Source organism: Toxotes jaculatrix, chromosome 1, assembly GCF_017976425.1.
Source record: "Toxotes jaculatrix isolate fToxJac2 chromosome 1, fToxJac2.pri, whole genome shotgun sequence".
Taxonomy (NCBI): domain Eukaryota; kingdom Metazoa; phylum Chordata; class Actinopteri; family Toxotidae; genus Toxotes; species Toxotes jaculatrix.
This window is the reverse complement of record NC_054394.1, coordinates 16,936,490-17,150,396: the sequence shown is the minus strand read 5'-3', so window position 1 is coordinate 17,150,396 and position 213,907 is coordinate 16,936,490. Positions and strand designations below refer to the sequence as shown.

At 38.7% G+C, this 213,907-nt stretch overlaps 19 protein-coding genes and 1 long non-coding RNA gene across 27 annotated transcripts; 14 read left to right on the top strand and 6 right to left on the bottom strand.

Moving 5' to 3' along the window:
• Nucleotides 1-2,903: 2,903 nt before the first annotated feature.
• Nucleotides 2,904-32,299, top strand: prtga (protogenin homolog a (Gallus gallus)). Its single transcript, XM_041037073.1, has 19 exons — nt 2,904-2,970; nt 6,077-6,379; nt 14,294-14,438; nt 14,602-14,735; nt 15,020-15,316; nt 15,433-15,592; nt 16,014-16,261; nt 17,824-17,988; nt 18,997-19,302; nt 20,270-20,458; nt 26,232-26,327; nt 26,452-26,638; nt 27,348-27,475; nt 27,756-27,926; nt 29,558-29,731; nt 29,870-29,993; nt 30,079-30,220; nt 30,604-30,717; nt 31,456-32,299. Exons 1-19 carry the CDS (start codon nt 2,904-2,906, stop codon nt 31,858-31,860), a joined length of 3,555 nt encoding a protein of 1,184 aa, XP_040893007.1. The 3' UTR covers nt 31,861-32,299.
• Nucleotides 32,300-37,256: 4,957 nt separating this feature from the next.
• ccpg1 (cell cycle progression 1) lies at nt 37,257-46,682 on the top strand. Of its 5 annotated transcripts, none has more exons than XM_041034554.1 (11): nt 37,257-37,388; nt 38,970-39,064; nt 39,711-39,825; nt 40,679-40,764; nt 41,032-41,221; nt 41,372-41,464; nt 42,462-42,812; nt 42,938-43,053; nt 43,485-43,604; nt 43,860-45,169; nt 45,699-46,682. In XM_041034554.1, the coding sequence occupies exons 2-11, from the start codon at nt 39,005-39,007 to the stop codon at nt 45,889-45,891; spliced, it is 2,634 nt and encodes an 877-aa protein (XP_040890488.1). In that variant the 5' UTR covers nt 37,257-37,388; nt 38,970-39,004; the 3' UTR covers nt 45,892-46,682. The 5 variants fall into 5 exon arrangements, with proteins under 5 accessions (XP_040890488.1, XP_040890480.1, XP_040890471.1 ...); XM_041034546.1 differs by having other exon boundaries at nt 41,369-41,464; XM_041034537.1 differs by having other exon boundaries at nt 39,711-39,828.
• pigb (phosphatidylinositol glycan anchor biosynthesis, class B) lies at nt 46,615-50,725 on the bottom strand. 2 transcript variants are annotated; one of them, XM_041034579.1, is made up of 13 exons: nt 50,576-50,725; nt 50,283-50,448; nt 49,795-49,924; nt 49,398-49,515; nt 49,214-49,318; nt 48,803-48,933; nt 48,558-48,698; nt 48,412-48,463; nt 48,120-48,331; nt 47,602-47,666; nt 47,285-47,504; nt 46,848-47,025; nt 46,615-46,756 (listed from the first exon to the last, which is right to left on the bottom strand). In XM_041034579.1, exons 2-13 carry the CDS (start codon nt 50,392-50,394, stop codon nt 46,643-46,645), a joined length of 1,578 nt encoding a protein of 525 aa, XP_040890513.1. In that variant the 5' UTR covers nt 50,395-50,448; nt 50,576-50,725; the 3' UTR covers nt 46,615-46,642. The 2 variants fall into 2 exon arrangements, with proteins under 2 accessions (XP_040890513.1, XP_040890506.1); XM_041034572.1 differs by having other exon boundaries at nt 50,283-50,723.
• A 600-nt stretch (nt 50,726-51,325) lies between these two features.
• Nucleotides 51,326-52,413, top strand: LOC121183146 (protein PIGBOS1). The gene is made up of 2 exons (XM_041040048.1): nt 51,326-51,454; nt 51,899-52,413. The coding sequence occupies exon 2, from the start codon at nt 51,944-51,946 to the stop codon at nt 52,100-52,102; it is 159 nt and encodes a 52-aa protein (XP_040895982.1). The 5' UTR covers nt 51,326-51,454; nt 51,899-51,943; the 3' UTR covers nt 52,103-52,413.
• Nucleotides 52,414-53,675: 1,262 nt separating this feature from the next.
• Nucleotides 53,676-63,837, top strand: rab27a (RAB27A, member RAS oncogene family). Its single transcript, XM_041041161.1, has 6 exons — nt 53,676-53,884; nt 59,533-59,701; nt 60,989-61,074; nt 61,202-61,305; nt 61,548-61,671; nt 62,520-63,837. The coding sequence occupies exons 2-6, from the start codon at nt 59,549-59,551 to the stop codon at nt 62,713-62,715; spliced, it is 663 nt and encodes a 220-aa protein (XP_040897095.1). The 5' UTR covers nt 53,676-53,884; nt 59,533-59,548; the 3' UTR covers nt 62,716-63,837.
• A 1,532-nt stretch (nt 63,838-65,369) lies between these two features.
• vrk3 (VRK serine/threonine kinase 3) lies at nt 65,370-71,894 on the top strand. The gene is made up of 16 exons (XM_041036220.1): nt 65,370-65,423; nt 66,223-66,434; nt 66,528-66,686; nt 66,979-67,098; nt 67,232-67,393; nt 67,651-67,797; nt 68,053-68,108; nt 68,327-68,393; nt 68,890-68,974; nt 69,076-69,178; nt 69,287-69,379; nt 69,463-69,595; nt 69,979-70,096; nt 70,275-70,333; nt 70,443-70,579; nt 71,070-71,894. Exons 2-15 carry the CDS (start codon nt 66,224-66,226, stop codon nt 70,577-70,579), a joined length of 1,650 nt encoding a protein of 549 aa, XP_040892154.1. The 5' UTR covers nt 65,370-65,423; nt 66,223; the 3' UTR covers nt 71,070-71,894.
• Nucleotides 71,890-115,921, bottom strand: LOC121180642 (rho family-interacting cell polarization regulator 1-like; the record flags this gene model as incomplete). Its single annotated transcript, XM_041036232.1, has 16 exons — nt 71,890-73,317; nt 73,423-73,522; nt 73,622-73,718; nt 74,352-74,596; nt 74,687-75,325; nt 77,541-77,649; nt 77,790-77,938; nt 110,771-110,896; nt 110,987-111,030; nt 111,127-111,190; nt 111,591-111,740; nt 112,245-112,298; nt 112,443-112,466; nt 112,612-112,690; nt 112,789-112,922; nt 115,841-115,921. Coding segments are annotated over 16 exons (2,166 nt in total), but the record flags the coding sequence as incomplete, so codon positions are not given.
• A 3,995-nt stretch (nt 115,922-119,916) lies between these two features.
• On the bottom strand, nt 119,917-127,475 carry LOC121183428 (transcriptional repressor CTCF-like). Its single transcript, XM_041040497.1, has 13 exons — nt 127,313-127,475; nt 125,652-125,930; nt 125,350-125,532; nt 123,996-124,371; nt 123,691-123,861; nt 123,367-123,500; nt 123,156-123,276; nt 122,912-123,061; nt 122,398-122,558; nt 122,123-122,305; nt 121,907-122,039; nt 121,537-121,683; nt 119,917-121,325 (listed from the first exon to the last, which is right to left on the bottom strand). The coding sequence occupies exons 2-13, from the start codon at nt 125,907-125,909 to the stop codon at nt 121,072-121,074; spliced, it is 2,271 nt and encodes a 756-aa protein (XP_040896431.1). The 5' UTR covers nt 125,910-125,930; nt 127,313-127,475; the 3' UTR covers nt 119,917-121,071.
• LOC121182532 (mucin-5AC-like) lies at nt 127,127-133,842 on the top strand. Its single transcript, XM_041039096.1, has 9 exons — nt 127,127-127,225; nt 129,088-129,366; nt 130,270-130,373; nt 130,520-130,985; nt 131,077-131,169; nt 131,254-131,290; nt 131,568-131,639; nt 131,740-133,152; nt 133,273-133,842. The coding sequence occupies exons 1-9, from the start codon at nt 127,127-127,129 to the stop codon at nt 133,533-133,535; spliced, it is 2,826 nt and encodes a 941-aa protein (XP_040895030.1). The 3' UTR covers nt 133,536-133,842.
• Nucleotides 133,843-135,117: 1,275 nt separating this feature from the next.
• nudt21 (nudix hydrolase 21) lies at nt 135,118-138,518 on the top strand. Its single transcript, XM_041047103.1, has 7 exons — nt 135,118-135,399; nt 136,088-136,288; nt 136,380-136,443; nt 136,529-136,618; nt 137,165-137,240; nt 137,397-137,511; nt 138,089-138,518. The coding sequence occupies exons 1-7, from the start codon at nt 135,278-135,280 to the stop codon at nt 138,108-138,110; spliced, it is 690 nt and encodes a 229-aa protein (XP_040903037.1). The 5' UTR covers nt 135,118-135,277; the 3' UTR covers nt 138,111-138,518.
• Nucleotides 138,519-139,867: 1,349 nt separating this feature from the next.
• On the top strand, nt 139,868-146,212 carry ogfod1 (2-oxoglutarate and iron-dependent oxygenase domain containing 1). 2 transcript variants are annotated; one of them, XM_041061212.1, is made up of 13 exons: nt 139,868-140,115; nt 140,806-140,951; nt 141,044-141,090; nt 143,692-143,789; nt 143,897-144,013; nt 144,111-144,202; nt 144,539-144,673; nt 144,907-145,020; nt 145,103-145,182; nt 145,303-145,559; nt 145,645-145,773; nt 145,871-145,929; nt 146,033-146,212. In XM_041061212.1, the coding sequence occupies exons 1-13, from the start codon at nt 139,956-139,958 to the stop codon at nt 146,192-146,194; spliced, it is 1,596 nt and encodes a 531-aa protein (XP_040917146.1). In that variant the 5' UTR covers nt 139,868-139,955; the 3' UTR covers nt 146,195-146,212. The 2 variants fall into 2 exon arrangements, with proteins under 2 accessions (XP_040917146.1, XP_040916326.1); XM_041060392.1 differs by having other exon boundaries at nt 145,871-145,938.
• Nucleotides 146,213-147,239: 1,027 nt separating this feature from the next.
• Nucleotides 147,240-154,551, top strand: tradd (tnfrsf1a-associated via death domain). The gene is made up of 5 exons (XM_041035164.1): nt 147,240-147,369; nt 150,951-151,104; nt 151,242-151,522; nt 152,066-152,213; nt 153,667-154,551. The coding sequence occupies exons 2-5, from the start codon at nt 150,954-150,956 to the stop codon at nt 153,963-153,965; spliced, it is 879 nt and encodes a 292-aa protein (XP_040891098.1). The 5' UTR covers nt 147,240-147,369; nt 150,951-150,953; the 3' UTR covers nt 153,966-154,551.
• A 1,698-nt stretch (nt 154,552-156,249) lies between these two features.
• On the top strand, nt 156,250-162,049 carry gnao1b (guanine nucleotide binding protein (G protein), alpha activating activity polypeptide O, b). The gene is made up of 8 exons (XM_041054017.1): nt 156,250-156,716; nt 156,871-156,913; nt 159,844-159,985; nt 160,295-160,455; nt 160,554-160,682; nt 160,813-160,942; nt 161,302-161,455; nt 161,574-162,049. The coding sequence occupies exons 1-8, from the start codon at nt 156,599-156,601 to the stop codon at nt 161,759-161,761; spliced, it is 1,065 nt and encodes a 354-aa protein (XP_040909951.1). The 5' UTR covers nt 156,250-156,598; the 3' UTR covers nt 161,762-162,049.
• A 1,231-nt stretch (nt 162,050-163,280) lies between these two features.
• Nucleotides 163,281-172,539, bottom strand: cog4 (component of oligomeric golgi complex 4). The gene is made up of 19 exons (XM_041053891.1): nt 172,342-172,539; nt 171,509-171,591; nt 171,263-171,377; nt 170,632-170,806; nt 170,040-170,233; nt 169,800-169,905; nt 169,542-169,699; nt 169,020-169,078; nt 168,808-168,932; nt 168,582-168,700; nt 168,310-168,476; nt 168,034-168,199; nt 166,564-166,626; nt 166,367-166,480; nt 165,803-165,895; nt 165,639-165,722; nt 165,440-165,541; nt 165,007-165,135; nt 163,281-164,409 (listed from the first exon to the last, which is right to left on the bottom strand). Exons 1-19 carry the CDS (start codon nt 172,474-172,476, stop codon nt 164,275-164,277), a joined length of 2,322 nt encoding a protein of 773 aa, XP_040909825.1. The 5' UTR covers nt 172,477-172,539; the 3' UTR covers nt 163,281-164,274.
• Nucleotides 172,540-173,301: 762 nt separating this feature from the next.
• LOC121181774 (centrosomal protein of 83 kDa) lies at nt 173,302-177,837 on the bottom strand. Of its 2 annotated transcripts, XM_041038041.1 has the most exons (5): nt 177,734-177,837; nt 177,389-177,555; nt 175,766-176,200; nt 174,432-174,872; nt 173,302-174,235 (listed from the first exon to the last, which is right to left on the bottom strand). In XM_041038041.1, the coding sequence occupies exons 2-5, from the start codon at nt 177,513-177,515 to the stop codon at nt 173,880-173,882; spliced, it is 1,359 nt and encodes a 452-aa protein (XP_040893975.1). In that variant the 5' UTR covers nt 177,516-177,555; nt 177,734-177,837; the 3' UTR covers nt 173,302-173,879. The 2 variants fall into 2 exon arrangements, with proteins under 2 accessions (XP_040893975.1, XP_040893890.1); XM_041037956.1 differs by having other exon boundaries at nt 177,389-177,837.
• Nucleotides 177,838-178,299: 462 nt separating this feature from the next.
• On the bottom strand, nt 178,300-183,634 carry gfod2 (glucose-fructose oxidoreductase domain containing 2). Its single transcript, XM_041040289.1, has 2 exons — nt 183,367-183,634; nt 178,300-181,917 (listed from the first exon to the last, which is right to left on the bottom strand). Exons 1-2 carry the CDS (start codon nt 183,632-183,634, stop codon nt 181,016-181,018), a joined length of 1,170 nt encoding a protein of 389 aa, XP_040896223.1. The 3' UTR covers nt 178,300-181,015.
• On the top strand, nt 182,538-183,766 carry LOC121183290. The gene is made up of 2 exons (XR_005894198.1): nt 182,538-182,774; nt 183,371-183,766. It is a non-coding gene; the product is annotated as an uncharacterized LOC121183290 (long non-coding RNA).
• Nucleotides 183,767-187,823: 4,057 nt separating this feature from the next.
• thap11 (THAP domain containing 11) lies at nt 187,824-192,415 on the top strand. The gene has a single exon (XM_041043168.1). It carries the CDS (start codon nt 188,176-188,178, stop codon nt 189,007-189,009), a length of 834 nt encoding a protein of 277 aa, XP_040899102.1. The 5' UTR covers nt 187,824-188,175; the 3' UTR covers nt 189,010-192,415.
• A 1,775-nt stretch (nt 192,416-194,190) lies between these two features.
• Nucleotides 194,191-197,878, top strand: nrn1lb (neuritin 1-like b). The gene is made up of 3 exons (XM_041041053.1): nt 194,191-194,248; nt 196,259-196,406; nt 197,575-197,878. The coding sequence occupies exons 1-3, from the start codon at nt 194,191-194,193 to the stop codon at nt 197,876-197,878; spliced, it is 510 nt and encodes a 169-aa protein (XP_040896987.1).
• Nucleotides 197,879-205,001: 7,123 nt separating this feature from the next.
• On the top strand, nt 205,002-210,018 carry slc38a8b (solute carrier family 38 member 8b). Its single transcript, XM_041039681.1, has 10 exons — nt 205,002-205,190; nt 206,176-206,374; nt 207,589-207,745; nt 207,828-207,932; nt 208,028-208,085; nt 208,269-208,383; nt 208,464-208,611; nt 208,696-208,898; nt 209,411-209,462; nt 209,916-210,018. Exons 1-10 carry the CDS (start codon nt 205,002-205,004, stop codon nt 210,016-210,018), a joined length of 1,329 nt encoding a protein of 442 aa, XP_040895615.1.
• Nucleotides 210,019-213,907: the final 3,889 nt, after the last annotated feature.

Sequence of the window (213,907 nt, the reverse complement as noted above, 5' to 3'; positions counted from 1 at the left end):
CGTGACAGACCTGAGAGCACAGTCTGTTTACTGCAAGCTAATTTATCTGTAGTTAGATATTAATCGGTGATCTTTCCTGTGTGCTTGTTGACCTACAGTATGGGGTGTTCATTCGTATGTACTCTTGACTGTTAACAAGAGCGGTGTGTGCTGAAGACTGGTCAGCATCCCTGTGGTTGGAGCCTTTTGTGTGATTCAGCTGAACAGCCACAGTCCTAATTTCTCCGCCACCCACCCCCCCCGTTGTGACACTAAAAACCCCCTCACTTCCACACAGGTCAGTGGAAAGGTCACACACGATTCAGGCCAGCCTTTTGGACACTCCTGGGGTCAGTGGGGATGGGCATGTGTGGCAGCAGGAAGACACAGGCTTCAACCAATGGCAGCAGGCGTTGGGAAAGTTGGCTCCCCTTTACCCACAACCTTACCAACATTCATAACCTGATAATGACTTTTACTCCATGATCTGGCCTCAGAGCTTGACCCGAGTTCACATGCAGGCTGACCATAACTCCACCCACAGACTGTGCCATATTGGCAGGTGCCGAAACTAAGTTCGTGATTAATTAAACACCCCGGGGAGAGCCTCGCTGACCATGAATGAGGCCAGGCTCTCACTTTCTCACGTTATGTAAGAGAAGACCCTGCAACCAAATCTGAGGCTCTGGTCATATATTAAGTTATGTAATACATTACAAATACTTGAAATGTAACAAATAAATAGGTTGTCAGGTGTGTTTGAGAGAGGTTGCTGTGACAGATCATATCACTTTAACAGCATGTGTTGTGATTCATTATGTTGTGATTAATTGGATATTATCTTGAGGCTATTCTTGGAATTAATGTGGGAATTTTACTTTTTTAAACTTTTAACTTAAAATTAATATTTATATTAATAACTTTTCATTAAAAAAAATCACTGTTATTCAGGTATGACCAAAGTCAAAAGGCAAATTCAGAGAGAATACTGCTCTTCAGTGCTTGAAAAACAAGTGATGAAACTGTGATGATGACAATGATTTATCTCACTTTTATTGCCTTTTTTCTGAATTTGTATTGGGGTAGCAAACAAACCTTGAATCACTAAACATAGGATCCTCTATATTTTTTTAAACTTTGCCAAAATACATAAAAAGTGTTTTTAATGTACCATAAACAGGTACATTTTTTTCTTTTTTTTTTCTAATTGACTGGACATCACAGCTGGGCTGCGGTCCTGGTTGCTGAATAAAGGTTCAGAGAGGGAGGAGGGGAGGAGGACCGTGGGAGGGAAGGGGTTTGATCGCTCTTCACAATAAGTGATGGACATTGGATCAATATCGACATTGACACAGCAGCTGTCCTACTCCTATCAATGCTTCCTCATAATTGCTGGGCCCAGTTTTAAAGGACAAGGGACAAACTCATTTCCATTAACATTTTTTTCCAGTCTGTAGAGACCATTTGGTGGACACTTGGTCTCTGATTCTAAGGGATCTGCTCTCATCAATACAGCTTCAGTTCAATTGATAAGGAAAAGTGAAAGGTTCTCAGTGGAGCAAGCAAGACGACAATATCAGAGTGCTGAACTCCTGTTGTTACAAGATGTACTGAACATTCATCATGGGTGAGCCAGGGTTTTGGTGTCAGGTGCATATTCCTAAACAAATCTGTGTTTAAACACACAACCACAGGCACTGAGGGTAATAGGAGCCCACATCTAATTTTCCCATGGTTTAATTATGATCTTTACCCCACTAGTTTCAGAGGAAAATATTGCACTTCCTACTTCACAACATTAATATGGCAGCTGTACTGAACCTAAAATATCTGCTCTTTCTTTGCAGATAAATTCAGATACCTTAGGTTCAGTATGAGATATTCTTATAAAATATGGCACAATGCTGACCAAAGAGTACTACCCCAAAGTACTGTAGTATGAAGTAGCCAGATCTAGTGCTGGAACACCTTCAGCCACGACTGAGTTACCAACCAGGTAAAGTGTGCAACTGCCCAGGCGTCCTATACCTCCAGGGGCCCCGAAGATTCCAGATTTACTCCATATTATTTAGGTCTACATATTCTAATTAATTGCAAATCTATCAGAAAGTTGCTCTGCTGAAGTAAAATATCAACTACAACCACTTCTCCATCTTATGGCTTCCAATCTGTGTCAAAATCTAGTTTATAGTTCTTATTGTCTGTTGTATCTATTTTATCTAATTTTGTGTGTGTGTCAAGTAATAAACACACAGAAACCCTAGTATTATTATACAGTATTATCTTTAGAGGACTGTAACCTGCTGTAACCAATCTAAAGCCTAAATTTAAAATGTCAGAAAATAGTGAAAATTTATAGAAACAGGGGAAACAAATATCAAAAAATTTGCCAATTACTTTTCTGTTAATCATCTAATATATTAATCAACAAACCATTTCAACTGTACAGTACTGGCATGTGCAGTGGGATCAGTAGGGGCCTCATCAGCACATTTTACATCAACATGGTCTAGTATTTATAGTTCCCAGCTTAAGAATGAGTACCTTTGCTTTCACTTCAGTACACCACCACTGATAATACTTGTGTATTTTATTTCCCTTAAGAAGAGAGAAGCTACTCTGTATTGTAAGGATTATTTAGTGTGATGGATAGATTGCCACCAGACTAAGAGTTGTGTACAGTCTGATGTGTAAACCCAGAGCGGGATGCATGAATTCGTCCCCTCTGTGGCCTGCGGCTAGGTGGCGCTGGACTAAAAGCTTCACTCTAACCTGGAGCTGTGATTAACTGACTGTCCATCCCAGAGGAGGGAAACTATACTCCTGCAGCTCCGCACACCGGTCCCTCTAGTCAGTAGCAGCGCAGCTCATCTGGAGGAAACAACTATGAGAGAGTAGCTAGCATGCACGGACAATTAATGTAAATGGCGCCTGTCAAAAGGAAACTATATCAGCGTTTGCTGTTCTGTGTCGTTTTTCTTCCTATCTCAGGTAAGGAGCAATTTCATTAGACGTTTTGTGAGAGAGTAAAAAAATTAACTAACTGTCGGGTACATCACCGTCACTGTCCGCAGTGTGTGTTTGGCTGTGGAGCTTTAACCGGAGCTGGCCGCAGCCTAACCTTTCACTTAAGTTTAAAGCTGCTCGGTAACTTAACGGTAAACGGATAGACCAGCGGTCGGCAACCTTAAATACTCAAAGAGCCATTTGGACCGTCTCCCACAGAAAAGAAAACCCATTGACATCTAAAAGGAGGATAACACTGCATAGATCGTTTCTTTTGTGACCTGTATGCTATGTATAAAAAAAACTATAGTGTGTTGCATTTATGAAATCAGTGAACTGATACAAAGAACACGAAATTTTATTTCTGCATGTAACAAAACCATTTTCAAACTCCGAAAAAAATACGCTTGGTCTTGATTCTTACTTTCAAATAAAAAACGCAATGTCTATTTGAGTCCTCCTCGTATTTATGAAATAAAAATCCAAACTTAAATTATCCACCTGCAGCGAAACAAAAATACCGTGTGCTACTGTGTTCCGTCATCTTTTTATCGCGTGTACAGGAGCGTGCAGTCAGCTGTCAACCTGAACAAAAAAGGTCTGTTTCACTAAACAGTGTGAAATATATATATTTGCAAAATAATAGCCTGTATTTAAAATATTTATTGTGATTTATGTGATTTTTGCTCCTGAACCTCAGCGCACAGTGTCTGCACATCAGGACTGTAAGCTGTCGTCTGTGAAACTTTTCTTGGATTTATCCATCGTTTACCCACCGGGGGTCGAAAAGCTCAATAAATCTTGCCACCGGGTGTCGTACATCGGCGGTTGTGACGTATATTTTGAGCGACAAAAAAATTAAAAACGTTTTATTTTAATGTTAGGGTTCGGGTTAGGGTTACATGCGGCTCTGGAGTCGCGGGTTGCCAATCCCTGGTCTAGTAAAACTTGCTGATAAGCTGCTGCGAAGTCAATCTTAGAGAAAATCTTACCTCCACTAAGGGTTGCTAAGCTCCTCTAAACAAGGTGAGGGGTAGCTGTCTGTTTCAAGTGCCTGGTTAACTGACACCTTATAATAATCACACAGGTGAAGTGACTGATCTTTCTTCTCCACCGGGACTATCGGTGCTGCCCATTCACTGTGCTTAACTGGAGATATAATGTTAACTTCCTCCAGCTTTTTGAGCTCTTTCTCTACTCTCTCTTTCACAGCAAATGGGTGGGGTCTGTGTTTACAAAATTTGGGAGGCGCATCAGGTTTGACTATGATCGTGGCCTTAATGTCCTTGAGCGTCCCTAACTCCTCATCAGACACCTCTGAATATTTCCTGAGCATCTCACCAACTGAGCTACATTTTGTTTCATTACCTGAGATACCTGATCTCTGCCCAGTTTAGTCTGAGTTGCCTTAGTCAGTCTCTGCCTCATAACGTTGCTCCATGCCCACTGACAACTAGAAGCGGCAAAACTGCTGTCTGACCCTGGTAGCCTACTGTGGCTGTGATCCGACCCAAACAGGGATGCAACCTCCATTGTAAGCTCTAAGCTAAACCTTAGCTTTCTATAGTAGTATGTGTGAAAAGTGAAACAGGATTCATGGTCCTGTCAGCTCAGTCACATGGAGCCTCAGGGTTTTGTTGAGACTGCTGAAGTTATGACTCCTGGATGTGTAGCATACTCACCCTGACATACACCTGACATTGCCACTCTGACCAAGAGTACATCAGTGATCAGTGTAAAAAAAAAGAAGCGCTCGGTTACCTCTGACATGATCATATCTGAGGTTGGTGGCTTGTTTGACCAACCAACAAATGAGAAGCCCGCAGCTCATATCAGCAAAACTCTGGAAAAAATTGAATCAAGTGGCGAGCTCAGATAGTTTCAAAGACATTTGTCGATGACATGTATGATCATCTGATGGTTACTGAGACATATCAACAACAAACAGACCTGTCTGACTCTGCCATCTCACAATACGTGAGGAAGGTGGATGCCACTGAGCGACACCTTTCTCCTGAAGTTCTGTATGCTATGACAGAGGATGCAATGGCAGTCAAACAACAGCTTGCATCTCGACTCCCTGTGTATTTGTTTTAAATCAAACCTGTCTGATCTCCGAGCATGTGAAGCAAAATGGCTTAAAATTGACTTTGGCATACCTGATACACACTGGGTTAGACTGACCAAATGCTAGTGAGAAGCAGCTTGTCAACATTTATCTATCACTCAGCCTCAAAAGACGAATAAACCTTTACATTTGCTAATAAAGGAACCTGAAGTTAAGTTATTCATTTAAACCACATAAAAAATGCAAATTAACCATGACTAACTGTTTTGGCTAATTCAACTGTCAGTCAACTTTGAAACTATTTCTTCTAACGATCACCATTAGACTTAATATATATTTAACAGTTAACGGGTGTAATGTTTTTAAGCAGTGGTTTCAGTCAGTGCTTCATTTCAACCACCACCGTCGTTAACTTTATAGCCAACTACTGTAGTCCTATACGGTTCTAACTCTTCTCCTTCCTTTGTCTTGGTAGGAAATTGTTGTTGAAAGATTGAAAGTATTTGTGTAGTTGCAGGTTTTTTTATGCTATTGCTTTGAAGTAGAAGTGAATAACCTGCAGGGTGTTCTGCTCTGATATATTGAATTAGGGCCTTTTAAGGAATGACACAATACCTCTCTATTCAGTCCTCAGAGGTCACATTAATGAAACATTACGTAAAGGTCATGTTGAGAGTTCCATAATAGGTTTATGTGTAAACTAAAGGATCAACTGTTTCACCTTCAGCTAGTGACTTTATGACCCATAAGTAATTGGATTTAAGTGGAGCAGAAAGACTTTATAAAGCTACGATGTGATTACTGTACAGGACAGTAGACCTCCCACTGGCATGCCTCGCAGATGCAATGCTTCACCTTAGTAGGACGTTTTAATCTGTGTCACACTTCCATCCATCTGGCACTGTGAAAACTGATAATCCCCACCCAGAGGATATTGAGTCACAGCCTCCAATAAGTGACATTGAAAGTGAAAAAAAGCTGCTTTTACTGCTTCTCTGACTGTTCTTACCTCTCTTTCTGCAGGTGTTTTATGCTTTAGTGAGTTGTTCTTCATCAAGGAGCCCCATGATGTCACCGTCATGCGGAAAGAAGCTGTAATTTTGGACTGTCAGGCTCACGGAGAGGCACCCATTGACGTCAGATGGCTCAAGAATGGAGTAAAAGTGGTGGAGAATGAACGGGTGTATCTGCTCTCCAATGGCTCCATTTATATTTCAGAAGTGGAGAGCAGAAGAGGAGACAAATCAGATGAAGGGTTCTATCAGTGCCTTGCTCAGAACAAGTATGGAGCAATCCTGAGCCAGAAAGCCCGTCTTACAATCGCAAGTAAGTATCATGCTGGAATCACATTGGAAATGTGATACATCACATGGCATCATGTGATATAATGTAGGGTGATGGACGAAATCAAATCTCTGTAGTTCTGCTCTTTGCCACCATTTCCTTGCAAAAATCACTAGATGAGATTCAAAATTCCCTGCATGAATCATCCAAAGAGATTAAAAACTCATACACAATACTGCTTATTTTATTTATTGTCCTTTCTGTTGTTCAGTGTTGCATTCAGAGCAGCTTTGGTGGTAGCAGGATGAGGGACAAAGTCTTCAAAGTTGGAGCCCCCCCCCCCCCCCAAAAAAAAAAGATACTGTTTGGAAGGGGAATATGCCCATTGGTGTGGTAATGAAGGAGCAGGATATTTGAAAGGTTAGGAGCTGTCCAGGATACCGGCTCTCCAATGCTAAAGAGCAGATGACCCCTATTCACAGGCCAGGGCTTTCATGTTATTGCACCCTGATCGCTTGAGGAATTGTTCTTTTGGAATGCTTTCTCCTCCAGTGCTGTGCGAATTGGCCTTGTATTTTAAGGGGGGAGTAGAGAAGCTTCAGGCAGAGTTAGTCTTTTGGGACCTTATATCCCCTCCTCCTACCCTACAGGCTATGCATCTTGCTGTTCCACTTTTGCAGAATGTATGTTAATACTTTTACCATGCATGCAGCGCATTCCAATCTGTACTAAAACATGCATTTTTAACATTCCAAAGAAGGTTAATAAGTTAATAAAAAGTTAATATTGTATTAAATGTAATGAGGCAGAAAATAGCTGTTTTACACATCTTGTCCTGGAATTATAATCCTCGATTTTCATTCCATGGTGGAAGATTGTTTTACTTTAAAGTCTGTTCTCCCCTGTGATAATAATGTGGCGAAGATACAAGTAGTTATTGAAAAGTGTTATTGTTGACCTCCCGAAGATAAACTCTGATCCTTTGCTTAAACTTTTGAAAAAACTGTATGAACTTTGGCTTAATGTTATTTTATGGACAAATTTAGTGTGGTTAGTATGAGCTACATAACACCTGTCAGTTTTCTCTCTGGTACACATCCCAGCCTTTTTTCTTCTATTTAAATGTATATATAGCTTTATTAATTAATTGAGTAGTTTACCTGCTTTATAGAAGTTAAGAGGTGATAAAGGCTGCCAGTAAGCTTTACTAGTTTGTTTTAAAATGGCACTTAGACATGCTTGAGGGTCTATCTGGAAGCTCATAAAATTTGCACATACCTGAGAAATGCTCAGTTGAAGGACACAGGGGTAGCAGTGGGGGTTGTTGTGAGTGGCGTGCACACACACATAAGCACACACACACACGAATGTGAACTGCCGTTTCCCAGTACCACGGTCTTACCCTGAGTGTCTAAATGACCAAACTTTATTGCAGGCTTTAGCAGGTCAGTAGGGGCTGGAGGCTTTGCACACAATTGTTTTCTGCCTCACTACTCTGGTGAAAGAGTGAAAAGCTTTTCACTCTGACTGTTTTTGTCCACATTACCCCCCCCCCCCCTTTGCTCGCAAAAGAAAAGGATTTCTTTGGTGGCAATTCGTTGTCCTGATATCAGTGGACAGAACAGCTGGGCCTGTTCACCACAGTAAGGCTAATTACATAAATTGTAAAAGTTAAAGATCTGAGGTTGATTCTAAGTTTACGTTTTGATTGAAATGTCAGGGTGGCCGTCCTCATTAAACAGCATGACTCTCTTGTATGACCTACCGCATCATAGTCTGTTCAGAGATGTTAGTAATATGTGTGTCATTTGTCTTTGGTGTATTCTAACAGGAGAAAGACTACATAAAATTGAGTTTATTATGAGTGTTATGAGTATGTGTCACCATGTCCTGAGGTCTTTTCACATGTTAATTCCTGCCCCAGCCTCAGTGTCCCCTTTCCAGAGCCATAGATAGATATCCCTTTTCATCAGTCATACTACCACTTCCTTTCATATAGGCTTAGTTGTTTATCAGATGTGAGTAAAGGTAAGAATGGCAGTAGGGATGTTTTATACCTCAAGTGCAGGAATGGTACCACTTGTGGGCTTTTTAATCCTGTGCTCATATGCTGAAGCTGTGGATCTGCTCGTTGTTCTTGGAGGAATGTGATGGTGATGGAGGGTAACCTTAAACAGTGGGTTGCTAAAGCACAAAGGTGAGACGGGATTTGTCCCTGATGAAAAGGAATGTGACACATGAGCCTCATCATGTGACTTTTGTCAATAGACTAAAGATTGATGGGAATTTCAGTAAAGAGATTGCCTCCAGAGTTGGCTTCCTTCTTTTGACTGCAGGTAGGTAAGGCATGAAAACAGAGGAAACCGTTTATCATCAAGGCTCAGTTGTGTCTCACAAGTTGGTGTAAATTTGTAAATCGGGCACTGTCTGGTGGTGAAAATTTCCCATTGCTGTCTGGATGGTGTCAGATATGTTTGACGGAGCTGCTGCAGTTCACTTATAAAGTTTATTTTACCTCACTAGTGTGTCCATAAGCAGTCAGATCAGGACCACAGCTTTATTGTAAGTTGCTAAGGAATTCATCTGACATGCACCGGCTCAGTACAATTAGAAACCCCAATAAGACGAAAGTAAACCTTGCACAGTGTGTGCTGTAATGTGAATGAATGAAATGCCCTTAAGTGAGACAGCTCAAAGCCTGGAGTCTTGTTTTTCTCCTCTGCTGGACACGAAAGGTTACCATGGTTCCCCTGAACGGCAGGCCTGGAGGTCAAAGGTTTCTTTAAATTGTTCAATAGATGGAGGGTGAGTGAGACAGAGTGTAGTTTTATCAGTTGTTGCAGTAGTCATCAGTGGGTATTTTTTCTTGAACATCTTTTTCTCTCTGACCTGTCCCATTAACGCAAGTTTTATATTGTAATCAGCTGTCAACTTTTTTTCTAATATGTGTCGACAAAGGATAAAACTGTTGTTAAATTCAGAATATAGCCATTTACAGACTGATTTCTTTAACTCCATGTTCTGATCTGGAGATTAAAGACAATGCAGCCACTGTGTGTGGTGAGTGGAGGGTTGCTGTTGAATCATTGGAAAACTTCGTAGCAGAGATAAGGGACTGGAGGAGGGGGTGAATGCTCCTTCCAACACTGCTCCCCCACCACCCGGTCAGTGCTCTGAGAGGTCACGCTGCTCATGGGAATAGTTCTTTGTTTAGCCAGGCCAGTGGTCACTTGACTATCCTGCAGCCTGTGTGGAGCAGCAGCACATCTGCCAACCAGCTCGTGATTGATTTGTGGGATCTTTCAGCTTTGCATTCTTCTCCTTCTTGCTTATCAGCCCTCTTTTTTTTTCCAAGAACCTTTTATTAATCTTCAGTGGGGTCATTTAACGTCGTAAAGGACTCATCACTCAATTAAATAGCAGTGGACTCTTACAGAATTGTAGAATGAGTAAATGTAAACTTATTTTGGTGGCAACCATGTGGTGTTCTCCACTTCATGGGAATAGGACCCATGAGGAGAGTACATGTAAAACTTCAGAGGGTTGTTTCAGTAATTCAGTGAAGGTTTTTCATGGGCCTCCAGATGCTGAAGGCCATCAATTTAACCTGCTGCCTGCAGGAGCGAGAGAGGATGATCAATTTTAATGTCTCCCCTAAAAGATGAGACCCTGGGGCGTGGGTTGGGTTAGGGATGGTTGGGGGGGCATCGTTGCATCCACATAGCTGAGGAGCTGAACGCAAACTGCTCCTGTGAACCACAGTGTTGAGATCACATTGAGGTGACTATACCATCACTGACAACTTTTACAACAGCATCTCAGCATCTCTGCTCATAAGACATTTGAAGAAAGGATTTGGATGTGGCTGTTTTCTGTGATCATTCCTCTGCATTTGGATTTTACAAAACAGCGCCTATTCTTGTTTGACAGTTTAACAACAGTGTCTTAGGATGTATTTGACACAGCACGTTACCTGAAAAAGAACTATACATTTTAGATATGATATAGAAAGTGCATATTGTGCAACATGAGCTGTATAATATGTGCTCTGGTGCACACTACTATGACAGCTATGTTAGTATTTGAAGACAGAGACAAATGTCCAAATTCTCCTTGCACAGTATTATGTAAACTGACAGCAGATAAACAATTTTTCGTGACTAAAAAGTAAAAACAAGTAAAAACAGATTGTTGAAGTATTTTGGTTAAGATGAACATTAATTATCCCCTGAATAACTGATATCAAAAGCAGTATTGAAAGTTTTCCATTACAGTGTAACATCAGAGCACAAAAAGAAATCAGTACGTCTATTTTTCAGTAGCTCTAATAGCTCACAACATGTCGGTAAAGTATGCTGTGCTACGTTGTGCTCCTCAGAGACTGAGGAGAGAGGGGTGAACTAATTCCTGGTATTTGTAAGGGAACCTTTGTTTGGGTCTGACCTGTCCACTGACCTTCAGTTTGTTGAGCTGCTGGCATCAGCATCACCATCTGTTGCAAGTTGAAGAGAAGCAAATACAACTTTGCTCTTCAGGTTAGTTTTTGACCATAGGTAGAACGTACTGTAATAAACCAAGAAGACAAACGGACAGACTCATGTTTGTAGTTTTACAGCTTTGAATTTGGAGCTCTAGACATTGCTCTTACTTAAAGTCAAGCATGTATTTAGTTTTAACATTGTGATTCAACATGCCACAACTTTTGTGTATTAAGATTATGCTGATTCAGAAAGCGAAAAGAACTGAAACAAACAAACAAACAACAAAAACATTCTCCCGTGCTGAAGCAGCTTTCAAACTTATCATAGTGATCAATTCTAGCTGTGGTGTAATGTTTTGCAGCAGCTGGAATGTGTGTATTCTTTTATTTGTTGCAGTAGCAGCAACTGGCAGATGTCACTGATACAGCAGGAAAGGATATTATTACAAAACAGCATTTCAGAACTTTTGCAGCTGGAGAACGATGTGAGAGATTTCTTGGCAGTTTGCAGGGCAGCAGAGCCGGTTTAGGGTGGTCGTGCAAGGCTCTGCCTGAGTTGGGTGCTAGTCAGGATTTGTGGAGGTCAGAGGTGAGAGGTGAGATTGCTGGGAAGGGCAGATGGTCAGAACTGTTTCTTCATGCTTTTGGGGAAAAGGCTGAGGTATTTATTCTGAGTTTGAATTTGTTAGAATGCTATGGCAAACAAAACCAAGGGTTTTTAATTTAGATATTTTGGTGGCGTAAAGAGAAAGGGAAAACACCTACTCACTGTGAAACATTTTTGTTGAGAAACACACAAAGAATAGATGACTGAATGAGTAAATACATGTAATTAAAGTAAATCACATAGAGCTTGATGTGTTTGCCTTGATAATTTCATCTGCACATTAGATGCCCCTTGGCAAACATCATCGCACAAAGCAGAAGGTCAGCCTCCTATTTTCAGTTGGGAGTGCTCTGGCCAGTGCTCGGCAAACCCTAGCAGCTATAGATTTCCCACCTTGTCTTAGTAGTTTATCAATAATCAATGATTATCCTGCTGTTTGTCAATCTGGCATCATTTGACTGAATGGAAAGGCAAAGTAGAGTGGCAGAGGAGCAGTGTAGCTCATCTCTCATGCCCCGCAGCCATATCACTTCAACACATTAATGGAATTTTTGTAAAAGCCTGCGTTAACATGGCGGGGTTGGGAGTGTGAGGGGGATGGGTCTCTGTTGACTTCTGTCTTCAGATCAAACAACCACAGTGGAGCTAAGAGGGGTAGATGCTCAGGATTAATTTGATTAAATGTGTCCACGGCGAAAAGATCTCATCCCGACGACGGTTTGTCTGCTGTCAAGCAAGAACAATATCGATCACACAGACGGGATTTTCCCTCTCTGTCTGAAAAAGAGAAGTGTAGTAAACAACATCCATGCATTTAATAAACGGAGTCGTTCAGATTCATCTAGAATTTGAGGCGTGTTGCTGTCAGTCGTGTAGAAGAAGACATAATTCAATGAATGTTTTTTGTTGGCAGTTAATTACTGCTGTTTAGCACCAGAACATCTGGCAACACTGCCAACACACAGTCATCCATCATGGCGCTCATAGACACTACTGTATATTTATGTGCAGGGATTTCCTGTAGACATTTCTTGAAAGCAAAGTTTGCCACAACATGGTCGATTGTGTAGTTGGTCGATTAGGAAATTGTTAGTTAGCTTTTCATTTCTCCATATCAAACCTGTCCACATATGTGTTCATCTGTTTGTGGGTTCTATGCAGCATCTTCAAAAGATCGTGGCTGAATAGAAACATTTTTGGATGTTTTTTTTCTGACAGATGTGGTTTTAATTTGATGCCCTGCTTCCTGCTCTGTTTAGTTTCTTCTTTGCTGAGTGCTGATGACTCACTGCCACAGAAGAAGCTCTGGATGTGTGATTTGAGGTTAAAGAGCATCACAGTATGCTTGTTTATCCATTACTTAGGAGATGATACTTTCATTCTGAAAGCAGGCATCTTGAAACAGACCTGCTGAAATTAGAAATAATGCAATTTGGTTGAATACAAAGTTATACAACTTTATTTTTATAGTATATTGATTTGTCCATTTCTGTGCCTGGATAATACGTTTGATTACGAATGTAAGTGTGCTGTGATGCTCAGTGTTTTTTCTTTCTTTTTTGTTTTTGTTTTTTTGTTTTTTTTTTGGAATTCTACTCCCAGTATTTGCTCTCTATCAGAACAGCAGTGCAATTGATTCCTTTTAACAAATGATTGATCTCAGGCTTCTGCAGCTTTTTGAACACAGAGGGGGATGGGACAGCTGTGTGTGTGACCTTAATGGCTTTTAGGATTTCCAGGAGGAACCACCGTCAAAGAGAGCATTTATTAACAAAAACAGCTAAACCAACTTAAATCATTATAAAATGCATACAGTTCTATTGGCTGTTTGGTTCGTTATTAAAGGCCTTATTGTAATTCGCACTGGGCCTCATTTGTTTGCTGCTCAGCTGGTGGCTGACAACAGCTCAGTTTCAGAGAAACCCTATCCACGCAGGATGTAGCTGTTCCACTCCACTCATCACCTTCCTGCAGCACTCAGCAGGTCTGTAGTTGAAGGTAATAGGCATCTCTGTTTTCTCATGTCCACTGCTTTTGACTGAGATGGATGGGTGTCCGAAATACATCACTATCTTTGGAAAGGGAGGGTGGTAATTCAGGAATATCATCTGGACAAAAGAGATTTCATTCTGTTCATTTTTTAATGAAAACTATTTTTATATTAATAATAAAAGACAACATGTTTGGAATAAAAACATGAATACTATACTTATGTGTTAATAGAAGCCATACATCTGGGCCAATATTCCCCTTATTGCCTTTTGGCAAATGTTCAATCTCTGGTGCTGAAGAAGTGTTACTGCAATACTACTATATCTTTATCTGTCTTATGTCCTATGTCTTAGTATGAGTTTTAGTAGGATGTTTGTGATTTTGAAAGTTTAACAAATTTTCACACCTCTTCAAGTCCTAAGATTCATTCATTCATTCATTTAAAAACCAGTTAAGATGTTATTTTTATTAACTTTAAGTCTAATACAATCCCTCAGAGTCCAGTTCAACACTTTTAAATTCTGTTTTTTTAATCCAACCAACATCAAACTCAAAGATACACAGTTTAAAATGATGTGTGACAAAGAAAAGAACCTGTAATCAGCAAATGTTGAAAAATTACAGAAACAATGAATCAGTTATCTAAAAAATTGTCAACAGCTGTTTAGCCGATCAGCTAATCAGTGAATTGACTAATCGTTTCAGTTCGACATCTGTTTATTGGGATTAATTGGGAGATAGTACATAACATCGCTACACTATGACATAAAGAAAAAACATTTCACAAATGTATTTCAGTTTGTCACGCATTTTTGCATACATAAAACGTCTTTAATTTGAGTTGTCTGTTTTGTTTTGTTGTTCTGTTTTTCTGCAGGTATCTCCTCTTTTGCAATCCAGCCTACGTCCATAGTGGTGACCGAAGGCTCAGTCGCAAGGTTTTCCTGCAAAATAAGTGCCCACCCTCCTCCCATCATCACTTGGGAGCTCAATCGGGTCACATTACCCCTTGCCACTGAAAGGTATGCACGCTGTTGTTTTTAGTTTAACTTTGTGGTATTTGTTTTTTGTAGTATATACTCTGTAACCGCTCTTAGGCATTATCAGTTGTTAGAAATATTGATGTGTATTTGCTCAATAATTGACAAAAGCTATATCATGTCTGTGTGTGTCTCTGTTATCCAGAATCACAGTCCTGCCCAGTGGTGTTCTTCAGATACAGGGGGTGCAACAGGAGGATGCTGGAAATTACCGCTGCATCGCTACCAACATTGCCAGCCGCCGCCGGAGCACGGAGGCCACCCTCACTGTCACCCCAGGTATGTCAGCTAGCTCTCTTTTGGTAAATGTATTCTATAAAGAGCATTAATGAACAGTATAGTCTATCACACAATTAATTATTTTATCACAGAAATTTTTAATTGTATAACTATACTAAGATTTTAGTAAGGTTGTTGGTTTGTGTCTCTCAAGCAGTTGTAGACTGATCAATAGTTTGTTGAAAGGCTTATTTATTTGCTGAGGTGACAGCACAAGGATAGTATTTTCACTTGAATATACAGAACAATGCACTGAGGCTGTCTCTTCCTCTCTTTCTTTGCAGCTCCCAGCCCCCAGCTTCCCCAGAGGCCACGTATCATTGCTGGGCCACAGAACATTTCAGTGTCGCTGCATCAGAGTGCCATCCTAGAATGCATGGCCACAGGCAATCCCCGACCTATCATCTCCTGGAGCCGAGCAGACAGCAAGTCTATTGATGTTTACAACACCAAAGTGTTGGGAAATGGCAACCTCATTATTACAGACATCAAGCCCCAGCATGGAGGAATCTACATGTGCAGGGCCACCACGCCCGGCACACGAAACTATACTGTCGCCTCAGCCAATGTCACTGTGTTAGGTAAAAATTTTCAGAATACTGACGTTTGGCTATGTATGCTTGGATTTTGTACTGGCATTCATAATACAAAAGCTTTGTATATGTATATATTTCTCATTGATGTTGTTCTTCCAAAGCGCCTCCCTCCTTGGTGGAGTGGCCAGAGAGCTTGACCCGTCCACGTGCCGGCACCGCTCGCTTTGTGTGCCAGGCTGATGGAGTTCCAACGCCTCAAATCACTTGGCTCAAGAACGGAGAGAAAGTTCACTCTAACGGTCGAATCAAGATGTACAACAGGTATCTTTCTCCACACTTGGAGGATAATTTGTGTGACCAAATAGATTCCCTTTCTGACATGTCAAATGTATTTGCTTCATTTGCAGAAAGATAATGAACAGGACCCCAACTCCTTTAACCATGAGACACTGTTGAGTCATTTAACAGCCATTGTTGACCAATTTAAAACAATTTGAATAAATAATTCACTACTTCAGTTTCCTTTCTGTTGTAGGAAAGGAAACTGAATAATTTAAAGCAGTGCAAATGGGGTTTTAGTCAGTTTCCCTGTAATTTGCTCCTGCTCCTTATTCAACTGTCAGTGCTTGTTAAAGGTAATTAAAGAACGACTGCACCCTGGTAAAGGAGCCTCAGGAGGAAGCCATCTGTTTGCATAATCTTCATCAGTGTGTGTGTGTGTGTGTGTGTGTGTGTGTCTCAGCAAACTGGTGATCAACCAGATCATCCCTGAGGACGATGCCATCTACCAGTGCCAGGCAGAGAACGAGCAGGGATCAGTCCTCTCCATGGCGAGGCTCATTGTGGTCATGTCAGAGGACCGGCCGAGCGCACCCAGGAATATCCGAGCTGACACGGTGTCGAGCTCTGCCATCCTTCTGGCTTGGGAGAGGCCTCTGTATAACTCGGATAAAGTTATTGCTTACTCAGTGCATTACATGAAGGCTGAAGGTGAGTGGAGTGTAAATAAAAAAAATGCTAAGGGACAACAAGGGAGGAACGAACCTATTAATTAACATTAAAGCATTTTATGACCAGGAACTTCAGTTTAGCCTCTTCCTGTCTGCAAAGTATAATCAAGGAGTTAACCCTGTGTTGTCAATGCTACTGTAAGTTGATGGGCAAAGGTTAAAAAAAAAAGTGGAGTACTCCTTTAAAATGAAGTAGAACAACGGCTTTTTCTTGACAAACAGGAGTTAGTCATCCATAGGCTGTAGCCCTGTGGATTTTCAAGATGCAGGGTTCCTTCCTTTTGACTGATAAAATGCAGGATGCAGACAAAACTATTCAGAAAAAGCACAAGGGTTGTAGTGTGGTAGCAGAAAAGCCTGAAAGCCTTTCAGCTTTCCTGGGAACCTGCTGACAACAAGAGTCACATTCAAACAATACAACATTTCAGAAAAAAACTCAAGCACTGCACTTAATTATAATGCCACTGACTTCCACTGGGGGTAGTGAGATGTACGGAATTCACCTAGAAAAAAAGGAGCACCTGCTGGATTTTGTTGGGGATAAAGAGGTTAAAATGAAAAGAACAAGTTGAACAAATTCTCTCTGTTTTATTCGTGAGTAACTGGCATCTGTCAAGGATTTTCTGCACTTGATTTAGATTTAGTGACGCAATCTCCCTGGTCTCAGTCACAAAGAATGACTGTTCGTTGACATTGACAAAGTATCAGACAGTACACTGTGCACCTGAGGTTGCAGACAGAGAGGCTTGACACTAAATGGAGGCTCTAATGAAAGGAGGAACTAATTAGTCTGTGTGATGGAGTGTCCAAAAGTGTTTATTCTGTGAGGGCAGAGGGAGAGTGTGAATTGGACAGGAAGGCAGACTTTGTTACACTTTTCAGGGAGGCTTACTGACGCATTTAAACTGGAGAATGCTTTTTTGTTAACTCTCAAGTACCTTGTTTACCAGGTCAGAAATCAGAGCAGGTATTTTTTTCCCCACAGGGCACAAATACATCTTTTGTGTGACACTGCACTAATTAGATCCCTAATACACAGAGGGTCTTTTGAAAAGTTAGTGCAAGTGAACATGAAGATGAATGTCAGTTTGTTTCATGCATGAAAAAGATTTGATACCAGAGGCAAAATTGTATTTGACCTAGGTGTTATAAAATAAGACAAAGTATATGGACCGTTGACTTGCCTCATTGAATGGACATTAACTGTTTTTCCACATGATAAAATCATGCACATATTCAATCATGAAAACATCCACACAAAAATATGTTACAACAGAATTAGCCATATTTTGACATATTTTTTTGGGTGAGTGAAGGGCAGGATTTTGATATCCTGTTTTTTATACTTTTACATTACAAAATGAATGCATGAATGTGAAAAACTGAAATACAAAATGCAAAATGGATATTTATCACAAAACTGGACAGATGGCTTTTTAGATTAAAAAAAAGCTTTTCATCCACAACTGCTGTTCGTTTGGTTTACATTGATAGAAAACTGTGATTATTTCAACTCTTTTTACGATGTTGTCATTTGTCCAGGATTAAACAACGAGGAATATCAAGTTGTCATTGGAAACGATACGACTCGCTACATTATTGATGACCTAGAGCCGGCTCGCAACTACACCTTCTATGTTGTTGCCTACATGCCGATGGGAGCCAGTCGTATGTCGGACCATGTGTTCCAGCACACGCTCGAGGATGGTGAGGAAAACTCCCAGTAAAGATCATAAACAAATAAATTCAATCTCACAGTGAATACAAAGTCAAAAACACGGAGGTGGTGGAGTAATTGATCTTTTAACAGTCTGTTAGAGTCTGTTATTCCAGTGGGAGCTCAGAGAATATTTGTTTATAGGATGTTTTAACTGTAGTGAGTGAGCTTTGTTGTCAACATAAGAAGCAATCAAATTATTTGTGTGCACAGTCTGTATACATGTATGTGTGTGTCAGTGTACATATGTGTCTGTATGTCTCATGCCCCTGGAGTGTTTTTGAATTCCAGGCAAACCTCATTTGTCCATGGTCTTGGCCTGTGGGTCAAAGGTTACTGTGTGTCTGTTCTACATGGCTTAAGTTATTAAGTGATATTACATAGGCTGAGGTCACCTTAAATAGGTACATTGGTCAGGAAATTGTAATCCACGTTTAATAAGGGAGAGGTAAATAGAATGACTAGTTGATCTTAGTCAATCATGAATGATCGTGGGAGTCAGATCTTCACATTAATATTTACACTTTAAAGCACAATGTGTGGCTGTATCATATCCTGAAGGTAGCTAATGTCACAGCTGTTTTCTCTACAAACTGCAGCCACCATGATTTATTTTGTCCTCCAGTTCTGGGGTCACTTTCCATTAGGGTGGGAGAAATGGATAAAATCCTATGCCATTGCAGTCCTGCTCACAGATTTCCAGCATTGCCCACAAGGGCCTAATACAACCAGAGATATTAATGAAATTGGTGTGGTGTAAATGGTTAACAAAATGATATTGTGTCACTCTAAATAGCTTCTCATCGCAGAGCCTTCATTTGTATCTAAACTTCTTTCCTTTGGACTAGTGCTGTATGTTGCAAATCTGAACACAGATGACATTTTTCATATTTTAACTGTAGCTCACATAATGTGCCATAATGTGGTGGGTTAATCATCTTAGTTTTCTCATAAAGCAGTTCTTTCAGTGTTAACCTTCTCGTTTTGCCTGTCCATAGTTCCCCTTCGCGCCCCCGAGCTCAGCCTCACCAGCCGCAGCCCCACGGACATCCAAGTGTCTTGGCAGCCTCTACCAGACAAGCTGAGTCGCGGCCGAGTCTCCGCCTATCGTTTGTCCTACCGCACCAGTGCTGAGAATACAGTCTCACAGGTAGAGCTAACTGGAGAGAAGACCCATCATCTCCTGGAAAACCTGCAGCCTGACACCATCTACCTTCTGCGTATTGTTGCTGCCACCAGCATAGGGTGGGGTGAGCAGTCTGCCTGGACGTCTCACCGCACTCCGAAGGCATCCAGTGCTCGAGGTACAACATTAGGTTAAGAGTTGCGTTTAGGATTTCTGAAATAGCAGTGTGTAACCGCTAAGATGAGGTGATTTTCAGAATTTCAGATGTTTCGGCGCATTGAGAAAATATTAACATTGACTCAGAAGAAGTAGATCCAAAAAGCTGAATTATCACTGAACTCCTCAATTTAAACCAAGAGACAGAGCAAAGAGAAGAGCTTGCTCTAATAATCTTGTTAAGGCATTGCGTTTGTTACTCTATGACCTTTGCCCTCCACTGTCAGTAACACTGGAAGGGCTTCAGTCATGGGTCATAAAGGGAGCGACTCAGGCCTCCGGGTGGGAAAGAGTATATGGCTGTTTAGAGCTACATCTGAGGGTTTGAGGCAGGGGGAGGGGAGGATTCATTTTTCCTGCCCATCTCTGTTGCCCCCCCTTCTCCAATTTAAACTTAGAAGTCTTTTATTGGAAAACTTCATTCTCCTCATTCCTAAAATAAAAACGTGTGAAATCACTCCCTTGACTGTTGTTGGTTGTCCCTGGTCTGCATTGAGTGTGAAACAGCTGGTGAGGCATCAGATGGTAGTTTCACTTTTCAAAGAAAAAGCTGGTCAGGAACTTCCTCTGCCCACCACATAAACACTGGAAACAGCTTAGAGGACAGTTTCCAATTTTCGAAGAACAAGTTCCTGTTTTCTGAAAAACATCAGTCATGCGGTTTTAATAGCAATGGCAATATCTTTGAAGTCTTGTTTGTTCTAAATTAATTTCAGGGAACATTAAGATAGTTTGCTGTGGCACAGAATGAAAGTGAAAAGCATGTCAGCAGCATTATTTATTTTGACTTATTTTCATCACATGGACGTTTATCCAGAGTGTATGTATTATCATGAAACTGAAAGGCCTTCTCTTAGTGTAGCACTCTAAATCCATCTTGTAGTATGGTTATCAAAATCTAAATATTTTTCTCAATCTCTTCTCTACAGTTCCTCTGGCTCCTGAGCTACATCTGGAACCTTTAAACTGCACCACTATTTTGGCGCGCTGGCAGTTGGCACCCAGAAACTCAGCTGGTGTGCAAGGCTACAGACTCTTCTACCACGAAGAGAGCCAGCCTGAGAACGCCCCGGTTCAGCTGCGTGCCTCGGATCATACACACACCATCGGAGGCCTTGGTAAGTTTTGTTTCAGATCATCTGCTTTACCTTCTGCCTCTGTGGAACCTGGTATATAGGACATTATACACATTATTTTCATGGTTTGCTTGTGAACACCATCACTCAACCACACGTAAGAGAAGCTTCGTATTGACACTGCAAGTTTCTGATTTTTTAAGATTTTTTGGCTTTCTGCTGCATAGATATATATCTTGTTATTGCTAGTGTTCAAGTGTGATGTGAAGAACAGTACACTGACCGTACAGTTACTAGAGCAACTGACTGCATTTAATATATTTTAATGTTAGTGATTAGCGATTATAATAGGTTGTTAGGCAGCTAAAGTAATTTTGTTCACGTCAGTATGTGAGGACACACACATAGAGGGATTTAAACATGCACCTACTTATTCATGCAAATGACCATCAAAGATTTTAAATTAAAACTTGCATGCCTTAACAGCCAGTTAAATTATTCAAGTTCACTAAGTCTTAGGTGTAATAGTTCATGGTGGACAAATTTGGTTAAAATCCGCAGCATCAGCATCACTTGGCAGCCAAGCTTATGAGTGATTAATTGGCTTAAGTCTTGTCATGTGTCAAACAGGGGTTCATGAAGCACCACATCCCACTTCCATGACCTTGCAACCTCTGTGAAGGGTTTCACTGTGTGTGTGTGTCATTTCAGCAGCTGCTGGGTGGTGTTTGGGGCATATCACAGCTCTTCTGGCCTTTAGGTCAGATTCATTTAGCCTTTTTTTTGTTTGAGAGAGGAACGAGGGCTCAGGCCAATGCAGTGGACAACTGACCATCTGTGGCCAGAGGGGGTCAACCAGGTGGTCAGCAGCTGACTTGTAAATCAGGAAGTTCAGTGCTGGAACGGGATCAGAAAGAGAGAAAGAAAGACGAGGAGAAACTATAAATTACTATAGGTGTTAACCCTAACTCCTGCAGACATTTAGTTAGCTAGATATGTAGTTCAACGGTTTAAGCAGTACTACTATTATATACACCCACTGTTTCTACTGATAATATTGACACTAATAATAATAAGTTATATTTTTATTCATTATCTTTTTCCATATTACTTAATTTTATTTCCATAGTGGTTGTATTGCTATATATAATAGGGAGTAGTCAGCAGATTTTAAAAGTTAACTTTTTTTTTTTTTTTTTGCTTTTTTAAACAATTGCTCTTTCTTGCCTTATCAGATCACTCTGGATATTAAATAAATGTTCTGGGAGGAAGAGGAAGCTGCAGTAAAAGATGATAAATATTAAGCCAATCAGTAAGATTAGCATCAAACCTCAAAAATAGAGCTATAGCGGAATAAAAAAAGAATGATCTTTTTGTTCCTCTTTGATAAAGGAGCTTTGCAGGGCTGTGTTTTGAAGAGAGGAAAGCTGTTTTGTGGAGGCTGATTTATTATGTGTTTTATGACTGCTTTGAGCAGTGTTGCTGGAGGAGCATTGACATCAAAGACTCTCATTGTGTTTGGCTTTGAGAGCCACAAAGATAGTTTATTAGCCAGGACTTTAAGGAAATGCAGCCTCTCACCAACTGAGCTGTAGGCCAAACAATGAGCATGTCTTGTGAGCTCACTGTTTGGCAGTTCTGAGATTTCTTTCTCATGAATTAGCTGCAGCACTGTGCTTGAGGAGAGAGGTATAAAGTGAAGCATCAGATCTCATGTGTACTTCCTTCTTCAACACATTATTTTTGATATTATTACAGCTGCACGATTAATCAAAGGCAAGACAAATCTATTGATATGGCACAATTCATATAAGAGGCAGTTTGACAATGCTTTAGGTACATTTAGATTTTAAGGGAAATTGAAGCAGCACTTTAAAAATGCTAAGTGTTTAAAGCTACAGTAGCACAAATGGAGACAAGTCATGAAGTCAGTGAACTCACTCAATAATGTCAGTTACAAAGCAACATCTACTGTAGCTTAAGTTTGTTAACTTTATCTAATATTAGCCATCATCATTATTGTACTATTTCATTATGAATTAATGCAGTGACGCAGCCTAACAGCTATTAATGTTGAAATCTCCTACCAGTTAAGCACTTGAGCTGAACGGACAGAGAGGACAGGGCTTTGGTTTGTACAGATTTCTCTGTTGTACTGTTACTGACATTAATGAGCAGAACAAGGTCATCCTGTGATGATAATATCACAAAGCTTTGTAATTTATATACACGTGGCTCCTGTTTCCTTCACATTTATGCCTCAGTCATCAAGTTGCACAATATTTTGGTCTTCTCCCCCTGCGATGACAGAATATTGTACTGTTCAGATCACTTCTGAGGCATTATTTGCAGTTTTTTAACTACATATTGGAGTTTTGAAGCAACAGATTATCTAATTCAAGATTGCACGTTTTGTCCTCAAGACGACCAAATGCTGAGTGTTGATTTTTCTCAGCAGGGGATCTCGGCAAATTAAATCTGCTTGTACTGTAAATGGCATTTCCTATAATTGCTGCAACGTTGTACACAGCATCCATCCCTTTTTTGCCAATAACATTGATTTCTGAACTATCAGCTGTGTCAAAAGTGGATACTGTTGATTCAGCTCTGTGTACAGTTGTGAAAGGACATGCTCCGAGCTGGCGGTTAAATTATCACTTATGATGATCCAAATGATTGAAAGCACACCCTGAGGGACAGGAATGTGTGTGAGAGGCTCCGGTTGGGTATAAATGACACAGTGATGTGACCTTTCCTTGCATGTGTATTCTCTGCTTGGCCCATGAGAAGAACATGTAGGCATAGTTGGAGTTTAAATACCTCTCATACCTGTTGGCACCAGGCAGCACTGTGTGCACAACTGTAGATTTATCTCACAGCTGCAGGCCATCTTGCATGTTCTCCACTCCTTTCATTAAGCATGAGGCAAAGCGTGCTGGGTGTGAAAACTACATTTGTATTCTGGCCATCATTGTAAAAGATCATTTTGTGTTTAACCTGTGTGTGCGCGTATGTGTGTGTTGATTTGCGTGAGTAAGGGCAAAAGAGAGAGGGAGAGAGGGGGAGGAGAGAGAGATGATAGATGCTGGTGTGAGGGTTCATGCAGGAGTTGACATTTATGGCCCCTGTTCAGGCCTGGCTTGCTGCGGCCTGGGGGGCCTTTCACAGGGATGAACAAAACCTCAGAGGCCAACAGGATCTGCATTTTGGTTGTAAAAAAAAAAAAAGGGTGACCACAAATGGCTCAAATATACCCTTTAATACAAACAGCATAGTTTATGGGAGTAAGGCCACGTGAGATTTATCCCAGTGGGAAGGACAGGAAAATGTCCACTCAAGGAATGGCTTCTAAAGCAGAAGGCAGCACTCTAAGAGTATAACATGTTCTAATGCAGCCACATGTTTGTTTTGTAACTTTAGTTTCAGTGCAGTGTCAGGTAATGCTGAAACAATTAGCTATTTTTTGGCAATATATTTCCAAATATTAGCATTTCCAGCTTGTTAAATGTGAGGTTTTACTGCTGTTTGTTTTATATATCATTGTAAAATGAACATCATTTGGTTTGGGAGCTGTTGAACATAAGACATTTGACAATGTTAACTTGTTGTTATATGCAATTTTCTTTTCAAACAATGATTAATCATAAAAATAGTTGACAGATTGTTATTAAATATAAACATTAGATTCAACCCTAATATCAGGATCTTATGGAAAAGCATAATGTGTCTGACCAATGATGTCAACTATTTTGTTAGCTGTGGTGGAGAGTAATTGCTTAGTACACTGTCTCTTTTAAGTAGTTTATGATATGGATGGATAAGTAACATTTAGTTTGTTTCTCATTTTGCTGTTGTTTGAGGACACCACCAACATATAATAACAAGTGATTTTGGTCACATTATAATGTTATTGAGCCTCAGGTGTCTGCTTCAGTGTGGGTGAAAAACAAACTTGTCCACTGAGTTTTCTCTTATTAGGACGCTGTGTCACCACCTATTAAGTGGCATTTTATTTCGACTCTTGGCGTTTCCCTGTTTTTCCACTCACTTCCTCTGCGTGACCCTCCCCCTTTAGAGAGAGCCCTGTAACCCCTCCTTTTGCAGGATTTGGCTTGCCAAGATTCCATGTCAAAGGTCGTGGCCCAGATGTCACAGCTTCCCCCCTCTCAGAGCTCCTCTCTCGCATAATTACGGCAGGCCCATTGTATTGTGGGGCTGGGTAGAGGTGCATACTACATGCCTGCTCCTCTTTAGAGGTGGACAGGCTTAACAAACTGCACAGAAACTCTGGATAACAAGGTGGACATTGTGCAAAAATGATGTTCCTTCAGATTTTGTTTGTCTATAGCAACAAGAAACAGAACTGTGTAAATGTTTTCATGCTGATCATCTCTCCGTTTAGGCTTTGCATGGAAAACATTTATCTACTCTGCACAGAGACTTCTGCCAGTAACTCATGATACAGTTTACATCGGTGATTAGTATGTTAGTATTTTTTTCTCGCTCTTAATTGTCTTTGCAAAAGAGCAGTGAGAATCCACATGCAAAAAAAAGAGGCTCATCTCATATTCCACACCCATGACCCCAGATTCTTTCAAAGTTTTATCTCAGCCTGACCTACTGGCCCTGGTCTGGCTCCAGTGAAACTCCTCAGGGCTGCATGGGGGTGGAAGTAGCTCGACTTCATCCTTCCTAAACTCTACCCTCCATGGACACAGATTCATCTCCTGTGGTCTACATCTTCTCTTGATTCCCTAAATGTTTCATACTTACATAGAGGCTTGTTTATTTTCTGCAGGACTAACAGAAATTTAACTAGTAATAGGCTAGATTTTGTGTTAATTTGTGCCAAATTCACATTTGAACTACACTTCTGTAGGCGTTCCCATAATCAACATGCCTGCAAGAAATTGTGCTAAACTGACATCTAGAGTTCAGCTATTTGTCAGTTAATATTCTCAAACATCAAACATAATTTTCATAGCACAGTAACAGGAATGGGCAGTGCTACTGCTCTCTCCTATTTAAAACTCTGACTAACTTTCACATCAGAAAATAACAGTGCATGTTACATGTTGTCATCAAGATATACTTTAAATTTACTGGCAGTAAGAGTTGACAGATATGACTCACAATACTGATATTGTAAGCAATATTTAAAGTGGACCCTCATTATTATTCTTTTAAGGGTAAAAGGGACATTTGGTCAGAGGGCTTTTGTTCCGGAGAGGGTCTTCAGGGTCACTGGGGCTTGCAACTGCTGTTGACCATCAGTGGTGTCCTTCCCAGGGGATTTTGTCCGTCGATTTAACCCCTAGATTCTGGACCTAAATAGGAGTGGCCACTGACCACTGACCAGCAGGCCTGACTGGGGCTGGAGAAAGGTCCCTCTTATTTGCACTGAAAAGACTCTGACAGGGTGATGGATCGTGGAGCTCTTGTGTCCTGCTGCAGAAACTGACCAAAGGACTCACGGCACTGAGCATCTGTCGCACTGCCTCACCTCACGTTCCCACCACACCATCAAACTCAAAAAAACCACACTGACCCCACACCCACACAGCCCTGCTCTCTTTCATGTAGCACCCCTGCTTCCTGTTGACTGTAGTAATCACATTGTCATCTGGCACCGTGTCACAGCCCGTGTTGAATTATTACACTCAATTCAGAGTGATGGTGAAATTAAATCTCTGCGAAGGTTACCTGATCCAGATCAGAGACTGACGTATTTTACAGCAAGAGCTTTGGATTTTTTCCATATTTTTATGATGTCATTTATTTACACATTATGGTTTCTCTCTTTTTCTCAATGAAGACCCAAGAAAGAAGTACCACGTTAAACTTCTGGCTTATAATTTTGTTGGAGATGGTTACCAGGCAGACCAGACTATCAGCACCCCTGGATGTGTCTGTAAGTGTCAAAATACACTATACTTGAAAACATATTTTTTTCAGTGTGCCTGCAGCGTGATGATGTCGCTTGTATTTGCGATAAAACAAAGTGGGGAAAATAACATTCTCAATGTGTCTCTCAGCCGTTCGAGATCGCCTGGTTCCCCCTCCACCTCCTCCACACAATGTGTACACCAAGACCAACAGTTCGACCGCTGTGTTTCTACACTGGGGCCGACCAGCCTTCACCTCCAGCCACGCAGTCAACTACACTGTCCGCTGCAACCCAGTAGGCCTGCAGAACGCCTCCCTGGTGCTCTACCTGCAGACGTGAGAATTTCTTCTTAATACATGACTACTATTCATTTAAAGTTGCATTAATCGTTGTTTTGGCCCCTTGATAGCAGAGAGCAGAACTAATATACTGATAAGTGCATCTTGCATAAAGTCATGGAAGCTACTGTTTGTTACTCTCCTGTCTGGAGAGGAGGGTTTTCAGGGAAAGTGAAACCAAATGTATAACACATGCTACTGTGTGTTTTGTGTGGCTGACTGCACAATGGTTTGTTTCTTATGCCAAAGTTCAGCCTTTATCTTAACACATATTATTGACAGTTATGTGACATTTCAGCAGTAGTGCATTATCGCAGCCTAAAGTCAGCTGAGTCACATCACCCGAAGTGTTTCATTACAACTCTTAACAGCATGAATAGTTTCCTCAAACATGCTGGGGAAAGTTTTCAGGTCACCAATATCTCTGTGTTGTTGCTCCTCTCTCCCTGCCAGCACAGCTCCATATCACCATCTGCTGGCCATTATTAAAGGGGCAGTTCATTCCAAAATCCAAGTCAGCTTAAGAAGAGTGGAGTCAAAAGAGACTTGTTTGCTGAAGTTGCTTTGACCTAAATGCCATTGAATGTTTTTTATTAGTATGACCTGTTCAACCGACATTTCTAAACCTTAGCAAATCACACTAAGCAAGCATGCATCTTTTGACTGAACTTGTCCTTTAAGTGCCTGTTGTGTCTCTGTTCTGCAGGAGTGAGCAGAGCCTCCTTGTGCGAGATCTGGAGCCCAATACCAAATATGAATTTGCTATTCGCCTTCATATCGATCAGCTGTCCAGCCCCTGGAGCCCTGTAGTCTATCAGAGCACTTTCCCTGAAGGTGAGCACAAAAACATTTTAACATAATGTGTTGTATATATTCTATATAAAGTGCACAGTAAGTGTGTTTTTACATGCTTTTTAGAGGTTACACTAAAGATGATGTTGCTGTTTTGAATCAGGACGTCGTTTTTAGAATTATTTCTTCCTTCTTTCCTCCAACCTTGTTGTCAGCATGAACATTATAAAGTTGCTTAGATTTGTCTGAAGAAAGCTTCCTATTTATAGTATTTTTTCTGTATTTTTATTTGACCTTATTCTTATCATCCATCCACACACAGCTCCCATGCTGCCCCCTTCCAACGTGAAAGTGACTCTGATTGAGGAGGACACAGCGCTGGTTTCATGGAAGCCCCCAGATGAACCCAACATAGCTGTGACACACTACACCATCCTGTACGCTTCAAGAAATGCATGGATAGCTGGGGAATGGCAAGTGCTGCAAAGAGAAGGTAAGGAGGAGAGAGGAAAGAGATGCATACAGAAAGAGATTATACAGGTGTCCAGGGGAGGGGGACACACAAAGCCTCTCTCCTGTTCCCAGACAAATGGTCCATTGGAAATCAGTAACTAATTTCATCGTTCAGTCCATGTCTCTATTCATTGTGGTCTCTGAATAGTGCCAAGACAAGTTGAGCTTACTGCTTTTGTCTTATAGGTAAAAGGACGGTTTGGTTTATTGACCCTTTTCACAAAAAGACCACAGATTCTGATCAAAGTGCTGCAATGTTGGTTGCAATTAGTTCTCTCCTTTTGATCCTGTGTGTCCTTTAAACTTTAATTCTTAGTGTGAATGATCAAAAAAAAGGCACCTCACATATTTTTAGTTTGTTTGTGTGTTAGTTCTCATCATGGAGAAACTTCATGTACTTTGTTACCGTACACAGTTTCTAGTTGCTCTGTAAACAGTTTCTTGAAACCATGTTCAGGCATAACTGTGTCCATGACTATGTCAAGGGCAAGAGAATGGAAGATGTTTTTTCACTTTCACTGTATCATTTACTGCAGACATTTTATGTTCAGGTCTAAATGGGTTAGTTACTCTAAAGCAAGATTCCCAGTTTCCTGTGAAGTTGTCTATAGAAAAATGCACTGCAATAGTTTGACAGTTATCTTGGAGCCAGTTATCTTTTTGTTTTCAAATTTATGCTTAGAATAGGGATATTACATTTTTTATCATCAGTGGCAATTGTGTTAAAAATATAGTGACCTTTTAATGAGCATGCTCATTAACATATAAACTGTAAGTAAGATCTGTTCATAGAAATATGACACGTTTGATATGATTAAGGCACAAAGAAATAAAATCAAGGTGGAGAGTTTAGAGAATCAACATCCTAAATCAGCATCATACAATATTTTACCACCAACCAAAAATAAAGTAAGAAGTCTTGGTAAAGCAAACATTTTTCTCAGAAGCAAGCATTAGTAACTCTTAAAGCTGTTGTTGTATCTGCTTTGTGAGTCAGTGTAGGTGTTTTTAAGAGCAGATGACCCCAGAAACACACACAAAAAAGACACACAACTTTCCCTCTGCCACTGGCGAAGGGGTCAAAAGTGAAGCCGCTCACAAAGCCCCTCCAGCTCAGCCCTGCCCCCTGTCACCTCAAAATGAACACCCAACCCCCTTCAGCCTCTGCTGGGACACTGGTGGTTTGGAGACTGGGTGGTATTGGCTAAGGGAATGTGTATAGCCATGAGCCCCAGACCCCCCGCTCCCCAAGAAGAGGTTTTTATGTTTGTCTTTCACAAAGTCCTGTTTGCCACAGGTCTCTTGGCAATAAAGCAAATAAATCCATTTCCCAAAAGGTCAAACTATTCCTTTACATATTAACAATAAATGCAGTTAAATGTCCAGATGTAATTTGTGATTAAAAAAAAACCCAGATACCTGAGAAGTTTTTTGTTTTTCTACATCAAACTACAATTTTCAATGCCAAGAATAAACTTTCACATTCTTTAACTGTCCGAATATTATTTCTACATCTTCAAAATTGGTTTCATTAATAAAAGGAGTAGATGTGCAGTTAATTCACAATGTGCAGTTAAACTCTAGAGTTCTAACCACCAATCTAACCAACAGGGACCATCACCATGGCTCTGCTGGAGAACCTGAGGCCTGGTCAGGTTTACTTGGTGAAAGTTTCTGCATCTAACAACATGGGTGATGGACCGTTTTCTCACACAGTGGAGCTGACAGTACAGCCAGATCTGTCCTCCGACCCCCGGCTATCCCATGGCTCCACGCACTCCACAGGTCAGTGCCATCAACATTGTCCTGACAGAATGACATGATATCCTATGATGGGAGACTGTTGAAGTTCCTTTTTGAAACGGAAATATGGCGATAGCAAGGTATACAGTAATTGGACCGTGTTGTCTTCACCCTTCACAGCCTTTTCTGACGGCTTCTACCACCTGGATGAAAAATCTATGACAGGGATTACTGTGGGGGTCTGCATCGCTCTCATCTGCATCATCATCTGCGCTTTCATCATCGTCTGCAGAGGCAAAAACAGGTACTTAGTATGTAGGAACACAGGAAAAGCCCAAATTCCTCAAGTATCCTCTTTCTGTAGTGACATCATGTATGATTCCCTCCAGGAAATTTTCAGCTGTTAAAACGTACAGAGGCGGAGTGAGCACATCTGCCTCAGCTGCAGGACATCTGGGCTCTGACGGACAAGCTGAGAACGCTGATGTGACTGTGCCAATGATGAGTCAGAACCATTTCATTGATGCCAAGGTACTGAACACGTATTACAGTACATAACATGCTCACTGAAATCCTGATAAAAACCTTGAAATTATGTTTTGTCAGGCCTGGAAAAGGTTGAGAAATTTGTTAAAAAATATTATAAATTTGGGAAACATTAAATTGTAAATAAGGACACTGATCATAAAAATCTGTTAACCATAATAATAATAATACAGTCTTATGACCACAAAAATTTGATATTAAATGGAAAATAGTTTGTGGACCCTGAAGTAATCAGAACTATTTAAAATGTAGTTGTAAGAGTAGTAAAGTTGCTGGAATTTGTATCCATTTAATCATGTTCATCATAGTCCATAGTGGACATGGCTTTGACCTATTCATACAACAAACAACATTTCTTTCATTTGTAGGGTGGAACAAATCTCATGATCAATTATCTCGGTCCTGTTCAGCCCAGTGCAGAGAGGAAAAGGAAATGGTTTTCCTTCAGCAATAATGTGAAAAAGGACAGTAAAGCAGTACAGGTAAGTTTATGAATGATGAGTCCTGTTTGTTAACTTCAAGTAGGGTGTAGGGTAGTAGGGGAAAAAAAAAACCCAATGCAATGCTTGCTCAGTGTTTGTAAATTACAAGCTTCTCTCTTGCCCTGAGTTGAGCCTCAAAGTGCATAAAAACCTGGCTAAAAAAAAAAAAAAAAGATTGCAGACCCTCAGCAAACCTCAGCCGTGGCTCTAACTCTGACCATAACCATTTAGAGCCTAAACCTAAAAAACTATTTAATTGGTGTTTTTTTTTGGAGGTTGTACTCTGCCTGGGAGTAAGCACTACATAGGTTAGTTCAGGTCAAGAAGGCAATAATATGCTCCTCAAGATCTCCTTCTTATTTGATAATTATAAAGCCACTGTAGGTGAGAACCATGAAGGAAGTCAGGAGGATATGGAGGATTTTGTGCAGGTTTTTATCTTGGGAAATGTTACTCTAAAAGCAATAAAATTAAGAGGAAAGGAAACATTTGGTGAGTAGTAAACATAAATACTTCTTCCAGAAATTATAGACATTATAGACTATAAACACTGGAAATTGTTTCAAAATGATTTCCAAAGCTCCCACTGGTAACTTAGATGATTGTATGCAAAGGCAGACTAAGATCTTTTTCTGCAGGTTTGTGTATAACATTAAAACGGGTTTCATTATCTGTAAAACTGTAAAACCGAGCCATAAACACGCAGATAACTGGAGGAACACTTTCTCTGTGCTGCAGAATATGAGACATGGCTCTACCTCCTACCAGCCCGGCACCACAGTGTTGACCTACGAGGAGGAGCTGTCTACTTCTGCAGACCAGCCCATCACCCTGCAGGCCCTGCTCGGGCGTCCCGGCGACACAGAGGGATCTTCTAACAGCGAGAGCAGCCACGCAACCGGTGACTCAGGTCGCTACTCTCACGATGAGACAGAGATGACCAACCTGTCGTCTGGTGCTAGCAGCCGCCCGCCGTCTCTGACAGCGGAGGACAGCAGCGGCTCGGACTGCAGCTGCCCCGCTGGAGAACTGAACGAGCTGTCGGAGGAGAGTCAGGCTGACCTGAAGTTAATGGAGTCTGTGGAGAACAGCCCCTGTCAACATGAAGCCCAGGGCAGTTCTCAGTCTGCACTTTCTCTCTAAGTGTGTGTCAGTTTGTGTGCATGAGTTTGTGTGTGTGCATGTGGATGACTGTGTGCGTGTGAGTGTGAAGGCAGTGGTACACTCTTTGTTTATTTACATTCCATAACAGAAAAATGAAAGGAATAGTTGAGCCTTTAGGGACATGCGCTTATTCACTTTCTGGCTGGGAGTTAGAGGAGAAGATTAATACCTTTCTACCAGTCTGGTAAATATGAAACAGCTGGTTAACATAGCTTAGCCCAAAGACTGGAAATAGAAACAACAAGCCTGGCTCTGTCCAGTAACAAGGTAACAAATTCTGCTTGCCAGCATCTCTAAGGCTCAATAATTACAATTAAAAATAAGTATAAAGAATCACAACAAATTCTGGTTTTACAGGGGTTATGTGTTTCCTTGGCTGTTTCTTGTCCCGGTGCAGGAAAGCTAACTGACTGCTGCTGTAGCCTCACATTAAACATAGACATAGACGACAGCGTTATCAATCTTCTCATGTAACTCTCGCCAAGAAAGTGAGGGAGTGTCCCTTCCAAAATGTTGAACTCTTCCTTTAACTATGTAGCTTCTGCCAAGAAATACAGGAAATACAGCTGACTTGACTAAAATTCTTCAACATCGCCCTGCCTGAATGTCAGTGTGAGAGGACTGTAAGGATGAGAGAGAGAGAGAGAGGGAGAGAGAGAGAGGTGTAAAGAAACAGAGAAAGACTTTTTTATTTTTAACGTTTATCCTCTTTAGTTCCATCACACAAAGAACAGGAAGCCAACAAAAACCTTTCTTACAGGACAAAATGTTGGCACAGAAGGTCGTTTGATTTCCTTTACTTCTTTCTTTTTCTTTTAATGAATGTCTTGTTTGTCGTTTTCTCTTAATTTGTGCGTGTATGTTTTCGAAAAGAGAAATCTCACCCACCATGAATGTTAAAAAAAAAGATTGCCAGAAATGTGAAAAAAAGTGACATTTCTGACATTATTTAAGAGAGTTTATCACTGGAGCGAAAGGGAAGCTTTGAGTCCTTTTCGCTGATTATCTACCTCGGTTTACCTCCTGGTAAACTTCCCACTGTATATTTAATAACTACTTATACCTTCGTTATGTGATGAGCTGCTTCGGTTACATAACATTTTATACTTCCTGATGACTTTTTGACTGTCATCCCATTTTGTCTTTTTCCCTTGCTTTGTTCTGATTTACTGGATGGCGAGGGCGCTGCAGCTTTCTCCTCCCGCTCCACCTGTTGTGTGGACTGAAGGACGTAAAACACACATACAGTTTGTTATTTATCTCCTCAGATGTTGCTGAGGTACTGAGCCAGTATTAATTTTTTTTTTGTTCATTTCGTCCATTATTGAGTAATGGTGTGAAAGAAATAATGAATGTCTGTTTTTGTTTTGTATGTCAGTGTGCAGCTGCCCTTGCTATTCCTGTTTTATACTACCTCGTTTAAGAATTTATTTTATTGTCTTATTGTTTTCCTAAACTCAGGGAACAAGGTTTAGTACATTTGAAAAGTCATGTAGTGTTACATGGTGAACTGACAGGGTATCTTCTCAGTACTAAACTGTTGTAGTGTGTAATTTCCTGCTAGAATATGCTATGAATGTATCTCTGACATTGTGTGCCAGTAGCTCAGATGTTTGTGCTGCCCCTCCCCGCAGATGGACCCCCCTCTGTAGCTTCTCCTCAGGTCTTAGGAAGTCTGTTTTTTTTACAACAGACCCTTTTGTTTGTTGACTTCTTCCTTTTTATTCGCGTAAAGATTTACACCCGAAGTGCTTGCAGTGGCATGTCAGTACAGAAAAGCTTTATAATTGGCCTTAATGTGGAAAGTATCCCTCAGATGCTGAAACCAAAGCCTAATCTTTTTGAGGGAGAAGCTCCACATGAGGATGCGACACATGAAGAATGATTGTAGTAAAAGCAATGGAAGTGTTTAATCAGAGATGGAATTGAAGAATTGAATGAACACCACAAAAACAAATCTATATTTTTGTTAGAAGACGTACTACTGAGTACACATTGTAGTTACTTTTGTTCCAAGTAGGGTTTTTTTGTTTTGTTTTCCAGTAGAGTAGATAAAGATTAGCACTTGTCTGCCAAGTAGTTTTGCATTATCAGCCAATGTGCAGCGGTGACTGTGACGCTATTACCCAAAGAGTTGTTTGCTACTTGAGTTTATTTTAGTCTCTCAACTAATCTCTGGCAGAAGGTTACTGAGGAGTGTGATATAATCGAAAGACATTAGACCAAAGATTAAACGCGACCTTGGAGATCAGTTGAGGAGCCGCTCCTCAAACAAAGCCTTGCACATTAGTGGCCTTGACCCGCGACAAAAGAGAGTTTAGAGAGTTGCGGGCTCAAACTCTGAGGAAGTGCCTGCAGGATTCACAGGCACTTAATGATAATGGAGTGACAATTAATAATCAATCTTATGCACAGAAACCAAATTATCCTGTCGCAGAGTTCCTCGAAAACTGTTGCAAACAGATGTCTGTACATTGTAGGTGAAAAATAAGAGTTAAATACAGTATATTATATTGATTAGTAATCTGTGTTGCAGCAGTGCAGTTGTGTGTAAATGTGCACCCACTGACTTTTTGCCTTGTGACTGAGTGAGAAATAATTCATTAAAAGTTTGTATTTGACAGATTTTCTGGTTAGAAACATACATGAAGTACATTTTAAACAAGAAATTTTACCAAGTATGTGATTCCGTTATTCAAATGTAATGCCTTTATTTTGAAAATGTATCTCACAAATGGAAGTTATTGGAGTTTTGAATGGTTTTATGGCATAAGAGATTTTTCAGAAAGGTCAGTGGATGTACAAATGTTTTCACATTGCTGTTTTTAATCAGAGGATTCTGCAGAGGATTCAATCATGGGAAATTTTAGAGATGAAAAGTGACACAATCAGTTTAACTTTCTTTTTGAAAAGCAAACAACATAAAACCAAAGATTTATCTTTCAAGGTCACCGTTGCATATTGGCAAGAGATACGTTTTAAAGCGTCCTATCTTTGTGTGAAATGTCGCCATTTTCAGTGTTCTCATGCTCATTTTACAACTGTGTAATGTGTTGTATTACAAGGAAGCAGGATGAAAACTTTACTGTCTCCATTTATTCGCATAAAATCAAGTTTTCTCTTTTTTTCAATCTGTTGTCTTTCAAGATAAAACGGATTTTCATAGAGTGGAATCATGTTTTAACTTTAATCCTATAATGTCTTCATATTATCTGTGTTATTAGAGCTTTAAGGGCTCAATCCAGAATCTGAAAACCGCACTCGTGCTTATTTTCTCCAACCAAAACACTATGTTCAGGTGATGTTTTGGAGTCTTTTACCTGTGATAAGATACAGACCTCGTACTTCCCGAACTGCAGCTGCTGATATTTTCAATTCGTGATAATTACACACAAACAACTACTGGAGTCATACAGATTCTGATTTGGGCCTTTCCTAGCTTATACAGGTATATAAGTGCTACCTCAGGTTTTTATTTTATCATGTTCTTTTGATAGGTGCAGATGCAATACACTTGGGTCATTATTGTCTGAGAGAGTGAAGTCGAGGTGTAAAAAAGACACAGAGAGGCCCCGGGATGTTGTCCTGCTATTTTTCATCTTTTGAATGGTGTTATATTTGAATTATGTTCCTGTCCGAGCATGTGAATTTAAAGGGATAAAACACAGAGTCTGGTTCTGCGTATGAACAGGCTGGCTCTTTGTTCTCCCTTTTGCGGTAATGTTGTGTTTAAATAATGTGCGGTGGAGCGCTGTGGGTCATTTACACTCAGACTCAGGGCGACCTACAGCTGCTCCTCCTCAAAGAGAGAGCAGGTGTCAACTCTTGAAAATTGAATGTAACTTTTTGTAATTATTATGTTTTCTGAATTTTTTTTCTGTTAAAGTTTTGTTATATTTCATAAGTTTGTCTTTGTCAGCAAAATTACTTGCAAGTTGGTTTTTGCCAAAAATGTTTAGTTAGGAGATTTTAGACAGTGGTTAATTATGAAAGAATCTGATTCTCAGTTTAAATAAAAGTTCAGAAAATTGAAAAATTGTAGAGTGTGCTGTTGTTTTTGGAAGACATGTTCTTGTGCTGGTTAAAATGCAAAACACATTTATATGAGAGTAACTGTAAAAAGTCTTTATTTATCCATGTTATTCCCAGTTCCTCTTGGTTCTTTAATGCCTTCCATACAGGAGGCCAGTTTATATATAATAATATATATTTATATACATTTGTGGAAGTGGTGTGATTAGAGATATAAAGTGTGACACCTATTCATCATCACTCTCCAAATTATAAAACTTTTATTTAACCAGGAAAAAATATAGATTATAAATTATATGACATAATTGATAAAAAATTATAATATAAAAAATATTCTAATTGTCCGACAGCAAGCTGATATAACAAAGCCTTATCAGGCTGTGCAGCACTGAACATTAACCACAAGTTAGTGTCACATTGAAGATTGCCACATGTCTCATCACCTTACTAAGCTTTAAGTAAAACCGAATTCCCCTAAATGATGCATTTAATTGATCTTGTATTTTTATTGCCAAAGTATTTATACAACATTTCAGTAATTACCACACACACACACACACACTTACCACTCCTAGCAGAGCGTCTCTTATCATTTCTCTGATCTACAGTTTACTGACATACTGACATACAAACTGACATAACATTGACAACAGTACATTTGCATTTTGAAGAAAGGCTCATTTTCAGTGTGTTTGCTTTGTAGGGGTTGTATTTACTTCAATCACTTCGTCACACAAATCAACAAATGATGTTATTAGCCCTGGGCATTTTGATTTTATAAATTACACTTATAACTTTCTAAACTTAAAATAATAATAAATGTATTTATAAGTGCTCGATGTGTCAGCCTTAGACACGGTACAACTGATAGAGTACAAAAGTTCATTTGCAAGTAGTATTTATAGTTACTGAACCTCACCTACCGGTCGAGCGACATAACATGAATAGGTTTTATTTATCACGCAGTGTGTAGGCGGGGTCAGCGCAGACGAGCTCACAGACTACCTGTGACAGACCTAAACAATGACCACCACGTGTTTTCTGACGGACCCTTGAACTTTTCAACATTAGCCATGTGATTTTTTTTATACCACCGCTAAGCTGCAACACTGCCCAAACACATTAATTAATGATCTTCTTTTGTCTTGTCTTTTCGCCCGCCTTAATTCTGAGGGCGGTCTGCTTTGTCACGCTTCCTTGTTTATGTTTTTTTCGCAACCGCAAGATTTGTTTCCACACGGTTTGCTCCACCCTCGCTGAGCGTGTTTGGCTGCCGCGCTGGCCTACGGGAAATGTAGTTTAAATAGATCGACGACGGCGTTGCGCTGTGTGTCCAAATGTCACACTGTAGAACTACATTTCCCGGTTCCAGTCGGCTTTGCAGTGTTGTTAACGGATAACCTGGGCTCGGGCATACTGCAATAACTCTGGAGCTGGTTGCAAACAGCTCCTTCGTCGTTGGAGACGATATACCGGTGAGAAAATCACTTTTCATAGTTAAAAAAAAATAATAATAAGATAGCTGTGTTAAAGAAAGATAAAGATAACAGCAGTTGTCGATACGGCTGTAATTACATTTTGCGACGATGCTCAGAGAGCTGACGGTAATAACCAGACTGCTAAGTTAGTTAACTATCGGGGGAAAAAAACAACCACAAATTGCTGTTATTTAATATCGAGGGACGACGTTAATGTCGGCTACAGCTCACAGCCGCTGGTTTCTCTGTTGTTGAAGCAAATGTTGGTTGTTTTGAACCAGGCCGCGGCAGCTGGCATCTTCTGTTCGTTGTTACTGCGGCCTCTCACCGCTAGAGGACGCCGTTCACACCTGTTTGTTTGTTTGTTTGCTTGTTTATTTTATACATAAAGTGTTTGCTCAAGTGCACAAGTAATGAATTTGGTAATGAGTTGAATAAATTGTCGACCTGGGCACGGTGCCATGCAGAGGTGGTGAATGAAACAATATGTAGGCAACCGTTACACAATTACAGTGAAACAAGACGTTGTTTCCAGGATTTTCCAGGCAAGGGTACTTTCCGTTTTTAAAGATTCAAAATTCTTTTTTGTCAATTCACTATATGTGCAGGACATACAGGCAAATCGAAATACTGTTTCTCCTTCACCAAGTGAGAGGTGCCATTAAGTAAAAACATAACACAAAACAAAACCAAAAAAAAAATAAACAAACTTATGTACAGATAATATTTCTTTATAAATAGAATAGAATAAGAGAAGAAAAAACCTATGTACAATACAGAGTGCACAGCTACAGGCTGCTTAGTGTCCGGTCTGTGGGGTTTCACCTGATGCAGGTGTCAGTGTTATTGTTTGTTCCCAATAAAGAGATAAAGATAGTACAGTTTCTGAATACTCTATAAGTTTTTGGCTTCTCCGCTAAATTAAATATCTAACATGACACAGTACTTAATCATATTAAATCAATAGCCTTATAAAATCTGGTATTGCTATACAGCTGCCCTGCTCATTGATTTCTTACATTGCCTACAAGCTATTACAAGGCTGAATGCTAGGTGCCTGAAAGGTATAAACATTATGGTAAAATATCTTGCGGTAGACAGATTAAATTGTTTAGACGTGTATTACAATATCATTCCAAGTATGATTATGTAGAAAGGGACAGGTGACAGTGATATAATGATTTATGTACTCTGCTTACCCTGATAGTCCAAATTATTTCGGCTCTATCATGTAACACCTTAGAAAACCTAAGCTGATACTGTTAAAAGTCTATGGAAGCTATGAATTTGAAGAATTACATCTATTTGTATTTGAGAAAGTGCAAACAGTCCTGAAACAGTTTAAAGTTTAATATTGTTTTTATGCATAAGTGTCTGCGCAGATCATGTGTTTGTCTTTTTTTTATAGCTGTGGAAACACTTGGAAATTAAACTTGACTTCTGAAGTTAATAACCAGATTATTTACAATACTAAACTTGCCACAGACATAATGTGCAGACATTTAAGCACATGACGTGATGTTTTTCAGCGCATCATATTGCAGTGTTGATATTATTTAACCTCTTTATCTCCTCTAGATCCCTCTGCTGTTTATTGCTGACAACTGTGAGAAATGTCAGAGACGTCAAGTGATGCAGAGTCGTCCTGTGGCTGGACAATTATTAGTAATGAGGTATAACTTCTTTTTCTTTATTCTTAATTGCAGCTATTTTCATTTTATTATTATTGTTGTTATGTGGGTTTTGACATTTGTAAGTTAGCAGCAAGGAGAAGGGGCTGATTTCCAATGAGCGTAAGAGTTGACCTGTGTGATATTGAATAGAGACAAATCTGATATCTGGAGTTGGGACATTAAAGACTATTTTTGCCTATGAATTGTTGCAGTTAACGTTTTTACCTTTTAAAATAGGATTTAAAAGAAGTTTCACCAACTTCAGTTATTCAGTTACTGAGTTTCCATTTCTGGATGATAGCGGAGGATTTTTGTATCATCACATCTTACAAAGATATGATGATGAAACTTTTACACTGAGGTGTCTCTAGCATCATGTTGGCCAACTTTTATCTGTTTAGTTGCATTGGCAAATGTAATTTATATTTTACTGTGGGGAGCCTTTCTGTTTCTACAATTTACAATACAAATGTGTAGTCACAGCTTCAAACAGTTTGTCACAGAAAGATTTAGATTATCCTGCTGAATACTGTATGTTCTTAATTATTAACATTTATCAAATAAGGCAGTATTTGTTAATTTGAACTGAGAAGGACGTAATTCTCCATCAATGCCCAGTTTCAGTGTTTGCTTACTGTGTTTACAGGGTTCAGATATCGAGACACTGGGGTTGGAGGCTGCAGTGGAATATGCAGCTGAGGTGTTAGAGTGCCCTCCAGTGGAGGAAGAAAAGCTACAAGACACACAGGCCTCTGCATCTGGTGGTAAAAATCATATTATTATTATTGTTATTGTTATTGTTAGTATTATTTTTAACATGGGCTTAACAGTCACAGATTTATTAGTAATATTAACTGTTAATCGAGTTATTATTGTGACATTAGAAGGATAAACACTTTTTTGGGTGCATGGGAATATAGGAAATTGACCGAACAAATGAGAATGAGTAAATCCAAATGGAAATTCATCCAAATGCCAGTTTGCAGTGTTGACTGTGTGACACATCTGGAAGTCACACAGTAACTGTTTCCTTATCTGTAAAACTCATTTTATCAACTTGCCTTTATAAATGATGTTTATTTTTACTTTTGACCTGTATCTTATTGACTTGCTCTGAATTAACACTTTTACTTTAATTCTGTTTGTTTGTCTGTCTTTGGAAATATTAATTATGAGTAGATTTGAAACAATTAGTCAATAGATTGACTCCCACCTGACTCATTATAAGTTATAGTATAAGTCATTGTCATCTGACTCTTGATTCGTTTTTAATATAAAACAGTTTTAAGTTTTTTAAGTTTGTCAAATGTAATTATTTGCCAGTTTTCTTAGTTTTGTATGACATTAAAAAGAATATATCTGGATTTTGAACTGTTGCTTGGACTAAATATGAACTTTGAATGTCAGAGAAGTTGTTATTGACATTTTTTTGTAGTATTTTCTGGCAATTAATCAAGATATATAATTGACAGATTAATTGATAGTGAAAATATACTATTGAGTTGCAGCTCAAACTGTGACAATAATCGTTATGATGTATATTTTCACTGATTGATTTAATCACAGCAACCACCACTCACACATGTATCATAATTCATACTGATTATATTTCAGATGGGCGTGTTGAAGAGAGAAGTGCTGATTCACTTGACGACACACTGGGAGAAAGAAACGTAGTTGAGACACTGTGTGCAGCCGAGGTGAGAAGACCTGAAACTTTTTTTCAATTTTATTTCGGTTACATACATCTTATAAAATAAACAAAGATCATTTCATACGAATGTCACAGTCAATAACCGAAAAAGGAATAGGCTGAAGCACAAAGCTTATTATTGCCTGTCCTATACCATCCAAGGAATAACCCAGAATATCAAAAGCAAAACTAACTAACAGGATATCTTTTAAACAATCCAGAGCTACTTTGTTGTTGCTCTTTATACTGAACATCTCAAACATATCCTCTGTAGGCTGGAGACAAAGCTGCGGGGAAAGAGCACGTGTCTTTGTTGTCCTCCAGCGATCACTCCGACATTGTGACTCTGGGAGACTTGAAGGAGGACGAGCACGCAGACGTGGAGGAAGAGGCAGCAGCCAGCGAGGAGTTTTACCTCGGCACGTCCTGCAGCAGCCAGTACACCTTCACTGCTGCAGACACTGGTACGACACTCTCACCTATCCTTACGTTTTCTTTAGCAATCTGATTTTATTCCCACTCACAGCTAAACAGTCAACCCAGAGAAATTCGACAAATCAACGCAAAATATATTTCTTCCTCTGCTTCCTCTGTTTTTTACGTTGCCAAAGCAGGTTTGATGATGAGTCACTGGAAACTTCCACAGAGTTTGGTGAACTTAGGCCACCATCTGAGAAGTCAGCTCACTGGAGGCCGCTCTTTTGCAGGTGGCCTGTTTTGAAACTGGAGTGAATCTAGTATGACGCTAAGCTTGCTCAGCAATGCACAGAACTAATCCTGATGCCAACAAGAACACATGCTGTTTAATGAAGTGAGCAGACTGTGCTTGTTTTAAAGCACTTATTGTGTTTAAAGGAATAGTTTGACACTTTGGGAAATAGCCTTATTCGCTTTTTGGCCCGATGTTAGATGAGAAGATTTATACCACCCTCATGTCAGTATGGTAGTGATGCACAGAGGAAGCTTTATGAAGCTACGGAGCTTTCTGCGTATTTGTGCTGAAAATAGATTTAGAGCTTTAAACACAGCAAGCACAGTGATATAGGGCAAATCACTTCAACACCTTGCTGATTTGAATTATTTCAGTCTCGTGTGTGTGCAGTAAAAGTCCAAGAAACCTGTTAGCCATGTTATCTTCATGGTTTATATTTATGTAACATTATATATGAGCCTCAGGGAGTGAAACAAGCTTTGATATCATCCTTCCATTTCTGCTGTTTGGTAAATGTGAAGCTGAAGCTAGCAACCTGGTAGCTTAGCTTAGCATAAACCCTTTGTTTATACTAAAACAAATGCTTTGTCTCAAGGTAAGAAAATCCACCTACCAGTTCATATAAAGCTCACTAATCAACACGCGATTTTCTCAGTCTGCACACAAACTATGTTGCAGTATTACAGTGGTCATGTGCCAGACTCTTGGCTGAGTGGTATCAAACTTCTCCTCTTACTCTCAGAATAGAAGCAAATAACCGTATTCCCTTTAATGCATTCAAAAATGTTTCATGAACACAAAAATAGATCAGCAATTCACTAAAAACATTACTGTTAAACATTTACTGAATCACTCAATCTTAGTAAATTTTATTACTTGCATGATTAACATCACTTGTGCATGTTTTTTGAGCCTGTTGTTTTTGTATGCACAACTTTTTAAAAATTAAATTTGTTTGTCCTGCAGCCATAACTTTGTGTATTTTGATGTAGTTTTCCCGGCGCAGCAGCCCACAGTGACAAACTCAAGCAGCAGTGAGGACGAGGCAGGGCGAAGTGCTAGTACCGTCATACGAAGACGAAGGGTGAGGAAGAGTACTACGAGCGTTGTGACAGAGCCCGAGGAGGAGGAGGAGGAGGAGGGGCTGGAATCTGGTCTGAGTGAAGAGGAGAAGGAGGAAGAAGAGGAGGTTCAAGAGGAGAAGCTACAAGAGGAACAGGCTGAAGTTAGACCTGCAGCCGCTCTGGATGTCCGAATCCAAGGACAGGGCAGCAGCATCCTCAACAAGTGCATCCTGCTCGCCCTCATCATAGCCATCAGCATGGGCTTTGGTCACTTCTATGGTAAGAAGTTCACTACAGAATTAGAAGATTTTACCAGCGTGATTGTTAATGTTTCTGACTTTATAGACATTATAGACCACTGCAGCCTGTAAATAATTTGTTTGCGTAACAAATCTCACTTCCAGGCACAGTCCAGATTCAAGAAAGACAGAAAATTGTGGAGAAGATCAGAGTGAATGAGCTCGATGGTGTGAGGGATCTGCTTCAGCAGCATGTTCAAGAACAGCCTTTCACAAACCAGGTCAGGAACAATACAGGTCACAAGGCAAACAATGATAAACACATTTGGGGCAGAACTTTCTGTACAATACTTTTGACTTCTGTTGCTTTTTTCACGCATAATACATCTTTTTTTATTGACTTTATTTATGTTTACTTTATTAAGTGCTCTCTCAACCTGAAAGAAATATACAGTGACCAGAAATATAGAAATCATTAATACTCAAAAGCAAACCAATACAACAATCCTGATAATAAATTAATGATAAATCCTGCCTTTTTTATTCTTTAAGTTTTAAATGTTGATACTTTGCCAGAGAGATGCCATTTTTGGGGCAGTAGTGTGTTGTGCTGTAATAGATTACATTAAATTACAAAATAACATTTTGATCATCTTCAACATTCATGACTTATGGCTGTGACTTATTTTTTCCTTATCCTGCTCACGCTCAGTGGGGAGACTTAAGCCTGAAAGATCTGGATGAGCAAAAGGTCATTTCGCTGCTCACAGAGGTGATTGAGAAGATAAAGAAAGAGAACCAGGAGATCAACATCAAACAGGCTCACGTTCAGGTAACTTTGAAGTCCAGTCACTGCTTTTCTAACAGAACACAAATGCAGAATAAATGAAAATGTTACAGAAGGAAATGTTATGAGGAACAACAACAACAAAACTGAAGCAAAAATGTTTCTTCTCTTTTGTTTTACTCTACAAGCACTAAATGATTTAAGATAACTTTGTGTTATTGTCTTCAATAATCATGACACATGTAAGCACCACTTTAAAAGCCACAGCTTTCCCTTTTGCTCCTTCTTTTTCCCATTAAGGCCCAGAGGGACAACCTGGAAATGTTGCTGAAACAGAAAACTGAGGAGAGGACTAACATCGTGGCTCAGCAGCAGAGGCTGACAGCTGAAAACCAGCGGCTGAAAAACTCACTGGAACGTGAAGAAAAGTCTTTGTCCACCTTACAGGAGGAGCTGAGAAACCTGCGCTCTAAGATTAGAGATCTGGAGGCGATGGGAGCTGGAGCCGACACGCTGCTGTCGGAAAACCAGAGGCTGAAAGAGCAGCTGGAGGAGGAGAAGCAGCTGATCAGAAACTTCCACGCTCAGAGGGACGACTTCACGGCTGAAGCACAGACACTGAGGAAGAAGCTCGACAAGGAGAAGAGGATCACGGATGAGCTGAGGAGAGAGATGAATCTTCTGAGAAGTCACATCCCTGGAGCTGGAAAGGATGCCGGTACAGAGGCAGACGAGCTACAGTCACGTCTGATGGACCTGGAGAAGAGACTGAGCTTCGAACAACAACGTTCTGACCTGTGGGAGAGGCTGTATGTGGAAACCAAAGAAGAAAGAGCCAAAGGAGACACAGAGTCCAAAGTGAAAAAACCAAAAGAGGGCATGGCAGGGAAAGTGAAGGAGACATTTGATGCTGTAAAAAACTCCACCAAGGAGTTTGTCCACCACCACAAAGAACAGATTAAGAAAGCAAAGGAGGCTGTGAAGGAGAACCTGAGGAAGTTTTCAGATTCTGTCAAATCAACTTTTCGACACTTCAAGGATTCAGCTTCAACCTTCATCAACAAGGCCAGAGGCTTTTATAAGAAGAGATGTGATGACAAGAATACGAAAGAGTCATGGCAGCACAGATCCCACAAGCCTCATCACAGACACTCGCACAAATATGACGACTCCTTCCGGAGCAACCACAACACTCGGAAATCAGGGTATAAAGTTCACGAAGATCGAGGTCAAAGCAGCCACAAAGCCAGCTTGAAAGGATGCGCCGGGGTTTTTGACTGCGCCTACCGGGAGTCTATGAGTCTCTTCAACACGGCCATGGAGCCAATCAGAGCGGACGAATTTTACCAGCTGCTGCAGAGCTACCTGCAGCAGGAGGTCGACCACTTCCACCACTGGAAGGAGCTGGAGATGTTCATCAACAACTTCTTCCACAACGGAGTGTTCATCCACGACCAGATGCTGTTCACGGACTTCGTCAGCGGTGTGGAGGACTATTTGGTGGACATGCACGAGTATCACGGGCTCGACGATGACGTGTTCGGAGATCTCGATGACTACGTCTACAGGCACTTCTTTGGAGAGGCTTACACAAAAAGCTATGGCCCGAGGTGAGTCTCCGGGAAATCTTGCAGGAAAGTAAAGTGTTGCAGAAAACTCCTTGGGCGTGGTTGACCACGTTGCTCTGGATGACATGACATTTTGTGAATGAGCTCTTTGAGTGTGTGTCCACAATAATTGGTTGACAGGTGATCGATTCACAGAAACACAGACAGACCGTACACAGACAAATTAAATTCAATATTCAATTCAGTTTTGAATCACATATTTCATACTGCCATGAAATCCATTTTACATATTTATTTGGTAACTGAAGTTTAGATATACCATCATCATTATTTGTACAGTGCCTAAGTGGTGGTAGTAGTGTGCAAATCAGTGTCTCCAGTTTAATTGTATTGTTTTGATGCAGCACTAAAACACATTAATTACTACCAAACCAAAAAGTTCGAAGTCCTAACGTTAGGACTGACACACTCCTGCCTCTGTTTTCATCCATAATCATACTGCAGCTTGTGCTTACTTATGAGTTTAACAATAACATTCATGCCATCCACATTTTGTGTTTGAATCACACAGTGGGCCGTTTGAAAGACCCGACACAGACTCAAAGGAGGAGACACGGTCAAAGCATCAACAGCGTAAGCAGCAGAGAGCCAGATCTCGACCACACAGCGAACGCAAGTGGAGCAGGTCAGGAAGAAACGCAGACAGACACATGGCTGATGTCAAAATAGAACTGGGTCCGATGCCATTTGATCCCAAATACTGAAAATAGCTCCCTTGGTTTATTATTATAGTTGCAAATTCTATTTTGGGTTGTATTTAGATGCAAAGTCTCTTTTTTTTTTGTAAGTTTGCACAATATTAACTTTTTAATGCTACTGAACGTCCCTGAGCTGTTTGGTGTTTAGTGAAGTAATCATCATTAGGTTTGAATGAAAGATGTGGCATATCCTATGTCATCTACACATTCATAACATGAGAGATATGTGTTCATTTAACATTTTACAAATGTTAAACTCTCTTAAATTGATGGATTTTTTTTCTGCTGAAACACCACTGATTCTCATCTTCAACCATAGCACTTCTCTTTAAAAATATTTAGCAGAAAATGTTAATTGTGAACCCAACTGTTGTGCTATGTTGAACAAAAATGGAAAAAACTAAAACAAAACACAGACATGCCACATTTAGGATGTTTCCATGTACAGCCATATAGTTGTTTTAATTTGCTGCTACAAAGACAGGTTTGAGTGATGTGGTTGTAATTTGCTTTCAGAGCTAAAATGCTGTTTTCTAACATTCCACCTCAAGCTTGTTTTAACTGGACCTGGAAGTTTTACTTTTACACGAATTGGAAAAAAAAAAAGTCTGGAAAAATAATTTCACACCAAATTTAATTATGATTGATGATGACACACATCGACAGATGACAGCATTTGAGTTTAAAATATTTATTTCAGTGTGAAATCATATGACTTTCTCAAAAAGGAAGGAAACTGCCATTGTTCCAGTGTTTGTCAGTGCCTTTCATAAATAAAGATGCTTCCTCCAACTCTTCCCTCAGGAAAGTGAGTGTGAAATATCTCTGCAGACCTCACAAAGTTATTCCCTTCCAAAAACACGGAGATTTCCTACAACAAGAAAAAAAGAACACATAAAAGTTAGTGTGAAGTTAACCTTTTGCACAAATACGTGCTGAAATATCATTTGTGAATATCTCACCTTTTCCAACACATCAAACAAAACCAGGTGGGTGGGCAGAGAGGATTTGTATGGAAATGAAGTCCTGAGCCAAAGAAGAGGGTCGTCATAGAATCTGTCAGCTTCATCGACGTAACCTTCCTCTCCGAGATCTGGAGGACACTCGAGAAACTTCATCTTTATCAGGCAATGAACGTGGCTACGAGAGGAGAGAGCACCGTCAGCTGCTGTTTGTGGCAAATGATCAGTCAAATCCCTTTATGCTGGTAAGTTCATGTCATGTGTGTGCAGAAAAAAACATTTTAAAATCACAAAAGTTAAGAGTGGATCAGAGTTATGGCTGTGCAGCTTTCCACTCCTTTCTTTGATTAAAAAAAAAAAAAACCTAACAAAAATTCTGATCCCATCCTGCAGCTCATCATCTGCATGCTGTCTCACAGGCGTGGAGTGGCGTGTACCTGTAGTAGGGCGTTGAGTGGCAGGGCATGAGGAAGAGGACGTCTGGCTGTGGAAGCGAGGAGGTGCTGCTGGCGTCACAAAGCGTCTGGAGGTGGCTCATGACGTCCAGAGTGCCTCGCTGGTGGATCAGGCCAGTGTACAGAGCTAAAACCAGATTGGTTACTAACAACACAAACGCTGCAGCTCGACGCCACATTCTCAGATTAGCCAAAGATATCCCTGTGGAGGAAAATAGACAAAAACAACATGTATCATCAAAAACACACCTGACTGTTACTCCAACTTCATTTTTTGAGTGTGACATTATAGAACTTACCACAGAAGACCATACAGAAAGGCAGCACAGGATAGATGAATCTAAACTCCTTATGAGGAAGAAAACTAAAACAAATAAAACATGTTCACTTTTAGTCCCTCTCACAAACCTAAGAATACAAGCTAATTATGATGTTTCTTCTGGCTTTAGTTGGTGATAATTAGGTCCTAGAAGCACAGAAACAGAGGTGAGGACACAGCTTCTGAGAAAGTCAAGATGAATCCTTTCTTTTCTGAAGCAGCAGTAATTCAGAATAGGCCAGCTGTTATCTGTGAACCCAGCTGCCATGCACTTATTGCCACTGGAGTTATTAAACATTTTACACTAATAAAAAAAACTTAAAAAAAAAAAAAAAAAAAATCATTTACGCTTTTGCAGAATAAAATATCATTGAAAAGACGTGAGGGTTTCAAAGATTGGAAAGCAGAGGATATGTTTTTTTAATTCTTAACTTGGTTCTTCAGAGTATTCTTAAGCATAATTTCATAAATTCAGGCGTGTGAATGTAAACATTTTACCTGTAAACCATGATGGTCCAGACGATTGTTGCCCACAGGATTTTGTATCTTTTGAAGGCGAGGGTGCATCCGTGAAGAAAGAGGGGAAGATGAGAACCGATCACGACAGCAAACCCCTGGGTGAGGTACCAGTGCCAGGGGTGAGAGCCGTAGAAATCTGCCACACCGTGAAAGACGTTAAACTTCAGGAAGTTGAACTGCACCATGGTCCACTGGAAAACAGAGAGAACAACATTTACATACAGTCTGACTTTATAAGCTTCAGTTAGTGAATATGTTTTAAATGTTTTACCTTCTCATAGAAGAGACAGTCAATCACTGTTGAAATCACAATAGCCAAAGCCCTGGAATTGAGGACAAAGGATTAGGCATTTAAGGAAAAAAGAAAAAAAAAAGGCAGAAATAGAGTTTAAGAGGATGTGAGATTAAAATACAAACCCTATAGGAATGTAGTTATGAGTGATGAGCCTCAGTTTGTTATCTTCCTGCCAGAAATGGTACAGCAGCAGAGGAAACCAGACAATCAGCGCCGTTGGACGAACGATGACGGCCAAGGCAACTAGGCTCAAATATTTTTTGCTGGAAAAAAAACAAAAAAACACCAACAGTGTGTCTGTAAGAAATCTCTTTTGGAGATTAAGGTAAATAAAAGAGAGAAATCAAAGGTCATAACATGCAGAGACCTGCTGTGTGTTTTGGACCCAGACAGGGGAAAGTAAAAAAGAGCCAGACAGGTGATGGTTGTCTCCATGCTGTTGGTCAGAGTCCTGGTGCAGCAGAACCATGTGAACCACGAGCACAGATGGCAGAAAAACTACAGGTCAAAACAAGAAAAATGAGAAGTCTCTATGTGAAGTGACAAGAGGACTGAGTTAAAATATGTGAAAATATATATGAAAATCAACAAACAACATTCTCAAAATAAAAATAAAACACTACAACAATCTCACCTCAAGTCAAAGTCAGAAAATGTTAGGACTGATTTGTGTAAATGCAGAAGATCTGCATCAGATCTGAACAGACACACACACTGTAGGCTGTTTCTGTTTTAGTGAACTGCAGTAAATAACACAGCACGCAGGTAAAATGCTTACCGTCCATTTTGCAACGTCTTGACTTTCCAGCGTTCGGATGAGGAAGAAGAATTTCACATCGGCAAACACAGCCAGGAGTGCTTGAATTATTCGTGGAAGCCATTTCTACAGAGGCAGCCGGACCAGGTTTAGTGAAACATTATGCCTGCATGAAATTCATGTGGTCACAGGGATGCTTACTTACCAGCAGGTGAACAGAGTCAAAGTTTATGATGTGTAATATCTTGTAAAAGAAGGCAAAGAGGAGTGGATATGAATATCCTCTTATTCCTGCCTTCCATTCCCAGGTCAGATACCCATAAGTCAGATTGTTAAGGTTGTAACAGCACAATAATAATGATAACGATACCAAACTGATGGTTTCAGCTTCAAAAATACAGAGTTGCTTGCTGTTGCTTGATATTATTATCTATTTTAGTATTCTGTTGTCTACAGCCTGATTTTGTTTTTTGTTTTTTGCCCTGGAGATCCCAAACAGTTTAATGTCCTTACTGCACTCTCACTGTCTGAGAGTATCGGTAACACACAGCAGCCCAGTCACACTCACAGACATTAAAATGGTTTTTCCCCCAAAAGGATATTTGAAAACCATATGATGGGAAACCTCCAGAGACTGCCAGTATTCATCAGGGACAAAACTGGTCTGAACCAGGAAGCAGTTGATCAGTCTGAACACCATACAAAACACAGCAACTCTGGCTGTCAGCCCACCTGTGGGGTTCAAGAAAAGTAATTTAGGTATAATAAACCTGATTTATTCCCACCAGCACAGCACTAAACTGGAGGACACACACTGTTTATTTGGTCACCATTGTCATTTCACCCTCTAACCAGTGGAAGCAATAAGCAGATCTATTACTGACGTATCAGTACTATAGTATTAAAGTACTCGATTACAAGTAAAAGTCTTGCATTCATACTTAGGTAACAGTATGGACGTATTATCATAAAAATACGCAAATATTGTATTGTTGAGTATAAGTATAAAATGGGATTACATGGAAACATTCAGTACCTCATAATTACACTCAAGTACAGTATCATACTCATGTCACAATAAAAGTCTCACCATTGTTCAGAGGACATTCGTCTTCCTTCGAGTACAGCTGGGATTTTCTCTTCCTGAGTTTCACATCTTCCACTTTGTTCCCAAACCTCAGACGAGTTCGGATGTTCTCCATCAGGGCATTTTGTCTCTAGGCCTGCGTGAACAATCCGATGCCCGCATAGCTCACCTGTCGGGATGTGAGACAGGTGAGTTAAGGGGATGAGTGAGCTCCAGGAAATCACACACGGTCCATGTTAAACAGACCAAATTAACGTAAGATATCCGCTGCTGTTCAGCTGCTGTGGGTGGATTACCTCCACAGTCTTTCTGCTTATTAAGCCGGCTGTATTAAACTTTAATCTCTTCAACTGAACTACAATAAATTCATATAAACTTCCATAGAGCAAATGATGAACAGGGTTCAGGTTTTTGTTGCGCTTCCGCACTCAGACCAACGTCCGGTGGAACGCTGTTTCCAGACTTCAAAGTAAAAGCTCTTCTTCTTCTTCTTCGCGATTTCACTGCAGGCACCCATGAAAACCCTCAGCCTCCCTAACAGACCAGTTTTCACAAGAAAATCAAGTATCTTCGACCTCGCCCACGTTCACCAGAGTCAAGTATGCTTTTCAGTCTTGTTCCTTTTAAGAAAATTGTAAGAAAACTGGAAAGTAACCAAGTACATTATTCCAGAACTGTACTTTAAATAGATTTTGCAGCCAATAAGTAGTAGTAGTATTTTCAATTCAGGACTTGTAACAGAATACTTTTACATTGTACTACTTGTATTTAACCAACTTGTCTGAATAAAAAAAAGATAAACAAACAATGACAATAATGATAATAGTAATAAAGTTTTTTTTTTTTTTTTTTTTTTTTTTTTACCATTCCCTGACATCCGTTGTTACTTTTTCTGGACTTATTACATTGAAAATTCTTAAATGATTGAAGTCTTTCTCTTGTCGATCGGATAATGGTCTTTAATGTGGAGCAGCAGATACTGTATGTTACTACTCACTCCAGCAGGTGGCGACATGCAGCTTGTTGATCTGCCAGAATTCACAGTAGAAGAAGAAGAATGTCCGACTGCTGTACATAAGTGTCCTCGCTGGTGTTGTGTCAAGTGTTTTTCCTCTGTGTGCTTCCGTTTGTTTGTGTGTGCTGATTACAGGCGCCTCGAACAAACCGCCCCCTCGGTGAGTTATGAATGTTGCACTGAATCGCCATTAAACCAGCTAAAATGTCCTGTTTGAGATGTATTCACGTAAACCGTCAGGAAACTGTCAAGCAAGCGGACGCTTTGTCCTTATGTCCGGTCTGGATTTTTCAGCATTGTGGGACTCGTTTGGGAAATTATCACTTATAGTGTTTTCTGTGAGCAGACAAAACAACATTTCGGCACTCTACTGATCCTATTAAGTTCTAACAGATTGATCAATTGATTAAGGTATTTGATTAAGGTATTTATAAGTGTAAATTATCATTATTTGATTAGTGACTTAATCCTTAACTACAAATATGTACCAACATCAGTCAGCTTTTGCTGTGTGTATTTTGTTATGTTCTCATAATGACAATAAAGACTCTTGATTCTTGATTCGAGAGTAGATAATAATATCACCATTTTATTGTTCTTTTAGGATTACCTTGTGCCTCAAGATTGGGACTCCTTTTGAAAAGAAGTCATGTTTCGACAAAGAATACCTTTCACACAGATTGCTTTTGCCACACTGCTTGGAGTTGCTGGTGGTATATACATCTACAGACCTTATTTTGACCTGGTGCCAAAGACCTCAGGACAGCAACACCAGGATGTGCCAAAGAAACAGAACGAAACAGACTGAAATAATTCATCACTCCAAGGAAATACCTCACAGAAAGAAGCCAGAAGAACTGCATGAGACTCTACTGGACTGTCAGAGCTGGAGGCCAAACAAGAGATGGAACCAGTCTAGATAAATTCATGTTTTTTGGGGGTGCTCTGTGTGATTGTAAATGTACAGAATAAAATATTTAATAATTCTGACTTATTTTCATCTGTTTATGATTATACATCTCTGTTTTTATGGATTTACAAAGCTTTTCAAGGAGGCAGTAAGGAGGAATTTAAACAAAACTCACATTTGTCATAAGTCTTTTTTGCCTTTGCCTTTATTTTGACACAAATAAATGTTGTTACGCATTGGCTTTGTGGACATGAATGAACATAATTAGGATAGGTCTGAGACATATACATATGTTTTAAACACAACAAAAAGTGCTGTAAAGCCATGCAAGTGGCCACTAGCCACTACAGTAGTGGCCACTTCATTATTCACTACCATGTTTGTACCAGTGCCAAAACCTGGAAGTATTTTAGCTGACTGGATTCCTGTGCCAGATTCCCAAGACTGTTTTTTTCTCCACAGGGATTAAAACAACAACAAAACAACTTGTGCATTAATATGTAAGCTGCATTTTTACCATTGCAGCTGGTTGAGCTGGAGCTCATTTATTAACTATTCAAAACAGGGCTGCAACTAACTATTATTGCCATTATTGGTCAAAGCGTTAGTTGTTTGGTCTGTGAAAAGTGGTGAGAAATACCATTCACAATCTCCCAGAGCCTAAACTGACACCTTCAAACTGTATGTTTTGTCCAGCCAATTACTTAGTTTAATGCAATGTAAGACGGGAGGAATAATTAAAGCAAGACAAACTTGTTTCAATGTTCATGTGAGCACCTGACTATTGTCTTTAGAAAGACTTGAAAAATGCGAGGCTTTCCTTTGACCTGACAAGTAACTAGTTACTAAAGCTTTCAAATAACTGTAGTGGAGTAAAAAGACCATTAATTCTTTTTGAACCTTGAAGTACAAAGTGCCATGAAATAGAAATACTCAATTACAATTTTAAACAATGACTCCGACTATTAATGTCTAAAACTTAAAAAAAAAAAAAAAACTTTACGGACCTATGGTTTAAATGGAGCTTAAGAAGATCGTTCCAGTCAACGTGCGAGTGTTTGATCATGTGGGACAATGAATGAAAACGGTAATGATTTGTCTTTTAACATAAAGAAGAAGATCTAGATAGTAGAATTATGCACAAATGGGACAGGAGATGATGGACGCACTGCTAAAAGAAGAGAGAAGAGGGCAAATAAGTGAAATAAAAAGCAAAGCACAGTAAAGTAAGGGTGGATGAATGAAAATGAGAGTAAGAGTACCAGAGTAAATGGAGAAATGGCTCTGTGCCACTATAAAGGGTAAATTATATCCCTCTGAAATGTGGTGGAGTAGCATGAAGTTAAAAAAAAAATGAATGTAGCTGTTAACGTGTCAGCTCTGGTTGTGTTGTAACGCTCGTTTCCCCTTCAGTTACGCGGCTGTGAGGCGATCGCTCCGCGGGGGGGAGCTGCTTCTCAGCGCACGACGACCACGGAAAGTAAAGGTGGTGCTCAGTGTGAACGGAGCTGGTCTCATGTCGACTAATGGCCCAGAGGCGACGGAGAAAGTGAAGATCGCGTTTTTACTCGCTTTCCCCCAAGTCTGCAGCGGTCACTTCTGAACCTCCGGTTTTGTTTTTGTTTTGTTTTTGTTTTTTTCTTACTAAAAAGTGCGCAGCAGCAACGCCCCGGGAGGCCGGTGAGTACGAGCTCCGTTACGGGGTTTTCAGGAAATGTCAGCCGAAGAAACCAGCCCGTAGAATCTGTCAGGAGTTAGCGACAGCCTGAAAAACTTTTTCTCTTAACTTTCTTCCAGCAGAATTTATCGGCTTTAGCAACAGATGGGGACTGTGCGCACACTCGCTTGTCAGATGCAAACATCACTTAGACAAAAGAGCTTTAAGGAGCATGTTATTTTATTTATTTTTTCCACCTGCCTTATTGTCATCTTCTCAGAGCTGTTAGCTTTTTTCCCCCCCACACTTGCTCAATAACTGTCAGAGACTGAGCACCACAGTTCACACGAGTTAAAGCGAGTTTCTTCAAGCAGGAGTAGAAGTTGTGAAGACTGAGCCGTGTGTAGAGGCATGTTTGGACACATGTGTGAGCTGCAAGTGTGTCTGACACAGCACTCTGGCAAGTTGGCATCCACTTCAGCCTTCATGACTGGATCCATATTAAGTGAGAAAAGATGATTATTTCTTGCCTAAGAGGTCACTTGACCAGCAGTGACAGCCACATGAGGACCGGCTGAGGGTCATTAGATTTTCAGTTTGTTTCAGTTAATCGATTTGGGTTTGGGTTTGTTTGTTTGCTTGCTTGCTTGCTTGCTTGTTTGTTTGTGTCTCAGCATGGTAATGAGCTTTGCGTGGCCCTGACTGCATCTGACTGCCTGCTGCTGCTGTGTGCTTCACAGCAGATAAATCCTCACCCTCAAGGTATTTTAATGACGAGATAGTTGACAGCTCTGGCAGCCGGAAGTTTTAAAGATGCTTAGTGTTCTTATTATTCTGTGGTGCACATCACCCGTTTCATCCTGAGAATTTATGTTTAAGTTTATGGTATGTGTGTATCCGGATTTTCCCAAGGAGCTGCCGGCCTATGTGTTGGACAGCTTCCCAGGGTGGGTCTTCCACTTCTCTCTGACAGATGATTAAAGTCGCTTTTTGTTTGCTGGTCTGCATGGGTGGTAGCATATGCCAGGCAAACACAGCTACTAGGTCCACTCCCAGTGCAGGAGGAAATGCCAGCAGATAATGAAGGTACAGCTCAGAGTTTCTCAGCTTCTGCTTGTTTTAAACTTTTATTTAAACAGGAAAGGGTCACAAGATTAAAAATCAATCTTTCATGAGTGTTATGGCCAAGACAGGCACCATTAGCAATAAATTATAGAGGAACAGCATAATGTACCGCAACTATCCCAGATACTACCTAAATGGTCCTGTATCCAACGCAAGTGTTAACAAAAACCATTCAAATTTATACAAGTAACACAGTCCTGCTGCCACTGATTCAGACAGCCCGACATGGTGTCGCCCTGTATATTCATGATAAGACCGTCTGTAAGTGTACTTTGTAGAACTGATACGGACACATTAATGTCTTTTTCTTTGAAGATAATACCAACACCCATTATTTTCTTACACCCTCATCAGCTGATGCAGAGATGGATTTTCTAAGGTAATTAGTAAAGTAGTTTTTCAAACTGTGATTGTTTCATTGAATCTGGGCCAGATTAGCACACCATGGGCCAAAGAAATGCATTGTGGGATCCCTGTTTCTGCTGATTTCTGAACATTCTGTATAGGTGGGTTGGTGATTAGTTTGTGGTAAAGTTTTTGGCACATTTTTTTTAGTACAGTACACCATGCAAGTACAGTTTGTACTGAAAATATAAAGACCTTTAAATGAGATTTTATCTCAAGGCTCCTCTACAAGATGAGACCTCAAGTTTGGGTAACAGCGCAGCTGTTTAAGGGCCCTGTCGCAACAGTTTATTTTGTACAGTAGCACCAAACAAATTACCAATTAATTAAATTACCAGAAAGTAATTTCCCATCTGTAAATGTGGAGCTTTTGGACTTCTGAGGGTTGCTGCAGTTACCCACTTTGACTGGTTGGCAGTATGTAGCTTTATCAACTATACTCTGGATTGGTACTGATTTTTCTTTTTGAAGCAGATACTGTCTGATACATCGAATAAACACACACCCTCACCATCCTGTCACAACATATGTTTGGATATTTAGTTCATAAAAACTTAAAATTAACGTTTATTGGTTTCATTATTTTAATTAATATAATTTGTTGTTAATGACTGATAAATTTAGTTAGGATAAGCACTGGATTTAGTTTTGAAATGCTGTTTAAATGCTGCTCGTGAGCCTTTTCCATGAAGGGGGAGGGTGCTTCTGATCCTGTAGTACGACAGGGACTCGTTTGTTGTCTGTTAAAAGGCTGAAACATGAGACCGTTCAGTGTATTTACCTCTTACCCCCAAATTAGTTTAATTTTTGATCTCTAAGGCAAAGGTAATTAAGGAAAGTTAATTTATTAAGATGGTAATGGACAGAACACTCAACCACAGGCAGCAGCTCACAGTGAGGATTTAGGCTTTGCTGCAGAGAAGACTGATGTCTCAGAGAGGACTTCATGCCAACATTTAGTGCTTTCTAAATGTCAGCTTCTTTCCACTTCTTGGACTTGAAACCAGCATCATTGTGTCTCATTTAGAGAAGTCTACAGCCAGCAGTGGAGGCCAGGTAGGGACACTGTTGTTTCAGAAAGTTTTGTGTAATGCAATAATTGGAGTAAGACTTCTTGTTCTTTCTGATTGCTCAGTGTTTTCTTGACTTACACAACACAAGATCATACTCTGCCATCTGAGCTGGCTTCCTTTTCACAGTTGTGATAGGACTGGGAAGTGCAAGATAACTAGGAAACAGCCTTTAAAGTTTAGGTTTTAGCACAGCTTTTTGTACTAGACATGCTGTATTATGCAGGAACATTTACTGTCTTTTCATTGTAACATTCACTAACATGGGATTATGGTATTTATTGAGCTCAAACAGGGCTCTGTAAGGGCTTGTCTGATGAGCCTGATAATAGTCTGCAGAAATTTGCTGACACAGTCTGCATCTCCAGCAGTGTGGTTTTGCTTTACTGTGTCACTTCTGTGATCTGTTTTTACTAAACCAGACGTCATGTAGTGACTCAAGTTTTTTGTGTCGGGGTTTTAAATAATAACCCAAATAACCTGGGTAGAAAAATAATTCATATGTACTGGTTAATGTGGCCCTCAGCTGTCAGATAGCATTGCAGCTAAGCTCTTCAAATAAGGTCTGTTTGCCTACATTAGTGCATCTTTACTAAAATGTATCAATGAGATCTTTTTCACACTCACATTTTGACTTGTTAACGCAGGAAAACCAAAGTTGATAATTAAGGGGGTGTACAAAATTTTAGAAACACAGACCAAATATCATGCAATATTGTTCAAAACCACTCCCTCCGAAATAAATTAGAATCAACACCTCTCAAACACAGTTTCTGCAAAACTGAACATCATAACTTTCACAAATGTAGGATTTACCGCAGGGCTGCTGTATTAGACTGCTTTAGTGTTAGCTTGGTGTACCAGCTGAATGCACTGTGCATGTGCCAGCAGGGCTTTCGAATATAAGATAAGAGGAGAGTGGTGTAATGAAAGAGGAAAGGTGGCAGGAAGTTGTGAGTTTTAAGGTCGTTCTTGCTCACATGTCAATTTCAAGGCACGCATGTTGTGAGTAAAGTGGTTTTCACTGTCCGACAGAAAGCTGTTTAGCAGTTTTCAGTTTCACTTCAGTTCTCCAGGAGACTGTTTGTAGTCCATGTGTGGCTAACTTTCTAATTCATTTTATTAATACTGGAGGGGGAAAGGGGTCTTAACTGTGTAGAGGGTAAAAAAAAAAATCATAAAGCACATTTGAAAACAGTCTTACAACATTAAATCATAAGATCAAGAATAAGTAATAAAGTTAGGAATCAAAGGGTATAAAATCAAAGCATGAGTTTCCGGAATTGGTCTAAAATCTCATAGCGACTGAGCGCATCATCGGAAATCTTACAGTCCTAACTAAAAAACCTATTGCCTTTAAAAGCAATAAATAAAGTCTTCCTCAGGCAAAACAGGTGGACTTCATAGTCCTGGGGTTGGAAGGCCTTAAGGCAGTGCTTGAATAGGCTGTTTCCATCCCAGTGCATTTATTGTGGATCTTGATTTTGCACAAGACCTTAAGCTGCTTATGTCTCCAGATGAAAGGTTTGGTGGGGGTTACAGTGAAAGAATGTAAGACTTGTCTGAATACTTTTCTGAATACGCAGTGGTCATATGATACTTCTGCGGTTTCTCTTGATTGTTTTGACTGGAGTTACTTGACCATTACAAATGAGAGTTTTTGCATCCAGTAGATAACGTAGGGTGCTTCGCATTCTCAGTGTGTAGGTGTAAGATAATATGTACTTCTGCACTTTCCTCCTTAATTTAAAATAAATTAAAACTTTGCTCCAAAACCAGAGAAATCTACTAATTGGTTTAGAGAAGTTAAATCTACTTTCAGACTGTAGTGATGATAAGAAGACAAAAATTTAAGTGTTCTTGGGTTTTTTTTCTTCTTCTTTGGTGTTTGTCTGTGGCTGGAGAGAGGTGGAGGATTTTTAAATGTTTCCTGTCACTGTGTCAGCAAGATGCAACAGCTCTTACACACATTAACCCACAATGCCACTGTACAACATCTACAACTGGAGGTCTTGCATAATAGTGGAGAAATGTGAAACGTTGTATAGTATATTCCAAATGCCAGGACTGACTGTAGAGTAAACTACATGGTAAATGAGCCTAATGGACGTGAACCTGAGTCTGTTTCTCCTGAACTATCAGTCCGTGGTCCAACGTCTGTAGGAGTATGCATATTTAATACATGGTAAGTTAAGTCTACACGAACTAACTCTCACACATTTGTGTTGCTTGTTGCATTTTGTAATTGAATATATCAAAACAGTGTACTGCTGGAAAAAAGTACATTTTATTTATTTCATCTTTATCATAATCTTCTATATTTTGTTTCCCCTTTCGTGGTTAGCTGCTTGTCAGTGCACTGTATAACAGGTAGTGTGGGAAGATTGTGAGCTCTCCATGTGCTGTGTGTGTTATGGGCTTGATGTACCATTGTGGTTACATAAATCTTAAGATTGATATCTGTAGCTGGAGTCATGATGTTCCTCATGTAACTCTACATCAGGAAACTGTGTGAGTGCGGACTAGTATTGTTAAATCAGCCAGTTGACAGACATCAGACTATGAGTCATACTACAGTGTGGGTTTACCTGTGTGGGGGTGACAGAAACGTATTAAACACCATGCACTACCTTCACTCTGTAGAGGAACAAAACCTTTACTGTACACTCAAGAAAACAGCAGACAAACTGCCTAAATAATCTGTAGAAACTTGTGTTGTACACTCTGACTTCCCTACCCCATCTGTGGCCTCAAGCCCACTGGTTCCTACTGAAGACGTAAATCCCATGTTCATCACAATGAAGGAAAATGTCTTTCAGGAGTTGTTTGTGGGATAAATTCCTTGCTGGTTTCTTTTCATGGGAAAAATATAGAATATCTCCAGCTTTATCATTTAAATATCAAGAGCACCGTACATTTTAGAGGTTGCCTAATGTTCGAGTGCTTGGATAAGATATAGAAACAGATTGTGAGTATAGGTCAATTAAGCACTAAAACCACTTTATTTTGAGTTGTCTTTCTTTGCCAAATAGTGTGATTTGTTGGTTGACTGAATTGTTTGTGTGTTTCAGAAATTAAGGACTCACTATGTCTGATGGGGACTATGATTACCTCATCAAATTCCTGGCCCTCGGTGACTCTGGCGTGGGAAAAACAAGCTTCCTCTACCAGTACACAGATGGCAAGTTTAACTCCAAGTTCATCACTACAGTCGGGATAGACTTCAGAGAAAAACGAGTGGTAAGTTGAACTGGTTTTGAATAAAGTGGCGCACTTTTCTCAAGCCAGCACTGGAACCCTTCATTCAGTGCTTCAGTAAAAGCACACAGAGATTTTACGCTTCACCTCCCCGAATTTGACATTTCCTCCTGTCCAAGTGTGCTACAAGCATTTCTAGCTGCCTAATTAGGGGCTTAAACACATTCCCACTCCATTAAGTAATACTTGTGTTACAAAAGACTACGGATGAATGTTGCAACACAAATCAGAGTAATGACTAATGTTGGTGAGCAGCAGGCGGCACCCTCCTTAAGAATAAACACTTCATACCATTGGCAAACAGCTGAGCAGTGTTCGTATTTACTCATTATTCACCATTTAATGCTCCTGGGCTCCAGCCCCAAGAATATGTCTGAGTAACTGTTTTAGATTCAGCAAGTGAAAACTGTACAAGGAAAAATTCAGAATAAATGTTTTGACGACGGTGATTTGAAAGGTTGGATCAACTGTGTAAGTTTCACTCACAGAGTAGCTTTTGTTAATGTCACAAACAGCCATTAAAGCACAGTAAGTAATTATAATGTGTCCTCAAACAACCCAGAGTTGTGCTGCTCGTCTGCAGCCTGGCCAAGCCCACAGTGTATTTGTTGCAATCCCCAGAAGTGATGCACTGCTGAAGAGATCAAAGAAAAGATGTGGATAATATCTGAATGAATGAAATGTGAAATAAAATTTATTTTATAATGGTTAAGTCTTGGCCCTTTATTAAGTTATTTCCTAAACGGTTGGATGAAACCCCAGTAACACAGACATGTCACAATTTCCACAAGCAGTCGGCATCCAGTTTACCACAAAACACCAGATTAATGCTGCTGATCTTTTTAATAAATCCAAATCTGTGAAAACATTTTCATGTATGGATTCAAAAGGTTTTGAACAATAACCTATTCCCTAGGAATGGACAGTAGCTTCCATTTACAGGATGCTCACAGTACGTGGCTCACACTTTTACGTTGGCTGTAAATCTTGAAGTTTAAAGTCAATTTGACCTTTTGTCTCTATTTTGTGACTATTTAGATCATTTATTTAATTATTTAACAAGATTGACTTGATGGATCTTGCCAAGTATGCCCAGTCACTCTTGTGTTTTTTTTTCAAGTGGAAATAACTCTACAATAAAAATATCTTCTTTCAGGCTGTCATTAATAACAAGTTGCTGTGTTTTTGTCTTTGTCTTATAGTTAGCAGTTAAAAGTAGTGCAGAGAACATCCAGTTAGTTTCATACCAGTTGTCTCTGTTTCACTCAGGTCTATAAATCAACGGGCCCAGATGGATCCTCAGGTAAAGGACAGAAGATCCACATGCAGCTGTGGGACACTGCAGGACAGGAGAGGTACATGATGTACTTCTGCTAGCAACTTTCTCACCTTGCTCAATCCTGGATTGGTTTTCAGTTGTTGTTAAATGCGTCTTTAACTCTCTTTCTCATGAAGTGTTTTTTTTTTCCTGAATGATTTCAGGTTTCGCAGTTTGACAACTGCATTCTTCAGAGATGCGATGGGATTCCTCCTCCTGTTTGACCTCACAAATGAGCAAAGTTTCGTCAACGTCAGAAACTGGATGAGTATGTCGTCTGTTTTAGTCATTAAAACTGATGATTTCGTAGATAATTTGTAGATAAACGGATAGTTTAACATTTTTTTGTGTCTGTCTCACGTAGAATTGATACTGGGTTGATGTTAGACCCAAAATATTGTGGGATTAAATGTGTAATCTTCCAGTTATTATAAAGTCTCCCAGGCTTAAAAGATAAATTAAAATAAAACAGGGCTAAATACATAATAAACTGCTGAATGTGTCTTTCAGGTCAGTTACAGGTTCACGCATACTGCGAAAATCCAGACATCGTTCTGTGTGGCAACAAATGTGACCTGGCAGATCAGAGAGCAGTCAGTGAAGACGAGGCCCGCAAGCTGGCAGAGGAGTATGGGTATGTCTCAGTTTTGATCCATCTGTACATGAACCTCTCCCTCGAACGTTTGCCAAGAAGGCAGTGGCTGCGTTGTTTGCTGAAGTCTGTGCAGGAGAATGTCAGCTTAAACTGGTCCTCCTCTAAAAGCAAATATTTGCATGTGTAAAATATCCTGCTCTGGGCCTATTAGACACACCTTTACTAAAAACACATATATTGTCGTGGATGTGCACTTTATAAAATCTTTTAAACGCCTTCAAGAGAAGAATAAACCTTAGCATGAAACATAACACGTCATCACCCCAAGCTGACTCTGTCGGACAGCATTCACTGTCTTTGATTGTTCGTTGTTGATTTGCCTGCATGCTAACAGTTTTTAGCCATTTTGTTTTGATTTTCAGAGTTCTGCACTTTAATTCTGCAATTTATGTTTTTAGATTTAAAGAATTATGTTGATAATATTTTGTATTTTTCTTAATGTCGAAAATCTTGCCTGACATATTAATCAACAGCTAAAAATAGTCTCCAGAAAATTCACTGTTACATATGGAACACTGTCCTGCTGTTTTAGAAAATTACTAAGCCCTTTTTAAAAATGGAAATGTGAAACTATTTACAGTATTTGTGAGCAGCTAAAATTTGCAGCTTAATATCTTAAACTTAAAATGAGAACATATAAACATATGAAGATGCAGACTAAGGTTTGTTGGTTTTTGGACTTTCTATGGCCCTTGTTGAAAATGAGAAGAATAGGATTGCTCCAGCTTTACCTTTTTTTCCTCTTAACCCAGCTATTTGTGTTAGACTGTAATTGGTAGCAGGAGTCTGTGACCTTGTCTTTATCACAGCTATTTTCTTCCATGCAGGATCCCATACTTTGAGACGAGCGCTGCAAATGGGCAGAATGTGAGCCAGGCTGTGGACGTCCTGCTGGATCTTATCATGAAGCGGATGGAAAGATGCGTTGACAAGTCCTGGATCCCTGACGGGACCGTGCGAGCTAATGGATCCGCCATACCAGACATCCCAGACAGCTCGGACAGGAGCAAATGTGCATGTTAGAACGATGAGGAGCCATTTTAGCTACACAGGTATATCCATAATACTGGTGGAAAAAAATAGGAAGACAACCAAGTTCAATGTTTCACAGAGTGGGAGTTTATTGTTGTTTATTTGTTAGGTAAAACTTAACATTACTTTTATGCTGTATTATTTGCCAGTTCAGAGTTAAGTGCCTTTTGAATATGGACATTTTCATTAGGATTAATGTCAGTGGGTCTTTTGCATAATTAATTCATTTTGATTGTGAGTATGAGATATTTATTTCTTATGATATCTTGCTTAAATAGTCCAACTTTTCCTTATCAGTTGAAAATGCTGATCATATTTTCAGGTATAAACTTTTTTTTTGTTTCATGTTGCAGCAAAGTGGGCTGCCCTGCCAGATGTGCCATGAATATACTGTTAATACTTTCTGTTAGTTTAGTGTAGATTCACTTGTTGTAACTCAAGAAAGAAGTCACCTTTATTTCTCTTTCTACAGCCAGATAAATGTTGATTGTGACATCGGCAGTTACTGTTTGTCAGTGGAGAGAAAGTGGCTGTGATTGTGCTTTTAGGAAACTTTATGTAACCATTTATATACTACTGATGATCGGTTGAATGTCCAGCTGAATACTGCAATCTTACCCGTGCCAGAGCCAGAAAAAATATAGCGCACATTGACCATCCAGCGTAAGCAAGATGGACCCTCTACACACGGTATTTTCTTTTCTAAATCAATACTTGCGAAACATGAGTTATGTAGTACAGTTATTCTAAGTCACCTTCACTTCATTATATACAAGTTTGACCAATAATTAATCATAAAAATTGATGTTCAGTAGTTTGGTAGAAAGAATACATCAATCCTGTAAAGCAATAGTGAAAACTGAGCAGTAACCCTGGTAAATCAGGTAACTCATCCTGTTGTATATAAAAGCCATTCAACAAATACAGATATTGAATTTCAAGTTCTCTTAATACATTTTAAAGAAAGAGATGAAAATGCAAACTTGTACTCTAGCCTTTGTGCATATTTTGACTTGAACAAAATGTATTTCTAAATTTACCTAAAAGTATCAGTTCGCTCACTTATATTTTAGCTAATTGCTTCAGGTTTTAATAAAACATGACTCTAATGTTTCCTGGTGCCTCCGTGTTAAATACATTCAAAGTCAAACAAGTTTTGTCCCTAATGACAAAACTTGAGATTGTGGAGCTGAGGTCCAACCTTGTAATAGTTGAATGACTCTTTCCTCTGCAGCTCCCAGTCACACTGGGAGGCTGACCCTCCCTGGATCCAGTCCTCTGTATTGCTAATTTTTTAATCATCATTCATGTGTAATAATGCCTGCAATTTTGAGTTATAAATGTTTTAAAGTATTTTCCTTAGCTACACACATCTTATACCGGGGCCTCGGGATGATAACAAATGAACATTAGTCATTACAGGGGTTTCCACTGTGGGCCACCTTGCTTGAAACAAAGACCATCTCTGCCGTCATCATAAAAAATTAATAATACACTTTTATCAAGTGAAACATTAACCTTCAGGGAAGATGAGGTGCTATTTCACACAGCAAATGGCACATATTCAGTGAGTATGGCTACTGTTTAGGCTGTCATCTACTCGTTAAATGTATTGTAAGATACACTGCTCACACCTTCAGATCAGTTTATAATACCACTGATATTTTACATAATAACGGAGAGTATTTAGACTGAAATGGCATTGTGATAGTTGTCCGATCTGTATTTAATAATTTCACACACAAATCCATATTATTCGTATTACACTCTCATTCTTTCCTGTATAAAAGGGTGACATGTGATGTTTTAGCTAAGACACGAGAATGGTTTTCCTTTCACCGTTTCAATACACAAATAACACAATCTATCACTGAAATTGAATCTGATCTGATTAAGACAACAAAAAAAAATTCATATTGTAAGTTGTGCCACTCTTTCATTTGCAAAATATGTAAATTATGTCCAACAATAAAACATTTTTATTTATGTATTCCTTGAAGCCATATCTCATTTTATATAATCAGTTCTGAAAATGTTGACTATGGGCTGTGTATGAGTACAGTTGATATCAGGTCCTATTTATAGCCACTATTATTCTGCTAGGCCAACACTGAATGTTTATCATCTCACCCCAACATACGAAATAATCAAACTACTTGTTTGTTCTTCAACATTTTTTCAACAACACACTGATTTATGTACAAAAACCTATAATGGTAAGGATAATTTATTTACACCATTTTTTTCAAATGTATTTAAATTGTAGAGCAGTGGCTAACATTTCTTCAGGTCGTCCTGGATATGTCCACACTTAAGCTGGAGACCATTTGTGGGCAATTTTAATTGGTATGGGTTATGTCTGTCTGCTATCATGTCACACAGGTGAAACTCTCATGACAGTAACTTCAGTAAATGTATAACATGTTTATGTTGTCACTCTTGACATAACATACTGAATCCATTCTGAATTCAGGCTGCATCCTCCTCAGATCGTCAGTCGTGAAAAGGCCCAAATTTTCTGAGAGCTAGATTAAAACTTCACTCCTTTAAATGTGAGAAAACATCTTGGCAGCAACTCTCCTAACTCTCCTGCAGGGGGCAGCACCCGCGTAGCACCGCTGCAATGACAGAAGGGTGTATCCGGTGAAGAAGAAGAAGCAGCACAGGAAGAAGCGACAGTGGGGAATAGCAGAATCAAGGTGTTTTGACAACTTTTGTTATTCTCTGTAAAATATATTGATATATACCTACATATTTTTGTTCAAGCCCCAGTGTTAGTTAAAGGAAAGGTCTAAACTCAGTATCATGGCTGTACTTGGACCTCAGACTCAGTAGCTATATTTTTTATCTTGAAAAAGTTTCACTTCAGTTTTAGCTAGCTAACGTTAATCTGTTCGGTTTTCGAACGGTTTTGTTTCTAAATCAAAAGTGAAACCGATTGAAATAACGTGATTTAAACGCACAAACACACACACACACACACACACACACACACACACACACACACACACACACACACACACACACACACACACACACTCTAAACCTTTAGCTCTAATAGTGTTTAGCGAGTTTTTTCTTGTATTATTTCTGCTGCTGTGCTAGCAATGACTGACTAACGTTACCCTCACTAGCAGAATTTTTACTTTTAACGGAGTATCTTTACAATGTAGCATTAGTTCTTTTACTTTTATTTAATGTTATTGTTCAAAGTTACTCTTTCCACTTTTTCTTGGTTGTGACGGTTACATGCACGCAGTGAGTGTGAGCATCATTGCTGATGAGTCTGGGTAAAATATGTGCCATGACTGATATTTTTAACTGATTTGTGCAGTTATTATAAATCAAATCAGACTCTTTGCAATAATAGCTAGTTTGTGTGTGTATTTGTCTGGTGAAAACAGTAGGTTCATTTATGAGGGTGCACACACTATGTAGTGTCCCTCAGAGAGACACTACATAGAGAGGATAATAATGTGTGTGTGTTTGTTTTTGCAGAATGCCTTTCCATTTCTGCCCTCAATGTGGGACGAAGTTGCAGCCTGATTTCAGATTTTGTCCATCTTGTGGGGAGAAGCTTCCGTGTCCTGTAGATGAACCTGTGAGCTCGGATGCTTCTTTTAGTCTCTTTCCACCCAAAAAGGGTGACATAACAACACCAGTAGCTAAGACAAGTCATGCTCTAAGCACAAGTTGTGAGCCTAAGGAAAGTAAGTACAAATAGAAATATATATGGTGTTATTCATAGATTTTAAACCTTTTGATTATAAGCCTTTTGAAGTGTAAATTTTCTTTTTCTACAGTCCCTTCATGTATCACCCCAAGTCCAGTTTCAACTCGTCCTGCACTGCGAAAGGCTCGTAACTCCCTTCGTCTGGACAGGGAAGTTAAATTCAGCATTAAAGATACTGCTCCACCTGTGGTGCCCTCAGCTAATGCTGTCAGAGATGACAAGACTGAAGGTAATTAATGTGGTTTGGAAGCAGTTTCTCTTTGAGGTTTTTACTTGTTTTATGATAAGAGATGCAAGAGGAGTAAGTGCAGAGACATGTAGTAGCCTGAAGAGACTGTTGAAGTGTGTGCTATATGTACATTTTAGCAGATTGAGCCACCAGCATGACATCTATCTTCAAACTCAGAAACACTTTTTGGCCAAAAATAAGGCCTGCTGTAGAATAAAAATGGCATGTAAATAAAAAAGACATACAACGTCTTGATTATTGAGAACAAGAAATCTGTGTTTTGTATTGGCAGATAATGGCGCTGGACTCCACGTGTCTCCACCAAAGGAGCACACAGCTGCTTTCAAACGTGACACAGAGGAACCAACTTTAAAGTCTTCAGCTTCTCCTGTCGTTAGATCTCCTCGAGTTGGTGAGCCGAAACACAAAACAATCTGTTTATCTGTTGAATCATACAATACCTTGTGGAAACTACAGTGTTTCTCCTCTTTATCGTCATAATCTTTTCTTTAATCTTCATCGATTGTGGCTCGATCCATGTGCAGTCAGGGGAAAGGCAAAACTCTCCAGTCCTGCTAAGAAGCCAGTAGAAGGAAAGACGCTGACTGACAAAGCAAGTGGGAAGGCAGAGGGGTCAACAGTAGACAGTTCTCCTGTGGCTGTTCTCTCTCCGGTTTCCTCACCAGTCTCTAGGTCTCCTTTAAAAGGTGAGCTGCACCACGCACGCAACATGAGATGTTACACACAGATTCATCCATGTGTTAGTTAAAATCACCAGCAAGGTTCAGCTTCCCATCAGAGGCTACTTAACGCGCTCACATTTACATTATTACACTTATCACTTTTTAAGTCTTTATCTCACCACATCAGTTTAAACCACAAGAGAGCCACTGTACGTCAGCTTTTACGTGTTTAATTTGATTTTTTCTATAACATTATTTTAAATGTTTGTATGAATGCACAGCGACAGGAAAAAGCAAGGCCAAAAAGGCCAAGCATGCGCTGCCGGTGGAGCCGTTACAGGGAGGCGAGGAGGTGACAGACACAACAGGAAAGAAATGGAAACTGATGAAACTGCTCAGTCAGAGCCCAACAGATGTTATCTATGAAGGTGAGACTGTGTACATCACGCCAGAGGATGTATTGGAAGGTACTTTTTACTGTTAAAACCCTCAAAGCAAATGCAAAGTGTCCTAAGGCTAAAACAAGACATACTTAAGAGTCTCTGGGTTCCAGTTAACTTTATTAAAACAAAGAGATGGTTAATTGAGTGTAGTGGAAAGAGCTGCAGTTTCTCTCGCAGAAAATAAAAATATAGAAAAGAGTGTATTATTTCAATTGAATAATCCTGTTTCGTCCTTTTCAGTTTTGCAGACAGTTTCACGATCCAGTACCAAGGAATCAAATCACATCCTAAAACTGGTGAGTGCCGCCTCAGCTCTCATATGAAATTTTAAGTTTTTCTGAGCACTACATCCAAAAATTATCATCATATCATGTCGCTGAAGAAAGAAATAATCACTTTCCCATTCATATATTCATCAACAGATTTTTGACTTGTTCTTTATTTCCTGTAACCAATGCTTCTTCAGTTCTTCAGTTTTGCTGAGTGAGATCAATAAAGTTTTTCTTCCTCTTAGGGAGCTAAAGATGGTAAAATCTTCAATGAGCAGAACTTTCTGCAGAGAGCTGCTAAACCTGCATCTGGTGAGGGTTTAGTGTGTCGTCATTCATGTTGAGCACCTCAAAATCAACACCATGAACACAAAAGACAGACAAGACCATGATGATTTCATGGAGGGTGGGCTGCAACTTTTCTGATGATAACTACAAGAGAAGTTAACTTTTAAAACTAACTGTTAAAACTAAGGTAGCATCAGTATTTATCACAAGTTTTAACAGATGAATCAGAAACAGAACCATTCACATGCTCACAACTACAGTCTGAACCAGAGGTAGGTAGTAAGAAGGGTTTTGCTTTTACTACATGCTTTTATTTCATCAGCCATTTAGGTGAAAGCAGAAGTGGACAAGAATTTATTCAACAGGAGCATTATAATGTCAGTTTGGGGGACAAATCAAATCTTTAACACCCTTTAGATGTAGTTCTTATCCATTATGATGTAACTTGACTAATGCACCACATGTGATAACCCTCCTCTTAGAACTTCTTGTCCCTCTCTCTCTCCCTCTCTCTCTCTAGTGGACAAGTGGATCAAGCAAAATAAGATGGATTTTCTGGGGATTCCTTCTTGTGTTGGTTTTGGTCTTCATGGAGATTCCTACAGGTCTGGAAAAACCGTATCTCGGAATATTTACACATAATACGAAAGTATTTTACATTAACTTGGTATACGTTGTTCTTTAATATATTTATTTATTTCAATAGGTTTCTGATTTTCCCCAACATGGGCCAATCTCTCCAGTCTGTCACTGAGGAAGAAAATGAGTTTCTGTCTGAGAAAGCTGTTCTTCAGCTCGCCTGTAGACTAGTGGGTGTTCTCACAGTACTCTTAAGCTTAGTCCCCAAATATAAATGACCCAGAGCTTTGACCTCTGAAAACTGATTCCCTCTGTCTTATTAAACTTCTTCCTTGCAGTTAGATGTTCTGCAGTATATCCATTCAAACGAGTATGTTCATGCTGATATTAATGCAGAAAACATCTACATCAAACCAGGACAGACATCACAGGTGAGAAATGCTCTCTGTCCATGATGTGTCCATGACTGAAATATGTTTTACACTGACCATTATTTTCTTGTGTGTGTGTTTAGGTCTACCTTGTAGGATACTACCATGCCTTCAGGTACTGTCCAGGGGGCCAACACGTAGAATACCGTGAAGCCAGCAGGACACCACATGAGGGCACCATAGAGTTCATCAGCCTGGACGCACACAAGGGAGCAGGTGTGTCACTTCTACAGTTCACTGACTCCTAATCTAGAAACTTAAACCCTCCTACAAGTGTCAGGGAAATAGACATTATTTCACCATGTAAGTCATTGTAAACCAAATACTGCCAGACTTAGTTCTCTTCCTTCCACGAAGAGACAGCTGCAGTCCTCCCACAGTCCATCTGTGCACACACAGGCTGCACATGATAAAAGTGATTTGATGTGTTTCTTGTGAAGCTGTGTGTGATATCCTTCAGCGTAAAAGCTATTTCAACATTTTATCTTTCTAGGGTAAAATGTCCATCAGATGATTTTTTTTGGTTGTGTTGATGTATCAGGTTAAATCTGAGAGGGAAAACAGATGTTGTCATCTCCGTGTGCATTTTGTGCTTTCAGCACCGTCTCGACGCAGTGACTTGCAGTCTCTGGGCTACTGCATGCTGCGATGGCACACAGGGACGCTGCCGTGGACTGACCTCACTCAACTGGACCAAGTAACCGCCCAGAAACAGAGGTAAGCGAGTTTATGACCAGTGGGATGTTTAAAGTCCACACACCTTTGAAACACCATAGAAATACTGAATTATATCAAAGCTCTGATACATTCCTGCATAACATGAACCCATATACTTACTAAGTCAGTAGTACATTAGAAAGAAAATGCAAATACTCAAAAAAGTTCTCATTTTTAGGTACATGGAGGATGTTCCTTCACTGTTGAGGCACTGCTTTGGGAAGAAGAGAGTTTCCAGTGAGTGCAAGTGTTTCTTATACAACATGCTGTATAACAAGTATGTGATTAGATGCCATGTTCTTATAGTACATTATCTGTGTGTGTGTTTGTATGTATCACGGTGCAGAAGCATTTCAAACCTACCTGACCGCAGTGATGGCTCTGCAGTACTCGGAGCAACCCGACTATTCAGCGCTAAAGGCCGGACTCAGTGCAGCCTTACTGCAGATGGGGGGTTCGCTGGAGCAGCCACTTAGTTTTTAGGTGAGAACACACAGCTCTGACAGTCAGAGGCAAAGCATATGCACATACACCTGGGTATGTCTGGTCGGCAGCACGTTCTGGTTTTACACCACAGAGTTTTGACACTTGGTTTTTTAGGTTTTTAAGTGTGAGAAAAATTACTCTGTAGAATATTTAACATTTGTTTCACTTTGCAAAAGAGACTCAGCTCACAGTGTTGGTACAACATTGGATTGTTAATAATTTGTGTTCTGTTTAAAAACAGTTAAGCTGAAATTTTATCCTTAATTCTCCAGTCAGCGACGAGGGCAGTAGCATCTTTGTTTCAGAGAAAGGGGACAACCAGAAAGAAAGTGCAGATCTCTTGCTGCTGCTTACAAAGCACACTGTAAATGCTAGGAAAACTGTGTTTACGCATTTTTATGTTGAAAACTAAGCACTTTGTGCATTCTGTGCAATAATAATTATATATATTAAATTCAAATGTGTCTATTTTGTTTTATTTTCTTAGAACTGGGACAAAAGGAAGACATATGGAACAAGGACTGTCTTTTTTTCTTTTTTTATAATGCTGTGTTTTATCTGTGATGTTTTATTGCACTGAAAGCAGAGTTAGAGGTCAATATGTGCAAATGAATCGTTAGAATCATTTGTCATAAAGCTTGTGGTCATACAGTTTTCACTGGGGACATCATTTCAAGCATCCGTGTTGTGGTTTCTCATAAATTTCACTGTGGTTTTTAGTATCTCAAGAGTAACTTGAATGGGAGAGGGATTCAGGTTCCTGATGCACAGATTTTGGGTGATAGTGATATTTTGTTAGTGTCACTGTGTCCTTGTGAATTTTGTCTGGTTTTAGACATTTGAACAGGTTGCTTGTTAAAAAACAAAATTCTGTTCAGTGAATTTACCTGCATTTTTTTTTTTATGGGGGGGGGGGGGGGGGGGTAAGAATGAGGGGAGAGCAGGATTGACAATGCAAATTTTGATGTTATGATGTGAACTTAGTCCTGCTATTTCCTTCTGCTGAGCCAATGCACAGATGTGGATTAACATAACCCCTCAATTCTTTCTTAAATGTAGACATAGTTAATCCGCTTGAATAAAATATAAATATTTCTTTTACAAAACAGTGCCTACGTGCCTTTTGACATTCAATTCTTGGAAGTCAAAGAGCAACTCATTTATGCTCATTGCTCTTCATCTTCAATTTAAGGGGTGTTTTAAAAAAAAAGAATCTTCAGGAAATGTTGGTTTTGTTCTCTTGTTGTGACTCTGTCACAGTTCTGACACATGCTGATTCATTCAATACAACAACAGACGTGTTACTTTTAAAGAAACCTTTATAAAGTTTAAACATTTCTGAACATAAACATTTTAACATTTCAAGACATATACAATTCTTTATATGAAACAGTAAATATCTCTTATTGTGCACACTCTTAAAGTAATTCAGAAAATAAACACTGTTATCTTTTGCCTGATCTCTCCTGTCCCGGCAATTAAAACCTTACATCTCTGTAGCTTGAGGCACTTTCTGAATGAGGAGGCTTTTGTAGAACAACGTAAAGCATGATGCTGAAAGACTATGGCGCCCCCGTGAGGCAGCTTTTGTACACAGCTACAAACCCGATGGCTTCCTTACACTGGAGCCCTAGCTTACACACTTAAAACTGATCCGTTGCGCTTTTTATACAGACATGCTGGCAGTGTGAGGCAGCTACACATGCAGGTTTAAATATCGTTTTACACTGCAGATTTTCATGTTTCGTGTTTGTAAAAACCGGACCAAAACGAGTTTCAAAGTGAAACTCAAACTGCTATCCTTGAAGTATTTATACTTATATAACGCATGTTCATTATCCAGCTAAGGCCCTGGTACAGCTTTGAAGGTTAATTGTATATTTCTGAATATTCTCATTAACTGTCTCTGATGCCTAAAATGAAAATATCCTGTTGGTTTTCAGGGTACATTCGTGGTTTGGACACGACTTCTTGTCGATAAAAATCTTCAGACAAACATCACATGCTTCAGAAGCCTTTTCCTGTCTCACTGTCAGTGAAAGAGCTCTGGGATGTACGCTGATTTAACACTGAAAATCAACCTCAATAGTCTTTCATGTCCGCAAATACTGATAGTTTTGAAAACCTTAATGCAACAGTGATGTAACTCGGTAAGTGATTGTATGCTTCTCCGTAGACTAAATCCATCAACTTGGAACTTATAAAACCATTTCAAAATTATTACGTCACTTAAGAATTGCACTGTAATAAAGCCAAAAACAAGGCCGCTTTTAGCTGTTCCTGAAATGTTTACATTTTGGACACTACATTTTCACAGGACAGGAACAGTTTATGAACATGTAAACTCTAGTGGTATCCCACTTTAACCCAGGCAACATGATAAGAGTGTGTGTTGAAGGAACGAGGACTTTTGAAGGGAGGTGTGTGTGTGTATGTGGGGGGGATTTTCAGTCATGACTGAGGTGCAGAAACCTCAAGGTTTAGCGTTCTTGGTAAGATCAAGGCAAATACGTGCACAAACTCCACCGTAATGGAAGAGCTTGTTTGTCTGCGCAGTAAGTGGAACATCCTCAAGGCCTCTGGTTCCTCAGTGTAAGAGGGAGATGGCATGAGTAGATCAGCATGGGGGAAATGATTCAGCTATGATTCCACTGTTATCACTCATTAGAAGACAGTAGTGGCCAAATGGCTGGGAGTAGAGGCACGATCCTCTTGACCATGCAATGTGTCCTCTCCTGAAAGATTAAAAACAGAAGGCAAATTAACAAACTCCTCACCTCTGCAGTCGTGTTGTCACATGATCGACTACTTCCTCTTTGCTGTTTGCTGACTCCTCTCACCATGTTGTTCATCTTCATCTCCCTTTTCCTCACTGGGTTCCTCTTTATCCTCGGGCATTTCCATTTGTCCCAAATCCTGCACATCTTCCACACTCGACTCCTTTTGAAAAAATTTAAGCATAGTTTTTTTTTTTTGTTTAAGTCATAGCCACAAGTCACATAACTGCTTTCACAAGGGTTTGACAAATTTTCTGTTTACCTGTGATTCAGAAAAACGATCCTCATCTGAATTCCTAAACCCTTCTGGGGCTTCCATAAGGATCTCGAGGCCGTCTGCCACCTCCTCCTCATCACTGCTAAGTGAGACAGAAAATAGACTTATGTGACAACGAAAAACACTTGAGTGAAATATACACACATCAGTCAAAGTCCCCTAACATGCCATTTTCCTGCATTTCTCCCCATAAGTCACTTTCATGTTGGAGGAATCATCTTATTACACACTCACACAAAATGATGCAGCTTTTACAGTTATGTCTCTTTGTAATAAAACAGTCACTTCGAACAGAGGCTCTGGCCCAGGGGCCCAAATTTAACAGATATGGTGTTAAATTGTCAATTCACTGTCCTTTAATCCTCACACAACCACTGCTGTAGTCATATAACCATCTTGAGTAGCTGAGTCAGAAAAATAATTCACATTAGCTGCATTAAGTCCTAATCTTTTAAATTTATAAAAAAAAAAAAAATACTTATTTAGTTACTTGTTTATACTTTTACTACTGTTTTTTGGGATGGGAAATGGAAACTAGCTTAATTAAGTTTATTAGTCATATGAAATGAGAATGGAATTTGACTTATATGAATATATGTTAATATGAAATATGTAGCATAAAGGCTCAGGGAGCAGGCAATAATAATCATTAGAACACAATAACAACAAATGTTTCTGTCCAGACAAAAAACTACCCAACAAACACAACACTGACCTTCCTCCAGAGTAGAAATCCTCCCCATCCTTTTGCTCTTCCTCTGTTTTCTCTTGCTTCTTTTTGTTTTGGTCCTCTTCGTGTTGCCTGTCCACCTCTTCTTTTCCTCCTTCATTTTCCTCCTGTTGTTCATCTGCCTCCCCCTCCTCATCATCTTCATCAAGGTCAGAGCAGTTGAGAAAGTCAAAACTTTCAAGGGCTGTCTCAACTTCCTGGGTGAAACTGGAGGAAGTAGGAAAAGGAACCTACGGAAAAACAAATGTGAGTGTTAAAAATATCTTTATCGACACATTAGGCTTTGCAGAAATGCCAGATATGCTTGTTCTTGAACTCACCATTGGAGTGTCCTCTGGTTGTTTTAGCTCCTGGGTGGACTGATGTGGCTGACTGTGCTTGTCTGATGCTTCTACCTGGTGTCCACCTGCTACTTCAGTGGTGCTGTCCCCTGTCTCTGCTTCAGCCTGTACAGACGAGTCCTCACTTGGAGCATCCTTTACCTCCTCTGCTGAAACACACACTTGTGGGATACCACTTTCAGACACATCGGCTCTGTCCACCGACAACACAGGAGGTACAGGTGAGACGTCAGGTAATGAGCAGCTCAGGTCTGCTGAGGTTTCAGAGAGGTCAGCTGACGCTCTGTCAGTCACAGTACAGTCTGGGCTGCTCTCACTCACATGGCTGTGAGAGCAGGATGTCTGCAGATGGCCGTTTGGCACTGCATCTGTCTGAGAGAAGACCTCCCCGGCTTCTGTCTCGTCCTCTTCTTGGTTTGACGAAAGGGATGGCGTTGACGCGCTGGACTTGTGCGGAGTGAATGACAGCTGACTGGTAAGAGTGGTTTGCAGCATGTTGGAGGCCGTCAGCCTCTGAGCGTGGTGAGCCAGAGCTGGACTGGAGGAGTCATCAGAGGACTCAGAGGAGTTGGACCAGACTGTCCCATTCTCCATTTCTCCCTGTCTCTTCAGTAGAGACTAGAAAGGAAACACAGAGAAAATTAATTAGACTAATTATCACCGTTAAATCTACACATAGCAGGACATCACTACAGGCTTTGTGTGCATATTGGTTATCAAATTACATCCAGAAAAAGCAATACAACAGACAAGTTCATTGATCCGATGGTCCTCACGCTGTGGGGTCACAGAAGCACTGAGCTGGGGACAACCACGTAGAGTGGAACTAACGTCAAATGAAATCTGTTTCATGTGGGTCTAATAACAAGTAAGATTGTTGTCATGCTCGCTATTCAAGCAACAAAATGAAATGTTACGTGCAATGGACAGGCAAAAAAAGAAAATGGTGAGGTTCAGTAAGCTGTGAGTCTTGACTAAAGTCAAGAAAATCTGACGTCTATCACGCTCTCAGGTTTGCTGTCAAAGTAATGGCAAAGGCCTTAACTTGCACCACGGTCATGTTGTTTCCATGTAATAATGTTCATTTAGCATCATTTTATAGCTAATTTTGTGAATGGTTAACAAAAGAATTGTTGGTTTACGGGGACAGAAGTGGGATATGAAACTTTTTCTGCTTATTTCAGAAATAAATCACATTTTTTTTTATAATTTATCAAACACTACAAATGTTTGCTAAGTGGAGCTTTAGACTGTCACAGTGTGCTATATTTGCTGGATCATAATATGAACTGAATATATTAGTTTGTAGCCTCTTTACACACTAAAATATATGGGCAAAGCTAATATTTCATTTTGGGCTAGTAAAAAAAGTCATTAATCACTGACAAACAAAGTAATCACTTATTAAGTGATAAAACTCTTACAAATAACCATATATACAGTACCATCTACCAGAGGAAATAGATGTTTAGTAACAAACTTTAAATCTAATGTTTAAAGTTTGTTACTTCACAATTAAAAATAAAATGAATGACACATTGATTTTGCGGCTGACAAAATGTCCGTAATAGCTTTTCTTGGTTTTGATTTGATTAAACATGATCAGGCTTCTTCTGTTAGGATCCTGGATTTGATTACAGATCATTCAAAATACAAAACATTTTTAAAAACACATTTGTAGACTTTTGTCATATGTTGATTACTTTTGCTTAATAAATTATTATTGTTATTTCTCTGAATTTCTTTTTTTTTTTTAGTTTGATCTCTACAAACTATACTATAGCTACAACTACGTCCCAACACACCGACTGTACGGAGGTGAATCGGGGAGCTGTGCGGCGGAATTCAAAACGTAAGGATGCCGTCCTGTCCTTGGCGACATCGTGGAACGCCTCCAGCAGTGAGCAGTTCTGTCTGGGCCTGCCGTGAGGCATGCTCTTCAGCGAGGTGAGGAAGAGGAGGGACATATTGGAGCGCTACTCAACCACTATTAAACAGCTACAAGGACCACAGTTTCGTTCATACATACTGCTGCTGTCATACAACCCACGGCTGCTATCATTCATTCTCCTCACGTCAGGTACACCACTCCCGCAACCACATGTCCTCACACACAGTCCTCTGTGAACATCCTCACACACATCAGTGCTACCGCTACAGACAAAGCAGTTGGGGAGCAGCTGAAATAGAACAGGCCAGTGAAATGACAGTAATAATAGCCATCAGTGAGATAAATGGCAAATATACAGTGTATATTTATATATATATGTAGCAAAAATAAAGACTTAAGTGTGTTTGATTTACAAGGCTGTTACAAACCTCTACACATACCTACAAATTATGAACCAGGGGCTGGTTTCACAAAGATATTTTAGACTTGTCTGTAGTGTTAGACACATATCAAGTTAGACAGTTATACAAAAATAAATGCTTATTTTAAGGCTTCTCAGCTCTGCTACAGATTTTTTACATTTTTTTTTTATTACACTCGTGGGTTTTCCCAGTGAGATCACTATAAATTTTTTTGCCACACAGAATGGAGCGGTCTGTTGTAGTTTGCACGATCAGCCATGTTTTTTAGTTAAAATATATAGTATAGTAAAAATATCAAAAAAGAAGGTTAAATTTACCCAGAATATAAAGCAAATTAGTTTTGCTTAAAATAGTCTGTAATTAAATTTGTGTATGGATGAATTTAGATTTCTATGTGAAGAAAGGTCTAAACCACAGTCAGTCTGTCTTTGTGAAACTGCCCACAGTTGTGTAACAGCAGGTGTGACGTTGCTATAAGTGGAAAATGCTGAGGCTGAATATCTGTTTTAATGCGACTCACATAGAACACCTGCTCCCGCATAGAGGGCGTGTCAGGGGGACTCTGATTGGACAGCAGCCGTTTAGAAACTGTACTGGTGGATGATGTCTGGTCATCCTTATCAAATGGACTGAAAGAGGAAGGGGGAAAAAATCCGGACAAAAAGTGTGAGACAGGGCAAAAGACACTTGAATAAACATTAAAACTGTAAAAATTACAAGGATAAAAGATGCAGAGGCCATGAGAGGTGTGTGCTACAGGTTAAAGTACCTCCAGGTGACCTCCAAGTTTAGCTTCACCGTCCCGAGGTCATTAATGTCCACGGCGAGCGTCTGGGGGAGTGGGCAGAACAGGTCGAGCATTTCACAGGATACACTGCCCACCACCACGTGATTGGCCAGGCTCTTCAGCTCCGTCACCTTGACAACCAAAACAGATACCAGTGAAACAAGGATGAGGAGAAACCATGGGAATTCAACAAAGATGGTAATTAGCTAAAGCCAGTGACCACAGTCACATTGTGGAGAAATTTTGTCAGTGTACTAAGTTAAAGGATATGTTTGGTGATAGAACAGAAGAACAGAACAGAACAAATCCTACGAAAAGACCAAAACCAACAATGAACTGATCCATCTAATAAGCCAGCACAAGATTATTCCTCTGTGCCATAGACCATTGTCCAAAAATTATTAAAAACAGATGACTGAGCCTCGTAACTGCACTGTGACATTTTTCTGTTACACTAAACACACACACTGTAGTTTATTTTGAGTTTATTTCATATACACCATCCTAGAGCAGTAAATACTCACTGAAGAACCAAATGTGCATTAATCTGTAGATGAAAACAATAACAAATGCACCTTTTATTTCTGTTTAAATAACATTTGATAAAGACTACAGTGCCAAGCTGTTTATGAGAATAACACAACCTCTTTTTAAAAAAAACATGAAACTGGGTATGTCACCAGCATGGGCGGGCTGGGGTTGAAATTCAGCCCGGGAGCTTGGTTTGGAGAGGCCTTTTACCCGATCGCACAACGGATGTAAGTGGAACTGTGATTTTAAGATGAATACTTTATTTGCAAAATAAAAACAATCTAATGATATACATGATATACAGTAAGTAGAGCATACTAAAGTAAGCTACATATGCTCACACATATTATGCATACTCAAACACTATGTTTATTTAAAAATTCAAACTAGTGTGTGTGCGTGTGCGCGGAGAACAGAGGCAAAAAGACTGGCAAAATTCTGTTCAATTTCTGCTTTATTTGGTAGCATGAAAACATGGAAAAGAACATGCTTTGTGTATTACTTGCATGTGGTTTTGCTCAAATAAAAGCAATTAAGTGTGTGTGTGTCTGTGGCTTCTTTCTTAATTTACCTGGCCCGTCTTTCTTGTTTTCTTTTGACAGTTTGATGACTGACTGAGCGGCTGAGCCAATCACATTTCAGTAGAAACCCAGGACAGAATTAGGATAAAGTTTATAATTAAATAGAAAATGCTTCATTATCAAATTTTTTTCAGAAAAATCTTAAATAAAAAGTGCACGCAAACCAGTAAATTGTAAATTAAAACAAAAGTATTGTTGAGAAACTATAATACAAAAATTAAATTAAAATTCTCAACAACAAAAACAACAACTGGTCAAAATATAAATAATAGTGTTTCCACTATACCTGACTAGCTATTTACAAATCCCACATTTTGCTGTTGTCTCGTTTTCGACTCGTCTTCCTCTCTGCCATTCTTCTGTTGTATTTTCTCCCTGTGCTGATGAACCTGAGCCGGCAACTTGTTTGCTTTGCGCGTCTAAGTCACATCACGTGACTCACGTGACGGCGCAACATCTAGGGGGGAGGGGGAGCAAAGTGAGCCTGCTCTGCGCTGACACAGGAGCAGCGAATACGGCGACCTTGCTGTTTCCTCTTTGCTGAAACTGCAGCATTGCAAACAAGAGCGGGGCTTAAAGTAAAGAATCGATCTCACCAGGCTAGTATCAGTCCAATACCAATACCAACTTGGTATCGATACGACAGATATTTGGATCGATCTGCCCACCACTACACGACAGTCCCTGAGTCCGACCCGACTAGCTCGACCCTGTGCGACCGCAACACACAGCGAGCGCTCATACCTGAAGGTCAGTTCCTGACAAACTATAACACCACAGCACTTGAAATAATAATTTTTTATTGAAGACATACTACATAAGAAATAAAGCCAAAAAAATCCACCAAAACTCATCTTAAAAGTTAACGTTATGACTCTAAAATGATGTTAAGAATTTTTTTCCAAGAAATTGTTAAATAAATTTTCATGCTTTACTATACAATGACATTTTTTATGACATTTTGAGGTCTTACTAAAATATGACTTTTTTTGGCATTTTTTGACGCCTCACTATAGTATAATGTTTTTTATGACATTTTGAGGTCTTACAAAAAAATGACTTTCTTGGCGTTTTTTCACGCCTTATGGCCGTATGACGTTTTTAATGACATTTTGAGGTCTTACAAAAAAAATTTTTTGACTTTTTTTTTCCGATTTTGACGCCTTACTATACTATGACCATTTTTATGACATTTTGAGGTCAAAAAATGTTTTGACTTTTTTTTGTCCGATTTTGACGCCTTACTATACTATGACGTTTTTTATGACATTTTGAGGTCAAAAAAATTTTTGACTTTTTTTGTTCGATTTTGACGCTTTACTATACTATGACGTTTTTTATGACATTTTGAGGTCAAAAAAAATTTTGACTTTTTTTGTCCGATTTTGATGCTTTACTATACTATGACATTTTTTATGACATTTTGAGGTCAAAAAAATTTTTGACTTTTTTTGTTCGATTTTGACGCTTTACTATACTATGACGTTTTTTATGACATTTTGAGGTCAAAAAAATTTTTGACTTTTTTTGTCGGATTTTGACGCCTTACTATACTATGACGTTTTTGATGACATTTTGAGGTCAAAAATTTTTTTGACTTTTTTTGGAATTTTTTGACGCCTTACTATACTATGACGTTTTTTATGACATTTTGAGGTCAAAAAATTTTTGACTTTTTTTGTCCGATTTTGACGCATAACTATACTATGACCATTTTTATGACATTTTGAGGTCAAAAAATTTTTTGACTTTTTTTGTCCGATTTTGACGCATTACTATACTATGACCATTTTTATGACATTTTGAGGTCAAAAAATTTTTTGACTTTTTTTGTCCGATTTTGACGCCTTACTACACTATGACCATTTTTATGACATTTTGAGGTCAAAAAATTTTTTGCCTTTTTTTGGAATTTTTTGACGCCTTACTATACTATGACGTTTTTTATGACATTTTGAGGTCAAAAAATGTTTGACATTTTTTGTCCGATTTTGACGCCTTACTATACTATGACGTTTTTTATGACATTTTGAGGTCAAAAAATTTTTTGACTTTTTTTGTTCGATTTTGACGCTTTACTATACTATGACGTTTTTTATGACATTTTGAGGTCAAAAAAAAATTTGACTTTTTTTGTCCGATTTTGATGCTTTACTATACTATGACGTTTTTATGACATTTTGAGGTCAAAAAAAAATTTGACTTTTTTTGTCCGATTTTGACGCCTTACTATACTATGACGTTTTTTATGACATTTTGAGGTCAAAATTTTTTTTTACTTTTTTTGTCCGATTTTGACGCCTTACTACACTATGACGTTTTTTATGACATTTTGAGGTCAAAAAAAATTTTGACTTTTTTTGTCGGATTTTGACGCCTTACTATACTATGACGTTTTTGATGACATTTTGAGGTCAAAAATTTTTTTGACTTTTTTTGGAATTTTTTGACGCCTTACTATACTATGACGTTTTTTATGACATTTTGAGGTCAAAAAATTTTTGACTTTTTTTGTCCGATTTTGACGCATTACTATACTATGACCATTTTTATGACATTTTGAGGTCAAAAAAAATTTTGACTTTTTTTGTCCGATTTTGACGCCTTACTATACTATGATGTTTTTTATGACATTTTGAGGTCAAAAAAAATTGACTTTTTTTGTTCGATTTTGACGCTTTACTATACTATGACGTTTTTTATGACATTTTGAGGTCAAAAAAAATTTTGACTTTTTTTGTCCGATTTTGACGCCTTACTATACTATGACCATTTTTATGACATTTTGAGGTCAAATAATTTTTTGACTTTTTTTGTCCGATTTTGACGCCTTACTATACTATGATGTTTTTTTATGACATTTTGAGGTCAAAAAATGTTTTGACTTTTTTTGTCCAATTTTGACGCATTACTATACTATGACCATTTTTATGACATTTTGAGGTCAAAAAATTTTTTGACTTTTTTTGTCCGATTTTGACGCCTTACTATACTATGACCATTTTTATGACATTTTGAGGTCTTACAAAAAAATGACTTTTTTTGTCCGATTTTGACACCTTACTATACTATGATGTTTTTTATGACATTTTGAGGTCAAAAATCTTTTTGACTTTTTTTGCCCGAAAAAAACGCCTTACTATACTATGACGTTTTTTATGACATTTTGAGGTCAAAAAAAATTTTGACTTTTTTTGTCGGATTTTGACGCCTTACTATACTATGATGTTTTTGATGACATTTTGAGGTCAAAAAATGTTTTGACTTTTTTTGTCCGATTTTGACGCCTTACTACACTATGACCATTTTGATGACATTTTGAGGTCAAAAAATTTTTTGACTTTTTTTGTCCGATTTTGACGCCTTACTATACTATGACCATTTTTATGACATTTTGAGGTCAAATAATTTTTTGACTTTTTTTGTCCGATTTTGACGCCTTACTATACTATGACGTTTTTTATGACATTTTGAGGTCAAAAATTTTTTTGACTTTTTTTGTCCGATTTTGACGCCTTACTATACTATGACGTTTTTTATGACATTTTGAGGTCAAAATTTTTTTTGACTTTTTTTGTCCGATTTTGACGCATTACTATACTATAACCATTTTTATGACATTTTGAGGTCAAAAAATTTTTTGACTTTTTTTGTCCGATTTTGACGCCTTACTACACTATTACCATTTTTATGACATTTTGAGGTCAAAAAAATTTTTGACTTTTTTTGCCCGAAAAAAACGCCTTACTATACTATGAAGTTTTTTATGACATTTTGAGGTCAAAAAAAATTTTGACTTTTTTTGTCGGATTTTGACGCCTTACTACACTATGACGTTTTTGATGACATTTTGAGGTCAAAAATTTTTTTGACTTTTTTTGGAATTTTTTGACGCCTTACTATACTATGACGTTTTTTATGACATTTTGAGGTCAAAAATTTTTTTGACTTTTTTTGTCCGATTTTGACGCCTTACTATACTATGACGTTTTTTATGACATTTTGAGGTCAAAAAATTTTTTGACTTTTTTTGTTCGATTTTGACGCTTTACTATACTATGACGTTTTTTATGACATTTTGAGGTCAAAAAAAAATTTGACTTTTTTTGTCCGATTTTGATGCTTTACTATACTATGACGTTTTTATGACATTTTGAGGTCAAAAAAAAATTTGACTTTTTTTGTCCGATTTTGACGCCTTACTATACTATGACGTTTTTTATGACATTTTGAGGTCAAAAATTTTTTTTACTTTTTTTGTCCGATTTTGACGCCTTACTACACTATGACGTTTTTTATGACATTTTGAGGTCAAAAAAAATTTTGACTTTTTTTGTCGGATTTTGACGCCTTACTATACTATGACGTTTTTGATGACATTTTGAGGTCAAAAATTTTTTTGACTTTTTTTGGAATTTTTTGACGCCTTACTATACTATGACGTTTTTTATGACATTTTGAGGTCAAAAAATTTTTGACTTTTTTTGTCCGATTTTGACGCATTACTATACTATGACCATTTTTATGACATTTTGAGGTCAAAAAAAATTTTGACTTTTTTTGTCCGATTTTGACGCCTTACTATACTATGATGTTTTTTATGACATTTTGAGGTCAAAAAAAATTGACTTTTTTTGTTCGATTTTGACGCTTTACTATACTATGACGTTTTTTATGACATTTTGAGGTCAAAAAAAATTTTGACTTTTTTTGTCCGATTTTGACGCCTTACTATACTATGACCATTTTTATGACATTTTGAGGTCAAATAATTTTTTGACTTTTTTTGTCCGATTTTGACGCCTTACTATACTATGATGTTTTTTTATGACATTTTGAGGTCAAAAAATGTTTTGACTTTTTTTGTCCAATTTTGACGCATTACTATACTATGACCATTTTTATGACATTTTGAGGTCAAAAAATTTTTTGACTTTTTTTGTCCGATTTTGACGCCTTACTATACTATGACCATTTTTATGACATTTTGAGGTCTTACAAAAAAATGACTTTTTTTGTCCGATTTTGACACCTTACTATACTATGATGTTTTTTATGACATTTTGAGGTCAAAAATCTTTTTGACTTTTTTTGCCCGAAAAAAACGCCTTACTATACTATGACGTTTTTTATGACATTTTGAGGTCAAAAAAAATTTTGACTTTTTTTGTCGGATTTTGACGCCTTACTATACTATGATGTTTTTGATGACATTTTGAGGTCAAAAAATGTTTTGACTTTTTTTGTCCGATTTTGACGCCTTACTACACTATGACCATTTTGATGACATTTTGAGGTCAAAAAATTTTTTGACTTTTTTTGTCCGATTTTGACGCCTTACTATACTATGACCATTTTTATGACATTTTGAGGTCAAATAATTTTTTGACTTTTTTTGTCCGATTTTGACGCCTTACTATACTATGACGTTTTTTATGACATTTTGAGGTCAAAAATTTTTTTGACTTTTTTTGTCCGATTTTGACGCCTTACTATACTATGACGTTTTTTATGACATTTTGAGGTCAAAATTTTTTTTGACTTTTTTTGTCCGATTTTGACGCATTACTATACTATAACCATTTTTATGACATTTTGAGGTCAAAAAATTTTTTGACTTTTTTTGTCCGATTTTGACGCCTTACTACACTATTACCATTTTTATGACATTTTGAGGTCAAAAAAATTTTTGACTTTTTTTGCCCGAAAAAAACGCCTTACTATACTATGAAGTTTTTTATGACATTTTGAGGTCAAAAAAATTTTTGACTTTTTTTGTCGGATTTTGACGCCTTACTACACTATGACGTTTTTGATGACATTTTGAGGTCAAAAATTTTTTTGACTTTTTTTGGAATTTTTTGACGCCTTACTATACTATGACGTTTTTTATGACATTTTGAGGTCAAAAATTTTTTTGACTTTTTTTGTCCGATTTTGACGCCTTACTATACTATGACCATTTTTATGACATTTTGAGGTCAAAAAATGTTTTGACTTTTTTTGTCCGATTTTGACGCCTTACTATACTATGACGTTTTTTATGACATTTTGAGGTCAAAAATTTTTTTGACTTTTTTTGTTCGATTTTGACGCTTTACTATACTATGACGTTTTTTATGACATTTTGAGGTCAAAAAAAAATTTGACTTTTTTTGTCCGATTTTGACGCCTTACTATACTATGACGTTTTTTATGACATTTTGAGGTCAAAAATTTTTTTTACTTTTTTTGTCCGATTTTGACGCCTTACTACACTATGAAGTTTTTTATGACATTTTGAGGTCAAAAAAAATTTTGACTTTTTTTGTCGGATTTTGACGCCTTACTATACTATGACGTTTTTGATGACATTTTGAGGTCAAAAATTTTTTTGACTTTTTTTGGAATTTTTTGACGCCTTACTATACTATGACGTTTTTTATGACATTTTGAGGTCAAAAAATTTTTGACTTTTTTTGTCCGATTTTGACGCATTACTATACTATGACCATTTTTATGACATTTTGAGGTCAAAAAAAATTTTGACTTTTTTTGTCCGATTTTGACGCCTTACTATACTATGATGTTTTTTATGACATTTTGAGGTCAAAAAAAATTGACTTTTTTTGTTCGATTTTGACGCTTTACTATACTATGACGTTTTTTATGACATTTTGAGGTCAAAAAAAATTTTGACTTTTTTTGTCCGATTTTGACGCCTTACTATACTATGACCATTTTTATGACATTTTGAGGTCAAATAATTTTTTGACTTTTTTTGTCCGATTTTGACGCCTTACTATACTATGACGTTTTTTATGACATTTTGAGGTCAAAAAAATTTTTGACTTTTTTTGTTCGATTTTGACGCTTTACTATACTATGACGTTTTTTATGACATTTTGAGGTCAAAAAAAATTTTGACTTTTTTTGTCCGATTTTGATGCTTTACTATACTATGACATTTTTTATGACATTTTGAGGTCAAAAAAATTTTTGACTTTTTTTGTTCGATTTTGACGCTTTACTATACTATGACGTTTTTTATGACATTTTGAGGTCAAAAAAATTTTTGACTTTTTTTGTCGGATTTTGACGCCTTACTATACTATGACGTTTTTGATGACATTTTGAGGTCAAAAATTTTTTTGACTTTTTTTGGAATTTTTTGACGCCTTACTATACTATGACGTTTTTTATGACATTTTGAGGTCAAAAAATTTTTGACTTTTTTTGTCCGATTTTGACGCATAACTATACTATGACCATTTTTATGACATTTTGAGGTCAAAAAATTTTTTGACTTTTTTTGTCCGATTTTGACGCATTACTATACTATGACCATTTTTATGACATTTTGAGGTCAAAAAATTTTTTGACTTTTTTTGTCCGATTTTGACGCCTTACTACACTATGACCATTTTTATGACATTTTGAGGTCAAAAAATTTTTTGCCTTTTTTTGGAATTTTTTGACGCCTTACTATACTATGACGTTTTTTATGACATTTTGAGGTCAAAAAATGTTTGACATTTTTTGTCCGATTTTGACGCCTTACTATACTATGACGTTTTTTATGACATTTTGAGGTCAAAAAATTTTTTGACTTTTTTTGTTCGATTTTGACGCTTTACTATACTATGACGTTTTTTATGACATTTTGAGGTCAAAAAAAAATTTGACTTTTTTTGTCCGATTTTGATGCTTTACTATACTATGACGTTTTTATGACATTTTGAGGTCAAAAAAAAATTTGACTTTTTTTGTCCGATTTTGACGCCTTACTATACTATGACGTTTTTTATGACATTTTGAGGTCAAAAATTTTTTTTACTTTTTTTGTCCGATTTTGACGCCTTACTACACTATGACGTTTTTTATGACATTTTGAGGTCAAAAAAAATTTTGACTTTTTTTGTCGGATTTTGACGCCTTACTATACTATGACGTTTTTGATGACATTTTGAGGTCAAAAATTTTTTTGACTTTTTTTGGAATTTTTTGACGCCTTACTATACTATGACGTTTTTTATGACATTTTGAGGTCAAAAAATTTTTGACTTTTTTTGTCCGATTTTGACGCATTACTATACTATGACCATTTTTATGACATTTTGAGGTCAAAAAAAATTTTGACTTTTTTTGTCCGATTTTGACGCCTTACTATACTATGATGTTTTTTATGACATTTTGAGGTCAAAAAAAATTGACTTTTTTTGTTCGATTTTGACGCTTTACTATACTATGACGTTTTTTATGACATTTTGAGGTCAAAAAAAATTTTGACTTTTTTTGTCCGATTTTGACGCCTTACTATACTATGACCATTTTTATGACATTTTGAGGTCAAATAATTTTTTGACTTTTTTTGTCCGATTTTGACGCCTTACTATACTATGATGTTTTTTTATGACATTTTGAGGTCAAAAAATGTTTTGACTTTTTTTGTCCAATTTTGACGCATTACTATACTATGACCATTTTTATGACATTTTGAGGTCAAAAAATTTTTTGACTTTTTTTGTCCGATTTTGACGCCTTACTATACTATGACCATTTTTATGACATTTTGAGGTCTTACAAAAAAATGACTTTTTTTGTCCGATTTTGACACCTTACTATACTATGATGTTTTTTATGACATTTTGAGGTCAAAAATCTTTTTGACTTTTTTTGCCCGAAAAAAACGCCTTACTATACTATGACGTTTTTTATGACATTTTGAGGTCAAAAAAAATTTTGACTTTTTTTGTCGGATTTTGACGCCTTACTATACTATGATGTTTTTGATGACATTTTGAGGTCAAAAAATGTTTTGACTTTTTTTGTCCGATTTTGACGCCTTACTACACTATGACCATTTTGATGACATTTTGAGGTCAAAAAATTTTTTGACTTTTTTTGTCCGATTTTGACGCCTTACTATACTATGACCATTTTTATGACATTTTGAGGTCAAATAATTTTTTGACTTTTTTTGTCCGATTTTGACGCCTTACTATACTATGACGTTTTTTATGACATTTTGAGGTCAAAAATTTTTTTGACTTTTTTTGTCCGATTTTGACGCCTTACTATACTATGACGTTTTTTATGACATTTTGAGGTCAAAATTTTTTTTGACTTTTTTTGTCCGATTTTGACGCATTACTATACTATAACCATTTTTATGACATTTTGAGGTCAAAAAATTTTTTGACTTTTTTTGTCCGATTTTGACGCCTTACTACACTATTACCATTTTTATGACATTTTGAGGTCAAAAAAATTTTTGACTTTTTTTGCCCGAAAAAAACGCCTTACTATACTATGAAGTTTTTTATGACATTTTGAGGTCAAAAAAAATTTTGACTTTTTTTGTCGGATTTTGACGCCTTACTACACTATGACGTTTTTGATGACATTTTGAGGTCAAAAATTTTTTTGACTTTTTTTGGAATTTTTTGACGCCTTACTATACTATGACGTTTTTTATGACATTTTGAGGTCAAAAATTTTTTTGACTTTTTTTGTCCGATTTTGACGCCTTACTATACTATGACCATTTTTATGACATTTTGAGGTCAAAAAATGTTTTGACTTTTTTTGTCCGATTTTGACGCCTTACTATACTATGACGTTTTTTATGACATTTTGAGGTCAAAAATTTTTTTGACTTTTTTTGTTCGATTTTGACGCTTTACTATACTATGACGTTTTTTATGACATTTTGAGGTCAAAAAAAAATTTGACTTTTTTTGTCCGATTTTGACGCCTTACTATACTATGACGTTTTTTATGACATTTTGAGGTCAAAAATTTTTTTTACTTTTTTTGTCCGATTTTGACGCCTTACTACACTATGAAGTTTTTTATGACATTTTGAGGTCAAAAAAAATTTTGACTTTTTTTGTCGGATTTTGACGCCTTACTATACTATGACGTTTTTGATGACATTTTGAGGTCAAAAATTTTTTTGACTTTTTTTGGAATTTTTTGACGCCTTACTATACTATGACGTTTTTTATGACATTTTGAGGTCAAAAAATTTTTGACTTTTTTTGTCCGATTTTGACGCATTACTATACTATGACCATTTTTATGACATTTTGAGGTCAAAAAAAATTTTGACTTTTTTTGTCCGATTTTGACGCCTTACTATACTATGATGTTTTTTATGACATTTTGAGGTCAAAAAAAATTGACTTTTTTTGTTCGATTTTGACGCTTTACTATACTATGACGTTTTTTATGACATTTTGAGGTCAAAAAAAATTTTGACTTTTTTTGTCCGATTTTGACGCCTTACTATACTATGACCATTTTTATGACATTTTGAGGTCAAATAATTTTTTGACTTTTTTTGTCCGATTTTGACGCCTTACTATACTATGATGTTTTTTTATGACATTTTGAGGTCAAAAAATGTTTTGACTTTTTTTGTCCAATTTTGACGCATTACTATACTATGACCATTTTTATGACATTTTGAGGTCAAAAATTTTTTTGACTTTTTTTGTCCGATTTTGACGCCTTACTATACTATGACCATTTTTATGACATTTTGAGGTCTTACAAAAAAATGACTTTTTTTGTCCGATTTTGACACCTTACTATACTATGATGTTTTTTATGACATTTTGAGGTCAAAAATCTTTTTGACTTTTTTTGCCCGAAAAAAACGCCTTACTATACTATGACGTTTTTTATGACATTTTGAGGTCAAAAAAAATTTTGACTTTTTTTGTCGGATTTTGACGCCTTACTATACTATGATGTTTTTGATGACATTTTGAGGTCAAAAAATGTTTTGACTTTTTTTGTCCGATTTTGACGCCTTACTACACTATGACCATTTTGATGACATTTTGAGGTCAAAAAATTTTTTGACTTTTTTTGTCCGATTTTGACGCCTTACTATACTATGACCATTTTTATGACATTTTGAGGTCAAATAATTTTTTGACTTTTTTTGTCCGATTTTGACGCCTTACTATACTATGACGTTTTTTATGACATTTTGAGGTCAAAAATTTTTTTGACTTTTTTTGTCCGATTTTGACGCCTTACTATACTATGACGTTTTTTATGACATTTTGAGGTCAAAATTTTTTTTGACTTTTTTTGTCCGATTTTGACGCATTACTATACTATAACCATTTTTATGACATTTTGAGGTCAAAAAATTTTTTGACTTTTTTTGTCCGATTTTGACGCCTTACTACACTATTACCATTTTTATGACATTTTGAGGTCAAAAAAATTTTTGACTTTTTTTGCCCGAAAAAAACGCCTTACTATACTATGAAGTTTTTTATGACATTTTGAGGTCAAAAAAAATTTTGACTTTTTTTGTCGGATTTTGACGCCTTACTACACTATGACGTTTTTGATGACATTTTGAGGTCAAAAAATTTTTTGACTTTTTTTGGAATTTTTTGACGCCTTACTATACTATGACGTTTTTTATGACATTTTGAGGTCAAAAAATGTTTGACATTTTTTGTCCGATTTTGACGCCTTACTATACTATGACCATTTTTATGACATTTTGAGGTCAAAAAATGTTTTGACTTTTTTTGTCGGATTTTGACGCCTTACTATACTATGACGTTTTTTATGACATTTTGAGGTCAAAAATTTTTTTGACTTTTTTTGTTCGATTTTGACGCTTTACTATACTATGACGTTTTTTATGACATTTTGAGGTCAAAAAAAAATTTGACTTTTTTTGTCCGATTTTGACGCCTTACTATACTATGACGTTTTTTATGACATTTTGAGGTCAAAAATTTTTTTGACTTTTTTTGTTCGATTTTGACGCTTTACTATACTATGACCATTTTTATGACATTTTGAGGTCAAAAAATGTTTTGACTTTTTTTGTTCGATTTTGACGCTTTACTATACTATGACGTTTTTTATGACATTTTGAGGTCAAAAAATTTTTTGACTTTTTTTGTCGGATTTTGACGCCTTACTATACTATGATGTTTTTGATGACATTTTGAGGTCAAAAAATTTTTTGACTTTTTTTGTCCGATATTGACGCCTTACTATACTATGACCATTTTTATGATATTTTGAGGTCAAAAAATGTTTTTACTTTTTTTGGCCGATTTTGACGCCTTACTGTGCTATGACATTTTGAGGTCAAAAAATTTTTTGACTTTTTTTGTCCGATTTTGACGCTTTACTATACTATGACGTTTTTTATGACATTTTGAGGTCAAAAATTTTTTTTACTTTTTTTGTCCGATTTTGACGCCTTACTATACTATGATCATTTTTATGACATTTTGAGGTCAAAAAAAATTTTGACTTTTTTTGTCGGATTTTGACGCCTTACTACACTATGACCATTTTTATGACATTTTGAGGTCAAAAAATTTTTTGCCTTTTTTTGTCGGATTTTGACGCCTTACTATACTATGACCATTTTTATGACATTTTGAGGTCTTACAAAAAAATGACTTTTTTTGTCCGATTTTGACACCTTACTATACTATGATGTTTTTTATGACATTTTGAGGTCAAAAATCTTTTTGACTTTTTTTGCCCGAAAAAAAAACGCCTTACTATACTATGACGTTTTTTATGACATTTTGAGGTCAAAAAAATTTTTGACTTTTTTTGTCGGATTTTGACGCCTTACTATACTATGATGTTTTTGATGACATTTTGAGGTCAAAAAATGTTTTGACTTTTTTTGTCCGATTTTGACGCCTTACTACACTATGACCATTTTTATGACATTTTGAGGTCAAAAAATTTTTTGACTTTTTTTGTCCGATTTTGACGCCTTACTATACTATGACCATTTTTATGACATTTTGAGGTCAAATAATTTTTTGACTTTTTTTGTCCGATTTTGACGCCTTACTATACTATGACGTTTTTTATGACATTTTGAGGTCAAAAATTTTTTTCACTTTTTTTGTCCGATTTTGACGCATTACTATACTATAACCATTTTTATGACATTTTGAGGTCAAAAAATTTTTTGCCTTTTTTTGTCGGATTTTGACGCCTTACTACACTATTACCATTTTTATGACATTTTGAGGTCAAAAAAATTTTTGACTTTTTTTGCCCGAAAAAAACGCCTTACTATACTATGAAGTTTTTTATGACATTTTGAGGTCAAAAAAAACTTTGACTTTTTTTGTCGGATTTTGACGCCTTACTACACTATGACGTTTTTTATGACATTTTGAGGTCAAAAAATTTTTTGACTTTTTTTGTTCGATTTTGACGCTTTACTATACTATGACGTTTTTTATGACATTTTGAGGTAAAAAAAAAATTTGACTTTTTTTGTCCGATTTTGACGCCTTACTATACTATGACGTTTTTTATGACATTTTGAGGTCAAAAAAAAATTTGACTTTTTTTGTCCGATTTTGACGCCTTACTATACTATGACCATTTTTATGACATTTTGAGGTCAAATAATTTTTTGACTTTTTTTGTCCGATTTTGACGCTTTACTATACTATGACGTTTTTTATGACATTTTGAGGTCAAAAAATTTTTTGACTTTTTTTGTCAGATTTTGACGCCTTACTACACTATGACCATTTTTATGACATTTTGAGGTCAAATAATTTTTTGACTTTTTTTGTCCGATTTTGACGCCTTACTATACTATGAGGTTTTTTATGACATTTTGAGGTCAAAAATCTTTTTGACATTTTTTGTCCGATTTTGACGCCTTACTATACTATGACCATTTTTATGACATTTTGAGGTCAAAAAAAAATTTGACTTTTTTTGTCCGATTTTGACGCCTTACTATACTATGACGTTTTTTATGACATTTTGAGGTCAAAAAAAAATTTGACTTTTTTTGTCCGATTTTGACGCCTTACTATACTATGACCATTTTTATGACATTTTGAGGTCAAATAATTTTTTGACTTTTTTTGTCCGATTTTGACGCCTTACTATACTATGACGTTTTTTATGACATTTTGAGGTCAAAAAAAATTTTGACTTTTTTTGTCCGATTTTGACGCCTTACTATACTATGACCATTTTTATGACATTTTGAGGTCAAAAAAATTTTTGACTTTTTTTGCCCGAAAAAAACGCCTTACTATACTATGACCATTTTTATGACATTTTGAGGTCAAAAAATTTTTTGACTTTTTTTGTTCGATTTTGACGCTTTACTATACTATGACGTTTTTTATGACATTTTGAGGTAAAAAAAAAATTTGACTTTTTTTGTCCGATTTTGACGCCTTACAACACTATGACCATTTTTATGACATTTTGAGGTCAAAAAAATTTTTGCCTTTTTTTGTCGGATTTTGACGCCTTACTATACTATGACCATTTTTATGACATTTTGAGGTCTTACAAAAAAATGACTTTTTTTGTCCGATTTTGACACCTTACTATACTATGATCATTTTTATGACATTTTGAGGTCAAAAAAAATTTTGACTTTTTTTGTCGGATTTTGACGCCTTACTACACTATGACCATTTTTATGACATTTTGAGGTCAAAAAAAGTTTTTGCCTTTTTTTGTCGGATTTTGACGCCTTACTATACTATGACGTTTTTTATGACATTTTGAGGTCAAAAAAAATTTTGACTTTTTTTGTTCGATTTTGACGCTTTACTATACTATAACGTTTTTTATGACATTTTGAGGTCAAAAAAATTTTTGCCTTTTTTTGTCGGATTTTGACGCCTTACTATACTATGACCATTTTTATGACATTTTGAGGTCTTACAAAAAAATGACTTTTTTTGTCCGATTTTGACACCTTACTATACTATGATCATTTTTATGACATTTTGAGGTCAAAAAAAATTTTGACTTTTTTTGTCGGATTTTGACGCCTTACTACACTATGACCATTTTTATGACATTTTGAGGTCAAAAAAGTTTTTGCCTTTTTTTGTCGGATTTTGACGCCTTACTATACTATGACCATTTTTATGACATTTTGAGGTCAAAAAAAATTTTGACTTTTTTTGCCCGAAAAAAACGCCTTACTATACTATGACCATTTTTATGACATTTTGAGGTCAAAAAATTTTTTGACTTTTTTTGTTCGATTTTGACGCTTTACTATACTATGACGTTTTTTATGACATTTTGAGGTAAAAAAAAAATTTGACTTTTTTTGTCCGATTTTGACGCCTTACTATACTATGACGTTTTTTATGACATTTTGAGGTCAAAAAAAAATTTGACTTTTTTTGTCCGATTTTGACGCCTTACTATACTATGACCATTTTTATGACATTTTGAGGTCAAATAATTTTTTGACTTTTTTTGTCCGATTTTGACGCCTTACTATACTATGACGTTTTTTATGACATTTTGAGGTCAAAAAAAATTTTGACTTTTTTTGTCCGATTTTGACGCCTTACTATACTATGACCATTTTTATGACATTTTGAGGTCAAAAAAATTTTTGACTTTTTTTGCCCGAAAAAAACGCCTTACTATACTATGACGTTTTTTATGACATTTTGAGGTCAAAAAAATTTTTGAGTTTTTTTGTCGGATTTTGACGCCTTACTATACTATGATGTTTTTGATGACATTTTGAGGTCAAAAAATTTTTTGACTTTTTTTGTCCGATTTTGACGCCTTACTATACTATGACCATTTTTATGACATTTTGAGGTCAAATAATTTTTTGACTTTTTTTGTCCGATTTTGACGCCTTACTATACTATGACCATTTTTATGATATTTTGAGGTCAAAAAATGTTTTTACTTTTTTTGGCCGATTTTGACGCCTTACTGTGCTATGACATTTTGAGGTCAAAAATTTTTTTGACTTTTTTTGTCCGATTTTGACGCCTTACTATTCTATGACCATTTTTATGACATTTTGAGGTCAAAAATTTTTTTGACTTTTTTTGTCCGATTTTGACGCCTTACTATACTATGATCATTTTTATGACATTTTGAGGTCAAAAAAAATTTTGACTTTTTTTGTCCGATTTTGACGCCTTACAACACTATGACCATTTTTATGACATTTTGAGGTCAAAAAAATTTTTGCCTTTTTTTGTCGGATTTTGACGCCTTACTATACTATGACCATTTTTATGACATTTTGAGGTCTTACAAAAAAATGACTTTTTTTGTCCGATTTTGACACCTTACTATACTATGATCATTTTTATGACATTTTGAGGTCAAAAAATTTTTTGACTTTTTTTGTCCGATTTTGACGCCTTACTATACTATGACCATTTTTATGATATTTTGAGGTCAAAAAAAATGTTTTTACTTTTTTTGGCCGATTTTGACGCCTTACTGTGCTATGACATTTTGAGGTCAAAAATTTTTTTGACTTTTTTTGTCCGATTTTGACGCCTTACTATTCTATGATCATTTTTATGACATTTTGAGGTCAAAAATTTTTTTGACTTTTTTTGTCCGATTTTGACGCCTTACTACACTATGACCATTTTTATGACATTTTGAGGTCAAATAATTTTTTGACTTTTTTTGTCCGATTTTGACGCCTTACTATACTATGAGGTTTTTTATGACATTTTGAGGTCAAAAATCTTTTTGACATTTTTTGTCCGATTTTGACGCCTTACTATACTATGACCATTTTTATGACATTTTGAGGTCAAAAAAATTTTTGACTTTTTTTGCCCGAAAAAAACGCCTTACTATACTATGGCGTTTTTTATGACATTTTGAGGTCAAAAAAATTTTTGAGTTTTTTTGTCGGATTTTGACGCCTTACTATACTATGATGTTTTTGATGACATTTTGAGGTCAAAAAATTTTTTGACTTTTTTTGTCCGATTTTGACGCCTTACTATACTATGACCATTTTTATGACATTTTGAGGTCAAATAATTTTTTGACTTTTTTTGTCCGATTTTGACGCCTTACTATACTATGACCATTTTTATGATATTTTGAGGTCAAAAAATGTTTTTACTTTTTTTGGCCGATTTTGACGCCTTACTGTGCTATGACATTTTGAGGTCAAAAATTTTTTTGACTTTTTTTGTCCGATTTTGACGCCTTACTATTCTATGATCATTTTTATGACATTTTGAGGTCAAAAAATTTTTTGACTTTTTTTGTCCGATTTTGACGCCTTACTACACTATGACCATTTTTATGACATTTTGAGGTCAAATAATTTTTTGACTTTTTTTGTCCGATTTTGACGCCTTACTATACTATGAGGTTTTTTATGACATTTTGAGGTCAAAAATCTTTTTGACATTTTTTGTCCGATTTTGACGCCTTACTATACTATGACCATTTTTATGACATTTTGAGGTCAAAAAAATTTTTGACTTTTTTTGCCCGAAAAAAACGCCTTACTATACTATGACGTTTTTTATGACATTTTGAGGTCAAAAAAATTTTTGAGTTTTTTTGTCGGATTTTGACGCCTTACTATACTATGATGTTTTTGATGACATTTTGAGGTCAAAAAATTTTTTGACTTTTTTTGTCCGATTTTGACGCCTTACTATACTATGACCATTTTTATGACATTTTGAGGTCAAATAATTTTTTGACTTTTTTTGTCCGATTTTGACGCCTTACTATACTATGACCATTTTTATGATATTTTGAGGTCAAAAAATGTTTTTTACTTTTTTTGGCCGATTTTGACGCCTTACTGTGCTATGACATTTTGAGGTCAAAAATTTTTTTGACTTTTTTTGTCCGATTTTGACGCCTTACTATTCTATGATCATTTTTATGACATTTTGAGGTCAAAAATTTTTTTGACTTTTTTTGTCCGATTTTGACGCCTTACAACACTATGACCATTTTTATGACATTTTGAGGTCAAAAAAATTTTTGCCTTTTTTTGTCGGATTTTGACGCCTTACTATACTATGACCATTTTTATGACATTTTGAGGTCTTACAAAAAAATGACTTTTTTTGTCCGATTTTGACACCTTACTATACTATGATCATTTTTATGACATTTTGAGGTCAAAAAAATTTTTGACTTTTTTTGTCGGATTTTGACGCCTTACTACACTATGACCATTTTTATGACATTTTGAGGTCAAAAAAGTTTTTGCCTTTTTTTGTCGGATTTTGACGCCTTACTATACTATGACCATTTTTATGACATTTTGAGGTCAAAAAAAATTTTGACTTTTTTTGCCCGAAAAAAAACGCCTTACTATACTATGACCATTTTTATGACATTTTGAGGTCAAAAAATTTTTTGACTTTTTTTGTTCGATTTTGACGCTTTACTATACTATGACGTTTTTTATGACATTTTGAGGTAAAAAAAAAATTTGACTTTTTTTGTCCGATTTTGACGCCTTACTATACTATGACCATTTTTATGACATTTTGAGGTCAAAAAAATTTTTGACTTTTTTTGCCCGAAAAAAACGCCTTACTATACTATGACGTTTTTTATGACATTTTGAGGTCAAAAAAATTTTTGAGTTTTTTTGTCGGATTTTGACGCCTTACTATACTATGATGTTTTTGATGACATTTTGAGGTCAAAAAATTTTTTGACTTTTTTTTGTCCGATTTTGACGCCTTACTATACTATGACCATTTTTATGACATTTTGAGGTCAAATAATTTTTTGACTTTTTTTGTCCGATTTTGACGCCTTACTATACTATGACCATTTTTATGATATTTTGAGGTCAAAAAATGTTTTTACTTTTTTTGGCCGATTTTGACGCCTTACTGTGCTATGACATTTTGAGGTCAAAAATTTTTTTGACTTTTTTTGTCCGATTTTGACGCCTTACTATTCTATGACCATTTTTATGACATTTTGAGGTCAAAAATTTTTTTGACTTTTTTTGTCCGATTTTGACGCCTTACTATACTATGATCATTTTTATGACATTTTGAGGTCAAAAAAAATTTTGACTTTTTTTGTCCGATTTTGACGCCTTACAACACTATGACCATTTTTATGACATTTTGAGGTCAAAAAAATTTTTGCCTTTTTTTGTCGGATTTTGACGCCTTACTATACTATGACCATTTTTATGACATTTTGAGGTCTTACAAAAAAATGACTTTTTTTGTCCGATTTTGACACCTTACTATACTATGATCATTTTTATGACATTTTGAGGTCAAAAAATTTTTTGACTTTTTTATTCCCATTTTGACGCATTACTATACTATGACCATTTTTATGACATTTTGAGGTCAAAAAATTTTTTGACTTTTTTTGTCCGATTTTGACGCCTTACTACACTATGACCATTTTTATGACATTTTGAGGTCAAAAAAAATTTTGACTTTTTTTGCCCGAAAAAAACGCCTTACTATACTATGACCATTTTTATGACATTTTGAGGTCAAATAATTTTTTTACTTTTTTTGTCCGATTTTGACGCCTTACTATACTATGACCATTTTTATGACATTTTGAGGTCAAAAAAATTTTTGACTTTTTTTGCCCGAAAAAAACGCCTTACTATACTATGACGTTTTTTATGACATTTTGAGGTCAAAAAAAAATTTTGACTTTTTTTGCCCGAAAAAAACGCCTTACTATACTATGACCATTTTTATGACATTTTGAGGTCAAATAATTTTTTTACTTTTTTTGTCCGATTTTGACGCCTTACTATACTATGACGTTTTTTATGACATTTTGAGGTCAAGTAATTTTTTGACTTTTTTTGTCCGATTTTGACGCCTTACTATACTATGATGTTTTTTATGACATTTTGAGGTCAAAAAATTTTTTGACTTTTTTTGTCCGATTTTGACGCATTACTATACTATGACCATTTTTATGACATTTTGAGGTCAAAAAATTTTTTGACTTTTTTTGTCCGATTTTGACGCCTTACTACACTATGACCATTTTTATGACATTTTGAGGTCAAAAAAAATTTTGACTTTTTTTGCCCGAAAAAAACGCCTTACTATACTATGACCATTTTTATGACATTTTGAGGTCAAATAATTTTTTGACTTTTTTTGTCCGATTTTGACGCCTTACTATACTATGATCATTTTTATGACATTTTGAGGTCAAAAAAAATTTTGACTTTTTTTGTCCGATTTTGACGCCTTACTACACTATGACCATTTTTATGACATTTTGAGGTCAAAAAATTTTTTGCCTTTTTTTGTCGGATTTTGACGCCTTACTATACTATGACCATTTTTATGACATTTTGAGGTCAAAAAAAATTTTGACTTTTTTTGCCCGAAAAAAACGCCTTACTATACTATGACCATTTTTATGACATTTTGAGGTCAAATAATTTTTTGACTTTTTTTGTCCGATTTTGACGCCTTACTATACTATGACCATTTTTATGACATTTTGAGGTCAAAAAAATTTTTGACTTTTTTTGCCCGAAAAAAACGCCTTACTATACTATGACGTTTTTTATGACATTTTGAGGTCAAAAAAAATTTTGACTTTTTTTGTCGGATTTTGACACCTTACTACACTATGACGTTTTTGATGACATTTTGAGGTCAAAAATTTTTTTGACTTTTTTTGGAATTTTTTGACACCTTACTATACTATGACGTTTTTTATGACATTTTGAGGTCAAAAATTTTTTTTACTTTTTTTGTCCGATTTTGACGCCTTACTATACTATGACCATTTTTATGACATTTTGAGGTCAAAAAAATTTTTGACTTTTTTTGCCCGAAAAAAACGCCTTACTATACTATGACGTTTTTTATGACATTTTGAGGTCAAAAAAATTTTTGACCTTTTTTGTCGGATTTTGACGCCTTACTATACTATGATGTTTTTGATGACATTTTGAGGTCAAAAAATTTTTTGACTTTTTTTGTCCGATTTTGACGCCTTACTATACTATGACCATTTTTATGACATTTTGAGGTCAAATAATTTTTTGACTTTTTTTGTCCGATTTTGACGCCTTACTATACTATGACCATTTTTATGATATTTTGAGGTCAAAAAATGTTTTTACTTTTTTTGGCCGATTTTGACGCCTTACTGTGCTATGACATTTTGAGGTCAAAAAATTTTTTGACTTTTTTTGTCCGATTTTGACGCCTTATTATTCTATGACCATTTTTATGACATTTTGAGGTCTTACAAAAAAATGACTTTTTTTGTCCGATTTTGACACCTTACTATACTATGATCATTTTTATGACATTTTGAGGTCAAAAAAAATTTTGACTTTTTTTGTCCGATTTTGACGCCTTACTATACTATGACGTTTTTTATGACATTTTGAGGTCAAAAAAAATTTTGACTTTTTTTGTTCGATTTTGACGCTTTACTATACTATGACGTTTTTTATGACATTTTGAGGTCAAAAAAATTTTTGCCTTTTTTTGTCGGATTTTGACGCCTTACTATACTATGACCATTTTTATGACATTTTGAGGTCTTACAAAAAAATGACTTTTTTTGTCCGATTTTGACACCATACTATACTATGATGTTTTTTATGACATTTTGAGGTCAAAAATCTTTTTGACTTTTTTTGCCCGAAAAAAAACGCCTTACTATACTATGACGTTTTTTATGACATTTTGAGGTCAAAAAAATTTTTGACTTTTTTTGTCCGATTTTGACGCCTTACTACACTATGACCATTTTTATGACATTTTGAGGTCTTACAAAAAAATGACTTTTTTTATCCGATTTTGACACCTTACTATACTATGATCATTTTTATGACATTTTGAGGTCAAAAAAGTTTTTGCCTTTTTTTGTCGGATTTTGACGCCTTACTATACTATGACCATTTTTATGACATTTTGAGGTCAAAAAAATTTTTGACTTTTTTTGCCCGAAAAAAACGCCTTACTATAGCCTACTATGACCATTTTTATGACATTTTGAGGTCAAATAATTTTTTGACTTTTTTTGTCGGATTTTGACGCCTTACTATACTATGACCATTTTTATGACATTTTGAGGTCAAAAAAATTTTTGACTTTTTTTGCCCGAAAAAAACGCCTTACTATACTATGACGTTTTTTATGACATTTTGAGGTCAAAAAAAATGTTGACTTTTTTTGTCGGATTTTGACACCTTACTACACTATGACGTTTTTGATGACATTTTGAGGTCAAAAATTTTTTTGACTTTTTTTGGAATTTTTTGACGCCTTACTATACTATGACGTTTTTTATGACATTTTGAGGTCAAAAATTTTTTTTACTTTTTTTGTCCGATTTTGACGCCTTACTATACTATGATCATTTTTATGACATTTTGAGGTCAAAAAAAATTTTGACTTTTTTTGTCCAATTTTGACGCCTTACTACACTATGACCATTTTTATGACATTTTGAGGTCAAAAAAATTTTTGCCTTTTTTTGTCGGATTTTGACGCCTTACTATACTATGACCATTTTTATGACATTTTGAGGTCTTACAAAAAAATGACTTTTTTTGGCCGATTTTGACGCCTTACTGTGCTATGACATTTTGAGGTCAAAAATTTTTTTGACTTTTTTTGTCCGATTTTGACGCTTTACTATACTATGAGGTTTTTTATGACATTTTGAGGTCAAAATTTTTTTTGACTTTTTATGTCCGATTTTGACGCCTTACTATACTATGATCATTTTTATGACATTTTGAGGTCAAAAAAAATTTTGACTTTTTTTGTCCGATTTTGACGCCTTACTACACTATGACCATTTTTATGACATTTTGAGGTCAAAAAAATTTTTGCCTTTTTTTGTCGGATTTTGACGCCTTACTATACTATGACCATTTTTATGACATTTTGAGGTCTTACAAAAAAATGACTTTTTTTGTCCGATTTTGACACCATACTATACTATGATGTTTTTTATGACATTTTGAGGTCAAAAATCTTTTTGACTTTTTTTGCCCGAAAAAAAACGCCTTACTATACTATGACGTTTTTTATGACATTTTGAGGTCAAAAAAATTTTTGACTTTTTTTGTCGGATTTTGACGCCTTACTATACTATGATGTTTTTGATGACATTTTGAGGTCAAAAAATGTTTTGACTTTTTTTGTCCGATTTTGACGCCTTACTACACTATGACCATTTTTATGACATTTTGAGGTCTTACAAAAAAATGCCTTTTTTTATCCGATTTTGACACCTTACTATACTATGATCATTTTTATGACATTTTGAGGTCAAAAAAAATTTTGACTTTTTTTGTCGGATTTTGACGCCTTACTACACTATGACCATTTTTATGACATTTTGAGGTCAAAAAAATTTTTGACTTTTTTTGCCCGAAAAAAACGCCTTACTATAGCCTACTATGACCATTTTTATGACATTTTGAGGTCAAATAATTTTTTGACTTTTTTTGTCGGATTTTGACGCCTTACTATACTATGACCATTTTTATGACATTTTGAGGTCAAAAAAAATTTTGACTTTTTTTGTCGGATTTTGACGCCTTACTATACTATCATGTTTTTGATGACATTTTGAGGTCAAAAAATTTTTTGACTTTTTTTGTCCGATTTTGACGCCTTACTATACTATGACCATTTTTATGACATTTTGAGGTCAAATAATTTTTTGACTTTTTTTGTCCGATTTTGACGCCTTACTATACTATGACCATTTTTATGATATTTTGAGGTCAAAAAATGTTTTTACTTTTTTTGGCCGATTTTGACGCCTTACTGTGCTATGACATTTTGAGGTCAAAAAATTTTTTGACTTTTTTTGTCCGATTTTGACGCCTTACTATTCTATGACCATTTTTATGACATTTTGAGGTCAAAAATTTTTTTGACTTTTTTTGTCCGATTTTGACGCCTTACTATACTATGATCATTTTTATGACATTTTGAGGTCAAAAAAAATTTTGACTTTTTTTGTTCGATTTTGACGCTTTACTATACTATGACGTTTTTTATGACATTTTGAGGTCAAAAAAATTTTGACTTTTTTTGTCCGATTTTGACGCCTTACTATACTATGACCATTTTTATGACATTTTGAGGTCAAAAAAGTTTTTGCCTTTTTTTGTCGGATTTTGACGCCTTACTATACTATGACCATTTTTATGACATTTTGAGGTCAAAAAAAATTTTGACTTTTTTTGCCCGAAAAAAACGCCTTACTATACTATGACCATTTTTATGACATTTTGAGGTCAAATAATTTTTTGACTTTTTTTGTCCGATTTTGACGCCTTACTATACTATGACCATTTTTATGACATTTTGAGGTCAAAAAAATTTTTGACTTTTTTTGCCCGAAAAAAACGCCTTACTATACTATGACGTTTTTTATGACATTTTGAGGTCAAAAAAAATTTTGACTTTTTTTGTCGGATTTTGACACCTTACTATACTATGATGTTTTTGATGACATTTTGAGGTCAAAAAATTTTTTGCCTTTTTTTGTCCGATTTTGACGCCTTACTATACTATGACCATTTTTATGACATTTTGAGGTCAAAAAATGTTTTTACATTTTTTGGCCGATTTTGACGCCTTACTGTGCTATGACATTTTGAGGTCAAAAAATTTTTTGACTTTTTTTGTCCGATTTTGACGCCTTACTATTCTATGACCATTTTTATGACATTTTGAGGTCAAAAATTTTTTTGACTTTTTTTGTCCGATTTTGACGCCTTACTATACTATGATCATTTTTATGACATTTTGAGGTCAAAAAAAATTTTGACTTTTTTTGTCCGATTTTGACGCCTTACTACACTATGACCATTTTTATGACATTTTGAGGTCAAAAAAATTTTTGCCTTTTTTTGTCGGATTTTGACGCCTTACTATACTATGACCATTTTTATGACATTTTGAGGTCTTACAAAAAAATGACTTTTTTTGTCCGATTTTGACACCTTACTATACTATGATCATTTTTATGACATTTTGAGGTCAAAAAAAATTTTGACTTTTTTTGTCGGATTTTGACGCCTTACTACACTATGACCATTTTTATGACATTTTGAGGTCAAAAAAGTTTTTGCCTTTTTTTGTCGGATTTTGACGCCTTACTATACTATGACCATTTTTATGACATTTTGAGGTCAAAAAAAAATTTTGACTTTTTTTGCCCGAAAAAAACGCCTTACTATACTATGACCATTTTTATGACATTTTGAGGTCAAATAATTTTTTTACTTTTTTTGTCCGATTTTGACGCCTTACTATACTATGACCATTTTTATGACATTTTGAGGTCAAAAAAATTTTTGACTTTTTTTGCCCGAAAAAAACGCCTTACTATACTATGACGTTTTTTATGACATTTTGAGGTCAAAAAAAAATTTTGACTTTTTTTGCCCGAAAAAAACGCCTTACTATACTATGACCATTTTTATGACATTTTGAGGTCAAATAATTTTTTTACTTTTTTTGTCGGATTTTGACACCTTACTACACTATGACGTTTTTTATGACATTTTGAGGTCAAAAATTTTTTTTACTTTTTTTGTCCGATTTTGACGCCTTACTATACTATGACCATTTTTATGACATTTTGAGGTCAAAAAATGTTTTGACTTTTTTTGTCTGATTTTGACGCCTTACTATACTATGACGTTTTTTATGACATTTTGAGGTCAAAAAAAAATTTGACTTTTTTTGTTCGATTTTGACGCTTTACTATACTATGACGTTTTTTATGACATTTTGAGGTCAAAAAAAATTTTGACTTTTTTTGTCCGATTTTGACGCCTTACTATACTATGATGTTTTTTATGACATTTTGAGGTCAAAAAAAATTTTGACTTTTTTTGTCCGATTTTGACGCCTTACTATACTATGACCATTTTTATGACATTTTGAGGTCAAGTAATTTTTTGACTTTTTTTGTCCGATTTTGACGCCTTACTATACTATGATGTTTTTTATGACATTTTGAGGTCAAAAAATTTTTTGACTTTTTTTGTCCGATTTTGACGCCTTACTACACTATGACCATTTTTATGACATTTTGAGGTCAAAAAAAATTTTGACTTTTTTTGCCCGAAAAAAACGCCTTACTATACTATGACCATTTTTATGACATTTTGAGGTCAAATAATTTTTTTACTTTTTTTGTCAGATTTTGACGCCTTACTATACTATGATCATTTTTATGACATTTTGAGGTCAAAAAAAATTTTGACTTTTTTTGTCGGATTTTGACGCCTTACTACACTATGACCATTTTTATGACATTTTGAGGTCAAAAAAGTTTTTGCCTTTTTTTGTCGGATTTTGACGCCTTACTATACTATGACCATTTTTATGACATTTTGAGGTCAAAAAAAATTTTGACTTTTTTTGCCCGAAAAAAACGCCTTACTATACTATGACCATTTTTATGACATTTTGAGGTCAAATAATTTTTTTACTTTTTTTGTCCGATTTTGACGCCTTACTATACTATGACCATTTTTATGACATTTTGAGGTCAAAAAATTTTTTGACTTTTTTTGCCCGAAAAAAACGCCTTACTATACTATGACGTTTTTTATGACATTTTGAGGTCAAAAAAAATTTTGACTTTTTTTGTCGGATTTTGACGCCTTACTACACTATGACGTTTTTTATGACATTTTGAGGTCAAAAATTTTTTTTACTTTTTTTGTCCGATTTTGACGCCTTACTATACTATGACCATTTTTATGACATTTTGAGGTCAAAAAATGTTTTGACTTTTTTTGTCCGATTTTGACGCCTTACTATACTATGACGTTTTTTATGACATTTTGAGGTCCAAAAAAATTTTGACTTTTTTTGTCCGATTTTGACGCCTTACTATACTATGACGTTTTTTATGACATTTTGAGGTCAAAAAATTTTTTGACTTTTTTTGTTCGATTTTGACGCTTTACTATACTATGACGTTTTTTATGACATTTTGAGGTCAAAAAAAAATTTGACTTTTTTTGTCCGATTTTGACGCCTTACTATACTATGACGTTTTTTATGACATTTTGAGGTCAAAAAATTTTTTGACTTTTTTTGTCGGATTTTGACGCCTTACTAAACTATGACCATTTTTATGACATTTTGAGGTCAAAAAATGTTTTGACTTTTTTTGCCCGAAAAAAACGCCTTACTATACTATGACCATTTTTATGACATTTTGAGGTCAAATAATTTTTTTACTTTTTTTGTCAGATTTTGACGCCTTACTATACTATGATCATTTTTATGACATTTTGAGGTCAAAAAAAATTTTGACTTTTTTTGTCGGATTTTGACGCCTTACTACACTATGACCATTTTTATGACATTTTGAGGTCAAAAAAGTTTTTGCCTTTTTTTGTCGGATTTTGACGCCTTACTATACTATGACCATTTTTATGACATTTTGAGGTCAAAAAAAATTTTGACTTTTTTTGCCCGAAAAAAACGCCTTACTATACTATGACCATTTTTATGACATTTTGAGGTCAAATAATTTTTTTACTTTTTTTGTCCGATTTTGACGCCTTACTATACTATGACCATTTTTATGACATTTTGAGGTCAAAAAATTTTTTGACTTTTTTTGCCCGAAAAAAACGCCTTACTATACTATGACGTTTTTTATGACATTTTGAGGTCAAAAAAAATTTTGACTTTTTTTGTCGGATTTTGACGCCTTACTACACTATGACGTTTTTTATGACATTTTGAGGTCAAAAATTTTTTTTACTTTTTTTGTCCGATTTTGACGCCTTACTATACTATGACCATTTTTATGACATTTTGAGGTCAAAAAATGTTTTGACTTTTTTTGTCCGATTTTGACGCCTTACTATACTATGACGTTTTTTATGACATTTTGAGGTCCAAAAAAATTTTGACTTTTTTTGTCCGATTTTGACGCCTTACTATACTATGACGTTTTTTATGACATTTTGAGGTCAAAAAAATTTTTGACTTTTTTTGTTCGATTTTGACGCTTTACTATACTATGACGTTTTTTATGACATTTTGAGGTCAAAAAAAAATTTGACTTTTTTTGTCCGATTTTGACGCCTTACTATACTATGACGTTTTTTATGACATTTTGAGGTCAAAAAATTTTTTGACTTTTTTTGTCGGATTTTGACGCCTTACTAAACTATGACCATTTTTATGACATTTTGAGGTCAAAAAATGTTTTGACTTTTTTTGTTCGATTTTGACGCTTTACTATACTATGACGTTTTTTATGACATTTTGAGGTCAAAAAATTTTTTGACTTTTTTTGTCCGATTTTGACGCCTTACTATACTATGACGTTTTTTATGACATTTTGAGGTAAAAAAATTTTTGACTTTTTTTGTTCGATTTTGACGCATTACTATACTATGACCATTTTTATGACATTTTGAGGTCAAAAAATGTTTTGACTTTTTTTGTCCGATTTTGACGCCTTACTATACTATGACGTTTTTTATGACATTTTGAGGTCAAAAAAAATTTTGACTTTTTTTGTCCGATTTTGACGCCTTACTATACTATGACGTTTTTTATGACATTTTGAGGTCAAAAAAAATTTTGACTTTTTTTGTCGGATTTTGACGCCTTACTATACTATGATGTTTTTGATGACATTTTGAGGTCAAAAATTTTTTTGACTTTTTTTGTCCGATATTGACGCCTTACTACACTATGACCATTTTTATGACATTTTGAGGTCAAAAATTTTTTTGACTTTTTTTGTTCGATTTTGACGCCTTACTATACTATGACCATTTTTATGACATTTTGAGGTCAAATAATTTTTTGACTTTTTTTGTCCGATTTTGACGCCTTACTATACTATGACCATTTTTATGATATTTTGAGGTCAAAAAATGTTTTTACTTTTTTTGGCCGATTTTGACGCCTTACTGTGCTATGACATTTTGAGGTCAAAAAATTTTTTGACTTTTTTTGTCCGATTTTGACGCTTTACTATACTATGACGTTTTTTATGACATTTTGAGGTCAAAAATTTTTTTGACTTTTTTTGTCCGATTTTGACGCCTTACTATACTATGATCATTTTTATGACATTTTGAGGTCAAAAAAAATTTTGACTTTTTTTGTCCGATTTTGACGCCTTACTACACTATGACCATTTTTATGACATTTTGAGGTCAAAAAAATTTTTGCCTTTTTTTGTCGGATTTTGACGCCTTACTATACTATGACCATTTTTATGACATTTTGAGGTCTTACAAAAAAATGACTTTTTTTGTCCGATTTTGACACCTTACTATACTATGATGTTTTTTATGACATTTTGAGGTCAAAAATCTTTTTGACTTTTTTTGCCCGAAAAAAACGCCTTACTATACTATGACGTTTTTTATGACATTTTGAGGTCAAAAAAAATTTTGACTTTTTTTGTCGGATTTTGACGCCTTACTATACTATGATGTTTTTGATGACATTTTGAGGTCAAAAAATGTTTTGACTTTTTTTGTCCGATTTTGACGCCTTACTACACTATGACCATTTTTATGACATTTTGAGGTCAAAAAATTTTTTGACTTTTTTTGTCCGATTTTGACGCCTTACTATACTATGACCATTTTTATGACATTTTGAGGTCAAATAATTTTTTGACTTTTTTTGTCCGATTTTGACGCCTTACTATACTATGACGTTTTTGATGACATTTTGAGGTCAAAAATTTTTTTGACTTTTTTTGTCCGATTTTGACGCATTACTATACTATAACCATTTTTATGACATTTTGAGGTCAAAATTTTTTTTTACTTTTTTTGTCCGATTTTGACGCCTTACTACACTATGACCATTTTTATGACATTTTGAGGTCAAAAAAATTTTTGACTTTTTTTGCCCGAAAAAAACGCCTTACTATACTATGAAGTTTTTTATGACATTTTGAGGTCAAAAAAAATTTTGACTTTTTTTGTCGGATTTTGACGCCTTACTACACTATGACGTTTTTGATGACATTTTGAGGTCAAAAAATTTTTTGACTTTTTTTGTCCGATTTTGACGCATAACTATACTATGACGATTTTTATGACATTTTGAGGTCAAAAAATTTTTTGACTTTTTTTGTCCGATTTTGACGCCTTACTATACTATGACGTTTTTTATGACATTTTGAGGTCAAAAAAATGTTTGACATTTTTTGTCCGATTTTGACGCCTTACTATACTATGACCATTTTTATGACATTTTGAGGTCAAAAAATTTTTTTGACTTTTTTTGTCCGATTTTGACGCCTTACTATACTATGACGTTTTTTATGACATTTTGAGGTCAAAAAATTTTTTGACTTTTTTTGTCAGATTTTGACGCCTTACTACACTATGACCATTTTTATGACATTTTGAGGTCAAAAAATTTTTTTACTTTTTTTGTCCGATTTTGACGCCTTACTATACTATGACCATTTTTATGACATTTTGAGGTCAAAAAATGTTTTGACTTTTTTTGTTCGATTTTGACGCTTTACTATACTATGACGTTTTTTATGACATTTTGAGGTCAAAAAAATTTTGACTTTTTTTGTCCGATTTTGATGCTTTACTATACTATGATGTTTTTTATGACATTTTGAGGTCAAAAAAATTTTTGACTTTTTTTGTCCGATTTTGATGCTTTACTATACTATGACGTTTTTTATGACATTTTGAGGTCAAAATTTTTTTTGACTTTTTTTGTCCGATGTTGACGCCTTACTATACTATGACCATTTCTATGACATTTTGAGGTCAAAAAATTTTTTGACTTTTTTTGTCCGATTTTGACACCTTACTATACTATGATCATTTTTATGACATTTTGAGGTCAAAAAATTTTTTGACTTTTTTGGTCCGATTTTGACGCCTTACTATACTATGACCATTTTTATGACATTTTGAGGTCAAAAAAATTTTTGATTTTTTTTCGCCGATTGTGACGCCTTACTATACTATGACGTTTTTTATGACATTTTGAGGTCAAAAAAATTTTTGACTTTTTTTGTCCGATTTTGACGCCTTACTATACTATGACCATTTTTATGACATTTTGAGGTCAAAAATTTTTTTGACTTTTTTTGTCCGATTTTGACGCCTTACTATACTATGACCATTTTTATGACATTTTGAGGTCAAAAAAATTTTTGACTTTTTTTGTCCGATTTTGACGCCTTACGGCTGTATGACATTTTTCATGACATTTTGAGGTCTTACTAAAATATGACTTTTTTATGACATTTTGAGGTCTTACTAAAATATGACTTTTTTATGACATTTTGAGGTCTTACTAAAATATGACTTTTTTTGGCATATTTTGACGCCTTACTAGTCTATGACTTTTTTACGACATTTTGAGGTCTTACTAAAATATTACTTTTTTTGGTATATTTTGACGCCTTACTATACTATGACGTTTTTTATGACATTTTGGGGTCTTACTAAAATATGACTTTTTTTGGCATATTTTGACGCCTAAGTATACTATGAAGTGTTTCATGACATTCTGAGGTCTTATTAAAATAAACAGCTAGCCCCTGATCAATATGTCCCAAAAACACAAAAATGTAACAGCATGTTAAATATATGGGTTGTAATGTTGGCTATTTTAACATGGGGGTAAATGAATAATTGCTCACTTCTGGAGCCAGCCCCCAGCTGCAGCCGAGAAACGCGAATGCGGAAGTGATCCTCACTGCTGAAACCTGCAGCTCTTGCCTTGGTTACGTTCCACTCTGTGCCACCTGCGGCTGCGAGGACACGCTGCTGCGGTACACTGATACTGCATTTTATAGGGTAAAAAAACGTTCCGACCACCGGCCGGGAACAGACCGGCCGTTCGGGAAACCTCCTGAACCTCCCGATGGCCAGCCCGCCCCTGGTCACCAGCTTTTAAAGATTAAAGTTTTGAGTAGGAACCAATAGGTTTGGGGCCACAGTTCAGGAAAGTCAGACATTGTTTATTCTGGTCTTTTCATGAGATTTGCTAATAACATGAAAAATGTTGGATAATGCGAGCCTTATCCTTCAAAAGCTGATTTCATTACCTTGATTGACAGCAGCTCTGTGATGAGAGGCAGGAAAATATACTCTTCGCTGTCCCATATCTGCTTGTTGCTTACTTCCACACGGCCTCGTAGCCGCCAGCGTTGTCGCCCATAACGCATTAGAACCTAAAGGGCCCAAAAACATCTGATGTGATGCAACGAGCACAGAGACTCTGTCAAAATCTGTGTCTACGTGCTTGAATTTGTGTTTCTTACCTCATACTGGTCACCAGCACACAGCCGTGCAAAGCCAGCGAGGCCTGAAACGGCAGAAATCAACAGAAAAATGAGAACTGGACTAATAGTGAGAATAGGAAGTAACATGAGCTTTTAAAAAGTGACATAAAGTGACTCACCCTTCATCTTGACATGAAATTCTCCCATCTGGCTTTCTAATTCACTCTCAAGTGAGCACATGTGCTGCAGAGACAGAACAAATGAAGAGTTTAAATAGTATATCATAGTATATCAATGAACTATTTGGAAAAGTGATTAATGATTTCAGATGTTTTTCAAGCTAAAAGTTTTTCAGTTTTTTAGCTTCTCTGATGTGATGACTTGCTGCTTCTCTTAAATGATATTATACTGAATATCTGCTGATCAGACAAAACAAGCAATTTAAATATGTCACCTTGGACCTTGTACCTGTAGAAACCTGTAGATTACTCTGTCATTAAAATAACTTCCCAAATTATATTAGAATATATATGGCCTGATATCTATGTTCAGCAAAATACTAGAAGTTCGCACAGTGAACCACAGCCAGTGTACATGCTGACACATTCAGTCCTGACTCATTGACCTCAGGTCCATTACTTGCCTCTGTACATTCCCTATAGCCCTTGTTGGCTTCACTCAGGCTCTCTCTGGCCTCCTTGCTGCCAGTGGCGGAGTTAAAGGCCGCCACCATCTTGCTCGCTCCATCACGCAGTCGCCGCTGTATACAATAAGCATCGTACAACTCCTCAACCTGGAAAAGCAAATGTTACACAGCTTTCAACAAATCTATGTAGTAACAAAATTATCACCTGAAGCCAGAATTAAAATTATTATTTTCATGAATTGACTTTTCTTCAGTGCCTTTCTTCAGAGATTTGAAATATATATATATATATATATATATATATATATATATATATATATATATATATATATATATATATATATTTTTTTTTTTTTTTTTTTTTAAGCCACTGATGATGTGATTTTGTGTCAATGCTGCATTCACAGTTCACAGCACTGACATGAAAACATATTATAAAGTTGTTTCGTCAAATGTGTCTGTAAAAAGCTGCCTCTTTTCACCTTCACAAAGCAAACTTTGCATTCATTTGGAATTATATATGTGTCCAATGAATTTACTTTCCCTCTACTTTTAGCTCAGTGTTGGTCTCTACCAACTACTGAGGGGAAAAATCAAGTTCTCCAGTATAATAAAATTACGTATCTATTAATTTAATCATTTCATACACACCTTGCTCAAGTGGAATTCCAAGCGACGCATGAACCTCTCTATGGCTTTCACTTGCTACAGGAAACAAAACAATTATTAAACTTGACAGACTAATACAAAATCTACATAAAACACAAGATCTTATTCTCTCTACTACCTGTAAACAGTTTCAATGTCCTACACTCACATCTGTATACAACAGGTGTGAATGAAACTCACCTTATCCAGCTCATACAAAGACCCCTGCAAAATAAAACAAAAAGAATCAAAACATTTAGCATCACAACAAGTCAAGTTAGCTGACTGAGGACTGTAGACGACAGCAGCCAGCCTGGTGCTAAAGCATAGTCAATACTGGTGTGACTGGTTTGACTACAGGGGCTCTCACCAAACGACCATTCCTCTTGTTTTCTCTGATCTGCTGACCCAGACTCTCCAGCTCCAGCTGGTGGACCTGCAGGTACGACCTAGCAACAAAAACCCTGTCACTATTACTTCTTCAAATCAAGACTCAAAAGCATTCACTGGAATCAATACAAACAGTGCCTGAAATGTGTTTACTCACTGTAAGCCTCTGCGTAAGGCAGCATACACTTCATCCAGCCGCTCGGGCTGGGGGGTTTTAGTGGGTGGCAGTTTTGTGGATCCTGTGAACATCCTGCTTCCTAACAAGGCACGTTTCTCTTGGATCAAACAGTGCTGAGGGAGGGCGAGGCAGGGAGAGAGAGAGATAACATATGTAATCAGCTCTGATAAGGCTCCCAGATTATTTCAATTAAAGCACATTCAAAATGGGCATTAAGGAAATTGTCAGGACAAAGGGTGAAGCAGACAGGGTGCTGCTCACCTGCTGAGCGGAGGGATATTGTCACTTCTGTATCATGCTTGGAGAGCGGAGTGTAGCACTGTGGCTTTAACAAACCAAAAGACATGTCGTGTAATTACACAAAACGGAGACATTAAAGACAAAAATGGCCTGCTTCACCTCATACCTCACTGTACCTGACAAGAATTTTTCTCCAATTCTGTGATTATCAAGGAGTCTGATGATTACAATGGTCACTGGAGAGAAAACTAGGGGGGAAAAAATGAGGATAGAAACCACTCTTTCACTTCCTCAGTCTGACCATGCTGTTTTTGTTGAAAGTCTGAGACGCTGAGCGACATGCATGCAGCAACCACAGTGGCCACCACTGACAACAGTAGGCAGTACAGTCTGCTTGTGCTTCTCTTCCCCTTCCTTCCCTACTTCTCCACCCCCCACCCTCCACATCCAACACCAGAGTACAGGAAGTCTCATGGCTGACTCTACACAGGAAATTCTACACAGAAGTTTGGCCCAGGAATATAAAATCATCCCTCCGCTAAGTGCGTGTGTGAGAGTGTAAAAATGGACCCCCTTTTCTACTCCAAGCTAAGGTATTAAACGTGAAGATTAGCGTGATGCCACAGACAGGGAACCTTTAGGAAGAGAAGGTCGTGCCAGTGCTAATCTAGCTACAAAAGAGATTACAGACTTAAACCAAACTAAATCTGTCAAGCAGGAGCCAAACCCATATTAACACATGGAATCTGTGAATGAGCCAGCACAGGCCAGAGCCACAGGTGGCATCTGCTCAGCATTGTCTTACGCTAAACTCACGAACAGGAGAGAAATTAGTGTCTTATCACTGATGGGATCATATGTTCCACTTGTTGGAGATGCTGAGATGGAAAACACACAGCTCATGGTTTTATATGATCAAAGCCTTATTAGAAACAACACTCCTAATACACGTATAAGCTATATACACCCTGCTGTCTTTCTAGGTTCTCCTGCCACACGGTGAGGACATGGGCTAGGTGTGCACCAGGCCAGTGGTCCAGTTAGACCACTAATCTTAGCTGTGCAGTTGAGGAGGGTGGGGGGATTAACTGGAGTTGGTCAGAGTTGGAACATGGCAAAGAAAAGGTGCCATACCAGAGAGCCTTTATGGATAAACCAACCACCTTCTGCCAAACATGGTCAAAGAACAAGTACAGACCTCAGACCTGCACCCTGAAGAGAACGGGGGGCACAGCTATGAAAGTGCAATGTCATCATGGTAACACACACATTCAAAGAGGGAGATGCAGATCTCTCACACTCCCACCTACCCATAAATAGCCATACCTGCAGCCCACACAGGCTCTATAGACTTCAGTAATATTGATAATGAGCACCAGTTTCCCGATTTCCTCTCCTCTCTGTCAGATGTGCTTTTATCCCTTTCCTTACATTAGAGATCATTAGCTGGATTAATCCTCTCCACAGAGCAGAGTGAACAAAGAGGACACTGTTTCCGATCACCTCACAAGACTGGAGTTTTATTTGAAAAAAAAAAAAAAAACTTTCATGCACTCTGCATGCACAAGCGCATATAGCCTTGTTCAGGCAGTAGTTTGGGCCTACAACAATCTCAGAATCAGTAACATTCATTGGTAACTTTTGACAAATTAATCATTGACTATGAAAACTGAACTGAAGGGCTGCAAGTTGATTTTATTAGTTAATCATCAGATCGTTTAGTCTATAAACTGGAAAAGGTAAGAAATGCCCATGTCCATGTCAAAAGAATAGAGAAACAGATTAAACATGCGATGGAATAAATCAGATAAAAGCAGTAAATCCTCACACCGAAGACGCTTTAGTCAGTGAATCCTTAACATTTTTCCTTAATCACTGACCTGAGCCATTGATCAGTTATCAAAATAGTTTTAAGCTGATGGGGTAATTGATTAACTGACTGAAGGTTTCAGCAACAGAACTATATCATGACAAATTAGATGAGCCTGACAAGTTACCAGAGCCAACAGTGAGGTCTTAAAATTTGTTTAATCTGAACAGTTGCCAAAAACCAAGGCAAAATGGGGAAAAGAAAGTCACGTATGTGAAGGTGTGACTGGCATTTATTTTCCCTTCCCACTAATCGACTAATCGTTTCAGCACAGATTTTTTTTTTTTAAATCTAACTGGACATTTGGATACAGGGAGCATTAGTGCAGATAAAAACCATTACATAGCTCACGCCCTATCTGAGAAGAGTTCATCCACACTTTGTGCGTCTCGGTGTGTGTTTGAGGAGGAAGAGGAGGAGGAGGAGGATGAGGGGGTAATGGTGTTACAATAAAATGCAGCCACCTCTGTTCCAGATTACTGGATTAGCCTAACCCGGCGGCAGCAGGCCACTGAGTCGGATAAACACACTCACACATCACGGCCGTGCTCTTTACTTAAAATAAAGACGGAGTTCAACCAGCAAACTTGTGAAACCGTGTCGAGACAGATTTTGTATTCCGTACATATTCCACCCCAGCCCCCGGAGCTCATCACAGGCCACAAAAGAAAGTCCACTCCCGTCCAAACCAGGACCCCCAACGCCCTCCTCCCTCAAAGTATCGGTCCACCAACTCACAACAAACGCCAGAACCCGCTGGGAAAACCGAGATACAATCAATCAGAGCCAGCTGGTTGGATATAATTTCGACAACATCACAGGAAAGCAACTTCACGTCGCACGAAGTCATCATGCCCATGTAGAGAAAAATTTCACAGGATTCTCGCTGTGACCTTGGCGATAAAAGCAGCGGTCCCCTACCTCAGTTTTAAAGTCCGACAACGCGGAGAGTATGACCGCAGTCCCATTTCCAACGCGATGCTCCACACAGTTTGCAGGGGTTTACAGTTATTCTGGGCGCTGTCCTTCTCCTTGCTTTCGCAGTTTTTTGTGTCCACAATCAAAGCACCAGAAGTTACCACAAACAACTTCCGGACAATGATTTTCAGTATAAAAGCCCCCCCTCATGTGGAGCTCAATTTGCAGCTGATTTGGAAGCACAGGCATGCTAACAGGGTGGAAATTGTGCTAATACTACTAATAATAATAGCAATAATGATAGCTTTATTCGTATAACACTTTTTAAAAGACAAAGTCAACAAAGTAATTCACAGATTTAAACAAATAGGAAAACAAACAATGACAAAATTACAATAAGGGCATGATGTTTATATACAAATTAAAATGTACTAAAAGTAGTAAAGGAAATGATGGGAGGAGTATAAAATAAATAACAGAATATGTAAAGCAGAATTTATTTAAAAGCAAGAAGTGTGACAGGTTGCTGTTTTAAAGCCTCGTACATTTTCTAAAAATGCAACACAGCTACACTAGCCAGCAATGTTGCAGATTCTGCATGTGAAAACCAGTGATGGAATGTAACTAAGTACATCTATTCACATACTCTACTTAAGTACAAATTTTAAGGACTTGTATTTAACTTGTGTACTTACATTTTATGACACTTCATACTGCTGCTCAGAGGGAAATTTATTTCACTGCTATGTGTGAAAAGTATAAAAAAAAATTAGAGTTAACATGATTTGTCATTTGACAGAGAGTTCACTGGCAACAATTACGATAATCCTTTAACTATTTTTTCAGGTTTGGACTATCACTGGAATAAAACAAGAATTGTAAAGGTTTCACATTGGATTCTAGGTAATTGTCATGGCCTTTCTCACTGTTTTAAATTGTTGTAAATCAAGCAATCAGCTGATTAATCAAGAAAATTGCCAGGAGATTAATCTATAATGAAAATAGTCATTACTTGCAGTTCTATACAAAATTGTTCAAAGGTGAAGTGCAATTCAACCGTGTAAGCAACAGTAAAATATTGCTTACACATTAATACCTGAGTAATAATAATAATCTGCTGATCATGTATAATAATCACATGATCCATTTTACTGCATTTTTTTCTTTTGCTTTCAATACTTCAAGCAAATTTTGCTGATTATAGTTACATACTTTTACCTGAGCAAAATTTTCAATGCAGGGCTTTTACTTGCCATGGAATGTTTTTACAGTGTAGTTCTACCATTCATAGTTAAGTAAAAGATCCGAGGACTTCTTCCACTACGGTTGAAAATACAGTTTGGTACATTACACTTTCATGTACACTGATCTCAGAGTGTGATGTGACGCTCTATTTTTATTTTGAAATGTCTCTCCTCCAACCGGAAATAGTTTTACGGCTAGTTGCTGTGGCAACAAGGATGTCCCTCAGTCTGTCACTGTTTTGTCAGCTCCTTTGCTGTGCTGGCGACGCCACGGTGAATCCAACGGAAAAAAAAAAAACAAGCACGGTGTTTCGGAAGGAGAGGAAGGAGAAGAAGTACCGACGTCTGCCAGAACCTCAGCAGTCACCTGAGGGTGGCCCAGTAAAATGTATAGGTTCTGTTTTAGCTGTTAAATCTGTCAGGTGCGGCAGCCCCGAGGGCCGATTATCCAAGTTTGACCGAGCCGAAGAAGGGGCGGCGATTAAGGAAAGCATGTGGCGCCTTTCCCTCCTGATTTCCTACAAAACAGGACGTTGCAGCTGGCAAAACCAAGAGCGCAGCTATTAATCTTCCATATGAACGCTAGTTTAAGAGCAGCCCGCTTACAGTCTGAAACTAAACTGCGCGTCTTTTAGTATTTATACAACAGAAATTTGGCGTGAGGGTAACGGAACATACAAAATAACAGAAGTTAAATACCACCACCGACAGCAGTCAGTTCAGCGCTGGTAAAAACTGTCCAGCTACTGTCGCTGCTTGTCGTTACCGAACGATAAAACGTCTCTGAGGCATTCAGGGGTTTAGGTCGCCGCTGGAATAACTGGCTTTAGCTAACGTTACAGGCGACGCTGAAGTTAGTTTCTTCTTCGGCAGTTAAGGAAAAATTACCATACAATACTGAGCGACCGATTCTCCGCTTTGTTTGTATTTTCACAGATAAAAGATGCACAAGCTTGGGAGAGAGTTTTATTGAGTCTTTACCTTGCTTGGGATAATCTAGCCCAGATTTGACAAGTCTTAAGTATACTAGCTTTTGATCTAGACCTGGTCCGATGTGGTCTAGATGTGGGAGACAAAAAAAAAGCAGTGAAATGTCGCTTTCTTGCTTCTCGCGATTAAAACAAAGTTATCACAAATTTGAAAGTGGGTTTCAAACACCGTTTATATACAACGTCTGACATCCTTTCAGGGACGGTAAGAGGAAGCCGAAGAGAATCGGTCGCTCGTTATTTTAGGTTAAGTTTCCCTTAACTTTTCTTTTAGCTGCTAAATCGTAAGCTAACTTCTCCGTCGGACATTGCAGGGACTTGAACAACTATTGCATGAGTAGGAGGTTCCCAGACCTCAGACACCACAGAGACTCAGCATGTCTGATTCATCGGGGAAAAAAAACAAAACAGAGCCATTTACCTCACAGATGATTAACGCTTTTTACCTTAACCTATACTTTATCTCGACGACATTAAGGAGGATTAACTTTTTACTGCACTGATTTACATTTATTAAACAGCTTTACATATTAAGACTTTACACGTTTCTTGCAAAATTACCAAATATTTCACTGTTATGGTTTATTTAATCTGGCAATCGGCTGGTTTTTTTTTTCCTTTAAAATATTTTAATTTATTTTCAATAATTTTGAGGTTTGGACTATTTATTGGACAAAATAAGCACTGAAGTTTCCACCCTTCAGAGTAACTTTGACGGCGTTTCTATTTTCTAATTGTTACAAAACAATCAATGAATTAATCGAGAAAAATAATCAACACCTTGATCCGTAATGAAAATAAAGCTGTGGTCCTACACAAAATGGTAATAATAACAGTATTTTTACTTATGTATAGGATCTGAATACTTCATCCAACACTGACTACACGTTTTGGAAACTGTAGTTAGCAGAGGTTGTAACCAGGTAATACAGAGATTCTCCAAACCTGTTTCAGTCCTGATACCACATGAACAGTATCATCCGAAACCAATAACGGGGGCTGTAATGAGAAGAGTGTGAAGCTGCCATCTGCCTGACAGTTAATGCAATGGGAATAAAGATTTTAAAAACAACAAGCAACTTCTTAGAATAAAGATTTCTTTACATACGGTATGATTTTAGGCAGATAATACATACTCTCTCTCACCATGGAAGGAGATTGCAGCTGATTTTTGTTGACAAATAACAATAAAGAATTGAAAACCAAATGAATATGAGGGTGGATAAAGGATTCCCAGTGAAGGCTATTTTAATTAGCCTCGACATGCTCATCTCACATGATGCACATTCATGTGACATGTCACATGCACAGAAATTGATCACTGATTTTGATCACGCCATTACCCATTATATCTGGTGTAACATTTATCAAAGCTAAGAACTACATCTTTTGAAAATGCAAAACCAAGAGTCTTTAGAAAAGTAAGTGCTACAAAAATTTGGATTTACTTTACAGTGGATAAAATCCATAGATGCATACTGTGACTGCAAAGCTGCATCCTGACTAATCCCAGTTAAAGCTGATTCTGAATAAACCACATATTTGGAGAATACCAATGTAAATACAGTAGTCAGTACATCCAGTACAATGTCTTGTCAGTTCACTTATGTTAAAAGTTTAAGTTCATGAGACATACAAATGAGAGATTTTAATATCAAGTCCCCCATTTAATAAAATATAATTGCAAGCAAAATACACTGACATTTCTGTGTTAGTTGTTTCTCAGCTTATTTAGATAAACAATGATGCAAGCCATCTATTCGCTGGATATATACCACTAACCAGTGTTAACTGCTCAGCCAACCCCAACAGATTTTAAATATCCATGATTGAGATTATTGCGGTCTCAGTGTCTAATTTTTTATTGGTTGTACAGTCATACATCTGTTCTCGTCTGCCACACAGTTCATAAAATGTCATTCAAGCTGCTACGTAGCATCGCACTGCCAATGGTACAAAAGAATAACATCAACCCAAAGTGGAATGGCTGCACAAGGGAGCAAAATTATGTTCTTTCCTTGCATTTATCAGAGACAATGTTTAGTACATATGCATAATCTAGGGTTGTTATAGTGGTAGGAAAGGAGCATAAAGATAAGCAGTCTATTAAGCTTTTAAAAACTAGAATAGGCTTAAAAATGGATTTACTAACCACAGAAAAAGAAACCAAAACACAAAAATATTCAAAATATTTCATTTTTCTTATCGCAAAGTGGCTGTGATTAATGGCAGTATCATCTTCCTAAAGGTTGTGTCATTTCATTTTTTCTGCAATTTTATAACATTCTTGATAAAGTTTCACAGTTACTTTCAGCTCGGGCTTAAATGTATTTGTTTTTGCCATAATGCTGCTCTACAAAAGCCCATTTTCATCATCGTCTTTTACTACAGAGCAGCTGTCTGTTCAAACTGAGAGGTATACTGAGCTCTTCAGTGAGAAATTACAGAAAACAAAGTAAAGCAAGGTCCACATTATGGGGTCACTACTATCTGCTTACAAATTTTCCCAACAGCACACGGCTGTATAACTTAACAACAGTTGTACAACAAATAAAAACTATGGGCTTAAGAAGAAAAGAGATGAAGAACAAAACAGTAAAATTCCACATACAGATTTAGTCGTTCTTCCACGGTAAAACACATTTGGTGGACCATTCTGCAGCCTGAAGAGATTTTGTCATTTAGATAAATGTAGCAGTTCTCTGCCACACAGCAGAGCTATGAAACACCAAAGGCAACAGTGAAAAAAGACACTGCTGTCAATTACAGCCACTTCAAACTCAAATGTACTGAAATTCATTTTTGGTAGGCAAATCCTTATTTTAAAAAATCTTTTTCACTCATCCAAGTCTTTATCGATACATGATTAAAAGTCAAATCTTAAATTACAACAGTGATGTTTGTTTCTGTGCAGGATGCAAATGTTTGTAATCCTAAATGCCAAGAATTAAAATGAAGATGTGGTCAAAAGGGTCTGGGTGTGTTTACAGGTTCACATCCATCACCGGTCCATCATGCTGAGGATCATCTCAGGGGTCAGATCTCCATTCGGAGGGGCCCCAGACACCTGCACCCCCTGCGCTGTGCCCTCTTCCTGGGACAGCTCCTCCATCTGAACGGTCGACTTCACTCCCCCGACCACCACCTCCTCTGCGCCATCGTCCTGGTCATCTTGCTCGGCTCCGACCTCCTTCTTCACTATGATGTCATCCACCTCTCCAGTGGCCTCGTCCTCAACACGGATGATAGCAGCCGCTGTTAAAGAGAGTTTCAGGTCAGATCATAAGATAGGAATATACTTTTCAAGACTGTTATAATAGTTTAAAGGCAAACGTGATTTGACAGTTCAGCTCTGTAGTACTGATCAGATTATCAGACCATTAGAAGGGCATCGAGTCTCACTTTGTGTGGCTCTGAATCATTGCCAAAAGCTGTTCAAAATTACCATTATAAGTCTGATGCTTACTGTCTGGTTTGTTCTTCGGGGGCCGCCCACGTTTCCTCTTAGCTGGTGGCTCCACAGGGGCTGGGATAGGGACGACTGGTGGAGCCTGTTCCACCTCAATCTCAGTTAGCAGCTCCTCTTCCTCCTCTGCCTCGTCCAGCTCACCCTCTACATATGAAAAAGGAGGTATAAGAAGCAGATTCTTATGGTGTTCCTGGTAAAGTACCCCAGGTTAAGTTTAAGTACCCTGCTGAATGAACAAATGACATAGTATATTTTGATGTAAAACTGAGGGGTTGCTATAGGAAATATAAAAGATTTGCAATAAAGAGACTGAATGGAGGAACACCTTGTTGGAGGAACACTTGTCAAAAGCTTACGCAGACAATACCTGTGTCATCATCATCTGCCCTGGCCTGCATCTTCCTCTTCCTCCCACGACGGCCCTTTTTGGGTGTGGGAGTTCCATTTTCTTCCCCAGCACTTTCTCCTGTGCAGTTCTCAGCATGACGCAGCATAGTGTTCTGAGGAACACATAAACAGTTGTCACAAGTCAGTGACATACAGGAAGGAGAGAGAACAAAAACATTTCAGCGCTCAGTCTTACCCTGCGCGTGAATGTCTTGCTACACTTGCTGCAGATGAAGGCAGTGGGGACAAAGTTGGGATCATGGTAGCGCTTGAAGTGCATGTCCAAGAGCTGCTTCTGCCGGAAAGTTTTCTCACACTGGCTGCAGGCAAACGGCTTCTCCCCTGTGTGCGTACGCTTGTGCATTATCATGTGACGCTCCTGTGGTGTAATAGATCAAATAAGCAGTTATTAAGTAGTAAAATACAAAGATAAACATAGTACATGTGTTCCATGCTCCATGTAACACAAACCTGTCTGCAGCAGTAGTCACACTGGTCACACTTGAAACGTTTCTCATTCTTGTGGGTCTTCTGGTGTTGGATGAGAGCATAGCGCTCATGAAATACGGCATCACAGTAACGACATTTCTTTCCCTTCTCAATGAATGAGTGCTGCTTCCGCAGATGAACACCTAAGATAGAAACAACAAAGACAAGAAAATCAGACAAGAGATCTGACAGATGCTACGCAGACCTGTTGTACAGTTAAAGACAAAAAAAAATTCTGAAGCATTTCAAATCAGTGCATAGATTCTTCTGATTTCTCACTCTATATAGATTCAGCCAACATAGGACACACCAGCACATCAATGTCTGTGACTAAAATGGTTAAGAAAACCAAAGAAACGTGATCTCAGCAACAATGGAAATATTTTACGATCTGGAGCTCACAAAGACCCACATTAAAATCAGCCTTTGCACCTCTACTTCTTTTCTGTATCTGCTGACCTGCAGTTTGAAGTAAAAATGGTGACACATAACTTACCAAGGTCACTCTTGCGGGCGATGACAGTATCACAGTGTGGGCAGTGGAACTTAGCCACGTTCTCCGTGTGCTTCTGCAGAATGTGCATCTTCATGGTGCCGCTCTGTGTGAACCGGGCGTGACAGATGTAGCACTCGTACGGCTTCTCACCTGCAAAGAAGAAGAGAAAATATAGTGGGTGTGATACTCTTCTCAAACTAGGGCTAAACTGTGTTTTGACCACTAGGAGCTGCGACTATTTTACCTGAATGTGTCCTCATATGTCTCTTTAGCTTGTAAGTGTCTCTGCTGGCATAGCTGCACAGACTGCACTGGAATGGTCGCTCCCCTGTGTGAGAGCGGATGTGCCTTTTCAGCTTGCTCACCTGGGAAGAAAAAGGCAAACATTAAAAAAAGGAGGCTACCACAGGAAACACAGTGAAGAATTAGATATTAGGTGGGTACAGATTACTTGCCTCCACGCTGGAATAGTCACACATGGAGCACTTGAAAGGTTTCTCATGTGTGTGTTTGTAGCGACGATGACGCACCAACTCACCGCTGGTCACAAATGCCATATCACAATCTGTGCATTTATGTGGCCGAGTACCTAAAAATTTAAGAAGATAAGAACTGAACTTTAGTGAGACCTGGTACCAGTATAAAGAAATACTATGCACATTGTCCAGCTCCTCAGCTAAAAAGGGGAAAATTCAATTTACCATTTCCACTATTACAAACCAAAATATTTTCCATTATTAGCTTAAATATTGGGGTCTACATAGAAATTTCTGAATTACCTGTGTGTGTATTGAGGTGGTTTCTCAGCAGTGTGACCGTTCTGAAGGCCCTTCCACACAAGTGACATTTATGCGGTCTCTCATCTGTGTGGCTCTTCATGTGTCGATCCAGGTTGGAGCGCCTTGGACAGGTGTAGCTGCACAGCTCACACTGGAAAGTCTTCTTTACACCTGGACACAAAAAAAGGAGAGGAAATTTGGTTCATTTAAAGCTCTACTGATCTACAGCTTTTCAGGAACCTCACAATTACTCTCTTCCATAATCATGTTTAAACCCCCCCCCCCAAAAAAGAGTGAAATCTAACCTTTTTTCTTGATCTTGGTGGGCTTTGGTGGCTTCATGTTGCCCACAACCTTCTCAGCATTCACCTCTGACAGCAGTCCTTCCTGCTGCTCTTCTTCAAAGTCATACACAGAGACATCCATGTCACGATCGCCCTCTGCATAGCGCAGGCGGCTCTTCTTTCCCTTCTTTCCCTTCCGGACAGTGGTGATGGGCTGATAGTCTGGGTCCTTTGACCATTCTGGGTCTTCTTCCTGAGCCACAGAGGTTTCTACTTCTGCTGCCTCTTCTTCCTCCTCCACCTCCTCTCCTCTCGTCCCTTGAAGCTCCTCGTGGGCTGCCTGGAGCTCCTCCTGCTCTACAGTCTCCACTTCACCATTGGCACCCACTTTTACCACCTCAAAGAAAATGTCACAAGTCCATTTTATTGTGACCAGGCTCTTTCCAACAAAGGAGTACAATACAGCGACCCCTGTCAACATTCAAGGGGTCAATGTGGACATGGTGGAGGAGTACAGGTACTTGGGGGTGTACCTAGATCACAAACTGGACTGGTCCAAAAACGTGGACACTGTTTACAGAAAGGGACAGAGTTGTCTCTATTTTCTGAGACGGCTAAGGTCCTTTAACATCTGATGAACAATGCTGCGGATGTTCTATGAGTCTGTGGTGGCCAGTGCCATCCCGTACGCTGTGAAGGGTGAAGGACACTAACAGACTCAATAAGATCATCAGGAAGGCCAGCCATGTTGTGGGGGAGGAACTGGACTCACTGAACACAGTGTTGGAGAGGAGAATGTTGTCCAAAGTTAGGATAATATTGGACTCTCCTTCACACCCTCTCCACCATGTGCTGATCAGTCACAGAAGCTCGTTCAGCAACAGACTCATTGTTCCACGCTGCACAACAGAGCGACACAGGAAATCATTCCTGCCTGTCGCAATCAAACTTTATAACTCTGGACTGTAAGAATCATAGACTCATGTATACTTCATTTTTAAACTACTCAACTACTCAACCACAAACCTCATGTACATATCTGCAAATATTAAAATATTAAGATGTCTTATTTTTTATATTATTTGTATATATTGTTCTGTTTGATTTTGGAGTTACTGCAATATTTTTTACTTGATTTTCATTATACTATACTTTTATTCTTATTTGTTTTTCACTTCACTTATTTATTCTAGAATTTTTTTCTCTTACCACACACTATGTGCAATTTTCCTCTTCATTTTCAACTGTTAAGGAGTTAAGTAACAGTAAGAATTTCCCTACGGGGATCAATAAAGTTATTCTGATTCTGAGTATACCAAGTTGAGGAGTAAAAAGGACTGATCTTGTTACACTGCAGCACAGAGTTGTTTCTCACCTGGAAGCCCTCAGGCAAGGGAAGAGTGTGACAAATAACTGGCTCTGCGTCCTTGTTAGCAGTTGATGCATCAACATATGTGGACTGGAGGCCCTCTACAGTTGCTGTTGTTACTGGTACCTGAACCAGCTGAAGCTGACCAAGGCCCAAAGCCGCACCAGCCTGCTCCTCCATATTCACCACCTACAAAGAACAGTACACCCTTTCAGCTTGGGAAAATGACAAAATTCATTCAAACTCATTTCAAAACAAGGTCAATTACTAAAAAACCAACACTAGCTTATCCTGTGTTCTGTACCAACCTGGAGAGTGATGATCTGACCCTCGTCTCCCCCGGTTACGGTCACTGTGCCACCTCCCTCTAACACCTCAGTCTTCATTTGTAGCAGAGTTGGGTCGAGAGCGTCCATCACCATCATCTCCATGTTACCAGCCACCTCCCCCTGTGGAGATATGGCTGCCCCCTGCATCATAGCCTCTCCGCCCTCTGGCAGGACTTTTCCTTCTGGAGCCAGGGCAGCATTCTGAGTGGTCTCCATGGAAACAACCTCGCCCTCCATGGCAACGGGCCAACCAACACTCTTAATAAAGAAGACAAAATTTATCAAAGCATGAACTAGACTTGCATAGGCAATTATTCACATGGTTTTAAAAACAAAATTACCAACATGTCAAAATTAGGTTTTGTCCCAGACAATCCAACTTAAATTGTTCCAAAATTTCATGTGGCCTGAGAAATTTAATTTAATTTTATATTTTAATTTACTTTAGACTTAAGACTCAAAGATTGAAAAGATTTGCATGGACACACAATTTTAAATCATTACACTATGGCCAATGCTTAAATAACATCTTTATATAATAGCATTTTTTAATCGACTTATCCGTGCAGTATATAAAGTGTTAAATATCCCACGAAAAAACAACGTGTTTTGTCTCAGTTAACCCTGGTGTCAACAAGCCATACGGTTTTAAGTCTGATATTGCCTATTGTAACACCTACTGCCATCACAACACAACTGTGGTTAGGGGAAATGTTTGTTTGCAGTGCTAAAAGTACCAAACATGACAACAGTCTGCTCTGAGTGGATTATTTAGTGTCACAGGACATTGCGTAGTTAAGTTTTTCAACCGTTGTGTGAGCTCCAGTTTAAACTGCGTTTCCTTTCACTTCTGTTGTAGTGGTTGTGGTAGTATCAGCAGAGGATATGTCAAAAAAAAATTAGCAAATAAGTAAAATGTAAAAAGTACAATATTTCCCTATGATGAGGTGGAGTACAAGGTAGTACAACATCATAACACAAGTAACGTAAAAATACTGATAGGTACTTTCTATCCCTGTTATGATGTATAATCTTGTAGTGTCCAAAGAGAGGTACATTTTCAAAAGAAAGTGGAAATGTGCTCCTTTAAGTGCTGATTATATACATTGATGAGGACCATCTGTTTGCCATTAATACGATCAGTCGATCAATCAATCAACGTTTCATCAAGTCACTTGACTTGACCACATCTATTTTAGCAACGGTTACTTTATCCCATGTTGCTGTTAATAGTTCACACTGAAATCGTTTAAAAACTATATGTCGTCAAATCGATACAAACTACTTAAACTCGTGTTAGTTGGTTAACTCGGGAGGCGCGACTGTGTCTGAAAACAGGAAACAAAGGGCACGATAAGATGGACGTCAGGCCCGAACAAACTTAAAACAGAAATACTGATAAACCCAACCATCCCTGTGTAAATACCACAAAATATGAGCCAAAAACCACCAAAATGCTCAACTGTGGAAGGGAGTTAAGGTTTATAGACGGATTTAGTGCATTTTGGATAACGATAGAGGGAGACAAACACCCCCCGCCAGCCGCCTGGCCGGTAAGCCCGACCGTGACACCTAGAGGCCGGCGACGGCTCCTACAAAAACGTTTCCGTGTTTCGAGGTAAAGTAGCGGCATTACTTACTCCTGGCAGTTTCTTTTCCCCGTTATATTCGCTTGGAAGCTCAGCGCCTGTAGCTGACCTCTTCAGTCCCACTGTGGTCCGCTGTAGGTGCTGTGCACCAGGCTAATAATTTTCTCCCGCTTTACAAGAGTGGGCCTAACACAAAATGGCGGCCCGTGAGAGCTACCGCGGCTGCGCGAACCTAGCGTCCGGAGGACTGAAGGGGAGTGGTGGATCTGGGGCTTTGGATGATAGGCGCCAGATTTGAATTCAGCAGGGGGCGTGGAAACACTGCGAAGGTGATCAATGAAACGCCCGGATTATTGATTCGTTTTCTGATTGGAAGAACAGCATAGTTTGTTTGACCGTGGCTCCTACACATCCAACAACTCAAGGTCACCGATCACTGAAGTTACACGTTACTTTACATGTTGTGAAAGAAAAGCAATTCAGAAAATCAACCACAGGAGGGCAGTATCAGTGTTGTAGGTACAGGGGCAGGGCAGGGCTCACACCAACATAACACACACACGATGATGAAAAGTAACTAAGTATATCCAGGTACTGTACTCAAGCACAGAGGAGGTACTACTTTATACTTGTATTCCTCTACATTTACGCTCAGTCATCTGTTTGGTTTGGTACAAATACCTAAAATTAATACAATCTAATACAATGGTCCTGCAGTGAGTCCTACAGTCTTGCTAGATATTGAATAATGCAGACTACTATAGCAAAAGCTAAAGCACTCCGTCTTCAGGGGAAATTACATTATTAATTTATTCGACAAGCATATAGGCCACATAAAGAACCTCCTTTGTAAAGTAATGGACATACCTGTTAATATAACACTGCAGTTCAGCTTATTAGTCTACAACAAAAACAAAATCCACAGGGTACTGTAGTTCACATATCCACTCAAGCACTAAAATATATGATGTCATATTACTCGATGCAGAAAAACACTCAGGTTCATAAGTGGAAAACAATTTTTTTTTCCCTGTGCTGTTATTTTGGGTTGAGTGGTAACATTTCCTATAAATATGTAAAATTCTTTCAGAGAAACAGATAGAAAAGAGATATGATCCTCACAGAGAAACTGTGCTAGTTTGGGCAGTTACTCAGACTATTACAGTCACAAATCGATGTTGACTGATACCAAAAATTTTCTCCTCTGAAAGCACCGCCAATGTAAATGGTACATTTATATCAAAGTGTTTCACTCCAGGAACTGCTGCTGCCTGGTTTGAATATCAAATATTCACACCAGGCAAAACAATTCTCATGAAACCTGCGACACATGCACTCAGGGGAATTTGTAGTATAATTAAGATACATAGAAGCTGGTGCTTGTGGGTGTGTGCCTGTGTCTTATTTTATGGTTGCTGAGCAAGACTTACAGCTCATAATCAAGGTCTCTCACAATCCTCTCAGGGCTATTTAGGACAGCTTTCTCTAGTAGATAGAGATGTCTCACTTTGAAATTTACTGGAAGAATATTAGTGTGTGTATGTGTACACTTTTTTAGTGATAAAAGAATCTACCAGGTCAGCGTGTCACTTACAGAATTTCAGAGCATCTTTTCCGCATATAAAATAAATTATTAATTTGTTACATAACCAACAGAACATTTTGTTCATTTCAGCTTTTTCTACTGCAGTATATTCTCACATATGTACTGGGATGTATAAGCATTCATAGATGAAACAAATGTCAGTGTGGTCACTTTGCTTCTCTCTCTCTCTCTGCCTCTTCTTATTTTATCACCATCTTTTTCTCATGGTTTCCTCTCTAAGGGGAGGGGGCAGAGAAAGGCGAGGCACTGTTGTCAGATCTGTCAGTCTAGCCAGGGCCTGGCCCCTCCCACCTCACTGGAGGCATTACATACTGCTGGTGCTCGTGCTCTTAGCAACGGTGCCTCAGCAACAGAGCCACGGCAACAGAGCTCCACGGCAACAGCGTGCCGTGTCTCCCCAATGGAGCTACCATTGGGCGGACCAGCGCTCAGGCACTACACCCAGAGCAGACCGAGACCTCACCGACAAAAACTGAACTACCGTCCCAGCAGACCACAGGTACTGTGAAGGAGGATCAGAGAGGTTTTTGCAAAAATGGAGTGTGAAGAAAAAGGTGGTGGAAGGGAGGGATAGAGGAGAGATGTAATAGGGTACAGAGGGGAGAGGCAGGGGGAAGGGAAGGATGGAGGGGGAGTGCTGTAAAAGATGCCTATTGTACCGGTCACTAGCTGTTTGAAGAGCCCACACTTGATATTTTCTGTCTGAAAGATCATGACGACTATGTAGGAGAGCGGGTGGTAGTTTGGTGTGAATGTCTTTTCTTGCTCTCTCTGAAAAAAAAAAAGCTGGTGGTGTTTTATTTTTTCACAGGCTTGTATCAAAATGTAGAGTGTGTGTGATCATCTCCATTTTCCACTGAGCTGATGTTGTTGTCACAGAGCTATTAGGCTGTAGACATGTAGTCACTCCCTTGGAGACAAATGGCCAGGGAGACAAAATTCAAGCAATTCCCCTGACAGGATATCATGTAACGGTGACTTCTGCTAAATTTGTGTTCTGCAGTCAACCTCCTGGCTTTTATTGCTACTTGTGGGCACAGATGTTAATATGATCAGGATGATGCAACACTGTTTATCTGCAATTTTGGTATCACATTACCTACATTGGCAAAATGAGTTATCTTGCTTCCATTCCGCATGCAAAATCCAGTGACGCCCCCCCATTGTACGTTACTGAGCAACTGACTCCCAGGAGGCTGGTTTGTAGCATGACTGGATGAGAGATTCAAACCAAAATACACCTATAGAGGCAGAAGAAACACTAGTGCCAGAGTGTGTGGGTTTTTCAGAGGTGAGGGTTATGTAATGTAAAGTTACATGTAATGCAAGTTGCTCTTCAACATCCGTTTGTTTGATCTTTGGCGTAAAATGTCTGTTTTCTGTCTATGTATGTGGTAATTAGGAGACAATAATTGAGAGTGAAAATGAAGTCCTTGAGCTCATGGGGCGAGTGGATGAAGGAGTTGAAGAGTTCTTTACTAAAAGAGTACTTCCTACTGATACACTGTGAGTATCACAGCTGCCAAATTAGGTTCTCTTTATAGTCCCTTGGTATATAGCTAATCTAGGTACTAACAATACTGCTTTAACAAACTTACACTGTTCAATTGAATGTTCCTAGATTTTATATGTATATATGATCATTTACATAGGAAAAAGCAAGATGAGGAATCCATCACAGTGCATGAAGTGGCTCCTGCCAGCTCTGTCCCTTGTCCACCCCCAACGAAAACGCTCAGGAGGAAGCTTGGTGATTTCTTCACTCTCAAAAAGAGACGAGGTTTGAAGTCAGAGACGAGCCACGAGGGGCGTCCCAAAAAGGCCTCCATCGCTGATCTAATTCGCCCGCTCAGGGAGGTTGCCAGAGCTGAGAAAGAAAAAGATAAGGACCGAGTGAAGGAACAAGACAAGGAAAATGAAAAGGAGAAAGCAAAAGAACCTCCCAGTGCTGGTACTGGAGAGCCAGCTGTTCAGGAGACCCCTGTTTCTGGTGCGCCGCCACTGAGAGGTGAAGCGGTGCCTCCCCGCCGAGCTCTCAGAGAGGGGAAGTCCCAGTCTCTCATTTTGCTGTCTGGATCAGCAGCAGCTGGGACTACTAATGCCAGAAACACTGCAAAGGTGAGTGTTAGTGGAGTTTAAGTTACACATACATTTAGATCAGTTGATAAGCTTCGAAAAGCCCTTATTACTCTGCTGTTGTTGATTTCAGAAACAATTCGAAGGCCAACATAGCTTTGAACAGAAACTCCATCTCATGCTTCAACGTATTGGAGTTTCCAAGCCCCAGCCAGGAGAGACACAGGTGTGTGAATGTGTGTGTCTGAATTTAGATATGTATACTGTAGGAGTCATCAAAAGTGTTAAAATACATCTTTTATTCTTGTAGAATCAGGAGGGAGAGATGAAAAAAGCTGAATCTGAAGGTATGTCCCATTATCTATTTGAAGTTTAACGTGATTAAACTCTTCTCAGCTCCAGCGTAGTGTTAATGAAGTGAAATTAGTCTTTGAAATTTAGGGATTTATATCAAGAGAAAAGACCTTTGGCATGGATCAGTTTTCCTTTAAAAAGATTTAATATCTCAGACACTGTGCTGATAAGACACGCAGGAGCATTTGACCTACCTCCATCTATTACAGGGACATAATAGCGACTTAATTCTGCTGGTAAAATACGATGTAAATGATCTTTGTGTCTCAGGTACTATCATTGACAGTAAACCTGAGCCACCTCCTACTTTTTCAAAACCTCGAACGATGTCTGCGTCATCAGGTAAAACGCACACACGCAAGCACAAAACACTCATTCACTCTCTTATATGTACAGCATATGATAAGTTAAATCATTTGCACATTAATTTGTTTTTCTTTAGATACAAGGCATCAAATCCGACCAAGTGTGTCAGCACACGAGTCAGCTGGGAAACCTGCGTTGCTTCCAAAGCCAGTTATCAAGCCAGGTCCACCTCCCACAACATCTGGCCGCAACACACCTGAGAACGAGCTAGCCCAAATACAGGAAGGGGAGACAAACACACCCACTAAACTCAGTCCAGCTGCAGCTCCGTCTCCTCCTGCTGCTCCTGCCCTCACTGCTATCACCACTCCTACTGTACCGACAATCTCAAACTCAGTCCCTGAATCAACCAGTTTTACTATCTCCCCTTCAAGTACTGTAACTCCCTCTGACACAGATATATGCACTGACTCTGTTAACCCTACTGCAGCAGCTACAACACCCACGAATGTTACAGAGCTTGACAGCAAAGCCTCTGTCCCTGAGATTAGTGCAACTACTACTGAACCACCCACCTCTACCTTCCCAACAACCCTTACAAGCACGACTACACCCACAGAGCCCCCTGCCACTGTCTCAGTTACTTCCACTTCCTCTGAGTCCATTACTCCAAGCCTCTCTGTCACTTCCAACTCAACAACAATAACTACGCCTTCCATTACCACCTCGGAAACTGTTTCTGCTCCCAGCAATGAAAGCTCTGTTTCCACAACATCAACAAATCTGTTGACTAAATTGACTTTGCCAGAGCCAAATGGTGTTCTCTCAGTTGATGCTACTTCTGCTGCTGGTGGTGATGCAGCTATTTCTGTCACCACCACAGCTTCTTCACCCTCCACCAGCAAATCAAATATGCCATCCACCTTGTCCACCAACGCTATATCAGTTACTCAGGCTAGTGGCGATTCCACTTGCGAAACTACATTTGCTCCATCTGACACTGGTGATACCATTACAGCTACAGTTTCACCCGATGCCCCCATTACCACTTCCTCCACCTTGATCTCAGCTGTCCCTTCTCCCACCACCTCCAGCTCCACCTCCTCTACCACCACCACCTCCACCACAAGCCCAGCACCCACCGACTGCATGAACTCTGTCTCTGCTTCCACTATTACTCACCCAGCTGTCCCCAGCCCAGATGATATCTCTGTTCCCTCTACGTCTTTCAGTGAAACAACCCCTACAGACACCACTTCCACTACCACCAGTTTAAACCCTGCAGATACCACTTGCGCCACCAGTTCAGCAACCACAGCTGCAGTTAGTTCTACACTCTCGACTGACTCAGACACACCCTATACTAACAGCGTCAGCACTATCCTCACTACCCCAACTATTTCTAGCCTCCCCGATACTGATAACTCAAGTGCTACTTCTCACCAGTTGACCAGACCAGCACACTCTAATGATAGTCCAAGCCAAGATAATGATTTACAGACATCTCTCGGACCAAGATCCAGTGCAGAGCCTGCAGAAACCGGCACAGGTAGGATTTAAGTTCTGTAAACATGTAACGTATGTGTGTGTGGATGAACTTCTCTGTTTTAACATGTATGTAGATGTAAGTTGAATTTGCATGTTTTGTGATTTTTATCTCTCTCAACAGCAGATGAGGAGCTTGAGATGGTACAAAAGAGCAAGCAAGCTGAGGTGGATGAGAACAAGGGAGTTATCAATGGTGGAAAGAAGAGTGAAGATGAAAAACCAACGCTGGTCAGCAGCAAAGAAACAAGAAAAGAAGTGCAGGAAGAAGGTGTTAAAGCTGAGGACGCAATGGCTGAACCTCCATCAGGGATAGAGCAAAGTGGCAATGAGGGAGCAGTAGAGGGTCAAAAACAAGAAGAAACTAAGTCAGTGAGCGAGAAGTAATTTAAAAAATAAAGAAATTGCTAAATATGGGACCAACTACTGTGACAGGGGCGGGAGAGGCCACAGTAAAGGGTAAAAATATGGGGGACGATCCATGGCACTTCCTACAGGGACCACCACATTACAGCAGCACACCACAAAGGGTGGGCCACTGGACCAAAGAACTGAGATCCCCTTGGTGTGATGTAATCAGCAAATCCAGCAGTGTCTTTGTCCTTTTTTAACTTATGTTTGACTTTTTTGCATTGCACGTATGATTATGTACCATAAGACAACTACTGTGGTTAATTACACCATGTTTACAATAGATGGATAAGAGACATAGATATGAATATTAAATGGAATATGGAATTGAACTGAGTCATTCCCTCTGATTTTTTTAAAGTGTGAATATACAATTTCTAGCAAATTAATGTTTTTCAACTAGGAGATCAAAACCTGTTATACTTGCTAGCTTTTTTTTTTTGGAGCTCATGGTCTTTATCAGTTGTCAGGGAGATAACTCAGTTGTTATCACAGCTGGTCTTTTATCGTTGTCTGTGTCCAAGATGGTGCAAAACATGAATATCCTGATGACAAATTAGCAAACTCCATCACTGAAGAACACTTGAGATACTATTGAAAGCACTGGAAAAAGCAAGTGTGCTTAACCAAGAGTTAAGATTTATTTGTCAAACCACTGTTTCTAAGGTCAAGTTTCATGCTGAACTGCTGATTTTTTATACATTGGATGTTCAGGCCTGTTGTTCCTGATTAACAGACAACCTGGTGATCTAATGAAAGGTCTGCTGGAAGAGAAGGGTATAGACAGTTTGAGCACAGAGAGCTTAAAAGAAAAAACTGTAACAACATAATTCACACAAATATTTCCTCTTTTAATGTTAAATGCACACTATGGTCAAGCCTTGGTCTTTATTAAGAGATGCTGATGTGCTTTGATTTTATTGTCCAAAATATCTGATTGCGGGTTTCTCCTGTATCAGACCCAGGAGTTTCATCTCTGCAGTTCAGCAAAGTGTGACATAATGAAGGTTTATCATAAAATGTCCCCGCTTGCTCTTTATTCCAGGAAAAAGAGAGAATCACAACAACAACAACAAAGTGTTTTTGGCAAGGGTGCAGTTTCTGGTGACGCTGATAAAATTCACAGTTCTGTAATAAGCTTTGTTTGTTTTTGGGTGGTTCAGTGAGATGAAGAGCTCTAACCCTACCAAACATGCTTAACTGTTCATAACACATAGCTACATACAAAATATATATTTATATAGTTAGATCATAGCTAAAATCAATAATTGTTTAAGACACAAATAGTTGATTATACTTATTATTCCAAGGTCATGTTTATCACACGTGCATTTTACTTACAGTGTTTACCCTGTCAATCCCTTTCTGAAAGGATTTAGTGTAAAAGATTTTAATGTCTTTACTTAACTTTACTGTTTTGTTTTATTTTAAATGTTTTTCTGAGCTGTGCCCATCCCTCTCCGGCATCTTGTTCCGATATCTGCTTGTTTGTTCATCATCCGGACCAGCAGGTGTCGCTGGCGCGGAAATCGCCTGTAAACCTAAATTCACCCGGAAGAGGAGGACTGAGGGAAACGACGGTAGAGAAATTGTTGTGTATCGTCCGCTGAAATCTTGAGCGTTTCTTGTGCTCTTTCGATAATCCACCGAGTTACAAATCAACCGCCGCCCGACGCGTATTTGCAACAGGGTTTAGTCTTGCCGTACTCACGCTAGAGATGTCGGTGGTGCCTCCCAGTCGCTCGTCCACCGGCTGGCCGCGCGGTGGTGCCGTTCAGTTCGGGAACAAGTACATCAGCGGGCCCGCTAAACCGCTCACCCTGGAGAGGACCATCAACCTGTGAGTAAATGTGGACCAGCGGCAAATAATGCACCAGCAGCCTTTAATCAGTATCTACATGTGCCCGGTAGTTAACGTGCACCGTCGACCGAGAGTAGAGCATATAGAAAACTATCTAGTTAGCTCATTTAGCTAATTGTTTTTGACAGAAAATAGTGAATAATACTGTCAATCATTGTTCCCTGAAACCCATGATAACATGTTCAGAATGCTTTTTTTTGTCTGAGTAGCAATCAGAAACACAAAAATGGAAACTAGTGAAGCCTCCAAGGCTTAATCAGTTTTCACAATTGATGCCTTTCATTTATTTATTTGATTAATCATTTCAGATCTGGTACCTGGGTGCCTATAGAAATAGTACTGCCATGTACTAGTTTTTGGACTGTTGTTCAGACTTAAGGAGCAATTTGAAGAAGTCACCTTTGTGCTCTGGAAAGTTGTGGTGTGATGCACACATTTTTACTATTTTCTGACACATTGCATATTTTAAAAACACTGTTCATCCAAAAAAAGCGGTAGATGGTATAATCAATAATGAAAATTATTTTGCATTTCAACCCACGATTAAAATTTCATTAGTTCATTCCTGTATATTACTGCTTTATTTTTTATAGTATACAGGTATGAACCACACTGTAATGGTCTCTGGTCATGCTTAATGACTTTACGTGGTGTATTTTTGTTTCAGATACCCTCTGACCAACTACACATTCGGTACCAAGGAGCCTCTGTATGAGAAGGACAGTTCAGTGGCAGCCCGCTTCCAGCGAATGCGGGAGGAGTTTGATAAAATGGGAATGCGGAGGACAGTGGAGGGTGTCCTTATTGTCCATGAACACAGGCTGCCTCACGTCTTACTTCTGCAGCTGGGTACCACTTTCTTTAAACTGTGAGTAGCTGATGTTTAGAGGCCCCTGTTTGAACCACCGGAAGTGTTTTTTCACTGAACAGTTGTCTAACAGTTTTTTTCTCTCTTGCAGGCCTGGTGGAGAGCTGAGTCCTGGAGAAGATGAAGTGGAGGGTCTGAAGCGCCTGATGACTGAGGTAGCTACGTCTCAACACAGTTTAGGCTTCTTGTTGCTGTTGTGATTGTGGAGTTTATGTATATTAACTTTTGTTTGGATGCTAGATCCTCGGACGGCAGGATGGTGTGAAGCAGGACTGGGTGATTGACGACTGTATCGGCAACTGGTGGCGCCCCAACTTTGAGCCTCCACAGGTCAGTGCACACAGATGACTGGGATGATGAGAAGTTTTGAAGATTTAATTAACAGAAGGAACATATTTTAATTAAAACTGGTGTAACATTTAACAGATCACCCAAGAAATGTTTTAGCAGCCTCTGGTCAGAATCTGTTGTCCACAAACTCTTGTACAGTCCATTCCTTTCTTTGCTTTACTTACAGATTTGTATAAATATATGTAAGATTTTAAGACATAGTCATTCTCACACCTACTTTCACATTCAAAATAATATTACTAAAGTGAGGTAAATGTCAGATTCTCAGAGATAACGATTAAAAAAAATAGGTGGTTTGGCTGTGTCTGGAGAAACTGTAGAAATCAGTGCAACACACAAGTTACTGACTACAAGATATTGCAGATATTTGCCTTTTTCTGCTTCAAAAAGCCAGAGGGTAAAATGAAAATGCACTCTGTGTCCCAGGCTGAAGTTTCAGTGGTCAGTTAGTCATGAACATACATATGCACTTTATATCTGTCCCTACTAATGTGAACTGACATGAGTTTGTTTGTCTATTTGCAGTACCCCTATATCCCAGCTCACATCACCAAGCCTAAGGAGCACAAGAAGCTGTTCCTGGTTCAGCTGCAGGAAAAAGGTCAGTGTATCACAGTGCAACTTGTGAAATAACACTAAGTTTAATAAATGGAAAAAATGGTAGACACAAGTGTAATTAAAAGGAGAGGGTGCACATGGATAAGTTCCCATGTATCATTTATTCTTATTTTGAAATCTGTGATTCATGTTTCTACAGCACTGTTTGCTGTCCCCAAGAACTATAAACTGGTGGCAGCACCATTGTTTGAACTATATGACAACGCTCCTGGATATGGACCAATCATTTCCAGTCTACCACAGCTATTGAGCAGGTTTGTGTCTTTTGCATGAATGTGGTCATTGTGTAAAAAGCCTAAAATCCTTTTATTTCTGTTCACTGTCATAGTAACTAAATTAAAGCACTCAGTTGTTGGTATGTCTAAGCTTCAGCTGTGGGCAGCAGGGTGGCACAAAGACTACTGTTCTGGCTTTAAGAGCTGTGGTAGATATCCATCCTGTGTCTGAGCTCAGCAACGAAGACCTTTTAAATTCAGCAGCTGAACCTGCACCACAGGCCAGGAAGCAAAAGGAGACATATACACTCAGTAGGCTGCATATAAAAACTGGGCTTAAGCAAAACTGAACAGGTTCTGCGTATAGGAAGTGGTGAACCAAAAGTGGAGTTGATCACTTTGATTCAACTTGTCCTTGTACTTGTGTTTTGACTTTAAATTTGCTGAAAAGGGGAAAAGGTTCATTGCAAGGAAATAAAGTCATATCACTGGTCTCCTGCAGGAAGTTCAGAAAAATCAAATTGGAAAAGACAAAAATCGCTGTGCTATTATTGTGAAAATTGTTTTCTTAATATAAACTTTTTTTTTAAATAATTAAGATAATTTCTTTTTACAGGTTCAACTTCATCTACAATTAACTTGAGTGAGCAGGAGTCCATCTGGCTGTCTCTGTGAGTGCAGCCCTGTCTGAGTGAAGCTTGAAGATGAGAAACAATGTGGTGAAAAAGACTCATCTCTGGCTCAACTTTCACAGAAGAAAAGCTTGTCATGTCATTTATATTGACAGTCCGCAGGGGGGTTTATACTGTTGTTGGAAGAAAATGAAAAAGTCATGTGTCAGTTTTTTGTTTTTTTTTTAATCTTGAGAAACTGCTAGTTTTTGTAGTATGCAAGTCTGTATTCCAGTGTGTTCAGAACCTGATTTTATGTTGTCTCACAGGAGGCCACTGTTTGATTAAACAAACTACAACACTGAGTTTCCTGTTGTTTTAACCTGTAACAATGTTGTGTTTTTTTCTTTTTAATAAAGCAGTCCTTTGAGTATGTTTTTATAAAGTTCAAAGACTGGCTGACTGATATATACTAAATTTAAAGGTAGACATATGAAAATCTCTTTGGGAAGTGATTTTTAATTTTGGTCATTTTATTTAGTTTAGCTGTCACTTACTTGAAATGAAGGCAGCATCATATTGAATTCCACACTTATATTGTTCCACACTCAGAACAGCCCACCCCAATTAAGTCTCATCAATCACTTGGTTTAGTCTATTCTAAGGTTTGAGATATGCTTTGTTGCCATCACATACTATGTATTAATTCTAAGATAGTTTTGAGTACATTCATGCAGGGTAAATTGACAAGATACTACTGGCCGTGTGCATGTTTCGCTCATATTTTTAGCTTTGTGTGGGTGGACACTGTTGTCTTTTACTGCAACACAAAATTCAAAATGTATTGCACTGTGTCACTGGCTGCAGTGCATACAGATGTGCCCAGGAAAACCTGATAGTGGAAGGATGCATTGCTCAATTTGCTGTATGAGAAATGAAAAAAGCATAAATTCACCTTACCCTGGAGCTGAAGCCTTTCTGTGGCCCCTGAAGCATAAGGGTCATGTTACCTATGTAGGTTAATAAAATTGACTGTTTGCTCACTTTCTGAATGTAGCCTATGATATAATATCCATCCAACCTTTCTCTAAACCGCTTATCCTATCCAGGATCGTGGGGGGCTGGACTCATTACAGCACAGACTGGGCAACATTAAAATACTGATTAATATTATATAGCGTTAGGTCAAATCAGATGAAAACAAATTATCCTTAATTGAACTTCATGTGTCAGTGTCCTAAGGTGAAACATTTAATCTAATAACATCTCAGCAAGGCTGGACCGCTAATCACATAAGACACAACTGGAAACTGTCCCAGGGCCCCAAACACTCAGGGGGGCTAAAGACTCCAGGTTCACTGTGTGACAAACGGGTAGTGGTAATTTACAGTACTGTGCAAGTGTTATATTTATAAGTCTTAAACGTTTTTTATGCTAGAATATTTAAGTACAAACTTTAAGAAATACTTTAGTTGTATAAAGCCGACAGACAAAGAAAAAGTCCCGTAGAAGAAAAATGTTTTCTGTCCACACATCGAAGAGATTTTTGAAATAGCTTTAGTTCATTCTTCCATCAGTTCTCCTTTAAATGTTTACAACCAACAAATCATATTATTTTCCAGTAGATTAAACTTTTTCTCCTTCATTAGTACCCTAGCTTTAACAGATATGTTTAAATTTTTAGCTACAGCATAATTTTTGTCAGGTTTCCTGCGCTGCCTGACAGTCTGTACTCGGGGCCAAAACAGTGTAATTTTCACAACGTCATTTATCCGCGACGCTCGGACACGCACACACGTTACCTGTGTGAATGTAGTCAAAGCGTGTTAAAACTGCGTGTTTACCACGGTTCCTCACCGGGTAGTTTCCGCAATGGCCTCTAAACGACAACAGGGCGAGGGCAGCGCAACAGACAAGAAGAAGAAGCAGAAGAAGAGCGAGGAGACGGCTGAACTGGGTTCAGCTGTGCGGGACGAGCGGGTGAAGTGTGCGGTGAAGGAGGCGTGGAGTCAGAGGACCCGCTACAGCCAGGGTGAGACAAGGAGTAAACAAAACCCCTGTCCTGCTCTGTCTGGACTCTTTCATGAATCTTAAACCATGCACATAACCCGGGTGGAAAATCAGTTACACCCATCTACTGGTCACCAGTTAAGCGCTTTTGTGTTGTGTTGTGTTTTTGGTGGCTTTTACTGACATCTTCTTCTAGATTTCTAACAACTTTATCCAGCAAGACATCAGTTTAATAACACATACCACCACAGAAACCACTAACTTGTGTTTTATCTCTATTCGTGATAGTTACTCAATAAATTTACCATTACTTTTTGTATTTTCTACAGTAGTTTGTTAATGAGCATCTAGTTTCCTTTTAGTATTTTGGGAGGTTGTATTTATATATTTCACAAAGCTTCTTTTAGTCTAGCTATGTTTAGATTCTGTGGTTGTTCTGAGCTAATAGAGCTTATCACAGATAAATCAGTATCGGTGCACATGCTGGCTGATAATTTCAGATACGTTTGAGGTCATTTTGAAGCTGTGCCCCCATTAAATTATTTTGTCCATGAGAGAGCACTGACAGGTTTATTTTTCAGTTGGGAAACATCTCATTCAGTGTTTATCTTTGTCACAAATCTTTAGAAAACTATAATGGCCAGACATTTGTGGTTGGGTCTTATTTTTGAAACAGCTCAGTCTGACAGATTGTTTATTTTTTTGTGTGCAGGGGATCTGGAGTTGGACTGCCACCCTTTCCCTCACTGCATCATCAAGAACTTCCTCAGCAGCGAGACCTTCGCAGAAAACCTGCAGAGAGAACTGCTGGGGCTCGACTTCTGTGAGAATTCAAGTGATCTCTATAAATTTAAACAGGTAACAATCACTTTGATCTTTTCACACATTTATTCCAATGTTTTTATGTTGTTATCTGATATTACCTTCACTTTGTTGTTGTTCCCATCCAGACAGATGACTTGAAGAAGAGAACAGAGCCACATATTGCAGGACTGAGGTGAGACATACCTTGTGTTTGTGTGCTTTAAAAGACATATGACATAATGTGAATTGGTAAGATTTTTTGTGGCAGAGTTATTGAGTAGCAGAGGATAGATGTTAAGAAAGGTGAAGTGTAGATAATGGCTGCTGTTCTGACAGTTTTAGTCGCTCTCTTGGGATGAACTAAAAGTGGAATAAAAGGGCTTTTGAAGAGAGGTAGCTCACTGTGTCAGGTGGAACATTATCTATCATAAACTTGCATAAAAAGAGATGTCTTCTTTTTATGCACGTTGTTTATATTTTAGGTTGTCTGTTCTGATAGACAGGCCATATTACATTCATTTTGTTGACTATTTTACACACTCATTTGGAGCAAGTTGGTGTCATATGTCTCAAACGTCAGGACTGAACCACCAACCTAAGAATTAAAGGCCAGTTCATTTCACCTGATCTACAGCTATCCAAGATGAATAATGCCAACCAGACACAAAAATAGAGCATAATTTAAAGCACATTTAATCCACTGATAGTCCAGAGTAGCCATTTTCACGGCAGACATTTTTAAAATAGCATTAACAATGACTGTATTTTATTTCAGTGAGCCATTTTTCAGGACTCTGGTAATGTGCATGCTAACTTCATTGTTATGAGTAACTGAGACATTTATTGGAATGGAGCAATTGTTATTATTTATGCCTGTTGTTTTTCTGCTTTGATAAATGTCTGCTTTGAAAAGGTACATCGTTTTAATTTTGTAATTTTTTAAAACCACATGGCAGAATTAAGCACCTTACTTTCAGGCACAATTTGAAATTCCATTTTGATTGACACTGTACACTTTACTAGGCAGATCTGTACAATATAATGTTATTTAATACAACAGCTCTGAAATAAATTCTGCTTTTAAGAAGTTTGTAATGTTCAGCTTTTGGGGACATTGTTGGAAATGTGTAAATTCAATTCTATATTCATCATTGAGGTCATAGTTATTGGTGATGTTGTATTGGACTGCATTGTACTTTATTAGAAACACCTGAATATTGTGCTTGTGCAGGAATCTTTCTTCAGGTATTTTTCCTTTATTATGAGGTCTCTGTGTAGCAGTAGACCATTGTTTCTCCACAGGTCACACACAGGTCCCTTACTGTAAGCAAAGGTTTATTGTTTATTTCTAGCACTGCTGATAGTGTCCAGCTGGCCCAATCGCCATTGGCAGTTACCATGGAAACCAAGGTCGAGCACAGAGGGTTTGCTGAGATAGGACAAGGCAGAGCCTCTGGTGAATAGCCATAACACCCCTCAGGGTCATGATTTACACACATCTTCTCTGAGAAGGACATAAACGTTTCATAGTTACACAAAACCTGACTTAGGTAAACGTGATCAATAGCTCTCACATGTACAGATGTGATGTGGTTCCATGAAAAATAACATTATTTCGAGGAATCTTTCAGCATTAGATGGCATTTCACTCATTAACTTGTGCTGTCCATCTCATTTTCCTTTCAATCGATCAAGCTTCTGCCTAAGACATGTGGGTCTCCAGAACCGTCTTCCATCAGCTCACAGTGCAGTCCAGTACAACACCATCACTAGCCTCAATACTAAAACATATAATTGAATTAACACCTCCATGACTTGAACATCATAAGAGTAGCCTTTATGGCAGAACCGTTGTATTGGATTGCATTAGAGTGCAACTTTTACTCCACTTTAACTCACCCAGAGACAACGGCTAAAATGTCAGAAGAGGTTTTTTTTTTTAACTTATTGCTGATCTCAGTTCTGTAAATGCTGGGCTGAGATTATGTTCTGAACACACATTTAGCCTCTGAAACTTTTTGCTTTGAAAAAACTTATACTGATCATGTTGTTGTCAGTTTCACACATCATATTAATATGATAGAGTAAGGTCTTCTTGTATCTAGAAACTGCAAAGGAATAGGTTTTTAGGTTTCTGTGTCAGCTCCACCAGGTGGAGCCAGAGTTTACATCTGCCACCTAATTAGTATAATTCCTTCATTTAGTGCTGATGATTCTCAGAGTTAACATTAACACTGGGACTGGGCTGTAAACGGAAAATGGATTCAGCTGCAGCTAATCACCTCTGAGCACAACATAGTCACTCAAATCCTCTTTTGGGGGGAAAGATTTTCTTCTTCATTCTGCTTACAGTGCTGAACAGGGCAGAGAACATAAGGTAGCAATGTAAATGTTGGAGATTTAAAACAAATGACTATAAATGACGCTTATTGTAGTTATTGTAAAATTATGGAGCTTTCAGTGGAGAGTTTTCAGTGGAGAGACGTGTAATTTCTTCTAAATACTCATTTGTGATTATACAGTGCTACACCTACTGAAGAAATACAGCCATAGGGGATAAACATCATAATTAAATGCACAGTAACGGCCTCCTCTTGTCATCATCTATTATTTATGTCACAACAAAATGTCATGGTAGGCTTTCAGGCAGTCAAACAATCTGTCTGTGTGGCAAGGCTTAGAAAATGTCTCATTTTATACAGTGTCAAAGGTTCAGCTTATTAGCATTATACAACAAAATACAGGATTTCACAGTACAAACACAGTACATATTTTTCTGTATCACTGCTCTCAGGTCAGCACTTGGGCATTTCCGTTCCTGGCTCAGTGAAGTGGTGGGGGTTGAACTGGAGCCCACAGTGGAGATTTCCTGTGCCAGATATGAATACACAGGTGAGATTGGTATTAAAACTCCAGCAGGAAGGACTGATACATTTTTTGATGACCAATCTGCTGTAATTTTTCCTTTTTAAACATATCACATTCTGTCGTTTGTCTAGATGTCCTTTTGTGTCATGATGATGAATTAGAGGGAAGGCGCGTTGCTTTCATTCTGTATCTCGTGCCTCCATGGCAGAGCAGCGACGGGGGAACCCTCGATCTTTTCTCAACAGATGGTGAGTATCCCACTTGGTGTGTGTATGTGTGTGTGTGTGTGTATTGCTGTGTTTTGGACAACAAAAGTCTTGTATCTTGGTTATTTTTTGTCATCAGGTAATTTCCAGCCACAAAGCATAGTGAAGTCGCTTCTACCCTCTTGGAACACACTCGTCCTCTTTGAAGTTTCTCCAGTGTCCTTTCACCAAGTAAGAATAAATTCTCTGGCTTTTAAATAAATCTCCCCATATCTTAAAAAGATTTTAGCTAAACTTGGCTGTATAACCCGCAGTACTATGTTTCTGGACCTCTGACCTTAAATTAGTTATTTTTTAATTGGTTAATCTATGCACCCATTCATCCGTCCATTTTCTGCTGCTCATCCAGGTTCAGGTCATGTTTAATGATTAATTAATTATGTTATTATGAATGATACTGCAAGGAAATAATACCAAAAATGTCTGTAGAAGCCATGCCAATTGCTGTTACACCAAAGAAGAGACTGTGGAAGTTGGAAATCTAGAGCATGTGTTGTGGTTTTCCAGGTGTCGGAAGTTTTGTCACAGGATAAGTGTCGTCTGTCTGTGAGTGGCTGGTTTCACGGACTGTCTCTGGAGCGTGAGCGTCCTCCTCGCCACATAGAGCCCCCTGTCCCGAGGACTCCACACTTACCAAGAGATGTGAGTTTGGTCAAATGTGGACGGTGTCATTTTACCATATCCATAGAAATATTGTGACATTTTAGGTGAAATATATTCAGCTTCTTTCTTATGAGAGTGAGATGATTGATACCAGTCCTACATCTGGAGGTCAAATATATTTATATTATATCTTGTTTGTTTTTAGTGTATTTCCCAAAATGTCACACTACTTCTTAAATGGACAGCCTACATTTCTGTAATTTTTGTGACAGGAGACCTTGCTGCTTGAGTGGGTCAATCCAGTGTACCTGGACATTTCCTATCAAGAGCAGATTCAGGAGAAGTTTGAGGACAGCTCTGAAATCCAGCTCAAAGATTTCCTCAAGGTATTATTCATTTATACTTATTTTCTCTTCCTCGCCAATGTCCACAAGTTCTTGTTGACTGAACAGTCTGGTTCGTCTTCAGGAGGAGAAGTTCAGGGAGGTGAGTGAAGCGTTGCGACTCGCTCAGATTCAGTGGACAAGGAGAGGTCCGCCCAATAAGAGGTGGGTCAAGTTTCACAGATCATTTGGCTTGTTGACATGGTCTGTTTTTTATTTGTTCTGTGTTGGAGAGCATTTTTATTTTTAAGACTGATTCCATGAACTTTGTCTATGTGCACTCAGATGCTATGAAGTGGCTTCTCTGGACACGCTGCCTCAGTGTGTGAGCACGTGCTGGGAGCTGCTTCGCTCAGAGGCTTTCTTCCTGCTGCTCTCCAACTTCACCGGCCTTCGACTGCACTACCTGTGTCCTGCTGGTGACGACGATGAGAGTAAAGATGAGGAGAAAGAGGAGAAGAAGGAACAAGAAGACGCAGGGGACGGAGAAGCCACTGGGTCTTCGAACGAATCACCATCTGCAAATGCAAGCAGAGACAAAGGTGTGTGTTTGTGTGAGTTGGTTTCTTCAGCCACAGGTTTATACAGCTGTGTGTGTGTGTATTCTAACTTGTGTGTCTTCTGTAGAGCTGAGCACACCTGTATGTTGTGGTGAACTGCGTCGATGGTCTCATGGCAGCTACACTCTGTTGCATGATGGAGAGGCATCGCGGGCAGAGTATGCTCTGGATCTTGTTTTACCTTTTGGCTGTGCAGGTGAGTAAAGATGTAGACACACACACACACAAATATATATATATATATAGAGAGAGAGAGAGAGAGAGTAAATGTTACAAAACTTTATCTTTCATAGACTGGCAATCAGAGTTTGGGGGCTTCACATGTTATGTTGCTACTGAAGAGGATGAGGAGGATGAGGAGGTGAGTGTTGATCACAGTAAGGAAACGCTGTTGTACATGTGTGGGCAACTCGTCACTTATCATCATCATTGCCCTGTTTTTGTTTTCTTCACAGCTTCTGACAGTGTATCCAGAGGACAATTCCCTCGCCCTCGTCTACAGAGACAAAGAAACCCTCAAATTTGTCAAACATGTCAACCACAAAAGCTCCTCTGATTCTGCTGGCAGTTCATTCTGCAGATCATTTCATGACTTTTCTTTTGTGTACTATGAATAAATACACATATCTATTTGGTTTCTTGACATCTTCATTTCATCTCCTTTATGTGATATGTACATTTTAAAGCACCAGTTATTCTTGGAAAACAGTTGAATTCATTTAAATTTTAATAGATATTTCCAAGTTGTAACAATCTGCAAATTCTCAGCTCACAAATTGTTAGCTGAGGTTTTCCAGATAGATTAGATGGCACCCTCTCAGTGCACATTTATTACATGCAAAGTGCAAATTTAAGATTTTGTTTTTTATTATTGCAGCTGACACCATCGTTAATGGTGAGAGAAGATAAGTGAATGTGGATGGGATGAGACAGACTTCTCCACTCATAGATCAGACAGGGGCTATCCATTTTACTGAAACAAAAAGCAGCGAAACATTCTGGGATTCTTATCTTCAATTAAACTAAAAGATTAAGAATCAGAGTTTGTCTTCTATAAACATGGTAAGAGTAGTCAGTAGATGTGAAGAATTATTCTTTTTTTGAACACCTATGCTTTGTCCAGTTCTCATTGAGCACATGTGAACAGTTAGATTCACTGAAGTAACTATGGGCAAAAATCTTTTTGTGAAAGCTGGGGAAAATATAACCAACGGGTCCTCTTCAAATGTAAGATCATAGGGTAAGAGTGTTATTTTTTTGCGTTTGAGAAGTTGGTTTGGTCCCAGTGAAATATAGTGAAATATAAGAATTATCCATTAATCGACCAGTTGTCAAAATTATTACCAATTCAATTAATTATCAAGTTGCCATGTATAAAAGGAATAGTAGGGCCCCAACAGCAAATGTTTTCCACAGAGCCACTCAGGAGGTAATGTGGCAAACAAATAAATGACAGTTTATTCGCTTGACCAATCGGCGTGCCTCCTTCACTTCACTGATCAGTTTTACCTAACTGTGTTTCAGTCGTAAGGAATTAAAACATTTTTTATATGTGAGCGAAATGCCTTGCCCTATATTTGAATGGCTGCACTTACAAAAAAAAAAAAAGAAAAAAGAAAAAACGTTTCCTTCCTGTCATGATTTTTTCCCCGGCGGCATGTAAATCATTTCCACCAATCGTAGCGCTTTTTGATTTCAGCTCAGCCAATGGGAGGGTAGGAAGATCTCAATGTGTCAGTGGGTGTGATCTCTGAGGAGGAAGCGTCAGCGAACAATATAACAAAGTTTTAAGGTAAGTTTGTACCGACTTTAACTAAAATTTTCTTCGCCATGAGTCGAAACAACAACACATCTTCCGCGCCTCTGTCTTAGAGGTGTCCAATAAAGACTTCAGCCGTATGTTTGGCCGAGGTTTTACGGCAGCTGTGTCTGCTGTACGTGAGGTTGACCCACACGAACCTTACTCTCCCAAAAACACACCAAACTCCCTTCATGTTTTCATCTTTGAAATCGAAAGTTGTATAACAATCTGAATACGTTAAAATGTTGTTTTTCACTATTTCCTGACATTTTAGACACTGGTCAATAAATTGATTAATAAAGAAAATAGTTACTTTCTTATTAGTGGAAAGATCCCCCTGTGTTGTTCTGTGTCCTCTGCAGCCCAACAAGGAAACAACACACAGAGGGAATTTGGAAAAAACAAAAACAAAATACAAGCGTGTAAGATCTGGAAGATACTGACTTGATTTGTCTAACACAGACTACTTTCAGTCTCATATTAGCTTCAGCTGAAGTTTTGAATTCATTTTGTAAAGGCCCATCTCTTTGTGTCCAGTATGGACAGAAGGAATGGTCACACAGACCAGTAACTCTTTCTATGAATACACAGTAAATACAAAAATGTGCCCTTATGAGGATTGTTTTCAGACAGCTTTGTAAAATGTGTGAACCTATCCTTTGAGCTCCTACACATCCATGGTCCACCTATGCAGGTGTGTTCACTCATTCTGACCTATTAGACCTCTTCTTAGGACACTGGGTATGTGCTGTACAAACTGTGCTTGACTGACATCTCCCTCCCTCTCCTGTTACAACAGGGTATAACAAATTTACACCTCCATCATAGTAGCTTGGTGACGTTCTGTAATTCCCAAGAATAGTCCAACCTCAGACTGATTCCCACGTCCTTAGTGGAGTCTAGCGGACTTGAGGCTTCCGTATTTGTTTGTTTATAGATTGTGTGTGTGAGGAAAGTGACGAGACCAGAATCTAATCACTGGGTAGAACTGGAAACACTTGTGTTGTTGTGTGCATATTTACTACACACAGACCAGAAGAGTGCAAGTTAGAAAATAACAAGCTTAACCTGTTTTGTTTTTTTCATCGTGTATATATTCAGGGTAGTTTCATTTAGAGCCAGCCTCACATTTACAGGAACGCCCTGATCACATTCGCAACTTGGATTTTCAGAGGTTTACTGTAAACACAAGAAGTTCAACTTCATGGTGACTTTTTTGGAAATGAGGCTTCATGGATATAGTTGAATTATAAGCTTAAGAATACTCTCTCTAAGAAATCTCTGATTGTATGTCATTATAAATTGATTGCTTTGGGGTTTTGGTCTGCTGTTCGGACAAAGTTCAATTTGTCAGCTTGGCCTCTCTGATATTTTATAGACTAAATAGTATCCCTGCAATTTATTACATTGGATGCCCTGTTGATTAACAGTTATTTCAAACCGTTATCTACAGGTCTATCAAGTTTACATCTGGAGCTGTCCAAAGATCAAAGACAATACAGAATGGCTAGCTACAAGTTTATTTATGCGTCATCACAAAGAGGTTAAATGACTAATTTGTGAAAGCATCTTCTTGCGTGAATGAATTCTTTTCTTTTCACCTAAATGTCCAATGAGCTGTCCAGGGAATACTAGAGGTTGCCTTTTGGCAGCAAAAGCTAAATGATATATTTTAAGCTCCTGATGATCACTTAATCCTCATACAGCTGGTGAATTAATCTCACAGTATACTTCCAGAGTACTGGTAGATAGGATAGCATATAATTACATACTGGCTAAGTTATAGAGATTCCTGTAGACCCAGTAGCCAAGCATACTGTGTATTAGTGAAATACGAGGACGTGCATATAATCCAGCTCAGAGGATGCTCTTTCCACGCAGAGCGCTGTGCATCCTGTGCATGGAGACAACACCAAGAGAGAGCTAGCAGGCTTCAGTGGTTCATCCAGAGTACAGGAGTTAAGGGGCTGGACTGGGGGAGGGGAGGACTGAGATTAAACATGTTTTTATGTAATGAGGGTTTCAAAAGGAGGTTGGGGTAAAAAAGGATAAGGTGGAGTCAGGCCACAACAACCAGGGACCACTAACACAGGCGTGGTTTTAACTCCAGGAATAAACACATTTTTGGCTGTCACTGGTCCAGGCAGTTGGATTTAGTGAGGATGGTTATATGATTTATTTTCCTCATCACTTTGGTGAGAAGTCACTTGAAATATTTAACAGTTTATCACTCTCAAGTTCAGAATCTGATGGACGTCTGTACTATTTTCATTTTACAATTAATCAATTATCACAGTTGTTGTTTATTTTTCTGATGACTGGCTGATCAAATATCAGTTGTCTCTGCTCTATTACATTGTATATCCCATAGAAGCCACTCTAGTCTCCTGGTTGAATATCTGGGTCTGAAATATTGTACCATACAAACATCTCCTTCAGTTGAGTGGCATAATAAATATGACTTTTTATTTTTGTTTGCTCTTAAAATGATTCAAATTGTGATGCTAACATAACGCACTGACTCTAATGGGGAAGTTTTTTGAGTTTCTGCATCCCTAATCTTTTGGCAGTGTTGATCTTTGGGGGTTTCATTTTTTTTTTTAATCTTATAATCTGGTATGGTTGTCATGTTATGTAATAATAGCACTTCTCAAAAATCCTTAAATGTTGTTATAAAAGGGGCACAGCAAGCAGTCACTTATAATAAACTCAGTTCTAATGATCAACCCACTTTACAGAGGAGAAACAGAAATGGAATATAAAGCAGTCATACAGATAGAGGTAAAATAAATGACTTTGTCAGTTCACTCAACAGTTCACTGACCTCTGGGTACACAAACTAAAAAAAAAGAGAAAAAAAGCCAATTTCACAGATGACACACAGAAACCTGTGTTGTGGTGAAAAAGTTATGTTACTTTTGAATGGAGAGAAGGAACCTGGAACCGTGATATCCCTGGAGGAAATGTAGGATCATCTAGACATCCAGTGGGCATGGAAATTATCTTTCTTTCTCTGTGAAGCCGATGAAACAGAAGACAGTAACTTATTGACCTCTGCAACTCCCGGTGCTACAGGAGGCTGTTTGATAACTTTACTTGTAATACCCCTCAGGGTCTATACTTTTTTTTTTGTTTGAAGTTAAGGACTCTTTTTCCTTCAGGTTTATACAATTCTTCATAGTGTAAACACAGATACTGTTGGGGACATATGACATAAGTCAGCATCTTTCGCCCCAGTCAGCATTTTTGTGTATGATATGGTGGACGTGCCCGCTCTACTCTTGAATGCCAGCTTTTTCTTCTCTTTAGTGTGTTTAGACTTTACATATGACAATAAACACTTTGAATTTGAATTTGAAGAGGAACAAACAACGAGATAATAATGATTCTTCCTCCAGGATATTTTACACCAACTTGACACACCAATGCTTCGTTGGCTTTAACTCATCTCTGCACAGTTTTAGTGTGTTTGTAGACTTGTGTTGTCTGTGTCTGCACGTTACATGGAAGATCCTTTGACCTTGTCTACTCGCTGGTGAAACTGTGTCACGTGTGTCTCAAACTGTCCACAGAGAATGGCGGACAAGACTGTGGATCGTGGGCCATGGACAGGATGTGCAGTTATGTTTCTGCAGTCGCTCTGTCCCAATGTGAACCTACTCTCTCTCTACAAAGACCAACGGGGACAGTTCATCGTTTTCAAAATCATCAAGCTCACACTCTCAGGTGAGCACTGACATTCTAGTTTGGATTTGGTAGGCACGTCTAGCATGCTTATAAAGATAGAAGATGCATTTATAATTACATAAATGTATTTTCTTGGATGTCACTTTCATTAACATCAGAGTCTTTTCCGTGGTCAGATTCTGCAGGAGGTCTGGGTGGTTATGAGATACTGAAGGTCCATGATGCTGATCCCTTCCTGGGGGTGGAGGTGAAGTTTGTGGATGTGGCAGCATGTCAGCAGTTCCTGGAGAGCTACAGCTCTGGAGCAGTGCGTCAGTCTGTCTCCCTGCATGCCTCCCGGCTTCTTGCTCTGCCCCAGGATTTCACCGTGGAAACCCAGCTCAAGGCCAGCACACACATCCTGGATCTCTATCTGGATAAGCTGGAACTTTGCTTGCAGCATATCCACCTTTCACAGGTATGCTCCATATTTCTGTTTGTTCTTTTCACTTCTTTTATTCAGCCTGACATTGTATTCATGTTCACATCGGTAGTAAGAGACTGTATCCACCCTTCCAGTGTCATTTACAGTGAACACGGAAGCTGCAGTAGTGGTTTATTGGAACCATTAACTTATTGTTTTTCATGCTTCTGTAACAAATACAATATACAGTATATGTACAGTATGTAATATAGAAATAGACACAGAGTCACTATTTACTTTTTTTTTTTTTTTTTTTTTTTTTTTTACATAATATTAACATTTACATGTAAGTGAGAGTCAGTGTGTGAACTGATGTCTTGCCAGGGCAGATGACTAATACTAATGACGACTAATAGGTAGAGAGCAACAAAGGAGGGAGGGGCAGTAAAACCAAAACAAAACCTTGAGTCCTGTGGGTTTCAGGGTGTACATGCAAACATAAAAAAAAGTTGTATTTGTTGCTCTCAGAGGGTGAGTTCACCCAAATGTTCTCATTCATCTCATTCATTTTAAGTGATCTTTGTCATTTTGCGTCAGCCGGAGCGCCTGCGCGATGAAGAGATCGATCGTCTGGAGCAGCAGCTGCAGAGTCAGGCCCTCGGCCCTGTCCCACAGTCCACCGTCATCACACCGGAAGAGCCTCCTGTTCCCAGCAACTGCTTCAAGTTTCAGAATAAAGTGTTTGGTGAGTCAACTTGACCATTTTTACTTTTGAGTCTTGTGTAGTTTGTCCTTCACAGACTCTGTACTGTTCACTTTAGCTGAAAGACATCACAGTGGAGAGTGAAAGAGCATTAACATCAGTGTCAAGTCCTTGATTCAGTTTAAGAGATACACCTAAAGCCCATGGGTGAGATCAGTCAGTGGCAACCATGCTGTCAACTTTAAATGTCTATCATCATCCCAGTGCCCACAGATAATGTATTTGGATTGCTTTGATTTAGATTTCTCCGGCTCATAATGAACTGCTAAATTAACACTAACTGAGGCACTACAATGTCTTGAAGGCAAATTTGATTTTCATATTTAGTTAATTAACAGTTTTAAATTTAGATTCAGCTTCCTGAGACACACTACTGTATCTGGCATAAGGGACGTCTGTTCCCTGAGTGCCTCCTCCAAGGCCCCCAACAGCCCTAGCTGTCCTCGTTTCAAGTTGAGCTGAATGTGAATTATGAAAACTGATTTCACAGTGGGCTAACCAAATTTTAAATAAAAAATGAAACAAATTAATTTCAGTCAGTGCACTCATTCAGGTAATGTACAACAAGTTCAAATTCATGCAATTAAAATGCGCCCAGGTTGGACTAATCTCTCATATTATCAGTCCTGGATGACCATGTGTAAATCTGGACAGTCTAATATCCCTGCTAGCATGTGAACACAGCTGTGAATAAAATGTGGTGGCTTTTCCTTAAAGTCAATTTTTGTGAGTAAACTTAGGACTGTAGTCCACTTCAGAGGGACACTAGCCCGAACATTGAATTGAAATACTCAAACTCACATTAACTTTGATGGATCTGGTGGTTCTGATGGGACAAGTCAAAGTGGAAAAATATGCCACCAGAGATATTTAAAGAAATTTCTTGGCTGAATTTTTAAGCAGCACAGAGCGGGCAGAGACTTTGCTCATTGAGTCTTAATTAAAAACACCTGATCATGCAAATGTACAAACCTTAAAGGTGAACTAATCAATACTTTCAGTTTTCACTTAGCAATAGAGTGAAGGATTGTGTGTAATGTGAAAGGGGGGGTGGGGAAATGTTTTCAGGACCAGAATGGAGCAAAAAGGAGAGCAATAATTGGACTTAGAAACATGACTTCAGATAAATTGTAATGTTCTGTTGGATGTGAAAATTAGCAGCTTTATGGGCCGATAGTATGTCAGTGTTGTGTTTACAGCTTGGAAAATCAATGAATGCTGCTTTAATTATTTGTTAATGGGAAAATGCGTCTGCTGATATAGGCCTACCCTATAAAATCCAGCCGATGTCCTTTAAGGTTAAGGCGGACAGTACATTACACTGGGAAATGTTTACTGTTTACACGTAAATTACAGTTTATTATGTGTGTAATCACAGTTAAGTACAATTAACATTAATGTTTCTTCCTTCATCCTTTATCCTTTGGCCCGTCAGAGGACCGAATGCTGACAGCGGGAGATGTGCAGAACTTTTCTAACGGAGTGGGTCGTCAGTGGAAACATGTAGGGAGGGCCCTGGGGAAGAGCTGCCGCGCTCTGAAGGGTCCGGCCATAGACAACCTGGCCTATGAGTACGAGAGAGAAGGGCTGTATGAGCAAGCCTATCAGCTGCTCAGCCGCTTCATCCAGGCGGAGGGGAGAGCAGCCAAGCTGAGCCGGCTGGTCAAAGCACTGGAGGACTGCAAACTCACCAGCCTGGCTGAAAATATTCTGGACATACAGCCACGAGAGTAACACAACTGTGCTTTTGTTCTGTGTGTATGAGTCTTGAAAACTGGGTGGGACAGGTCCTTCCTGCATGAGGAGTGGTTGACTTTGTCCCGCCTGCTTTTATATACAGTATGTTTGTTCTTGATTGACATCTGCCATCCTCACCTTCAAAATCATTCCTGAATGTATGTGTGTGTGTGTGTGTGTGTGTGTGTGTCTGTGCGTGTGCGTGTGTGCATGTGCATGTTTCAGATGGCATGTTAACATCTCTATGAGAACTGAGTGATTCATATCTTGATTTTCCTTTCAATTATTAGTATTATTGATTATTATTTTCATTTAGATGAAATGATCTGTCATCACTGTTTAAAAAATGCTGTCCTGAGTTTTATGCACTGTTTGAACAGTTTGGGGTTTTTTTTGTTTATTTTATTTTATTTTTTATTTTTTTTATCATGTACCTCTTTCATTTCTGCTTTAACAACAAGACCTTGTAACAAGACCCTTTAAGGGTCTTGTTACTAATGAATGAACAACTGAAGGTTATTGATTTTTTTTCTCTACAAAATGGGTGCATACAAATTAAATGGTTGTAAAAAAAAAAAAAAGTCTTCATGTTTGTGTTTGATGCATTAGTGTAATTAAAATTGAAAACATAATTTTGTCAAAACTCCCTCAGGTATAATTTAGTGTTAATCCTCCCTGCCTACCACCACTCCCTGTCACTCACACACGTGCACATGCTCATATGATTTAACTGCTGATTACTGATGTTGACGCTGAGTGTGTGTATGTGCCTGCATGTGGGGGCTTCAGGGTGCAGAGGTGCAGATTGAAGCTGAGGTGTGTGTATGTGTTTGTGTGTGTGTGTGTAGGTTTTATCTCAGCCTGGTTGTCAAAGAGGAAATTCACTGATGGATAGAGTCTCTGCTGGTTTCATTCAGGGTCCACTGCAAAAAGCCCAACCCCCCTTTTACTTCACTTGACCATCCATCCAGATGTGATGTGTGGATTAGAAGCTTTTATCACACACACAAACACTTATTTCTCCTATATAGTTTGACCACAACCCCCAGCGTAAACATACACAGTTTTATAAGTTAAGATAAACACACGCATCTCACTTTATGTGAGCTGTAACCAGGGCCATAACTACCATGGAAGGTGTCAATTTTTGTGGGGAATTTATGACATAAAGAGGAGTTAACGTTTGACTCAGATATTATTATTTAAGACTAAATGTGTTCAAGTTTTAGAGACACACATACACACACACACACACACACACACACACACAGAAAGTTGACTATTCATACCTGGCAATGCAAAAAAGGCTGCTTTGAAGACAGTGAGGAGGGTTAAAATTGATTGAATTTAAAAAAAGAAATTTTGTGTTTTGCCATTGTTGAATGGCTACTCCCACTGCTGTAGATGTGGGAGGTGGAGCTAATTTAAACTACTTTTCAATTTTAATACTTTATATAGTCAGACACAAAGTCACAAGTCACAATGGCTTGAGACCACTGGTTTAATCTTTAACAGTGTCTAAAGTGATCATGCTTTTCAATGTAAAATTTTATCCTGAAAATTAACTATTATTTACAGGTGTCAAAAATCGTGGGTAAAAAGTGTAATATTTCTCTCCCCGCTTTCCTGTAGTGCAGTAGAGGTATAAAGTAGAATAAAATGTAAATACTCAGGGAAAGGAAATTTTTCTTAAGTACATAACTAAAATAAATCACCCTTGTTAAAGCAGGTATTGCAAATGTAGAGCGAGTTCATCTCAAGAGGAATTTGGCTTTTTGCTTTGATTTACGAATATAAAACCTTTGAAAAAAAAACAACAGCGACAACAACAACACTTTATTAAACACAAGGATCCCTGTCACAATCGGTGAACCCAAACGCTAAATCTTTCCACGGTAACGTGAATGTTGAGTAAATGTAGTCCGGTACTTTCCACCACAGGTTGTTGACATGATTAAACGTCGGTGCTGCTCTCGGAGAAGTAACGAGCGTCAGTGTTTGAACAACAACACCGTTTGCACCGACACCAGGAGACAGGAGGACAACATTTCCCATCTATCGTCTCTCTAACGTGAATAATCTTTCACAGGCCGTGATTAAACCTCGGCCGCTCTGACGTCAGCCAGATTGTCTGCGGTAGGTGAGTCTCGCGCGGACAGCCCCGCTGCTCCCTCCTCTTGCTCTCGCGCCCCTCCTGCCTGCCTTCGTGTACACATACGATGAAATCGCTCGCGCTCGCTGTCATCATCATCATCAGCAGCAGCATCATCATCAGCGCCGCCCTGTAGAGAGAGTGCGCGCGCGAAAGAGAGAGAGAGCAAGAGAGAGAGGGAGAGAGAGACCCCCCCCTCCCCACCTAACAACAACTCCAACCCCGCAGGCTCGAGCACAACGACCCCACCCCCCAACCCCCTCTGAGAGAGGGGACGGAGCGAGACACACACTCAGAGTCACGGAGAAAAAGAGCGTCTCTGGATCCCGGCTCTGTTCTGCCCTCAATCCGGGTCTAATGCTGTAGCAGACCGCGCAGAGGAGCGAGTGAGAGACATCGCGCTGATTGAGAGTCGGTGAGGGACAGGGCGGACAGGGCGGACCGGAGCGACGACGGGATTGTTCATTCGCCTGGGAACATGGGATGTACACTGAGCGCCGAGGAGCGCGCAGCTCTGGACCGGAGCAAGGCCATCGAGAAAAACCTGAAGGAGGACGGGCTGGTCGCTGCCAAGGACGTCAAACTGCTTCTGCTCGGTAAGGGAAGAGCCTCTCCGGCCGCGGGGCTGCTGCGCCTCGGCGCGGCGCGGCTCGGCTCGGTGTGCTTGTGGTGAGACTGCATGGGGCGGAGGTGCTCTCCGTGGTACTGATTTCACTGCCGGCTCTCACTCTGCCCTCCGTTTCTTCACAGGCGGCGGAGAGTCCGGCAAAAGCACCATCGTCAAACAGATGAAGTGAGTGTCCCTTTTTTGGTTCATTTTAACCCTCTTCGACACAGCCAGAGTAAAAGGCCCGAGATTGCGCCTCCCCTATCTGTGCTAAGGCAGGTTGAGCCGCCATGTTTCGAGAGGCCGTAGCCCCGGAGGAGTGCCGGTGACTCGAGCACCTCCTGCAGACCGACAGTGAGGCTGCGGAGGCCGCACCGGTGCGTCCCAGGGTGCTGTTCACTGCCTGGGTGCTGAAATGTAGTTAACGAGGGTTTTACTTGACTACAGGGAGTGTGCGACTGGGAATATGTGGGTGTTGTTCCTCTCTCTCTCTCCCTCTCTCTCTCTCTCTTTCTCCCTCTCCCTCTCTCTCTCTCAGTATGTGTGTGTGTGTGTGTGAATTACAGTGAGGTCACTACAGCTCCATTAGTGAATACCTCTGCTTTTAATCTTAATGGCTTTAAGTGCCCGATATCGCCGGGAGTACTTTGCCTATAAAGCGGATTTACGCAGAAATATGGCTTCTAAAACCGCATCTAAACCTTCCCCCGTCTAAGCTAAATCACTCTATGATGTTTTAAATCACTGTTGTTGTTTTCTCTAAACCTCTTAGTTAAGTTTCTAGATGCTTCAGTCCGGAAAAGGCACGGTCCATTGTATATTTTGTCCTGTAGAACATCTCTCCCATGTCTCTGTGGGCAGCAGTGTGTCTCTTTCCCCGCCTCTGTCCTGCTCAGCACATCCCGGCCTGCACTGCACTGACTGCGCCCTGCCTCCTCCTCCTCTATCCTCCATGCCCTGCTTCCTCCTCTTCCCCTCACCTCATTACCCTCCTTGTGGTCTCTGGTTGTCCATAACTCACTGCTCTGCCCTGGAGTCAAGACACCGGGGCCAAAGAGTGTTTACAAACACTCTACAGGGTTTGTTTTAGCCCAGGCAAGCAGCAGATGGATGGGTTTTACTACACACCGTGGGTCATAAAGTTTAGGTATTGGAGGGTAAATTTAGTATGCTCTGCTGTGATTTGTCCACTCATCATTATCATCATCATCATCATTCACATGCTGGTCCAGAGTTTCTTGATTTTGTTTAATCCAGGCCTGCATGCGTCCCACTGCATTGTGGGTGTCAAAAGGAGAGAGACCAAGAGCGATAGAGAGAGTCTGGAAGGCTATAAGAAACAACTTTACAACAATTAACAAAAAAGCAGCTGTCAGAAAATGTGACCTATAATAAACAGAGTATCACAGCTGAAAAGATGTGCACAGTGGAGCAGATCTGGCGTATGGATTTTATGAATTAAACACGAGGCAGCTTCATCGATGAGAGATGTAATAATAACCGTGCTAGCCAGTAGCAGCTGTAGAAATGTCAGTGGGGTCAATTTTACACTTTTCATACACAGTCTGAAGACACAATCTGCAACTATTTTGATCATCTATTAATCGTTTAAGTCATTTGCAAGCAGAAGTGGCAAAAATTCCCCAGTTCTGATTTTATTAAATGTGATTATTTACTTGTATGATGAATATGATATTAAGTTGAATAGCTTTGAGGTTTAGGACTGTTGGACTAAATGAGCAATTTGAAGATTTAAACCAAACAATTACTTGTGAAAATAACATGCAGATCAATCAACAATAAATATATTTGTTAGTTGCAGCCTTAACTGTATATTAATCTAAACATCTGTCTTTGGCTTGTTAGGGTTATTCACTTATCACCCCTAATTATTGTACATGTATTTTACATACAAAGAAATCAGATATCATTAAAAACTATCTCCTCTTTCTGGGTTTCCCCTGGGAAAAAGTTTAGCAGAGGTGGTAAACTCCCAGGATCCTGATGCACCTCACACACAAACATTTGTCATCGTTATTTTAGAACTGAAACAGTGAGTCTACTAAAAGATTAGTTGATTGACAGAAAATTAACAAATAATCATTTTATTAATTGTTCTTTTTGGCAAAAATACCAAATATTTGGTGGTTCCAGCTTAACATACATGACAGTGAGACATCTTTTAATCATCATTAATCAATATTATAAAAAAAAAAAATACTTGTTAGTTGCAGCCCTAAATTATTCAGTGGCCTCCGCTGTGTGACACTGCATCTCTACTCCTTCCCCCTAAAGGTTAATGTTTTATTTCATAAAACTTATGGCCAGGTGGGTGACCTCTGCTATAAAACATCTTTTCATAACAACCACTGATGAAATGAATATCAGATAAAAACCATCATCCCTTATTTATTGTCCTCATCAATCATCAATCACTGATCCCAAAAGAGGCAAAGAGAAGCTGCTGAAGTTTGAATGTGAATAGGAGGTCAGTTTCAGGAAGATGTGACTGATAAATTGTAGATTCAGGGTACGTGAGTTGAGGGTCAGGGTGCACTGGTGGATAATTAATGTTGACTGGATTATAAGGAGTTTAACTGCATCGTACTAAATGTAACAGCAGAGTCCTGTGTTGTGTGATTGATTAGTGCTCTGACTGATTCCACTCCATCGCCCATCGTAAATTATAAATGGCTTAAAGATCAGATTACTGTCCAAGTACAGATCACAGACTGAGAATGTGATCAATTTCTGTCCCATTACACACTGACACACATAAAGATGCATTTTAGGAACAGACGACGGGAAGAAGGGAGAGGGTGCTGAAAGATATATGTGTTGTGTTTGATGCCAGGAAGGCAGGAACCCACTGCCACACACACACACACACACACACACACACACACACACACACACACACACACACACACACACACACACACACACACACACACACACACACTCTTACACAGAAAGCTCGCCAATCTGCCAAAACGTGTGGAGCTTTTATTTTGAAAGGACAACTGTTTAGGTCTGCATGAACATATGGACGTGTGTGACTTTTTTTGTTTAGTTCAGGCTTGTGTCTCTGTGCTAATATCTGTGTACGCTTGCAGGATTATCCATGAAGATGGCTTTTCTGGGGATGATGTGAAGCAGTATAAGCCTGTGGTCTATAGCAACACCATCCAGAGCTTGGCAGCCATCCTCCGAGCCATGGACTCATTGGGCATTGAGTTTGGAGACAAGGATAGAAAAGTTGGTCTTATCTTTACTTTCCAGCTGAAATGTCTATCCACAGAGAGACTAGCAACAGATTTTATTTATACAACCTTGAAATTTAGGACAGAAGAATTTAGGAATGATCAGAAGTTTGTTTTTCTGATACTGTTGATATAAATCACACTGTCTGTTTGGGTTAAGATGTTCAATGGATGCCCCTCACATAGACTGGAAATATTTAACATACATATTACAACAGATGAAAATAAATGTACGATACAATATATGTATGTACAAATATAATTTTTTCCTCTTCCCCTGACCTTGTGAAATGTTTTTATCCAGGCTGATGCTAAGCTGGTTTGTGATGTGGTCAGCCGTATGGAGGACACAGAGCCGTACTCTGCAGAGCTTCTCACCGCTATGAAGCGTGTATGGGCCGACGCTGGGACTCAGGAGTGCTTCAATCGTGCCCGGGAATACCAGCTTAACGACTCTGCTAAATAGTGAGTAGAGTAAAAGAAGCATAAGGACCCCTATTTGCTTAAAAAAACCCTGTCCCCTAATCCACTGTCTTGTCGATCTTCCTCCCTGTTGTCACCAGCTACCTGGACAGCCTAGACCGGATCGGGGCAGCAGACTACCAACCCACAGAGCAGGACATCCTGAGAACCCGAGTGAAGACCACGGGTATCGTCGAAACCCACTTCACCTTCAAAAACCTCCATTTCAGGTAGCGAGCTCTGAGTTGTCACAGCATCGTAGCTCGTGACAGCTTGGCCTTTATAGTTGGCATTTTGTCTTAGATTAGGTTCGGGGATTATAGCTCTGAGTCTGAATTGACTTCTTGCGCTTTTTCCCAGGCTGTTTGACGTGGGAGGTCAGAGGTCAGAGAGGAAGAAGTGGATCCACTGCTTTGAAGATGTGACGGCCATTATCTTCTGCGTTGCTCTGAGCGGATACGACCAGGTGCTCCATGAAGATGAAACAACTGTAAGTATGACTCTGCTGATAAAGTCTGAATCCTTCTGGTGCACAATTCATGGTGGGGCTTTGGCTGATGTTAAAGGCTGATACTGTGGCTTCCTGGTGGCATAGTGGTCAAGATGCATGCCATACAAGTGCAGCAACACTGGTTTGATTCTGGCTGAGGACCTAAAGACCAATAAAGTCACTTTACAGCTTTCACAGAAATTGTCCAATAACCTGCAGGGCTTTCTATGCTTCTGTCTCCTTGAGACAGTTTTATATATAATTAACAAATTGTTATTTATATAGACCAGTTTGTCTTAGAGGCCTTTGACAGATTAACCTACAGCATCACCTCATTGATATATTTATTCTTCCTGCAGAACCGCATGCATGAGTCACTCATGCTCTTCGACTCCATCTGTAACAACAAGTTCTTCATCGACACCTCCATCATCCTCTTCCTCAACAAGAAGGATCTGTTCGCTGAGAAGATCAAGAAGTCACCGCTGACGATCTGTTTTCCAGAATACACAGGTGAGTCCCTTTATTGACATTCACTCTCAGTCACAGCTGCGTCCTGAACAAAGTGATTAACATTAGTCCTTCATGCTCTCTGGTCTCTTATCTCTCTGTGTCCTCCACTTGTCCCCAGGTGCTAATACTTACGACGATGCTACTGCATATATTCAGGTTCAGTTTGAGAGTAAGAACCGCTCTCCCAATAAGGAGATCTACTGTCACCTGACCTGTGCCACAGACACAGGAAACATCCAGGTAGTGTTTGATGCCGTCACTGACATCATTATTGCAAACAACCTTAGAGGGTGTGGCTTATACTGAGGCCTGACCAAGCACAGAGGTTGTCATGGAGAGTATGAGGTGTTAATAATGATAATTTTGATGATACTTAAACACATAAATATGTAATTCTACACGTCCAAATGGACCCAAAGAGCTGCCGTCAGACACCACACTGGATTTATTGCCATGATTTCTTCCCTTCCTCTCGTTTTGATTTCAGTATACAACCCCACTTTTGTCATATCAAAATGTGTTTTTGAGCCGAATGTTTCATGTTTTGTTGATGAATGTGTCAACAACTGGGAGGAAACAGAAGTGGCAGCACCAGGGGTTTATTCAGCTTGAGGCTCTCTTTGCAAAATTCAGCCCAGAAATATATCACGAGGAGTGCGCAATTTCATTTTTAAGCACAACGTGGAATATTGTCCCATTCTTTATGTGACATTTTTTATGTGCGAGTCTCGAGGCATTTATATCCGCACTGAATACAACCTCTGGTGCTCCGTTTAAAGAGCTGTTGTGTGTGTGAAGGTGGAGATGATGATTATGGTGTTGGGGAGGTGCTGTACTCGTGGCTGAGAGTCATGGTTGGAAAGAAGGAGGCTATTTTAACTTTCAGAAGGGACAAAGCTCCCCTCTCCTTCAGTCCTGCACATGACCGAGTAGCCTGCAGGTCTTTTCCACTCTGTTTTCTCTTTTACTTTAAAACATAATGAAAGAGAGGATTCTTCTGTTCAGAGTGGCCGCCCATTGCCATTGGCCTCCTGTAGCCTGAGGAAACACCTATCAGCCAATGATATCTAAAAAAAAAACAAAAATACAACCCGTCATATCAGTGCCAACCATCTGAGAACGACAGATCAGAAGGACAGGGGATTAGAATCAGAAATCATAGCTCATACTATTATTATTTAAGTAACAGATATAACATTTTATTATCATCGAATGATTTATTTATTTAAGCCTCATGCCCTACATGCTTCCTCCTACCTCCTGAAATCCCGTGCCACATATTTATTTCCTGTCATGAAAAACTGGGGTACACCGATACCTGTCAATGGTCCAGAGGGTAGAAAGCAGCCCTCCAATGACATCTTGTTCTCTGTGTGGTGCTTTACCCTTCGATGTGAATCTGTGTAGAAATAGAAGACTGCACAAGGAGAACAATATTATTTGAGGCAGCCTCTGTCTGGGGAGTCGGGTGTGTTTTTTTAACCCTCTTCTCCCCTGATCAGTAAACAGGGAACCATTATCCCCCATCTGTCACATTTCTCTTTTCACAGAGAAAAAGTACAGCTCTCCATTTTCACCTGTGCACCCAGAAATTCATCTTCCCATCCCTGTATGCTCTTACCTATCACATATCAGTCCCCATATCCTATCTCCATTTTCACCTTAAAAAGCACCGTACTGTATATATATATTATGATTATACCAGATTTTTTTTTTTTTTTTTTTTACTGTGAATGTTTTTGTGCTGCACCCCATCCTATTCGGTAGTTTATTGGTTGCTCTCATGTGGAATGTTTGTGCTGAGCCAATCGAATGTTGTGTTTACATTAAAGCCACACTTTTCCTAACTATCCCTGTGTTCATGGTCTGAGTCTGATTGTACCAGAGAAGGTAAAGGGGTGGGGTGGGGGGGGGGGGGTTGATAACAAACTGTGCGATCACAGCCCTGTCCTCTCAGCAAAAGTTTAAACACACACTGACCTGCTTTAATCTGTGCAGAGAATTAAGGTTAGACCAGGAAATTAGGCTGAATATTATGAGAATGGACCACTTTTAATGCTTCATTGCCTGGTGAGTACAGCTTTGTATTTAGAGTCAGAAATATGTATGAAAGATTGGGAACAGGTCTTGCATGGCAATAGGGCAGCACTTCGTGAAATGTGGCGGATGGCAGGGATCAGGAGCATTGCACAGCGGCTCTCAATTTATTAGGTTAAAAGTGTTCCATCATCACAGACAAGGAGCTATTCATATATTGAATGACTAGGCTGGATCAGCTGTCTGACCTGCTTCTGTCAGTTTAATGGGTATGATGTTCATTACAGCTCTGTTTCACTGACAGCCACAGAGCTCCGCTCCTCAGTCCCAGTGTGTCCTCGTTTCTAAGAACCAGTTACAGGTTAAAAGGTCCCAGCTCCCAACTGTCATACAATTACACACTTACACTTTTAATTAAACATTTAAGAGAATGTTCTCATATTTTACAGTTAACTCATATCAAATAGTTTGCCAGTCTTGCTACGTAACCTCAAACCCTGGACCCCTATATCAGAGCAGCAGGTCTGATAAAGACTGACATCAGCTGGGTGTGGAGTAGAAGGCAGAGTCTGAAAACTTGACTCTCCTGGAAGAGCAATGAGCATTTTTGTTTCCAGTACAAAAAAAAAAAAAGAAATCCTCAGCCATTTGCCCGTGCCCTGCCCACCTCCATTTACAGGAACATGGATTAAACCTGGATTGTGCAGAGCTCTTTAGTGAAATGCATCACAAGGTGGGTACTGCATGGCGGTCGCTGATAACCAGTGCATTCAGTTCATGGGTTACAGTCTCAGCCTCTTGATATCTTCACTTCTGAAGTCGATACGCAGGGCCAGAACCTGACGCACCTCCGCTGGGGTCAGCCGCCACGTCAGGGGGCCTGAGTTTGGGCCCCAATAATCCAAGATCTCGGTTACCTGTAGTACAAATATGTACAAGTAACAAGTAGTACAGTAATGCACAAGCCTGTGTAAACCAGATTCTTAAGTCAAAGCATTCATACTACAGAAAATAGCCCCGGTGAGTGTTAATACAATTATACAGTCTACTACTTGATTATTATTACTAATTACATTAATGTGTAATTAACATTTCATGGTTAGAATTCACTTATTTTTTTGAGGCATTTTTGCAACAAGCCTTCCTGGCCTGACTTTAGCTGGGGACGCTGTGATTTGATGGTCAGCGTCTACAGATCTCAAGGCCAACTGAACGCTGCATTTTACTGTTGCAGCTGGTCGAGGTGGAGCTATTTTCACAATTTTTTTATGCTTCTGGGTGTATTACTTCATAACAATGCATCATATTTTAACAGCTTAGACAGATTTTCCAATTGAAATGTAGTGGACTAAAAGTCACATGAAATTGAAATACTCAAGGTGTCTTAAAATTGCAATTGTGCAAATGTACTTAGTTACATTCCACCCGTGGTGTAAACTGCCTTAAAAGCTAAAAACATAAAAAATTTACTTTTATACTGATGTATGTTCTGTGTAAAAAAATTATTAAATTACCCGCTCCAGGTTGAGGATGGTGGCCATTTGTGTGAGACGAGCAAACTTGTCCCTAATGGTCCAGGTGGTCACGGTGGTGAGGTATGCCACAAGAGACCTAAGCTCTTTATCGAACTGCAGCCCTCCAAGCTACAACAAAGTCAGCAACATGGTGTAAAACAACAAAAACATGTGGCTATCTTATATATTAATATTTTATTTCAGACTTTATGTTGGACATAGTATAAGAATTTATTTAGAGGTTTTGTGTAAAAACACACTGCTCAAAATAGGAGATGCTAACGTGCCAAAAGGAAGCACCCTCTCCTGCAGGCCTTCCTGGACTCATTAATAAATCATTGCTGGAGGCTTTTCATCATGTGTGAGAGTGATGTGATGTGATGTGATGCATAGGGAGTTCGGTGCCACCTTGTGGCTGAGCTCAGCTCCTCACCCTGCTAAATGAGCACTTGAGGACAGTCTTCTCCATTTCAATTGATATCAAGCTGGTCATCAGGCTGGTCAGAGTGTCGTAAATGACAGGGGAGAGGGCCGTCTGGGGAGGCAGAACAACGATTAAAAGGTTAGAAAATGGCAGGGAAGAGTAGATATGTTCAGCAAATAAAAACTGGTGGCTCGAATGTTGCAGATACCTTGAATTCTGCCATGAGCTGCTCCAAGTTAACGATGAGCTGCTGCACCCAGGGATCATTAGCTTCATAATCATTAAACTCTTCCTGTGAGGAAGACCAGCAGTTACAGCGACATGTTTTATTGACCTCTGGTTTATTTCTGTGCAGGATTGTGAGACCATTACCTCCTCTATGTTATGTGAGATGGCCAGGAAGCTGCTGATCCACGGTTTGACCTGAGGCTTTATGGCTGTTGTGTTCAACTCAGTCAGACCCTCCTATGAAACAAAATAACATCAGAGTATCATACATTTATCACTCAGTGGGAGGCCAAAGAATCTCATAGTACCATGAGTGGGTTATATACATTTGCAACCAACACTTAACCCTAACCCTGAAAAACACCTCATGTATGTGTCTCTGAGAACTGTGTTTTAAAGACACAAATAAAATTCAATTTTTTTCCCTCTCCCTAAAAACTACTACCAACACTGTCTGAAGGCAGAGATTTTATTAACAGATTTCCACCAAGCTGAACTGTGCTTCTTACCATCCTGTGACTTTCCCAGTAAACAAATAACAAAGAAATAAAACATTTCCCTCCACCGTGCACACAGGTTTGCCATGCTAGCACTTTTGGAAATACATGCAAATGTTTCCCCATTCTGCTGCACCTACTGTAAATAAGCAATCCATAACTCTCAGCTGACAAGCACTGATGTGTGTGTGTGTGTGTGTGTGTCTCCAACCTGTAAGAGATCCTTGAACTTTGTGGACGTGTTGATGAGGTCGGACAAACAGCTTTCAATCTTTGCTTGGTCGCCAGAGCTGCCCCCCTGGCTGAACAACTTTGAGCAGTCGTTCTGAAAGGAAAAAAAAAAAAAAGTCAACTTCTGAGCATTAAGCTGAACTATAAATGATGTGATGGTACAGATGTGAAACTTACCTCTAAATTTCTCTTTAAGGTTGTGATATTCTCACTACACACCTCAACATTATTTAGAGTCACCTAAGATCAAAAGGAAAAAGACTGAATTAATTTTTAGTCATTTGAATTGTTTAAAAGCTGCTTTCTGACTGAAGCTTTGAGAAAACTGATGTAACTCTTCAATCTCATAGTTTATCCCAGTAATTGGTAATTTTCTGCCTGACTGCTATTATCACTGGCAATATTTTAGACTTTTTATAGTGGCAGAGAACTGAGACTGATGCAACTGACTCCCCACTGCTGTGATATGCAGTAGCGCACAAATCTTGTCCCATCTCCATGAGTCCCATTTCCACTGGTAATTTAGTTTTATCTATCAAATATTAATGCCTGCTGCCCTAGAAGCCACACACTCAGTATTAACGTTTTACAGGTCCCATATTTAAAGACTAAAGAAATAAAACGAAGGTACTTAATAACACTTTATTAATTCCCCTTTTAACCAGTACCTGTGCAGGACTATCTTGGAAACATCATAGTTATTTACAGCGTGCCACCTTGTGGCACTTCCTCACAATTTTCTAATGTTCTTAGAAAATTATGAGGAAGGTTTTTGGAAAATATAGGACTGTAAAATGAACCGTTACCATAACAACATGCACCGGATTTCTAACTGTCTCAAGTGAGTTTTAACACAAACAAGCTCAGTACTTCTGAACTCAGACTCTGCAAAGAAGCTGTTTGAGGCTTTTCTGGCATCAGCTGAACTTGTGCTTTGTGTAAGATGTAATCCGGGCTCAAAGATAGCAAATCTGAGATGATTTGCTCCTTTTTTTTTTTTTTTTACAATTACAATTAGAAGAAAACTGGTCTTTTTGGCTTCTAAGGGGAAACTAGTTGATATAAACCTGAGTGTGTCTTGATTTCAATTTAACTTCTAACAAACAGATTAAAAGGTTTTTGAAGCAGTGTTTCCTTCAGTTGAGAGCCGCTTTAAAAATTAAAGCACTGTTTACATTACTCAAATTAGAGGAGGTCATTCATGCATTTTATTCCTCACTTAAATTATTGCTGCTCTCTTTAAACAAGCTGTACTCAAAAACCTGGAAGCTGAGGCAAGGCCCAAAGAAGAATCCATATTAACACATTTTTTACACACGGCCATCAGTTGTCTGTCAACCCAACAAAAAAATTGCATAGCGTCTATAGCAGCTATGGGATTGAGTGACCATTTACAAATCACAGTATGATTTGTGTTTTTTACAATGTATCCTATCAGGATTAACAAAAATAAAATCATCACCATAAGCCTTGTATGTCCACAGTTGTATGTCATTACTGAAACATGATCGGAACATGTTGCTTGTTATTCATGAAATTTAGGCTTAGTGTTGTTAAGGCTTTATTTTTTATCACTGACAAATTAAGCTTTACTATCTAAAAGCAGAAATGGGTATATGTGTGTGTGTAACTGTCCATGTATCTTACCAAAAACGCAGCCTTAGCGTGTTCAGCGCTCTCAATGCCCAGTGTGTTGAACTTGCCCTGTTGTAAGCTGCTCTGCATCAGACTGACCGCACTGCTGACGCCTCGCTGGATGTCCTGAAGCGTCGTAGCTGGGAAGCCCTGCCGCAGCTTATTGTACAACACCTCTCTGACAGGTGAAGAGAGACACACATGCGTGCAAGAGATGTGAAAATAAATAAATAAATAAATAAAAATGTACTGAATATGTTAACAGGACAGTGAAGGAGTGGTGAGCACCTGAAGTCAGACTCCAGCACAGAGTTAGCATGGTTGATCATAGCACACAGGCAGTCGATGCTGGAGCTGGACAAAGCTCTGCTGATGCACTTCTTCACAATGTAGAAACAGTCGTCCACCATGCTGGAGGTCAGCTGACCCTTTTCATATGTATCCATTGCAACAGCCTGGGGAGGAAAAATAACTTAACTGCAACACTTTAATATATTCTGATAAATAAGTATTACATCTAATGTGTATCATGGCAGTAGAGGCAAATCTTAGTAGTTTACCTTGTTGACAGACTCCCTCATGTAGTATTCTTCCATTGGAATGTAGTAGCCAATCAGCTCCTGCATTGTCCTGCTCAACAAGCAGTGTTTCAGCAGCTTCTCCACATTCTGCTGATGCTCTGGGTGTTCAACAAAAACAAGAAAAAAAATGATTCATGTTTTCAGCCCCACATCTAAAAAAAAAAATCATCTTTGTGTACATCATCCCATGGTAATATAAAAGTACCCTGTGTAATGCTCTGAACGTCTCCAACTTCAAAGTCGGCCATCATGCGACGGCGTAAAAAGCGCAGGTAGAGCTCTGCTCGTGCGTTCATCAGGGTTACTTCTGTCAGTACAGGGTCCAGTTCTCTGTTCATTTAAGACAGATTTATAAACAACAACACAGAGACAAACATAGAGGGGAAAGTAGAATGTTGCTCTGACAAACATAAATACCTGGGCTCAATCCTCTCCCCTGGCACGCTCTTCATCATGCTGCTCTGGACAATCTGAAACTACAGGACAAAAGACTTTTTAGGCTAAAGCCCAAACGTGAACTCATTTTCAGATAGAAATGGCTCCCTTTCATTGATTTACAATGATGAAGAATGCAGATATAATTTTGATTTTAGATGAGAACAGAGCACATGGCATTTAATCTGACATTAAAATGGGAATTTGTCACTTGAACTCTAAAACTTATTAAATGATTAACTGAGGAGGTCACTTTGCTGAAAATTTGCTTGTGCAATTAAAGCTGCTTTTTTAGTAAGGATTTTGGTAAGGTTTCATTTTTATAGCAGGCTCATGATCCACTGGAGAGAACCTCACCCTTCATGCACCAACATCACTCATAGCCTGACTACATTCACTGGTAATATCAAGAACCAAATAAACAGGATTATTTTAGCCTGATAACAGCAGGTTAGCCTAAGCCACAAAATGAGTAGAAGAACAGGTTCCAGACATGATCCAAACCTTGTTGTGATATCCTCTCTGCTGGATGAACTTGTCGACTATTTTCTGGGCCTGTTGGTCGCATTCCTGCTGCAGGTGAGTGATGAGCGTGTACAGATGGCCTGGACCGTAATAAGTCTCTACAATAGGCTGATGAGTCTCAACGACACGAGCAATGCCTGTAGACACACGCAGGAAATTAGTGGAGTCCACAACAAGCAAAAAAAATAAAATAAAATGTACAGAGACACACGCCGAGTGTCAGGCCTGTGTTCTCACCTTCCAGCAGCAGTGTCAGAGTATCTGCAAATATCAGCAGTGCTCTCTTCTCACCCAGGTCTCCTCCTGTAGCTAAAAGCAGGTTCTCCTCAGCTTTGGAGGCAAGCTGCGTGAGTGTGTGAAAAATAGAGAGAGACCCTTTAATCACCAATTTTACTCTTAGAGGAAGTAAAACTGGTAGCCCCTCTCACTAAAAACCTTTCCACCATTTGGGCATGTCCTGTGGAGCTTACTACTGACCTGACTGCAGAGATATTGACCAAAGCGAGCGAGGCCCTGCTGGTGGAGGCCCAAGAGAGGGAAGATCTTGAAAAACCTTTCCACCTGTGCGAGGTCGACTGCTGCTACAGCTTCATCGAGCTTCTCAGCAACGATGACCTTCAGTTTCTGCTCTGCCTCCTGCAGCATGACCAGACTGGCGTCCACAGCACTGCCTGTGCAGGCATGAAGGCAGTGTTAGCAGTGTTTTTCAGTGTCTGGCCAGGGATGGCAAAATATGTACACACACAGAAATATTATCACAGGAACACTTACAGTGCAGTGAAAAAAACAGTAAGTATCTGACATCAATGTCATAAAATCTTTGGTGGGTTATAGCAGTCAATAAAGGAGTATGAAAAACAAGGAAAATGTTTTTGCTTGATGTAATATGATGTTGGGCCACACTATTGTTTTGTCACTGAACCACTACATCCCTATTAGGATCTGACAAATTCAAAGTGAAAACCGTACAAAAACACAGAAAACCAAACAAGACTGCAGTACTTCTTCACTGCACTGTTAGAGTGTACACTGAGCAATGCACTCTGACAGAAAGGTAGGGGCCTCGTACTTTCTTCTCCCTGCCTGCTCAGCTCAATAACTGACTGGTCCAGAGAAAGGTATCGATGGATGTGGGCAGCCGCCTGTTCATAATCTTCATTGCGCAGAGCTGTCTGCACGCCGTCCGTGCAGAACTTCAGATCGAGGATATCATCAGTACGCTGGATGACGTTATACAGACGAGTCTACAAAATAAAATAAAATAAGGCAAAGTAATCTGATACATCATTCCTTTGATAAATGCTGCCTTTGTAAAACTCTTGATTTTTAACAATGTGTCAGAGAGGTGGTGATTGCACTAAGGTAATTCATAAGGTTGTAGTTTGTGGTATTGTATGAGACTGTATTACAATGAAAGATATGCGAAAACATCTCTGAGACTGTCAGCAACAATTAAACAACTTGCAGAGATTATGTATGTTGTAGAGAATTTGCCTTGGACTCCATCTGATTGTACAGACGTTTTTGACATTTTGTCAATTTTACTGACAGTGAGCTCATGGGTATGTTGTTGCACAGTTGTGACCAATATATCATGTTCACAATGGGATGGATAGACAACCATGATGCCTCTGACCACGACTGTCACCGGCGTGTAGCCATAAAACAGGTAAACAGACCTAATAAGTATGTATTTTTACCTTTGCCAGGTCCAGCTGTCTGACTTTACGGCTCACGTTTTCAGCCAGGCTACAGGTAAATGTGATCATGCCCGACAGCTGACTGGCATCTCCTCCAATCAACTGTAGGTTGGGCCTGAAGAGCAAAGGGACCACAATTTACACAACACAACACAAATCATTTTGTAAACATCATACGCTGTGATGATCTAAGCTCAAATCTGGGATGATCATTTGTTGTTGTTGTTTTTTTTTTAAATACTCTACCCCATCCTCTGCAATGCCAGCATCTTTGTGTGAATGGTCCCTTCCTGCCCCACCAATCTGTCCAGCTCAGCTTCCACTTCTTTCTGCAGTGAACAGAAAACAAAACATGTAATTAGTCCCATTTTTTTAATCGCCTCATAAATGAATGATATTGGCTGTAAAGACCTGTGTGGACCCATGTAATTTTTTTTTACATGAATAATGACTGAAACAACCACCAAAATAGTTACTGAACAACTGTCTCAATCGACTAATCATTTGCTTAGTTTGATCTTTAACAAAGCCTTACTTTCTGTAAAACCTTCATGTGTTTTTGCTACAAACGAGATAAATACACCGGTGTAAAAAGTAGTTAAGTGTAAAGTGGCATGAAATGGAAAGTAGTTTAACAGTTTGTACTGAGATACATCCCACTTCTGTCTGGGAGTGGGGTGTTTGTTTTGATGCCATATGTTTACTTAATAAAGGTAGAACAGTATTTCATTAGAAATAGGAGAGCTGTATATCCTAACATGAGCTACACCCTAGAACCTGTTCTGCACTTTATGGTATCTGACAGGTGTTGTGGTGAGTTTTGTTCCTACACAACTTGGTGCCACCCGTCTTCCGCATTGTCCAGAACACGGTAAATGGTATCTAACCCTCACCTGCAAAGACGTATCGTTAGTTTAGCTGTTCTACGCTTATATAAACTGAATTTGTTAAAGTGGAATTGTTTCTCTCAGTTGCGTTTGGAGCCAGCTGAGCCTCGGTGTTTACGTGGAGGATGACAGCGACCAGCGGTTTGTTTGACCCGTCAAACAAACCGCCGTTAACGGTCGTTTAATACGAACCTCCTCCGCGCAGAGCTGCTGGTAAACCCTCTCCAGGTCTTCCAGCTCCGTCAGGGCCGAGATGGTCTCCATGCTCACAGAAGACACCGAGCCCGAGTCGCATCTTTTCGCTGCCAGGAGTCCACTGTCAGCCATCTTCCGCCACCGTAACACCCCTGATTCAGGAGGACGGAGCGTGAGGCTAAAAGCTCCCTGGGTTTAGCCTGTCAGGCAGCACCTCTTCGTGTAATAACGCGGGATACGGAGAAGACACGCTGCCTCCTCGTCTTAAAATGTGGGTGGAACATGCACGTAACATTATCCGCAACCATCGATTTCATGTACCCACACGTTGCTACTCGGAGCTTGCTGTGTCACAGCCCATTGGCAGCACACAGGAACTACCTGAGAAACCAAATTCCGGGCTCAAACTCCTACAGTTCTGAGCATGCGTTGTGCGAGTTTGTGCTTAAAGGATAGCTTCACAATCTTTAATAAATGTCTTCAAACGGTCAGATGACGTGAACATTGATTCACGCCATAATTTTAACTCCTGTTTATACTGACCGTAAAATGATCCCTGCCAAATGTGCTTCCACTGATGAGGTACAGAACCCGCAACAGAAAAATAATCCAAAATGAATCTGAAGTTGATGTGAGGCTTCAACAGACTGAGTTAATCAAATCAAGAGGATACCTTAAGTTACAGTCGTTTTAGTACAAACCCATTTGTTACCGTTCCTCCATTGCAACTCAACAAAGAAACATTGTCTGAAAAAAACCCACAAGATCTTACTTAAAAAAAACAAAAACAACTTAATTTGGTAAATATCCTCTTGATTTTACTATCTCAGACTGATTAAGACTCATAACAGCTTGGTATAAACTTTCAAATATATTTTTGTGCAGAACCAGGACTGAGGATTTTGTTTCCCATCTCTTCCACTGAAATCACTGTAGGCCTGCATGAACAGGAGGAATAATTAAAGCAAGATAAAACTTGTCTCAATGCCCATGGGAGCACCTGACTATTACCTTGACAGACTGAAAAACACATGAACCTATCCTTCAAACAAAAGACAATTCATAATCCAAGGATAGGACAAAATAGTATTTACACTGGAGACAGACAGAATTTTAATTTTGGTACTCGGTGTATGACTGAATTTGGAAACAAACAAAATAGTATTTGCCATTTGTATTCCCAGAAACAATATCCCAGTTACTCTAAAAATACAGTAGGTGCTAATGGAAGCAGCTATGCTGTCCTAAACATCCTAAACCAGGTCAAATAGTGAAAATGTGATACTGTCAAAAATGGCATTTTATTTCAAAAGACTGTGTTGAAAAGACTCAATCCAAGTCTCAGGCTTAATTTAGGTCAGTAACAACATGATGTACTATGATCAAAAATAGAGTGTAGACCATCAGTGTGTAACTGATGGTCTCAAGCCCTCATATTAACCAGAGAGGAGTTTTTACATATTTGAAATAGTCCAAAGGCATTTATAGGAAACCTGTCATGAGTCCTGTTGTTGTGTTGTAACAGAATTACTGGGTTACTGTCCTCTGGAAAACAAGAGATGTTCTTCTCTTTCCTGCTGAAGCTCTTCCCATTTCTTCTGTAGCTCTGCCGTTTTTTTCTGCAGCTCAGCCTTTTCCTTCTGTAGCTCTTCTCTCTGTCTACTTAATTCTTTGGCTTCCTCCTCCTGTGCTTTTCTTAGTGACTCAATTGTCTCCCTCTCTGCAGCTGCCTCTCTGGCACCTGCTGCCTGCAATTTCTCAAGCAGCTCCCTCTGTTGCTCCAGAGCCCGAGCCTCCTCCTTCTGTGTTCGCCTCAGAGCTTCAATCAGCTCCCGTTCTCTTCTCAGCACACGCCTTTCTCCTTCACATGCTCTTGAACCTTTCAGCGCACCTGTAAGAACAGGAAAAAAGATGGGCATGTTTAGTGTCATTACAACCTTGGATGCAGTAAAACCACAACATGAAAAAAAAACGTTTTGAAAGGTGATATTAATTTATTCTAAACAAGAAAGAAATAAAGATTATTATTATCATTATTATTATTATTAAAGGAACAAAATCATCAGCAGTGAGCAATAAAAGCTTACCTGTAAACCGTCTCTGCTCTGTTGCCCCAGCAGTCTCTGGTGAGGTTGATTTGTCACCATGAGCATTTGAGCCCTGTGATGATGGAGGTGGGTTAAGCCCGTTGGCCACTAACCTAGAAAACACCTCCGGGTGTCTCTTTGACATGTGCCGACGCAAGTTACTGGTGCCGCTGCCTTCAAAGCACTGTAACTTCTTCATGCAAATGCGGCAACGAGCAGCATTCAAACTGTCCAAACGCTCGTAGTGCCTCCAGATCAAGCTCCGTTTGTGCCGATTACGTCTCATGGGGCGGCCATCACTCGCCTCTCCATGTGTTACTTGTTCTTGTTCTGCTGGATCTCCTTGTGCAGCTTCCAGGATGCCATTAATACCAGAACTAATATCAGATTCATTCATGGTAGTATGGATATCAGAGTCTCCGTCCTCCAGTGCAACTTCAACTGAATAAAAGGAAAAAAAAGTTATAATTAGGGCTGCAACTATATGACAATTCATTATTGATTGATATGTTGATTTTTTTTTAAATAATTGATTAAATGTTCAGTGTGTAAATGTCAGAAAACAGTAAAATTGCCCATTACAAGTTCCCAAATTCTAAAGTGACACCTTCAAGTGCTTTGTTTTATCTGACCAACAGTCCAAAACCATAATTATAATAATGAAAAACCGAGAAAGCAGGTAAATGACTGGAACAATTGCAACTGGTGATTAATTTTCTGTTAATCAATTACTTGATTAAAAAAAAAAAATCATTCGGTACTGTCATGATAACCTGTTGTTTTACAAGTTTCTTATTATTTCAGATGTGACAAAGACGAATTTCAGGCTCTAAGGACAGTCATTTAATATAATACCTTTGATCGATTTGTTTAATTTATGAAATACTGCTAATGTTTAATGTAAACTCTTCTTAGAGGAACAGGGCATGAAACCCAATAATTATTCATTTTTATGAGATGATATTTTTTCTGTTACACTTACTAACCCAAACAGTACAGACACAGTTGTAGGTTTATCAGATACATTTACCTAAGCCTAATGCAGTCTAATACAATGGTCCTGGAATAAATCCTGCCATCATTAAAGTTATAGTGTTCAGTTTTAACAGAATCTGTTTTAGAGTAGTGTTGACACAAATGTATGAGAATTTTGGACAATGTGCTGTTGAACTATGCTAATGTGAATTATGAATAAATTATGTGATTACGGTTGGCTAAGTAGGTGAGAGAGTTGTGTATTTGCCATGACAGTATTATCAGAAAGTCATGTTTGGCAAGATGCCTTTGAAAAGAATTATTAACAAAATCATCGGTAGTGAGGTATAAAAGCTTACCTGTAAACCGTCTCTGCTCTGTTGCCCCAGCAGTCTCTGGTGAGGTTGATTTGTCACCATGAGCATTTGAGCCCTGTGATGATGGAGGTGGGTTAAGCCCATCGGTCACTAACCTAGAAAACACCTCCGGGTGTCTCTTCGACATGTGCCGATGTAAGTTGCTTGTGCTGCCGCCTTCAAAGCACTGTAACTTCTTCATGCAAATGCGGCAACGAGCAGCATTCAAACTGTCCAAATGCTCGTAGTGCCTCCAGATCAAGCTCCGTTTGTGCCGACTACGTCTCATGGGGCGGCCATCGCTCGCCTCTCCATGTGTTACTTGTTCTGCTGGACCTCCTTGTGCAGCTTCCAGGATGCCATTAATACCAGAACTAATATCAGATTCATTCATGGTAGTATGGATGTCAGAGTCTCCGTCCTCCAGTGAGACTTCCACTAAATAAAAGCAAAATAAAAGTTATAATTAGAGCTGCAACTAACAATTCATTAGTAATTAATATATTGATTTAAAAAAAATACTGATTAATCGTTCACTCAGGTTTAAAACAAATGCAGATTGGTGCAAGTAATGGAAGTAATGGGATATTCTACAAAAAAAAGCTACACAAAAAGCCATAAGTATATATTAGAAAATCCTATGGCACATTTCATTCACTTATTAATCTGTTCTTGGTGTACATGGGAGACAGTTGAGTGTAACACTGGCTGAACTGGGTTTAAAAGTTGAAGTCAACAGGGCCTTTTCACAGAAGACATTTTTACATAAAAGCACAGGTGTAAATAGTAACAAATGGTGATTCTACTGAACTGCTGTGTTTTTGCACTATAACAGGTCAATGTCTGCTAGGAAGAAAGCCCACTGTGTATTCAACAGGAGGAAACCCTCTCACAGAAGCTTGTGGAACATTCTAAGGTTTATATGGGGCAGCTGTGGCGCAGCAAGTTAAGAATGCGGCTTTGGACCAGCCTGAGATCGGAGGGTTGTGGGTTCGATCCCTTGACCTTGACCAAACGCAAATAATGGATACGGTGGTGGTGAAGGAGACGCGCCTCCCCTGCCTCTGCGACCATGGCTGTGGTGCCCTTGAGCAAGGTACTGATTCACCCCAGCTCCCCGGTTGCCTCACTAGGCAGCCCCCTGCCCCAGCGTCTCTAGTGCATGCTTGTGTGTGTTTCATTCGTGTTTCAGGGTCAATAAAGTAATTAAAATTAAATTTTAAAAAAATATTCACTGTCTATGTATTTCATTTATGATTAATGCAGAGTATTTTCTCAGTGAATTGATGATTAGTTTTGACTAAAAAATGTAAGAAAATGGTGAACAAATTCCCAAGATGATGTCCACAGGTGTCTTGTTTTGTCTGATCACCATATTTTTGTATATTCAGTGTAACATGACGTATGACAAAGAAAAGCATCAAAACCTCTCATTTGAAAAACTGGAATCAACAAATTTAACACTTTTGCTGAACAAGAAACAATGACTAAAATGATCATCAAAATAATTGCTTAATTAATTTTCTATCCATCGACAACTCGATTGATCACCTAATGACTGCAGCTGCAGCTACGCGGAACTCTGTGCTTCAGTAAACTACCCGAAGGTGATTCAATAAACCGTACCGGAGCAGAACTGTTTACTGTCCGTATCCACTTCTGGATGAGCGTTTGTGGGGATATTTTCAGGAGCCCGCCCTTTACATTTCTTGGCGACCTCCTTGGGGTGTTTGACACGCAGATGTCTCAGCATGGCCGTGGTGCTGCCCTGAACCTGTCTGGACTGGTAGCCCCTGCAGAGCAGACACTGGACCGACTCTGAGTCCACGGTTTTAAAAAAGCCCCAAACCACACTTCTTTTACGGGTCATCTCTCTGGCTGGCTCCAGGTTATCAACACACAACATTAACGAGCCACTGTGGTCCCAGTCACATCCTGCTCAGAAGAAATACATGTCAAAAGAGTAATTACCGCTGCTCGGTGTTTTCTACAGAATCAATTTCTCATTAGTGGTCAACAGTTGTATCGGAAGTATTAGCTTCAGTGCTAAGTTAACGGAGCCATGTTTGCTGTTAGCTTCCGTAAACGTCATATCCGGGGTGTCCGTCGTCCGTTTCTTTCTTCCTCTACTTCTTCTATTTTCTTTATTGTATGTTTAAGGTACAGGGCAGCCAATATTAATAATGGAGAATATTAACAATCTGAGAATGAAAATACAATTAATAAATATAACAACAGGATAAAGTTAAATAATAATGTTAAACTCAATACACTCATTCACAGTTTTTAGTAAGCCTAGGTGATGGTCACATTCTTTACATAAAGCAGAAAAGAAGTTTTTTTTGTAGGTAGATTTACATGAATGAAAATGAAAGGAATTTAATTAATTTAAAAACCTATACTGTTGAATTACACCTCTCTAAAATAATTATTTGTCAGCTAGGTTTACCTGATAGCAGCAACTGAGTGTATCTTCCTTATTTGTTTCTGCTTCTTTTCTCTTTGAAATAAATAAACTGAGGTCTGACCAAAGACACTACATGAAGACAACTGTATTTATTAAAGGAAATATCTGTCAGGCAGATGAACAGTACAGTTTCTCGACTTAAATGCAACACATCGTGCTCAAAAAGCCATTTGATCAGTTAAAACAACACTGAAGCTAAACAAGATAAATATTACAGCTTTAAACAGAAATTCACAGGGTGAAAACATAAACACTGAGCAGAATGAACGAAGGGAAACTTCCTCCACACCAAGACATAAATAAATACAAAAAGTATTTCTTATACAGACAAATGTTAAATTCATTTTTGCAGTGAGCTGGCTGATACAAGCATTACACTGCACATTAAATAGGCGGCATTTTATCAGTTATCAGTGCAAAAAAAACCCCAAACCAAACAAAAATAACTGTTAACAAACTCGGTTGGAATGTGTCTTAATAGTGGTGGGTTATGGAGCATCCTGCAGGCAAATGTGTTAAAGACACTTAATGTAAACTTGATTCAGGGTTTTTGTAAAGCACTGTTGGGATAGCGTGAGGTAAGCGCTTAATGTGTATGTGTCTTTATTTGCATATCCTGCGTGGGACTAAGAAGGGTGCTGTCTTCAGTATTTTATAGAATATTCAGCAGAACTGAGATGCAGTGAGTGACTACAACAACCGTAAACACTTCCTGCCTCTTTGTCTGAACATGTTACAGAGGCACACATTTCTGCTCTCACGCATGTCAAATCCAGTGGTTCTACTCAATGAAAAGATCAGCAAGGTTTCAGGATGACTGGTGTAAGTGGGAGGGTGGTGGCCCCACCCTCTTGATTTAAACATCTGTACTAACTTTAAATGCATAGTTTGCATGAAACAATGTCTTGTAAAAACATGTTAAAATTACTTAAATGGTTAACACATGTAAAACAAATGTTTTACACACATTTTAAACTCAGGCTTTGTATCTTAAACTTTGACAGTTTTAACAATAAAAGGTCACTTTTAAAAAGATTTGACAGGTTGTTCCACCTATAATCTGTCCTCTGATTAAGCTCAACATGAGGGTGTTGAAAGTTTCCTCCTTCAGTCAATTTCAGTGGTTGAATAGATGATCATTGGTGACAAGTTTTTTTTTTTCCACTGACTCAGTGGAAAAACAGGAACCAAACAATCATATTAATCCCACTGAAACTTAATCCACTTCACCTCTGTCTTTACATATGTCCAAACAGTCAACATCTACCCCAAATATTACTAAAAACAGGGAATCTGTGTTATGCTATCACCGTCCTTTTATCTGGATGTAGCATTTTGTTGAGATTATGACTGAAAATACTGAGATGATGCTGTTGTGGGTGAAAACTTGCCACTACTGAAGTCCACTGTAACAGAATCCAGCTCACCAGAATCTGCTCTGTCTGTGACGCAGGACATTACAACTTTTTACAACCTCTTTTCTAGCTTATAGGGTGAGTGATACTCAAAAGATCAATTTAAAATCAAGTACCAAATGGGCATTTTAAGGGGCAATGCTACAAATCAGACTTTTTAATTTTTCTGTTCTACATATAGCTTATTTTGCTCAGTCCCTGGTACTGGTATCTTATGTATGCTGTGACAGGTCATAACATAGACACCTACTAACCCCCCTTGCAACCTTTTCAACAATCTAAATTTATGCTTAATATTACATGTTTAAAAAAACAACAACAAAAAAACTCTACACAGCTCCATTATTCTTATTCTTAGTTTTACAGAGGTTGATCTCCACTGGAGAATCATTTGAATTCTGACAGTCATCACACTGAAACCAGTGAAAGTATTTTGTTAGTCAAATCGTCCTCATGCTTAGATATTCACAGACATGTATGAGGTAAACGCTTCCACTCAGAATAAGGTGCTATTGGTGTTGGGAACACATTAATGCCAAAATATCTATAAATATATAAGTTTATGTACAATAGAGATTCAAACATTATCTCAGCTGGACTGTAAACCTGCAGTAAGATTTTAACTTCACACAGTGTTTGAATTAACAGCTTGGACAAACTGTGCAAACATTGTTAGTGACCATTTACTAACTGCCACAGTACAAAAACCTGTGATTCTCAATTACTGGCCATGACCCCAAATTGAGCATAGGGCTGTTAGAAGACAGTCATGTGTATATGTTTGTGAGCCAGTTTTTGGACTGACAGTGCTGATGCCTAGTTGGCTATTTCATAGAGCATGATAACCTCCAACTCTAGCATACGCTACAGCTGCCGCTTTGGTAACTTTCCTAAAACCTCTTGAAAAATGGGAAAAAAAATTTTCAGTTATGCTTGAGGAAGAGCTATGTTCTTGTCTTACTCCAAGGATAAGGTACTTATTTGGACTGTGCATTTTGCTTTCTACATTAAAAGAAATTTGTCACCATGACTCCAAGACTTCAAGCTTCAGTGACAATAAAGACTGTCTACTTTTTGACATGGTAGATTTTGGCATACTTGAGCAAAATATACAGATTTTATAATATTTTCTGGTGAGAATCAGAATAATGGAGCTGTGGATGACAATTTAGTGTACAAACAATAGAAACTGTGAGGGGACAAACATCCAACACACAGTTATATACTCTCAACCAAAATATTCTGTTCAAAATGTGAAAACGCAAAGTAGTCATGTGTAATGTAAACTGCCAAAGCAGCAGAATTAAAAGAGCAACATTCAGAGCCCAGTTTGTCAGAGTTGTAGTAGTTGCACTGGGTGTATAAATATATTTAGTTCTTATTTCTCTGCAGAGCCTCACACAGGTTGTGGTTCGGATCTGGTTCTTGACTCATGATCTCAACACACTCCCATTCCCCACTACAGCTGGACCGTTTCACCGCCTCGACCACCGTCTGCACATACAGACCATCCTCAAATGTTGGTGCCATGGCAACTGGTCCTCGCGCCCACGACCGGCGCTCCTCGTGAGCCTGAAAAGACTGTCTCAGTGCCTTTACCATGGAGCCCAGCCCCCGCAGGTGAGGCAGAGGCATCTCTTTCACCTCTGGTCCCACCCACCCACTGTCGCCTAGCAACAGCTCCTCACCTTTACTCCCATTGCGCTGACCATACAGTTCAGTCCCCCTGGCAACCAACCTCCCAGTGGATCCAACTACCATAACCTCGTGCACAAATGACCCTGGCATGTTGAAGTTCAGGGTCACGGTGCAACACACGCCACCAGAGCTGGACCCAGTTCCACCCATCAACATTTGGAAGAAACAAAAATCATCACTGGTTACGCGGCGGATGCCTCGGATCAAACCGTTTTGTTGTACAAAGGTCCGCAGTAAGCCGTGTACACGATGGGCTCGAGCACCAGTCAGGTAACTTAAAAGGTCGATGATGGTAGAGCCGACAGTGTGCAGACCACCTCCTCCCATCAGCTCCTCACAGGTCCAGCCGTACGACTGGTCCAGGAGGCTTGGGCCGTAGACTCGGACATCGCACACCTGCATTTCGCCGACATATCCCTCCACCAACAGCTGGCGCATTGCAACAAAAGCTGGCAGGAAGCGCAGGGTATTACCCATGATGCTGAGCAGTTGGGGGTAGTATCTGGCTGCAGTCACCATCTTGAATGAATCCACGGCAGTTGCAGCTTTCTCACACACAACATTCTTACCTATACCTGCAGAGAGAGAGAGAGAGAGAGAGAGAGAGAGAGAGAGAGAGAGAGAGAGAGAGAGAGAGAGAGAGAGAGAGGGAAAGGTGGAGTTGTTATTACTATATTATTCAGGACTGAATTCAATGATCTTTCAGGTCAATGAGAATAGTAAAATTCTAAATTTCAAAGACAAGATCTCCCACAGAAAACCCTCATGATTTTTGGTTGTTAAAGAACTGATTATCTTCTTTGAATTTTTCTTTTATGTTGCAGGTAACTGTGGTCAGCATTGTGTCCACTCACTATGGCTCTTAATGCACCTTTAGCTAATAAGGTTTACACACAATTTATGTTTTACATACACTCAGTTGCTGCCCTCATTTATATGAGATTAAATTTTAGAAACAGCTTTCAGTACTAACTTGAAAATGACCATAATACTAAAATTGCTTTGACAAAAAAGGTAAGGTTTCTTGCAGGGCTAATGTATTGAACTACATTTGTTTTGGCTAACTGTACCTTTAAAACAGCAACTGAGTGAATAGTGCTTGGGTTTTTAAGTTATAATTATAGTATATCAGATATGATTTGAAGGTGTGGACTCGGTGTCTCAGTGCTCAGACAGAATGCAGAACTCATGGCCTTAGATGGTATTACAGTGTACTTCCTTTAGTTTGGTATGAATAAACAAAAAGTCAATATTCTTCTATAACCACATGTGAAAGCAGAGGGTGTGCATAGTTTTTATATCTAGAGATCGGCAGTCCTTCAGTCCCCCTTGGATTTAGTGCCATGGATAAGTCCTTTGGTGGGGACACACTCAGGAAGCTGCAACTAAAACAGGAAGCTGAAGTCAACACTAAGGAATTCCATCAGATACAGTAAGTTAACTTTATAGATCTACTCTCCTCTGTTATGACAGTTTTTTAAGGTTTTTGTCTGTTTGCTTTGTTTTTTTCCCCCTCAGACGACTACAGTCCCTGAGGCCATGGCTTTGATCACCATTAACCAAATCTCAAAGATAAACTCTGAGACGTATGTTACAGAAGAATCATTTTCAGTATAGGCATCTCTTGATGAGTACTGTCAAAAAATTCAAATGTTCTCAAGAGCTAACCTGCCACGCCCACTGCGTCAGGTCACATTGGCAGTTTGTGTGACTCAGGTGTTCATACAGTGTAAGTGTAAACTAGAATATAAGACCTGGACCTGGGCCTAGTGTTTAGGTAAAACAACTGAGCTTATCTGAGCCTCATCATTCACATTGTATTCCTTGTTTCAATTAATATAATACTCTCTCTTTTTTTAACAATTCTGTATATTTTATGTTTTATGGCCTGTGATGGACTAGTTGTATGTTGGTAGGCTCAGTACAGGTGTTAAGTGTAAAATATACACTTTAAATGTGCCCAAGGGCATAAGGAAAAAAGTCTGCATTTCAGTAAAAGTGAATGTGTGTTAATGACCTCTTACCCAGTGCCTTGACAGCAATCTGCCTCGTCATTGAGGGTGGAATATAGATGCAAACAAGGTTGACATCTTGGTGCAGCAGGACATCATCAGATCGGCTGGTGTGAAATGGGATGCCAAGCTCTTTGGCCAAGCAGCATGCTTCCTCTTCGCTTCGTCCCCAGAGTGCATGAACCTCAAAGCCTTCAGCTTTCAACAATGGGACCAGCACCCGGGCTGTGCTCCCTGTGCCAAACACACCGACTCCTGGCAACATGGCAGTGCCACTCATTGAGACCTTACGTGTGAACCATGGCCAACCTCACCAACAAGAGCATATGATCCACTTGTCTGTCAAGGCCTTTTCTGTTGTCTTGGAATCTGGGAGCTTTTACCTGTAAAAATAAATGAATAGACTATTAAAGCTGTGTAACACTTTTTAATTCAATGATACAACAATATTCTGGGTAACAATTACTACTGCTCCCACGAAGTATGTTTGCGAAATTACTTCACAAAATCACTTTATTCCCTTTATTGTAATGCAGGACTTAAGACCAGGACAAGTCATAATTAAATCTATATCACAATCGTAAGAGTTATATTACTGATTTATCTCTCAACTCTAGTGACTGTACCAACAAACAAGACAGACATGTCTGATGGAGGTTTAGACCAGTTTTTCTTATCAGCAGTCTCTGACAACCACTTACATTGTGCTTTGCTACATAGTTAACATGCCATTCCTCAGATGTTCCACACCCACCGAAAGTAAACGTCATCTCTCTCTGTAGCAAGTGTAATTAATGTCTGTGTGTGTGTGACCTTATCCAGGTTAAACACTAGTTTAGCGGCACAAAGCAGTTGGTTTTATCAACAATTTATCTTATAATAACATTCATTATACAATACTGTGCAGCTCAGCTTCATGGAAAATATCTGCTGTTTTTAGCTTCCCAAATATGAGGATTTGATCCTTTTCTCTGTCATACATGATAGTACATTGATTATCTTTGGGACTGTTGATTGAAAAAAAAAAAGAGAAGCTGTCAACTTGGTCAGTGGGAAATTATAACTAGTATTTTTCAGTATTTTCTGGTAATTAATGGACAAACCAATTAATCTATCAACTGATATTAGTATTACGTACTGCCTTGAGCTGGAGTATTAGCAACAACTAACTACAATACGATGAATATGTATTTATGTGAAAAGCCGTATGTAATGTTGGAGTAGTGGCTGACAGGACCTGACTCTGTGCCTCATTTGTCTCCCTGTAGACTTGACTGTGCAACCACAGACTGATAAAGGCGTGTGTGCCTGTGCACCTGCAATGCCTATGTAACCAAGGCTCAAAGACCGTGGTCATACATTTTCCAGGCTGGCAGCAGATGAAGCCTATCTCTCTCTCTCTCTCTCTCTCTCTCTCTCTCTCTCTCTCACACACACACACACACACACACACACACACACACACACACACACACACCACTGGAAAGCAATCTAGCCGTGCTGTGCAGCTGTCGGCTGGACAGATAACAAAGCCACGCCACACCAAACTGTCGCTGTCGAGATCAATAATATTAGTTGGGCACTGGCGACAATTATACGATACCACAAACCTGCAGGCAGAGGCCACTGCTTCATCTAACGCTATATTTGTTATAACTATATTTGTTATGTGCTCCGGATAACTAAGGCTCTCACATACTAAGCTAGTTCCACTCAGCTGCTCGACACTGAGGTTATTGATAACGTTAGCTAGCACGTTTAGCTAGCCGGCCAGACAGCCGCAAAGCCAGGGAAAACCTCGCGACAAACGTACGTATTTTATAGAGTTAATATCTAAAGTTACTGTATCTGGCGGTGTTTAGAAATCGTACAACAACAATCTGTTTGAAAATGTAAGGTTATCTACCTACTGTATTGACCAGGACATCTGCAGCGGTAGTGGGTGTTGAGCCGGGCGCTGCCCAGTTGCTAATGGTAACTTCAGCAGCAACGGCAGGACTGTGTGGAGAGCCGGAGATACTACAAGAGGCCGGAGATGGGTCCCCGGCGGTAGATTCAGTAAGAGAAACATAGGCGACACTAGCTAGCCTCGAAAGTATGGTTTGTAAACACCAAACATACACGAAGTTCACTTGAAACGTGATATTTAACAGTTGACAGGCAAATCACCAGAAAATTATATTTATGAACTAATGTAGTCCGAGATGTCGGTGGTCCCCGGGCAAAAAGATGTAAAATAATAATAATAATAAATAAATAAAAAACACGAAGTGATGCAAAACGACTACAAAGAGACGAACAATGACTACAGAGAGACTACAAGGCTACACTGAAAATCAGAAAGAGATGCAAATTGACCACACAGCTACAAAACAATCACAAAGTGACACAAAACAACACTTTGTTGCACTTTGCATTTGTCGTCGTTTTGTGTCCCTTTCACACTGAGGGCTCCGTTGTATTTATTATTCCGTTCTCCTTCCAAAAGTAGTCCTAATTGTACGCCATTGATTGAAAAAAAAAAAGAGAAGCTGTCAACTTGGTCAGTGGGAAATTATAACTAGTATTTTTCAGTATTTTCTGGTAATTAATGGACAAACCAATTAATCTATCAACTGATATTAGTATTACGTACTGCCTTGAGCTGGAGTATTAGCAACAACTAACTACAATACGATGAATATGTAAATCAGAAAAAATCAGAAAGAGATGCAAATTGACCACACAGCTACAAAACAATCACAAAGTGACACAAAACAACACTTTGTTGCACTTTGCATTTGTCGTCGTTTTGTGTCCCTTTCACACTGAGGGCTCCGTTGTATTTATTATTCCGTTCTCCTTCCAAAAGTAGTCCTAATTGTACGCCATTGATTGAAAAAAAAATTATATAGAGATGAGTCTTCCAGAAAAATCTACCGAACATAAAACTTAAAAAAATTAAGGCAAGATGTATCAGTGTGGTTGTATCCTGCACTTCCAGCTACAGATTAGTCTGCTAATGTACGGGTGCCTGACAGGTGGAGAGATGGTTGTATAAGGATCATAGGAAACATGGAAGGGACGCAAAACGTGGAAGTCCACAACCATCAGTCTCCATGGATGAAATCCAACATCCAAACCACTTGATATTTCATGTGGAGATGTGGGGTTAATGCGTCCCTGTAGTTTCCACCACAGACTCAAGTACACATAAGGGCTCTATAATGCCACCAAGTGGCTGATAAATGTTACTACCACACGGCTGTACAGTGCGCTATTTCAGATGGCAAGATTTTACAAGGCTGTGGCAGGAAACAGATTCAAAACTGGGTTTTCCAGGTTAAATATGGATGCATGGAATTTTACCTTCCATGAATGCTTGATGTGAAACAATAAAAAAAAACGGTTAAATTTTTTTTTACATGCTTTGCTGCGCTACCAGTACATCTGTTGACAAAAATCAAACAAACAAAAACAACATTAGAATAAACAGTTTTAATCTGACTCTTTCTTTAAAAGTAATATTCATCCCTTAATTTGATCCTTTAATTGACCAGACTGCAGTGGTTTTTATCCCAACAAATACACAGAAGACAAATGGTGTAAGTACTAGGACCATGTCACCAACTATTTCTGTCTTTGACAGTCAAATTCACTGGGACAGTCTGAAAGCTGTTCACACCCATGGTCCAGGAACACAGGTGCTGGACGTTTTACATAAGTAAAAGCACCTGCGTGCTTGCTTAAGTAAACCTTCTCTCAGGGCTTATTAGTTCATGGAGTTTAGTTGCATCAGGTAATTCCCAGGGCAGCTCCACCTAATTTTAATAAGCCAGTGTAATTGAAAACACCTGCCCATGGCCTTGAGCGGACCTGCTCTGTTATGCTTGAAAAATAATATCTGCATTGATGTAAACAGACAATTGAAAAGCAGTTCCCTTGAAAACATTATGTATGAAGTCATTGTTTTTCAACATGCTAACATTATTTTTCTCTGTACCTGTATTATATATATATATATATATATATATATATATATATATATATATATATGTTTGAGTCATTTTTCAAGAAAACTGAAAACATTTAACTTTAAAAAAAAATAATAAATTCAGCTGGCAACAACAATAAATTGTGCTTACACATTGCTGTATGAGTAATAAAAATGTATTGACAGGATATATATCAGTATATCAATCACAGGGTACATTTTACTGCATGGAGTATTTTTACTTTATATATATTTATATACTTTTTAGTAAATTTTCCTGGTTGTACTTACATACCTTTACATAAGTAACATTTTAAATTTTATTTTTTAGAGTGTGAAAGTTTTGCTGAAGAAAAGGATCAGAATATTTCCTCTACTACTATTTATTACTAATTAAAAAGATTTGTAAACAATGATTCTCTCTGGGCTCAGGTGTGTTTCCACACTCTGACCAGCAGGGGCAGTACAGAGCTAACGGACCTGGACAGGAAGCGCAAAGACTTATGGTACTTTTAGTTCTCAGTGGAGGACGGTTGGTCCGATAACACCGAGAAGAACAAAACCACACATTTACCACCGAAAATTAAACTCCGGCTTCAAGTTCTGCATAGGAAAAAACCTGCGTTTGCAACGAGTCCGAAAAAGTGCGGGTGGATTCAGTAGTCGTACGGAGATCATCGGGTCAGTTTTTGGTGAAAAATAAACAGGAAGTTGTTAGCGTTGTGGGACGTGTAGTTCCGCTTGCAGGCCGCGGAGCTTGATAACAACGCACAGAATAAAGAAACAACAATAAAATAATCCAAGCTTTACTCTGAGACCGCGTCTTTACCCTCGGCGCTGAGGCAAACATGCCCGGGTTTACCTGCTGTGTGCCTGGCTGCTACAACAACTCGCACCGGGACCGGGACCTGCGCTTCTACACGTTTCCAAAGGACACCGCGCTGAGGGAGCTGTGGCTGAGGAACATCTCCCGGGCCGGGGTCAGCGGCTGCTTCAGCACCTTCCAGCCCACCACGGGGCACCGAGTCTGCAGCGTGCATTTCGCCGGCGGGAGGAAAACCTACAGCATCCGAGTACCGTCCCTTTTCCCTCTGCGGGGGGTGAATGAGCGCAGGAGTCGGCGGGGCAGAGGCAGGAAAGTGTCCGCGGGGGTTCCTGCCCCCGCCGCCGCAGCGACCTCCGGGATTGTCATCACCAGCGTCCTGGGCAGCACGGCGGAAGGAGCCGAGGGCAACGCTGGCGGCGAGGCGAGCGACGACAGCATCACCGTGGTTCAGATAGGCCAAAACGGGGAGTACCTGGGCACCGCGCGGTTGCCCGCCCAGTCAGAGGGGACTTGTTACACCGCGCCAGTCGGCAGTGCGGGCGAGCTCACAGCCGACGACTCGTCGGTCGAAGCCGTGTCCGCCGTGCACCAGCTGCCCGTGCAGTACGTCAGTGTGACCAGCAGCCCGCTGGATCACTCGTACTCGCTGACCACCGGTACCACGTCGGCCGAGCTGCTGCGGAAACTGAACGAGCAGCGGGACATCATCGCACTGATGGAGGTGAAGATGAAGGAGATGAAGGCGACCATCCGCCAGCTACGGGTGGCCGAGGCCAAACTGCAGGAGGAGGTGCGGGAGCGGGACCGGCTGCTGTACGGAAACTCGGTGGCTTTCAGCGTCCGGAAGAAAATCTGATGGGTGAACATCAGCGGAGACGACCCGTTACAGAGACTCAGACTAACGGAGATGACACCGAGGGATTTGAAGACAGCAGATCCAGCCCTATTTTGTATAAAAATACGAGCGATGACAATTTATTTTCAACAAGTAGAGCTGATTTTTGGTAGGCCTGATGTAAAAGAGTTGGCTGCCTAGTTTATGTAGCTGATAGTAATAACCTTATTGCTAATCACAAACAAACATGCACGGTCCACTATTGGCCCGCAGTCCAACCAACGCCAATGATGCATATTTCATTTATTCAAGGTGGACTCAGTCTGCACAGACTTTCAAGTTAGGCGGGCTTACATATTTATAACTGGACTGATGGGAAGATGCTGAAAAGCTGCCTAGTTGCATATAAAGTTTTTTCTCCTTAAGATTTCTCTGACAAAGTGGTTTTTTTCTGATTTGAACTGAAATTAGGAGGTTGGTGCCAGAGACCTCTCACAACAGATTGCAGAGGTAATGTAAAGTACATCATGCTGAAGTATGCATTGGATTTTTTTTGTAACCAAAACACTATTCTTAGCACATCATGGTGTTAGTCTGTGACATAAAAACTCTACCATGACTTTATCTGAGAGGCCTTCAGAGGTACTGTTGGTGTTTGTTTTCCTTTTATTTTTTGTTGCTAAAGACATTTGTGCAACAGAAAAAAGGACTTTAAGGAATTCCTTAAAACTTGAAAGGGCACTCAAAAGATGAAATCTTATTAAAGGATGTTTCTTGAAGACATGCATTAAGTTACATTTTACTGTTTTATTTTTTCCTTAAAAATCTTAAGAGAAGTTCATAGAAAAACCTTTTCTCAAGATACTTTATGCAACTTGAACATATGTTTCTCTCCGAGGTGGCTCTGTAAAATGGCGCCTGCTTGTTTCTGTGCGATTCATGGATTTTATGTGCCTGTTTATGGTCAGATTGTTTTTCTCTCACACAGAAGTTTAGTGGCTACATCTCTCTGTCCTGTTCATGAGTGTTTTATGCACAGGATGTTGCAAACATTTCAGATTTTTTTAACTTGGTCTGACAGCTATGCTCTGTTGTCATTTTGAAGTAAATTTCACTTTGAAATAGAGCCGGTTCACACTGAGTAATTTCTCAAGTCAACAAATGTGTCCTGACTGTGCAGTGTTACAGTAACGAAACGGAAACAGACTGTGGGAGAAAAGATCCTGGTGTGTTTTTTATTGTTTTTACCTTTGAGTTAAGGCGGGTTTGGCTTATCCTACCGGGGTAATAACTCACTGGGCTGCAGTGAGGGCTTGTGTTTGGACTCTTTTTAGGAAAGACGTGATAAAAATTAGAATTTCCAGTGGCTCGACTAAGCTGTATTGTCAAGTACTAGGAGTATTTTTTCAGCTGTGTTGAGTTGTGGAAAAGTAATAAAATTTGTATCACATTAAATCCTCACTCATGAAGACTTGGTGATTGGAACAAAACATGAACTCAAAGATCAAATCTCAATATTGATGTGGTGCTTTATACACCAATTCAGTGATGTGACAATTCAGTGACATGAACTGGTGCTTAAAGCATCACCTAACATATACTGTTTCATTTTAGTAGTTTATTTTGCATTATTATTACTTTTTTAATTAGTTGTACTTGGAAAACTAATGAAGCCCAGAGATGAGATCATTGTTTAGGTTTCAGGGAGGATTGCAACTTAGGGTTTGCTGTATTATGAATTTATGCAGTGGTTACTCTGTCATATTAATTAATTAATTGACCATTTAAGCCATATAATGTTCAAAAATACTAAAAAAGTGGCCATTGCAAGATTCTATAGGATATAATTTAGTGTTCAGGTTGATTGTTTTGCTGAACAGTTGAAAAATAGCAGGGGTTTTTAAAGCAGCAAATTGTCATATTTGAGAAACCAGCGAGTGATTTGGTATTTTTAATTACTTAAAATAATTAATTATGTGTCAGAGAAATGGATTCCTCCTCAGGTGATGATCTTGTCCAGTCATTTCGGTTCCATGGTTTCAGTGTGTCCCTGCACAGTGGAGCTTTAGGGGTAAGATTTCACTCACTGGAGAAACAACAACATGGTAAAATGTGTGTTTTGATTGGCAGAGTACATGGTCAGATGTTGCAACATGATTTTCACCCTCTAGATGGCGATGGGATAAAAACTTGAAGAGTGGAGATTTAGTTCCTGTCTATATGGCCTAATTTACTTCATCTGTCTGTGTTTGTTGGCAGCTTTGATCGTCATCTGCTGAATTGTTGCTCAGATTAAATGTTGAATGTCATAATGTGAATTTAAACCTGTAACTCAGTTTCTCAGCCCAAACTTAAAAATATGTCATTTTGAACACCAATCGTTATAATGTGTTACATGAAACAGAGAAAGAGGGAGAGACAGATGAATGGATAGATAGAGAGCATTGGAGAGAGCGAGGATCCAGATCCTAATCTCATCTGGATTTATTTTTTTTTACTCCCAACAGTGTTGCATAATGCCTTAATCCAGAGCTGTCAATCAAACTTACACAACTCTATCTTCCTTTTCTATGGCTGCTGCCATTTACCACAACCATCTTTATGTTCAGGACAAACATCTTCTCATGTCAGATTACCAAATGCTCTCCTTTTACAGTAGCCATATAATGTGAATGAAGTAAAAAAAAACTGTAAGAATCTTGTGGTTTTGAAAAACAGTGTAAAGACAAGAAAAGTTTAATATGCGCCTGAAAAAAAAAAGTTTGGCATTCCATTAAATCCCATTAGGGATTATTATTATTATTATTCATGGTATTTTTTATAACTAATTATCCTGGCTGAAAATGACACCTTTTTTTTTTTTTTAAATAAATATTGAACGAGGAACAGTGTGGAACATTTTTCTCAAAGTAGAAAATGTGACACATTTTAATGTGCCTTTTGCAGTTTCAGCATGAGCATCTGCAGGATTTCTCTCCAAAGTCTCCACCTGGTGATTCTACAGTATAATTTTCTGCTGTGCTCTTTGTCTGCTGTGGAAATTCAGACTCTCAGTTTGTCATAGTACTTGTTTTTTGTGTTCTTGAGCCTTTGTTTCAATGATGCAAGGATCATAATATTTGTACAAACTTTTATCTTCATGTGGCGTGTAACAGAATTCATAGTTTCTGGAGGGAAGCTTCAGTTTTACAAAGAGTCTGCTGTTGTGTAAACATTTTTTGTCAGGATGTTCATAATTATAAATGTGACTCAGCTTGATGTATTTTTGAGGCATGCAGAATGCCATGAACTGACACATTTAAAGGGCTGTTAAATCTGTCCTGATTAATATGTTACACTAAAATCAACGAAGCCTTCAGATTGCTTTAGAGTTGGTTCTTCCTTATTCTATGATCAAAAACAGTATTTGCTGATTTCAATTAAAGTCTTTGCCAGTTGCAGTCTTTGTATTTTATTGAGGCAGAGTTCTTGTTCTTGTACAGCTGCTTGTGTTCAGGTAAAATTTAACATTTATGTTTTTCAAAGTCAGGTAGTGGGGAAAAAAGTCTTGTTAGGGTACTGGTACCAAACAAATTCAAATCCTACAGAGCATAGATTGTGCTTAAAGAAAAAAATTCTTAGTCTTTTACCACATGTCCTGGTGCTGCAGCATAAAATGCACCTGTTTGCAGCCAATTGAACACAAAGCTGGAGGGCTGAGAGGTGCATTGTGCTTAAATTGAGTGTCTTGATTCTTTTTTTCCTGGCCATTAATATTTGTTAGGTTTAGAAATTCATTGTAACCACTGTGACTCAGGCTGAACACCACTTTTTGCCATGAGAGCATTTACAAACATTCAGGGGGTGAATGTTGTCATAGTCCACAGATGTCAGTATCACTGAAACCGTACGCAGGTACATCTGAGTGACACTGATATACCCAGCATGCCCATGTGACTCGATTTGGAATGATAAATCTAGAATAAACTGTCTGTGTGAGAATGTTTTCTGCAGATGACACTTTTTTTCTGTGGTTCAAGAATATGTGAGGGGACACATTAGACAAAAAAACAACAGCCCACATTTGCTGAGCTAATACAGATGTTTTCAGGAAGACTCACGGTTGGAAATGCTGCTAAAGTAGCTCTTATGTTGTATTGATTCGTGGCAGCGGCTTCAGACACAGACAGATTATTCTGCAGTTAATGGTTGTTTTAAGCTGCAGATTAACAATGGGTTACCATTCCCCCTGTGTCAGTATACAGATGTGAACCAGGACTTATACTAATGCACAGAGTGTGAGCCATCTGGGGGGGACATAGCAGGGGATTTGGAGGCTGAGAGGGGGAGAGGACCGGGATGTAAGACAAAAGCTCAAGTAAGGAAAGTTGGGAATAAGAGAGATGGTTTACAGTCATCCATCTTTAAACATGTAAATTTCACTCTCTTGTCTCTGTTCAGTCTCTAGGTAAGACTGTTTAACACATTGCAGTGCTTTTGAATACCCCCCTCATGACCCACATAGCTGTGGATGATTCTCACATGGGCTGCTGCTATTCTCAGAGGGTGCTCTGCTTCTACTTTGGACTCCCAGGTGGGCTGGATTGTCTTATCCTCTCTGGGGCATCATCCATCTGTCCACATGAAAAAGAATCCTCCTGACACCTCTGATAATGCCACTGTCATCTGTGGAAAAACCTCATGTTCAAATGTAAAACCAGGTTTTTGCAGGCAGCAGATAGATGTATGTGATCAAGGCCTGAGTGTGTCGACTGCATGATCACTATTACACTATGTGTATTTTATTCGTTTTTCAAATAAATGTTCTTAACACTGAAGACCGGAAATGAGAACGCCCTAATCCCAGTGTGCTGTGTTATGATGTTGTCATTGGTGTGCCGCCTCCAAGCTCTCTGAGGCTCTTGCATTGTGCCCCTCCCCAGTGCACATGCATCCTCTCTCTCTCTCTCACACACACACACACACACACACATGCACACAACATCCTCTTACTCTCTGCAATGCATCGGTCCCTTTCACTGTTAATCCAGCCGGGTTGTGCCTCTACGCTTTGCCATACTTTTGCAATCTGATGAATTCCCAGCGGATGGCAGGACACATCATATTTTAAAGCAGCAACTTTTATATTCTTTGGACTCACAGTCAGTGGGAGCTTCACATCAGAGGTGGGACCACCAGCTCCACGGGACTCTGCTGAGCGAAATGATGAAGTCCCGTCCGGGCACCCCAACTATTCTGCTGCCCATTGCTCTCTGCCTCGGTAAGGAGGTTTCTCCACTCTCCAGTTGTTTTCTGAGTGTGTGTGTGTGAGTGTGAGTATATACGTTTAAGTCTTTTAGAAAAAGTTTGGTTTACTGGTTTAACAGTTTTCTTTTCTTACCTGTCTTTTTATGCACGTTTGTCTTCAAACTTCAGCTAAAAAAAATCACGTTGGTCAGAGAGAAAGTTAGTTAACACAGCTATTAAAGGATATTCATTCAGTTTATTCTGAAACTGAGGAGAGAAAGCTATTACAAATGCACTTACCTTAATGAGATCCTCTCTCTCTCTGTCTCATCCTCTCTTGTCTCTCTGTGTGTATGTGTGTTCATGCAGTTGGGTGTACAACATCATGTATCTGGGTGTGAAAATGTGCTATCCATGATTTTCAAGGGTTTTCTTGACTTGGTTGTTTTTTCCAGTAGGACAACACAGCTCATGAATGAAAGACTACATGGAAATTTTACTATCAGAATTACCAAATATTTTGCAAACAATAATATTGTAATGAAAAAATGGCAGCAGGATAAACAGTATATTAACAATCATGATACAGTGCAAAAAAAGTAGGCAAATACAACAGGACTAAAACAATCAAATAAAACTGTTGTTAACAAGGTGCATTCATCAGGCCGGAAACAGGACCTCTGAAGCTTAATCATAATTGGAAGTAAGAGGTTATGTATAACTAGTGTAGAGGAAATAAATTAGGGGCCAATATAAGCACATCAATGTATGTAAAACATAAAGATTATGAAGATGATGGCAGTAAAGGTTAACTATTAAAGTTATTTTTGAGATTATTTTAAAGCAGGTGGTTCCACAGTCTGAGAGTTGGGTTCTGGATTCTATAATGTGGCCAAAAGTATGTGGACACACCCCGTGCACCCATTAGGTCTGTGACTGCTTTTCATGTGTTGGACGTCGCTCTGTAGTTCAAATTACAGGAAATATTAATTCTGCAGCATGCTGTGGTGTATTTTAAAATTGTTTGCTTTCAACCTTGTGGTAACAGCTGTAGATTGTGCACATTCAAAAATCTTTTAGTGTTGGATCAAAAAACAAAACCAAGGCTCCCATTGTGCATCAGTTTACAATGCCAATGCCTGATGAATATATTTGTTTGATCAAAATATTGCTCCTGTAAATTTATTAGATTTTGGGGACAATTTTTTCCTATTTCAACATGACAGTACTATAAAGAAGGTCTGTAAAGAAACTGTTTTCCCAGTTTGTGGTGGAAGAACTGGACTGACCTCCACAGAACCCTGAACTCAACCCCATCCAACTCTTTGGCGATGACCAGGGTTAGGGTTAGGGTTCATAGAGTAAGTTGTTCAACAACTAGATGTGGGTATGATGTTCGGGTGTCCACATACTTTGACCATGTAGTGCACCGTTGACCCTGGAGCTTACTCAAGGCTGCCAACCACTGGATTAGTCCAGAGATGTCCTCAAGGCCAACAACAAAGTGGTTGTATGAATCCAATGCACAGAAAATCTCATTCAAATATGTATACATTTACAAGTCCTCTATTCCTGATCAGTGCTTGTTCCAATAAAAAAAACGGTGTCTCACACCTGTCCAGGAGCTTTTTCAGTGAAAACTCAAAACCAGTTTCAGAGGGTTGTGCCATGTACAAGCTGATCAGTGCACTCAGACAGCTCACACGTGGTTTTGTAGTCCTACACGGAATCTGGATTTGAGGACGTATAATCCCTCCAGATGAATGGAATACAACATGTTTCTGTATTTGTTTGATCCATCTATCCACTGGATGGATCGTGTCTCTATAAACATAAAAGCATTGTGTTTCACTCTGCAAGAATGCAGTAATTTTCTCTTTCTCTCATCCCCAATTTCTAAATGTACACATACTTTACAATGTAAAGTCCCCAATGTCCCCAAAATGTCCCCACGCACACATTCACTTTTTTATACCAGTTCTGATGAATCTGTCTTAACATAGTATTAAAATGTAATTTTCTCTTGTCTGTTCTTCTCCACCAGGCTTGGTCCCTGTGTGTTTGGGAGCTGCAATCCCTGTTTCATGTGGTTCCATCTACAAGAGTTTTGCTCAGTGTTTACTCACTCTTGGGGACAGTTTGGTAGAAACACAAAAAGACCAGAGCACACAGGACATTGATGCAATCTGCAGGTGTGTATGTGTGTGTGTTTGTGTGTGTATGGATGCCTGCCACCTTGGTAACCATCCAGTCACACCATGTCTGTCCTGAAACAACTTGTTTAAAATGGTTACAGCTGTAAAGCTGCTCCATTTTGTATTAATGTTTGAGATGGCACTGCTAGCAGTGTGGCAACATTAGTGGCAGTCCTAGTTTGTCAGTTCACCACTTCAGTCCAGAATTAAATATCTCAACAACTATTGGATGGAATGGCATGAAATTTTGTACAGACACTCATGGACCTCAGAGGACCAATCCTACTCATTTTGGTCATCCTCTGAATTTTCATGTAGTGCCATCATGAGTTTGACATTTTAATGGATGTATTATGTTGAAGTTCTTATGACTAAAACTAATCATAATCCCATCAGCCTCAACTGGGCTTTCTGATTTGTTCAATTAGCAAATAGCATGCCAACACACTAAACTAAGGATGATGAAAATGCCAAATGTTACACCTGCTAATCATCAGCATGCTAGCATTGTCCCTGTGAGCATGTTAGTATTAGCTCAACCTCACAACTCTTAGTTCTGTCATATTCACACTAGATGTTCATGTGTGCTTGTGGCGACAAACCCATGGAAAATTATTGCCCCTGGGTTCCCCTGAGATGCCCAGATGCGTGTGGGTTTTTGACCTGCAACGTTATTGTTTTGTCAGACTCTTTGATCTCATCAGTGTCATTTCCAGATGCTACAGGCAGCTGTTTGCAGAGAAGCTGCGTCATGTTTACTGCCCCCAAATGGAACCTGTATCTTTAAAACATTATCACCAGTTGTCAAACAAACAGGGGCCAAAAAGCTAAAGATTCTAACATTAAAGAGTAATTTAACACTGTATTGCATCACTGTACTCTCTTAAGTCTGTTTCTGTTAGCTGTGGCCAGAGGTTTGCTCTGTTGCACCTGTAGCCACATCCTAAAGTGCAATCACGAAGAGTTAAACCACTGGAGGTCAGGAATAACAAGATTTTTACTTAATGACTCTTCAGCCTCTGCTTAACCTTACATAATCTCATCACTGCATTATTGTATTACTTTATTATTTTTATTGTTTACTTTCCACATACTTTCCTTGTGAAAGATGCATTACAGTAATTACATTTCTACACTCAATGCCTGTCTTGTCTCCTCCTTGAAGGTCCTGGAATGCGTTCCACGTTTGCGCTAACTCAGCTCTGGCCGGCTGTCCTGGAGAGGCAGCAGCTGTCTGGGAGTCTCTGAGACAAGAGTCCAGGAAGGCGCAGTTTTCTGGGAACCTCTACGACATGTGTGCCAGCCGCACCACCCTCCCACCCAGCACCGTGCCTGCACCCCAGAGTCCCCCCACCTCTGACCTGACCAATCAGGAAACACTGAAAGGGCAAACATACAAGCACAGCCCCACTCTCAGCACTCTGCTGATCCCTGTATGCAGTACGTTACTAGTCCTGCTCAGGAGTTAGTTAGCTGATCAGTAAATAGGGTTACCACTGAGCATTGGAGAGTCCTCCATCCCCTACGACACAAACAGATGAGGGTAAACACTCTTCACAAGTCAGATTTCAGAACCTGGATCATAATGAAGTATTTGGTTCAGTGTTTCTTACATGGACATGGTGGTATATCTATTTAGACATTAAATGATCAGCTCATTATGGGTTTGAATTGCTCTCAGAGAAGACAAAGAAGCTGCTTTCATTCTGACATTTAAATTATCCTACTGTTTTTTTCTAAAACGTGTCTCTTTCTTATATATGTTCACTGCACATATCCAGTCCAAGTCTTGAAGTCAAGTCATGGCTGGAGTATCAAGCAGCTTAATCCAGGGAGAGAGGAGGAAGATCCTCCCATCACTGACACATTTTAGATGAAAGAAAAAAAACTTGAAAACAGATAAGCTACTACTTTTAGTGCACGCTTCAATTTGTATCATTACTGCAGTATATCAGTAATATCAGGTGATTTTTTTTAGGACAAGAGGGAGTTGAGGGATTTTTTTAGTGCCAGGTGTTCAGATCTGTTTGTGATCCAATCAGGTGTGACCCAGAGGAGAGTATTATCACAGCAGGCAAGACAATATTTCTGTGCAGAAAGTTTAATTCATCATCCTGTGTGACCGGTTTAACGACAGAAAATTTGATTTCTGTGTGGAAGGATTCGTTGCAGCGTGTGCGTGTTGTTGTTTAAAACTGTGTCATTTAATGAGACTCCTTTCAGTGGTTTTCCCATCCTTTTTAAGCAGTTATAATGTATGCTGATTTTTCTATTCTGAACTGCTGGTTACAGGAAAGTTTCACTTAAATCAGTCTAATAACTTTATGCATCCCCTGTGGGGCAATTAAAAAGAACACATAGCAGAGTACGCACATTTAAATAAAACCTTAGGGACAAAATAATAAAATAAATAGTCACTACAGTACTAAAAAGTATTAAAAGCCAGTGGTGAGAAGAAGAAGTGTTTCCTAAATTTCATCCTTAAAACATTAACAGTTGCTGTAATGTTATTTAATGTTGTATAACTTGTCTTTGACACTGAGCGAGCTCTGTTATGCAGTAACACACTGCATTTCATTCACTGGTTTTCACTTTAACAATGTTTACTGTTTTGTTTTCTGGATTTGTCTTTGGTTATTGGCATTTTTCAATTTTCTTTTCACAGTGTCATAAAGTGGCACATGCCTCTTTGTTTCACTCTGATTTTTAACCCAAAAAAATGTAAATTAAAGGTACACTGACACACACTACGCAGAGCCTTTTCTCTTAAATCCCAATCGTAGCTTTTCTTGAAGTCATGCGTTTCTGTGTTGGTTTTGTGTGTGTGTGTGTGTCTGTGTGTGTATGATCTTAATACTCTTAAGCTGTTTCATAACAGCAGAATCATGAGTAGATTAATCTCATCTGTCTTTATTCATCCACAGTGTAGCAGGTTGCACCTCGAAACCCTTGAAAACAGTCTCATTGCCCTCAGAGCATGGAGGATGAATACATGGAAAGTGAATGATGCACATGAATGTGAGCAGGTGTGACAACTAAAAGGTCAGAGGTCATAACTTCATTACTGCAGTGTGCTGAATTTAAGAAGTTACTGCAACCTGGACGTCCTGCTTTGCTTCCTTTAACATAAAGTTCACAGGTTTAACAGTAGATTTGAATAATGAGTGCAGTTTGCACCTGACCGTGGTATCTGTCCCTGTTTTGAGCTGAAACCAATCAGACAGCATGTCAAAAAATCTCTGGCTTTGTCTACTTTTTGCTAAAAGACGACACGTTGAAATCCAGATTATAACCCTGATTTGGCCATTTCGACTTATTTTCAATACCGTGGACAGTCTGCACAAAACATGGCAGGGCACCATGGACACAGAGAGGGAGGGACTCAAATCTGGTTTCCGTTTGACTGAGCCTCAGTCAGAACTTTAATATTAATACTGACCAAGATTGATTTTTAAATATGAAATCTGAAAAAGTACATAAATATCCTACAAAAATTGAGCAGTACACTGTAAAAATGATAGCTTGAAATTGCCCACTTTACTGTCATTTTCAATTCCACAAAACAAAAAGTAGATAATTGTATTGCAAACTATACAGAAGTAACTGTTTCAACGTATGTTGCTAAGTTCATTGTTAAAAGATGGGCCTACTTCATGTTCTGTGTTAGCAAAATTCGTAAATTGTCGTTAAACCGCAGTTGAGGCCCACTTAACTACATTGCGCATGCTCACTTCTCTGGCTCTGTTGAACGGGGTCTACCGAGTGTTTCTTCAGGAACTTTCCTCCGCCATTTTCATTCCCGGCTCGGTAAGTGACCGCTGCGTGTGAGGAACTTGACTTTCAAAAGGTGGGTACTTCGGTTGAATATTGCCTATTTGCACTTATGTACAGGACAGTAAATGGTTTTGGAAAAACTAAACGTCTTTACGTGGCATACACTGATTAATAACTCGGACCGTTAGGATAATACACATTCTGCAGCTAGCTACATTGCAGCAACAGAACCTAGCTAGCTGCACGAGGGAGTGAAGGGCGGGTGCGCTGCGACGGACGTACACGACACGCGCGATGCTAAGTGCTTGAGAGGGGTACAACAAGTAAGTGTAAAATTAGTCGTACGATTCTGGAAACACTCCAGAAAGAGTGGGGGAGGAAGTAGCTACAGAGGTTAGTATGTCTGCGCGTTTGTCGTTTCGGCTCACTTATGTCCACTACCACAGCACATGCCGGGTGGATAGCGCGCCCGCATTTAATGTGTTCGTGTTGTCTTCGGTTTAACACTGAAGCAGCAGTGCACGACTCATGGCTAGCTTTATACATATATATCCTGTCACCACAGGATGCAGAACTGCTGGTTTTAATAGAAGAAAATATTGGTGGCAGAGTATGTGCTGTTGTCCAGTGTGAATTCTGAGCTTATCCTCTGCAGCCTGATAACTTTCATTTCAGGTAAGAAAGATAATAAGAGAAATAGTTTCATATTATGTAAAATAAATAACAGTGAGTAACAGCCACTTTTAGTCTAATGTTCTGTTTTTATTTTTTTTTTCTTTCTTCATTTGTGGAAAAAAGTGATCAGTACACCCTAGCACAGACAACAGGTTCTCATTGTTATTTCCATTTAAATGTTTATGTGTGGCCAGACAAATGTTTTTTGTTATTGCTACCTTTTCCAAAATCATCAAGTGACAATGCTCTTAATTTTGCAGTTACTGTATGAAGTACAACAATAACCGCTTCTGCAACTTTGTCAGCTCAAATCAAGTGGGTCTATTGAGGCATCATCAACTACAGCACGGAAGAAGAGCTCACTGGCCCTGTGTCTACAGTGACAGTTGAGTTATGTGCATTTAGAGAAATTTGTTCACAGCGCACATTTTTTGCTCATCTTGGACATCGTGTAAAAAATCAAGAAACTGTGTGTTGTCCCTTCCAGCAGTGTAACTTCAAAACTAACAATCTAAAGACCTTTAACTCACACAGAAGTAGAAAGCACAAGAATACAAAGGAGGTTAGAACTTGTTTAAGAGTACGTTCCAGACATTAGATACACCTGTTGATGAAGAGGCATTACAGAGTTCTCCAAGCCAACATTCGAGTCATAATGGAAAGGATGAGTATGTAGATGATGAGACTCTAGAACATAAAGTTGCATCTCTTTTTTTGTGCATGCACACAGTATTACATGTTTCTAAAAGTGCTGTACAGAAAATAGTTGAGTTGAATGATATATTGCACTTTTCTAAAATTAATTCCCTTCAAAAGATTAAAGAGGTTCTTGCTGAGCATAGCATTGAAGTAGATGATAATACCGTTCAAAAAATTAGTGATGCCATATTCCAAACAAATCCATTAATTTTAATTAGGAAACTTAGGAAAAGGTGCCTTATCCACTGATCACAGGAGGAATCTCTATTTTAAGGAGCACTTCCCTTTAATTGAGCCAACTGAGTTTACATATAGAGGAACCCATAAAAATACATTTGTGTATGTTTCAATTATTCAAGTGTTGGAGAATTTATTGAGAAGGCCAGATTTTTTAGACAAGTTAGTGTTTTATCAAGAAGATAAGCCTGGTCACTATAGGTCCTTTCAAGACGGTCAGTACTATAAAGATAATAAACTTTTAGGGGTGCAAGAGACAAGTATTTCTCTAGGTCTATATATTGATGATTTTGAAGTATGTAATCCTTTGGGGACTTCTAGAAAAAATCATAAGATAACTGCTGTCTATTGGGTTGTTCTCAATTTACCTTCCACATTTCGCTCTAGTCTGCCCTTTATTCAACTTGCCCTTCTTGGGAAGAATGTTGATGTTAAACAGTTTGGGTATGATGCATTTCTCTATCCACTGATAAAGGATATAAAGTCTCTAGAAAGAGATGGGGTGTTTATTGACGTACTAGATAAGTTTGTAAAAGGAACAGTGTTTTGTGTCTGTGCAGATAACCTTGGGGCCCACAGCCTTGCAGGCTTTTATGAGTCTTTTAGTGTGGACAAGTTTTGCAGATTTTGTTGTCTAGGTCGAGATCAAATTGCAACTGTTGAGCCAAGGGATTTTGAACTAAAAACAGTACAACAGCACAACACCTTGTTGGAAGAACTGGAGTGTGGTGCAAAAAGTGTGAATGGTGTCAAAGGGACCTGTGCATTAAGTAATTTGTCCTACTTCCATCCAATTATTGGGTTGGACAGTGCAGTGGACTTCCAGAGTTCTACAAGATTCTGAACATTTTGGTCAAGTTTGAGACAGTGTCTTTTCTCACTGCGAAGGTGTCATCTTGGTATATGGAACATTACAGATCTTATCACCTTGTTGACAGCACCTGCACAAATCCCGGATCCAGAAGACTTGAATGATTATCATCCGTTGGCTGCATACTCAGTGGCTGGAAAGGTGATAGTCACCCCAGAGACGTACCTGCTGCATTGAATGTAATGGTATGTCCTGATGCTGCTGGATCGCAGTGTGATGTTTTGTGAAATTTGTGTAAATTGTCACTTTGCTTTTAATTATTAGTCATCATGTCTGATTTTACCTGAAAATCCTGCATAATTAATATAAATTTTTTTTCTCAGGCTTTGTTATTGCGAGTTAACATAAACCCCAGACTCATCCGGAAAGTCCAGTTGACCGATACCCCTGAATCTGTCGAGCAACTGCAAGATGAACTACGGGAAAAGCTTCATCTTGAAGGTGAATTCTCTATACAGTACGAAGACCCAGATTTTGGTAACGTTCTTTGTAACTTAATGGACATTGCAGATCCAGTTAAGTATTATAACATTAGGACTTCTAAAAACTATGAATTAGGTCTTGAAAAAGCAAATACATGTCTATTTCATTTAAAAAACTGCCCAGTGCTGCTCTCTTTACATCTTTTTTGACAGTCCATTACAACATTAGTGAACTTGTTTTCACTCTACAGTTTCCCATGGGTAACTTCATTAAAAATTGATAAGGCCTTTTTCATAATTTTTTTTTAAAAAGTGAAATCCTGAGATGTTTCTGAAAACAGTACAAGCCTGGAGGATCAACTACTAAGTCTTTGAACTGTCCCCAAGACACCTTGGCTCACTCTAATCTCTCTTTGTCCTGCATTTCACTTGAGAAAATCTGCAACATCCCCATGAAATCTTTTTAAGGTGCTCCAAAGCCCTCCCATTCAGCACCCAGTTGCAAATGTTTAAGATGCAGCAAAGGTCTTTTTTTTCCCTTAACAAATATATCCCATCCTCTCTGAAAGTCAGTGAGATGGAGAGCAACATTCATGGGATTTTGACCAGTGCTCTCTGCTCTGTAACAGATGGTGTGTAGCATAAAAATGGCTGGGATTATGAATTCCACGTGTGGTGGATCGTATTATCCAATACATATGACCAGGACTTTTTACCAGAAAAAAAAAAAAACAAATGCTACAGTGCCATAAGCTACACTGCACACCACTGCACTGTAAATGTATGTAATAAGTATGAAACTATTATTCCTGATAAATCTTACATTACCTTTTGTCTTTGACCACATCCATGGTATTATGTTTACCGATGATTTGTAAAATCTTAACATTTTCATTCACAGGCTGGTATGTTCAAGCATTTGTGCCACAGCTTCTAATGCACACGCACCAAAAGATAATGTGAATTAGGCCTAAATCATTGACAACCCACCTGAAATGGATCAAACTTAGGGAGAGAGAGGAGAGTTTAATATGTGAAGCCCAGAATAAAACAGAGGACCTTCCACTCGTGGTGAGCACCTTAACTGTTACTCTATGGGGAGGCCCTGTTTCTGAAAAGGTATCTGTGTCAAACTCCTGTTTTAAGAATTTCTCGTTTCATTCTTGTGCTTGCTTGTTTCAAATTCTAACTTGATAAAAAAAAAATTAATGTGTTTTATAACATTGCCACACAGTAAAGCTGGTGCCAACTAATATTCCAGCAAAGAGAGTTTGTGAAACAGGGGGCCCAGTGGCATAGTTTTTCCCGGGAGAGCCTTAACAGGTAAATTCAGGTCACTGTACACACGTGGTACATGTGTGTATTTTCCTTGATTTAATTATGCCTTTAGATTGTTTATTCATTTAAAGGAAAACAACTTTTGTAATGTTATCTTATAATATCATTGTAACTCTGGCTCTGGGTCTCTGTAAAGCGCTTTGAGACAATTTTGATTGTGGAAGGCGCTATATAAATAAAATTGAATTGAAAATTGAATTAACTGATAATATGTTATCTGACAGATTCAGCTGCACTACTTCAGTGCTGTTTATCAGAGAGACCGACATAAAGCGAGAGAGGGAGAGCGGACACACGCAAACATACTCACTTTAGTGTCAAATTTTTCACCTCAGAGTGAAATGTTTAATAGTCAAAAAGTCCAATTAGATCACGTGAGTCGTGGGTGCAGGTCTATATATTTGCATGGTTTACCACTCTTCGGGTTTACTTGAACAGCAGCAGAATGAACCAAACACCTGGACTGAATTGGAAAAGTTAGATGTAAACACATTTTTTTAAGAGAAAAGTTTAAAGAAAAGTAGCTGTTAAAGCTTCTAGTTACGGTTTTGTGAGTCTCGGAGCTGGTTCAGGATCATGGAGGAATTGGCCCGGGAGAGCATCAGCCTGCTGGCTCGGTCTGCATCTCATGCAGATCCTCCGCGGCTCGGCTCGTTCGGTGCCGTGTTCATCATGCTGAAGTCTGCGCTCGGAGCCGGACTGCTTAACTTCCCCTGGGCTTTCCAGAAGGCGGGGGGAGTGACGACTGCCATCACTGTGGAGATGGTGAGTACAGGATCAGGCACCTGCAAGAATAATAAATCTGTTGTCTCTATATCATTTAGAATAGTGTTATGATGTTGTACAGATATAAGGCCCTGCATCTTAATATTTTCATGGAACAATTAGGTTTTAATTGCAAATGTCAGTTTTTATTGAGGTGTAACTTTGAGCATCTGGCTCTGTAGAGAGTTTTGTGTGGTTAGTCTTTTTGTGTGTACACCATAGACTCAGCACCCCTCTGTCTCTCCTTGGTGTGAAAGAGGCTCATCTTTTTCACAGGTGAGCTCTAATGAAGCTTCCAGTTTAGGTGCGGACCTGAACTTTCACTGCACTGCATCTACTGCCGCAAAAATATGTGTGTGTGTGTGTGTGTGTGTGTCTGTGTCTGTGTCTGTGTCTGTGTGTCTCCTGGATGGATGACCACATTCCCAGAATGGCCTCAGAGGCCCAGGAGGTCTGGGGGCCCTCAAAGCAGGTGCCCCTGTTTGAAGTGACAGCTCTTTTAAGAAAACCAGAGTTCAATGAGTCAGTTATTTATTTATTTATTTTTTTCTCTTGATCCCAAATAAAGTCCTTTTCTACTGGATATTTACTCATACCAAGACTGAATAAGTATTTATTTAAATCAGTGCAAACGTACATAAATAATATTTATGTGTTTAGTTGAACTTCTGTGATATTAAACTAAGTATTTGGGGGTTTTGGACTGTTGGACAAAATTTGGGGAAATTCAGATGGGCTTTTTTTAAAACTATTTTTTACTATATACATTTTATGAACCAAATGAGGCATTGATCAATTGAGAAAGTAATCCTCAGATTATTCATTAAGGAAAATTAGTTGTATGGGAAGGGGGTGTCCTCTCAGGAGTGGAGACCTTTTACACATCTGTGCCCAAGGCCCCATTGTCAAATGATCTGTGTGCCAATATCAACACTGTCTGTGAATGAAGATTAAGGTTGATCTCCTGTCCTCGGTGCCACGGCAGGTATCCCTGGTATTTCTCATCAGTGGTCTGGTCATCCTGGGCTATGCGTCGTCTGTCAGCAGACAGAAAACCTATCAAGATGTCGTGAGGGAGGTGTGTGGACGAGCCGTGGGTCAACTCTGCGAGGTCTGTTTCTGCTTCAACCTCTTCATGATATGTGTTGCCTTCCTGGTGGTGGTGCAGGACCAGCTGGAGAAACGTAAGAACCAGAACAACCATGAATTATGTTAATTTAATGGCAGCTTCTGTCATTATTTACAACAGACCATGTTGCTCATGCTTGTAGTTTACGTGCTTCTTCTTTTGTTGTGGTGATCAAACAGCTCCTCCACAGGAGTGTTATTTATTGTGTTTATGAAATTGTTAAAATGTTAGTAGATTAACATCAGCATAAACATAAATAAAAATAATTAAATAGAAATATGTGCTTGAATGGGTCTTAGAGTTCCTGTTAAATATATACATATGACAGTGTGCCAGGCTTCCATCACCATCCTTGTACCATCTGTCAGTCATCATAAAGCACCTCTCTGTTTGCACTCAGCACTGGTTTCTACAGTGTTTGAATGTTTTCATGTTATCAAGGTACTCGACTGAGTTTGTGATCACTTTAGCAACCATTTTCCCATATCAAGAAATTAATCTCTTTCAGGCAACAAATCATCCGCACTTTAATTTTCATTCTAGCTAGTATTAGGTTAAACATGTGACTAGGAGCAGTAATGCAACCATTTTTTTCATTCTTCCTCTGTTGTTTTGTCCATCTGAAACCCTTCAAATCCCTTTAATGTTTTTGCTCTGTTCCAGTTTTAAATAGAGCATTTGATTGGATTTTCAAACACACCCAAAAACAAGAAATGTTTGATCAGAAATTGTGCACAGTGCAGATGGAGCACTTAGTGAGATTGTTACAGAGCAGTAGATATGACATGATCTGAGGAGCTGGTAGAAATGGCTGGTTCAAGTCCTGCCTGGGATTATGAGAAAACAGGTGTGTGGGTGGGCAGGGAAGCTCAGGTGATTGAGAATGGGAGACAGGTGAGATGGTGGACCTAGGGATCAGGTGACTGGGATGGGGAGGGAGGTCATGAGGACATCTGGTGGGCAGATGGAAAGTAGCAGCAGACGGAGTGCGAAATAAACAGAGGAGGGAACAGAGAACAGGACAGAGCAGAGACAGATCCTGACAGAGATATCTTCAAGGACAAATGCTTTAAACACAGGAACATTCTGTTCTGTTTTCATTATCCAACACCAAAGAATTGATCTCACCATTAAAAAAATCATAAACCACACTGCTTAGCGGATGCAGTGTAAATGAATCCTTTGTAAGATCTGGTGAGTCTTGGTCTTTGTTGTCCTGTATACTGATGCCTTCATGTTGCAGCTTTGACTCTGCTTTTGTCTTTCCAGTGTGCATTTCCTTATATGAGACTGTGACCGGGTCAGTTGAGGGAGAAATGCCGTATCACTGGTACACTGACCAAAGATTTGCCCTCTTCATCATGTGCCTCGTCATCATCCTACCACTGTCCATCCCAAAAGAAATCGGTATCCAGAAATACACAAGGTACACAACACTTCTGTGGTCAGAATAACATTCAGCTGAATTTTTTTAAACTGTTTTTTTAACTGTTTCCTCCTCCTGTCAGTGTGTTGGGGACACTGGCTGCTACATATCTGTGTGTGGCAGTGATTGTCAAATATTACCTGATGGAGAGCCATGAAGTCATCATAACTCCAGAGCACAGCGAAGGGTCAGTCGCACTGGTTTATAATGGATGCATGTCTGTGTTTTTAACACTGACTCCTCATTTTTTGTGCATCAGTAACTGTGTTTTCTGTTTTTCAGTGTGAGTTCATGGGCATCGATGTTCAGTGTGGTGCCAACCATCTGCTTTGGCTTCCAGGTAGGATTATATAACAGGTCAAATACGCAATATGCCGGATGTTCGAGTGATTTAATATGGAGTTACTATTGTTCAAATAAGAAAATGCTAATAAATGTGGGATCATAAATCATACTGGCAAAAGTAGAACCACCCCCCGAATACAAAACATTCTCATTAATCTGTGTCTGTGTGTGTTTGCAGTGCCATGAGGCCTGTATAGCAATCTATAGCAGCATGGAGAACCAGAAGCTCTCCCACTGGGTGCTCATCTCTGTGGTCTCCATGTTTTTCTGTTTGCTCATCTACACTCTAACTGGTGAGTTCACCTCTCAAACATAGACTTCAGTGTGGGCCCACCTAAAAGCTGCTAATCATATCCACTCTCTCCATCTCCAGGTGTGTATGGCTTCATGACGTTCGGACGAGTGGTTGCCTCAGATATTTTGATGTCATATCCAGGAAATGATGTGGTCATGATCATTTCCAGACTACTTTTTGGAATATCAATTATCACCATCTATCCTATCATTCTTCTCCTGGGGAGGTAAGTGATACCAGAGTTCAGTTTTAGTTTTTGTGTCTTTTGTGTGTCTTTTAACATGTTGTCTCTCTTTTGTGTCTGGATCAGATCGGTCATCCTGAACCTGATGTTACGGATTCAGAGGCGTCGCTGGGGAATTGTCACTCACTCATTTGAGAGTCGCTGCAGAGTCGTTCTCACTGTGATCTGGATCACCATCACTCTTCTCATTGCAATGTTTGTCCCAGACATGGGAGAGGTCATCAGTGTCATCGGAGGAATCAGTGCCTTCTTCATCTTTATCTTTCCTGGTATGAAACCTCCTTTAATGTGTGTGTGTGTGTCTGTGTTCGTAATGACAGAATCACATTTTTACGGATATGGATATGTATATGTATTAAAACATGGTTTTATATTTGTACCTCCTTATTATTAGGTTGTCAGTCATTGGTAGAGCCTTTAAACCGCACTAGAATTGCAGCTAATGAGTATTTTCATTATCAGTTAATATACCAGTTATTTCCTTGATGGACTGACTAATTATTTGCTTCACAGCATGTCTGGAAATAAAAAAAATAAATCTATCACAAGCTGAAATGTCTTGCTCTGTAAAAATGCCAACCCCAAACCCCCAAAGATTTACTATCATAGAAGACTAATAAAAGCAGAAAATATTTGCATTAAGATGCTGAAGGCCATGATTCATTTGTTTTGGATTGATTGATCAGCTAATAGTTTCATTCCTAAACTGGACTAATGGAGATGCCACACAAATAAAGCTAAGATTGATGGTTTGACTGGTGTTTGTGTTTGTGTATTGCAGGTCTTTGCTTAGTGTTCACAATGCAAACAGAAACTGTGACTCCAAGAATCAGGTGAGTGTGTGCTTAACACGGAAATATGTGCAGGAAAGTTTTTTTTTTGTTTTTTGTTTTTTTGCAATGATTTATTTTACAGGTATGGTAATTTCTTTCCTAATGGTTTCCAAGACATTTTCTGGAAAGAACTAAGTAATTTGTAACTAATTATGAGGAAAATAGAGACACAGCAGAAGTGGTGCACGTCTAATTAATTAATATGAAATTAGTTTGGATCATATCGTCTCCCAAGAGGGAGCAAAAAGACTAATGATTTGTTATTCAAGAAAAAAACTTAAGACCACCCTGTGCATTAATGTCTAGAGTTTATTTGTTCCATTGTCTTACAACAATTGTATTTTTGGTTAAAGAAAAATAATTACTGTTATGTAGAAGATTCATACTGTTTGTTGTTATCACTATTCTTTCTCTTGATTTCCCTGACGCCCTGATTTTTTTTATTCACTGCAGGGTGATTTTAACAGTTTGGGGAGTCATAACCATTGTAGTAGGAGCCTTCATCTTTGGACAGAGTACAACCATTGCTGTCATGGAGCTTTTTCGCAAATTTTGATTTTCACCATCATCCTCACTATCTGCAGCAGCTGCTTTCACTGTGACGCACATCTCTTTTTGCACAACCGGATGTTGCATTTGTAAAGGTGGTTTTTAGTTGTATATGTGACCTTTATTAAAAATATATTTACTATGTGACCCTGTAATATTTTCATATGTGTGCTGCTTTTTAGTTGTTATATTAAGTCACAGAAAAGACTGCTAAACATATTTAATTAAGTGTTTATAGGAAGACATATTTATGTTTGATTGTATGGATTTTATTGCATTGTTTGCTTTACCAATAATACTGTATATCGATATATTGCCTGAGTCTTCATTTGTACTTGCAAAACACTGCCAGGGGGCAGTATTACACCACTGAGGAATTATATATTTATTTATTTATTTATTCATTCATTCATATATGTGTGGAACCGCATACTGGCAACACAGATAAGAGGAAAAAAACAATTCTTATCATGGCTATTATGGTCCCAGTGATCATTCTGAAATGACAATGCCACATCTAAATGAACTAAGAAAGACTATATACTTTTTAATCCAAACAGATGGATAAATTGTCCTTGTACATGTTTACATATACTGGGTGATAAAATAAGAGATTTCTTTCTACACAATTCTTATCCCTTCTCTGCATTTCTCAGTTCTATTTTTCCACTGACTGCCGAATGGCCAGAGTCATGTGAGTGATACAAATCTGCAGCTTTCATTGAGCACTGAGTGATGGCTGAGGTATGCTGAATATCACTGTTTATTGTTTATTGACTTCAAGCTTAAAGGAGTTATGACACACTGCCTGTGAGCGTGCACGTGCTTAGACGTGCGTGTTAGTGTATGAGAGTAAGGATTTACAGTAAATCTAGAAAATGTGTGTCACATCTGTGCCTGGAGGGGTCTGCTTAAAAGCAACATATCAGCCACGTTAACTTCACAGAAATGTAGGAGGCGTGCACACTGTACTTATCTGTAATGGCGGTTTTTGGCACGGGCGGCGGGCATTGTGGGTAATTGGGAGCCCTCAGCTCTGTGTATAAAGCAAGACCGCAACAGAAGGGACGGGCGGCAACTGGGACAGAAAACATACGCCAACACTTTCAAAAGATTTTACCAAGGTTATGTAAACACGTACTCTAAAAGAATTAGTGGGCTAAAGTCACCTCAACTTTCTTCCAAATAATGCACATTTCATTCATATTATAAATACAGGCCTATAATTCCTGCACGGTTTTGTTTTTCTGATAATCCTGCTCCCAGGATCACACTTACTCTGCCAGTCACTGTGGCTCAAGCAGAGAGGAGATTTTCAAAGCTACAGTTGATCAAGTCGTACCTGAGGTCAACCATGTGTCAGGAATGGCTCACTGGCTTTGCTGTCAACAGTATCAATCACTCAATAGGGGAGCAGGTTTCATATGATGACATTATTGATGATTTGGCATCAAGGAAGGCCAGAAAGGTCAGGTTTTAGTTTTTGGTTGTTAGTTTTTTTTTTAATAGTGTTGTACTTAGATTTCCTTTTTTTGCTACTTTTATGTATATAGAGTATATTAATTTAATTTATTTTTAATTTTCTTTAAATTTTTTTGGCAATGTTGAAGTTGGAGATTGTTATAATATAAATCTTTCTTTTGGGGGGGCTCGGTGGGGGTGTCGCCCAGGGAGTAATTCAGTGTAGAACCGCCACTGCTCATCTGTCTGAACACACACACAGTGAATAAGAACTTCATTCAAAAATAGACCATCTAGAAACACATAGTGGCGTCTTATCAACGCTTCAGTTATGTAATGGGTTTTTTTCATCTCTTGCAGCTTTAATATCCTTAAGGGAAAACCTCAAACTGTGATACTCTACTTGTGTTTAGCCTATGGGATTATATCTCAACCTGCTGGCCAAATGACTAAATCCACCAAATGCAGGGAAAGAAAATCACTCAAAATCTAACAAACCTCAAGCTCCTTGAATCATGCAGCTGCACTCACTGTAAACTGGCCCCCAGGGTTTGTAAAGGCAACTCAGACGTCCTGTGAAATACAACTTGGATACAGCTATCAAGAGATTAGCACTTCAGTTCTCTGTCTGTTTAACCCACTTCAGACATTTCTGCTTCCAAAAATAGAGGATTGGCCCACCTGTCACAGTTATGAGTTCACAAAGCCACTGTTTCATTTCATACCAAAAAAGAAAAATCAAACCTAAGAGTGTGAAGCTGTACTTAGGCACAGTGGTGCTTGGAGCTAAATGCTGACGTTAGTAAGCTAACACGTTAGGATGATAGTATTTGCTAGTTGTGTTGGGTTTAGCTAATGCTTTTAACTGCTGAGACTAATGGAAATTTCATTAGTTTTGCAGGGATTTGATCAAACACCAAAGATTAGTTGAAAACAAATTGAAATTTTGACCTGATAAAGGCACTAGAGAATTAAATTAGTTATTGCACTTAACCCTGCAGGAAACATGAATATGTGTCCAAGATTTTGTGACCCTCTGCCCAGTAGCTTTGGAGGTATATCAATCTGGACCAAAGTGGTGGATCGACCTACCAACCGACATCACCATCTATAGTGCTACGCCGCTAGCATGGCTAAAATCATCCATTATTCTCTGCATTAGATTATCTTTTCATTTTCCTCAGCCTCTGAAAACTAATTTCCAGTCCTCATTATTATGCTGTCCCCCGTAGCCACTTTGTTGTTGAAAGATTACTCGTAATGTAGGCTTCTTGTGGTGCTAATTAATGAAATGGCAATTTGTGTCAACGTCCCTTTTAAACGTTTAATTGTTCCTGATAAGAGCATCAGCAAAAGGCCTGAATGAAAACGGATGGCTGCATGTTATTTCTGTTACTGTGTGTGTGTGTGTGTTTGGTTTCCCTCATGTCACACTGATTGAAATCAAGATGCCTTTTGTGTTATGAATGGGGGAAAAACAATTTTGCTCCTGTTTAATTTGCAGATAACTGCCAGTTTTCTGTCTTTGTTCATACCAAATAAGAAAAAGGATGTTTTTGTATCACTGTTGTGACTGCAAGTGTCTAACAGTATACTGTATGTATGACATGGTTGTGTGCATGTATGTGCATGACCTTGTTTTATATGCATCACGGTTACGACCAGCAGGCAGAGAACATCATGATGGAGGTAACATGCGTCCATCACTCTGCTGCTCGTCCTTTATTGAAGTGGTGACAGCAGATCTTTGACCTCTGGGCCGAGCTCTACAGGATAATCGCTGCAGAGGCAATGAGCTTGGGTGAAGGACAGGCCCCTGTCACCTTGTGTGTGAATGCAGCAGATCAAGATAACTTTAAATCCCATTTGCAATAGGCCTACAATCAGTGAACTAATGATCCATTTCCATGTTTCAGTGTTTTAACTGCATATCTACTCTGCTGCACAGTTGATTGTGTTTTCTTTAGAGACAAATGTAATGCAAAGAGTGACAAAACAACACATTAAATTGCAGGCTGAAAAATCTTATCTACTTTAACCAATTTTTTATTTATTGATTGATTCATCTGCTAGATCAGCAGAATTTAAACCTTAATGTAAAAGAAGTTTGTCATTAGACTAAACACACTTTTAAATAAAGTGCACAGCCTCTTCGCTTGTGGTTTCTCCAGCCACGCCCCTGGCAAGCATGCATGTATAAAAGTGGCACCCTGACTCAGGGTGGTGGCCTGGGGCTCGCCAGATTCATTAATGTTAGAGATACTGTCATCCTCTCATTTACCACCTCTGGCCTTTGATTTCTCAGTTGTCTGAATTTTGGAACTTTCTCTGCACCCTATTATGTAGCCTTTGGCTTCATATTTCGGGAGGATAGTGAAACATATTGTTTTACTTGCACTTGATACTGGCATATCAAGTTAGTGTGCTCTGCACTC

Bases quoted from the DNA above. Each gene is read 5' to 3' on its own strand.
- prtga (XM_041037073.1), top strand. From the start codon at position 2,904: ATGGCGCCTGTCAAAAGGAAACTATATCAGCGTTTGCTGTTCTGTGTC. The intron at 17,989-18,996 runs GTGAGGAAAACT...GCCTGTCCATAG, and splicing joins CCAGCACACGCTCGAGGATG to TTCCCCTTCGCGCCCCCGAG. The intron at 30,221-30,603 runs GTACTGAACACG...TTTCATTTGTAG, and splicing joins ACCATTTCATTGATGCCAAG to GGTGGAACAAATCTCATGAT.
- ccpg1 (XM_041034529.1), top strand. From the start codon at position 39,005: ATGTCAGAGACGTCAAGTGATGCAGAGTCGTCCTGTGGCTGGACAATT. The intron at 39,829-40,678 runs GTAAAAATCATA...ATTATATTTCAG, and splicing joins ACAGGCCTCTGCATCTGGTG to ATGGGCGTGTTGAAGAGAGA. The intron at 40,765-41,031 runs GTGAGAAGACCT...TATCCTCTGTAG, and splicing joins AGACACTGTGTGCAGCCGAG to GCTGGAGACAAAGCTGCGGG.
- pigb (XM_041034579.1), bottom strand. From the start codon at position 50,394: ATGGAGAACATCCGAACTCGTCTGAGGTTTGGGAACAAAGTGGAAGAT. The intron at 49,516-49,794 runs ATATCCTTTTGG...TAACAATCTGAC, and splicing joins TCCCATCATATGGTTTTCAA to TTATGGGTATCTGACCTGGG. The intron at 46,757-46,847 runs GTGAGATATTCA...TTCTTGTTGTAG, and splicing joins TGTTTGATGTGTTGGAAAAG to GAAATCTCCGTGTTTTTGGA.
- LOC121183146 (XM_041040048.1), top strand. From the start codon at position 51,944: ATGTTTCGACAAAGAATACCTTTCACACAGATTGCTTTTGCCACACTG.
- rab27a (XM_041041161.1), top strand. From the start codon at position 59,549: ATGTCTGATGGGGACTATGATTACCTCATCAAATTCCTGGCCCTCGGT. The intron at 59,702-60,988 runs GTAAGTTGAACT...TGTTTCACTCAG, and splicing joins ACTTCAGAGAAAAACGAGTG to GTCTATAAATCAACGGGCCC. The intron at 61,306-61,547 runs GTATGTCGTCTG...TGTGTCTTTCAG, and splicing joins CAACGTCAGAAACTGGATGA to GTCAGTTACAGGTTCACGCA.
- vrk3 (XM_041036220.1), top strand. From the start codon at position 66,224: ATGCCTTTCCATTTCTGCCCTCAATGTGGGACGAAGTTGCAGCCTGAT. The intron at 67,394-67,650 runs GTGAGCTGCACC...ATGAATGCACAG, and splicing joins CTCTAGGTCTCCTTTAAAAG to CGACAGGAAAAAGCAAGGCC. The intron at 69,179-69,286 runs GTGGGTGTTCTC...TCTTCCTTGCAG, and splicing joins TTCAGCTCGCCTGTAGACTA to TTAGATGTTCTGCAGTATAT.
- LOC121183428 (XM_041040497.1), bottom strand. From the start codon at position 125,909: ATGGAGGGCGAGGTTGTTTCCATGGAGACCACTCAGAATGCTGCCCTG. The intron at 123,062-123,155 runs GTAAAATAGTCG...TCTTCTTTGCAG, and splicing joins ACATATGAGGACACATTCAG to GTGAGAAGCCGTACGAGTGC. The intron at 122,306-122,397 runs GTTTGTGTTACA...ATTACACCACAG, and splicing joins GTGACTACTGCTGCAGACAG to GAGCGTCACATGATAATGCA.
- LOC121182532 (XM_041039096.1), top strand. From the start codon at position 127,127: ATGCTCAACTGTGGAAGGGAGTTAAGGTTTATAGACGGATTTAGTGCA. The intron at 129,367-130,269 runs GTACTGTGAAGG...TGTGGTAATTAG, and splicing joins ACCGTCCCAGCAGACCACAG to GAGACAATAATTGAGAGTGA. The intron at 131,640-131,739 runs GTAAAACGCACA...GTTTTTCTTTAG, and splicing joins AACGATGTCTGCGTCATCAG to ATACAAGGCATCAAATCCGA.
- nudt21 (XM_041047103.1), top strand. From the start codon at position 135,278: ATGTCGGTGGTGCCTCCCAGTCGCTCGTCCACCGGCTGGCCGCGCGGT. The intron at 136,289-136,379 runs GTGAGTAGCTGA...TCTCTCTTGCAG, and splicing joins GGTACCACTTTCTTTAAACT to GCCTGGTGGAGAGCTGAGTC. The intron at 136,619-137,164 runs GTCAGTGCACAC...GTCTATTTGCAG, and splicing joins CCAACTTTGAGCCTCCACAG to TACCCCTATATCCCAGCTCA.
- ogfod1 (XM_041060392.1), top strand. From the start codon at position 139,956: ATGGCCTCTAAACGACAACAGGGCGAGGGCAGCGCAACAGACAAGAAG. The intron at 145,183-145,302 runs GTGGGTCAAGTT...ATGTGCACTCAG, and splicing joins AGAGGTCCGCCCAATAAGAG to ATGCTATGAAGTGGCTTCTC. The intron at 145,939-146,032 runs GTGAGTGTTGAT...TTTTCTTCACAG, and splicing joins AGGATGAGGAGGATGAGGAG to CTTCTGACAGTGTATCCAGA.
- tradd (XM_041035164.1), top strand. From the start codon at position 150,954: ATGGCGGACAAGACTGTGGATCGTGGGCCATGGACAGGATGTGCAGTT. The intron at 151,105-151,241 runs GTGAGCACTGAC...TTCCGTGGTCAG, and splicing joins CATCAAGCTCACACTCTCAG to ATTCTGCAGGAGGTCTGGGT. The intron at 152,214-153,666 runs GTGAGTCAACTT...TTGGCCCGTCAG, and splicing joins GTTTCAGAATAAAGTGTTTG to AGGACCGAATGCTGACAGCG.
- gnao1b (XM_041054017.1), top strand. From the start codon at position 156,599: ATGGGATGTACACTGAGCGCCGAGGAGCGCGCAGCTCTGGACCGGAGC. The intron at 160,943-161,301 runs GTAAGTATGACT...TTCTTCCTGCAG, and splicing joins TCCATGAAGATGAAACAACT to AACCGCATGCATGAGTCACT. The intron at 161,456-161,573 runs GTGAGTCCCTTT...ACTTGTCCCCAG, and splicing joins CTGTTTTCCAGAATACACAG to GTGCTAATACTTACGACGAT.
- cog4 (XM_041053891.1), bottom strand. From the start codon at position 172,476: ATGGCTGACAGTGGACTCCTGGCAGCGAAAAGATGCGACTCGGGCTCG. The intron at 170,234-170,631 runs GTACGAGGCCCC...ATGCCTGCACAG, and splicing joins GAGCAGGCAGGGAGAAGAAA to GCAGTGCTGTGGACGCCAGT. The intron at 166,481-166,563 runs GTAAGTTTCACA...TTTTCCTTTCAG, and splicing joins CCTTAAAGAGAAATTTAGAG to AACGACTGCTCAAAGTTGTT.
- LOC121181774 (XM_041037956.1), bottom strand. From the start codon at position 177,668: ATGTTGTGTGTTGATAACCTGGAGCCAGCCAGAGAGATGACCCGTAAA. The intron at 174,873-175,765 runs GTAAGCTTTTAT...CCTTTTATTCAG, and splicing joins AGAGCAGAGACGGTTTACAG to TTGAAGTTGCACTGGAGGAC. The intron at 174,236-174,431 runs GTAAGCTTTTAT...CTGTTCTTACAG, and splicing joins AGAGCAGAGACGGTTTACAG to GTGCGCTGAAAGGTTCAAGA.
- gfod2 (XM_041040289.1), bottom strand. From the start codon at position 183,634: ATGAGTGGCACTGCCATGTTGCCAGGAGTCGGTGTGTTTGGCACAGGG. The intron at 181,918-183,366 runs GTAAGAGGTCAT...CTCTCTCTGCAG, and splicing joins GATTGCTGTCAAGGCACTGG to GTATAGGTAAGAATGTTGTG.
- thap11 (XM_041043168.1), top strand. From the start codon at position 188,176: ATGCCCGGGTTTACCTGCTGTGTGCCTGGCTGCTACAACAACTCGCAC.
- nrn1lb (XM_041041053.1), top strand. From the start codon at position 194,191: ATGATGAAGTCCCGTCCGGGCACCCCAACTATTCTGCTGCCCATTGCT. The intron at 194,249-196,258 runs GTAAGGAGGTTT...CTTCTCCACCAG, and splicing joins GCCCATTGCTCTCTGCCTCG to GCTTGGTCCCTGTGTGTTTG. The intron at 196,407-197,574 runs GTGTGTATGTGT...TCCTCCTTGAAG, and splicing joins GACATTGATGCAATCTGCAG to GTCCTGGAATGCGTTCCACG.
- slc38a8b (XM_041039681.1), top strand. From the start codon at position 205,002: ATGGAGGAATTGGCCCGGGAGAGCATCAGCCTGCTGGCTCGGTCTGCA. The intron at 206,375-207,588 runs GTAAGAACCAGA...TTGTCTTTCCAG, and splicing joins GCAGGACCAGCTGGAGAAAC to TGTGCATTTCCTTATATGAG. The intron at 208,384-208,463 runs GTGAGTTCACCT...CTCCATCTCCAG, and splicing joins GCTCATCTACACTCTAACTG to GTGTGTATGGCTTCATGACG.